At 51.1% G+C, this 247,889-nt stretch overlaps 7 protein-coding genes and 1 non-coding gene across 23 annotated transcripts; 3 read left to right on the forward strand and 5 right to left on the reverse strand.

Moving 5' to 3' along the window:
* Positions 1–964: 964 nt before the first annotated feature.
* On the forward strand, positions 965–4,997 carry TOB1 (transducer of ERBB2, 1). 2 transcript variants are annotated; one of them, XM_037493909.2, is made up of 2 exons: positions 965–1,252; positions 3,063–4,997. In XM_037493909.2, the coding sequence occupies exon 2, from the start codon at positions 3,205–3,207 to the stop codon at positions 4,240–4,242; it is 1,038 nt and encodes a 345-aa protein (XP_037349806.1). In that variant the 5' UTR covers positions 965–1,252; positions 3,063–3,204; the 3' UTR covers positions 4,243–4,997. The 2 variants fall into 2 exon arrangements, with proteins under 2 accessions (XP_037349806.1, XP_054544870.1); XM_054688895.1 differs by lacking the exon at positions 965–1,252 and adding an exon at positions 1,822–1,949.
* Positions 4,998–18,742: 13,745 nt separating this feature from the next.
* WFIKKN2 (WAP, follistatin/kazal, immunoglobulin, kunitz and netrin domain containing 2) lies at positions 18,743–25,392 on the reverse strand. 2 transcript variants are annotated; one of them, XM_054688894.1, is made up of 2 exons: positions 25,047–25,392; positions 18,743–21,463 (listed from the first exon to the last, which is right to left on the reverse strand). In XM_054688894.1, the coding sequence occupies exon 2, from the start codon at positions 21,392–21,394 to the stop codon at positions 19,943–19,945; it is 1,452 nt and encodes a 483-aa protein (XP_054544869.1). In that variant the 5' UTR covers positions 21,395–21,463; positions 25,047–25,392; the 3' UTR covers positions 18,743–19,942. The 2 variants fall into 2 exon arrangements, with proteins under 2 accessions (XP_054544869.1, XP_037349768.1); XM_037493871.1 differs by lacking the exon at positions 25,047–25,392 and adding an exon at positions 23,947–24,688.
* Positions 25,393–76,457: 51,065 nt separating this feature from the next.
* Positions 76,458–103,157, reverse strand: LUC7L3 (LUC7 like 3 pre-mRNA splicing factor). 6 transcript variants are annotated; one of them, XR_008549436.1, is made up of 11 exons: positions 102,914–103,156; positions 91,044–91,110; positions 88,019–88,058; positions 87,343–87,487; positions 86,899–86,973; positions 85,844–85,948; positions 85,045–85,206; positions 84,397–84,680; positions 83,619–83,779; positions 78,270–78,621; positions 76,458–76,912 (listed from the first exon to the last, which is right to left on the reverse strand). XR_008549436.1 is itself a non-coding variant. In XM_037491803.2 (11 exons), the coding sequence occupies exons 1-10, from the start codon at positions 103,010–103,012 to the stop codon at positions 78,461–78,463; spliced, it is 1,299 nt and encodes a 432-aa protein (XP_037347700.1). In that variant the 5' UTR covers positions 103,013–103,156; the 3' UTR covers positions 76,458–76,912; positions 78,428–78,460. The 6 variants fall into 6 exon arrangements, 4 of the variants coding, with proteins under 4 accessions (XP_037347700.1, XP_037347697.1, XP_054544683.1 ...); XR_008549435.1 differs by having other exon boundaries at positions 76,458–77,803; XM_037491803.2 differs by having other exon boundaries at positions 78,428–78,621.
* A 7,686-nt stretch (positions 103,158–110,843) lies between these two features.
* On the forward strand, positions 110,844–121,288 carry ANKRD40 (ankyrin repeat domain 40). The gene is made up of 5 exons (XM_037493557.2): positions 110,844–111,019; positions 114,703–114,851; positions 115,215–115,697; positions 117,748–117,929; positions 118,916–121,288. Exons 1-5 carry the CDS (start codon positions 110,886–110,888, stop codon positions 119,060–119,062), a joined length of 1,095 nt encoding a protein of 364 aa, XP_037349454.1. The 5' UTR covers positions 110,844–110,885; the 3' UTR covers positions 119,063–121,288.
* Positions 121,289–122,905: 1,617 nt separating this feature from the next.
* ABCC3 (ATP binding cassette subfamily C member 3) lies at positions 122,906–164,709 on the reverse strand. Its single transcript, XM_037494271.2, has 31 exons — positions 164,629–164,709; positions 156,204–156,380; positions 155,759–155,884; positions 155,396–155,533; positions 154,439–154,564; positions 154,152–154,213; positions 153,306–153,437; positions 151,963–152,154; positions 149,005–149,182; positions 148,735–148,896; positions 148,131–148,223; positions 146,454–146,657; positions 146,208–146,354; positions 145,792–145,879; positions 145,347–145,413; positions 145,038–145,164; positions 144,776–144,952; positions 140,414–140,581; positions 139,924–140,107; positions 138,848–138,965; positions 138,518–138,680; positions 138,204–138,408; positions 137,599–137,909; positions 135,727–135,926; positions 135,447–135,573; positions 134,274–134,375; positions 131,007–131,153; positions 130,666–130,824; positions 128,706–128,872; positions 126,117–126,311; positions 122,906–123,366 (listed from the first exon to the last, which is right to left on the reverse strand). The coding sequence occupies exons 1-31, from the start codon at positions 164,671–164,673 to the stop codon at positions 123,258–123,260; spliced, it is 4,596 nt and encodes a 1,531-aa protein (XP_037350168.1). The 5' UTR covers positions 164,674–164,709; the 3' UTR covers positions 122,906–123,257.
* Positions 164,710–169,452: 4,743 nt separating this feature from the next.
* Positions 169,453–231,827, reverse strand: CACNA1G (calcium voltage-gated channel subunit alpha1 G). 9 transcript variants are annotated; one of them, XM_037494815.2, is made up of 37 exons: positions 231,420–231,827; positions 224,469–224,580; positions 224,187–224,320; positions 223,743–223,840; positions 221,505–221,664; positions 220,704–221,004; positions 220,444–220,536; positions 217,456–218,239; positions 215,328–215,704; positions 203,538–203,689; positions 202,602–202,787; positions 202,390–202,504; positions 202,152–202,307; positions 197,853–197,937; positions 197,575–197,768; positions 196,369–196,800; positions 195,429–195,529; positions 195,087–195,210; positions 193,371–193,439; positions 193,065–193,249; positions 192,064–192,190; positions 190,441–190,566; positions 189,803–189,892; positions 189,055–189,247; positions 187,209–187,262; positions 182,153–182,304; positions 181,288–181,397; positions 180,456–180,589; positions 180,098–180,168; positions 179,886–179,964; positions 179,673–179,794; positions 179,032–179,382; positions 178,322–178,465; positions 176,353–176,487; positions 174,471–174,648; positions 174,016–174,185; positions 169,453–172,928 (listed from the first exon to the last, which is right to left on the reverse strand). In XM_037494815.2, the coding sequence occupies exons 1-37, from the start codon at positions 231,659–231,661 to the stop codon at positions 172,197–172,199; spliced, it is 7,068 nt and encodes a 2,355-aa protein (XP_037350712.1). In that variant the 5' UTR covers positions 231,662–231,827; the 3' UTR covers positions 169,453–172,196. The 9 variants fall into 9 exon arrangements, with proteins under 9 accessions (XP_037350712.1, XP_037350706.1, XP_037350705.1 ...); XM_037494809.2 differs by lacking the exons at positions 176,353–176,487; positions 178,322–178,465 and having other exon boundaries at positions 217,456–218,188; XM_037494808.2 differs by lacking the exons at positions 176,353–176,487; positions 178,322–178,465 and having other exon boundaries at positions 189,034–189,247; positions 217,456–218,188.
* On the forward strand, positions 210,542–210,645 carry LOC119233195 (small nucleolar RNA U13). The gene has a single exon (XR_005122342.1). It is a non-coding gene; the product is annotated as a small nucleolar RNA U13 (small nucleolar RNA).
* A 5,126-nt stretch (positions 231,828–236,953) lies between the features above and the next one.
* On the reverse strand, positions 236,954–244,332 carry SPATA20 (spermatogenesis associated 20). Its single transcript, XM_037494257.1, has 16 exons — positions 244,181–244,332; positions 243,886–244,065; positions 243,744–243,808; positions 243,432–243,586; positions 243,210–243,353; positions 242,915–243,116; positions 242,486–242,616; positions 242,292–242,396; positions 242,039–242,113; positions 241,729–241,938; positions 241,454–241,646; positions 240,958–241,126; positions 240,495–240,706; positions 238,509–238,708; positions 237,459–237,539; positions 236,954–237,313 (listed from the first exon to the last, which is right to left on the reverse strand). Exons 1-16 carry the CDS (start codon positions 244,255–244,257, stop codon positions 237,143–237,145), a joined length of 2,370 nt encoding a protein of 789 aa, XP_037350154.1. The 5' UTR covers positions 244,258–244,332; the 3' UTR covers positions 236,954–237,142.
* Positions 244,333–247,889: the final 3,557 nt, after the last annotated feature.

Below are 247,889 nucleotides of genomic sequence, written 5' to 3' on the forward strand. Positions count from 1 at the left end.
GCACCGCAGGACGGCGGCGTGTTTATGAGGCGTGTTTCTGTTCACCGGGGCCTTGAGCTCCACGCGCACATATCAGATACGCGCGCGATCTGGCACGGAGGCCCGGGCCGGAACATTTGGGACAAAATGTGACCGCCTCGCAGGCTCAAGCCACCCCGGCCGAGCGGTGCCAGGCCGCACGGAGGCCTGAGGCGGAGGCAGTTAAACTGTCGCCGCGGCGGGAGGTGTGCCGGGGTCGCCCGTCCCCACCCCCAGCCCGGCACGGCGGCCTGGGGTTCTGCAGTTGCCACCCTGTGGGCGGCAGTTGGCCTGGGCCCCGGAGGTGATTAATATTCGGTGAATCGGGTGCACGAGTCCCTGCCACAGTTCACCCTTTCCGTGGGCGCCCCTAGGTGCACGGGGGCCGCCTTGGTACCTCCACCCGAGTGGGATTTTCCGCGGCCATAGTTCCACTCGGGCAGGGCATTTTTGGTAAACTCTCCCCTCCCGCTGGAGCCTTGGGTCTCCGCCCTGTTCTCCCGTCACTTCGCCACCTGCTTCGCTCCCCTCCCCCCGGGCCCGGTGCGCTCCGCCGAGCTCCGGAGTCAGGCGCCCGCGCCCCACCCCCACTCTGTCGCCTTCACTAGCACGTCTCTCCGCCAATCCCGTTCCACATTTTCTCTTAATCCCGCCCGTGACCCTAGGTCGCCGGTTCATTGGCCACCCAGGAGCCCGAGGGGTGTGGCCTTGCCCCCTCGGTCCCCCGCCGCCGGTCAGGACATGGGCAGGCGGGACTTGGCCAATGGCATCGGGGGGCAGGGCAGGGGCGGGGCCAGCGGCGAGGTTCTCCGGGGCGGGTGGGCGGGCCGGGCACGGCGGCACCGCCCCGAGCTGTGTGACGCGCGGCGGGCGCGCGCGCAGCTGAAGGGCGGGGATGGGGGCGGGGAGGAGAATATAAAACGAGAGGCGGGGCGCGCGCCGCGGTAGAAGGAGCGAAGCTCTGGCCCGGCGCGGAGTGGGCGCTCTACGGGGACGCTGGGCCGGGCACCGGGCTGTGGAGACAAGTGAGCGCGCTCGCCTGACCCCGTCCTCGCCCCCCGAGCCAGAAGGCGGCGAGCTCCTCAGGCCCCGCCGCGGCCCCGGTCCCCCGCGCCCGCCGTCCGGCGACGTCGTCGTGCACTCACCGGCCGGTCGCCGCCGACCTGCTCGCCTCCGCCCGCCACCCCTGCCCCCGCGGCGCCGGGCCCGTGGTCGGAGCAGCCCGAAGCAGCTCGTAAGTACCGAGGGGCGACGGGCGGGGCCGGGGGAGGAGGGGCGCAGCCGCGGCGGGCCCGGCCCCGGGGCTCGGGACGGCGGCGCCTGGACCCGGGCGCGGAGAGCGGCGGCCCTGACGCCCGGCCGAGGCGGCTCCGAGGGGCCCCGGCGCGCCCGGGAGCCGGAGCCGGAGGCGGGGCCGGCCGGCGGGTCACTCGGCCGGGGCCCGGGCGGGTGACCCGGGAAGGGCGGTCCGGGGCGAGCTGACGGGAGTCGGGGGTTGGGGCGCCGGGAGGAGTGGCGAGCTCGGGGGCGCCGCGGGGCCGGGGCCGCCGGGGAACCGGCGCCTCCCGGGGCTCTGGCCGGGTCCCAGGAGCCTCGCGGCGGGGGGTGGAGAGCGGCGGGTCGGATTACGGCGGGGGGAGGGGAGCGGCTGGCCCGGTGCGGCCGGCGCGGCGACCTGCCGGGGCCGGGCCGGGCCGGGCCGGGCCGCGAGAGTGGCTCCTGCCCTCCCGGGTCCCCGCGGCTCCCGGCCTGTCTCTCCTTCCCCGCCGCCTGCCGCCGCCGCCGCCGAGCCAGGGCTCCGAGGGCTGTGAGCAGAAATCTAATGAGACTCCCTGGCTGTTTATGTAATTCCTCGCACTCCTGTCTCGAGGCGTTGCTTTAGAACTACCTTCCGCCGAGCCTCAGTTTCGCTCGACTGCACCTTCCAGCAGGTTGGCTGCTTCAGCTGCCTTTGCCGGCGCCCAGGCTGTCGGCTTGAAAAGTGTGTGTAGTTTGGGGGCAGCCGGGGCATTCTTTTCCCTTTGTCACCAGGAATATCGAAAATGGCACAGATGGTGAATGCCCACTTGATTTTTAAATGTCCCTTTAGAAAAAAAACCTCAGTGTACAAATAGATCCCCTTCGCAAATATCTTCTGTTTGCCCTTGATCTTTTCTTATCCCCACCCAGTGCTGATCCAGCAAACGTTTAAAGGTCGACCTTATCGTGCACGCCTCTCCGGCTGCTCTCTTATCGTGAGGGAGGGAGGTGGCTTTGAAAATCAGAATAAAACTCAGAAACCTTGCCCTTTAAACAGAATAATTCGTAGAGTTTTAAAATTAATTGTTGGCTTTGTTATCCTTGCTGCCGAAGAGGTATTTTCTGGTTTAGGAAACACATCAAAAAGAAAAAAAAACAGCGACGCTCAATTATTACATTGTACGCCTTTAGTGTATGTTTAAGACCTCAGCTGTAGAATTTGGTTCATAATTATCATTCACTAGGGTAACAATTCATCTAGTATTTACTTTATTTTGATTTTAGCCTCTTGCACTTTGAAAATTAATTTTCATAACTTCTCAGATTCCAGAACCTTTAAATGTAGAGCAGATTTAAACAGTGTATATCCAAAATGAACTGATATATAAGATCCACATCCAAATGGGTGACAACTTCCAAAGCTGGCATATATGTATGTGTGTGTGTGTGGAGGTGTGTGGTTGGGTATATAGATTCCAGTAAATGTTCGTGTGAGGATTAAGAGGAGGGGATATTCTACATCTTCTTGAGATATTTCTCTTAGAACTATGTTCAGAATCAGAAAGTAAATAGTTTTAAAAATATTGTTATAACTGTAAATCCTGAGTTTCCCCATGAGAATTTGAGCTTTAATAAACAATTTTTCTGTTGTATGTTCTTTTATTTTGTGCTGATTATTTTTTTCAGACTTTCTAGCCTATTAGACTTTTTCCAAAAGTGTAATTACTTGGGGTAATAAAAGATTGTGAGACATTTATCTTATTTGGACATGTTTGTTTTGTTTTTGTTTCTGTTTTTCCTTTAAGGAACAAGGACCACTCAAGGTGAAGAATAATCTACTAATACCAGCACTTTGAATGAAAATTTGTTTTTCTGCCACAAACTGAACATTTGTGTGTGTGTGTGTGGGGAGTTGAAACACAAACCTAACTTTGTGGCATAGCAGCTATGCAGCTTGAAATCCAAGTAGCACTAAATTTTATTATTTCATATTTGTACAATAAGCTTCCCAGGAGACGTGTCAACATTTTTGGTGAAGAGCTTGAAAGACTTCTTAAGAAGAAATATGAAGGGCACTGGTATCCTGAAAAGCCATACAAAGGATCAGGGTTTAGATGTATACACATAGGGGAGAAAGTGGACCCAGTGATTGAACAAGCATCCAAAGAGAGTGGTTTGGACATTGATGATGTTCGTAGCAATCTGCCGCAGGATCTTAGTGTTTGGATCGACCCATTTGAGGTTTCCTACCAAATTGGTGAAAAGGGACCAGTGAAAGTGCTTTATGTGGATGATAATAATGAAAATGGATGTGAGTTGGATAAGGAGATCAAAAACAGCTTTAACCCAGAGGCCCAGGTTTTCATGCCCATAAGTGACCCAGCCTCATCAGTGTCCAGCTCTCCATCACCTCCCTTTGGTCACTCTGCTGCTGTAAGCCCTACCTTCATGCCCCGGTCCACTCAGCCTTTAACCTTTACCACTGCCACCTTTGCTGCCACCAAGTTCGGCTCTACCAAAATGAAGAATAGTGGCCGCAGCAACAAAGTTGCACGTACTTCTCCCATCAACCTCGGCTTGAATGTGAATGACCTCTTGAAGCAGAAAGCCATCTCTTCCTCAATGCACTCTCTGTATGGGCTTGGCCTGGGTAGCCAGCAGCAGCCACAGCAACATCAGCAGCCATCTCAGCCACCACCGCCACCACCACCACCACAGCAACAACAACAGCAGAAAACCTCTGCTCTTTCTCCTAATGCCAAGGAATTTATTTTTCCTAATATGCAGGGTCAAGGTAGTAGTACCAATGGAATGTTCCCAGGTGACAGCCCCCTTAACCTCAGTCCTATCCAGTACAGTAATGCCTTTGATGTGTTTGCAGCCTATGGAGGCCTCAACGAGAAGTCTTTTGTAGATGGCTTGAATTTTAGCTTAAATAACATGCAGTATTCTAACCAGCAATTCCAGCCTGTTATGGCTAATTAAAAAAAGAAAAAAATGTATCGTACAAGTTAAAATGCTTGGGCCCAAGGGGGATTTTTTTTTTTAACCTCCTTGAGATTTTTTTTTTTAAAGCTTATAGTAAGGATACATTCAAGCTTGGTTACAAAAATAAAACATGCATCATTTTTCATTTGCCAACCAAGCACAAAGTTATTTTATACTGACTGTATATTTTAAAGTATACTCTCAGATATGGCCTCTTACAGTATTTAAGATATAGCAAGGACATGGCTGATTTTTTTTTTTTTATAAAAAAATTAGCACTAATAAGTGGGTTTATTGGTCTTTTCTAATTGTATAATTTAATTTAGTACAAAGTTTGTAAAATATCAGAGGATATATATATTGTTTCTACAACATGGTATTGCATTTATATCTTTTTACTACAGTGATCTGTGACAGCAGCTTCATGTGGTATTTTTTTTACTGAAATTGTAAAATATCCATCTTAAAGACATCAACTATTCTAAAAATTGTGTACAGGATATTCCTTTAGTGGTGGAATTAAAATGTACGAATATTTGCTTTTTCAAAAAATTGTATTTTCTGTTAAAGGTTTAAAGATTTTTGCTATATATTATGGAAGAAAATGTAATCGTAAATATTAATTTTGTACCTATATTGTGCAATACTTGAAAAAAACGGTATAAAAGTATTTTGAGTCAGTGTCTTACATGTTAAGAGGGACTGAAATAGTTTATATTAAGTTTGTATTAAAATTCTTTAAAATTAAAAAAGCTTATTGTGGTCTTTGTTTTTAAGCCTTTGCCAAAATCTACTTCTGGAGTTAGGATGTAAATGCTGGTCATGCAGAAAGGTCTGACTTACTGACTCACGAAGAATTAATGGAAAATAGTTGTTCTACTAGTGGGCCAGATAGTAATTTGCCACATAAAACGCCATAGCTAGGTCAAAGCTTGGGATGGCTTTAACTTTTTTAGGTTTCTCTTCAGTTCACATCTGTCTCTCCTGTGACAGGGATGGTCCACTATAGCTAGTCAACCCCACCTTATAAGTTTAAAATGTGCTGTCATGCTGACATCTAAGAATCAGACAATAAGATGAAAATCAATCATGTAATCTGAGAAGATTTATTTGAAATGTATATGGAGAGAGAACTTTGGATCAGTTTTCTATTTCTTCATGGGAAATAAATAGCCCATAAAACTTGCCTTGGACAAAAGCAGCTGTCCTAACTACTTAAAAAGATTTAGGTCTGTTTACTAATCCTTACACTTAAGTTTCAGTCATTGTCCATAGGTCGGGAATTTATGATCAAAATCTTTTCATGATTGGACAAGTTGGTAAACACTAGTATTTGTGAGCATTTTCTCAGCAAAATTTGCATAGGTTTTTCTCTTTTGTAACTGCTTAGCTAAACTGGGATGGGGAGAGTTGGGGATCATGATTAGCCATTGATAATGTCAAATTGTAGTGGCTTATTAAAGATGGAGTTTTTAAATGAGTTGAAGAGAACATATTTTATAAGTAAATGATGAGTCATTTCACTATTTAAATGTCCATTGATGCAGTGTTAACATAGTATTGGTGAGAAAATTGTCTTTTGGAAAAAAAAAAAAAAGCTTTCTCTGTACTTTTATAATAAGAAACCAGCACTGTCTGGGGTACTAGTGAAATAAATTTGGTCTAAATGAGAATTTTGGACACCAGTCTACAAAAGCCTTTTGTCTATTACCCATGCAGTTCACAGCAATAAAAAGTTTGAAGGAAACAAGCACTGGATATAACAGAGCTAAGCTGTTCCTTCAGCTCCATGGCGAGGCCTTTGTCCTTGAGTGGACAGAATGGGGCTATGAAGAAGTATAGGGATGGTGAACTGGCGGGGGTCCGGTCTGCCAACACTATCAATTATGTGCCTTTATGATCACAGAGTTTGAATAGCTGAGAACAAGAGTAAGTACTTGTTTCTCTGAAGATTGAAGTTATAGGTTCAACTTTGGAAGAAAACTGCCTTTTTTATAAATGACTCAACATTTTGTGTAGATTAGAATGAGACAAGTGGCCAGTAGATAGACAACAGAATTTGAAGCAATCTGGAACACTGAATACATATATATTCAGATTTTAAATAATTGAGCTTAATGTAAAGTATGAATATTTTTCAGGTCTTAGGGCTGTGTGTATTGACAAATACCAGAATTTTGTATGTGTACATATGTTGGTTTGGTGCTTAAAAGGATTAACTTGTTTTAATTGGTTTCAAGAAAACAGTTTGATTTGAAATTGGTGTCCTTGAGGGGTTATAATTTTTTTTTTTAAAGGAATGAACAAAGGATGTTTTTCATGTCCTCCTAGTTCATTAGGGATGGAAATTTTTAGAAGGTGCTTTTGTCTAGTACACCTTAGGAAAGCTTACATGTTGATCCCAAATCTTTTGTCCACCTCTGTGTCATCACACTTTTTTGACCCTCTACGAGGAGACTATTTTGGCTTACAGTTTGATGAGTTAAAATCATTATAACTTTTCTGTGAAGATACTGTAGCAGCTTGTGTATAACCCTATCCTTGTGTCCAAAATGCTCCCTTATATAGACGGCTTACCTCATCGATGAGAAAGGAAATTACCAAACAGTAGCTTTCTGGGTTGGGAATATTCCTTTTATCACTCATCTTTTGTAAAATCAGGTGTATATTAAATTTTTGAATAGCTTAGATGGCAAATACAGGCCTCCAGCCAAAATGTCTCCTTAAAGATAAGGACACTATTTTCTGTGATTAGTGAATTTCTTAGCTTTTGATGATGAAACTAAAGGTGTCCTTGAATTTAAAACATTTTCTAAAGTCTTATCGGTGTTAGGTGTTACTTCCATTCTCGTATACGTGTTTTTATGTACTGGTATTTTAATTGAGAGAGAATCTAACACATCTTTAGCACTTTAGATTTAAAAATAAGTTACTGTACCAGAAAATAAATTTTTCTTTTTGAAAATTAATAAAATGTTGAACACCTTCCTCCACACCCTTTCCCCACACAAACAGAAAATAGCATAGACTTGGCACATCAGATATATGTCCTTACTTGACTAGAATGCTTGCTTTTGTCAGAAGCAGGATAACAACTTTAGTGCAAGATCAAATTAATAAGAAAAACTGTTATTAAAAAAACTAGTTTGTAAAATTGCAATTGCTGAATAAAAGCCATTATATTGTTTGGTATACCAATTGGTGCTTAGTGACTTTAAATTGGGATCAGAATTCTTCAGTCTTTGTGTTGTATTAAATTTTTGCATATTTAAAAGACCTAGGATTAACACCTGTGTGCATATATTTGGAAAATGAGTGTAACATTTGTATTTGTTGAAGCTGTTTTATATTGTTTTAATCCAGTGAGAGATTCTTAAAGCACTGTGCCATGCACAGTTCTAGCCCAATTTACAAAAGGGGGACTGAGACACAGAGAGCTTAACTCACATACAACTGTATGCCCAATAAGCATAAAGCAAACACTGCTTTATTCCCTCAGATTATTTGCTATTCTGATATGAAGTCAGGGAATGTGATTTCCTTTTTTTTTTTTTTTTTTTTTTTTAATAGCTACGCAGGACTTGTAGAATCTCTGCCAAGGTGTTTATGAGAAGAATCTAGTGGAAGACTCCTAGCCATGCTTAGAAGTCGTGATGATGTTTTTGAGAGACTTTATTTTTCTGGTGGAGATAAACTCTGGTCACCAGCTAATCTACAAATGTTTTTAGCAATCATTAAGGTATATCAGTGGTTGATTTTCTTAAATCAGTTGATTAAATTATTTTTCTCACGTTCTCATGATTCTCCCAGGCTGTGTAAAGACCGTAGATTTAGTGGCCTCATTACTTCTAATTGTAAACAACCTCTTTAGCTAAATCCACATTCCTATCTGTGGTGATTGATAAGCACTGTAAGAAAAGGCCAAGCAAGTTACCAAAATAATCTATAACAACGTGTTTCTAGTACCTATCATTAGTTTTTTAGTTACTTTGAGAAGCTATCTTAAAGCATACCTTTTAGTACATGATTTCTGTATGTATAGATGTTGTGGTAGTCTTTTTGTTTAAAATTTGAAGCGTTAAAGAAAACCAGATCTCTCATACTTCAAACTGGTTCTGAAAACCTCTCTTTAAAAAAATCAAAACACACTGGTTTAAAATAAAAAGTCATATTTTAGAAGCATCTGCTAGTATAGATGAACTTACATTTCATTTAGTGCTGCTATCAGCTTTGAACATGTCTCAGCCTCACAGTAAACAGAATAACCCACTTAAAAAAAGTCTCAGATTTTCTGTAGTTTCTATGTGGGTTAAAGTTTGTTATACTAAACACCTACTATTTAGGTTTTGGGCTAGATAGAATTTAGACCAAATATTCCAGAACCCTTCCCTGGGCTTTTGGAGGTTTAGATTGAGCTAAAGTCTTGTCATTAATGAAATTTGACTTTAAGTAGTAAACCTCTACTAAACATATTTGAATTTTAAGATACATATTTCAGAAGACTTGCTTTATACATATAGTCGTTAAGTGTTACTTTGAGGTCATCTTACAATTTGACAAATTAATTTTAAAAAAAAACATAATCGGAAGGCAGCTCACGTCTGGAGGCTATCTGAAATTATGGATCTAATTCCTTCTGTAAGCACTGGACTCAGATGGCTCTTTCTTTATCTATAAAATGGGCACAGTGATAATAATATACTTAGGGAGTTAAGGGGAACTAATCACTTTGCTGTAAAGAATTCTCAGTGAGCTGATGGAACATGTATTCATAGGGGCTTACAGTATCTGGAAGCCATCAAGTCCAGAATTTTACCCATGTTCGTTGCCCTTTGAAATCAGAAAAGTAAATGAAGACCATAACTGTCTTTATTATAACATTTTGTCATCCATTCTGTTATTTGCATCAACAGACATAAAACTACCTCAGTAACATCCTAAAAGCTATTCATGTTTCAGTAATAAATACCACTGAGTTTGTACTTCTAGTTTTGAGGCACTGGCAGGGAAACTAGTGTTTCAGCATTATTTTTCATACCATCAGCAACTTAATTTAAACCCAGTACACAAGTTGACTTTCCTTTTGGGAGCAGCCAAAAATGTTTGCTAACATGTCCATACTATTGTGAAAAGTATTGAAACAGTTGTTCCTATTTAAACAATACTGACTCAGGAATAGGATCAGTTAAAAGGTAGTTCTTGGGGGAGATCGTCATATGGATTATGGTGCTAAGCTTTATTTTAGTGCAGGTAGAAGAAGAAGTTTGCTCTACGGAAGGGAAAAACATTGGGGACTTGGAAGGAAAAACACATTCCGTACTTTACTTCACTGATAAAATATGACCAGTGTGAAGAAGAGAGAACAGGTGTAAAATATTTTTAGACAAACCTTGGCATATACTGTAGGTCGCATCCTTTCCGTCTATACACTTCAAGTGTTTCAAAAATAATCATGGGAAAACCGCAATTTACAAAATGAGCTAGACATTGCTTTTATGTTATTATTTTTTGCACTGAATGTTAAAGTCAAACACAAACTTCCTTCCCAGCCATCAGGTTGCAGCTATTTTTAAATGCTGCTTCTCCCCATGCCCTTCTATAGCTCTTGAGTCTCCTTTCTTCTTTCTTCCTTAGTGCCGTTGAGAGAGCTGGGAGAATAGGGTACCATAGCCTCTTTCAGAACATGAAGGTTGGGTTGTGATGTTTTCCCAAACCATATTCTAGCTCAAAATAATTTCATGCTTCCTTGAAGCTAGGGAGAAATATGACAAAAACATGGGCATCAGTCTGGCTTTGGTTTCTAGCGAACAGATATAAATTGATGACTTCTGGACAGTAGTAGAAGGAAATACTGGACACTTCTATCAGTTGGTTTAAGAAGTGGAATTATTGGACCCTGCAAATGAAAGCACAGTCCAGGTGCCCTGCGACATAGGTTCCGTAGTTCTGGGCGTAGCTCCTTTTTCTGTTTTGAGCTAAACGTAGATACTCTTTCAGAGGGCTGGCCACCCCTCTACTACCCAACTGCTCTCTTCTGTTAAGGATGAAGGTTGTTTTGATTTGTAACCAGCATGCATGTTCTTTTTTTTTTTTTTTTCTCCCTTCACTCTGATTATCCAGATCTGGCCGCTGCCCTCAGAATTCCTTTTTCTTAAAAAAAAAAAAAAAAAAAAAAAAAAAAAAGCCACTTGTTATTTTATAAACTACCTGCCATTCAAAATTTCTGTAGAACCATAATGACTGACTTTCCATGAACTCCCTTCTATTTTCAGGAAAATCAGCGTATCAGTGCAATGCTTGATACTTGCACTCCCTCAGCAGCCTTTCTGGAAACTTAGGTGTCAACAGAGGCCCTTAAACTTAAGACTTTGAGGACCACCTAGTTTTCAGACAGCTATAAAGAATTTTAGGTGGGGAAATTTCATCTTTCTGAATCTTCCAGTAGATTGGGAGAAAAAAAAATATAACCTAGGAAGACATGCTTTTTGGAAGGATATGCTTTCTTTGTTCTCTGAACCGTAAAAATTCAAAGAACTTTTTGGGTTCTGTGTATATGGATAGAGAGGTGGAAAGGTAAGACCTTATCTTCCCAGGTGCGTCTGTCAGAGGAGAAGTGCTGGCACCAGGTGAAGGAGGTCCACGCTTTCTTGATGACTATGTTTTCTTGCACACTTTGAAAGGGTGTGGGTAGCTGCCTTGTGCCTTACATGCTGCCTATTTGAATGATGATGATTTTGATTTTACCACAAGGCTTAGGGAATCCAGAAGGAGTAACCACTCTCAGAAGCACAACAGTAATAACCAACAGTTTATAGTTTTTCCTCTGCTCTAGATATTGTTCTAAGCACTGGTACACTTTTTACTCACTAAAATTTCTCGTGAAGCTTCTGAATGTTGCGCTAGTCCCCTCGTTTTCAAGAAATGGAAGCAGAGTGCTTGTGATTAAGTTACAGCCAGTAGAACCAGGATTTGCACGGTGCAATTTTGTTTCCAAAGTTCACAGTCCTTAACCATTACATTACACTGCTCCTTTATTGACCTCAATAGGAAGGCTTGATGAAAGACCCATGCTTGATTGTATAGGGAAAGTTATCTGAAAGGAACTTCATGTCAAGTTTCCCTCCCCTGCATCCTCAGCATGGTCCTATAAGAGCTTGTTCGCTCAGCAGCCCCAAACTCATTTTAATATCAGCCTTTGCCAGGCACAGTGAGGAAATGGAAATATGCCACAAAGGCACAGTGGGATAGGATATAAGTTTCAGGGCCATCCGCTGGCTTTATTTACATCACTACCACTGTCTGGGTAATAAAATTCTTCAGGAAATAACTCCAGGCACTTGACATCCCTTAAATCTTTGGTCCTAGGCTTTACTATGATAGCAAAAGAGTGATGATGACTCAACCAGCAGCTCTGGGGACAGCTTCATTTAGGTCCCCAAATGGTCTCAAAGTCAGATATTTCAAGTAACCCCTATAGTCATTACTCAGCACGTTCACTTAGCTTCTAACCCTGTAGGACTTGTTACCATCACTCTCAGGTGAGATGGGCAAGACAGGGAGGAAGCCCAGCGGAAGAAGTGGTAGTGAGGGAGAAGGTTACACAAGAGGGATGGACCTCGTTCTTAACTTTCGCCACAGCAGCAGTAGAATGCTTATCCTAGAAACCTCCTCAGGCTCGAAGCTCCCTCTAGGGGTCATCTAATTTGTTTTCCTACCTTTACAGACAAAACTCTCTGTAATGATCAGGGTTCACAGCAGGTAGCATCCTTCCAGAAGCGGGTGTCTTTGGAATGTGTACGTTCATTGTGCAAACTCACACAGTCCCAAATCATTCCCACTTGCGCCCATGACCACACTCTTCTCCTGGCCCAGTAAGAAGTCTTCAAAATTCAACTGTTCCATTTTCCAGTTTGGATGCTTACAATATCCTCTAGTTAGAGCCTAAATCAAAGAATGAGGCTTTGGAGGGGAAACATTATATGAATCTAACCAGAAATTAACAGCCCCAAATAACTTTTCCCCTGGATCTCCTCCCCTGGGCAATGCCCTTCCCTAGGTTCCCCTAAGTCTCCTTTGTGGCTGAGCACTCCATCACCCACCGAAAACTGCCACAAACCGGGGCTGTGCAGAGAGCAGCACTACTCTGTCCAAGGCATGAATCTTGCTTTGGAACAGAAAACATGAGTATCTGATCCATGCTTCTCCCAATATCACCAGTAGGGACAGGTCTAGCCCTACAGTTTTCCCTCCAGACTCTTTGGTAACTACTGAGAACTAGTAGTGTGGGGTCTTCATTAAGCCTCCAAATAAAATTTACTCATGGTAACCACGAGCAAGAAAGAAAATGGGCTTTGAGGTCAGACTTCAAATTGAATCCCAACTCACCCTTGAATAGGTGCCCTGGTAAAGCTGGTCAGTCTCAGATTTCCTATCTGAAAATCCTATTTGTTATGGCTTGTGTGAGGATTATGAAAGGTATGTGAAGCATTGAACATCATCTTCCCCGCATGGAATAACTTGAACTCTCTCTACACTTCTGTAGGAGGGGGCTTGAGTCCTTAATTTCTATCTCTCCTCTCTCTCCCCCCCCCTTCTTCCCCTCCCCACCTCCCTCTGTGTGACTTAACCTCAATGGTGTATTCTCAGCCTACTTAGAGGAAGTCATTTGGCCTTAAACCTGCATTTTCATGAGAATGTTAGGCAGAGAAACTTCCTGGTGTATTAGCAGGGAGAAGGGAGGAAGAAAAAGTGATAGACAACTCGACTCCACTGTCCTTCCATCTGTGGAGGTCGATGGCATAGAGGTGGTTAATGAGCAGTCTTGGGAATCAACAGCTGGAGCTCGGCTTCGTTTTCTGCTTGGCCAGGGACCTTGGGCAAATTGTTTAGTCTCTCTGAGCCCCAGTTTCATCATCTCTAAAATAGATTATTAAATGGAAGTGAATAATGTACACCTCACAGGGTTGTAAATGTTTAATGAGGTAATGTATGTTGAGCACACATTAGGTGCTGTTAGCTGTTAGTAATGGAAATTGTGAGCCCTGCCAGCAGGACATGTAATTGGTAAAGGGCACCCACCTCCCATGAAGCCTGGCGTGGGGATGGGTCACCGTCTGTGTGAGTCTCCTGGAGCTGTACACTGCTCATCCATAACACGGCTTCTCCCTGTACTAGGGTCCCAGGGTCAAGTGGCTGCTTGTGAAGGTTGTGAGCTTTGCATCAGAGTTACTGGTCACACCTGGACCCTAAAACTATTTCACCTTTTATTCTGTTGCTTTTTGTGGTGCCTTGAGATGGACACTGGTGCTTCAAGAAAGGGATTGGTAAGCGCTCAACTCCATGCTCTGAGGTTTTGGAGCCAGGAATGAAAGCTGGAGAAATGTTCTTAGGGCCTCCAGGCGAGTCACAGAGACTTCCCACGTCTACTCATTGCTATGCTCTGTCTCTGCTTGCCGTGTTCTCGGTGCGCAACCCAGGGTGGCCCTCCTTCCTTTGTTTTTCCTCTCAAGCGCTCATGGACTCTTCCTTTGCCAGCAAAGGAGGTTGCATCTGTTCTCCTTGCTGTCCAAGAGACCTGTTCTTGTCTACTGGTTATTGTACCAGTCATGAGTACTAACATGCAGCTGCTTTTCTTCCCAACCAACTGGAGCCACCAGACTCACTACTTCTGAAGAGGCACAGTGGGTAGTTAATTCTATTTTACAGATAAAGCTACTGAAACAGAGAGGTCAACTTATGCAAAGTGACAGTCACTGTTTGAATCCAGGCGGTCTGACCCAAGAGCCCACGCTCTTCCATGACTCTGACCTTTCCTCACTGCCACCTACCCTGGACATCAGGGAGGTTTGGGGACCCTAAGACATAAAATACCTGGTACCTCTTTTTTTTTTTTAAGATTTATGCAATTCTAGTAGCAATAAGCATAACAAAATAATTCGCCAGCTTTACTTCCATCATTACTTCCATGCAAGAACCAAGATGACAGCTGCAACAAAGATGTCTCTGAAGAACTGTTGAGTCACTGGCCCACAGGAAGACCATGGTCCTACAACGAACACACAGCTGCTGTCATGGGCACTGTGCTGTGCATGAGAGGACTTAGCCTCCTGTCCTGCTGTCTCCTTCCATACCAACAGCCCCTCTCCATCACTTTAGCTAAAAGTGGGGTAAACCCATCTCATCTGTGTGCATGAGTTAGAGGGTTGCTGTGTGTGGACTAATTTACATGCAGCTTTAGGAAATCTGGGATGTTGAGGAAGGCTACCAAGAAGTTCACACTGCATGAAGGCCTGCAAATCTTCTGGGACAAAAGATGACGGGATTTCCAGGCTGAGATAGGAGTCCAGAGACAGTGGGACTGTTCCAAGAGTGCTTGTGACAATAAGACCAAGAAGACCCAAACTAATAGCTGCTGAGAAACGTTGGAACCCCTGCAGTCCTGGGCAGGGCAGAACTTGGAATTAAAGGCCATTACAGATAGTTCCCCGCCCTACACAAGCCCTATGACAGAGAAAACAAGAATTACAGGTTAATCCTTTATAACAGGGCTGCCCTATAGAATTTTCTGTGATGATGGAAATATTCTGGATTGTCCAATATAGTAGCCACTAGCCACATGAAACATGGAACTGAAATGTAGCCAGCGAGACAGAGCAACGGATTTTTAAATTTTTATTCTGCCTGAATTCAATTTACATGAATTCAATACTATATTGCAGAGTACGGCTTTATTAACCTCCCTGTAAAGCCCTGGTACTCCCAGAGATCAGGGACCAGTCAGATGTGCGGTTATGTGTATTCAGAACTGCCGTTTGGGGTCCTCAGCCTCTAACTACATGGTTAAAATACATACGCGCTTATATTCTGAAAAGGGTCTATAGGTTTCACTTCATTCATGCCACAGACCTTGACTGAACACGCTCTAGGCCAGGTCTGGTGCTGGACATATAGGTGAATAGAGCGCACATCGATTGTCCCTCCTGAATGTTGTGGCCTGGGGTGGCGTCTGTCAGGTGGTGAAGAGTAAAATATCTAGCTTAGAGAGGGTTTGAGGCTCACCCTGGACGATATTCGTAAGGCACCTGAGTCAGATCCTTTATACTCACATGCCGATCCCCTCCCTCTGGCTCCTTGCTTCTCTCCTGCCAAGAGTCCTTGGAATACCGGGACTCCCTCTTCACTTCCCAGCTGCCCTCACAGAGGTTGTCACCAACCTCTGGCCAAACTGGCTGTATCCTTCACCCCAAAGCAGAAAACAAATGATCGGGATGGGCACATGGTCATCTGCCAGGTTTCTATCTGTACCTTCAATACGCGAAAGGGGCAGCAAACACCCCTGACAAATACGCTTCCTCCTCATCTGAGGAGGGTAAGGGCAGTCAGGGTGTTGCTGGAGACCCAAAAGCCAGAGTTGCATCTCCCAGGATACTTTGGGACGTGGACACAGAGACGCCCTCCTGACCCTGAAATAGAAGTGCTGAGGGGCTCAGGAGTCAGCGAGGCGGGAAGAAGAGGGATGGCGGGCTTGTCTACCTGCCTGTCTACCCACTCCCTCAGGAGAGCCAGCTGGAGGGCGATCTTTCTTCCTCCTGACAGGTCTGAGAGAGGAGTGTCATTTGACCTCAGGGCACATTCCAGAATGAGGCCACAGCCAAGAATAGGACCCAGGAGCCCTGCCACCCATCCTGCCTATATTAATCACACATTCCCAGAGCAGGAGGGAGACTTCAAACTCCTTGGGAGGTGAGAGGAGGAGACAGAATCAGGAAGCAGGGCTGTGAACAAGGAGAGCGGACCCCAGAGCAGCTCTTTCATGGTCTCGTCAGAGTTGAGTGCAAAGCCCTTGCTCACCCAACAAACCCCACACGAGCTCTCAGAGCAGATCCCACAGACCCCAGAGTCCCTCAGCGTAGTTCTGGCCTGGGGTAGGTGCATGTGTGGAGGGAGCCAGGGGCTTGCAGTATTTTTGCAGATTGGGGGACAGTGGCAGCTTCCCCAAGGAGCTGAGTCTTGAAGGATGAGTAGGTATAGCGCTAACGTCTTGTTCAGGAATCTAGGGCATGACTGCTTACGTGTGTGTCAGAACCATGTCACGTGGAGAGGTCCGTAAGACAGCCCTGGGAGGTGTGTGTGAAGGGAGGCAGGCTCTTTGGAGGTATTTGGGATCCTGATGGGATTCCACACTGTCCAGGCCAGAGGTTGTGTGTGTGTGTGTGTGTGTGTGTGTGTGTATGTATGACTCTGGGAGAAATAGGAGCATTAAAAGCTCTGAAAATCAGACAGCCTGGGTTCAAATTTTGGCTCTGCTACTTGCCAACTGGGTGATCTTGGGCAAGTTTCTTATCTCCTCTAGCCTGTTTTGTCACCTACAAAATAGTACACTTGTCTCATACAGTGTGATGGACACAACAGGAGGTGAGGTCAGTACCTATCACATAGTAAGCGCTCCCTCTGCCAGTGCGGTCACAGCATAGCTGGACACGGGGCTTTCTCCCCAGCCTGAGAAAATGGCGTGTGGCTGTGTGTGCTCCTCCTTCTCTTGCCAAGTTCAGCCCTGGGTCCCTGCTTTCTGGCCCCACTGTCCAGGGGGTGACATCAGACTATGGAGCAGCTGGCCAGACAATGGAGCAGAGTGTCCTCGGTGGCTGGAGGTGCTGGGGGAGGCAGAGTGTGGAAAAAAACAAGCTGCCCTGCTCCACAGGCCTCGAGGCTGGTGCAGAGACAGCCAGCACCAGGCCAGCCCTCAGAAGAGGCAGACAGAGAAATGAACTAGAGGGGGAGGAAGGATGGGGGTGCTAGGGACTGCAGGAAGAGGAAGAGTGGGCACAGTGTAGAGAGACAGCAGTGATCCGGCAGGGATTGGAAGGAGTGTTCAGTCTTACTGTGTGCTGTGCCCCAGGCCGTACCAAATCTCCCAGACGGGGTGGGGTGACTCCCAGGCCTCCTGGTACCCAGACCCTGGGAACCCAGTCCAGTCTTTACTGAGCACCTACTTGGTGTCAGGCATTACATACGCCCCGGGTAACAGAGGTCAAAGACCCAGCCTTAAATAGCATGTAGGAGGTCTGAAATTATAATCAATTCCAGATCATCCATTCCCTAAATGCCCCTATTTTCTGAACCTCAAAGCAACCCATGTGGGGTGGTCAGTTTGGACATATTCTGACTGCACATTTAAAGTCACATGGTCATTGACCTTGTGAAAACAGCCCTGGTAGGATGAGGAGGAATTTAGGTCCTTGGGACTTAGCCAGGGAGCTGCTGTGGGCAGGGAGGGGCCGGGCTGCTTCCTAGACTTCCAAGGTTAGTAGGGTTGAGTCCCTCAGATCTCCGTAAAGTGCTCTCATTACCTGTTTTACAGAGGAGGAAACCAAGGCTCAAAGAGAAAAGTGGCAGAGCCCACGATGTGCAGACCTAGGCGGGTCTGCTTCCTGGGCTGGGCTTTCTCTGCAATGCTGGGCTGGAGTGTGACAAGGACCCTGGTCGGGGGCAGTGGTGAGCAGTGAGTCCTGCGATGGGGCTGCCCTGAACCTGGGCACGTGAGCTCCCCCAGGGAAGCAGAACAGTGACCTTGTGGGGTAGGAGGATGGCAGGTGCCCCCTGCTTGGTCCTCTCAGGCTACAAGACTCAGCCAAGGAAAAGATACAGTAGAATGACCCCAGGCCTCTCAAAGCAGGTGGGGACCATAGTCTTCAGACCCTGTTTCCGTGACTGAGTGGGGAGTCACACCTTCCTGATGGTTCAGTTTTGTGCTTGGTAGTCTCCCGGCGACTTGAGAAGCTTCCTCTCCTCTGGCTCTCTTCTCTGCTTGTCTTCCTGATCCGGGTTCCTCCTGATTACAGAGGATTATCTCTAAGGAGGGCTTGGCCAGGCTGGACCTGGCCTCCTTGGGCTGTGGCCCAGGCAGAGGCGTGCACAGGGGAGTACACAGGGGAGAGGTGTCTCTGAGATTAGCTGACTCCCAGCCTGGGGACAGGCCGTATGCCGCAGCTGCAGGACTTCTGGACACATCTCCAGGGGAGGGGCACAGCCAGAGCACTTGAGACCCGGGTGCTGCTGTCCCATCCAGAGCATATCCAGGGCTCTGGGGCCAGACCGCACCCAGTGGCTCCTCGGGAGTCACAGTTGGTCGGCATACCCCTGCCTTGCTCCTCTGCTCTCCCCTCTGCCTTTGTTCCTCTAAACTGGACATCCTCAGTGGTGGACTCTGCTCCTGGCCCCCATGCTGTCACGATGGGGTGGGGCACTGAGATACAGGGCTGAACACCTACGTTCTGCCTTCCCGCCTCTGTGCTCTTAGGTAAGTCACCTTGCTGGTCTGGCCTCGTCCTGGGCCTAGTTCACAGAGCTGTGGTGAAGACCAGTTAAAGGGCTTTGGAGCTGCAAAGTGGGTGGAATAGCAGCAGGCTTGGTTGGCCAGACTTCTCTGCAAGTTCACCAAATTACACTGCCCACCACCACCCCCATTAGCCCAAAGACATCACACAAGAAGGCCTGTTGATACTATGAGCTTTTAATTGGTATCTTCTTCCCTGCATTTAAGGAAGAAGAAACAAGGACACCCCTATGACCTTCACCTTTGGAGGGGCATGGACAGAATGAAGGACTGAGGGACCCAGGGGGACAAATGTAGAGCTGATGGTGGGTTCCCAAATCCTTTATCTAGCAGTAGGGTGGCTTGACCGGCACAAAAAGTCCAGGAACAAAAAGTCAACAACAACCTGCCATGTTCCCAAACCCGCCCTCCCAGGCCTCACCTGGACCTTCCCTCCAGGTCCCTGCGGCTCCCAAGGCCACCACCAGATGGGAGCATCGAGCAACATTCTTTTCCTTCCCAAGCAGCCTCCCCTTCTCCCGCCTTTCTTGTCCTTCACCAACCCCCTTCACTGCCTGTTTTTTGGCTCCCTTTATTTCCCTTCCTAAATCAGATCCTGGGGCTTCTATCTGCTTGATCTCCAAGGAAGCCAGTGGCAGATAAAATGGGACGACCTGACAGCTCTGGGAGGGCCAGCCGTGTTCTGCTTCTGGACATAGTGCCTTCCGTTACTGTAAGCTGGGCAGTGGCTAACATCTCTCTGTGCTATGGTAATGGAATCAGTAAACCAATCCATAAAGCCAAGGAGAAGAAACACGCTTTGTGCTGGTGCCAAACTGCTGGACCGACATGACCAAAGCACCAGCTGACCTCCACCCAAAGGTGCCTTCCCAGCAGCCTCCACTCAGGGCCAGTTGTGTACTGGGCTGGACCATGCATCCTGCTCCCACTTCCTACACCCCTAACATGAGATGATGTCAGCTCTTGGTGATCTAGGGGTCCTCCCTTCCTCTCCACCCACCCCGTCAGCAAACCAATTCACTCCATGTCTGATTCCTGTGACTACCAGGCAGTCACTGTGTTTACCACCCTGGCGGGGGTAGGGTGGACTGGAGAGCCAAGGGAGGGGTGTGGCCAGCAAAAAGGATAATGATGCCCACACAGACCTGACCACAGGGATAACTTGCGGGTGTCTTATTGTTTCTTATTGAACCCAAAGACTAGAAGCGGATCTGGGACCTTCTGTTGATGTTTTCTGATGCATCGGTTGACGTCACCCTGCTGGCCTAAGACTGTCTAACCTGACCTTGCCCAGTTTGCGGACTGAGGACATTAGGGGTGGGTAGGTGGAAGAGGGGTGGGGAGCGGAGCGGGACAGAGGTCTCAGTGTACGCCCAGAAACTCCTTGAGGACGTCACAGGTCTTCTTGTGCATGACTTCCCGCAGCTTCCTAACCCGCCGGGTGCTTGAGGCTCCCACGAAGCTGTCAGGCCGCAGCATGGCCATGCCGCCGTCCACCTCGCCCATGATGATGAGCGGCGTCTCACCCACCGTCACATTGGGGCAGGGGCATGTCCAGTCCACGTGGAGAAGAGTGACCTCCAGCGGCTCCCGGCCCAGGAACTTGAGGCCCATCTTCTCATCCTTTAGGACCTCGTCCACGGTCACCAGGGCACGTCCTGAGTCCGGCTCCTCGGTCACCTCAGAGACCCGGCCCAAGATGACAAAGTCACTCCTACAGAAGCTGGTCACAAGCTTCTGCCTTGGCTTGCAGGCCCGGCAGCGCTGGTTCCCGCGGGGGAAAGGGCAGGACTCCTCACAGGCCTCGCGGCTCTCAAAGTTGTTGCCATTGCCCTCGCAGCCCCCGTAGACAAAGGACTGGCACTGGCCTGTCTGGCTGTTGTAGGCCCAGCGAGGGGCATAGGCCTTGCAGGGGCCCTGCAGGGCCGGCAGGCTGCACACGGCCAGCGGCCCGCTCATGCAGGCCAGCATGCAGGCCTCGTAGGTCTCAAAGTGGTTGCGGTTGCGGTGGCAGTGGCCAAAGGTAAAGGTGAGGCAGTTGTTGGCCTGGGCATCGAAGTGCCAGCGGGTCTGCTCCTCGCCACAGTCCTCGCTGTCAGGGGGCTTCAGACACTCGGCCGGGGGGAAAGCCGTACCATTGGGGCTGCTCTCTGCCGTGGCAGCCACGTGGCCACCCCTGACCACTGACAGTGGGAAGTCAGCCCGCAGGACCCCGGCAGCATTCCAGGCCGTGCACGTATAGATTCCAGCATCCTGGGGCTGGGCATTATAGATGACCAGCTGGGCAATGTTGGTGACCACCACGTTGCCGCGCACGTGGTTGGGCCGCATGACCACGTTCTCCCGATCCTCCAGCTGCTTCTCCCAGGTGATCTCAGGCCGGGGCCGGCCCACCACGTCACAGAGGAAGCTCACTGTCTCGCCCATGGTGACCGACTGGTGCACAGGGTGGTTGAGCAGGGCTGGGGCCGCCAGGTCCAGTACAGGGGTTTCTGGGGAGGCCGTGGTAGGACGCACGGTGGTCTCAGGTGGTGGGGGACTAGTGTTGGGCCAGGTGAAGTGGTAGCGGCAAGTGACAACGGCCAGTGTGATGCCCTTGGAACAGGCCTCAGCGTCCATGTAGCAGCGGTTATAGTAGGTGAGGCCGTCCGAGGCGCAGGTGAAACTGGGCTCCTTCTCACAGCGATCTTTGCACTTACACACGGGCTGGCCATCCCAGATGTCACACTCGGATCCCTGCTGCAGACACATGAAGTGGTCGCACGTGGCCTCCTTGGGCATGCCCACCGGGCCTTTCTTCCCTCTCACGTCCATGTATCGGGCTGCCACACAGCTCCTGGTCCCGCACACATTGGGGCAGCACTTCTCATAGGTCTCACACTCCTGGGGAGAGCCAAACCAAGAGGCCTGAGCAGGCAGCAGGAAGATAGCAGGGGCTTCCCAGCCATCCCTCCTCAGGAAGGGAGCCTATATGTGCTCACCACCTACCATAAGTAAAACATTTTGAAAATAATAGCTAAGTATACATTACACCTACCATTTGCCAAGCCCTCTCCTGAGGACATTTACATCTGTCAGCTTTTTTAATGTCCATCACAGCCTGCGAGCTGGGGTACAACCCCTATCCTCACTTCACAGGTGATAACCACAGCGCAGAGATTAGGAAACTTGCCTGGAGGCAGCCACATACCCACCACCATTTTACAGATGAGACTGCAAAGACCCGGAGAGACGCCTGGCGCACAGAGGTGGGAGGGGCAGGGAAGGGCTGCAGGCTCCAGGCCGGTGGGATTCTGAGATGAGCTGTCCCTCCCTTGTCACGCGGTTACCATGAATGAGTTCTAGGTTGGGAGAAGCAAGCTTGCCCTTTTGCCTTTTTCCAATTGGTGGGAGGGTGCCCTGGCCAAATGAAAGAGGTCACCCCAAATGCTAAGAAGGGCTATTCTGGCACCAGCAGGACAGGCATTCAAGGGAGGGAGCAGCGTGCTGAGGAGAACCCACATTCATCCAAAGCCGAGGGGTGTGCAGGCAGGACAGGACAGGTGCTCAGTGTCCGCTCGCAGGACCTTCATGGGGAAAGCAAGAAGGAAAAAGTCCCCTGGTGCGGCAAGCGTCAGCTAGGCCAGCAGCATTGGCTTTCCAGGCCGTAATTCCCTCTGATTCTCTGTGGAGCCATGGAAGGCATTAGTTTAATTCCTCGAAATTAGCAACACGCTCTGGGCCGACATAAACAAGGGTTTCACGTGGTGTTTTCAACAATAACACATTGGGCAGGCGGGCAGCCCTCCTAATCCCCCACTCTGGTAGTAGCTGTGTGAACTGCTCCCCACTAGGGCTGGCCTCTTGTGGTTCTGACTTTTATTTCAGCCTCTCTGACATTCCACATCAGCTAAGAGGGGGAATATCCCCACCCGGGTGGTGTGGGGCCTGCCTGCCTGACTTGTTTACTGTTTTCCCCTCTCAGCTCAGAATGGGGACTTTGTTTTGCAGCCCTTGCTTGGCATAGGCTTCTAGGCCACACCAGAGGAGGCTCTGGAACAGAGATGGGCAGACCTTAGTGTGGGGGTCTGAGCAAGAGTGCCCCAGGGGGGCTGAGGGCAGGAGGACCTGCCCCCTACCTGAGAGTCATTTAATTCCTTAAGAGACTCTGGCCCAGTGAGCTTCTTCAGCACTTGGAGGACCATGAAGGGCTGAGTCCCCAGAGACCAGGGAGAAGATATTTCTGGGTACAGGAAACCTAAAGGGAAGTTCTGGTTAAAAACGCAGAATGTATCCCTAGGCTTTCTGAATCCTCAGTCCACGCAGATGCTTCTGACACAAAATCAGCCAGAGTGTCACTGTCCCAGCCCCCATGGGATCTATCAGGCCACCTGCGCCCGAGAAACAGGCTTGTCTGCAAGTGTACCCACCTAGCTGCATGGCCGTACCTGGATGGGATGCTCTGCCACCCCTCCCCACCCCACTCCAGATCTCCCTTTCCCGCAGCATCACCATCGCTCACTGGCAGCGTCTGGCCTGAGTGTGGCACTGAGCAGAGACCACCCTCTCTAGGGCCCTCCTGTCGGTGACATGCATTTATTTGGCAGAGGGAGCCCTAGGGTCAGTCATGTTCCCTGGAGACTCCCAGCCCAGCTGAGCCCCGAGCCCCAGGATCTGGCAGGAAGTGCCTCTGCCCGGGTAGATGCCAGGCACCAGAGAAGCCTTCACCCCTGGGGGAGTGGCGAGGATGGCCCTGGGACTCAGAACCTGGGAGAGAAGGATACAAGAGCCAGGCCTGTGATGCTTGCTGCAGGCTGTTCTCATGTGGGCAGAAGGGAGGATCCAGGAATTGGCAGGTTGAAACTTAGTCCACTTTCCTCTCAGGGACACCTACAGAGTTGGTGCAGAGCTGTTCCTACCCACTGTCCCTGTCAGCCTGGTTTGCTCCCAGGGTCGGGGTCCACACCCTTGGGGAGGTGGCCTGGAGGCCAGATGAGTCTCAGCTTTGATGTCAGATCTATGTGCGTTTCCACCCTCCCATCCTTGGCCATGGAGCTGTTCACTGCACATCCCTGAGTGTCGCCCTTACCTGTAAACAAGTTGTGAGAGGTCATGCCAGGCTACAGCTGTGCCTGGCCGGGTACAGGCACAGAGCATCCCTCAGTAAGCACAAGGACAGGAATCGTGGATACCTGGTCCCCCATGAACTTGAACATCACACCTGCCTCTTCTTCCAGGCCTCACACCCTTTTTATCTCCACATGGCCCAAGTTCCTCCATGTTCCTGGACCCCGCAGGGAGCACTCCCGAGTTGCCCCCACACCACCGCTCCCGTCTCCCTCACTAACACTCACGGGTGCGCCTGGGGCTTCCAGATTCCCACTCACCTGGTCCGTCTCACACTCCCGCTTGCAGGTGCTCTGGGCATCCACCCAGAGGTTGGGGTTCATGTCATTGGGGCAGATGCCAGCATGGGAATAGCGGATGGGTGGCAGTGCCAGGCCTCTCAGGGGCACCCGGAGCAGCAGCAGCAGTGCAACCACCCGTCCCCAGCGGGACCAGAACCGGTGACATCCCAGGCCCCACATGGTGCGGTCTGCGAAGGCAGTGGCCTCCCCTGCAACGAGGGGCTGGGGCCCCAGCTGGGCCTTCTCCTTCTTGGGGGCTGCGGACACCTGCCCTCTCCCCCTACCCCGGCAGGCTTCCTCGCTGCTGCTAAGACTGCTAAAGCTGCCTCGGCAGCCTCCACCAAGTCAGTGGAGCCCGCTGGGCCGTGCGGCTTCAGATAAAAGAAAGGTCTCTGCGAGGAACTCCCTCTCCTGTGCGCGGGGAGAGGGGCCGCAGCAGGGGCCCGGCCTGGATTTATATCCTGGGCACGCCACCCGAGTGGGAGCGGGCTAACCTGATGCCTGTCACAGGCAGGCTGCTGGCTCCTCTGTCCCGTGGCCGATCACAGACTTGTTGCAGAAGGGGGAAAAAAAAAGCTGGAAGCAGTTTAGGCGGCGTATCTGGCACGGTGGGACACCTGCTTGTTTTTGACTCCAGGAGGCCTTTAACCCCTTCCAGGGCCAGAAATGGCATGTGCTTTGGGGGGAGCTGGCTCCAGGACACGCAAGCTCACTGTAAAGGAGGGATTTGTTCCCCTTTCCCCTCCTCCCCGGCACGGGCCCCCTCCTCCCCTTTGGCCACCTCCGAAGAACACACAATCGCTTGTTACAGGGAGGGACCTGCAGCCGCAGGGTTAGCATCGTCGGCCCGATAGTACATTTGAGAGCAAATGATGTGGAAAAACAACAAGTTCACGGCCATTCCAGGGCGGGCCTGAGCAGCGCTGAGCTGTGCAAGCAACTCCCCCCACCAGCACCAGGCTCCAGCATCTTTGGGGGGGGTGCCACATGGACAGCTCCCTGTCGCTCTGTCCCTGGCCGTGTGCATCTCAAGTTCCAACTGTGGTGAATTTTCCCCAAATCATTCCAGAGACACATACCAGATATGCTCCAGCTCCCCCGCTGCCGGGACGAATCACATTCCTCGCTCCTCAATGGACACAGTCGGCTCCAAGAAAACCTACATGGTAACAGTGTCCAGGACGGCGCTGGACAGCTAATGGCCATGGTGGCTGCTCCTCAGAGAGCCCTGCACCGCCATGGTCTCCTTTCCGTCCACTCTACCACAGGAAGGTTCAGGCTCGGAGAGAAAAGGCAACTGGTCCAAGGCCATGAACAGTGACAGCAGCGACATGTGGCTTACTGGGCTCATCATCTGTGTCAGCGCCTGTGATGCCACATGCATCTTCACAGCAACCTGTACCTCTCCCCTAGCGCTGAGAAAAGAACGAACAGAGAGGCCAAGCCACCTGCCCATGTTGCTCAGCTCTGGGACCCAGCTATTAAGAAGAGGAAGGAGGGACGCCAGCTTATGGAGTGTGGCAGGGACCTTTGGAAACAACCCTTCCCCCACCCAGCTGTCAGCCCTCCCCTTTTGGTTTTTACAAGTCAGACAAGAAGTTTTTGAAACACCAGAGACAGATATATGGAGGCGCCAGGAGTAGAAGCTGCCAGAAGTTGGGCGGGGATGGGGGGGAGCTGCTCTCCCGTATGGCAGGAAATGGCTCAGATCACAAATGCCACTGAAAAGTGGAGATGTGAGGGTTTGTGGGTGGGTCGTTCCATCCCCAGGAGATGAGAGGTGGAGGGGGGCACAGATCCCCAGAAGAGACATGTGTACCTTTCCAAGGCCACACCACAGAGGATTTGGGGAGCAGTCACTGAGCTGTTGGGGACCAGGGAGAGAAGACGTGACGGGCACAGCACATACCAGTCAGAAGGGACCTCGGGGGTTCCCAGCAGTGCTCTCGTTTGACAGGTGGGGAAACTGAGTCCTGAGCCCAGGCCCCTCTTTCCTGGGTCCACTGGGACCTTCAGGGATCGAGCTCACCCTCTAATTGGACTGGAGCGAGGTGGCACCGGCTTGCCCACGCTGCAGACGCCTCTCTTCCTTGGGGTGGTGTGTTGCCTGCTCCCCGCCTGAGCCGATTCCTACCCGCCAGCGGGTCTTTTTGCGGGGACCTGTCTCTTCTGCTTATGTCAAAGAGCTAATGAAGGGTGTCAGATGCTAATCCCCTAAATTATTGGAATAAACCTCCCTCCGAGGCTGGTCCCAGTAATGAAGCCAGACAGTGTGCAACACCGGCTGCTTTGAATTCCCTGTAATTTCATAAACCCGCGTTGCAGCTGCTCCGAGCCAGGCCTCAGCCCGGTGCTGGCCCAGCCTGCTTGTGCAGCCTCCTTTGATATCACAAAGGGAAATGGAGGGTGACACGTTTCTAAGCAGGACTTAGAGAAACTGTCACAGTCCCATTACATGGGACAAGTATCTAGGGAGAGGAGGCAGATTCTGGGGAGCCACTTGAGACTATTAGAGGGAGGGGCCCCGCCCAGGGTGGGGGAGGGGCCGGCCGAGAAGGGGAGGGCGGTGGCAGGCCCCGCGGAGCTGATGGAGAAAGCCCGCTGCCCAGCTCAGCCTCTCCCTCCCGGGCCCCAGGCCTGGCCACTCTGTTCCAAGAACTCTCCAAACAGCGCGGGGAAGAAGGGGCCCTAGAACACCCGGCTCTCCCTCTCGTCTTTCCAAGTCTCCCACCAAAACACAGCTCAGAATAATAAATAACATCTGACAAGGGCTCGGAGCCACACAGTGTTTTCACCCACATCCTCACCACTGACCCTCTGGCCGGCCGGGGCCAGCTCGCAGGACGGGGCTGTGAGCTCCCTGGTGCCAGAGGGAAACGGAGTCACGGAGAGGTTAGGCTGGGGTGCCCTGGCCCTCAGCGCAACGGTCTCCCCTCCCAGACCCCTGTCCTGTGCTCTTTACACAGCCCTGAGCGAGCTTCCAGCCCCTCCACGAAGGCCCCCGCTGGCCGCCCTGCCAGACGGGCTTGTTTATAAGCCATTCTGGGAGTGCTTTGAAGTCTCCTGCTTCGGGCTCCTCCCTCCCAGAGTCCCTGGGACCTGGCTCCCGCTGACTGTCTCCCTCACATTCCCTCTGGTGGGTGGTGTGGACCCCACCCTCACGGATCCCCACCCCCACCCTATAAGGGCTCAGCCCCTCCCCCATCACTGGCCTCTGGGGAAGAGAGCCTGGGCTGGTTCCCCTGAGTGGTGCCTGAGCTTGGAGGTGTCCCCTGCCTTTCACCTCCCCAGAACATTGGGCTCCTCTCCGTCAGAAGGAGGACTGGGCCCTGACACGGTCTCAGAAGAGCAGAGGGCCCTGGCCCCCACCACTGTCGGGAGGCAGGGGGACCATGGCGTGGGGGGCCGGGGGGAGGGTTCAAGACCTACTGGGAAGCAGCTACAAGAAGTCACCCTGGACTCTGAACTCTGGGTGACCCTTGACCTCACCTTCGCCCTTAGCACCAGGACCTTGACAGGACAACATAGCTGATGCCGGTTCCCAAACTGGTCAGCCCTCTCCTCTCTGGAAACTTCAGCCGCACATGTGGTGGGGACACGCAGAGACCCACAGAGACCCGGCTTCTCACTTCGCAGAGCATCTCCCTCTTTCCCTCCTTGTTTTGGTAAAGCACCTACCATGTGCTAAGGTATAGGGGTAGATGGCAGTCCTTGTCCACAGTGAGGGCACGGTCTCCACCAGGAAACGAAAAAAGTATGATAAGAAGAGTTGACACTGTTTGGGGGTCCTTACAAGGACTGGGGAGCAGGGAGGAGGGAGAGACCCGGGTGCTGTGGGAGAGTGTTTGTGACTTAGGCTGGGTCTTGAAGCCTGAACAAAAGTTCACAAAACAAAGGTGGCTTTCTATACTTCTCCTTGGAAAGGCCTAGAAAGGCACCGTCTCCACTGGTTGGCCGGCAAGGGAAGACCTTCCTCGGGGCCCAGGCCTCTGGAAAGGGGAGGTGAGCGCGCAGTCTGCAGGTTTAGGAGATGGGGAGGGGTGAGAGCTGCAGGTGGTGTTCCCTCCTGAGACAGCCCAGCAGAGTCAGGGCTTCCACCCATTCTGGTCCACCCTTTGTGGGCCCCCTACCTGAGGTAGCTGTGCTCTCTCCAAATTCACGGGGAGACCAACCCCCTGGGAGCCTCCCTGCCCTGATCCTGGTCATTTAAACATGTGTGGGGAGGAGGAAGGACTAGAGGAGCAGGGATTGGGATAGTGGGAGATGGAAGTCCTCAGCGAGGGATCTCAGATGAGTTCTCAGAAGGCCTGGGCTGCCTCTGCTAAAGGCCGTGATTAGTCAGACACAAGCCAGGGAATTCAATAAAGCTGGCGGCTCATTACCCAGCTGGAGACCCCCTGCCAGAGCCGCCAAGGGCCTGGGTTACATTACAGGACTGTGTGAACTCTCCCCTCCGAGTAAGACTGCACCGGGCCTTGGAATAATTATGGGGCCTCAGCAGATGGTGGAAGGGGGAACGGGGAGGCCTTCAGCTGTGGGACACGTGACTCGTCAGCATCTGTGCAGCACAGGACATGGGAGGGTCCGTGCTGGACCTTGGCAGAGGCAGCGCTGAATCGAGATCCAGGAGGGACAGTGTTGGCCATGGTGGGGTCTGTCCAATGCCCCGGGCCCATGAGCCTCCTCTAGACCCCTGCCCTGGCCAGGGACCTGCTGGTGGGGCAGAGTCTTGGAGGCTTAAATGCCAGCATGTGTCCTGAAGCAAGAACAGGAGACAACCTGGGGTGTAGCACAATCCCAGCAACACTGAGCCCTCAGATACCCTCCTGGAGAAGGTGGGCATCGAGGTGCTCCATGGATTTGAGCCAAGTCAGACCCCTCACCCATTTGGGAGGTTCTGTGATGCCTCCTTGAGCACCATGCAAGGAGCCTGGCTTCTTGTCCTCGTCTGCTGCCTACTCCCCCTGCCGTCACCTCTACTTCCCCATCTGAGGCCCCTTCCTGCTCCCTCCTCTGTGATCCCATGTCTATTCTCCAGCTTTGTCTTGATGAAATGGGCTTCAAAAAGCCCCGAAGGCTCTCAGCCAAGACAAACACTGGGGTGAAGAAGCCAGAAGGCCATGGGGTGTGGAGCTAGCTGGTCCTGGTTCCCCTGCTCCACTCAGCTGGGGGAGAAAAGGGCCCCTGTCTGCACTTTTCCCAGGCCTGGGGGGTCAGTCAGAAGGCATGGCCTCCCTCCCACTCACGCCTTCCACATCTAAGGCTGCTCAACTTCCCACGGTCCTGAGCTCCTCCCCTCTCTGCTTAGCTCTTTTTTTCCTTCGTGTGAGAGGGAAATGAAGCTGACTATGGTCTCCCTGCTTGCCTGCATGCGACTTAGCCAAGGGGCGTGTGTTCCTTAAAACCAAAGGCATCCTTGATGCCCATTTCAACAGCTTTTAGATGACCACAGGGTGTTAGGGTGAGAAGCAGGCCTTTTCCTGACGGGCCATTATTTCAAGATTTCTTCCTTAAAGATGGCTTCTCTAGACCCCTGTGAGGAAGGTCAGAGTGTTTAAGCTGGACCACCACAAACTCCTGTCTCAATTTACTTCTCCGGTCTTATCCTTTGCTCCTCTCTCTCAAATTTGGGGAGCTGCCACACTGCTCCTTCGGATATTTAGAATCTCCACGCAGTCCCCCTACAATGTCTCAGCAGACATTGCCCTCCGCCTCAGATGCCCTCTCTCAACAGTGCCCCCGCCCCCTAATTCCAGCCTCTCCTGGCTTCCCAACCTATCTTAGAAACTTCATCTTTCGTGACCTCAGAGGCTGAGGTCGAGGAAGGCCCAAGACACTTTCCCATTCAGGGAGTTCCTGATATTATTTCTAAATTGAAAATGTAAAACAAAACAAAAGCTAAAACCTGGTTACAGGGCCTCCCTGGTGGCGCAGCAGTTGAGCGCTGGGTTGCGAAGCTGCCCGCAGCCTCTGCAGTGCTGGTTCGATCCCCGGCTGCCGGGCGAGGGTCCCACCTGGCGCGCAGACCTCTCCTGCCGCCCGCTGCTCCCCTCAGCAGTGTACTTCGGTCCTTCTGCCTGCTCTGCTCCCCGCTCTGGCTCTGGTGAATTCTCTCACCCTCCTGTGCTTCTGACTGTACCCAGTGCTTGTATAAATAGATTAATTAATTAAAAAAAAAAAAAGGAAAGAAATAGCCAGGGGACTTAAAAAAAATAATAATAAAAATAAAACCTGGATGCAAAAACTGCAGCAAAACTGAACACTCTCAGTTCATAACTCTGAGCCCGTGGGTGTAAACTGGTGACTATTCATATTTGAGGCCCTTTGTGAGTATGGCCTGGCCCGATGACCCTGCTGGGCGTGCCATGATAAAGCCAGGCTTAGTCAATGTGGGATTGAAATGACACCCCTCGTCTGCCGCTGGGCCGCCTGTGAACCCCTTACAGCCAAAGGCTGTGTTGGTCTGCAGCTCCAGCAGGGAGCGTGCACTTGACCGACCGATGCGTGGAAGGAATGGAAGGATGACCCCATAAAGCAGGCCGTGCCCCAGCAGTGTCAGCACGGATGGTCCTGTTGTCCATCATACCTGAGAGGCGCAGGACAGGAAACCAGCGTTCCAAAAGGCGGCTTTCAGCCAGCCAGGGAAGGTACGTGTCCTAGGGCCTGTCGGCCACCCTGGGCTGGAGGGAGAGTCTGGAGTCTGCAAGGGGCAGGCCTGGACTGCGGTGGCTGGGGAGGAGCGTGAGCGTGAGCGTCAGGCGGTCAGTCTTAGAGGTGGAAAGCAGGCTCCCCTATGGCATCCACCAGGCCCAGCATGTACTCTCCACATCTGTCCTTGACTCCCCCCCAGACATCCTCTTTGATGTCATATTAAACAGCTGAGGGTCCCCCTTTCAACCATGTTCTTTTCTGCTTCCAGAGTCACCTTTCCAAATCCCACACCTGAGCATGTCACTTCCTGGCTGTGGAATGGCGGTCCTTCAAAAAGGACTATGTCCTGCCCCCAACACCTGTGAAGTCGACCTTATTTAGAAAAAGGGGGGTTGAGACATGAAGAACAAAGGTCATGTGAGTGGGAAGCAGAGATTGGAGTCCAGCAGCCATGCAAACAGGAATGCCTGGAACCTTCAGAGGGAATGAAGTCCTGCCAACACCTTCACTTCAGGCTTCTGACCTCCAGAGGCTGGGAGAATAAATGTCTGCTGTGCTAAGCCACCAGATTTGTCGTACTTTGTTATGGCAGCCCTAGGAAACACATGCACACCCCCAAACTCTGGAGAGTGTGGAGGACTGAAGGGCCTGTGGAGCCCTGAGAACACAGACGCTTTCCAACTGTGCCATGGGGTGACCAGCATCTGGGTTTGCCTGGAAGTCCTGTGGCTCGGGATGCCCTTCCGTCCTGGGCAAACCAGATCAGCCAGTCCCGTACTGTGCACTGGCAGATGAGGAATGTCACTTCCATAAGAGAGAAAGACAGAGGTGAGTTTGGGGAATGGCTTGAACTCTGCAGCCCCAAGTCTGCATCAAGACGGAACACTGAGGCAAGTGGTAAGAAGGTGGTTTAGGCAGGAAGGTGAATTGTTATACACTTCACAAATACCAAATATTGAGATGATTTTAAGGGGTGCTGGGCCAGCCCTGGGGAAAGGGGGCTGTCATTCAATAATCATTTTCCTGCTAGACATTGTACAGGGCACTGGGGACTCCATGCCCTTGCCCTTGGGAGATGCGCCTTCTAGGTGGAGAGAAAGTGTGGAACAGCTAATTGTGTGCTCAAAGACACAGTTACAATGGAGGTGTGCTAGAAAGAAATCCAGAAGGCCAGGAGCCACTCCAGGAGGTGAATGGATCAAGCAGAGGAAACTCTCGAACCATGTCTGAGGCAAGGAAAGTCTTATGTGGGTCAGTGACAAGGCCAGTGTGGCCAGAGCTCAGAAAGAGACAGAAGTAGACAGAGCCCTGGCTGCCAAGGTAGGCGGGGACTAGACCCTACTGGGCTTAAAGACTGTGTGAGGAATCGGCACTTACTCATGAGGCTGAAGGAAGTCACTGAAACTCTGAAAAGTGTCAAGTGTCAGATATAGAAAAGGTGATGGGGGCCTCCCTGGTGGCGTAGGGGTTAAAGACAGCACTATCAAGCTGCTGCCAGTGGTAGGACAGTGTTTTAGGCAGCATGAGTTGATCTCCGGCCAGCCAGGCAGCAGCCCACAGGGCGCAGCAGACCTCTCCTGCCTCGCCCGCTGCTCCCCTCAGCAGTGTATTTCAGTCAGTTTGCCTGTTCTGCTCCCCATTCTCTGGTGAATCCTCTCACCCACCCCCACCTCTGGCTTACAATTCTTGTATGCATAAATAAACAAATTTTTAAAAAGAGAGAGAGAGAGGGGGAAAAAAGTGATGGGAAGGAGATTGGGAGCACTTGGGAAGGTCATTATCAGACGTGAGAGAGAAGGAGCTTCTGCCCATGGCTGAAGCTGCAGCGCTCCGTGGAGAAGCCAGCTTGCGGGGACACCCCAGATTCCTGGAAGTGACTTGGGGCTGCAGAGAGGTGGCTCAGCGGAAGCTTTGATTGACAGGCCAGGGCCTGCCCTCTGCTTGCTTTCAGTTAATGAAAGTTCTAGGGGAGGGAAGGAAGGAAAACAGAGAGGAAAGAAGAGGATGCCTTCAGGCTGCCCCAGAAAGTGGGGCACGCTGGGCAGTGCTTGCCAGGGAGAAGCAAAACTGGCTGTGGGCTTTCGTCACAACCTCCTCCAATCAGCGGGGGCTGGTAAAGGACCACAGGATTGGGGTAACTCAGACACCAGAGCTCTTTTTGCTGGACCTCACTGAAGACTCTCCTGACCAGTGAAAAACAGGACTTGTTTTAATCAGCTCTGCACAAGCATGTAGACTCATTCTACCTAATCCACGAGGTTAGAGGTCACTGCTTAATTAGCACGACCGCCATGACCCGCTCCTTTGAGTTCTTCCTAAATTTCTCAGTTAATTGCTTCCCTAGAGTGTGTTCTCCTTATTGTTCTTCTCTTTAGCCAAAACTGGTGGTCAAGATAGTCTCAAAGTCAAGTCCCCCGGCAGGACTTGGGTAGCCAGGTCAATGGAGGCCTGAAGCCAACAGCGGGAAGCCTGAGGCCTCTGCCCCACACAGCGGAGGGCTGACAGCTTCCGACGAACTTTCAGGAAACAGGTGCTGAAGCAATGGATGATCTGAACCAAACCTACTTTTTTTTTTTTTTTGACAGTCTGATGAAATTATTTTCTTTTTGTTGCTGATAACAATGAAAAATCACTGATGGATCCAAAGGCTGGTAAGTACTGGTGAGAGCTGCTTAATGTGAACCCTAAAAAGAATTAATCACATTAGTTTCTTTTAAAGTCTAGCATTGTGCTCTCAATTTCCTTGTGCTCCTGTCCCAAATCCTGTCCCACATCTCTGGCTGGCCTCTGTTTCCTGACTCTCCACCAAAGTGTCCTTCCATCCCCCATGTTTGGAAGTGAAGCCACCATTCTCCCTGCTCACCATTAAACCTTGTGTTCTTTGTGGTTCAGATTCAACTAACTGCAAGTGGAAATCAATCCAATTGAGTCCGTTCCAGTTCTAGTCAGGGTAGGAATGATTGAAAGTTCTTGGGTCATCTTTGGACTCTGCATTTTCTTTTTTGGAGCGGTGTTTATCCAGATCTTCTGCCACTTCTTGATTATTTTTTTCCTCTCCCGATTTCAAGACACTTCCCCCTTTCGCTGCTATGTCCTTTTGGCTCGCTCTCCTTCCCCCCTCCTCTGAGCCTTAGGAAATCCACTTTCCTTGTTTATTAGCTTCTGCTCATTTTCATGCATATTTTGCTTTGTCAAGTCATCCTCTATGGAAATGTCCAATTTTTGTCTATGTTGTTCTGACGTACTTTACTACACATAATCCCTCATACTCCTTCCATTTTGCTGTAAATGTTAATATTTCATCTTTCCTTATGGCTGCATAGTATTCTATTGTGTGGATATACCGCATTTCCTTGATGTTATGCATATTTTACCACCATGAGGACAACAGTAATAAAGGAATAGATGTGGTTGCTCAGACGTGAACTGAACACAGCCTGGTTCTGTGGGGACCTGCAGGACCGGGCCCCTGTGGTCAGCTCAGAGGCATGGGATTCTGCCCAGGCTTGGTCTGCTCCCCAAACCAAGGCAACCACCCAAGCCCTCACAACACTCGGACTCCAGGTGCTGGGAGAGCAGGGTTCCTGGACCAGCCGATCCCCCAACATCAGCTGGGCGCCCTGCAATTTGATTCGCTTCTGACACACAGTACCTGGACTGGGCTTCAGATCCCACAAGTTAAGGGCTCATCCCCATGAGACTGCCCCACTTCAGAGCACCAGGACTTCTGACTGAGCAGCTACAAATTCAGGGGTTCCCACAACCCCCGCCTTGGGTTTGAGAATTTACTGGGAAAGCTCACAGACCTCAGGAAAACAGTTCACTATTATAAAAACTACAACTCAATGCAGCCAGGGGAAGAGACACCCAGGGCATCTGGGGGGCTTCCTCGTCTTCTCCAGGTGTGCCACCTGCTGGCAACTTGAGGTACTCTCCACCCCCTGTAGTTTGTGGTGGGGTATGGAGATTCCACTCCCGTGCTGTGTTTGATTAAATCACCAGTCATGGGTGATTAGTTTAACCTCCAGCCTCCCTCCTGGGAGGTCAGGGATGGGGCTGAGAGTCCTAACCTCCTGGTCACATCTTGGCCTTTCTGGTGACCAGCCCCATCCTAGAACTACCTGGGGGCCCATAGCCACCACTTGTCTCATGAGAATCCAGAAGACACTATTTACTGGAGATTTCAAGGAACTGAGGGCTATGACCAAATAGTGTACCCATATGTACTTCCATGCCTCACCACTCAGAAAATAACAGGGTTTTAAGAACTCTGCCAGAAACGGGGAAAGAAGGCCAGATACCATATCACACTCATCCATTAATCGCTGATATCGAATACTCAGCATGTGCTGCTGAAAATGGGCCCCAAATAGAGTCACTTACGCTAACTCCTCCCTCAACAAACTGAGACTTAACCACAGCGGTGCGCCCCCAAAGAGGGATCGTACACCAGCCAATTAGGAATTGTCTGACCTGACCGGCACTATTCAGGCAGCCTCCCCTAAAGTAGCAGCCTTGCAACAACCAGCTCGCCTTTTGCCCAGAATGACCTCCTTGTTCCTGCTCCCTTTTGGCCATAAAGTTTTCTCATTTTGTACAACCCCTCAGAGCTCCTTTCTAACTGCCAGGACAGAGGCTGCTCAGCCTGTTGATCACTGAATAAAGCTGGTAAGATCTTTGACATTTGCTCTGTTGAATTGCGTTTTTTTAACAGTTCTGTTCCAGAGACAGGGAAGAACAGGGAGGGAAGGAGTTAAGATTCTATTTTGGCCAAAGCCAAATTCAAGATGGTCCATTTTTTTTTTTTTTTTCAAAGGGTGATAATTAGACCCCAGGACTGGCCGTGTCAGGTAAGCACTCTGGAACTCAGAGGAGGGCTTGGGACTGGAGTAACAGTAAATGGTATTTAAGCCATGGATCTGGGCACTCTGACTAGGGGGGTGGGGGGGCAGGGCGAAGAATGAGCCCAGTCCTCAGGCACCACTGGAGACACCACTGCATTTGGAAGCCATGGTGGGAACATGAGCATAGGAGATGAACGCAGGAGTCTGTGGTTAGGAGGTAGAATCCGTGATCAGGAGGACACGGAGCACTGTGGGATCCTGCAGACAAGGAGAGAAAGCTCCTGCAGGGCGGCAGGTGCTGTTACTTGTTGATCTCAGTTCATAGCCCCCAGAGCAGCAGGGGGATGAGGCAGTGCCTGGACAGGGCAGATTAAGGAGAGAGCCCTGGGAAACACTGAATCAGAACTGGGGGTACCGCAGGTGAAGCAGGTGGGAAAGTGCGTCAGTCCGGCAGGTGGGGGGTAAGGGAGGGTGTTCCAGGCAGAGGGACTGGCAGGCTGAGGGCAGGGGAGCCTCGGAGAAACCAAAAGATTCGCATAGTTAACTGAGTTTTAAAGACTAAGGAGGTTGAGCGGAAGGAAGTTTCTGGAGAGATGCGCCAGAACCAGGGCAGAACATGCTGTTAAAACACTGTCACTTTAAGAGAATGGTAATCTCAAAAACCACAAAATTGCTAAATGGGTCCCTACACTGCCAAGCAGATAAACACATGACTCTAATGGACGAGTTTGGGTTTTATAAAGAAAAATCAAATTCAACTAAGTTGGAAAATTTATTCAAACTTCAACAGTCCTTCCCTTGTGTCTATTTGATTTTTAAAGGGGCAAAACATAAAATAGGAAAACTTATACCCCATTTAGAATGTGGCATCACAATTTTTTAAAATTGTCCCAATTAATTTTTTTTTTAAAGATTTATTTATTTATTTATACAAGTACAGTCAAAGCACAGGAGGGTGAGAGGATTCACCAGAGCCAGAGCGGGGAACAGAACAGGCAGACAGACGGAGGACACTGCTGAGGGGAGCAGCGGGCGCTGCAGGGGAGGTCTGCACGCCATGGGGGACCCTCGCCAGTGGCCGGGGATCGAACCGGCGTTGCAGAGACAGCCTCAACCGCTGCGCCACCGGGGAGGCCCTGTCCCAATTAATTTAAAAAATACCTTTAAAGGAGACTTTCAAGTGCCCTAAGCGAGCCATATTTTAGATAAATAGGAAAAGACAATTAGAGCCGTCACTGTTTCGGGGAGACTTTGGAGGGACTAACCTTGATACAAAATGTAATATGGCAGCCTCGCATTTTAAGTTCACACCCTTGGGGATTCTCAAGTCTACCATAATGTGGGAACTGCAAATATAACTGCCATTCCCTGGTAGTGGGAGCTCAAGAATGTAGAGTGCCCGTGTAAAGACTAGAACACACTTTCTGATTAGTCCTTCAAAGACAAACTTTCAAAATGTTCGATACTAATCCCAAGCCGTGGGCGGGACTGATTACTCTGCACTTTGTGAATGTGGTTGGGTTTTGTGAAATTTGATACTGATAGACTGAGATTTTGTGGTTTCAGTTATGGGTGAAACCTGTCTCAATTCAACTTTTATGACCCTTGTCATGAGCTTGCAGGGTATGTAGACAAAAGCTTGAACCTGCTAACTGCATGAAAAGATAAACGCCGTAAGGCCCATGTCATGCCAAATGGGCCAAAGCCAAAGACCAACTGACCCTCAAGAAGGGAAATTTCAGACCTATGAGACGGATAACAATCCTAATTTGAAAAATTATATTTACATGGAAGCATCCAGAATGTTAAAAAGACACTTACCATGTTTTTCTTTTCCTATGAAGGAGTGATATTCAGTTAGCAGAGAAATCATTTCTTATACACTGCATCAGAGCCAACTGAAGGTGAAAATACCACCATCCCCATATAGAGCTAATTTGTGCAGGATCATCCAGAACCTACTTTAGGAGGATGGGGGTGGGGAGCAAGCTGCTCTAACCCCTCCCCCCCAAGTCACAACCCCCATACTGTACAGGTAGGGTCAGTGGCTTCCGCGGACACACCAGCACAAGGCTGTCTGAAGACACATTTTTGTGTTAACTGCACACAAAAAGACACTGTACAGTTTAAAAAGTAAATCTTACACAGCCTTAGACTTCATTTATTTTCCTTTAAAAGGAGTGAGTTAGGTCCGGGAGATAAGGAAAAAAAAATTGCCCTAGAATCAACTTATTCATCATCCCCCTCTTCATCTCCCTTCTTCCTTCTTTCTCCTGCCTTTTTCAGTCTTAAAGATTCCCTCTTTGCTCCACCAGGCTTCCCTTCAGCCTGTACGCAGCAATATCCTCCTGCATCTTTCCTCCTTGTAACGAGGCTGCCTGACCTGAGCGGTGCCCGGCCCATCCCTCCCAGGTGCTCTGCAACATCACCCTGGACAGGCCGGCCTGCGCCTTGGACGTTTGCACATACTCAGAGCAGAACAGGAACAGGCCGAGGGCGGTCGCCCGGGTGCCCTGGGGTCCCAGGACTTCTATCTTGTTTCCCCTTTAGGAGGGACGTAAGTTTTCATTTCTCTTTCATCACAGGCCTGTGAGCGGGCCTTGCCAGTGTCTTGATTTTCCTTTCTTTAGCAGAAATGGTCTTCCATCTCCCCGAGCGCTTAAGAAACTCTGAGCAGTTGACTGAAACATCTGGGTGCTGCCTCTTGTAGCAATTACTCTGTAGGGCAGAGAGGGGTGGGGGTGGCAGAGACCGACACAGCTGGGCCTGGTCTGGACTTCCCATTGTCACGGCACCTCCTGGTGAGAGCAGCTGGCACCCAGGCTTCTGTGATCTAAATGGGGTCCCACCCTGTAGGGTAAGGTAAAAAAAGATCAGGCTTTTCTGCCCTCCCATCCATTAGGGTTGATGATGGATCCCTGCGGTCCTGAATGCATGCCTGATGGCGGGCACCTGGAGTGGGGTGTGGGCATGCATAAGTGGGCTGAGAGACTGGGCTTATAAGGGCGGCGTCATGGGGACGCCAGCAGAACCACGAGAGAAGCAGAACCATGAGAGAAGCAGAGATCACCAGAGAACACCAGGGAGCCCAGAGTGAAGACTTGCTGGGGACTGGGAGGCCTGCCAGCCTCCCGGCCCCCCAGCACCCCTGCCTGCCCTGTACCTGGTAATCCCAATAAAAGCCTGCAAAAAGCACTGAGGGCTCCAGGACTCCTCCTTTACCCCGTCTGCTTGGATCATAGAAAACTTGCTCCGTCCCTTCCTGCTGTTACACAACCTAAGCTCATTAAGGGTCCTGCTTTAGTGTCACTCAAGAGTATGTCTTTTCATGTCGCACATATTTCTACGGCTGTTGTAACAAGTCACCACAAGCCTCATGGCCTTAAACAACACCCAGCTATTCTCCTACCAGCCTAGAGGCCAGGAGCCCAAAGAGACAAAATCAGGGTGTGGGCAGGACTGACTCCTTCTGGAGGTTTGAGATGAGTGTAGTGGGTTGAACAGTGGCTTCTTCCCAAAAAGTGCCATGGTCCCAGCCCCTGAAGCCTGACAGCAGCACCTTATATGGCAAAGCAGTGACTGTGACCTTAGCTGGGAAAGTGCGTGTAGGGTAAGGTAAAAGTATCAGGCTTTTCTGCCCTCCCACCATTAGGATAGATGAGGGAAGCCTGTGGTCCTGAATGCAGGCCTGATGGCGGGCACCTGAAGTGGGTGCGCCTGGGCTGAGAGACTGAGTTTAAAAGGGTGGCGTCACGGGGACGCCAGCAGAAGCCAAGAACGAACAGAAGCAGGAGAGCAGAGAAGCAGAGAGAACACAAGAGAAGGCCGGAGAGCCCAGCTAGAGTGAGGACCTGCTGGGGGCTGGGAGGCCTGCCAGCCTCCCGGCCCCCCAGTACCTCTGCCCGCCATGGGCCTCATAAATCTCAATAAAAAACCTGCAAAAGCCACTGAGGGCTCCAGGACTCTCTCCTCCTTTATCCAGTCTGCTGGATCAGAAAACCTGCTCAGTGCCCTGTTCCTGCCCCGACAGCGCTCGAGAGTGTGAAGGAGCTCCCGAGGAGGAGCTGTGCTGGGATTTGGCGGCTCGGTCCTAACTGCAGCCATGTCTGTCTTCACAGGAGAGGCCCAGGGCACAGAGAGGGGGACGTGACTCAGAGGCAGAGACAGGGATGGTGTGGCCATGAACTGAAGAATGTTGAGGTGCTCCAAAGCTGGGAGCAGCGGAGAATGGAGCCGCAGAGGGAGCTAGACTTCGGCACCTTGATTTTGGACTTCTGGCCCCCACCACTGTAAGGGAACACATTTCTGTTGTGTTAAGCCGCCAAGTTTGAGGTGATCTATCAGAGCAGGACACTCCTGTAGCAAGGTCGGGCCCTGCCTTCTCCAGGGCCACCCCATCCCTTGACCGAGGCTCCTCCCCGCCTTAGAGCGCAGCTCAGGGTCTTCCCTCCTCCCTGACACTGCCTCAGCCCTTCCTTACCAGGAAGGACCCTAGTGGTGACAGCGACCCAGGCCCACCCGGGGAATCTCCCCAGCAGGAGATTATATCTTAATCCTGTCTGCCAGACCCTTCTCACCACGTTGGGTAACGCATCCACAGGCTCTGGGGATTAGGACGTGGACATCTCCAGGGGTCGCAGGGCCATTATTTTGTGAACCACACTCAGGCAGCTGCTTCGAGGTGCTTCCAAGCACTCAACCAAGCACTTACTTCCAGAGGTGACCACTGGGATCTGGGAATCCCCCAAATCTGCAGAAAGATTCAGGGCCTCTGCTTCCCACAGGGCAACTTAGCACTGTACCTCCAGCTACTGCCCCAAGAAGGCACTTAGGGCCCCTTTGTGTTGGGTTTTAGGGATGCCCATGGTTCTTAGGCCCCACAGCTGCTCCCCTGAGTCCCTGGAACCCACAGCCCTTAGAGGTACAGTGCCCTGGGCCACCCCTCCTCCCAGCACCTGCACGGCCATGCTCTGATCTGCCAGACTCCAGCCATCTCTCAGGGTCCAAGCACCTTGGGCCTCCTGCCTCCCACAGGCCATGGCCTTGCTTCCACGGAGCTCTCAGACCCCTCCAGGGCTGGCACTTGGCCAGGGAACCTGCAGTGCGCTGTCCTTGGAACAGTTCAGACCAGGACTATAAACACAGCCCTTGTCACTTTCAGTCACAGGTGACTAAGGTCAAAGCAACATGAATGGACGGGGGTTCTAGTCAGCCTCGGAGTCCACCCTTCTGAGGAGCTCGGACATTGCTCCTTAACACTCCCTTTCTCTCACAGCAGACGCCGCTGCCTTGACCACCGCTGCCTTGACCACCGCCTCCGCCCCCACCCCTGCCTGACAGGCAGACCCCTATTTGCTTAACCCTGCTCTTCAGGAAGGAGCCATGATGTTCTGGGCCCCTTGACATGAATTTTAATTGGGCCAAAGCAATCTTGGTGGCTCTTTTCTATGGTCAGATGATTGGTTAGTCGCGGGCAGGTGAAGCAGCTTCAGCCAATGAAGCGTGAGGGGAGGAAGGCTTCAGGGGAGTTTCTTTCTATTTTAAAAGGAGACAGAAGACATGGAAGTTACATCACTTGGAGTCTGGTGTCTGAGGCCTGGACCTACGGAGCTGGTCTTGTGAGTCCGGAGCCTGGCCGAGGGGACAGGCAGCCACTGAGCAACCTCCAGGTACCGTGTGGGTTGACCCTTTGTGAGCCCCTTGGGAAGCGTCTGTGTGTGCGTGTGCGCGTGTGCCTGCACACGCTGTAACTAATGAACCATTCTGCTGTAACTTGCTCCCCATTGCTCTGCCTGCACCGCCCCCCAACCCCGGCCATGCAGCAGCACTGCCTCCCCCTTCCCGGGCTGGTTTTGGGGTACCACCACTGCCCCTGCCTTATTTGTTCCTTCCCCTTCAGGAGGAGGGAAGCCATGGTGAGGCCCTGCGTGCCTCCAGGTGTATACACTGGGGGAGAAATGGTTAAGCTTGGGTTACTGCGGGGATGTGGGCAGGGCTGTTAACTCCAGGTGAAGTCTCCCTGCATAATGGCCTGCCAGACCTTTTCAGTTGTCTGCTAGACTGGGAAGTTGCTCTCTTCCTGCCTCGTCAGGGTGGTCCTGTGGCTGGAGAGGTGCAGAGACAAAGAAAGGCCACATCAGGGCCTGGGGGAGAGCAAACAGCTCAGCGCTCCCCCAAATGGGTTAGGAAGAACAGCACCCCAGGGGTGTCAGAAGTGCCCGAGAGGTCTGTGTCCATGGGGTCGGGTGGTAAGAGGTCAACACCAGGAGGCTACAGAGCATCAGCACTGCCTGATGAGAGAGGCCAGGAGTAGAGGGGTCTGTGAATAACCCAAGACCAGGATAACCGAGTGCAAAGGCCTCTGCTGGGTTCCTTTGCTCAACGGGGGTCCTTCCTGGGGTGGGTTTGGAATTGTGTAACTGTCATGCTGGGCTTGTTGACTTGGCTGCTTTGTTTGGGGCACGATGCCAGTAGGTCATTCTGGACTCCCCGGCCACCCTCTTCCCCTGCAGCCAGTCTACCTAAGAAAACACACACAAATTGTGTATATACATACACACCTAAACACAAACAACCCTTGTGGCACAAGCACACACAGGTACATGCACATAAATAAACACGTGAACACACAAATACACATGCACACACACACACACACACTCCCTTAGGCATATGCGGGAGACCCTGGCGTGCAGGTTAGGGATAAGATCCCTCCATCTCCCCTGCTAGGCCTGCCAGGAGGATTGTGAAGCTGAGGGGGGCTGTCTGAACCTTCTTTTTAAAGGCATGCAGCTGCTGGAGTGCCCCCAGCCGGCAGTATACAGCCCAGGCCTTGTATGCCTGGCCCTTTGTGTCCATCCCACACCGCCCTTGCGGTGCCCCTGCCTCATTTCTGAATCCAACGTTGTCCTGCTGGAACCTGACGCTGCGCCTCCTGCCCTTGACGCTCCGATCATCCCAGCTCCCCACAATTAAAGCTCAGCTCTGGCTCCAAATGTATTTAGCTAGTGGCCAGGCCCAAGTCCAGGAGTGTACGGCTCCATGCTACCTACCCCAGCCCCCACGCGGAAACTGGATCCCTGAGGAAACTACCAAAGTCACTTAGCTGAGAAAAGGGGGTCCAGTGAAGTTGAGTCTCACCTCTGAGCCCAGACAGCAGTGGGTGCCCCCAGGCCAGGAGCCCTCTGGGCATCAGTATCTCTTGGAGTCCAAAAAGTTTAGGCCTCTCTCTACCAATGTCCAAGGCAGAGATTCTCACTCTTGAATGTGTAATGAGGGTCCCCAGTAGCTTTTTGGACCCCTGGTCCCACCCAGGCAACTGACAGCACCTCTGCAGTTGGAGAGTGGAGCACGGGCTGGCTGAGGGGAGCGTGGAGTGAGGCCAGACTGCGGGAGACATGAGCGGCCCACAAGAGCCCATGACCGGTCCTCCTGCTGATGGGGCAGCAGGAGCCTGGCAGGCCCTGTGGATGGCCCCTCCTGATGCACAGGACACCCCGCCAGGCCATTGGTGCCCCCGAGGCAAAGGGCCCTCCTGGCAGACACATGGCAGTGCCCTACCGGGCACACGTCCCTGCCTCCATGGCTGAATAGCGTGTATTATTTGTATAGCCTGTGTCGGCTACGCACGTTTTGGTCTGTGGCTCCTGGCCCCTCGGCTTGTGTAAGGTCACGCCATGGCATTTGCTCAACAAGAGAACCACCTAATAACACATTTCTCAGGCAGCGTCCTCACCGGTAAGGGGCACACGAGTGTAGACGGCATTTTGTTACCCACTTGTCAGGTGTCGGACATCTGGGTGGTTCTCCATTTTTGGATCTTCCCCATGGGAGCCCCAGAGCCCCATCACCAGACCCCACATCCGTAGCCCCGAATGAGGTGGTAGACCGCCTGTGGGTCCAGGAACTTACGTGCCAAGCCAAACAGGGCTTGACCTCCAACACACAGAGAAAGGCGGACTGAGCACAACAAGCCAGCTCCTCAGCGAGTGCACGTCTGCCTCAGGTGGCCCATGCCCCTCCTCTTGGGGGCTGCTTCTCCCCCTCTTCCAGCATGTGTCCTAGCCGACAGAGAGCTCCCCCGCTCCTGGCGGGTCCCACGAGAGGAGAAACTGAATCTGCAGGGGAAAGAGGGCAAGAGGGGAGCAGCACTGAGTCCTCACTGCTGCTGTGCCTGAGAGCCAGGCTTTCTTCTTCTTCTTTTTTTTTTTTTTTTTTTTTATAGAGGCATGTTTTATTTATTTATTTGTTTGTTTGTTTGTTTGGTTTATACATACACTGGGTACAGTCAGAAGCGCGGGAGGGTGAGAGAATTCCCCAGAGCCAGAGCGGGGAGCAGAGCAGACAGAAGGACCGAAGTACACTGCTGAGGGGAGCAGCGGGCGGCAGGAGAGGTCTGCGCGCCAAGTGGGACCCTCCTCCGGTGGCCGGGGAGCAGCCGGGGATCGAACCGGCGCTGCAGAGGCTGCGGGCAGCTTCACAACCCAGCGCTCAACTGATTGCACCACCGGGGAGGACCCAGGCTTTCCTCTGATTCGTTTGTTCGTTCCAATAAATTCCTCTTCTTGGCCAAGGTAAAGCTAATATAAAGTGTTGGATTCTGTCACTTTCAACCCAAAGGATCCTGACTGTGGTGGCATCATCCTCTCTCTGCCATCATAGGCCTAGTGCACCCGGACATGGAGGACACGATGAGCTCCACCCCCAGGTACTGACTCCCTGGAACCGCAGGTGCTTCGTTGAACTTTGAACTCTGGGACGAACTTCATGGAGCTCAGCTCTTCATAAAAGGGAACAAAGGGGCACACACAGTCTCATCGAGACCCTGGAGGTCAGCAATGCAAGGTTTTCCAGTCACTCCTTGGACAAATTGGCACATGGTAATCTCAGCTTGTGGATTGCCCCGATACCCCACCATGCCATATAATGGGTAATAAATGGAATCCTGCCAGGGCTCACCACCCCGCTAGAGAGCAACCTTGGGCATGCCCAGTGTGGCCTTGAAGGAGTCACTGGCCCAGGCAGCATCATCTCTGGCCAGCCCGTGTGCAGGCCCGTGCGTCCCCCAGGTAAACCTCAGACCCTGCTGTGTCCAGTCAGGGCTTCTGCCTGCACTGACCTGGGTATTGGCCCTTCCAGGTAGATTCCCCACAGGGCAACTGTCTTTGATCATCAACCCTCCCACCTCCTTCTCTCATGACAAATTGTGAAATCAGAAAGTGTTAGCCTTCCCTTTGGAGATGAGAAATGCAGAAAGACAATTATAGAAATCTCTTTTGTTTAATCTTCTCTAAAAAAGGATCAATAAACCAAGTCATTTCCCTAGCTCCCCAAAATGAAGTATTGTCATTATTAAAATGTGTGCTTGCTTTGTGCTAATGGGAAAAGCTGAAGAATATTAATGGATCCTCCAGGCCCTGTTTATCTGACTCATCAGGCTCGGGCCTCAAGTACAATTGGCCTTTATCATAAGATGCTCTCGCTCAGTGTTGTCAGTCGCTCCACATAAAAAAGATGAGAATTTTCTTGTCATTTCCCCCCACACATTCAGTTTTTCCCATATAAAATATGACCCTTACTATCTATACCGCAGTTCCTCATCTATAAAATGAGATAGCAATACTTACTCCATAGGAATATTCTGAGGATTTAAGAACTAGAAATCACTTCAAAACTGTACTTGGGGGCCTCCCCGGTGGTGCAGCGGTTGAGCGCTGGGTTGCGAAGCTGCCCGCAGCCGCTGCAGCGCCGGTTCAATCCCCGGCTGCTCCCTGGCCACCAGAGGAGGGTCCCACATGGCGCGCAGACCTCTCCTGCCGCCTGCTGCTCCCCTCAGCAGTGTGCTTCGGTCCTTCTGCCTGCTCTGCTCCCCGCTCTGGCTCTGGTGAATTCTCTCACCCTCCCGTGCTTCTGACTGTACCCAGTGCTTGTATAAACAAACAAATAAATAAATAAAAACTGTACTTGGACACAAGAGTAACCACATGACCCAGCAATTCCACTCTTAGAAGAAACATAGGGTAAACGAAACTACAAATGTTTCTGACAACATTATGGACCTAGACAAAATTGGAGCTAACCCAGTGTCTCTCAACTGATGGAGACACTTTCTTTTTTTAAGAAAGATGGCATTTCTATCAATGGAATGTTATCTTGTAATAAAGACATGGTAAACTAAAAATAGAATCAATAAAAAGTACTGATAGATGCTACAGCATGGATTAAACTTAAATATATTTCATTAAGTGAAAGAAGTCAGTCAACCAAAGGGCCACATATTTGATGGTTCTATTTCTATGAGATAAAATCGGGCAAGTATTTAGAGGCAGAGGTAAACTGGTAGCTACCAAGGGTTGGTGGGGATGAAGGAATTGGTGCTAAGTGTTATAAGGTTTCTTCTTGTGGTAATGAAAATATTGTAAATTTAGAAGTGATGGTGAATACACTATTCTGTGAATATAGTAAAAATCATTAGTTGCACACATCCAGTTGATGAGTTGTATGATGTATGAACTCTATAACACAACTATTTAAAAATTGTAAGCCCAGGGCCTCCCCGGTGGCGCAGCGGTTGAGCGCTGGGTTGCGAAGCTGCCCTCAGCCTCTGCAGTGCCGGTTCGATCCCCGGCTGCTCCCCGGCCACCGGAGGAGGGTCCCACATGGCGCGCAGACCTCTCCTGCCGCCCGCTGCTCCCCTCAGCAGTGTACTTCGGTTCTTCTGCCTGCTCTGCTCCCTGTTCTGGCTCTGGTGAATTCTCTCACCCTCCCGCGCTTCTGACTGTACCCAGTGCATGTGTAAACAGAACAAACAAACAAACAAATAAATAAATAAATAAACATGCCTCTATAAAAAAAAAAAAAAAAAAAAAAAAAAATTGTAAGCCCAGACTTAAAGAAATGAGGTGGTATAAGCAGAAAAATTTGATCCAAATAGACAGACAATGGGCCTTGGGCAAGTTGTGAGTTTCACCTGCACATCTGTAAAATGAGAATAAAACCTACCTTGCAGAATTCTTAAAAAAAAAAAAAAAAAGAAAGAAACAAAAAAAACCTGTACTTGGATCTTAGAAGTAATAAAACGTATTTGTCGTTATCTTCACCATCATCTTCGTTATAAATATCAAGTTTGCGAAACACAGAAGGTGTGGATAGTACAGGAGGCAGAGGTGGTTCATGAATTACACCTGTTGACTGAAATAATAATTGTCACTGTGATAAGAAAAAGTGAACAAAGGAGTTTTATTCTCAGAGTCAAAGAAGAGGGGCTCGCCCAGGTGCAGCGCCAGAGAGTGTCTGGTCAGCCACGCCGGCCCTCCTGCGGCAGGCTACAGCTTAGAGATGGTTGTGAAAGGCGGACTGAGTACAACAGAAAAATCACATTCACTATTCTGCGCAAAGGGTTTTAGAAGCAAGTGTTAGAAGCAGGTATCTTCTCACCTCCTTAGGTGAAGATAAGAGAGAGGGGAGTGTGTTGTGTACATTTAAGGGACTGTTATCTCTGAGGTCAGATGCAATGCACATGTGAGAAATACAAGAACTAAGATCATAAAATCTGTATCTTAAAGGACGTCTTTTTGCGCATGAGTGGGTCTGGATAAGCATTCCATTGTGTATCCTTCCTATGGGGGCACCATTGTGTGGGGTCTTGGATAGTGATGTGCTGAGTCTGGGGTGCGGTAGGTGGTAGCCCAATGGATGTCTTCACAGCCAAATGCTCTGCTCATGGTGGACTCAGCCCTTAGCAGCTCCTTCTGTGCCCACAGCTGTTGATTTTCTGTTATTTTCATCCATATACCTATTGCCAGTTGTAAACAGACTGATGCTGATGAAGCTCACTAGAATCTTTTTTTTCTTTGTTTTTTTCCATCTAAACTAGGTTCCTTTGTTTCAGATACCAAGAACAATCAAGCAGAAAGGTAATTTAGTCTGCTATTCTCTGCACAGACTGCTTTAGAATAAAGGTGCCTCTGGCTGTTTCTGAATTTTAATGAAAGCAAAGCTTTATTTCTTCCACCCAGATCCTGCTCCAGGCCATATTCTCCCAGATCACTAAGCAGACATCAGAACCTTTCTGGGGCTTCTCTGCCAGGTTGCCACCGTTCAGTTGATGGGGCCGGAAGACATGGCCTGGAGCAGAAGGCCCAGGAGCTTTAACATGCTGCTTCCCTGACCCATATGTGGCCATTCTCTGGGGCTTTCTTCCACCTCCTGCTTTAACTAGTTTAAGTAGACTTTTTGTCAAAGAGCTCTAACATTCCCAAGGTTCACCCAAAAGGAAAGCAACTCCATTCAAACTGGATCAAGTCTATATTCTGTGTAAATTCATCCAGTCTGTCCCATCACTTAGAGGCTGAAATCCAGACACAGGGCCCAAGACTCTTGCCATCTGGCCCTTGCTTATCTCCTTCACCTCAGCACTGGCTCTGTTCTTCCTCATTTCTGCTCTTCCTTATAGGAAGATTTGCATACTTGTAGGTGATTTTCATCCTCATAAGATACCTAGATTTCCCAGGATTCCATTCCCCTGATTTGCTGTCCATTCTGCCTAGAATACTTCTGCCCCAGGAGACCCACCCTCACCCCTCAATAGGCCTTCCAAGGACAGCTCTCAGTTTCTCCAAGACTAGCTGGGGCCCCTCCCTTGGGCCCCTCCCTTCTGTGAATGTTTCTAACCAGAGCATTTGTCCTTGTGCTCATTTTGCCTTTGTCCTATCTGCACTGATTCTAGTGAATATACACTCACTTGTCATATACTGAGTTAATTAATGACCAAGCCAAGCCCAACCCTGCAGTGGCCCTGACACACAGTGCCTACCTCAGATCCTCCCGCCAGGATCCCCCACCCCCAACCAGCTCCATGGCAGCCTCACTAGGCTTCCACAGGGGAAGGTGAGTGCGTGTCTTTCTGCTCTGTCTGGGCCCCTGGCTGGGGAGCATCTACACCCAGCCAGGGGCCCAGACAGAGCACAGAGACACGCACTCACCTTCCAATGTCAGAACACCACTTTCCTTACCATTCAAGCTGCTATGGCACAATACCATAGACTAGGGGTGGGGGGTTAGAAACAAGAAACATTTATTTCTCACAGTTATGCAGGCTGACAAGTCCAAGATCAAGAAGGAGCACCTTCCGTGTCTGGCAAGGACCCACTTCTGGTTCACGGACCACCATCTTTTCACTGTGTCCTGACATGTGCAAGAGTGGGGAGCTCCATGGGGTCTTTTTATAAGGGCACTAATCCCATTCATGAGGGCTCCACCCTCATCCCTAGTCACCTCCCAAAGGCCCACCCCTGAAGCATCATCCTGCGGGTTAGGATCTAGAGATAAGAATTTGGGGAACACAAGCATTCAGTCTATAACACCACAGATGTCTGCACCGAAACCCAAGGGAGGTGGGAGACACGGTCTAGCAGCACCCCTGACAGCAGTGGGGTGAGCTGGGGCGAGCAGCGGCTCTACACAGGCCACCCACCTGCTCACAAAGAGCCATTTCACTCTTTCCCTCACACACAGAGCACGCTGGGCTTCTCAGGGGGACAGCCGTGCCCCAGACCTTCGCTATGCCCGGAACCTCCACCACAGATTCTCTCTCCAGGTCCTTGCGGTTCCTTGTGATCTGAACCTGGAATGAAGAGAGCACGTTTATCTGTGATCTCTCCCACCCCCGCGCACACGCGCAATGCTCTGTGGTGGGCTCGGGCAGGACAGTCACAGTTCAACATCCCAACCGGGAGAAGCCAGGAGAGCAGAGCAGGCTCTGACTGGAGCTGTCGGGAATGCCTGCTGCGAGGCCGTGAAAGCCCCTCCGGGGATCCTGGCCGTTTTGCTCCAAGGCCACGTCTGAAGTGATGCTAGGGATGTGTCCTCCTGACTTGCTACTGGTCTTTTTTTTTTTTTTTTTTTTTTTGGTGGGGGAAGGGAGAGAGATGATACTCGAAAATCTCATTTTTTTTTAAAGATTTATTTTTATTTATTTATACAAGCACTGGGTACAGTCAGAAGCACGGGAGGGTGAGAGAATTCACCAAAGCCAGAGCGGGGAGCAGAGCAGGCAGAAGGACTGAAACACACTGCTGAAGGGAGCAGTGGGCAGCAGGAGAGGTCTGCGCGCCATGTGGGACCCTCCTCCGGTGGCCGGGGAGCAGCCGGGGATCGAACCGGCGCTGCAGAGGCCGCGGGCAGCTTCGCAACCCAGCGCTCAACTGCTGCGCCACTGGGGAGGCCCTGAAAAATCTCATTTTTAAGTGCCACTTATCTTTTGCAGCCTGCAGTTCCCACCGCTAAAAGTTCTGAGGCCTGAAGGTGGTTTTAAGGCCCAAAGGGTCAAAGATATTTTTGTTAAGTTCAGGTTTCCAGCTTACTTGACAATACAGAACCGCTGGAAAAGGCTCCTCATCTCTTTGCTTCTGGTCAGTTCCAGGTGCCAGTGACCACACCCAAAATTCATTTTATTTTTTTCTAAGATTTATTTATTTATTCAAGAACTGGGGTACAGTCAGAGGCATGGGAGGGTGAGAGGATTCACCAGAGAGAGAGCAGGAAGCAGAACAGGCAGACTGACCAAGGACACTGCTGAGGGGAGCAGCAGGCGAGGCAGGAGAGGTCTGCTGCACCATGTGGGTAGCTCCCAGGCTGGCTGGGAATGGAACCTGTGCTGCAGAGGCTGCGGACAGCTTCACAGTGCGGCACTCAACCCACTGTGCCACCTGGGAGACCCCCAAAATTCATTTTAAACATAGTTCTCTAAGCCGACTTTTTTGCCTCCTGCCCTCAGGCCCTTTGCTCTCCAAGCACCAATGTCCATGGTGAGGACCCCATGCCCAGAAAGAAGGCCACTCCCTTCCTCTAACCTTGCACAAAGCTGAGGCCTACAGGCCTTTGCTGCTTCAAGTCTTATTAAATGTGATTTCCTTGTCAGGCATCTAGAAGTTGTCAAATTTCCCAATCAAGGCCCCAAATTTCTGGAATCTTTCCATTTCATTTTAGTTTTGCTCGCAAATCAGCCAGTTCACTCCTGGGCTCATCTAATCCTTCTTAAATGCCACTTGTAACAATCAAAGCTTGCTATGATATTCTGACTGACAACCTCTTCTCCAAGAATGACAGCCTCAGAGGACAGCTGAGCTGCTTATCTCAAGCAACTATTGTACTAAACATTTGCCACTGCAGAACCTGGGTCTCATCTTCTCTACCCTAACCACCATTGTCTAGCCACCTGCTCCCAGCTACAAACCAATGCCATACATTATGTTTATTTGTTTTACTGACAAGGCATTGATTTGAATTGTCACCCACAACACCAGGCTTCAGGACCTTAGTCCACATGATACAGAAGCACTTGCATTGAACTGAATGCCCAAGGAGTGCTAAGAGGGAAATGTGCTTATATAGGCCAAAGGTGGGGAGGTGTGTGTGTGTGTGTGTGTGTGTGTGTGTGTGTGTGTGTGTGTGTGTGTGCTGTGTCTGGTTTATGCAAATATGGGTTTCAACCAGTGCAACGCTGTTTGGTGGAAAGTTTCTCAAGCCACGATTGGTCACATTTCAATCCTGGGCATGGCTTGTGGGCTTGGTTTTCCCTTCTCTTGGCTGTAGACACATCTGCACCTGCCCCGGCATGCCTGGGCACCTGCAGTGTCTGAGATCTGAACTTCAACAGTTTCCTGGCTCTGTGGGTATTTACTCAGACTCTGGATGACTCTGTGTTGACTTTTTTTTTAATGTATCAATAACATTATTTAGGTTTCAGATGTACAGCCCTTCAAGTCTGCATCTGTATATATTACGTTATGTTTCCCAGGATCCTAACTTCCACCCATCACCTTATAGTTGACCCCTTTTACCTGATTTACCCACCCCCCCCCCATTTGCCATACATTTTAGATTTTCTCCCAGTACCAAATTCTGTCTTAAAGAAACACTAATTTATAAGAGATAAATGCCCAATTTTCATCTTCTAAACACACTATAAGCTTAACTCTTATGAAAGGGGGGTGGGGTGATGTCCATGTGGTCAAGAATCGCAGTTCCCTACAGTCCTGGGGTGACCTAGGCAGGCCAAGAAGGTGTCAGTCTAGCTTGTGATTTCCAGAGGCAACTGGACATCAGCATCCAGGCAGCAAACAGTGGCAAGTAGAGCAGGGATTGGCCTGTGTTTATAGACAAAGTGCTACTGAAACATAGTCAGAGCTTTGCTCACATTTTGGTCATGGCTGTTAGTTGAAGAGTTGAGTGGAGCCCGCATGGCTCACGAAGCCTAAAATGCTTACTGTCTGGCCCTTCCAGAGAAGCCTGCAGCCTGCAGGAGCGGGGCGGAGGGCAGCTGGGCTGGCCTGGAAATGCCCGGAGTCTCCCCTCACAGCCATTGGCCAGAACGCGGTCACAGCCCGTCAGCAGGAAGGGAGGCTGGAAAACCTGTTCTCAGTACATCATCCCCACAAAGGGGAGGGAAACAGAGAGACCTATGTCTAGCCTCCGCCTCAAACCCTCCAGGCCTGCGGTGTCCCCTGGCTTCTGCCTCGGTGTTGGCGGCCCCCACTTCTTTCCTCAACCTCAGAATCAGATTTCTGCAAAAGTGTCAGATTTCTCACCCTTCACATCCTCAGACAGAACTTGACCCTTTTTCCTCCAAATCTGCTTTCCTTCCCGTGGCTCATGATTCAGAGACTGATTCATCCTTCACAGGGGTGCCCACATTGCCCAGGGCCTTCCTAATCCCTCAGCCAGTATCAAATGCTCTCCAAGTGCACTTGAACTTGAGTCTGCAGAGACTTTCCCCTCTCCTGTGTGACCCCCTCACTCTGTTTTAGCTTCCTCACGTCGCAGGGCCTACAGCCACCTCTGAAACGTGCATCTGCAAAATCTTGTCAGCCTAAATCGGTCCCCTGCAGGAACTCCTTGCTGTCTCCAAAGGACACATCGGCAGAGGTCACCCATCTATGCAGTGGCAGAACTGAAATGGGAACTGTGGTTTATGAACCTTCAAAGACCTGTTGCTCCGCTCCCCCATGCTTTGCAGGATAAAGCACAAAGAAAATTCTTTGCATAGCAGAAACTCTCAAACCAGTACCAAGGGAGCAGCCCCCCTTCCACACAGAGAATTCTGCAGTGGGCTGAGCAGCCTGGCTCTGTGGGAACAGGGTCAGGCACCGCTCACCTGTTCCCTGTCCCCTCGCTGCTCCATTTCTACCTGCTCTGTCAGAAACTCCTAGTCCCCAGAACTTGTCTCCAGGACAGCGTCAGAGAGGAGGCCCGGTCCTCAACACATTCCTTCCCTGGACAAAGCCCTTCCCCAAGACCCGGCGGGGCCCGGAGGCCACTCTTACTGCTCTTAATGGCATGACAGCCACTTTGAGGGACAAAAGAAACCAAGCCTGGTCCTTAGGGCTGCCTGGCGATCCTCTGCCTCCGCATGATCTCCTTCATTGCCAGTGTTTCCTTGTAACGCTCGCTCGTCCTCCTGTGAAATAATCTTCTTTTCCCTGTGTCTGCTATTCATCGTCTGTCTCACCCACTCGGAAGCAAGAGGTGACATTGTCTCTGTTCCCTGCTGTTTCCCCAGCAGGTGGGAAAGCATCTGGCTTATCTGTGGTGCTCAATAAATTCTCGCTGAATGAATGGATGAAGTGGCTGGAGACACGCTGTGGACTCCTGCTTCCCCCACGCCAGGCCAGGGGAGAGTGGGGCTCCCCAAGCCCCCACATCTCCCTCAATCCAGGTTCCAAAGACCCTGTCCTCCCAGAATACTTTTTATGTCTAAAACTGAGCACTGGGCCTCCCCCGTGGCGCAGCGGTTGAGCGCTGGGTTGCGAAGCTGCCCGCAGCCTCTGCAGCGCAGGTTCAATCCCCGGCTGCTCCCCGGCCACTGGAGGAGGGTCCCGCATGGCGCACAGACCTCTCCTGCCGCCCACTGCTCCCCTCAGGAGTGTACTTCGGTCCTTCTGCCTGCTCTGCTCCCCGCTCTGGCTCTGGTGAATCCTCTCACCCTCCCGTGCTTCTGACTGTACCCAGTGCTTGTATAAATAAATAAAAATAAATCTTTAAATAAATAAATAAATAAATAAATAAATAAAACTGAGCACCTGCCAGGCACACCCCATCTAAGAGAGCAGCTCCTCTTACCTACTGTTCAGATCCAAACATCAGCGTTTTGACTCCCCCCTGGCCTTCCTCCAGTGCTTCCACAGACCCTGCAGTGTCCCCCTTCCAGGTGGATCCTGACTCTGGCTCCTGAACCTCTTCACTCCTGCTCCTGCACTGCAACAACCTCCTAGTGGGCACCCCACTTGTGGAGTTGCCTTTTGAAAATTAATCCAAATTGTTTCACCACTCTGCTCGCCACCCCGCCCGCAGCTCCCTTATACCTGGGGTGGAACTCAAAGTCCTCACCAGACCCACAGACTCCACATGCCTGGGCCCAGCTATCTCATCCCTTCTACTCTGTGCTTTGCACACTCAGTTCCAGCCTCCAGGGCTTCTCCATTTCTGCCAGCACACCAAGCACATCCTGGCCTAGATCCTTCGAACCTACTGTTGTCCTGACCTGGAGCCTTTTCATCCACATACCCACGGGTCGCTCTCTTGCTTCATGAGGTCTCAGCCCAAATACCTCATTAGCTAGGCCTTCCCACCCACTCCATTTCCAACAGGGCCCTTCCTTGCTTCCTGCCTCTCCACAGCGCTTTCTGGGGAAGTCACCGCCTAGCAGATGTTAGCTCCACAAAGACAGACACTTGCCTCTCTGTGTGCTGCCTGCACCCCCTGTCTGGCATAGGGCCTGCCACATCGCAAATGTTCATGAAGTATCTGTCTAATGAGAACAGAATGGAGACGGAAGGAGAGACCCTCTAAGGAGGTAGGTGTTTGTGCAGGAGGAAGGGTGGGATTTGAGCTCAGGGCCAGAGGGGCTAGGTCAAGGGCAGGCCTTCGCCCTCCTGCCGTTCCTCACGCACTGTCACGGTCCTAGTCCCTCCCCTTGGACTCTGGCCCCAGCGTATGACTCGCTTTGGCCAGTAGGACATTAGCCAGATGTGACCCAAGCAGAGGGCTGTGCCTTTCTGCCTGCTCTTGTCCTCCGCTTCACTATGAGAACTTGCCCGGGCAAGCCTGCTGCATGAGGAACAAGGGGGGAGAACGTTCTGGGCTAGCTAGGGAACAGCCAGTGCAAAGGTTCAGAAGCAGGAGCTTGCCTGGTGAACTTGAGAGAAAACCCAAAAGGTCAACCTGGCCACAGCCCGGTGACAGAGAGGACGGTCGCAGGGCACTGACAGGGCCCAGCTGCAGGGGACAACTCTCTTGACCCTCAATGATCTGGGCTTTTATTTGGGCCTAATGAGAAGCTGAGGTGGGTGTGATCTGACTTACCAATGAGAAGGATGGCAGCTGTTAGAGGGGGCAGTAGCGGGGAGACCAGAGGGCTAGGGATGGCCACTAACTGACCAGTGTGCCATGTTAGAGAGGGGGCGAAGAGGGCAGATTCTGACTATGCAGAAGGTTTGAGCCCTGGGGATGTGCAGGGGACTGAAAGTAGGGCTGAGTCAACGTGGGAGGCAAGGAGTTCCAGGCTGACGACAGCAGAGACCCTCCTCAGTTGACCTGGAGGTCCCCAGAGAACGCCAGCTCGCTCCCTTTCCATTGCCCTACATTCCTAAACACATTCAATTCTTTTCCACGTCACCCCCTGGCACTTGCTGTTTCTTCTTTTCCCTAGCCTTCGCCTGCCTCAGTATTTGTCAACGGGGTCGTAGCTTAAAAGCATCTCACAGAGACGTCCCAGAACCCCTGTCTTTCCCATTCCAGTGCTCATTGTAATTAAGGACATAATCCTGTGTTTGCTGGATTTGATCTCTGTCTGCACTGGATTATCAGCAAGCAGGGTTCCTTCAGAGCCAAGTTTCAAGACCGTTGCTTGGATTTAAGTCCCCATTTTCCTCACTCAGACCCACATGAATTGGGGGAAGCTGCTAAGTCATCTGGCCTCAGTTTCCTCCTTGGAAAAATGGCAATAACTTCAAGGGGAAAACACAATGAGATCATCGACATACAACACTCAGCACAGTGCCTGGCATATTGTTAATAAATGTTAGCTATTGTGCTGGCCATGGAAGAAGAACAGGTTAGAATTATCTAGAAGCACTTGGTCTGTTTATGACTTAACTACACTTGGCAAACTCCCCGAGTGGCACAAACAAGCAGCACTCCAGGTATCAGACTGCCTAGGTGAAGCAGGTTGGAAACTGCCTCTTGGCAAACACAAATTCGGGGAAACAAGAGAGATGTATGGCATTTGTTGTTTTTGGTTGCTTAGCATCCAAACACCCATGGGGGGAGGGGCAAATCTCCAGAGGGCGGGTTGCGAGGCAGGGTTGCCCTACGGAAACCCAGTGGGGCCAAAGACTCCCTCTCCCACAGGCCTGCAGACAGCTGGGGCACCCAACCTGGGCTCATCCTGCCCGGGACTTTTACACTGACTGAGGCTCTCCGAGAAGGGGAACCCTTGAGCTGTCACTCCCCTGGGGTCAAGGGCCTGCAGCCGTGTCAAGGGGTGGTGACCATGATGTCAGCAGGCCCATCCTCTCTAGTCCCTCCCTGTGGTTCTGCCACCCAATTTTCTGGGTTCCTGCCCCATTGATGGACCTGGTTCTCCAGTCTACCCTGTGATCCTGTGGGCCACCCATCATGGTTCCAGAAAATTCCATCCAGGCTGTAGTTAGCTAGAGTTGTTTTCTGTTGTTTGCAACCAGGAACTCTGACTCATCCACCCTCCCCAAAGGGGCAGAGAGCACCAACCCTCGGAAAACCTCCCCGGGCACCCTTGGCTCCACCCTGCGCATTACCCGGAGCACAAGACTTCCCTGGGGTGCTGAGGGCTGTGAGTCAGTCTGTACTCAGAGTACCCAGAAAACAGGGTAAAAGGTGTGGCAAGCTGATACTTAGAAATATCAGCAGGCTTCTTTCCCAGTACGTCATTCTGCCCTGCCCCAATGCAGATGGCAGCAAGGGTGTCCCCAGGGCGGGGCCATTCCAGAAGAAATGGAGAGAAGCAAAAGGAGCTGGGTCTTGAATAACTAACTCAAAGTTTAGGTCCTTGCCTCAGTGAAAACATTAGCTACAGGAGAATGTTCCCTGTCCACCCCTCTGTGCCACTCTCTGTGCTGGAGTGGGGGACGCCGCAGGGCTGGGGGGAGAGGGGTCAGCTTCCTAGGTGAGGCATGAGCTGCCACCCTCTCAGAACACCCCACACGTATGTACACGTAACTCAGACGTGGTGGCCAGGCTTGTCTGGGCAGAGGGAGCCTGAGACAGCCCGCTCCCCCAATTTCCCACAGAATGACTGAGAGAAGGCTCTGGGGTGGGAAGAGGCTGCAGGTCAGGATGACAGGAGGACAAAGGAGGCGCTTTTGGTGCCTGCTGGCAGGGGTGGGCACCTCAAGGGGTGGCTATCAGCAAATGATAGCCAGCGAGGCCAGAGAAAGAGGCCAGCAGAGGAAATGGGAGAGGCTGAGATCAGAAGCCCTCTCCCTGCTGACAGTGCTAACCGGGGCCCAAGGAGGAAGGGGAGGCAAAAGCAGAATTGACTGAGGAAAGCCTGAATTATTTATTTATTTATTTATATTTATTTATTTTTATATTTTTTTAAACAATATTTGCTTTCCCCCACCCCCTCAGGTTGAGTCCCCATAGAATTTCCTTCCCCAAAGCACCGTGCACCATCACCACAGTCCCCTGTGCTCCTCCCTCCCTCCCGCTGATCCCTCTCCCGCCGCCTCCCCTGGAGGATGTCTCTGATTTGTAATTGTCTGTTTTTGCCTTGTTGTGTTTTGTACTGTTATTATTTTTTTACACTGATGTCTTATTTGGTTCTCCTATATTCCTGCTATAAGTGAAACCATCCGATATTTTTCTTTTTCCTTCTGGCTTATTTCACTGAACATAACTCCTTCTAGCTCCATTCACGTTGCTGCGAATGGCATGAGTTTATCTTTTTTGATTGCTGAATAATATGCCATGGTGTATATACACCACATCTTCTTGATCCAGTCATCTATTTTTGGGCATTTGGGTTGTTTCCAGGTTTTGCCTATTGTAAATAGTGCTGCAATAAACATAGGGTACAGGTGTTCTTTTCTATCAATGTTTTTGTGTCCTTTGGGTAGATTCCCTAGGAGTGGAATTGCCGGGTCGTATGGAAGCTCCATTTTTAGTAGACTGAGGAACCTCCACACAGCTCTCCATAGTGGTTGTGTTAGGGGGAAAAGGATGTCCCAAAGCTAATTCCATACAGGCTTTGTGGACTCCACCCCCACCCTAGGTCAAAGCCAAAGATACTGGGAACTCCAAATCCCATCACCACCAAAGGGAAGGTGGCTGGGACCTGAGGGTGGGGTTAAGCAGCCAGGCGGATAGAAAAGGCAGGCACGTGGGCTTTGGGGATCCCCCATTTTTGGCTCTCCTCCAGCTCTGAGAGTGACTTTGGGTTTCCAGGTCGTCGGATCGGGTAGGACGCATTAAAGACTTTATTTCCCTATTTTCTCCCTGAGTTGTACATTTTCCTTATTTCCTTTTCTCTTGTAAATAAACCTTTTGTTAACCTTTTGTGTGTGTCTGTAGTAGAGTATTCATAAGTCCCTTTAAAGCGCGCGGGTGAGGACCCACAGCCAGGAACCCGTTTAATATCGGGGCTGCTCTATAACAGCTTGGCGCCCAACGTGATTTGCAAGTTTCACCCGTGGTTGACCAGCCCAAAGTAATTTTTCTTGCGTTGGTCACCATAAAAGCGCATTAGGTCTGCAGGACTCGCAGTGAAACTCTTTGTTTCACGTCTTGAAAAGTCTTTTTTTCCGCGCATACGGCTGTTGTGGGTGTGGTTTTGACCCAAACGTGGCCTCAACCATGAACTTCAGCAGTTTAATCCCTAACTTGAGTTCTTTCAGTTTTTTCCCGGCCTTGAGTTTAAGTAGCCTTTTTCCGTTAAATATTACCACCAGTTTTGCACTCCCACCAGCAGTGCAGGAGAGTTCCTTTTTCACCACATCCTCACCAACATTTGTTGTTGCTTGTTTTTTTGATGTGTGCCGTTCTTACTGGTATAAGGCGGTATCTCAGTGTGGTTTTGATTTGCATGTCCCTGATGATAAGGGATGTTGAACATTTTTTCATATGCCTGTTGGCCATTTAAAGCCTGAATTTTTTAGATAAAATGTTTCCACACCATCCAACATGGAAAACAGAAATGTCCACCCATCTGACTTTGTGGACTCAGTTTGCACCTGCTAGAGAGGTATCCACCCCAGTCACCCCATCACCCCATCATGCCCAACAGAACAAGGCAGACGTGGCTTCATGTGGCCTGACAGCTTTAAGGGAGCGCTGTGCAGGGACATCAGTGGATGGTGAAGACTTGGTAAAGTGACTTGCTACCATGAGGCATCTGCTGTGAACCAGGCACCCGACTAAACACCATACATATTGTTTCTGGTCAAGGTGAGGAATTGCTTCCATTCTACGGATGAAGAAACTGCCCCCCACGAAATCTAAACGCGGTCATCAGGATGCACTGGGCTGATTCCCCGTAGGACGACTTAAGTCACAGAGGCTGCAAAGATGAGCTCCTCGGATAGCAGGAAATGCTGCTCTAGGGCTTTCACCCCGACGGTGGTGTTGGGAGAGACGCGAGGTCTGGGAGCGACGAGATTAATTAAGCGCAGGGCCGCGGAGGGAACTCAGGCAGGGCCGGGGCGGCCCCTGGTGGACGTGAGGGGGATCGCAGCTCCGGGGCGCTCAGCCGCCCCGCCGGGGCCTGAATGGGTGTGGGGGGAGGGAACGGACTTGCGAGGCTGAGAGGGCGCAGGTTTTGGGGGTCTGGACTCAGAACTCAGCCCTGTGACAGAAGCGGTTACTCCGGCGGGGGGGGGGGGCTCTGTTGGGCAGGGGACGGAGGCTCTATTCCTGGGGGCTCTGTGAAGACTGAGAGGAGAGGGTGAAGGTCACCTTGACCTTCACTGAGCGCGGACATGAGCTTAGAAGAAACACCGTGAAAACGCTGGTGCACACTTTCAACGCGGGCAGAGACTCACAGGCACCGGCAAACCGAAAGGACAACAAGGCCAAGACCAGATCAACGTTGAATTCAACTCAGAAGGAGTAACTTGAGAACAAGCAGAACTCTTTACAATGGAGGAGAATAAGACCTCCAAAGATAACACTGTGTACACCAAGTAAAATCACATGAAAGCATATGTGCATCAAGAAAGTGAAAAGATAATCGTGAACTAGAGCACATATTTGCACATTATATGTCTGATAAAGAGCTTATATCCAGGGCCTCCCTGGTGGCGCAAGGGGTTAAGCACTGCACTGTGAAGCAATCCGCAGCCTCTGCAGCAAGAGTTTGATCCCCGGCTGGCCAGGGAGCTACCCACATGGCTAGGCAGACCTCTCCTGTAGCAGCGGTGTATTTCAGCCAGTCTGCCTGTTCTGTCCCCCACTCTGTCTCTGGTGAGTCCTCTCACCCCCCCCCCCCTGCATCTCTAGCCTGTACCCCAGCTCTTGTATGCATAAATAAATAAATCTTTTTTAAAAAAAGAACTTATATCCAGAATAGGTGAGCTCTTGTAACTCAATGAGAAAAAGGTAATCCGATTTAAAAATAGACAAAGGATTTGAATAGACATTTCTCCAAGGAAGATATACAAATAGCCAAGAAAGTACATGAAAATATGCTCAGTATCATTACTCATTGGTCTCAAAACCATGATGGGATACGACTTCACACCACTGCGATGACTAAAATTGAAAAGCTAGGTTAAGGAAAAAGTATGATAATTCCTCAAAATGTTAACCAAGGAGTATCCAATGACCTACCCAGCAACTCCAAGAGAAATAAAAACACATGTCCACACAAAAACTGTGACAAGAATGTTCCTAACCACGTTAAAAAGCCCCCCAAAGTGGGAACAACCCAAATGTCTATCAAGAGATGAATTTAAAAAAAAATGTGGTGCGCCCAACAATGGAATATTACTCAGCAATAAAAAGAAATGAAGTGCTGATAGGAAAGGGTCAGGAGAACTCCATTTTCTTCTTTCCTGGCTTTTAAGGTTCTGATGTTTTAGTTTTTTGGTCTGTTTGTTTTTTTACCAGAAGCATTGCATTATCAATACTCTGTAAAGAAAAAACAAATACTGGCTCATAGATACAAATGGGAAGAAACAGTCAGGGCAGAGAGAGTCCACAAGTTCTAAGCCACAGGCAGACTGGACCGTGTGGGGCTTTACTGGAGCTCTCTCTGGCCACCTGGCTGTCTTACTCTCCTCTTCTGAGAAAGACACTCCCACCCTGGGGGGAACAAGGGCAGAAGCAGGGAGGAGTCCTGCAGTTGGCACCAAGCATTCCTGCCCTTTAAACTGGGTGGGGTGGTGCCACTGTCTGGACAGACAATCCTGACAACACAACACGTTAAGCTCTTGGATTTGCCTTTGTTCCCTTCACCCTGTGTTCAAATCCCTGCCTCAGGCAGCCATCCGGGACTCTGTTCCTCCACCCACCCTTGCAGATGAAGACACAGCCAGCATGTCCACCGAAGATAAAGTCAGCACCCTTCTCAAGGGAGCTGTGTCGGCGATTCCAAGACCAATAGGGTTCCACTCCCCAAGAAGAGAACAAAACTCAGGGTAGGTGGAGCTTGCAGGTGAAGGGTCTTTGGTAAACAGACCTGTCCCTGAAGAAAAGGAGGCCACCCTCCACCTTGCCTGCCCCCAGGGCCTTCTTCTGATTGGCTTCTCTAAGGCCACCAGGATTCCATGCAGCAGCGACAACAGTGGACACAGCTTGAATTCACAGAACGTGGCTTCCTGTATAGTCTGTCCTCACATCACCCCCACAAGTCGAATGGACAGTGTCATCATTATCGCCCATTGTAGAGATGAGGGGACTGAGGAGCAGAAGGAATTCAGCGAACTGCCAGTGTCCCACACATAACCAGGAGGGCTCCTCCTAACCTGCCTATGCCCTCCCGCCCCAAGCTGCCATTATTTTATGGAATCAAATTGGATTTCCATTAAGTCTCCAAATCCTAGAAGCCAATATGGGTTTTTCCTAATGTCCAAGTATGGTTTAGTGGTCCATGGCTCACAAGAGCAAGTTATCTTCTGCAACAAGCAGCCAAGTAATTTTACCTTGTGCCTGTGTTGTTACCACAGAATAAGCAAGTGTGTTGGTCTCACTCTTCATTGCAACCCCAGGTCTCTTCAGACCTGCTGGTGGCAGATACCCCTGGCCTTCTGGGGGATCAAGAGTTCTCTGCTGTCCCCACCCCACACAGGGGAGAGTGTAGCTCATGAGATTGCCTGTGGAACACTTGCCTCGACACCTCCCTCAGCCATTACACATAAAGCCCTCACTTTTTCAAAGAATTGTGTGCAATTTTTTTTAAAAGATTTTTTTCATTTACACAAGAACCGGGGTACAGGCCAGATGCGTGGGAGGGTGAGAGGATTAACCAGAGACAGAGCGAGGAACAGAACAGGCAGACTGACAAATACACTGCTGAGGGGAGCAGCGGCCGCAACAGGAGAGGTCTGCCGTGCCATGTGGGACCCTCACTGGCCAGCCGGGATGGAACCGGCGCTGCAGAGGCTGCAGACAGCTTCACAGCATGGCGCTCAACCGCCTGCGCCACCAGGGGTGGCCCGCAAATTTTTTTTTTTTTTTTTAAATAAGGATGAAACAGCTTACAGAGAAGGAACCCAAGCAGAGGGAACAGAATCTTTTATAACAGGCAGTGAGTCTGCCTGGCCTTGGCCCCTGAGAGACATTATCCTTACTATACTGGGCAGGAAAGAACCTACCCTTTGCTCTGGAGATGGACAATCTCTCTAACTTCAAGCTGTTTACCATACAGACATCCTTGAAAAGATAATCCTGGTGGTGCAGGTGGTTGAGCGCAGTGCTGTGAAGCTGTCTGCAGCCTCTGCAGCGCCAGTTCGATCCCTGTGGCCTCAGAGCAACCCACATGGCGAGCAGACCTTTCCCTTCTCGCCCGCTGCTCCCCTCAGCAGTGTATTTCAGTCAGTCTGCCTGTTCTGTTCCCCACTCTGTCTCTGGTGAATCCTCTCACCCTCCCGCACATCTAGCCTATTCCCTGGCTCTTGTATAAATGAAATAAATCTTTAAAAAAAAAAAAAAAAGATAATCCAAAGACAGCCAGAGTCTGTGCTCATTGCTGACATGTAAGAGACCCATAAAGGGTTACTTCCTAACAATTAAAAAGGCTCACTTAGTGATAAAACTAAAATAATGAATGAAATCAAACTTGGCAGGATATGAAGCTTTTGCTGGCAGGCTGGGCCACTGCCCACCTGCCTAATTGGCCCCAGGATCAGCTGCCAGACAACCGGGCAGTCCCCCACCCCATCACCATGAAATGATTCCAACTAGTCAGTGCTAAACCTGCTCATCCAGTTTGGTTGGCCTCAGCCCTTCTCCCCATGAAATAAGGCTCTTGTCTCCATCTGCCCTCACTGGCTCCGCCTCCTGACCCACCCTGGAGGTCTCCATGCAGCCAGGGAGGTGTGCTCTGTCAGCCTCCTCTTGGGAACTGTAGGAAATCACCTTTCCCGGGTCCATTGACTCCTGATCTCTGGACCTCACCAGACCTGAATAATAAAACCTACATTTTAACACGCCATTTCTTCTAGCTGATTTGCGGAAAGCACAACACTTGACAACACTCAGTTGGGGAGGCTGTGGGGAGACACAACACCCCCACACCTGGTCAGTGGGAAGGTGCAGAGTCAGGATGTTTATGGAGCAAAATTTGATTACAGGTGCATTTTTTTTTTTTGACCCACCAATCCTACTTCTAGGAGTTTACCCAGAAGATGCACCTTCAACAGTGCAAAACTACACGGGCAGGGATTACCACTGGCCAAGTGTCGTTTGTAATTGCAAAACATTGAGAAGGTACTGAATGCCTGTAGGGGAAGTGAAAAGGTATCAGGCTTTCCCGCCCTCACGCCATTAGCATTAATGATGGATCCCCGGGGTCCTACATGCATGCCTGATGGCGGACACCTGGAGTAGGGTGTGGGCATCATAGGTGGGCACAGCTGCGCTGAGACTGGGCTTATAAGGGCGGTGTCAAGGGGACACCAGCAAAAAGCCACCGAGGGCTCCAGGACTCTCCTTTACCCATCTGCTCGGATCATAGAGATTCTGCTCTGTGCCTTCCTGGCACACCATGCCTGAACATAGGCAACTTGTCAAACTTCAGGACACCTTTGCTACTGGAGGGAGTGGTGGGATTGGGGTTCTGGGGTACTCTGCACTAATACAGGATGATTTCCAGGATAGAGTGTTTGGCAAGGAAAAAAAAAAAAAAAAAAAGAACATAAGTGTTTTACTAAATCAAACCTGGTCAGAGGTGACCTGACCTCCCAGGTGGCGGCAGCGGGTTGAGCGCCGCGCTGTGAAGCTGTCCACAGCCTCTGCAGCGCGGGTTCGATTCCCGGCCAGCCAGGGAGAAACCCACAAGGCACAGCAGACCTCTCCTGCCTCGCTTGCTGCTCCCCTCAGCAGTGTCTTCAGTCAGTCTGCCTGCTCTGTTTCCCCGCTCTGTCTCTGGTGAATTCTCTCACCCTCCCGTGCCTCTGACTGTACCCCAGTTCTTATACAAGTAAACAAATCTTTAAAAGAAAAAATCAAACCTGGCAAGTGTTAACCATTGTCAAGTGTATGTTCCAGCAACCCTTATGTAAGAAACTATATCAAATAAAAAGCAATCGCCCCCCTCCATAGCCCCACAAAAACTAATATGGAAATAAAAGCGCCCACTAATTGCCATGGGAGAACACATGTGGCTGCCTCCCCACAGGCATATTGGCTTTTTCCTTGCTAACAGGCCCTGATTTTTAGCATTATTAGATTTTTAAAAGTAGAGTATGTAAGACGTTGATCTCAAAACCTAAAAAATGTATTAAAAGAAAAAATAGGTCCCCAAAAAACCACAAGGAAAAGGGAGTATTGTTGAGGGAATGCAGGAACAAGTCAGTGACTGGGCCAGAGTGAGTGATCTGACAGGGCTCCCCTCAAAAGCCCTGCACCTGGACCCCAGTCAGCTCAGGGGCGCGGTGCAGAACGGCCCATTTCAGGCCTCCCTGGTGGCGCGGGGGGTTAAGACGCAACCTATGAAGCTGTCCGCAGCCACTGCAGCACAAGTTCGATCCCCAGGCAGGGAACTACCCACCTGGCGTAGCAGACCACTCCTGCCTCGCCCACTGCTCCTCTCAGCAGTGTATTTCAGTAAATCTGCCTGTTCTGATCCCCACTCTGTCTCTGGTGAATCCTCTCACCCCCCACATCTCTGACCTGTACCCCAGCTCTTATATGCATAAATGAATAAATCTTTAAAAAAAAAAAAAAGAACAGCCCATTTCACGGCTGACCACACCCTGGTGGCCTGCTGGCCAAAGTGCATTTTCTCTCCCATCCTCAGGAGGTGAGGCCAGGCCTCTTTGGGTAGAATGGCCTGGGCATGCCGGGAGGATGGCTCCGGCCTGGCTGCAGGGTACAAATCTCCCCAGGCCTCTGTCGGGCGCCCCGTCTGTGAGCACCCCCACCAGAACAGTTCCCTTCCTTGGGCCTCTGTGGCTTTCTTTTTTTTTTTTTTTTAAAGATTTATTTATTTTATGCTTACAAGAGCTGGGGTACAGGCCAGGGGTGTGGGGGGGGTGAGAGGATTCACCAGAGACAGAGTGGGGAGCAGAACAGGCAGACTGACTGAAATACACTACTGAGGGGAGCAGCGGGGGAAACAGGGGAGGTCTGCTGCACCATGTGGGTAGCTCCCTGCCTGGGGATCGATCTCATATTGCAGTGGCTTCGGATAGCTTCACAGTGCTGTGTCTTAACCCCTTGTGCCACCAGGGAGGCCCCATGTTTCTACCTTAAACCATTTGGACAAACCAGTGGTCCTTGATTTTGGCCACACATTAAAATCAGCTGGGGGGCCTTTTAAGCTTCCAAGGCCCAGGTGGCACTCCTCACCAGCTAAGCCCAGCCCCTCAGAGGGCAGGACGCAGGAAGCCGCCATTTCCAGGCCTTCCCAGGTGATTCCTGTGGGCTCCAAGTTCTGTGGGTCCCTGGACCTTACCGATGCCTAGGCCCGTCTCCCCTCACTGGAAGGTTAAATGAAATGGGAGAGCCACCCCTTCACCCCCTATTGCTGTCTGTAGCTGCCTTTGGGGCAGCAGCACCACTGGGGCCCGGTGAGCCCATCTTCACCGAACCGCCTGCCCAGCCCCTGCCTCCTCCATTTGATGTTTGGAATCAAGGGGCCCGGGATCAGCGCCCAGAGACTCCTCAGGTATGGGCGGGGGTCGTCCTGCTTTGTTGGCTCATGGACTGCTCCGGAAGGGGCTAGGGAAAAGGGCAGAGACTTGGGGGGCAAGGCAGGGTGTCTGTTTAGTCAGAACAGCCAAGTGTTTGGCTTTCTCATCCGTAAGCCACGTGTTTGGCTTTCTCATCCGTAAGCTGCTGCTGAACTTATCCAAGAAGGGCCAATTCCCCGTGGGGGTCCCGCGTGCCCTCCACCAAGGGACGCCATTTGCTGGGGTGAGCTCTGGCAGCATGCACTGTCTCCCAAGGGATACAGCCTGGGGAGGGAGCTGTGAGTCTGTCCCTTCCCTTACTTGCACCACACCCCAGAGCCTTCATTTACCTGCCTCTTAAGATAGGCAGCCCCCGCCTGACCCCACCAGGCCGGTGGTAAGAACAAAGTGCTGTCTCATTGCAGGCAGGCTCTGCAGCTGTGGAACGTGCCTTTTATTGGGTCGGGAGTTCGTGCAGAAATTCAAGAGGTCTCAGTCTATAGAGCTGGTCCTGGCCAAACCCTAGCAGGACATGAGGGAGAAGCTGTAGGAGAGGCCAGAAATCCTGTTTCTAACATGGTCCTTGAGGAGGACCTGGGAGTCCAGGCCTGATCTGAACAGGTAAGACCCAGGCCCACCTGCCAGTGGGGTAGTGGAGAGCAGAGCAGGCCCACTCTGGGGAGGGAGGTCAATACCTGCAATTAATAGTCATCAGCCGCAATTGCTGATGCTCACACGTGCCAGGAGTGGCTGTGCTTCTAGGTGCGCGTAGTCTGGTTGCTTCTTACCACCTTATGAGGCGGAGACTACTAATCCCATTTTCCAGATCAGAAACGGAGGCTCAGAGAGGTTAAGTAACTTGTCCAAGGTGTCACTGCTGCTAAGTGGCAAGGAAAATTTCAGCTCTAGATTTGCCTGACTGCTAAGAGCTTGCTTTCTATCCTCTAGAGACCTTGTCCACTGGCAGGGTATCTTAATCTAACAGATTCATTGGAGAATAAAATGCTTTTAAATGCGGCGGGTCAGGCTGAGGGGAGTTCTCGTGCATTGCGCTGGGGGAGCAGTGGAGGGCTGGGGAGGACAATGGCTCACGTCAGTGTCTGGGGGCTGAAGCCCAGCTGCTTCAAGGGCTGCCTGGGAGAGGGCGCTCACCCCACCCCGCAACGCCGAAGGGAAGGGCAGTGGAGACTGCAGGTCCTGCTGTCCTGGGAGGGTGCTGGGCTGGCCAAGAACATCTCATTTCTGGGGGAAAAACATGGCTTAAGCTCTATAAGGGACCGGCTTCATGGGCCTGTGATCAGAGCAGTTCCCTGGGTCCTGCATCCTGAGATCCTCGCGTCTGGGATCGCCTGCTTTGTGGGTGCTGTCTTGAAAGTTGTATAACTTTGAGTCGGTTTTGTAAGTGAAGTCAGGACAGTGGAGCATGTGCTGGAGGTTGGGAGCCTGGAGACTCGGCTCATGTGGGGCCACCTCCCCAGGTCAGCTGTCAGCTCTGAGTCCCCCATTTGCTGTCACCTTCTGCCCCTCCTGGGGACCCAAGAGAGTATAAAGTTGAGGTGAACGAGACATGTTCTGAGGCCAACTGGGCAGCAGAGAGGCAGGGACCTGCCACCGCCCCACCCAGGTCTCCTCGAATTCAGGTGGAGGGGTTACCCATCTGCGGTGGGTTAGGGGGGTTGGGTGGCTTGTCGCACGGGGAGATCAACTTCGTGGATGCCACGAATTCTGCAGCCGGCCTTGGTCCGTCCTGTCCAAGTCCTGCCACTCACAGAGGAAGCTGCTGTCCCTTTCAGCGTCAATGTTCTTGTCTGGGAAATGGGAATGACAATGTCTAAGTCCCATTGAATTTTTTTTTTTTTAAAGCAGGGTTTTTTTTTTTGTTGTTGTTGTTTTTGCTTTTGTTTTATATTCATACAAGCACTGGGTACAGTCAGAAGCGTGGGAGGGTGAGAGAATTCACCAGAGCCAGAGCAGGGAGCAGAGCAGGCAGAAGGACCGAGGTACACTGCTGAGGGGAGCAGCGGGCGGCAGGAGAGGTCTGCGCGCCATGAGGGACCCTCCTCTGGTGGCCGGGGAGCAGCCGGGGATCGAACCGGCGCTGCAGAGGCTGCGGGTAACTTCATAACCCAGCGCTCAACCGCTGCGCCACCGGGGAGGCCCCCCATTGATTCTTTTGAGGACAGAGGGGTTTCTGTTTTTCTTTCACTTTCCAAAATGCAAGTCTTATTATAACAACCCCTGCTAAAAATTGTCTAGTGGCGTGACATTGTTTTAGAATAAAGACCAGATCTTTCCCCTGGCTAGTGCTGGCCAATAAAAATATAATGTAAGCCACATATGATTTAAAATTTTCTAGTAACCAGTTTTTAAAAAGTAAAAATGGGAGGAAATATACTTATTTCATCCAACTTATCAAAAAGATTATTTCAACATGTAACCCATATTAAAGTTCATGTTATGTTTTCTAAGGTTTTGAAACACAGTGTGCACTTTTCATTCAAGCATATGGCATGAGACTGGCAGCTGCCCAACCAGCCCCCTCGTGTGCTCTGCCCTAAAGCTGCAGCTGGTGGCTGTATCCTCACAAGCGCCCCACTTGCCCTCGCAGGGCCCTGGCAGGCTCTTCTTGCCCCTCTCTGGGGCGAGCTGAGCCAGATCCTCTTCCAGACGTCAGCCCAAATGCCTGGCCTTTGGGGGGGACCTTCCCGGACCCCCACGTGCTTTCATCCTGCTGTGCCTTTTACCCTCGGCACACCCACCAGTGTAGCTCGACTTGTGCTTGCCGTAGCTCGACCTCTCCTGCTGCCAGTCTGCTGGACAGAGACCCCTCCACTCCTGTCCCCACTTTGGCTGTCACTTCCCCGGGACCGGCACTGCGTGGGGGAGGAGCAGGCATCCAGTGTGTGGGAAGCGGGTGGGAAAAGCTGAGTATGCAACAGGTCCGACATCTGGAAAGTTCTCTGTAATGTGCACTCTTTTCCCTTCCCTCTGGTTGAGAAAACTTCTTATAAAGGGTGCTAAACTGCAACTCTGCTAGACAACTGGAGACGCAAAGCTTCCAGCACAGAAAATATGGAAGTAGAAACTTGAGTCAAGCGTAGATTATAAATATTTCTTGCCCAGATTACACACCATTTAAAAATACTGTCTCAGCGCCTTTCCATGATTTGGGTGGTGATTAAGGAAAATTACTCTTCGAGTCTGTACGTAATTACTGCCCTTTCGTGACTGTTTTTTCTCCCTTGAGGAGGAGGAGCAGGAGCAGGAAGTGGAGCTGGGGCATCATTGTCCCTTGTGTGACTAGCAGAGACCATACGCCATGTTTCTCAACTCTTAATTCTTTCTCAGGTGGATAAACAAGAAGGCTCAACTAATCTACAGACGCCAGTTGAGTCAGATGCTGCTGCTGCTGCCAAGCCTGAAGACACCTGTCCAGGTGAGGACTCGGGCCCTAGACCACATCACAAAGCCATGCTATTTGGTTTCTTCCACCTTCAGTCAATACCACTCCTTCTTAGGACAGTAAGTCTGAAGATGCACTTAATGCCATTCTGCCAAAAGGTGGTAAAATTACCGATTCTCAGGGCCTATTTGTCACCTTGAATTCCCAGGCGGTGTGGTAGGAATTTCTGAGAGTGATTTGTACCTCTGCCCCATGACATCCTCAAGGATACAGGGCCACACATTTCTTTGAAGCTTTCCCAGTAGCAGCTCCCTTGTGGAGCCCTGGGCAATTCGTGTGTGTATCACCAAACACTTGTCTGGCTTCACACTGCACCCTTTTTGGGGGTGGGGGGTTGGGGGGGGGTAATAAGGAAGCATCTATCCCAGAACCTACCCAGCTTTTCAAGCCTCAGATAATGAAGCCTATATATGCTAATGAAAATTTCACATCTACTTACTCATTTCTTGGGATTATCTACGCTATAGTAACTGGTAATACTGACAGTATTTTAAATGGGTAGTTTCTTTCACAAATGAATTTGTGGTTCATCTAGAAATGGTGCTTAAAACTCAGACTCAGGGCCTCCAAGAAAATGACTTCATTGATGTTGAACTTAACAGACAAGAGCTGATTATCAACATCTACTAAAAGTAAATTGCTATGAATCGGGGATTAATCCAAAGCAAGTGCAGCACATCGGAAAGCTACCAAACACACTGCTCAGAAAGGTAGGGCTTGTTTCTCAAAGTAGATAAGGCTCTGAGTAAAACTGTGTTCTGTGTAGCCAGTCATTTAGTATGACTCAAGATTTGGAAATTCTGGCTGCACATAGTTAAGCATGGTAACTAGATAATTTTCAGCCTGGTGCTTTTATTGATATGCACTTAAACCTTTCATAAACCTTTTAAAATTCTGAGTTCCAACTAATGCTCAAATTTAAGATTTTTGTTCAATACATATGGTTCTTTTAATCTCTGCAAAACTAGTTAATAATATATGGCACAGCCCCCAGGACAGAAAATATAAATCCACCCTGATTTGCTTAGCAATAGGTGGTCTCTGAAATGAGAAGTCTCTGTGTATTTATACACATATATGCTTATATATGTACATGTGTGCACATCATGTACCCTGCTCTCAGCACACTAATTTCATCAATAAACCCAATACCCATTCCAAACATGTGCATGCACGCACACACCCGCGCACGCACACATACTGAATTTCCTCAAAGTTCAGTAAACAAGAGATTAAAGAGGTTACTCAGAGTTAAACAGAGAACCCAGGTCCAGACCAGTATCAGAGTTGAGTGACTGGTGCCTGCCCTTGCAGTTTTGGGCCTCAGTTTACATTTTCCAGATTAAAACTAGAGATTTCAATTTTTAACTTCAGAAGAAAAACCTCTTTGGGTATTACTTGGAATATGAGTGTTCAGAATGCTTTTTAGCAACTCTTATTGGTATACTGGCTAATATGTATTCTGGTAAAACTGTCATGATGACCTACTTTATTTTTTTTAAGCAGTTTATCAAATTGGGACTGTATTTCCCTTGAAACCTGCAACAGGAACCAAAAATAAATAAAAACCCTAATCAACTGCTTAGTTTATCATGGATATAGACAAGAAAAAAAATAAAACTTCAGGCAAGGACCCAAGGTGCAGGCCAATATTGTCTTAGTAACCTCACATGATATTTATAAACCATTATATAATTTCCTCCCCATGTTAAGGACAAAGACATTCTAAGACTGAAACAAAATGGAAACCCTGAACTGACAGAATACACGCTCTGAGAGAAGCCCTGTTACAAGTAATACAAAAATGACATTAAAAAGCCCCAGAAAGATTGGAATCAACACTTTGCACATAATGAAATTTGGATAACGGTACATTTAACTTTGTACCTGTACTTTGGGAAACTGTCTCATGTGCAGTTTGCCTGGGCTAGAAGTCTCCCAGTATCCAAAGCAGGTCTATTTTGTAGAGTTGTTCCTGTCTCCCATCAGGCACGGACTAAGATTCAGCCAGGACAAATGGCCAGGGTCTGTTCACCTGAATCTGCAATTGGTCAGGATCTGTGGACTTGCAGGAGAGTAGCAGCTCAGCTATAAGCTTAGCATCTAAGATTATTTTTAAAAGGGCCTGGCCACTAAGTCAGGCCAATTCTACTTAATGTTCCTTGTTTCATGACCAGACCACTGCGATAGGTGACAGGGGGGTCAATCCCCAAGTGCCACCTCCCTGAGGTATCTTCAGTTTTGAGTAAGGGAAATTTAGGCAGGGGCTCTAGATTGGTTATTATTGACCCTCAATCACCATTTGTGTGAGATTATGAGTTGTGTTAGTAAGTGAACATGGCAGAATTTACTGGAAGGAAAAAGTCAGGAAGCAAACATACAATAGCCGAGCCTGTGCAGGTGTTAGCAAGTGGCTAATTGTAGATCACAACAAGGGTAACCAGTCATCACAAGACTGATGAGCAAATTCAATACCTACTTCAAGCTAACCGCAGACTACACTGAAAAATTTAAAAATTCATTTTCTATGAAAAAATGAAGTCTTAAAGGCTGCAGATGGTTAAGAAAACAAAATTTTACAAGCTTCAAGTGACTTTTCACTTCATGCAGATTGTAAAAACTAATTTGAATGAACTACAATTTCACTAAAGATTTTGTCATTTTGTCCTTTCATGATTTTTCAAGTCATTGAAATCAGGTACTAGAATGCTACCTGGAAAAATTCCTAAACATTTAGGTTAATACATGGAGTGACCTAGAATTCGTAGTTGACAAGCTTTCCACCCCTCAGATCAGAACTCTTTCCCATACAACTCACAGCCCTGAGGGAGCTACCCAAGGGCTCCCTTAGGAAAAGGGGCGACCCTCCTGTTCACTGTCGCCAAGGGATCAGAACAACACGTCACCTAGCAGCACTCAAGACATGCTGAATGAACTCCACCTGCTAAACCCTGAGCTCACCCTGACGAGACCCAAATCTCATGTGGGGAGTGGGGGTGGGGAGGGGTGAGGGTAACTGCTGATAGAAGGCAGTACCTATGAGAATCTTACGTACTCGCAGGTGCATTCAAATTTCAATCACCTCTTTTAAAGAACATAGATTTTAGTACTCCAAGGCACCCATAAAGCTGCTGCCCCTGAGATGACAACTAATGTGCTGACCATGGGCCAGGAGCCTGGCTCTTTTCCCCACTGCAGTTTCCCCTTCTGGAAAGGCATAAATCTCAGAAAAGCTTCCTTGGAAGCAGCTCAGAACAAAAGCATGAGCTCCCTGGCTAGCACCCAAATGAAAATCACATCACACTAAAAAATAAGGTACCACAAAGAAGATACGTTTAGGTCCTGCTTCTAGCTTTTAAAGAACTACAATTAAGACCCTAAATTTGGCACTGAAGAAACAGGACCTTAACTCTGCTCTTCAGTGATTAACTTCATGGAACACTGCTTGCATTATCTATTTAGTCACTACCTACACCAAGACCTTTCCCATTCTTTTTTAAATTTAAATTTTATTAAGAAATGGTACATACATAAAGCAGATATACATACAGTTTTAAAAAGAAACCACCCACCCAGCTTTAGCAGCAGCGCATCACCAGTTCCTCTGGAGGCCGTCCCCTTGTCCTCCAGGCTCTCATTCCCTCCATCTTCTAACGCCAGGGGTAACACTGAATTCTGTTAATGCTTCCTTGCTTTTCTCCCATTTACATACATTTTAACAGCCTGTTTCTGACCTTCAGAGAAATGGAACCACAGAGAATGTGTTCTTCTGTGACTTGCTTTTTTTCATTATGTTGAGGTTCATCCATTTTCACATGTGCAGTTGCAGCTCAGGGTGACTCCTGTGGGATTCCACTGTAGGAACGCTTATCCAGTGCATGGACAGTGGGGACGTGCCGTTTACTTTCCTTTTCTTCCTATTACAAACAAAGCTGCTGTGACACTCTGGCTGGCTCATGTGTGTAATGTCTAGGGTCGTATTTAGGGTGGAATAGCCACAAGACAATTTATGGCCCACCCAGTTAGGTACACCAAATTGTTTTCTGAAGCTACTGTTCCTAAACATTCTTAAATCTGTTGATAACTGATCTACTTGGATGGCTGAGGGAAAGAAAAAATCCACCTATGAAACGCTCAACTGCATTTTTTAAATGGAAATTAAAAAATTGGATACAACAATGAAAAATACATTTACTTCTGTTTTGGTTTACTTGAAATATACTTTTCAAATTACAAGTTAAAACGTAGAAGTGCTATCCCTATGTCTCAACTTAAATGTTTCTAAATATACCGAATGAAAACAGCAAGGTTCAGAACATATGGTGTACCATAATATATAAAAAAAATCTATACATATATGCTTACTTGGCCCACCACCCACCCTCCCCACAAAAATAACTACTTGGAAGAAGAATTGCTAACAATAGTAGCTCCTAGAGAGGAAGAACAGAGGGACTGGGCTAGAAGGGAGACACAGATTGCTGAACACTTCTATTATTGTATTTTTTGAACTGTGTACAAGCACAATTGTAATACAAAAAAAAATTAAGTGGTCCCTTGTGGTTCTTTCATAAGCAACTAAAAAGCAGAACTCAAACTTGAAAACCAACCCAGAACGTAGAAGTCCCATTTCACAGAAAATACACACATATTCTCAAGGTTTGTTTGTTTCATGCACTTTAGGATAATGTATTAAAACATTCACAAAGCTCATCAACAATGCATTTTTTAAAAGCATAGAATGAACACAAGTTCAAAAAAACTTCCACTGTAAATTGCTTAACATGTCTAGAAACTTAAATAAGGTATCTGAATTCAACCCACATGATGTCAAAGTGTTCTCAGGCCTTATTCTGATACTATGAAACCACACAGACTACCTGAAGGTGAGTAATGCTGTAAGGAGAGGAGCCAAACATCTAAACTGGGTAAGATGATTATTTTAAGCTTACGAAAGTGAGGGGTATTTTGAATCAAATTGGAAATAATGAATTCTGATATGTTTGGAGAAGAAAAGTATGTCCTAAAAGGAGGGATGATGCAGTCTTTACACTGCAGAGGGGAGGATGTCTGAACAGCAGATTCAATCAACTGGTCCCTGTGAGAAGCACATGGAAAATAAGTAGAATCAAACCAGTAGAATAGTAGTGATCATAACTGGTCAGGTGGAAGTTCATCCAACTTATATTAATGAGTATTTGAGTCTTTATCTTGTAGAGATACAAGATGAAATATTTAGATTAAATGATGCTTCTGAGACTTGAAAATAGTGGGCCAGGCAAGTGCGTGCGCACGCACGCGCGCATGCACATGCACACACACACACACACACGCACGCACACACAACTGGCTATGGAGAATATACTGTTCTACTTTAGTGCATGTCTCTTTATTTTTCTAAAACGTGAAAAGTTAAAACTTCTGATTCCAATCATATCAAGTAATCTGATTAATAAAAATGACTGCCCTTAAAAGATTTTTCAGAGAAAATACTAACCAACTGAATTTTTTGGTCTTCATGGCAAAAATGTGTAGTTCTTGTAAAGTCTCTATATTTGAATCTTATGAGTTTGGTTAGCAAGAATCACTTCTTGAGCAAGATAAAATTAAAGTGCTGTGGGGGAGGGGGAGGGGTGTGAAAACAACCCAGCTTCTAGATTTTTCACAACTAAGACCAAACCTTAGTCATGAACACCCCACTCCTCCCAATCCTATACTAATTTTAACAGTAATCAATAGACCTAAGTGTCCAGAGAGATGCAAAAGGCTTATGAAATCATTCTATTACTGGTTCTAGAGGACGCATAACAAATAATCTGGCTAAATTTTAATACCTTAATACTTGAGTAAATTTATTGTTTTCTGCTTTTCTTAATACTTGCTAATATATTTATTTCCCTTATTCCTACAACCACAGTCCTATCGAAGCATTGCTCAGGACATGGCTGACTTATATTATGTTTCCCATCTTAATCCTCATGTAAATCACTTCTGACAAATCCAGAGAGGTCATTCACCCACTGCTGCATCTCCAGGATCCAAGGTAAGCCTGTAGCACTCTGTGCCCACAGCATTACTAAAATCAGGTGTAGCTTAACGATAGTACACATATAAAATGGTGGTCCCAAGGGCTTTAACGTACAGCCCAGGTTGTCGTAAGCTATCCATTGAGGTTTGTGTAATTATACTCTATGACGTTTGCAGAATGCCAAAATCACCTAACAAGGCATTTCTCAGGACGCATCTCCATCGTTAAGTGACACATGACTATTATAGCCAATGAAGTGGCACCATCAATGACTTTCCAAAGCTTGGTGGAGGGCATTTTAGTAAAACCTACAACAGTTCATTATGCCTTTAAGTATGAATAGGCTGGCATGATAGAGAAGCACTAGAACATGAGGCAGAGACCTAGATATTCCATGTGCTGGCTCTCAATACAGAGCCATAGGACCTTAGCAAGCTGTTTACTCAATTAAGTCTCTCTACCAACAGACTGATGGCAGTATCTGAAATTTATAAATCACAAAGAATTGCTAATGATATATGCAGCTAGCAATACCTCTTACATATTTAACAAAGCTGGATATAGAGACAAACATGCTGCAAATTCTGCTGTCTGTGACAAAAATAATTGCCTGCATAAGCATTAGTTTTTCAAAAATCCTCGTATGTACTATACACCTCATACATGGAAATAAATACATTTGTAATCTGACAAGACCAAATTTAAAAAAATCTTGATACAGATTTTAAAACAAAGACCAAAAGCTGGTTAAAAGTTCTTGAATGCTCTTCTACATCACTATTTCACAACTAATGGCTGATAGTTGTTTATCAGAGAATATTCTAAATTTTCTACTGCTAAAGGAATCTCTCGGTGGTGTAAAAATATATTCTAGTTCACTGTACAACTTCGCTATTAAAAGCAAAATTCAAATTTATTCATAATCACTCAAAATTGGAGCACCATTATTAAAACATTTTAACTGTGCAAACTCTTATAAAAAGTAGTCTTAAACAGAACAAGTCAGGTAAAACTGTACACCAACACTTCTAGTTAACAGTGTACCTCATATTTAAAACAAGGGACTAGTTCAGAGTCAATAACTTTATTAGAAAAAGATTAATACTAAAACTTATCAATGACAGAGACAATCAAATTTGTAACAGAAAGTCAGAGATACTTTATTTTCACTAAATCCAAAGTCTAGGTATAGCAGAGGTGTAAAAATGGAATCCCACTTGTTCTGATTCACACAAATACTAACTTTTAATCCTGTTTTCAAAGTCCAAGAATGAAAACTTGCATTTCAACACTGGGCAAGTCACATGTTTAGGTAATATTTCTTAAAAAGTCTCAAAGAAAAAAAATATGATACAGGACCTAAATTTTCAGTGGCATATATGCTATTAACACATGTTCTGAAATCTGGTAGGTCACATCAGTCCTGAATTAATTTTTAATTAAAAAAACAAACAAACAAACAAACAAAAACAAAAACTAACTGAGCTTTTATACTGTTTCTATGCCACTATTATCTTTCTTTCACCTCATTTTAATGTCGATCTTCACTTTACAGTCGTTTTCCATATTCATCCAAGAATCTTCGAACAGTGTCCTACAATGCAAAATTTGGGGAAAAATGATAATTAGAAAACATGTAAAAGGCAAATATTTATGACTAAAGTGTTGGCCCAGTCACTAACTTCTAATTAACATATGTATATGAATGTCTGTTTTCCTTTTAATTATCAAGGCATCAGTGTGGTCTTAAAGCCATGTGCCTGTGTATGCTTGCCTATGTGCAAATGGTTCACACAGACATAACACTAGATTGCTGTCCTAGAAAAGGAATGCTACCGACAAATCATCTAATTGGTACTTCCTTTCATTAGGAATATTTCATCCCACGCCACTAGCCCAAAGAATGAACAGTTTACAGGTTTTAAGAACTCATAAAATCTGACCTTAAATAGTTCTTTAAAAACCCAAATTCATTCTATATTGTCCATTTAGTTCTTTGTACTTCACAGACTGAAGGTGTCTGTCCCTGCTATTCACTGCTGCTGTATCAGCCAGTGACTATTCCTATATACTATAGTTGACTGCAAATTCTCCTACGTAGTAGGAAATATTAAACACATACCTCTTAAAGACTTGAGAATTGCATTGAATGTAACAAGGCGAATAATATGAAGTGTTTATTGTATTTAAAATTCTTTAAAGATATCTAATTCTGGGCACCACTGCATCCCTACATACAGTCGAAAAAAAATTCCATTCTGTTAACATTTGATTTATAAGTATTCACGCAATACACAAAAAACCCCTCTGTGCTTCTTGTAAAGAACAAAAAAGATACACAACAGTTAAGCGTAAAGATCACAGGCAATAGCATTCAAACATGGATGTGGGTAGAGAAAGGAGTACCTGGCATGAGTACCTGCTTAGTTTGACTGAATCCTTGATTTTTAATTTGGCTTTTCATGGGCCGCTCACAACACCAACGCTGTGTGAGGTATGGTAGTCAGCTGCAATAATTCATAAACCCTACACTTCCATCAATCCAATGCTACTGGCTCTCGAGTTACAGAACAAACTGCATTAGAATGCAAGGCAATAAAGCAAAAAACTAGAAACATCCTTGACAAAGAAATACTAGCAGTTTAATTAAAACAAAGTAGTCCAACATGTGCCTCAGAAATATTAAGTTTTTAAAGCATATGTCTCTGCCAATGTACCAACACAAGATGGACTTAATACCAAAAAGAAAAAAAAAAAAAAGAAAAAAAAAAACAGTTCAACCTTTTTTATTTAAAAAAAAAAAAAAAAAAGAAATGACAGCAAAATCCCTAAAAAAAGGATAATTAACTTTTCAATGGTGACTACATTACAAACGTGGGCAATAATTTCCAAAGAGGCACACTAATGGGGGCACGAGTCTGCTACAAAATAGCTGAGACAAAACAATGTACCTCAAAATGTTTTGCAGGACTACACTGTCTTTTCCTTCAGAAGATGCTTTTGTATGTCTTCTTACACGGCTTAGTTCCATCTTCATCTGTGCATACTTACGCTGCACTGTCAAACAGTAACAAAAAGCCCTAATCAAAGTGAGAAACAATACACTTACCTCTGTCTGATCTGAGGTCTTATCAGATCAGTTTTAATTGGACTGAGTGTCACCTTCAGATTTAATGTCTTCACTGGTCCCATTGACCTCATTCTTAGTATCACTTTCCTTTGATTCAGTGTTTGTGTCTTCACTCTGTTTTTCTCGACTACTGGACTTCACACTACTTTTTTTATCATCAGATCCCCTCTTTTCTGCCATAAAAGAAGACATTGATCATGGATTTTAAAGTAAAATAACATAGGTAACACTTTGAAAAGCGAAACAGAGATGAAAAGACAATCATTTCCCACACACTACAGGTAGTTTAGAGAATCTATCTAGAAGATAAATTTGTGATATAGAGGGCAAGGCAGGACAGGAATTTTAAAATGCAAAAGGTAAAACAGTAGGCAAATTCTCTCAAACTTGTGAGAAACTATGAAGAAATCACTGCAAAATCTAAATTTCAATAAAATTCATTTGGGATAAAGGACATCAGGAAGCAGTGGGAAAGGTATGAAAGGTAGTACACAAAATTATATGGAGTAAATTTTTGTTAAACTAGTAAAAACAGTAACTCCAAAGGTGAAATACTTGAATGCCTAATAGGTATACTTATCCAACTATATTTACTTAAAAGAAAAACATTACACATGTATAGTAATTGATTACCTAAGCGGGACAAACCCAATGAAAGAAAATAGACCTTAAATTCCAATCCAAGTAACTGACTTTTCTGTTTTGTTGAAAGTAGTATTTTGCGCCATCTTAGAGTTGGTTTTCCTAAGGAAAAATATTTAGCTCAGCTGCTAATAAATGAAAAAAGTAAATCTCAACTTTTTCTTCTGTATTCTTTGCAATGGTGAAACCTCAGACTACAGGCAAAAAGTGTCACGCACAGCAAATATATTCTAGCCTATTCAGTTCCAAGTATTGCTTAACAAAAGATTCCTACAGAAACTGTTAACACAAACTAGAAACTTTCTACACAAATTATTTCTTCCCTTAAAATTATATTAGGAATAGCTGATCCAGCAGAGTAATTTGTAAGACAGAAAGATGTTTTAAGAGAAGCAGAAGCCTCTAAAGATTCTGGACAAAGTAATTCAAACACAGCACCAAATAACTGGGAGAGGGATGGACATGAAAACAAAATATGGTATGGGAGGGGCACTCAAAGAATGTAAGAACTGAAGCTCTCACATTAAGAATATCAGTCCATAACACTTGCAAAATACATAAAGAAATGACCAAATAGTTCACTGCAGGACTGGCTTCATGTCTGTCTGTCCATCCACTTATGAGAACTGTGCCAACAATGTGCTCTAACTGACCTTGTGGGAAAGTCCTCCCTTTGTGCCTTATGGGCTTCTCCGGTGCACAGGTAGCTTCAATGAGGAAGAGTCGTCTTGTTGCCCCGTAGAGGACTAGTAGTCAGTCCAATAATCTTATCTTCTGCCCTATATAAATATGGTAGATCTTAATAGTCCTAAGGTCATCCACAAAGTATGGTGGATTTTAGGGCTATAGATTAAAAAGGGAAACTCTTGACAAAGAGAGCACCCTAAATTGGTCGGTGGTAAGATAAGGTTTGTGCAAGAAACCTCTTTTCATTTATGAAGTTATATGGATATAAACTGCTTCCATCACAACACCTATCCTAGTGAGCTTGCTCAGCTGCCATTGCCAAAGGCCTGCTTGCTATTACTCCTATCTGGTCTCAAAGTTCAGGTCTCTAGTCATTTATATACCTAGGAGTGCCTGAATGACTACATGGCAAATGAATCCTATTGCTTCCAAAAGAGACCGCCAAATTCAAGATAAATCTATAATGGCATGCCAAATTTTAAAGAAGGACCCAGTACAGTTTTCTCTGACTCGTCTTCACTTCTTCCTTCACACCTCACTAGGAAAATTCTTGTCTATCCATAATCTAAACACAACTCAGCTTTTCTAGTTAAAAGTTTCACTGCATTCCATATCATCATTATGATTAGGACTATAAGCAACTCAAGACATCTTTTTTTGCTCTATCCAGAAATCAACACACAACACATTCTGTTTTTTGCTAGGCCAGAGCCATGCATTGGTTTTTCCAAGTGACGAGAATGACAGAGAAAAGAGCTTTAAATCTCAAACAGAAATGTTGGTCTAACCTCTGACATCCATCCATTTTGGACTCCTGAGAGTTGACCACTCACCTCAAAAACACTAAATACAAATAAGTTTTGCAAAAAGATTGCGTGAAACTTTCTTTAAAGTAAAAACCAGTTAACATTTTGTAGCAATCACCCTTTATTCACAGAATTTAAGTGACAAATATAAAAGCTAGTAACGGTAACTTGAAAATCGATGTCTCTTCCTACTTTTAAACATTTCCTACATCTTACAGAAAAAGCCAATATATGCAAAGCCAGTGTTTAAAAAAGAGAAGGTGCGGGCCTCCCCGGTGGTGCAGCAGTTGAGCTCTGGGTTGCGAAGCTGCCCGCAGCCTCTGCAGCGGCGGTTCAATCCCCGGCTGCTCCCCGGCCACCGGAGGAGGGTCCCACATGGCGTGCAGACCTCTCCTGCCGCCCGCTGCTCCCCTCAGCAGTGTACTTCGGTCCTTCTGCCTGCTCTGCTCCCCACTCTGGCTCTGGTGAATTCTCTCACCCTCCCGCACTTCTGACTGTACCCAGTGCTTGTATAAATAAATAATAAATCTTAAAAAAAAAAAAAAAAGAAGGTGCACTTATACAAGGAAAAATAAAAGCAGAAGACCAAAAAAATATATCCATTGTGCTGTTAGTTTAACTCGGTCTAGCAAAAATCCGAGCCCAGCCAAAAACACACACTCTAAATTCCATCTGGGATAATTCTATTAAAAAGGTAGTAAGGGCCTCCCTGGTGACACATGGGTTAAAGACAGTGCCATCAAGCTGTCGCCAACCACTGCAGCATGAGTTCGATCCCCAGCCGGCCAAGGAGCAACCCACATGGCTCAGCAGACCTCTCCCGCCTCACCAGCTGCTCCCTTCAGCACTGTATTTCAGCAGATCTGCCTGTTCTGCTCCCCACTCTTTCTGGTGAATCCCCTCACCCCCCTGGCTTACACCCCAGTTCTTGTATGCATAAATAAATCTTAAAAAAAAAAATAAAAAGGTAATAAATGGGTATTACTTAAAAGATCAGTGTAGGTCCTCCCTGGTGGCGCAAGGGGTTAGGCACTGCACTATGAAGAAATCCACAGCCTCTGCAGCAAGAGTTCGATGCCCGGCCAGCCCGGGAGCAACCCACATGGCACAGCAGACCTCTCCTGACTCCCCGCCGCTCTACTCAGCAGTGTACTTTGGTCAATCTGCCTGTTCTGTTCCCCACTCTGTCTCTGGTGAATCCTCTCACCCCCTGCATCTCTGGCCTGTACCCCAGCCCTTGTATGCATAAATGAATAAATCTTAAAAAAAAAAAAATTAGTGCAATAAACTCAAACAGCAGTACTATATTATGTTGGTGATCAAACACAAACACTGATAAACACAACAGGAAGGAACAAGCAGAGCCAAGAAAATCAGAAATACTGGGTTGTCAGAAATGCCATGACCAATGTTTTCTGTTTCTCAAGCAAAAATGTGGCGACTTTTCTGACAACCCAATAGACACTTTTATTTCTAAAAACCATGCGGACTATATCCCAGTCAATACAAAATAAAAAGAATTTGAAGAGACCCTGATTAAAAAGATTATTTTTCAATAAAAGCGAAGCTAAAACAGGAGAAGAGAGCCTCCCTGGTGATGCAGCGGGTTGAGCGCAGCACTGTGAAGCTGTCTGCAGCCTCTGCAGTGCGGGTTCGATTCTCGGGCAGCCAGGGAAATACCCACATGGCACGGCAGACCTCTCCTGTCTCGCCCACTGCTCCCCTCAGCAGTGCCTTCGGTCTGTCTGCCTGTTCTGCTCCCCGCTCTGTCTCTGGTGAATCCTCTCACCCCCCGCACCTCTGGCCTGTACCCCAGCTCTTGTATAAATAAATCTTAAAAAAAAAAAAAGACCAGAAGATTCTTATGAAAACATGCCAAAGGCTGGGCCTCACTGGTGGCATAGGGGTTAACTCTCAGCACTATCACACTAGCTATCACTGCTGCAGTGTGAATTCGAACCCCAGCCAGGGAGCTAACCCACACATGCTGCAGCAGACCTCTTCCGCCCGCTGCTCCCGTCAGCAGTGCATTTCAGTAGATCTGCCTGTTCTACTCCCCACTCTATCTCCTGTGAATCCTCTCACCCCACACACATACCTCTGGCCTACACCCCAGTTCTTGCATGCGTAAATGAAAATAAAACCTTTCTTTAAAAAACCTATTAAAAAAATGCCAAAGACAAAAGGTAAAGTCTATTTGCATAGTGAACTATCTACTGGAATGCCACAGAAAACCAAAGGAAAAAGTAAAGGGAAAAGGGGCATCCAGGGTGGTGCAGTGGTTGAGCGCTGGATTGCGAAGCTGCCTACAGCCTCTGCAGCACCAGTTTGATCCCCGGCTGCTCCCCGGCCACCGCAGAAGGGTCCCACATGGTATGCAGACCTCTCCTGCCGCCCGCTGCTCCCCTCAGCAGTGTACTTCGGTCCTTCTGCCTGCTCTGCTCCCCGCTCTGGCTCTGGTGAATTCTCTCACCCTCCCACGCTTCTGACTGTACCCAGTGCTTGAATGTATGTATGTATGTATAAATAAGTATTAAAGCTCTGTCCTTCAAGTAATTTCAAAAAAAAAAAAAAGTAAAGGGAAAAGATCATGTGTTTCATGTAGGTGTTCAACTTCTGCAAACTTAGAAATTACTGCATTAAATGAATGTTGTATATGAGGACCAATGCAACAACAACGTACATTTACTCTTAAGATCTATGAACACAGCAGCACATAAAAAAATGTAGCCAATAACCAATGTAATAAATTCTGTAACCTAATATTCTTGACAGGTAATGCAGGACTTGGAAGAATCTAGATGGTAAACCTTCAGGTTACCAATTAAAGGATGAGATTTTAACAAGTTCTAAGAAAACAGGTCAAATGTCATTCTTGCAAATCAGAGCAGAAAAAGGGAATATGCTTGTCTCCAAGGAACGGCGCTCACTGTGAGGCACACAGCTGAACTGGAGCGTTACCTGTGTCCAAAGAAGAGTGGGAGACAGTGTATGAAAACAGTCTCTTAATGATTTAAATTCTGACACAAACTAACCTTTCTCCTTAGATTTTCTATCTTGTTCTCTCTCCCGACTTTTGCTCCTGTGCTTATATGATTTTCGATCCCGACTTTTTGATCTTCTTCGATCCCGACTACGAGATCTATGCTTTCTTTCAGATCTATCATGGCTTCTGCTTCTTCGTCGATCTCTACTTCTTAGTAATTTAAAACAAAAGAAAACCAATGTCAGCTGACATTACAATGAGAAAAACCTTGAAGAATTATATACTGTTGAATAAATAAGATCAAGCAAAACTTATTAAGGCAAATAAATAAAATGTACTAAAACATACATTAGCAATTTTAAAAACTGAAAATAAAGGTCTTTTTAAATTCAATTTCTCAAACAGTGCTAAAATAGTTATCATGTTCTGTATGATTCTTCTTCAATTATAACTCTAAAATAGTAAAACTGGTCTTATATTGTCATGTTTTTAAATTGGTTATGACATGCTAGTTCTTGACCCGTAATGCTGTTCAAAGCAGAGTAAGTGGGTCAACTTACTGAAAATAATTTGTAATCAAAACACCTTCTTAGAATCAATGAAAGAGAGCACTTAGGTCACCATATGGTACAATGACTTTCTAATAAAACCTCCACATCTAGGAAACAGCAAATCATTGACCTGAAGATGGGACTCACTCACTGACTCAACTCCTATAATCTATTCTAGTGCTCAGAACTTCCCTTAGCACCAAGGAATGACACTAATAATGACCATGGTTTATGGCACATTTATGAAACAGGCAGTGTTTCATGTATTTAATATACCTGCTTCGCCGCCTTTCTCTGCTTCGTGATCTTTTGTGGTCCCGAGACCTGCTGCATCTTCGGTCAGAGGTTCGGCTTGAATGTCGACTTCTTGAACGACTTCTCTTTCTTCTTTCTCTATCTCGAGCCCTTTCTTTTTCTCTTTCTTCCTCTTCTCTTCGTCTTTTCCTTTCTCTTTCTTCTCTTTCTCTCTCCCGCTCTTTTTCTCTTTCTTCTCGTTCTTGCTTCTCTTTTTTTAAACGCTCATCACGATCAGGTTCCTCGGTTCTTTTTCTTAACTTTTCCTAAAAAAATCATGTTGGACTTTTACAGAATTATAATCTTAATGACACTGTCAGGTGATGGGTTACCTAGTATGAAGTGATATGTAAGCCACCTCATGGAGTTTGATGCCCTAAGAGGGAAACGTAGAAATTCCAACACCATGTATATACAACACAAAATTGTACCACTTGACTAAATGAACAATCCTCGTGAACAGCCGCTCTCTCAAATTCTTGGCACTAAGCAATGCAGGAAATAAAGTGCTTCTATAGGAATCATCACTGCTCTGAATAACAAACATCAACAAACTAATCAACAAGGTTTATATTTCTATGTGATCAATTTTCAACTATATTAAAATACAGTTTATCAGCAGCAACTTACTTTTAATTCTTCTACAGTAGCTTTAATTTTGGCATAGCCCATGTGCTGTTTTCCCATCAAATGGTCATCTACCCGGGACTGGGCATCTCCTACTATCAAAAACGCTCCACACACTTCACAAACTTCCATTTGTTTTTCTTGGGCAGCAAAACTTTCAATTGTCTGAAATGATAAATCAACCTATTAAAAGACTACCTAAGGAGAAAAGAATAAATCCCCCCCCAATACTTACTATTTAGAATATATTTCAAATTTTGTGAATTGCTACTTGCCACTTTCCAACCCCAACCATGATTTTGAGTGTGGTAACAGCAGCCATAAATCACCCAGGCAGTTGAGATGCCACGGCTCAACTGCTGACTTACCTATACCACCTTTGAAACACTTAAACTACCTTTCTGGAAGCTTCCAATTTTAGTCTGAACTCATTTCTTGCTTAGGTTGAATAGGCTAAAGGTGTGCCCTCCCGATTAGAAAATATGCTTAAAAATCATCTCAAGGAACTGAGCTTATTGCACATATGCGGTTCAGTATTTGGGAACCAACAACCAGTTACATTCAACCACCAGCATCCAAAACATGAATTTTTGTTTAAACCTCCTTTCATAATATAAACACGGAGTTCAACAGCTGCTATGGACCTAGGCAAACCTACAGTATTTACTATGGGGCCCTCTAAAGAGTAAATTTGCTGATTCTTGAATTAGAACATTAAAAAAAATTTTTTTTAAGGTTCTCAAGTAGGTCCCCAATAATTCAGTGAACAGCCTGGATAAAATAAAATAAAGTGGTGACTCACCGAGGTTGTAGATCTAAGCAATTCTCTCTCTTCTTTTAACTGTTCAACTAATTTCATCATTCCTTGGGCTTCCTCTACCTTTCCTTCAGATCCTAATTCTTCAATCTAAGGGGGTTAAAAAAAAAAAGTCAAGACTCCCTTAATAAAGCAGCCAAGTATTCCTTCCCCAAGCTCCATTAGCATTCTATGTTGTTTGGGTCTTGTTTTTTTTTCTACTGAAGAGGCCTCTTTAAGCATAATTTACCCTTTTGGTATTCTTATAGCCTTAATGAGGTAAACTGGACATATAACAAACTGCCTATTTTTAAGGTGCAGAGTATGAAAAGTTTGGACATCCATGAAATGTTACCGTCATCTAGATAATGACCATATCCACCATCCCGAAAGAGTTTCCTCAGACCTCTTTGTGGTACTCCCTCCCCAAGTTATCACTGATCTACTTTTTGTCACTCTAGTTTGCATTTTCTAGAATTTTATATAAATGGAACCATGAGCTCTGCAGTCGCCTTTTTAGGAGGTTTTCCCTCCAGTCTCATTTCATGATTCATCACACTGTAACAGGCAGCTAACTCCTTACTAAGTATTCCACTATACGGAGACATCACAATTTGTTTATCCAATCTCTCGGTGATCAACATCTGAGTTTTTTCCAGTTTGGGGGGATTGTATCTGTTATAAATGAACATGTTATGAATACTGGGGTACAACTCTTTTCATTCTCTTGCGTAAATATCTAGAGGTAGAATGGCTTGCAATGCATCTTTTAACTTTTAAAGAAACATTTTTTTCAGAATGGTTACGCCATTTTATATCCCATTAGTGGTGTATAATTGCTGTTTGCCCACATTCTCACCAATACTTAGTATGAGCAATCTTTTTAACGTTAGCTATTCTAATAGGTATACAATCAGTATCTCATTTTGGTTTTAATACATATTTCCCTAATGACTAATAACACTGAAAATCTCTCCATATGTTTAATTGCCACTCCAATACTTTCCTTGGTCAAGTGTCTATTCCAAGTATTTTCTGACCTTAATGCACACAATTCTTACCTGCTGTAGGAGTACATCAATTTTGTCTGTTAGAACCTGAATTTTTTCTTCATTTTTGCCTGTTGGACCAGCTGCCTATTGAGAATAATGCACAAAGAGTAAACAAAGATGAATCTTCAAAGCCCCACACACCATATTTGTACTTAATAATTAAAATGTTGGCTAATAATAGCCAATAATATTTGTACTTAATAATTAAAATGTTGGATAACTCTTATCTTTGTCAATATTTATATTTTCAGTTACTGATATTTGAGAAAAATCTTATGATTAGCACAATCAATATTACATTTACCAATACTAATTTACAGATGAAAACTTTAAGCTTTTTATCATTCTAAAAGAACGCAAAGTAGTAAACTAACATGTTTATTAGGTAGATTTCTGGTCTTCAGAGAAAAGGGGCACATTATACACACTACATTTCAGCAATTTTAGACTCACCCCAGAAGACTGCTGGTTTTGCGATAATGCCAATCGAGCATGGCCTCGTCTAATTCTACGTTCTACTTCTGCCAGTAAACTCTGTAAGTATCTCAAGAAATCTCTCTCATAGCCAACTTTCATGAAACGGGAACTCTTCTCATACCTAACATACATGAAAATAAACAAGCATTATTTTCTTTGCAAACCTTTTAAACCATTACAGCTCACATTTTCTACCTTAACTAGTTTCATGGACTACTGCATTTAAGTCAAAGAGTAAAAACCAGATGTATATTAAGTGCATTTCTAGGTGTCCCTCATCTTGGGAAAGGGAAGGCAGTATGTAGCATGTTGGCCGAAGGCATGGGTTTTATAATGAGGCAAATCTAAGGGCTTGAACACCAACTCTACCACTATGTTGGATCTGTGGCTCTGGACCCAGGACAAGTCTCATTTATAAAATCAGGACTATTAAAAAGCAAATGTGATACAGAAGAAAAGCTTAGGCTTTAAGCTTGGCATGTAGTATGATGGCTAATAAGTATCATTAATGAAGCAATATAATCTTCCACCACCCCAGCCAGTGAATAGGACCTCTAACCGACATTTTCATACTAATTCCAAGTTGACCCTTTCCTTTTTTAAGGTTAATAATGACTAGTAGGGGAAAATGACTCCAAAAGGGGTAACTTACTGTTTTCGTAGATTTTCATCATGAATTTTTTCACATGGACCTGGAAAATAAAAAGGGAAAATATGAATATAAATTGTTAGTGACAATAATAACCTTTTCTCTTGCCAAAACCAAAGTCCTTTTTTTAAATAAAAAAAAGGGAAAAAGATCCAATTTTATTAGTCTGTAGACACCTAAGTTGATGCTACTGAATCATGAAGCCACATGACCAAGTAAGCATATGAAAAAACTGTTCTTAGTCTTCAAGATCAATATGATGGAGAGCAACGAGTTGATAAGAGGAGGGGAAAAAAGAAAAAAAAAAAAACCAGGGCGAGGGAGGAAAGAGAAAAACATTCCTTATTGCCGCCCAAGGAAAAAAATGTAATGAAGGCAGACCAAAATCTAAACTACCAGTAACATGTTAATTTCAAGTACCTGTATATGAAGCCAAATGGTATAAGACTGCACCCTAGTCCTACACTTTTCTACCTCTAAAAGGCAGTCAATTTTAACTCTTTTAACTGTTTCTTCTGAAATACTTCAATATTTCTAAATTCTTTGTGTATTTTGCTTTTTCTTGGTTTATCTTAGACATCAAATTTTTAGGTTAAATATTCATAGTATTATTAACTACTGGGCCAAACAAAAGATGCACTGTGACACTTTTGACACATTTCATACTTTTATTGGAACTTTTTATTTAATACACTAGTATCTATTTCCAAAGTCTTCTCAAATATGTTTATAACTGTAGAAACTATCTCAATACTAATTACCACCAATCACCCGAAACCAGGTTCATTTTTGTGCTTAAGCTTCCTGTCATGCTTCAATCTGGGCTACCTATTTTTTAAGCTCAATAATAGAGCTGTCATTCTTAGAAATTCCTTTTTGGTCTGACGGGATGCAGTTTACTGTATCATTTGTTTTCCTCCTTCTTGGTTAATGCACATGTGTTGGAGTTTCCAGAGAAAAGGTTCATGAGAGAATATTCTGTTGCGACCTTTGCATGTCTGAAGATGTCTTTTTTCACCCTCGTATTTTAATGTCTGGTTATACAGTTAATGTAAATAAAAAAATTTTCCGCTCAGAATCCTGCAGGTGTTGAGGGTGTTTCTCCCATATCTTCAAACTTCCAGTGTTGCTCCTGACAAGGCTGAGACCATTCTGATTCATAATCCTTTGTGCCCCACCCCTACCCCTACTGTTCAGAAATTTCGCATTGGTGTGCCTTGGTATGGGTCTTTCCCCCCTCACAGTGTTGAGCATTTGAAGGGACACATTCAACCTACACACTCATGTTCAGCATTGTAAATTTTTTTTCCATGCTATTTCCCCATAATTTCCTCCCTTCTGTTTTCTCTGTAACTCGTAATCAGTGATTTATTAGAGTTCTGGTCTGAAAATAACTTTTTCATATCTTGATCTTTTCTAATTACCCAACATTCCAGCAAATTTTCTTGATTTTCAAACATTTCTGCTGATTTTATTTCAAACTTCTCCAGTTCTAATTTCCAAGGGCTTTAGTTTTTCAAGAGTTCCCTTCTTTTTTATAATACTCTATTCTTACTATTTTCTCTTATTTTTCTGAGGATACGGAGTTTAATTAAGGTTAAAAAAACTTTCTGCTTCCCCCGTTATTTCTAATTCCATTAAAACTTTTTTTTTTCTGTTGGTTTTGGTTAATCTTTCATGTTGATGGTTTTCTTCAAATATCTGGCTGGTATTCCTTGGCTGGCAAAACACTTCTAAAATACGACCAGAGATTGGTATGCATAGGAAGGGATTGTTAACTAATGGGGTTTACCAGAGGAAAATCAGGCAGTAATATTTTCTTTTAGGAGATTCCCCAAGGGTCAGTACCTGTAGATCACTTCTCTGGAACTTCTCTAAAGAATCTTCTTCTCTTCTGCCTGGGGAAAAACATCTGGCTGTATCCTTCTAGGAACAGGGCAGAGGAAGGGAATGGGAAAACCCCACTATTAAGAATATAGACTCGTTTAATCTCTCTTACAGTCTCATTTTAGTCATTGCTACCCTGTGCTGTATATGGAACCCCAACATCTAGAGTCGTCAAGCCCTCAAGTGCTCCTAATCGCTCTAGGGTGAGTTGTGCTTAATCAACATATCTCTTAATGTTTCCAGAATAGTACTAGTTATGTACCATTCTTGGAAGAACACTCAACTACTTTTTTTTTTTTTTTTTGCATTCTGTGGTTCAGATGAACAAATCTCTTTAGTCTAATTCCTCCAGACAATAAGACCCTAGTCTCCTAGGGTATAGGGGATGTGTGAGGTAGAATGACCAGGTGTACAGGACTCAGAGTCTCACTACCTAGATTAGTGCTTCTAACAGGGAGCAATTTTGCCCTTACCCCCCCAATGCCTCAGGACATTTGGCAGAGCCTGGAGATATTTCTGGTTACCACAATTGATGGTTGTTTTTGCCATCTAGTGGGTAGAGGCAAAGAATGCTGCTAAACACTATACAATGCACTGGACCCCTAAAACACAAAATTATCCAAGTTCAAAATGTCAATGTCAAGGTTGAGACAACCTTGAACTAAATCTTGTTTTCAGCCCCACGACTCAACTTTGCTTTCTATGGTACCTGGTACCTCCAATTCCTGAGCCTGTTCAGGATTCTGCTGATCAAACACTTGCTGTTTACTATCACCTTCTGCAGGCTTTTAGGGTACAAGTTTCTCTCTTGTTGAGTTTGCTGCTGCTCTTCCATCCACTTGTCATCTTCCAAAAACTTGTTGACATCTCTAATGTTATCTCCTCTTTCATTTACACCTTTTTTGTTTTTAAATTTTCACTTTAGTATGGGGGGGATTTGGAAGGGAGTGGAAATAGACATGTATGTTTAATTAAGCCACCATGTTTAACTACACTGGCATTTATTAATATAATCAAAAGTCCAGGCCAGGAAAAAAATTATGTATCAGTAAACCTTTAAGAACAAAACCTCTTCAAAGTAATAAAAACAAGTTTTCCTTTAAATTGTAAATATGATAAAAATTACAGAAAATTTACTTACCAAGATCAGACCGGGTATTTGTGAACAATTCCGCAGGACAAAAACCACAAAGATAATATTTACAGACCTAGCGAGGAATAAAAAACAAAGGTATTTTTAAAAATTGCTTAGTTTTGAAACTATATGGAAAACATACCAAAAATACCTATTTTCTCATTTCTCGAACTTTAGCTTTCAACCAAGTGAAAATAAGAACAATTTCATTTGGACCTCCCTGGTGGAGCAAGGGGTTAATTAAGTCTCAGCACTATGAAGCAATTCGCCACTGCAGCACGAGTTTGATCCTGGCCAGGGAACTAGCCCACATGGTGCAGCAGACCTTTCCTGTCTCACCTGCTGCTCCCCTCAGCAGTGTATTTCAGTGGATTCATCTGTTCTGCTCCCCACTCTGTCTCTGGTGAATCCCCTCACCCCCCCCCACCTCTGGCCTACACTCCATCTCTTGTATGCATAAAGCTTTTTAAAAAAAATTTAAAAAGAACAATTTCATTTGTTGAATGAGCCATTTATTAGGAAAATGACTTTCAGACTCCTGATTTCAGGAAAGATATGTAAGACTAGAGTTATCATCATTCTCTGCTATCTACTTTTAATCATCACCACACCCTATTCTACTCCACCCCACAGCAACAACATATGGGGGGAAGACATGCAGAATAAAGAAAATGATATTTAAAAAACAAATACAAAACATCACCACACAACACTGTTCTGGTCTTTGTTAAAAACCAGATCAATTTACAGATCAGAATTTGGGCATCACTGTCTAAATTACAAAAACTAAACTAAACTCATTTAAAGCAATCTGGGTTGGCATTTTTCCTCAAGAGATCCTATTAACAGGCTTAAAATGTTCTGGATTTTTTTTAAAACATGCTAGCACTTTAATAAGTGACTCGTACTGGGCTATTATATGGGGGGGGGGGCAAACTATCAACACAAAACTGATAATTCTCTCCCACCGGTACATTTGTAACTACCACAGATCTATTTCAAGCGTGCTCTCGCCCATATTTAATTCTGTGATACTGCAAACCAAAATCTATTCAGCAAAATTCCAAAGTAGCTCCATTCGTTCATATAATACTTCATTGGTGGATTATCAACGTACAACTAGGACATTTAAAAGAAAATGTTAAAGTTAGGACTGAGTTAGAGTTCTTCTTAGATATTTAGGACTGAATTTGGAATCTGAAATAGATTGTTTTCTGCCTCAAAGGTCAGTGTTTCACAGTTCCCTGAAGCAATGTGTTTCCATATGCTGTGTCCAGAAGACAAATTAAGGTCATAAAGAACAATTAAATATTCAAAAGCCCTGTCTAAACAAGATTCAGTTTTTTCTTTTTTTGAAACACTAAGCTTGGTATTGCTTCATTCATTCATTCATTCATTCATTCATTCATTCATTCATTCAAGCACTGGGTACAGTCAGAAGCGCAGGAAGGTGAGAGAATTCGCCAGAGCCAGAGCGGGGAGCAGAGCAGGCAAAAGGACCGAAGCACACTGCTGAGGGGAGTAGCGGGCGGCAGGATGTGGGACCCTCCTGCAGAGGCCGGGGAGCAGCCAGGGATTGAACCGGAGCTGCAGAGGCTGCAGGCAGCTTCGCAACCCAGCGCTCAACTGCTGCGCCACCGGGGAGGCCCCAAGATTCAGTTTTATATCAACATTACCCTGTTATAATAGCCATGCCTATCTTTGCACTGTTTTCCTAAAAATTCTTGATACCTGATTTTTAAGATTATTCTCTGTAATTTAAACACTTCTTGCAAATAAAATTTCTTAACAAAGCCACTATATGCTCTAATGGTTTTTTTTTTTTTTTTTTTTCAAGTTATCCCCAAACCTTCATACAATGTTTTTAAAACCCATATGTGTGGCGCCTCCCTTGTGGCACAGGGGTTAAAACAGCACTATCTGGCTAACACTAGCCACTGCCCACATGGTGCAGCAGACCTCTTCCGCCTCACCCACTGCGCCCCTCAGCAGTGTATTTCAGTAGATTTGCCTGTTCTGCTCCCCACTCTCTCTGGTGAATCCTCTCACGCCCCACCCCCACCATCTCTGGCTTACACCCCAGTTCTTCCATGCATAAATAATCTTTAAAAAAATAAAACCCACAGTCATTCCTAAAGTCTTATTTATCAATATTAAGCTTTGCACATACTTTTAATTCTATCACAATAAAACACCAACGCCAATACTCAACTGAAAAGTATTTTTTTTGTGGGAGAGAGAGGACAGAGACTGTGTGTCACTTATCTTCAAGCTATTAACCCCAATTTCATGGGGCTGAAAATTAACAAACATCTCACAACTGTATTAGCTGTATGTAACAGCTTAGTAACAATTATTGCCAGCATTTGCTTCAATACTTATAAATTATGTGGCTATGTAATAGTTCAAAAACTAAATTTAGTGTTCAGCCCACAAGTTATTAAACTTTACTGACACTGTACATTTTACTTGCCCTAACTTATGAAAACTTATTTTAATTCTTACTTTCCACCTTTACAGAAGTATGTTTTAGGGTTCTGGAGTGGATTCCATCTGAAGACTGGTATTATTGTTTTTAACAGGAATTGATAAACTTAAGACTACTGTTGCTTATGTTTAAACTCAATCTCTATAGAAAAAAATAAAAATAGGGCCTCCCTGGTGGCGCAAGGGTTAGTTAAGCACTGCACTATGAAGCAATTCACAGCCTCAACAGCATGAGTTTGATCCCTGGCCCACCAGGGAGCAACCTACATGGCGCAGCAGACCTCTCCTGTCTCGCCCGCTGCTCCTCTCAGGAGTGTATTTTGGTCGGTCTGCCTGTTCTGTTCCCCAATCTGTCTCTGGTGAATCCTCTCATCCCCCTGCATCTCTGGCCTGTAGCCCAGAGCTCTTGTATGCTAAATAAATTAATCTTTAAAAAATTAATAATCTCTATAATTCTTTTTTTTAAAAGCTCAACAACAAAAGAAACAAACATCATCTCATGATGCCTCTTGACACTATATATTTTAAATATAACCATACACAAACTTCCAAATTATTTCTAGGAAGGAAATCACTTAATCCTTTTGGTAACATCACTATAGCACCGACTGAACGATCTTTACCACAGACACAAACAACACACATCTGAACTTGGATTTAGCATACATCATGTTACCCAACTTTTCTGTGAAACTAGTGATTACAACTTCAATGTGTCATAAAATGTCTAATAAATGCTAATTTTTAAATTAAAATATGTAGTTTTCCAAACCTATTTAAAGTTTTATTCTAAAACCAAAGCCTTATTTATAGGAATAAGGCTTTCCAAAATAAGAAAAGTGTAACTTAAATGTCAGCTTTTCACTGAAACACATAAGTGAAAGAACTCTAAGATGAATTTTGATTAAATGGCATTTTCACTTTAAAAAGTGGAAAATGGCACTCCAACAATCTTGTAACATGCTAAAAATGATGCTGGAAATACAGTAATGATTTAAAATCCACTCAAGAGACCCACAAGTTCAGAAAAGACAGACATGAAAAGATAGAGTATACTAGAATGTATGTGCAGCACTAGAAAGAAAGTAGGGAATTTAGTTAGGAATGTCAGGTCATCCACAGGTGGCAAAGCTTGAACTGGCCCTTATGTTCAGAAATGGAAAAGCTTGAAGACAGTCCAGGCATAGGAAACATGTGAAAAGAGAAAGGACTGCATGAAACACTGGCAAGTACAAACGGGTACCTTGGAACTACAGGCTGTAATTCTACCTTGGTTTCTTCACATAAAAAAAGGAGACAAATTTCATAGCAGGATTATGAATATGAAAATTAAGTAACACATTATAAAGCTGGAAAGAAATGCATCAAATTAATCTGATTTTTTAAAACACTGCCCATTGACTTTTTTTTTTTTTTTTAAGATTTCTTTATTTATTTTATACAAGCACTGGATACAGTCAGAAGCGCGGGAGGGTAAGAGAATTCACCAGAGCCAGAGCGGGAAGCAGAACAGGCAGAAGGACCGAGGTACACTGCTGAGGGGAGCAGCGGGCGGCAGGAGAGGTCTGCGCGCCATGTAGGACCCTCCTCTGGTGGCCGGGGAGCAGACGGGGATCGAACTGGTGCTGCACAGGCTGCCGAGCAGCTTTGCAACTCAGCGCTCAACCGCTGCGCCACCTGGGAGGCCCCCCATTAACTTTTTTTTTTTTTTTTAGATTTAAAATTCTAAGTCTATATTTCTCTGAGTAAAGCTAATGATGTACAAAGATTACATCAATCAATAAAATATATTTTTCTAGAAATAAATTATTTTTTTTAAATTAATAAATTTTATTTTTATATTCCCCATACAATTGCAATCCCCCCATTCTGACCCCAATCCCTCCCCTCCCGCCCCCCACCCCCCAAAAAGTGTCTCTGGTTCATAGTTTTTGTTGATTTTGATTTTCACTTTCTTATAGTTATTCATTTTCCTGGTCCCTTATTTAAGTTTTCTAGATCCCTGCTATGAGTGAGACCATCCGGTATTTTTCTTTTTCTTTTTGGCTTATTTCACTGAGCATGATCCCTTCCAGCGTCATCCATGTTGCTGCAAATTGCATGTGTTTATCTTTTTTGAATGCTGAGTAATATTCCATGGTATATATGGACCACATCTTCTTGATCCAGTCATCTATTTTTGGGCATTTGGGCTGCTTCCAAAGCTTAGCTATTGTAAACAGTGCTGCTATAAACATAGGGGTGCAGGTGCTCTTTGGAATTGATGTTTCTGTGTTCTTTGGGTAAATACCTAGGAGTGGAATTGCTGGATCCTGTGGAAGCTCTATGTTTAGTAGGTCCAGAAATCTCCACACAGCTCTCCATAGTGGTTGGACCAGTTTGCACTCCCACCAACAGTGCAGAAGAGCTCCTTTTTCTCCACAACCTCGCCAACATTTGTTGTTGCTAGTTTTTTTAATATGTGCCATTCTCACTGGTGTAAGATGGTATCTCATGGTAGTTTTGATTTGCATTTCCCTGATTGCAAGTGATGTTGAACATTTTTTCATATGCCTGTTGGCCATTCGCATTTCCTCTTCAGAGAAGTTTCTTTTTAGTTCCTCTGTCCATTTTTTGACTGGATTATTTTCTTTGTTGTTGTTGAGTCTCATCAGCTCTTTGCAGATTTTTGTGATCAGTCCTTTATCATTAGTGTTGGGTGCAAAAATTTTCTCCCAGTTGGTGGGGTTTCTCTTTGTTTTTGTTATTGTCTCTTTTGCTGTGCAGAAGCTCTTTAATTTGATGTAGTCCCAGCTGTTGATCTTTGCCTTCACTATCACTGCTTTGGGTGATGTGTCTGTAAAGATGTCTTTGATATGCAAATCACGTAGTGTTTCGCCTATATTTCCTTCTATGTATTTTATGGTTTCAGGTCTTATGTCTAGTTCTTTAATCCATTTTGAGTTGATTTTTGTATATGGTGTGAGGTAGTGGTCAAGCTTCATTCTTTTGCATGTAGCGACCCAGTTTTCCCAGCACCATTTATTGAACAAACTTTCTTTGCTCCAACGCTCCATTAACTTTTAAAATACAGTTTGTTAGTAAGTTTCTAGGTACTATGTAGACCAAATAAGACATGCCTGCCTCTCCAATCACCCCATCTTAAATAAGAAAACTGAGTCAACCACATGGCCTGCACTGAAGATATCTTAGTTACTTATAGAATCCAAGTTAGAACCCACTTTGCTAATCCAGTTCAGTGTGCTCTTTCCCCTCTTTAAGATAATGCTGAAATATAATTGTACATCAAAATGTTTGTTGCTCTACCCAACAAACAGCAGCAAACTGGATTGCTTCTTTTAACACTTCCCAGGGATTGAGGGTATTTAATGAAAAATACCAATACCTGGCCTTTATACAGCAAGCTTTTACTAAAACTTGTTAAATCTAACACTATCGGGCCTCCCCGGTGCTGCAAGGGGTTAAGTAAGTCTCAGCACTATGAAGCTATCAGCAGCCACTGTAGCCTGAGTTCCATCCCAGGGAGCTGACCCACATTGGGGCAGCAGACCTCTCCTGCCTTGTCCACTGCTACCCTCAGCAGTGTATTTCAGTAGATCTGCCTGTTCTGCTCCCCACTCTGTCTCTGGTGAATCCTCTCATCCCCCTGCACCTCTGGCCTACACCCCAGCTCTTGTATGCATAAATAAAAATAAATCTTAAAAAAAAAAAAAAAAAAAAAAAAAAAAAAACCCTTGCCTTGGTGGTGCAAGGGGTTAAGCACCCCACTATGAAGCAATCCGCAGCCTCTGCAGCCTGAGTTCCATCCCTGGCCTGCCAGGGAGCAACCCACATGGCGCAGCAGACCTCTCCTGCTCACCCGCTGCTCCCCTCAGCAGTGTACTTCGGTCAGTCTGCCTGTTCTGTTCCCTGCTGTCTCTGGTGAATCCTCTCGCTCCCCCCAATCTCTGGCCTGTACCCCATATTTTAAATTAAAATATGTAGTTTTCCAAACCTATTTAAAGTTTTATTCTAAAACCAAAGCCTTATTTATAGGAATAAGGCTTTCCAAAATAAGAAAAGTGTAACTTAAATGACAGCTTTTTTATTTTTTTTTTAATTTAATTTTATTTTTTTATTTAAAAAATAAAAAAACCCAATATTATCAATTCCAATCCTCAATTTAGACCAACCCTGACTTTAAGAACACTAAGAACATCTTATTTTTGTCTTTCTCTACTTACCTAAATCTAACAGTAAGCAATGTAATTCTCCCTTGAGCTAACCAAATACCCGCAATACTAATTTTATTATTTTTGTTAGACTTTTCCCCCCAAATCAGTTGACTGCCAAGTTGTTCCTTGCCCTAATTATTTACAACTAGTCTTCAAATCATTAAATCACACATAAATCCCTTTACAGACACCTAATTCAAGATGACTATTCACAACTAGTCTTCAAATCATTAAATCACACATAAATCCCTTTACAGACACCTAATTCAAGGTGACTAGAAAATTTTCCTGTAGAGCTTCTTTTGGTGCTCTAAATTACTATCAACCTTGGATTGGTATTTGGTTCTTCCAGATACCAAGCTCCATTTTATATATGTTGTAAGATAACATATTCATTAAATTCCCACTAAATTCCCAATTCTGATCATCTCAATAGTGACATTTTTTAGAAAAGATTTATTTTATTTATTTATACACACAAGAGCTGGTGTGTAGGCCAGAGGTGCAGGGGTGGGGGTGGGGGGTGGGGGAGTGTGAGAGGATTCACCAGACAGAGCAGGGGACAGAACAGGTGAACCGACTGAAATATACTGCTGAGGGGAGCAGCAGGAGAGACAGGAGAGGTTTGCTGGCTGGAGATTGAACTCAGGGCAGTGGCTGGCGATAGCTTGATAGCGTTGACTTTAACCCTGAGTCACCAGGGAGGCCCCATCATATATGCTTTTAAATTTGAACTATGGTATACCTAGAAATTTTACTGCTGGGAAAAAAGATCACTTTCTTTTGTCTTTAGTCACCTCCACAATTATTAGTTTAACTGACAATAGGCTAGAAGCAAATGTTTCTTTTTAAAGAGGTTAAGTTCATTGTTTTTTAAAGATAAACCCCAAGAGAAAAAATTTAATGTAAGAATTTGTAACAAAGGATTCAGTCCCTGACAACCTATACTCTTTTATGCTTTGAATGTATTATGATTACACATTCTAGTCATTAATTTCCATGCCTTTTTATTGCAATACCTCTGCACTCAGTTAATTCTCCTTCTTAGTGCCTACACAAACTTTTGTAAAATTTTAGTTTTCCACAGCAGCTAGAGAGTAAACATGTCTCCTGTCTAGAAGATGGCAGTTGTTTCCCTATCTAACTTAGTTTCAACTTTTTTTTAAAAAAGATTTATTGGGCCTCCCCGGTGGCGCAGCGGTTGAGTGCTGGGTTGCGAAGCTGCCCGCAGCCTCTGTAGCACCAGTTCCATCCCCAGCTGCTCCCCGGCCACTGGAGGAGGGTCCCACATGGCGCACAGACCTCTCCTGCCGCCTGCTGCTCCCCTCAGCAGTGTGCTTCGGTCCTTCTGCCTGCTCTGCTCCCTGCTCTGGCTCTGGTGAATTCTCTCACCCTCTCACACTTCTGACTGTACCCAGTGCTTGTATAAATAAATAAATCTTAAATTAAAAAAAAAAAAAGATGCAACCTATGAAGGAAGCTGTCCACAGCCACTGCTCGAGTTCGAGACCCTGCCAAGGAGCTATCCACATGGCACAGCAGACCTCTCCTGACTCGCCTGCTGCTCCCCTCAGCAGTGTATTTCAGTCAATCTGCCTGTTCTGCTCCCCACTCTGTCTCTGGTGAATCCTCTCACCCCCTGCACCTCTGGCCTGTGCCCCAGTTCTTGTATGCATAAAGATTTGTTTAAATCTATCTTTAAAAAAAAAAAAAATAGGTCCCAAATTTTCTCCCAGTCCCTAGTAACATCAGTCTTCTTTCTATTGCCTCAGGTTAATCCTTTAGATATTTAAGATCCACTCTGAGAAGTCTTTCCTGAGTATCTGAGTATGTCAGTCTGAAGTAGGTGTCCCACATATGGCTGCTTTTTTAGACCCAATACTTTTCCCCACGGTGGCACTTACTGTTACCAAAAGCACATTTATTACAAATCGGCTACTAGACTGCAATGGTTCCACAGGGCAACTGCTGCATACTAGCCTATCACAAGAGTGATACATTTTGGTTGCATGAGTATAGTAATTCCCCCAACTTACATGTAATAAATGATGAGAAAAATTAACATTTTATAAAACAATGAAGCACTGTATTACTAACTTAGACTACTTTCTCCTCCTGTGAAGAAATCAAGTCTAATGATATACATGCCCTACACATTTTTCCTAAAATAATCAGAGATTAAGGAAATAATAGTTTCAGTGTGATAACAATATCAGCATTCTGAAGGGTCTAGAAAAAAACGTTTCATTTCCTTCATAAATTATTAAACCTTCACTGAACAGAGAGCATACCTGAATTTGATAAATAATGAAAGAAATCTTAATTTTAGATCTTATCAGAGTTAACAATGCTCACTTTTGGGTAAAGAGCCACAATGTAACAACTTCATATGGAAATACAAAATCAGAATGACAACATTCCTCTTATTGTATATAAATAACAAGTGAGCTAGATCAGCCTTTACAATGCCCTACAATCTGAACTCTTCAGGTAATTAGTATATGGTACTAATGCCTTCTCTAGCAAATACTGAAATCTCCTTAGCCACTAACTGAAAGATGCTCATACTCACATTAGGCAGTTTAACCCATATTTTCCTCTTTACTGTGATTGTTTAGGATAAACAAAGCAAAACCAATTAATTGCTAAATGTAAAAATATCAAGAATTTCAAGGAAAAGAGGTAGATATCTACAAGGTTGGAAAGGCTTGTAAAGTACTAAGCCCAGTAAAGCGCTTTCGAAGACACAACCTTGATAGTGGCTACAGGTACATCATTACCAACAAATCAAGGGTCAATAATTTGCATCACAGATGCATCCTTCCCTTACAACAGAACTTCTCCCAAGTGTTACTAGTGCTCAATTTAAAACTCAGGACTCAATCAGGTGGGTCAGGAAGTGGTAGAATAACAAGTTTTACAGTGTTTAAGAGGTCTTTTTTAAAAATGCAATTTCTGGAGCCTTTCCACAGACACAAGAAATCAGAATGGGGAGTAGGTGTTGGTGGTGGAGTGGACAGAAATCTGCATTTAAAACAAATTCTACAGGCCTATCACAAAAAGACCGGAACTACTCTGAACTCTTTTGATAGTTTTCCTTTCACTGTTAAACAAAAGGCCCCACCCAGCTGAAATGGCATTTCCAAGCTAGTGCAAGAGTGTCAAAGAAAATTTTCCAGATAAGATTTTTGAAATGCCTGGTTAGTGATGGTGAAAGCCTTATACAGTATCAGCTGAATCTGCCCATTTCTCTGGGATTTTAGCATGAACAGGCAACAGCACAAGAATTTGCAAACCCGGAAGTGATGTCACAAGCTTTCTCAGCTCTACTACGCCCTATAGAAATTCAACTTCAGAAGAGGCCATGTGCTTTGTTCCTGGTGAACTTCACCAACTTATTTCCAGAAGTGAATCTGAAATACCAGCAAATGAATTTTCCAAAACCTGAATGTAGATTAAAGTGCAATCTGTCCTTAAAAGCATAAAATATTTTGGTGACACGGAAAAAAGTATGAATCAGTAAGAAGCACTAAAACTGAAAGGAAAACAGATTTCTTATAGCTGAGATGACACAAACTCTAAGTTGATATTGTGACCCTCACTGCTTATGTTATAAACCCACTACAAATATAATGCAGTGTGGTAATAAAATACCACCAGGAAATGTTTCTTCACTAAACATGTTTAAAACCAAAAAGGTAGACACAGGTTGCCCCAATGATGATAGGCAATCAAAAGCAGTTTTCCAATTCAAAATAAGTGTCCGATTTGTACATCAACTGAATGGTAATTTTATTTTTCAAAGTTCAGACAGTGGTAAAATGTTACTTCACTATAACAAAAGACTAGCTAGGAAAGACCGACAAAACTAGCAACAAAGTTTTTATTTCCCATTTTGACTGGTAGGGAAAAAAGTTAAAAAAAAAAAAAAAGAAAGAAAGTTTCACCTCTCTTCAAGTTAATGACAAAAGTATGAATTTGACAAACCACAAACGATTAATTTAATTTTACCATACTACTTCATACTACTTCGGAATCAGCATCCCAATACAACACCAGTCACTAAAAGGGGGCCTCCCTGGTGGTGCAAGGGGTTAAGATGCAACCTATGAGGCTATCTGCAGCCACTGCAGCAGGAGATCGATCCCCGGCCAGGGAGCTACCCACATGGTGAAGCAGACCTCTCCTGACTCTCCCGCTGCTCCCCTCAGCAGTGTGTTTCAGTCAATCCACCTGTTCTCTTCCCCACTGTCTCCGGTGAATCCTCTCACACCACCCCCCACACCTCTGTCCTGTACCCCACTTCTTGTATGCATAAATATTTAAAAACAAAAAACAAACCAAAAAAAAACCCACTAAAAGGACCTGTAATAAACATTACATTGCAGTTTGAAACACCTTACGGTATTTGCAAAGTAAATGTCACAGAACTGTGGTAAGTGAACAGGAAGAGAGATCAGGGTTAGTTTCTCTAAGAAACTAAGCTCATCGTTTCACAGATGAGTGAGAGCTTCATCTGTGAAACTAGGGTTAAAATATTTACCCTTATTCACAGGGTTAGGAGGACAAAATGCGTTCTACGTTAAAGAATGTCTTGACGACCAACCTACAGGAAGATGGTTTACCAACCATCATGGTAAGCCATACCAAATTAAATTAAGCCCTCTTCTAAATTTTCATTTTCCCATAGGGGTCGGAACCGAACCGTTAGTGAAACAATACACTGCCACTATTTTAACCACTGATTCTGGCCAGAAATCTCAGCCTGAAAACACACTCAACCCAAATAACGGAAGCATTTTGCCCTTTCCCCCCTATATCACGAGGAGGCGAAAACTCGGGAGCCTCTAAACCTAATAAAATGCTCCTATCCGTCCTTTCCCGCGTTCCCCTGTCTCATTAAAGTGCTCTTCGAGTCCGCTGGGGAGCTCTCTGGCTTGCACCATACCAGACAACAAAAACAAGTCATCCCCCCTCCGAGCAGCCGGGCGGACTCCTCCCTCCCCGGCCATTCTCCCGGCACCCTCAGCCACCGGGTCACACACCCAATCCCGGCGCAGCCCGGGCCCCAAATCGCGCCGCGGGCGCAGGTGGGGGCCCGGCCCGCGCAGCTCCCCTCCCGGCCTCCCCTCCCCCACGGCGCCCGGGCACAGGCCCCAGGCCCGCGGGACTTACGCTCTCGTGGTCCCACCGCACGTTGCTGCGCTTCTCGTCCGGGGCGAGGTTACGGTCCCGGCCCATTAATTCATCCAGTAATTGCGCGGCCGAAATCATGGTGCTTTCTTCGGGCGGCTGCTCCCACCAGCCCTGGCACCCACCAAAGAAAACGCCAGCGACACTGTCGCCAACCTAATCGGCCTGCTCGCAGGCCGAGAACCCTCTCTAAAGAGGAGCCGATAAGACAAAATGGCCGCCGCGCGGGCGCCTTCCCAGCATGCCGTGCGCGCGCGTGCGCCCGCGGGGACCCGCCCCGGCCTGGAAGGCGAGAACTAGCCTGCTTCCGCCGGTGCGGGGGCGTGGCCTACAGAGGCCTGGGCCCGGACTCCGCCCCCGCCGGCGGCCACGCCCCGCCCCGCCCCTCTGCTGTCCCCGGGCTGCGCCGCCTCGTGCGGTGTCGCGACCTGCCTGCTCCTCGCGTGTCTTTCACGGTCAGAAATAGGAGCCGATGTCTTGAGGCTTCAGCACCACTCCGAAGTGGAGAAAAACGCAGGGTCTCCCTTTGTCCCGCTCGGTGCCATCTTCCAGTGGAGGAAACCAAAGAACAGCGCTCTGGTTTCCGTGTCCCGCCTCCATTTTCCTAGTCTTGCGCCTTCTTCAACCTTCGACCCGGCTTGGGTCTCCTCCCTGGTTTCCCTGATTGATTGGGTGGGAAGTCAAGGCAGGACGAAAACGGCCTCTATAAGGTCTCGTGGAGTATGGGGAGTATGAGGAGCTCCCGATTCCTCCCAGTCTAGAATTTGCTTATAAAGTACTGATTCATTTATTCAACAAATACCAGAGCACTTTTCCTGTGCCAGGTATGCTCTTGGAGCTAACCTCTAGCCTTTTAGAAAGAGTCCTAGCTCCCACAGACTTTGAGGATTAGAGAGGGAGGCAGTCACTAAAGAGAAGTCATAAATAGAGCAGTATAAGTTGTGATGAATCCTCCAGCACCGTTAAGGTGATGGACTTTAAAGCCCTTTTGCCTGGGCTGGAAATCCCGGCTCTGCCACTCCATGCCTTTGTTTACCCACTTACAACATGGAGCTTATCATAATTGTTCTCTACAGGCAGGATGTTACTGTGAAGATTAAATTAATTGAGACAATGTAGATACAATTTAGAACAGGTTCAACACATTTTAAAATCATTTACTCTTTATTATTGTTAGGGGGAAAAGGATGTCCTAAAGCTAATTCCATACAGACTTTGTGGACTCCACCCCCACCCCAGGCCAGGAACCGGTTCAATATCGGGGCTGTCCTATAACATTATGATGATGGGGGTGGGGGGAAAGCAGCTTCCTGTCAAAGAGAAACGGGCCTGTCTGTGGAGTCGACCTAAAAGATTACAAGGATCCAGTCAAGCAAAGAGGACAAAAAAGAATTGCAGGCAGAAAGAGTAGCATGTACCAAGAGCATCTCTTGATACAAAACAGTGTTCATCTTTATTTTAAACACATCTAAAACTGGTGGTCCTGGGTACAAAGGATACTCGCAAAGTGGCATGAGGATGCCAGACATTTGAGAGATGCTGTTTCAGACGTAGGTTGGAGGAGAAACCAGCAAAGGGTGCTGTGATGACCTCCCTAGTGGCACAGGGTTTAAAAGTCTTAGTGTTACCAAGCTATCGACAGCCCGGGAGCAACTGTCTCCCCCCTGTTCCCCTCAGCAGTGTATTTCAGCAAGTGCTCCTGCTCTGCTCCCCACTCTCTGTGGTGAATCCTCTCACCACTGCACCTTTGGCCTACATCCCAGTTCTTCTACACAAAAATAAATAAATAAATATTTTTAAAAAGGGAGGTTTTTCTCTACCATGGAAAATTAGAATATGTTTAAGGAGGAGGAGAAGGGAGCTAAAAGAAGAGAATAGCTGAAGTTCTGTTACTAAAAAGGTGATAGGGTAGGCTCCTGAGCATATTTGTACATGTTGGCCTTTACTAGAAAAGGCACATTTCTCCACTGAAACAATAAAGAAGAAGAAGGTATAAATCAGATTGTAGATGTATCAGTCAGATGAGGAAGTTCTCAGCTGATAGCTGCTATTTTCTCAAGTTTCATTGCCTCAGACACTGAGAAGGGACGGGGGGGGGGGGGGGGGGGGGGGCGGAATGCATACATACTGAACTACAAAGAGGGCTTTTGGAGCTTCCCTGGTGGGGCAAAGGGGTTAAGCAACACACAGCCTCCCCAGCCCGCCAGGGAGCAACCCATGGCGAAGCAGACCTCTCCTGTCTCCTCAGCAGTGCATTTCAGTCAATCTGCTTGTTCTGTTCCTCACTCTATCTCTGGTGGATCCTCTCACACCCCTACCCCTGCATCTCTGGCCTGTACCCAGCTCTTGTATGCATAAATAAATAAATCTTTAAAAAAAAAAAAAAAGAGGGCTTATGAACCTAAATGCAAGGTTACAGCTTCTTCCCATAAAACTTTTTTCCATTCCACAAACCGCCAAGGTATATATCCTCTGTGCCAAGAACTGGGTTAATGCTGGAATCCTGCACACTTAAAGATGTAGAAGATCTGTTCTCAGGGAGCTCCTGATCCCTAGGAAACAAAAATCTAACAATAACTTGAAATGAAAATACTAAATGCTTTCTGACCCTGTCACACAGCAGGCAAATCTTGCTCTACAACTCTTCTTTTCTGAGAGGCTAAGGGCAGCCACAGTTCAATGAGCATTACCACTGCAGATAACACATTCATTCATTTATCCTTCATTATGTCAAGCAGTGCTAGTATCCTCTGCTTCAGGCCTGCTGGGTATCAAGGACTTAGATAAAAGTAGTCTTTATTAACAAATCACAACGCCTAGTTTACAGACAACTTTTACAGATGATGAGTTGGTTCTTTCCTGATGATAAGATGGGAAAGAAATTAAAATCTTCTGTCTGTGGTCTCCAGATCCCATTCCTCACTCATCACTAATGCAAAGTTATATGGACTGAATTCTGATTAAATTAAAATGAGGGTGGGCCCCAATCCAGTCTAACTGGTATCTTTATGAGAAGAAACCTGGACACACAGGAGATGCCAGGCAGTCACACAGAGGGAGGAGAGGTCATGTGAGGACACAGTAAAAAGGTGGTCATCTGTAAACCCAGGAGAGAGGCTGCAGGAGAAACCAACCTGTCTCGATCTTGTGCTTTTTGTACTTTTAATTTTTTTTTTTTTAAATGGAATTGTGCTGTGCATTCTTTTTTTTTTTTTTTAAAGATTTGTTTTATTTATTTATACAAGCACTGGGTACAGTCAGAAGCGCGGGAGGGTGAGAGAATTCACCAGAGCCAGAGCGGGGAGCAGAGCAGGCAGAAGGACAGAAGTACACTGCTGAGGGGAGCAGCGGGCGGCAGGAGAGGTCTGCGCGCCATGTGGGACCCTCCTCCGGTGGCCGGGGAGCAGCCGGGGATCGAACTGGCGCTGCAGAGGCAGCGGACAGCTTCACAACCCAGTGTTCAACCGCTGCGCCACCGGGGAGGCCCGCTTTTTGTACTTTTAGCCTTTGGACATAGAAAAAATAAATTTCTCTTGTTTTAGCCACCCAACCTGTGATATTTTGTTATGACAGCCTCAGCAAACTATTAAGAAAGGAAGCCATGGTTTTTGTCCTCTAACTGCTTCCCAGCTTCCAGACTAGTCCCCGCAACTCCACCTTCCATCTGCTTTTCTGCTTCCATCATCTTTCTAAATGTAAATGTGGTTTCTTTTCCTTGCTCAAAGCCCTTTAGTGGCTCGTCATCAGATCTACTCTGAAATTCAAACACCAGAAAAACACCCATGATCTGACATGCTTCTCCAATTTCATCTACTGCTCCCTAAAACGCTGAACATCCTGGCTTCCTACCACATTACACTATGTTATGCTGCTCCAGAAATGAAATGCTCTTCCCTCACCCCAGTAACTCCTTCCTGTCTTTTAAGTTTTATTATTTTTTAAAGATTTATTTACTTATGCACACAAGAGCCAGGGTACAGGCCAGAGCTGTGGGGGTGAGAGGATTCACCAGAGACAGAACGGGAAACAGAACAGGCAGATAGACTGAAGTACACTGCTGAGGGGAGCAGCAGGCGAGATGGGAGAGGTCTGCTGTGCCAATATGGGTCAGCTCTCAGCTGGGGATCCAACTTGTGCTGCAGAGGCTGACAGCTCATCCAGGTTGAGTCTTAACCCCTTGCGCCACCAGGGAGGCCCCTCCTTCCTGTCTTTTAGTTCTCCATCCAAGCATCATCAGCTCTATAAAGCCAACCTGGATCTTCATTCTCCACCTGCCACTCACAAATGATCACCTACTTCTTTGTGCCACTATTTTACCTTAGACATTCGCATATACCCATGAGTTTGTCATGTGATATCGCAAATATCAGTCTTTTTCTTTAACCTTTAACATGAAATCTCCTTTAGGTCAGATGTCATTTCTTACTCATCCATGCATTCCCAGATTTTTGCCCAGTATAGAATTGACGGTAACTCCTGTGCATGCCTAAACCCATGGTCATCTCGTTGCCTGTTCACAGTGCCACTGCAACTACCCACTCCAAGCCACCAACAATCCTCTTGTGGTTAATTTCATTCTACACTTTTCAGTCCTTTCTTTCTTGCACTTTCTGTAGCATTCAATCCTGTGGAGAACTCTCTTTTCTCCCAAACCCTCCCATTCGCTTGCTTTTCCTGCAATTATCCCAGCTGCTCCTCTTCAGTCACCTCTATGGATTTCTTCTCTTCTGTTCATCATTAATATGTTGCGTGTTCTTCAGTGCTCTGACTTTGGTTGTCTTCTCTCAGCACTCAACACCCTCTTCAGCCCATCTCCATTCCCATGACTTCAGCCAGCACCTTTTGCTGATGATTGCTAAACCTGAATCACCAGCCCAAAACATCTTAAATGCCACACTCATGTACACAGCTGCTTACTGGACATCACTTAAAAGAAATCACAGCCTCTGGAGCCAAACTGCTTGAGTTTAAAGACTTGCTCCATCACTCACTAAGATGTATGGTTTGGAGCAAGTACTTTGCTCCAGTCTCTGTACTTTAGAAAATAATGGTCCCAGCTTTCAGGGTTGTTATGAGGATTAAATGAAATAATTAACATCCATCACTCAACGTACTGCCTGGCAATGAGTAAATGTTGATAGTAGTAGTAATTAAAGGTCCTCAGGAAATTAATTTCAGCCGATTCAAAAGTAAATTCATTACCATACCTGAAATCTCTTCATTCTTTGAGATTGTCCCAAATGTCAGTAAATGGCAGCAGCACTATCTATCCAGTCCAAAACCTGGTGTTATGCTTGTTTTCTGACCACCAGTGCCCTCCCCTTCTATTAGGGGATCTTCCTTGACATAACCTGGTAACAATAACTAAGGTCCATTGAGTGTTTATGACGTCCAGGCTTTACATGTATTCATTTCATTCCACTCACACAGAACAATCCCGTTCAGTAAGTGTGCTATTATTATTAACCCCATTTTGTAGATGCAAAATTTGAGGTATTGAAGGGTTAAGTAGCTCTTCCAAAATTTTACGAGTGGCAAAGCTGGGATACAAACCATCTATGCAGTCTGGGTTCAATCTCCATGATCACAACCACTAAGTCATATGCCATATTATTTCCCTTGTAATATTTAATCACATTCTGTTGTTTGCCTTATCTCCCCTGCTGAACTGTTCTTTGAAGTTAGGGATTCTGATTCCTTTGCAGCAGCAGCATCTTTAGTGACTACAACAGTGCCAGGCAAATAATGTATGCTTAATACACCCAGTGAGTAAGCTAGTTCCCTAGAAACAAGCAAAGTTTAGATCTATGAAAGTAATAGAATTACTTTACGTTGCATTCAGGTAAGGCCAGAGTTAGAGGTTTTGTTTTGTTTTGTTTTAATATAGAGATCAGGACCAGCATCTCTCTATCTCTCTTTTAAAAAAGATTTATTTATTTATGCATATAAGAGCTGGGGTACAGGCCAGAGGTGTGGGGGGTGAGAGGAATCACCAGAGACAGAGTAGTGAACAGAACAGGCAAATGGACCAAAGTACACTGCTGCTGAGGGGAGCAGCAGGCCAGTCAGGAGAGGTCTGCTGCTCCATGTGGGTTGCTCTCTGGCCAGCCGGAGATCAGACTCCTGCTACAGAGGTGGTGGACAGCTTCATAGGGTGTGTCTTAACCCCTTATGCCACCAGGGATGCCCCAGAGTTGGAGGTTTTATTTATGGAGAAAGTTTTGGTTTTTATGTGAATTACAGCAAGCAGAAGATTGGAGCCGGAGATAGAGGTTGAGTTTAAGAAGATATTAATATTTAATGACTCAAGAATTATCATAAGGTACATGCTGTAATCCATTTAAGGAAGTGAGATATGATGAATAAACTCTTATAATGAGAACTCAAATATGTTGGGATGCAGTAACCACCAATTTAAAAAACTGCTTTTTACAAAAAGAGTCCCCTACTTACTCCCATCACTCAAATTGTGTTAAAGAGTCCAATTCCAGTGCCAGGCACATCAGCTTCAGATGGTGTATCATGTTGGATCTGAGAATTAAAATTTAAATTAGCAGACAAATCAAAATGTAATCTCAAGCAGAGTTCCAATTTACCTTGGGGGTTAATTTAAGTGTGTAGTCAGTTTATATTCAGCACCACCTGGTGTGCACTCTGTGCTGTGTGAATTACAGTATCATAATAAACAGACCTGGATTTCTCTTAAACAGTACCAAGAAAAATGCTTGCCTGGCAGATTCTGGGCAGCCCCAAGAGAGGGAAATGAAAACTCCAAGCCTAGATGTGTCCCTTCCTATTTCATGTCCTCTTTGTGCAGACCTTCCTCCTTTCCATCCAGGGGTTATTTCCTCAGTTCTCCTGACCCCAGGTGTGAGGTTCCATCTCTCCCAGGTACCTGGGCTCTGCAAAAACAATATGTCCTTTTTCTCCCACTGGGCAGCAAAACAGTGCCAACCCAGGCTCTGACCCTCATTAGATTGATTAAGAGAGGAGTCGGGCAAAATGCTGTTTATATACACACAACAACTTTCCCTGGAGTTCCTGGCCCCAGATCCAGGATAACTCCTCAGCGTCTTTGTGCTCTTTTCTTTCTTTTTTGCTTTACATGGCCTTTATGAAGAGTAATTATGTCTGATTTATAACTAGTAATAAATTACAGTTTATAGACTTTAGGAACAATGTAAATATTTTTCTTGAAAGCCAAGTTAGAAATCCCTGTCGAAAGTGAGATGTAAAACAATTGAAATAAATTTTCTAACCAAATGGTCCCAAGCACTGTCAAAAGAAGAAAGAACAGTGTAATCTATCTCTGCAATAATGCTCGTATAATAGTAGGATCGTTTTCAGCTCATTTCCCATCCTGCTGGGCAAGTGCTGTCTCAGATAAGGAAAAAGAGCCAAACAAACTGGGGCGCGCGCGGGGCGGTGGTGGTGGTGGGGTGTAGAACACCAATTATTTTTGATGCCTGGTAAACAGCCTGCGCCAGAGGCTAAGGCTTTTCTGGCTCACAAATACGTTTTTTTCTCTTTCCATGTGTCTGTCCTCCTCCCTAGAAGCTGCTGGGCGGGGAGGTCTAAAAATAGTCCATGAATCACGGCCTACAATGTTGTTCTGCGGTTACATAAACAGCCAGCCCGGCGCCGGGGCCGAGGGTAGGAACGGAAAGTATCTGGGTCAGCGTTGTCACTCTGAATAGGGTCCCCCGGAGCCGGCCTCCGGGAGGCGCGGCGGGGGAGGAGGCCGGGCCTGCTGGCCGGGAGCGCGCGGCGGGCGGCCGGCGGGAGGGAGCAGCGGCCCGGGGCGGGCGCGGGCGGCGGCGCGGGCAGCGCGAGCGGGGCGGGCGGGCTCCGCGCTCTCCCGATGGCCGGGAGCGGGCCGAGGCGGCGACGGCGGCGCTGACAGGCCCCGGGCGGGACTGGTGGGCCTGGGCGGGGGCCTGGGGCCGGGGGAAAGATGAGCGTCCTTCTAGAGCAGAAGGAGCAGCAGGAGAGGCTGCGGGAGGCCGCGGCCTTGGGGGACATTCGGGAGGTGCAGAAACTGGTGGAGAGCGGGGTGGATGTGAACTCCCAAAATGAGGTCAACGGCTGGTAAGTGGGGAGTGGGGGAGGCCTAGGGTCAGAGCAGCCCCCCCGGGGCGTGGGGCGGTCACCAGCGGCCTCGGCCTAGCACTGCCCTCCCGACGCCCGCTAAGGTGCGGCCTGGTGACTGGGGCTTCCGAGGTGGTGCGCTCCAGAGGCCAGCCCCAGCCCCTGACTTGTGAGGTCAGGAGCCCTTCCTGCTCAAATCTCGACCCACTTGGTCCTCCCAAGGCAGCAGCCACCTGAACCCTGACGTGCCCTTGGACCCTGCATCCTCTGGCTAACTTGGCCAGGAACGGGGCTGCCTGTGGTTCTCAGAGGCTAATATGGAGCTGACCCTGGTTCAAGTGTTGGGTTATTTTGCTATAGGTGCTTTTGAAGAATACATATGTGCAGAGCAAAAAGCATAAGCAACTGAGCAAATATAAATCTTATGAACTAGTATGACTTCTTTTCCCAAGACCAGGAAAAAAAAAAATCACTTGCATCACTATTCTGCTTCAGTGCTTTGTGGCTGCCTGTTGAGGGTGGACTCATTCCTTTATCCTACATTGTTTAGTTTTTTTTTTTTTTTTTTTTTTTTTTACAAATTCAGGTAAAGAATTTGATCCAAGGCTTTAGATGCCATTCTGCAATAGAATCCTTCCCAGCTGAATAAGGGGTCTCATTTTACTGTGCACTGGTAGTCAAATGTTTAGTGTTGTTACTAAATGTGGTGTTCTGCCCTGGTTGCATTTAGACTAAACATTTTCATTTGGTCCCAGGTAACACTTAACTAGTCTGTTTGCTGGCTTAGAGTTAAAACGAGTTTGCAAATGTTTTTTAAAATGGAATCATACATTTTGGAGCTGAAAAGGACGTTGGCAATGGGTTCACCCCTAGAGAACAATGTGCCCCAAATCACACAACTACTACTGTGCTAGCCAGGGCTGAAACAAGGTTTCTGACAAATCTATTTACCTGCTTACCTTAAAGAAAATAGCCCACTATTTAGAAACCAGGAAACAGTTGATACTGCTTTTTAGTTTTGTTGAAAAGTTTGCAAATAAGCTTGCTGTTCTGTGTACCTTTTCTGAGCACTGTTCAATGGTTCTCAATTTACAGCTCACTGCTTGGGCACTGGGAGGCAGTGTTGTGTAGAAGAGTGAGAGCTTTTGCCTGCAGATTCTACTGCCTAGCTATCCCGCTAGCTAAATCACTTCATTTCCCACTCATCTCAGAAGGTTGTTGTGAGCAAGATGAAATGTTATGTATATTTCTATAGTTAATATTTTTAAAGCTCTATTGAGCTTTTTGTGTAGCTTCCAGCAGGTTCTGTAAGCTTTGCATGTATTAATATTACTGCGATCACAACTACTCAGGCACATATCTGGTGTTAGTCTGTTTTACAGAGGAGAAAACTGAGACCCCGAAAGAGTAAGTAGTTTCCCCAAGGTCATAGACTTAACACTAACTAGTGGAGCTGGGATACGAACCCAGCATCTAACTCTAGACTCTACTTACTTAACCACAGTTTTAGCCATGTAGTAGGTGCTCAGTAATTTTCTTAAAGATTTATTTTTATATATTTTTGCATATATAGGTGTAGGCCAGAGGTGCGGGAGGTGAGAGGATTCACCAGAGAGAGTGGGGAGAGAACAGGCAGATGTACTGAAGTACACTGCTGAAGAGAGCAGCGAGCGAGACAGGAGAGGTCTGCTGAGCCATGTGGGTAGCTCCCTGGCTAACTGGGCTCGAACTCTAGCTGCAGTGGCTGGCTGTAACTTCACAATGCTGTCATTAACCCCTGTGCCACCAGGGAGGCCCAGTTATTGTGCTGCAGTGGCTGGCAGTAGCTTGACAGTGCTGTCTTTAACCTCTAGGCCACCAGGGAGGCCCAGTTATTATATTCTCATGAAGCTTCTTACAGATACAACTGGGGAAGATATCTAATAGGCACCTCAAATTCACCACATTTAAGATAGAATTTCTGGTCTCCCCTCAGCCCCCTACCAACCCAAGCTCTTCCTCTGAGTCGCTTTAAATGGTGATGCTTTAACTAGTTGGTTTGTCCCAGAGTCTCAGACTCACTTCCTTCACTCTCAAGCTTGTCATGAACCGGTGATTTACTACTAGCAAGTGAGCAATTTATTTCCAAAAGGGAACATATTTTTCACATCATGCTCCATTCATTTTTGAGTGCTTGCTTATCATTTTAATTATTCACTTTTCAAGCCTATATGCCATCGACATCCACACACAAACACCCTCTTGGCTGCAGTTTACCCAGAACCAAGATTGCATTGAATCTTCTATGCTGAGCAATGTCTACCTGGTCCTTGGTTCATTTGTCCAGCAAGTATTCATTAAGCACCCCTTTGTCCCAGCAGATACTTCCTTGTCTTCATGAAGCTTGTATTTTAGAAGTCAAGCTTCTAAAGAGTCAAGACTCTTCCCTTGTTTTTTGCAAAGTGGCACCTGGATAATCTAATTCTAATTAATTACCGTGTGGACTGTCCCACTGAAACATCAGTGAAGTGGTTCCCAGTCAATAGTTAAGGTTGCTCGTGCAAGTCAAAAATGGGAGAGTGTCCAGGGCAAATCACCTTTTTCCTGGAACCAAATGAACTTTCTAGATAGTTATACCTCCAAGTTAGTTGCCTAACCCTCACTATTGAACATATGTTCTGTTCTTTATCATGTTTGTATTTGACTTTAAGTCCTAAAGATATTTATATCAACTAGAGTTGGTGATTGAGGACATTTCAAAACGGGAAAAATATATTTTCCCTCTATAATATCATTCAGCTTTGGCAACTGGGGATATATTTAGTAGCTCTGAATCCTCTTATTTCTGTTTAAATGGAATTTTTGCCAGCATGCTAATTATATTTCTATGCAGTGTTAAAATAATAGCCCTTCAGAGTATACATAATATCTTCCTATGTGTACAATATTAAATAATTAGTTTTATTTAAATGAGTCTAATATGTTAGAAGATTTTGTTCTTGAAAATTTTGGTTCTTGATATACATTTTTAAAGTGCCTTAGGAATTAAAGTATGTATGTGGTGCCTTATATTTAAAAAAATGAGATATGTTTGTAGCCTTCTGGAGAGAACTAGAGAAGCCAGCTTTTTTAAAAAATGGAAATTTGGAAATCCTTTTATTTTGTGAAGGGAAGAAAAGTAAAGAGGAAAAGAGCAAGCAACTGATATTCAGACAGGAATATCTATGCGGGTAATAATAATTTTAGTGGCAGTGGCTCAGAAATGGTTTTAGCCTGATAATATATAATCTTCAAGTGACATTTGATGCATATGAAGTGAGTTTCCAAAGTCCCTAAAAAGGGAATGTGGTGATATGAAAATACATTTTACAGATCCTGGTACAATCTAATGAGTAAGACAGAGAGTGACAGCAATATCATTAGAGTTATCTAGCCAGTCACAGCCTCTGGAAGCCATTGAAATGAAAGCTCCTGGGATAAATTAGCTCTTCCCAAGGGCCAGAAGTGAAATTTAAAAATAAAATTTAAGCACATTACATATTTTTATCTTTCTGAAATGTGAAGGTGAGATTACCTGCTTGGTTTCCTGGTTCTAGCTGAACTCTAACAGGCGTACATATTTATCTTCTAATAATATGTCGAATTTGCAATTCCAAACCACCTCTCCTCTTTTTATATCACTCATTTTCTTTTTTCTGGGACAGGACCTGTTTACACTGGGCATGCAAACGCAACCACGGTCAAGTGGTCTCTTACTTGTTAAAATCAGGAGCAGACAAAGAGATACTTACCACGAAAGGAGAAATGCCAGTCCAACTAACATCACGGAGAGAAATCAGGAAGATTATGGGGGGTAAGTCTGTGTTGGCCACTTTTGATTTTATCAAACTCATTTGAGACTTTATTGGCTGCACTTGATGCCAAGCAACCAGTCTGTTTCTAAAAACAAAGGTAGTATGACTGTGCCAAGATGGTAATTCTTTGCTGTTTCTGGCCAGGTAGGCATTATAAGGTTTTATTCATTTAATCTGTAAAATTTAAGACAATAAAGATGATAATTGTAAATCTGATGAAATACTCTTTTCAGACTTGAAGACGCAGTAAACACCAACCAAAATATTTGTCATATACCAAAGAACACTGACTTTCACAGGACGCTCTTTACTGGAAGCTTTTAAAGGGCTATGTAAATGTTTTGTGTTTTCTTCTTTTTAAGTGGAAGATGATGACGATGATGACAGCCTCCCCCAGCTGAAGAAGGAGTCAGAACTGCCCTTTGTTCCCAACTATTTGGCCAACCCAGCCTTTCCTTTCATCTACACCCCCTCAGCAGAGGATTCAGCCCAGCTGCAGAATGGGGGCCCCTCCACCCCCCCTGCCTCACCCCCTGTAGATGGCTCACCTCCATTGCTCCCCCCTGGGGAACCTCCCCTGTTAGGGGCTTTTCCACGGGACCACACCTCTTTGGCCCTGGTTCAGAATGGGGATGTGTCTGCCCCCCCTGCCATACTCAGAACACCAGAAAGCACAAAACCAGGCCCTGTTTGTCAGCCACCAGTGAGTCAGAATCGCTCACTGTTCTCTTCCGTCCCGTCCAAGCCACCAGTGTCTCTGGAGCCTCAACATGGGACGTATGCAGGACCAGCGCCAGCATTCCAGCCATTTTTCTTCACTGGAGCATTTCCATTTAATATGCAAGGTAACCTCCTGTCAGCAGACAGCCTCTGCAGCGGGACACGTGTCCAGAGTCTAGTGCTTCACTTTTGGGGGATTGGGGTGGGATGGATGGACTGATTGATTTTGAGTATAATTGCAAACTTAAAGAAAAGTTGTAACACTAATATAAGAAACTTTTCTTTTTACTCAGATTCACAAATTGCTTATCTTTTGCCCGTTTTCCCTGAAATAAACTTGTGTGTATTTCATAAAAACAAGGATAGTCCCTCATGTAACTACAATGCAATTATTAAATTTAGGAGATGTCGCTTCAATATAATACTGTTCTCTAATCCATAGTCCATAGTTAGCATCTGGTGAATTGTCTCAGCACTGCCCTCCTTTCTCCCATGCCCTCTGCCCAGGACCACCTATTCCATTTAGTTATTATGTTTTCATCTCCTCAGTCTTTATCTTTTTGGACCTCATTATTTTTAGAGTCCGGACCAGCTATTAGAATATCATCTATCATTCTTCCTCTATTAGTTGGTGTTCTGCTATAAAGAAGGTCTTCGCTTCTCTATTTATTTTGGTAGGGACTCATAGATTCTTATTTTATTCATTGGATTATTCTCCATTATAGTCATTATTTTGATGTTTACATTATTCCAGATTAGTCCTGAGGGAGCCCCTGTCAGCAGTCCTTGTGTGGCTTGGATGCCTCCTTGTTCTTCCATTTGTGTGCAGCTGATGTTCCAGGCTCCTGGTGTAACTCTCCCCCACCAGCCTTGACATCACCCATTTCTCTAAGGAACCTTGGTTCTTTTTTTGTGAAGAATGGTGTTCAGAAACCAGAATAGACATGCTAGGTGCGCTCATTGCTACAGGGTGTCATTTCTTCTAGACCCACTCAGAAGAAAGAGTCAGGAAGGAGAGAAAGAAAAAAGCATGTGAATAAGCACAAGTATATGTTCATGTATATTTATTTTCTCTATATCTTTATCTATTAAATAATTAAAAAACACCCAAGGTCTCAGGGAACAATCTAGACTTACTTTTCCTTTTTCCATATAAGTAACTCCTTTACATTCTGAGGACCTGCTGCTTACTGCAGGTGCTGATAATAGTGGCCCAGGGATGCTAACAGGCCTTCATATATAAGGAGTAAAAAAGAATCACCAAACTCGTGTTTGGGCCATCTTCTTGGCAGCCAGGCTCAGAATTTAGGGACTAACTATTTAGGTTCCAGACCCACAATAAATAAATAAATAAGTAATTAGTGTTTCTTTACTCCCCCAAACCAAGGCTCTCTCTCTAAGGTGTGCTACATTCAAATTATAGTTACACTTCAATTTTTATGAGTGGCTTTGCTCTTTCGTAGTGTTTATTGCAAGGGGTTTCATGTTTCATAAATATCTTTAGACTTTAAGTTGTGATGCTATAGTAACTGGTACCGTATCTCCTCGCTTGTGTCTTCTTTTCACCTCCTTTGCCCTTCCCCTACTTATGTGTAGTTTGATACTCAAACTCATTCTTAGCTCCAGCAGGAGAAGTAAATTATCCTCCTCCTTTGACTTTGTGAACCACAGTCTCAGATGCAGTGAAGCAGTGCAGGAAACTGCACCTGCATAACCACAATTGGGCCTGCACGAACCCCACCTGTAGTGCCAGCTTACTCTTCGGGTAATGCGGGCCTTTGGCACAGTGCATGATTAAGTGTAATCATCATCTTCTGGAAGAGATTTCAGATTACATAGGCTGACTATGTCAGAATTGTTCATTAACTTTTTTTTTTTAAGATTTATTTATTTATGCATACAAGAACTGGGATACAGGCCAGAGGTGTGGGGGTGAGAGGATTCACCAGAGACAGAGTGGGGAACAGAACAGGCAGATTGATGGAAATACACTGCTGAGGGGAGCAGCCGGCGAGTCAGGAGAGGTCTGCTGCGCCACGTGGGTTGCTCCCTGGCTGGGGATTGAACTCATTGAACTCGTGCTGCAGTGGCTGCGGACAGCCCCATAGGTTGCATCTTAACCCCTTGCGCCACCAGGGAGGCCCATCATTAACATTTTCCCCCCTTGTTTTCTAGAACTGGTACTCAAGGTAAGGATTCAGAACCCATCTCTTCGAGAAAATGATTTTATTGAAATTGAACTGGACCGACAGGAACTTACCTACCAAGAATTGCTCAGAGTGAGTTGCTGTGAGCTGGGTGTTAATCCAGATCAAGTGGAGAAGATCAGAAAGTTACCCAATACTCTAGTAAGAAAGGTAAGAAAAGTCTGTAAAATGTGAGTTCTTGGGTTGCTTTTTGCATTCGGAAACTTACCCAACTTCTTTTTTGGTTATATGAGTCATAGTTGAAGAAATGAAATAGAATAGAAAGGAACAAAAAAAAGTATGGTCTTCCACTGACCTTTCTTTCCCTTTGCTGAGCCCATAGAGACTTTGGCATTTTTTTTGTTTGTTTGTTTTTGTTTTTGTTTTTTTTTAATTTTTATTTATTTTTTATTTTTATTTATTTATACAAGCACTGGGAACAGTCAGAAGCGCGGGAGGGTGAGAGAATTTACCAGAGCCAGAGCGGGGAGCAGAACAGGCAGAAGGACCGAAGCACACTGCTGAGGGGAGCAGTGGGCGGCAGGAGAGGTCTGCGCGCCATGCGGGACCCTCCTCCAGTGGCCGGGGAGCAGCCAGAGATTGAACCGGTGCTGCAGAGGCTGTGGGCAGCTTCGCAACCCAGCGCTCAACCGCTGTGCCATGGGGGAGGCCCCGAGACTTTGGCATTTTTGAAAGTTATAAAATACCAGAGAGAATTTTCTGAATTGCCACTCACTTGCACCTATTTTCAGTTGTTCCTGTAGTGATCTATAAGTATTATCTCCATGCTGGTGTTATTATAACATAAGAACCAGGTTACATCACGGGGCAGACCCACAGCGATACATGTGTTATCCTCCCAACACCTCTGAGATCCTTGAACATCAGGTTTCTGGCTTCTCAGGGCACCTGAGGAAAGCTGATCTCTGCATTGCCTCTCCTTCAAAGTGTGCCAGCCTGCAGCTCTACTAAGTGCCTCTACCATTCCCACTCAGGGCATGTGCCTGGGGACTTCCCCACACCGTCACTGACAGCCTGCCACAGGAATTTTTGCTTCTAGGCTTTAAAATGAACCAAGATACTGTTGTCAGCCCAGCACAGTAAACAGAGAGAGACAAGTGACTTCTCTTAATCTGTTTAACCTATTTTTGTTTTAGGACAAAGATGTTGCTCGACTTCAAGATTTCCAAGAGCTGGAATTGGTTTTGATGATCAGTGAAAACAATTTTCTGTTCAGAAATGCTGCATCCACACTGACTGAAAGGCCTTGCTACAACAGGAGAGCTTCAAAACTGACTTACTAATGCAGCGGGACTTTCATCTCTGAGCATGGTGACAGTGTGTGTCACCCCTGGGCCAAGGACAAGCCATTGATCTAAATGCCTTGGATGCCGGGAGGGCCTCGGTGCCACTGCACAGACACACTAACATCGTTCTGCCCAGGCGGGAAGCCCTGACCCCCGGGCAGCGGTGCCACTCTTCCAAGCCTCTTGGTGCACAATAAACCTATTGCTTGAAGCTGTGAACAGCTGAGAAGTGGTCTGGAGAGGTAGAGCTGGCGGCTCTCTATCCAGTGTGTTTTATGTGCAGAATGTAAGAGCGTTGTCTAAGCAGAAGCTGAGAGAGAGCGGAGCCTATTTCTGGCCACTCCTGTTGACAGTGCACCTGAAGGGCCGGGGTGCGCTTTTCTCAGTGTTGCATGCTCACATCTCTCCTGAAATGTGAACTGACTAGAGAGGAAAACTGGGGGAAGCACAGGTACTAGACAAATGGATTTTAGTGTGACTTGTGGCTGTGCAGTTTCATATAACATATTTATAAATGTTAACTCAGGTTAAAAGTATTTAAGAATACAGTTACCTAATTGTATATATGCTGTTAACCAAAAGAGCTTCCCCTCCCCGCCTCTCCTCTGTGAACACTCATGACTGCTTCTCTGTCTCTAGTCTGCCCTGCCCAGACTGTCATCTCTGCCTTGGCTCCCCTTCATGGTCACTAGAGGGCTCTCTGATGCTTTGTAAACGAGCTAGCACTTTTTTAGCTGAAGTGATTCCTGTCAGCCACATGTTCATTGTGTCAAATGAGAAGAGCACAAACGTTGCCGGTCTCTGTTTTCCACTTGCATTTTCCACTAGAAATGAAAGTAATTTTTGAGAATCTGTTCCTATTTTAAAGGTTATTGTGGGAAACAGCTAAAGGAGTTAGCATCTTTATTTTTGTATCAAAGATAAAGGTTATTTTGAAATTATTAGGGTTTTTACACAACTCTTATAAGCAAATTGTTTGATCCTAAGGACCTCCCCGCCCCACCACTAGCCTACCTAAGAAAGTCAGTTGTGAGTCTTGTCAGGCTTTGTTCTGGAACAAAGACCTGATCAAACTCGAGCATGGCATAAGAGTTTGGTTTTTTGTTTTTTTTTTTTAAATACATTCAAGGATTCTTTTCCTTCAGTGTCATTGCTGTTAAAAGAAAAAGCACTGTCTTGTTGAAACAAACAGTTTCACTTCAGTAATAAGAACGAGCACACTTAGACAAACAGGAGAGCAGGGGCTCGAAGCCAGCTGTTGAAGAGCATCCCTGCTGTCTTAAGAAGCTTTTTCCCCATAGTGCCTATAGTTTCCAAAGAAACTTAACTTCCTAACTGTGTTAATTTTATTGGAACATGTAGAAGATGTCAGTGGAGAGAGTGTTGTGCTAAGATAATGGCCTCCTGCTGTTGCCTAAATGTTGAGCTGAGGTTGAGGTGTTTTCAAGGCCAATTTCATGGAGTGACTCTGATCAGTGACTTAATTGTATTGCACCAGTTACTGATGGTGACTTATCCTTGTACAGTGTTTGCAGAGCAGAGGAGAGGTTACTGATTACCCCCTTTCTCTGAGTGCTTTAAGAAGAAACCTTGTATTTCAATCAATCAGAAGTTAGTTTATCTAGACATACTAACTTTTTTTTTTTTTGCTTTGCTTTGAAAGTTAAAGTTTACTGATACAATTAGGGGTGGTTCTATCCCGGGATAGGTAAATTCAGTATTAATTCCTGCCTGAATCACTAGGGTTAAATTCTTTCAGCCTTCCAGATCAATTAGAAATTTCCTGGAACAACAGATATCCCTGGATGGGTGTGGCCTACAGAGAGATAGCACCAGGGTATTTCTCTGTCTTAGAAACAGGCCAGCAGGGGCTTGGCCTCTCAGGAGAGAGGTGGACCCCATATTGGTCCCTCCCCTGTGAAGTCCGCTGTGCTCAAGTGACTCCTGTGCATGGCAGTGAGGTAAGACTGCACAGTTGCTGGTAGGTGAGTTTAAAGTCTTAATCTATGCATTCAGAGAAATATTTTTATATGCTTTGTGTAATTTATAACAAGGTTTTTTTTTAGCTTTGTTAACTGTGAACTCACCCCTCCTCTACTGCATATTTAAAGCATGTGTTCATACTGTGTGTAAACATTCCCTGAAGTTTTTTTTTCTTTTGTGCATTGCTGACTGTTCAGACATAACAGGTATTATTAAAATTAAATAATAACTGACTGAGCCCATATTCTTTAATTATGACCTCTTAAGTAGCACTAGACTTCTAATCACAGGGATTCAAGTTGTTGGACCATCCCAGGACTAAGACACACTGGAGGAAGAAAAGAAGGGATCATTGTCCACCTGAGCCTCCTCCATCCTGCTGTTTCTACAGTGTTCATGCCTGACATGAGCCTGGGGACAGATGTTTTGTGTGGTGTGTTTCCTCTCAGTTCACAATAGCCAGCTTCATTTCCCCGGTGTCGCTGAGCCAGCTCGATGGAGGTCATCCGTTATTAACCACACTTTCTGATTATCCTATTCGCTTGAAACAACTGAGCCTCTCCTTGGGGCTGTCAGCACCTGTCAGGGCCTGAATGAGTTCAGAAGCAAACTCATGACAGGAGAGGAAATACAAACTTACACCTTCACATCTTTAGCTTTGAACAATGCCAAATGAATCTATCAGCATTCTGCTGCTTTAGGGCAGGGAGAGCCTCACAAAGCAGACGTCATGCCAAATTGGCTTAATAAATCAAGGATCACAGCAGAGACCTTTTCTTAGCACCAAGGAGAGGCAGAATAATTTGGGCATTTGTGCTTTCATTCTTGCTTTATCACTAGGATGGAGGTCTTCTTCCACATGCTCATAAATGTCCTGAGCAGAAGCAGCCTGCCGAAAAAATGTGATTAACCTTTAACAAATGGTCCTGCGACACAGGCACAGAAAAACAAGATCCAAGTAGCCACCTAGGGTGCAAACTACTTAGGGTGGGAAAAAAATATCACCCACAACAGCTCACATCATACCAAGGATAAAGATGTAAATGAGAGTCAGAGGAGACCAGAAAAAGTAGTAAGGCAACACAGAGAAGGGATCCATTTCAAATACAAGCCCTTGTGCCAGGGAACTCTGACCCGCAGAAAAGAAACTTACAATAGTCTTGCTCAAGAGAGCAAATTTAATTCACCCCCTCATTTTGCTTACCAGCCTGAACTGTCATCGCAGGGGGCAGCCTCGGGGCTGCTGTGTGCCCTCAGATTCTGCTTGGGCTCGCCTGAGGGAGATGAATGACTCCGAGGCCTCACTGGTTATGGGGACCAGTCTGGAGCAGACGTCCAGAAGAGCAAGGAAATAAAGCACTGCGCACTTACTTCCTCAGCCCTGAGAGAAACCGGTTTAGAGGTCTGCGGGATGACAAAAACAAGGAGGTGTTCACAGCAGCTCTCCCAAGAGGCACTGGGTCAGATTTCAGGGGCTTGATTTCTCACCTTTTTACAGTATCTGCACAGCAGCATAGGAGCTATTGGCAATTACCCAGTGAATTTTGGCTGTAGAGACAATATTTTCAGCCAAAAGCTCTTGGGTCTGAAGTTTTCAGATAATTCCAGTCATGTAGAGGTATAAAAGCCCTGTCTGCCTCTCCCCCTTCCTCCCTGCCTCTCCTTCCTCCTTCCCGCTCCCAAAGGTCCTACTCTCCACACCTGATGAACAGGCAGAGGAAGGCTACTTCGGGGTATATATATTGTTGACCAAATAGCTTTATTTCATCAGTGCTCCATTTTTACAGGGTTCAGCACCCCAGACCACAGGACTCAGTTCTTAGGGACAGTCTGACCCAGCAATCTTGTTTTAGGAGGAAAAAGCTTTATTTTTTTTTTAAAAAAGGCACTTCGGAGTAGAAAATATGAGCAATCATGGGGGGTAGGGAGGTCATTCCATGAAATGATTGAAACAAAACAGTGTGGAAATAACACTAGATTAGGGAGCAGGAATCTGAGGCTAGTTGAGGCTCTGCTTCCAGCTGGCTGTGACCTTGACCGTGTAGTTCACCTGTTTGGCCTCATATCCTCATCCAAAGCACTGTTATCCTGTGAAAAGCTTTATAGGGGTGACATCTAACCAATGCCTCCAGCACATTTGATAAATTTGGTGTCCTGTCCCTTTCTGATGAGAGCCAGGACTGATCAGGAGGAATCTCACAAACACATCTTAGGCAAGTCCAGCATCTCTGGCCATCCCGTAGAAGATGCCTCTGGCAGCAATGAGGTTGGTTGGAGAATCAAATTCAGCTACTGTCCCTTTGTCCAGGACCAGGATCCTAGTCAGAAGAAAGGAGCAGTCAAGTCTGCATCAGCCCAGATTTGGCCTCATGGCAAACCCTTTCTGGGTACTGCTCAGGCCCTGCAGTGACATGCCAACCCTCCCACTTCAGTCAAACCACCCAACACAGCTGCGACGCCAATGTGCACACTTGCAAGGCTGGCTATTTTAGCTGCTCCCTTTGCTGTCCTGGCAAAAGAGGCGCTTTCTGGGATCAAACACAAGGACCTATTCATCTCTCCTAGTCGGGGCTCCGAAAACCTTCCCTAATGAGCCCTTCCCCTCGCCAGGGTCACAGGACTGTGTGTAGGGAGCCACGGGCCGGTGTGCTGGGCCCTGCGAGCTTCCATCTGCTTTATGCCAATTCACAAAGGCACCCGGCAGGAAAGCAGGCTGCAGTGAGGCCTGATACTGGAATCTGGGACTTTGGCTGCAAGTCTGGCTGCTGCTGCTAGGTGGATCTCCCCAATACACACACACACACACACACACACACACACACACACCACACACACACACACAATCAGGCCTGCCCAGGATTAAAATCCACCAACCAAACACAGGGTACACCAGGCCCAGGGCCAACAGGATGACTCCTAGGGTAAGGCAGCAGCAAAAGGGCATCTCCCAGGAAGATGCCCCTCGACAGGATGTGGACCACACTCCGGGCTCCCAGAAATGAATGCTGGGAAGGTGTGTGTATGTGTGTGTGGATATCCCTGCCTGGCCACTGCCCAAAGTAGCACCCAGGAGACTGCCCCCCCCTCCAGTGGCTTCTCTTTGCTTTTGGAGTAAGAACTGAATCTTACCATGGTCCTCAGTATGTAGCAGAGAGGGGCCTGTGCTGCTGCCCCCCTCATCTTGGTTCTACTTTGCACTGCAGCCTGCTGTGTCCCCTACCTCAGGCACTCTGTGTGTGTTACATCCTTTGCCTGAAAATTTCAGTTTCCTCCCTATTCTAGCTCCTCTTTCCTAACCTCCACTCTTATTCATCTTTTAGGGTCTGGCTGGCACTGCCTCTCCTTAACAGAGAACGGAGAGACCTCATCTAAAGAAGAGGCCTCAGCCGTGGCCTCATCTAAAAGCAGGATGTGGCTCTTACAGAGCAGGGCTTGGATCAGGCACACCAGCTGCCGCTGACCCATGCTGAGAAGAAGGAAGGCAGGCATATGCACCTGGGCACCCCTCTTGCTCCCCCAATCTGCTTCTAGACCTTACTCCCTGCCATGTTCCTGTCTCTACTTCCTCTGGCCTACCCCAGGGCCCCTGTCTCCTTCCTGCAGGCTCTAATTATATGTTCAGTAGCATGAACGTTTGATTAATTTCTACCTGCCCCACTAGAATGAACAAATTCCCCAAGCCCAGGTAGGTTACTGGACTCCCACCCTGAGGACTGCTGGGAAAACCATTTTCAGTTAGCCCTGAGGACAGAGTCTCTCAGCCCAGCCCTGTTCTTGCCTTGGCCCAGGGAACAGCACTTTTTGCGCACCCTTCCATTTCCCAGTGGGGCCTGGGTGGCAGCGGGATGGGCAGATGGCCTAGGGGTGGAGCAGACAACAGCACTGTGCATTCTCCGCCTGTCCCCAAGCCCCTGGCAGCTAGGTGGGCACACTGAGAGAGAGACAAGGCCTGCCAGCCCCACTGCCCTATCTACGGCACCTTCCCCACTCCCCTGCCCCCTATTGCATTTATGTGGAGATCAGAGGCTGCTGCCCACCTACCACTCCTCGACACAGACCCGTTGTAGCTTTCTGCCTTCCTCTTAGCTCCCTTGTCTTCAAGGGGGCCTGCTAGCCAGGCCAGTACCAGCTCCTCCCCAGTCCTCAGGCACCACCCTCCACATCAGACTGCGAGGGACCAGGTCACAGCTCTTTCTCTCGGCACCTTTGCTCTCCTGGTAAGGAGCTGCTTCTCCAGGAAAGCATCAAGATTCACAGGACAAGGCCCCGTCCCCCATCCCTGGAAGAGCAGGTGCTAGGGAGTTACTGTGAGTGGCGCCGGAGGAGAGGACCATTTCCTAGGATTGCCTCCACTTTAAATGCTTCTGTACTGCCTCCTTCCAATAACCATTCTTGGTGAAAGAGGCTGACAGAGGTTTTATGAACTGCCAAGGTCACACAGCTTCAGCAGCAGACCTGGGCCAGGAAGTCGGCCTCTGTTCTCCCACCATTAGCCAGCTGCCCCTCGTGGTGCTGCAGGGTCCAACACCCCAAGACTGGGGCCCAAGCCTCCTGCACTGCCCCCAGCCGCTTGTCAGTCTGCACACTCAGTGGTGCACATGAAGGCTGGAGGGAGGCGGCCCATGTGCAATTCACACTGCCAGGGCACCCGGGTGTGTCCCTTCCCCACACAATTGACGACCACAAAATGTCCTGTGTCTTAAAAAATGTCACTGGGCTCTCCATGCCCAGGTACCCCCACTGTTTTGCCCCTGATTCATAACTTGGGGAACCCTGCTCTGCACCCCCAGGCTCCAGAAATCCTATAAGCTCTCATGTCCAGAAAACCTTAATTGGCCTGTCCATTCCCAATGACCCAGACAGCTCCACCAGTTCCCACTTAGGCCTCCACCCTCCACATCAGACAGTGAGGGAACAGGTCTCAGTTTTTCCTTTTGACTCCTTAGTCTCCTGGCCAAGGACTGCTTCTCCAGGAAAGCATCAGGATTTGGAGTACAAGGCCCCATCCCCCGTCCCTTGAGGAGCAGTGCTAGGAGGTGCTAGGGAGGACTTGGCTGGCAGCACCCACCTGGTGTAGTCTATGATGGTGTGGAGACGGTGTGCGATGGTCAGCACTGTGCAGTCCGCAAACTGGGTGCGGATGGTGGCCTGGATGAGGTTGTCAGTCTCCAGGTCAATGGCAGCCGTGGCCTCATCTAAAACCAGGATGCGGCTCTTGCGGAGCAGGGCTCGGGCTAGGCACACCAGCTGCCGCTGACCCATGCTGAGAAGAAGGAAGGCAGGCATCTGTACCTGGGCACCCCCACCTGCTCCACCAATCTGCTTCTAGACCTCACTCCCTGCCATGTTCCTGTCTCCACCCCTCAATGGCCCAGGACTGGCTTTTTGTCTAACTTCTCATTTCTGCCTTAACCCGGTCCTCCTGGAACACAGAGTTGAGGTCTGGACGCCGAAGGATCAATGACTGGCCTTGTGGGTAGAGCCTGTGCTCAAAACTAGAAAAGCCCCAGTCTGTCTCGAGCACCACCAGCCTCTTTCCGTGCTTTCTTTCCCATCCTTATCCTCAACTTGGGCCATAATGTTTCTACGCTTCACTCTATCAGTCATTTATACTTTAGTAAGAAAACATTTAAATAACTCCCTGGATATTTGTACACACCATGCCATTGCTGAACCTAATGTCACACAGGAGACAGTCACTTCCTGCCCCCATGGGGGTATAGGACAGTGCTCTGTTGTGGGAGTAAGGAAGGGACAGGGTAGGGGAGGAGGTAGGACCTCCTCATAGCTGGTCACTGGGAGGTGGAAAGGGGGCAGAATGCATATCTTCAACCTCTCCCCTTGGAAGCCAGAGCCAGGGAACAAAGCGGGCTGTGTTCCCAGCCACAGAGGCTGCAGCATCCCCACACCCAAGGACAAATACCTCAGCCCTTCCCAAAGGGGTGAGTCACCACAGTCCAAGTGAAAGCCAGGATTTCTCCTTGGCCCATTCCCGAAACTAATGAAGGTTTTGGCAATGGAATGAACGGTCAGATAGGACTCAGGTCTGATTTATGGTGGGACTGGCACAGATACAGGTTATACTAAAAGCACCTACAGCTCAGGGAGGCAGGCGCAGAGCCAGTTTCCGTGTCAGGTGCTGGCGTATGGAAGAAGGATGGATGCGCGGGGGAAGGTATGGCGGCCAGCAGGGCTAGAGGAGACCCAAACCAGGTATGGGCGCCGGGCTGGGAGCCCAGGCTGGTCCACCAGCCACCCTAATATGGTTGTGCAGATGGAATCCAGTTGAAACACATATTTAGTCTTTAGTCTGCAGGGGGAGGCTGGGCAGCCCCACCAATGGCTGCAATGCAACGAGGAAAGGTTTGGGGCAAAAAAACCCCCAGAAACCCAACTATTATGCTGAGTCCCTGCCCAGCCCTGCGCCTTGCTAGCTGAGAGGCTTTAGGCAAATAATTTCATACCAGGGAACTTCATTTTTGGCCCACAGCACTGTAGTAAAATTAAATGAGATAGTGGAGGCCAAAGTGCTTTGAACACGATTAAGTGCTGAGAAAATGTAGTGTTTCATCTTCGTTTTTGAGGTCTGGAGAGAATCCATGAATATGGACTAAGTATAATAAAAATATTTTTTAAATAATTATTAATAATTATAATAAATAAGACCAAGAGTAAGCAAATTGCCTGGGAGTATACCCAGGCTAGGCGTTTTCCATTTCATCACAAGCGCCCTAAGACTGCTCTATCTGCTGGCAGCCCCCGCCACACGTGGCTGCGGAGCGCTGGAACCACTGCCAGGCTGACCCTATAGCCAGTCTGTTGTAAGTGCAAAAATATGTTTGGGATTTTAAACAGTGTAAAAAAATGCAAAATGTCCCCCCACTAAAAACGTATATCAATTATGTGTTGAAGTGATAATGTTTTGGATAGACTAGGTTAAATAAAATCCACGACTAACATTTATTTCACCAGTTTCTTTTTCCTTTTTTAGAATGTGGCTGCCAGAAACAAATTACACGTGTGTGGCACCCCGCATGTCTTTGTAGGGCATGTCTATGAGATGTGGGGCCGTTACTATCCCCATTTATGTGTGAGGGAAAAGGAAGCACGGGCAGGACAGCTACTTGCTCATGTCACACACATGCCGCCTGAACAGGCCTTTACACTCAGTGAGGGGTCAACTGCCCTCCCCCACACAGTGGCTGAGGATATAAAATCTAGGTTATGAGAAGGCAAAGCAGGGCCTGAGAGCTCGCCCTGCCCACTCCTCATCTGCAGATGAGACTGTATCCATCCTGGAAAATACCTGACTTTACCAAAGCACTGTAGGCCTCCTCTCATCCTCCTCCTAGAGTCAGTCCACACTGCCCTCCCCAGGCCACACACAGGGCTTTGGAATCTCCCAGACTGGGTTCAAATCCCAGGCCTGTCTTCTCCTAGCTATGTGACCTTGGCCTGCCTCATCTGCAAGGTGGGACTGTGGACCGGCTCTACAGCTTGTCCAAGGAGTAGGACAGCACCCACAGGGATACAGTTGATGCAAAACAAGTGCCCCCAGGCTGAGATGGGGGCACAGAGGGCAGGGGGCACTGGCTGGACTCTGCGTCCTCTACCCCCACGGGACACCGTTTCTGACATGCGCACTCCCAGCTGTTACCTGAGATTCTCGCCACCCTCGGAGCACTGGAAGCCCAGGCCTGCCGGTTGGGAGCTCACAAAAGCATGCAGGTGGGACAGCTCCAAGGCCCACCATATGTCCTCCTCAGAATATTTGCCGAAGGGGTCCAGATTCATGCGCAGGGTCCCCGAGAACAGGATGGGGTCCTGGGAACACAATGAGGACTCAGAGGGAGGGAGCCACAGGCCGCAGGCTTGGGGGTAAAGGAGAGGGACTGAGGTGGCGGGTTTCCCACTGTGTCCCGGCCCTCCGGAGCGAGGCAGCGGCCAAGGAAATAGGAAAGTGTCTGTAGGGAAGTGATAAACCTCAGCCCTGCCAATCATGAAGTCCTCTGCCAAAGCGGAAACTGGAGCCTCTAATCTGACTCCAGAGTGTTGAGTCGGCAGAAAAAAATACCCCAGCGAAGCCAGAAAAAGTGAAATCACAACCAAGGCTGTGAAAAAAGGAGACTACATGGAAGGCCAGGGATGGGGACACTTGGAGGGGTCCTGTGGTCCTGGCCCTGTTTCTTGGCCCAAGGAGAGGAGGGAAGTATCTGACTGGGCCTGGTATATCTGACCCTTCCAGACTCATGCCTGGGTAGCCCCTCTGTAGTTGGGCTCCTGCTGTCCTAGTCTCCAGCCTGCCCAGACAGAGGCCCCACACAGTCCTGGACTTCAAGCGGCAGAACAGGAGCAGGACGTCTGCCTCCTCAGGGCGGCCGGCATCATGTCAGTCTCCTCATCTGAAGGTCCAGAACAGGAGCAGGGCCTGCCTCCCCACACCGGAGGGTGACTGGCCAATACTGAGGTGAAATGCAATGGTTAAGTTGGTCTCAGACCCTAAAGTTCAAGGAAGAAAGAAACTTCTTTCTGAGACTCACTTCGGACAGAGCCGAGGCTAGAGGCTTATCAACAACCCTGGCCTTAGTTCCAAGGCTGTCAGGTGACTGAGATCGCAGAGGAGGAGGGGACAACCTCAAGTGCGGACACACCAATAGAAATTCAAACCCCAGGGGCCTCCCCGGTGGCGCAGCGGTTGAGCACTGGGTTGCGAAGCTGCCCGCAGCCTCTGTGGCGCCGGTTCGATCCCCGGCTGCTCCCCGGCCACTGGAGGAGGGTCCCACATGGCGCGCAGACCTCTCCTGCCGCCCGCTGCTCCCCTCAGCAGTGTACTTCGGCCCTTCTGCCTGCTCTGCTCCCCGCTCTGGCTCTGGTGAATTCTCTCACCCTCCCGCGCTTCTGACTGTACCCAGTGCATGTATAAACAAAACAAACAAACAAATAAATAAATAAATAAAGCATGCCTCTATTAAAAAAAAAAAAAAAAAAAAAAAATTCAAACCCCAGCCACCCGAAGAAAAGCCTCCTCGACGTCATGCATGAACTGCCCTGTGACAAGCCAATGAACTGCAACCAAGTCCACATGCTCTGCTCCAAAATGCTTTTCAGCCAATAAAATCTAACTCCGTTCTTTTCTACCCTGGTTCCCAAAATCTATATGACCTCATTTCCTTTCTTCAAGCAAGGAGATAAATTTGAGTTTATCTCCTGCATCCTTGCCAATCAGTTCACAAATAAAGCTGATTTCTCAGGGTCTCCCTGGTGGTGCAAGGGGTTAAGCACAGCACTGTGAAGCAATCTGCAGCCACTGCAGCATGAGTTAGATCCCCAGCCGGCCAGGGAGCAACCCATATGGCACAGCAGACCTCTCCTGCTCGCCCACTGCTCCCCTCGGCAATGTACTTCGGTCAATCTGCCTGTTCTGTTCCCCACTCTGTCTCTAGTGAATCCCCTCACCCCCTGCACCTCTGGCCTGCACCCCAGCTCTTGTATGCATAAATAAACAAATCTTAAAAACTGATTCTTCAAATACCTGAGGTCATTATCTGATCTAGGTATGTGTGTATTGGGGGGGACCCACTGTTGGACCAGTGTGGCAAATCTGGTCAGGCTCTCACCTGGGGGATGATGGTGAGCTGAGAACGCAGGTCATGGAGTCCGATGTTGGCCACATTGAGGCCATCAATGAGGATTTCACCTTCTGCGGCCTCCAGGATGCGGAACAGGCAGAGGGTCATAGATGATTTGCCAGCCCCAGTGCGCCCCACGATCCCCACCTGAATGGGGTGGGCAAGGGGCTGTCAGGGTGAGGCTGAGGCGTCAGTGACAAGATTCCCAGGCTCTCCCCTGGAGAGGCTGAGCAGGAGGCAGCTGGGCGGGAGCACTGGTTCTCCCAAAGGTTAGGGCTTCCCACAAGGGCTGTGACCACGTTCCAGGCACAAACTCACTCCACACACACCTTTTCGCCACTGTGCAGTTGCAGATTCAGGTCCTTCAGCACCAGCTCCAGGCCTGGGCGGTAGCGCACGGAGTAATTCCGGAACTCCACATTGCCCTGCAGGGGCCAGCCCTTGGAAGGGCAGCTGCCTGCTACCACCCAGGGGGCCTGGCCCAGAGGGAAAGACAGGTTCTGCATCAGGGGGCACCACTTCCCCAGTGGCCTGGTCCTCTCCCACTTTTCAATCTCCTTCTCTCTCTCAAGGCCCTCTCCAGCCTCATCCACCATAGTCCCCAGGGACAGCCCCTGGGGCCTAACCTGTGGTTCAATGAGTCCTTTATCCCTCTGACTTTGTTCTCTAAAGAGCCTTCTCCTACTCTCAACTTGTGCCCTGCCTTGACTGCCCTAGTTCCCCCTTTCTCCATTTGCTATTATCAATCATTACCATGATGAGCAAGGCAACATTCTTGCTCATGTGAGGCTTACATCCTAGAATAGGGGTTATACAGTCAACACATAAGTAAATCTATATAATGTAAGGTGGTGATGAGTCCTGAGAAGTGCTTGGTGTTGCCACAGAGTGGTCAGGGAAGGCTTCCTGGAGGAGGTGATATTTAAATAAAGACCTGAAGGAGGTGAGGTGACAAGTCAAGGCAATAATCTTGGGGGGAGGACATGCCAGGTAGAGGGGAGCAGGTAGATTCCTCCAGGTGTATTCTGGAGCAGTGACAAAGGTGAGCGGTAGGAGACAGGTGGTGGGTGGTCCCATCATATAGGGCTTTGCGTGCTATGGTTTTTTATTTTGAGTAAGAAGCAGTCATTAGAAGACTGCGCACAGAGGAATGACATGATTTCACATGTTTTTAAAGGATTCCTCCGGCTGCTAGGCGGCAAAGGGAGAAAGGAGGCTGGAAACAGGAAGACTAGTTAGGATGTCATTAACACAAATTGGGCATAAGATGATGGTGGCTTCCAGACAGGACTGACTGCATAATCTGTGGGCCCCAGTGCAAAATGAAAATGTGGGGCCTCTTTTAAAAAAATTACTAAGAATATCCAGGTGGCAATAGTCAAGCATTAAACCGAGTGGGAGAACCTTCTAAGAATGGGGAGCTGTGTGGCTGCACAGGTCACACACCCATGAAGCCAGCTCTGCTTCGAGGCAGGGAAGCCAGATGTCAAAAAGCAAAACAAACAAACAAACAAAGCAGAACAGCCTGTACAGACGCTCCTGGTGGGGTGTCAAAAGAATGGGCAACCTTGGGGGAAGAATTTTTTAGCATATGCAGAGGAGACCAGGGATACAGATAAGAGAAAGGAGGAATGTTAGACTTGAAGAGAGAGACTCTGAAGATCCCAGAGATGGGGTGGGGGCGAGGGGATGATAGTGGTGCCTGGGGCAGGCAGGGCTGGGTGGAGGCCAGGGAGACACAAGAGGACAGGCTGAGAGGAACAGGGGGTACGGGGGCTCAGTTGTGACGCACCAACTCAGTGACAAACTCGGTGACACAGCCACAAGGGGGTGCCTTCCAAGGAGAAGGGAGGGCTCATTTTGGCTGAAGGTCACAGAGAGGTTGAATTTAGATGAGAACAGAAGGTTGTCCCCTAGGTTTGGAACCACAGAGGCCATGGTGAGCAATCTCAGCGGCTCGAGAAGGCCAGAAAGTGGACTGCAGAAAGCAGATGAGTTCAGGAGTTAAGGGAGTGGAGACCTTATTTTAAAACAGGCCTCACGACAAAGGGGAACAGAGAAGCGCGGCAGCAGGATGTAGGGAAGGGGGTCTACTAGTGTGTCTAGAATGGAAGAGATGTTTGCGCGTGGCTGAGGATCATCCAACGGAAGCAAGACTGACATGCAGGAGACAGAGGGTGTAACGGAGGAAGTGAAGTCCTGAGTGGCCCTGTGAGCGGGGAGGTGGCCTTTGAAATAGGGAGGGATGTTTCTTGTTGAAAGTGAAAGGAAGAGGGCCTTCCTGGTGGTACAAGGGGTTGAGCACAATACTGCCAAGCTATCCGCAGCCTCTGCAGCCCGAGTTTGATACCACAGGGCATAGCAGATCTTTCCTGTCTCGCCCGCTGCTCCCCTCAGCGGTGTATTTCAGTCAGTCTGCCTCTTCTGTTCCCCACTCTGTCTCTGGTGAATCCTCTCATCTCCCACACCTCTACCTGTACCCCAGTTCTTATATGCATAAATAGATAAATCTTTAAAAAAATAAAAGAGAAAGGAAGAGAATGGTGAAGGGCCATGGACAGGTTGGAAGTCTGGAGACTTCACAGGCAGAGAACGTTCACATCTGATAGATAACCTAGATAACCTCTTTTCTCATGAAGTGTAAGGGAAGGTCAAAGGCTGAGAATAAGAGAGAGGGAGATGAGGGGATTTGAGGGAAGAAATCTTCAAAACAGATCTTTTTGCAAGTGGGAACATGTGTTTCTTGGGGAAGGAAAGCAGTGGTCTGTGGTTAGAAACTACAAGTAGAATCACAGTAAGTGATTTTTCTCCAGTTAGATTCTAGCTGTTGAGTGTCAGCACAGAGATGGTAGATGTGCTCACCGGGCTGGGATTTTGTAAGTGCCTAACAGGGTACAGGGAGGGAGAGAGGTACAAGGGAGGGAGTTGAGGGCATTGGCATCGGAGGTGCAGAGTCCCAGCTAGATGAGCTCAGGGACAGAGGGGCAAAGGTGGGTCTCAGCATTAGAGGGCCCAGAAAGAGGACTGTGAAGGTGAAGGGCCTAGAACTCATGAGCTGGTGGAAGGGATGGAAAGGGTGGTTGACAAGTGATGCTTGACATGGACATCTCAGAGATGGTGCAGCTTCTGGGCACGAAGAGGTCTGGGATGTGACCACAGGAGGGAGGGAGAGGAGAAAAGTATGAGCCCCTCAGTAGGGGACAACTCTTTTTCCCCAACATATGACATGCTGCCCCGCCTGCTCCTTTGACATGACTGATCTCTTTGGCTGGAAAGCTCAGCTTCCATGATTACTCCAACTGTGTGATCCCCCTCTCTACGCTCTTCGAGTGCATCACCTCAGAATTCTTGTCATCCACTACAGTCTGTCTCACTGTCAGAATCTGCTCGAAGGCAGACCCTGTCTTGCTCAACTTGGAGACCCCTCACCTGCCAACATAGAGCTTACTGATGCTCAATAAGGGTTGCATGGAGGGATGAATGAATGAATCAAGAGCCACCAAAATAGGTGGCCTTGGAGTAAGGAGATGGGCCACCAAACAACCATCTTCAGCTGTTCCAGACTCCCCCTGCCCCAGGTGCATCCCAGTACCCACCTCAGTCTCCGTCTTAGAGTACTCCTTAACTCTCTCCACGGCCACGATATTAGACTCCAAGTCTGACAGCATTCGTATTATCCAGTTCAGCACCAAAGTTATCTGGCCAAAGAAACTGGGTTATGGAGGAGGGGAGTGGTCTCCTTCACCTCCCACTTCCTCTCCCCTGGCTTTGGCAGGAGTTCACACTCCTTAGTTATGCTCCTATCCCATCTCTGCTCCACGTGGCCCTGGGCAAACCCATAGGCATGCCACCTGGGGTTCCAACCACTGTTTCTTGGGCAGTGATAATGCAGATTTAACTAAGGGCCACCTACTCTAATGTTTCTCAAACTCTAATATGTAAAAGGGGTCCCCACAGAATCTCATTAAGATGTGGCCTATGATTCAGTTGATCTGGGTGGAGCCTGAGATTCTGCATTTCTAGCAAGACCCCAGATGATGTCAATGCAATGGGTCTTTGGACCACACTTTGAATACCAAAGAGTGTTGATAGACATGGAGGGTCTGGAGCCCCAACCTAAGCCACTGAATTAGAATCCACGTGTTACCTGCATCTCCAGGTGATTCATATGCACATTAAAGCTTGAGAAGACTGATCTGCCTACATGATCCTTGCTTACCAAAGCCTTTAAGGCTTCTACCCCCCCCCCCCCCGGAAACCTTGGAAATGTGGTCTACCTCACAGAAGCTCCATTTGTAGTTACTCAACCTTTTGACAATACAGGCTTATTTCAGGGTGACATGCCTGGTCTTCTCTCCAGGCTCCAGTCACCTTCTCTGTCTACTTTCTCTGCAGTCACTGGGAAGGAGTTGTATCTCAGGCCTACTTCCTGTGCCAATGCCTCTGTTAGGGTTGATCTTCTACATGTGCCCATATAGGGCTGTTCAATTTGTCTTTGGGTCAAGCTCCAAGACCATTCTCCAACACCCTGGGTAGAGAAACTCTGTTGGGTTCTCACAACTTTTTGCTCCTTCCTCCACAAAGACCTGCTTACCCTGCAGTGCAGTCACCTGCGGTGGACCTGTCTCTCCTTGCTTGAGCTCACAGTGCTGGCGAGCAGAGCCTGTGGCTCCCATGTTGGGCAGAGCAAGATGCTCAGGAGAGGCTTGCAATGCCTGGTGGTCTCTGCCCCAGGGGCAGCCTGTCCTGGGACCCAAACCCCTCCATACCTTTAGGGCATAGGACACAGAAAGGCCCACCAGCCCTGGGCTCAGGCTGTTTCTCCCAATCACAGTGAAGAGTGCAGCAAAGAGCACAACAAAATTTCCTACAGACTCCACTCGGATGCCCAGCCACCTGTGGAGATCAGACAAGGGGGAAACAGGGCAGGTGTCAGAAAGGGCAGTTTTCTATTTAGGGGGCAGGAAGGCTAGGCCATCAGGGTCTCTCCTGCAGAGACCCTCATGGAAACTCCTAGGGTAGTAGGGGGTGAGAGAGGAGGCTTCTGACCGGTTGGAGACAATGTAGGGGTACCAGGTCTTCTGGTTGGTGTCCACCTTAGCATCACTGATGGCCTCGAAGTCCTGGCTACGGCCATAGGCTCGGATGACACTAGTGCCTGTCACGGTCTCCGAAAAGTGGGAGTAGATGGGTGAGCGACTGACAGATTCCAGCCTCTTCAGTTGCCTTGATGTGGCCACATAAAAGCACTAATGGAGAATGTGTTTGGGGTCAAGACCATAGAACTCCTAAGAGTCATGCATCCCCTCTGAACCCCGCCCTCCTCCTGGCATCCTCCCAGCCAGCCCCATACTCCCCGTGAGACTTGCTCCTTTGTCCTACCACGAGGACCCAAGACGAAGGGTCCTGATATGGCCCCTTCCTTTTCCTCCAGTCAGTTCTACTCAGTCTTCCAAGTCATTTCCTCCAGGAAACCTCTCCTCATTCTCTCTCAGCTCCTGGCCCCTCTTCCTCTGGAGGGAGCCTGGATTACAGGCCTGAGCTGCCTTGACCTCCTAAATCAGCGAACATGTCTCTTTCCATTTAGGTGGCCCTTGAAATGTGCTCACACAGTCAAATACTTTTGCAAGGGCCTCCCCGGTGACGCAGCAGTTGAGCACTGGGTTGCGAAGCTCCCCGCGACCTCCACGGCGCTGGTTCAATCCCCGGCTGCTCCCCGGCCACCGGAGGAGGGTCCACATGGCACGCAGACCTCTCCTGCCGCCTGCTGCTCCCCTCAGCAGTGTACTTCGGTCCTTCTGCCTGCTCTGCTCCCCGCTCTGGCTCTGGTGACTTCTCTCACCCTCCTGCACTTCTGACTGTACCTAGTGCTTGTATAAACAAACAAACAAATAAATAAATAAATAAAATACGTGCCTCTTAAAAAAAAATACTTTTGCGAAATATGATCACTTTGTAATCTTTTTCTTAAAGATCTTTTTTTAAAATTTTTTAATTTTTCATTTTTTTTTTAAATAGAGGCATGTTTATTTATTTATTTGTTTGTTTGTTTGTTTGTTTGTTTTGTTTATACAAGCACTGGGTACAGTCAGAAGCGCGGGATTCACCAGAGCCAGAGCGGGCAGCAGAGCAGGCAGAAGAACCGAAGTACACTGCTGAGGGGAGCAGCGGGCGGCAGGAGAGGTCTGCATGCCATGTGGGACCCTCCTCCGGTGGCCGGGGAGCAGCCGGGGATCGAACCGGCGCCGCAGAGGCCGCGGGCAGCTTCGCAACCCAGCGCTCAACCGCTGTGCCACCGGGGAGGCCCTCTTAAAGATCTTCTCCCCACCCTGCCTGCTGTGGTTTAAGTTTCAGCCCTATTTAGCTGGATGCCTCTGCTTCCATCCCCTGCCCTGTGAGTCCCAAGACAGCCCTAAGTATGTGCATCCGAGAGTTCCCTGTCCTGGCACAAAGCACAGGAGATGGTCTCTGTACAAAGTGGCTGAGCATCTGTCCACCTTGTGTGTTACTTTCATCAGCTGATTAATTCACGTCAGGACTGGGACTCAGTAACACATGCCCTTTACTGTTAGCTGTATCTGAATGTTATCAACTCATCTATGTTCAAAACTTACATCCACACATATGTTTAGATATGCAAAAAGAGGAATAAAGAATAATGTTTCTCAAACAGTTAATGAGATCTTATCTAAACAGCCAGCAGGAGGGAGTTCCAGGGCCAGTCACAGTTGACAAAGATTTCATTTTATCCTAGCAAACCCCCTACGGATGTGTATTCTACTTTACAGGTGAGGAAAACGAGTTTCAAATAGGTGAAGTCTCTGGGGTGGGGAGCCACAGGGATGAGAGCCCACCCCCATGGAAGCCACGCCCCACGGAAGCCACGCCCCAAGAAACCTAGTCAGCTTGCTAGCTGCCCACCTGCACAAAGATGTAGACAGCAGCCAGGGGCACGATGACCACCGCGAAGAGCGGTGTGGTGACCACAATGACCACGATGGTGGATAAGGCATTGTAGAAGGAAGCCAGCAGCATGAGGATGGTGGGCACTAGAACATCATCGATGACGTTGATGTCCTTGGAGAAGCGATTGAGGATGCGGCCTAAAGGCGTGGTGTCGAAGAAGGACTGCGGCGTGTGCATCTTGTTGTGCAGCAGCTCACGGTGGAGCAAGCCAGCAGCCCGGACGCCCCCCACCGTTATGGTGAAGGCTGCTAGCATCACTAGGACTCCTGTTGGAGGACCAGAGCAACTCTCACTCACCTGGGCCAGGTGGAGGGCCACGTAGGGGCAGGTTCCCAAACACAGGGTAGCCTGGGGTGGGCTAAGCAGGCTAGAGGCAGGGGGACTACTAGAGAAGGTTAGGGAGGCATGGGGGTGGGGCAATAGCTGCGATGGCAGAAGACTCAGCCGCCAGGGCAGAATGTGTGGGACCCAGCAACCGAGAGATGAGGCTGGGCCTGGGGTCCTGGGGCCCTGGGGCCCTGGGGCCCTGGGGCTCTTTCTAGGTATCCCTGCAGGCTCACCTTGCAGAATTCCCAAGGCAGCAAAGACTCCCAGCCTCAAGGAGGTGTTGTTCTGTCGGCCCATCTCAGCCTCACTGGTCCAGGCACTGAGCCACATGTCAGCCCCAATAGCAGCTGCACTGTGACCCGCATACAACAGACAGACCACCAGTGTGGTGCAGAGCCCCACGGCCTTGACATAATCCCTGAACACGCTCAGCTTCACCTGCACAGCCATGGAGGTCAAGGACAGAGGACTCCCATGTCCTGGGATGGCTGGGGGCATGCCCGGGGCCACCCCACCCTCTCCAGCCCTCCCTGTCCACCACACTCACAGTGCCCACTTCTGCCTTCTCTTCCTGGATCAGCATGCCTTCGCCTTCTCCTTGCTTCATCTTTGTCTCTGCTGTCTCCTCTACCTTTTCTGCTGAACCCAGGTGTCTCCGGGGCACAGGCCAGTCCAGGCCCTCCTCTTCTGAGGACATGACACTCAGCTGTCTGTGGAGGTAGCAGGTCAAGCCCTGAAAGGAGGCCTCTGACACACCCATGGGAGAGAGCTCAAGGAGGAGGGTTCAGGCTGCAGCTGGGAGCTCAGGGTATGCTTGTCTCACCTGCTCCCCACCTGGCAGGGCCTGGGGACCCTGATACAGCTTTTAGGGGCTCACCTCATGAACTGTTTCTTGTCTTCATACATGACTGGCGCATTATCCATCAGGCCTGTGTGATCACTGAGCGTGTCTTCAATCAGCAGCACCATCTCATCCTTTGCATCCTCCAGGGCTGCTGTGGGGTGGGAGGAAGGACACAGAGGTCAGCTAGCTCATCCCATAAGCCCCCAGTATCCCCCATCCCAACCCCAATGAATGGTCAAACATGAGGGAAAGTGAGAGGGACTAAAAGGGCAGTGAGATCAGTAACAAAAACAAGTGCCCAGTTTTGTGTTGGAAGGGATCAAGGGCAGCATAAAAGACTTAGTCTAGACCAGAAGAAACACTTTCCATGAGGGACTATGCAGAAGGAGACCCAAAAATATAAGAGTTAGGAACTTGGGCTCTGGAGTCAGAGTGACTGAGCTTCAGTCCCACCTTCTCACTGCATGACTTTAGACACACATATGAAATGAGGATAATAATAGTGCCTGTTTTATTGTGTCACTGTAAGGATTAAAGAAAATAATACGTGTCAAGGACTTAGTAAGGGGCAACCAGACATGTTAACTGGATACATGGCAGTAGGCAAGAAAACCCAGGAAAAGATTTGTGAGCCAGCCCAGAGTTTGGGGTTGGGGAGCCAGGACTGAACAAGGAGGGGTGGGGATCTCATGCGCCCAGAAACTTCAGTATACTTCATGGAGACAGGGCCTGTTTGCTGATATCTCTGTGTCTGAAATAGTACCCACATTAATTGCTCAGTAAATATTTATTGATATATAAGTCACTTTCCAACCACTTGCAGATTTACCTATCAATGTATTATGAAACAGCCGACTGTACTAGCTGGACCTAGGCCCTACCCTTTTGAGTCTTGAGACCTCCCTGCTAATCCAGGATTGAGTTAGGGAAGTGGAGGAGGGGCGGACTACTGCCAGTTCACTCCCCCTCTTGCTGATGTCTGACAGCCACACAGGTGGTCCAAGTTTCCCCAAATCTCCCAGGACGACACTGGGGTTGTCTAGAGGTGCTCAGAGACGGGGAGTGTGATGGGAGGGCAGGGGATCCGGAGGGTCAGGGATGGCAAGTACCGGTCTTGCTGTCCTCCAGGTGCTCTCCGTTGGGTGCGTAGTTGCGCAGGAAGCTGGCAAAGGAGCCACTGCGCTGCAGCAGGGCTTCGTAGGAGCCCACTTCAGACACCTGCCCATCAGCGAGCACTACGATGAAGTCCACCTGGGGCAGGAAGCTGATGCCGTGCGTCACCAGCACCCGTGTCTAGGGAGAGGGCAGCAGGTCATCCATCCCTGGCACCGCCCTTGACACACACCCCACACAGGCACGAGGCCATGGGGTATGAGGCACCATGTGCCAGGGAGCATGAATAGGCACAAATGTGATTCACCCCACATTCCCTCTGCTGGCTTGGTGACCCTGCGGTGTGCCCACCATGGGTGTCCCCTACAGCCTAACCTGCTCCAGCTCCTCAGATTCCTTGCCCCACCCCAAGTCCCTCCTAGACTCCTGGACCTCCCACCAGTTCTCTCTTCTCTAGATCTCTCTTTTGCCTCCTTCAGTCCTCACCTTGCCTGCCAGCACCCCTTCTGGCCCGATGACTTGGTCAAAGATATGCTTGGCCACGTGGGAATCCACTGCTGAAAGTGGGTCATCCAGCAAAAATACGTCTGCGTCACTGTAAACAGCTCGGGCTAGACTGACCCGTTGCCGCTGGCCCCCAGATAGGTTAATGCCCTGAATGGAAGAGGTAGGTGGGAGGTGGGTACTGGGGAAAAGGAAGTCAGACAGGCAGAGGGGGCTTAGGGCCCTGTCCAGGTCAGTCCGTGTGGCAGGCCTCTAAAGGCATATTTCATACACTTGATCCTGTCCTTGTGATCTCTAAGGTGACAGAGGAAGGGGCCTTAGAATCCTCCTGGGCATGCAGGGACATCCTTCTCCTCTTAATCACCACCCTGCCTAGCTGGTTTCCTCACCTGCTTCCTTTATACTCTGGGAGGCTGGAAATCCCAGGAAGCCCTTAATAGCCCACTTATCTCCTTTCACCCATACAGTTTGTAGATGACTTTCACAACAATTTGGTTCTCAGGGCTAGTTCTTCTAGTCATTCTTGGGAAGTTTTGTTAGCTCTACAAATTAGAGTCCAAGACGTCAATGACGTTGTCCAAGGTCCTGAACAATTAAAGGGAGAAGCAAGGATGGAAACTCAGAAACAACCCCAGGTTTCATCAACCCTGAGACAGTTCAGTTGCCAAAAATGAGGTAAGATCTCTCCATTAATCATGGTGGGGAAACTGAGGCACAGAGAGGCAGGAATGGGCCCAAATGGCAGAAGCTAGAGGAACAGGCTGCTTTCTTCTCACCACTCTCTTCAGTCCCTCTGGAACAGGGCCCAGCTGTTTGGGATACTCTGAGAAATTGATCCCTGGGGAGAGCAAATGTGGGGGGTGGGAGCTGTTGGGGAGACGTAGGCTGCAAAAGTGTGGCTGCACTGACTGAGGCATGTGAGCATGACTGCATTTAAACAACCAGTCTACAGGGCCTCCTATGTGCTAGTCACTAAGTTAGGTTTTTGTGGGTGCAGCAGGGATGGAAAGAAGAAGCTGTGTCATGGATGGGAAGATCTTCTCTGGGGACATAGAACATTGAACTCCCACCTAACATGTTCTCACCCCCCTTGCCAGGCTCAGACTCTGATCATTTCTCCCAGATGACGACAAGAGTCTCCTCACTGGCCCCTATGCTTCCACACTAACCAGGGCAGCTTTCCAAAATACAATTCCCGCTCCTGCTTAAAACGGACAAGTTGGGCATCAAGATAAATAATGATGGTAATGGATACCCAATGAGTTAAATGAAAATCCATGAGCCCATATTGATAGAAAATTAATGATTAAAAAAAGGGAAGGAGGAGAAAGTTCTTTTTCGGAGTAGAATGCCATCTAATAACTACAGAAGGACTGAAGTTAGGAAATCACTATTTAGTAAGCATCATAATAAACACGAACTCAGACATGAATCATACATGAAAGTTATGTAATGAAATCACCACCTCAGTCAAGTGATCAAAGTTAACATTGGCAAGAAGACATGACTGACTTCATGTTTCCTCATTTATTGCACCAAGGATGCAACAGTATTCCTTGATGTTTCCCTAAAAAACATATAATCTGAATATAATTGTGCTTAAGTTGAGAGACATTTTACAAAATAACTGGTTTGTGCTCTTTAAAAAATGTCAAGACCCTGAAAGACAGAGACTGAGGAATTTTCCAGATTGATAGAGAACAAAGAGATATGACAACTAAATGCAATTCGGGATCCTGGGTTAGATCCCAAATCAGGAGAGAAAATAGCTAAAAAAGACATTATTGGGACAAATGATGACATTTAAATACAGACTATCAATGAGGTTGTAATATTTATGTTAAATTTCTTGATTTTGATCATTCAACTGTAGTTGTATAGTAGAATGTCTTTGTTTTGAGGGAACACACACTGAAATCTTTGGTATAAAAACAAAAAATGAAAGACCTAAAGCTATAAAACTCTTATGTGTCATCATATTTGGCAATGAGTTTTGGATATGACACAAAAAACACAGACAACAGAAGTAAAAACACATTACTAGAATCATATTAAAATTAAAAACTGCATAAATGATAACTAACAAAGTGAAAAAACAACCTATCGAAGAGAAGAATATATTTGCAACTTATAAATCTGATAAGGAATTAATATTCAGTACATGGAAATAACTTCTACAACTCTACAATAAAAAAATCAACAAGCTTCATTTAAAAATGGGCAAATTTAAAAATGGTCAAAAGACTTCAATAGACACATCTCACAAATGACCAATAAGCACATAAAAAGAGGCTCAACATCACTAATTGTGTAAATCAAAACCTCCATGAAATAACATGTCAAACCTATGAAATGGCTACTATTAAAAAAAAAAAAAAAGGGCCTCCCTGGTGGCACAAGGGGTTAAGATGCAGCACTGTGAAGCTATTTGCAGCCACTGCAACATGAGTTCAATTCCTGACCAGGGAGGTGACCCACATGGCACAGCAGACCTCTCCTGTCTCTCCCGCTACTCCCCTCAGCAGTGTATTTCAGTAGATCTGCCTGTTCTGCTCCCCACTCTGTCTCTGGTGAATTCTCTCACCCTCCGCATCTCTGGCTTGCACGCCAGCCCTTGTATGCATAAATAAATAAATCTTAAAAAAAAAAAAAAGACACACACAAAACCCAGAAAACAAAGAGTGTTGGCCAAGATGTGGAGAAATTAGATGTTTGTACACTTTTGGTGCAACCACTATGGAAAACAGTGTGGTAATTCTTTGAAAATAAAAAAAAAAATAAAATTACCATTTGATCTAGGAACTCCACTTCCAGGTATATACTCAGAAAAGTTAAAAGTAGGTCTCAGAGAGATATTTGAACACCCACATTCCTAGCAGCATTATTCACAATAGCTAAAAAGTGGAAGCAAACCAAGTGTTCATTGATGGGTGAATGGTTACACAAAATGAGGTCTATTCATACAGTGGAATATTATTCAGCCTTCAAAAGGATGGAAATTTTGATATATGCTAAATGTTGATCACCTTTGAACACAGTATGCTAAGTGAAGTAATTTAGTCACAAAAAGAGATACTACGTAATTACCTATATTGGAAGTACCTGGAGTTAAATTCCTAGAGAAAGGAAGTAGAATGCAGGTTTCCAGGAGCTGGGGGGAGAGGGAACTTGGGAGTAGTTGTTTACTGGGCACAGAGTTTCAATTCTGAAAGATGGAAAGAGCTCTGGAGATTCCTTGCACAATGGGATCACACTTAACACTGACCTGCACACTTCACCATAGTTAAGATGGTAAATGTTGTGTTATATATATTTTATACGAATTCTAAAAAGTTTCACTGATAGTCCATGGTTTTTATGGTAAAGGCCAAAATCCAAGGCTCTGCCTCACCCTATACCCTCCCCACCCAATCCTAATCTCCAGTTACACCAAATTGCATCCAGACGCCAGTTCACCCACTCTTCCTCGGCTCATATCTCCAGAGACTTTCAGTCCTTACAAGGCCCTACGTGACCTGGCCATCCGGTCACCTCTCTGGCCTCAGTTCTTCCTCCTTACCCCTGCTGGCTCCACTCCAGCCTCACTGGCCTCCTGGCTGGTCCTTGGCTGCCCGATGACACTCCTGCCTCAGGGGCTTCATACTTCCTGTTCTCTCTGGCTCGAATGTTCTCCCCCACACCAGGCTCCATGTCCCCAGATTTGGTCCACCCTCTACTTTGTTCAGGTTTCTGATTTCCCAAGCTACCTACACATATAGCCATGTACACATTTCCAAAGCCCGCCCCCATTTTATTCTCTCCCATTAATGTTTATCTAACAGATTTTACTTTTTGTTGCTTATCCTCTCCTCCCCCCACTGGACTGCAGGCTATATGAAGGCAGAGATTTTTCATCACTACTGTCTAATATTGCCTGGCAACTGGTAGGTGTGTAATAGAATCTGATGGATGAATGGCTACATGAGTGATGTGTTCCCTCTTCCTTAGCTGTTAAGATTCAGCTCAAAAGTGATGCTTTTCCTCCTGCAGCCCCCCCCCCCGCCCCAGCCTGGTGTCCTCTTTTTGCCCTGCAAGGGCCTGAGGCCTGGCCCGTGGAACATTCTACAGCCCCTGCCTATTCACAGATTGGCCTCTCCTGCTAGTAGATCTGTTTCCCAATGCCTAGCAGAGCTGGGCTGATGGTACCTGAACATGTGAAGGCAGGGAGGGAGGGAGGGGGGATAGAGAGAGGAAGGGAGAGGAGGAAAAAGAGCAGGTGGGTGGAAGGAATATGTAAACCTGGTCTGGGTTGAGGTGAGCAACTGTGTGTGCCGACTCCCCAGGTCATGGGAGGGGATCCGGTACCTTTTCTCCAATTTCTGTCTGGTCCCCGCCAGGCAACACCTCCAGGTCGGGCAGCAGGGCACAGGCCTCCAGAGCCCGTTGGTAGCGCTTGGGGTCCAGGGATTGGCCAAACAGCACATTGTCCTGAAGAGTGCAGTTCTGGATCCATGCCTGCTGGGGCACGTAGGCCACAGAGCCCTGAGAAGAAGACCACAGGAGGTTACCTTGGGCTCATCCAAGGCCTGGCCAAGCTTCCCTTCCCAGGAGTCCTTGCTTCTCTCACCTTCACATGCACCTTGCCTTCCAGCTTCTCCATATCTCCCAGCAAGGCAGATACCAGTGAGGACTTCCCGCAGCCCACAGGCCCCACCACAGCCACTAGGGCTCCTTTTGGCACCTGGATGTCTAGGCTGAGGGCCAAGAGACCGATCAGAGTCAGATATCAGAGTTTTGGTCCCCAACCTTCTGCCTGGTGACCGAAGCCATTCTGCCGCCCAGACGAGGGAGTAGGCAAGCCAAGGTCACTCCTGCTTTCCAGGACAGATACTAGGAGGTATTTTCAGCCCACTTTAAGCAGCTGAGAAGCCAATACCTGTGCAGGGTGGGGGGCAGGTCCTGGGCCCAGGTGAAGGTACCATTGTGTATGGTGATGGCATAGCCTGGGGGGAATGAAGGTGGACAAGATCAGGGGACCCAAGGGAAAGGGGAGAGGATCCTGGGGGAGGAGAGGCAGAGAGGGATGGGGAGCGCTAGGGACGGGGCCACAGCAAGAAGGTGGCGGAGCTTGGGGACAGGGTGAAGAAGTCCTGGGGCAGGGACAGGGAGCGCCCTTGGGAGCAGGAGAATGGAGGAGGCAGGAGAATGGAGGAGTTGAGGGCAGAGAAGAGAGCCCGGAAGCGAGGTAGGCAGAGAGTTCAAGAAGTCAAACAGGAGTGAAAAGAAGAAGAGGAATAGGGGGTCATAGAGAAAAGTTAGAGGACTTGGGACAGAAGCTTTTTTGGAGCGGGGCAAAGGCAGCCCAGTAGAGGCGGCTGGACCTGGGGAGATGGTCTTTCTTTCCACACACTGGGGGTCAAGTTCATCTTGGCTCAGGAAATGCTGGATCCGTTTCAGAGACACGTTGGTCTGTAGGAGAGTGTGAGTCAGCCGGGCAGAGGTGCCTTGCCCCCCCATTTTCTGCCCTTACCCCCAACTTCCTGGATGAGGCTGGGTCCTGCCCCTGTATCTTCATTGCCTCCCACTGTCCAGCCCCAAAGATAAGAGTCCAGGTTGGGAATTGGAAGTTGTCTCTAGAACTCGGGTTTCTGGAGATTCCGTCTGACTTCCTCTGACCCAGGGTGACCTCATTCAACACTGAACAATTCCTCATAAGGTCCAATGGCCCTCCTCTGGCTCCGGCAACTCCCTGGTTCTCCCCAACTGCCTACCCTAACTCCAGCCCTACCCGGGTTACCTGGGTCACACCGCTGATGAACTGGGGCAGCATGTTGAGGGGAATCTTTAAGATATTGAATAGGGACAAGGACACAAAGGCCCTCTCAGCATCCAGCACGTTGTTCTGGTCCACCAGCACGTACACTCCGAGGGTGATCAGGGTCACCTGGGCACCGAGGAGGGTGGGTGTCAGGCTGGAGGCTGCTGTACCCCAGGCATACCCCAGAGCCCAGAGGTCCGGGCTTGCCAGCGGGGACAGCCTCACCAGGAAAGGGGAGCAGATCCAGATGAAGGTTGTTACGGTGTGGAGGTAGGCAGTCTTTCGCAGGAGCCGGAGCTCCTGGAGACGGATGTCTTCCACCTGCTTCAGGAAGGAGGGCTCCCAGGCATACAGCTTCAGCACCTTGATGCCCCCCAGGATCTCGCTTATCAGCTTGATACGAGAGTCTTTGAACTTCATTTTCTTTGTCTGCGGAAAGAATGGAGGTGGCTGCCCTGCCCACACATCGCACCCCACCCCTTGTATCCTCCTTATGCTGAATCCGCTAGTTACTCCCACTACTCCCCATTCCTTCCCCCTGTGCCACGCCTCTCAGCCAGGAGTGCCCGCCCCGCCTTCTCTGCTCCCCTGCTTGACAAAACCCAACTCCACCCTCAGGGCCCCGTCACTGACACCTCAGGCAGCATCATCTATCCTCCCCTGGCTTGCTAAGGATGTGCTTTCCTCTTGTTTCCGTAGGAACTCCTGTGCATGCATGTCCCCCCAAGGGTACACCTGCCTAATTTCTCATTGTTCTCCCAGACCCTAACCCAGCATGGCACACCAAATCAATTTATTCATTCAGCCCCTATTTATTGAGGCCCTCTGATGAGCTGGGTTGGGTGCTGGGCATGGGGCAGATAATGATGAAGAACTCGAACCAAGTCCACTGCCACCATGAAGCTGACAGTATGGTGGGGGAGGCAGGCAGGAAGCAGGCAATTTCCCAGATAAATGTGGAATAAATTCATATGCTTATTCTGAAGGGAAACAACAGGATTCTGTGAGAGAAAAACAGGGTGGGGATGGGACATTGGTGTTTTTGCCAGGAGGTGATGAAGATGGACAAGCAAGGAAGGCTGAGGTGCATTCCAGGGAATAGAGTGTGTGGTGGCTCAGAAGAAAGCAGAGCTTGTGCTTTGGAGAAAGGAAAGACGGCCAGGGCCTCCCCTGGTGGTGCAGCGGTTGAGCGCTGCGCTGCGAAGCTGCCCGCAGCCTCTGCAGTGCCAGTTCGATCCCCGGCCACCATCGAGGGTCCCACATGGCTTGACAGACCTCTCCTGCCACGCCCACTGCTCCCCTCAGCAGTGTGTTTCATCAGTCTGCCTGTTCTGTTCCCTGCTCTGGCTCTGGCGATTTCTCTCACCTTCCTGCGCTTCTGACTGTATCCAGTGCTTGTATAAATAATAAGTAAATCTTTAAAAAAGAAAGAAAGAAGGCCGGATTGGCTGACACTTGGTCATACTCCAAGGGACGAGGGTTTGCAAGGTTTGTAGGAGCCTGGCAGGTGGCCCTAGTGAGTCTGACATGGCTTCCGTGTGCAGAAGGAAACTGTTGAAGGCTTTAGTAAATGTCGGCAAATAAAGGACTTAGCAACTGGCCAAATATTTATGGTCAACACAGTGTGATGGGAGAAATTCTCACTAGACCAGACGATGCAGGTTGGAACCCCATATCTGCCTCAGCTGGAACTTCCACAACCTGGGTTTTGGTCCCTCAGCTGTAAAGTAAGGCGGTTTCCAAAGTCCTCTCAGGGTTACTGTGAGGGTAGAGGTGGACTGTGAAAGCGCTGTAGCCACCCACACTCAGTGGGCAGTAGGATAGCAGAGAGTCCCCAGGTTAGGGAGTGCCCTCCCCCTACCTGGCCAGGTGCTCCTGCAGCTCACCTGCGAGAGCACCCACCTGCCAAGTCCGCATCTTCATGGCTATGGCTCCATTGAGTGGGATCAGCAAGACCATGAAGGCGACTCCAGCCAGGATGGAAGGACCCAGGTTCTGAGGTGGGTAGATGAGACAGACAGCAGATCACTGGAGTGGACAGACAGATCACTGAAGTGGACAGATAAAACCCAACATAGAGGCCTAGCGGCCTGAAATGTGGACATGGGTAGGAAGCAAAAGCTGGTGGTCAACCAAACAGGGTCAGCCAAAGGAGACACAGAGGAAACCACATGATGAGAACCTTGTGTGCAGCAGACAATGGCAGACAGGGACAAGCTGGCAGACCTCAAAGGGCATCCAGACACAGGCAAATGCAGACACTTGGGCAAGGCCAGCCAGCCAAGGGTACACAGCCGGCAAGGCTGTTCCACCTCCTGGTCTCTGCCAGAAGGCTGAAAGACTTGATGGCAAACCCCAGCACCCTTGCAATCCTGTCTTCACCCCAATATTCTGGAAGCTCTTGTACCCATCATTCACCCCTCTGCTGACCCAGGAACAACCCTTTCTTGTCCCTTCTTCAGGTTCAGATCAGAGGAAGAGGGAAAAGGTCAGGTTCAAGAGTCACCTGCCAGAGGAAGTAGATGGCCAGGATGATCTGCAGGGGTGCTGACCACACCAGATTGAGGTAGGGGGCAATGTCCATGAAGCTCTGGGCATCCACTGACATGAGGTTGACAATTTCTCCCACAGTGGACTCACGTTTGACTGAATTGGTGATGACTAGGGCCTGCAAGTGGGAAGCAGGGTGGTAGGCTGGGCCCGGGAGCTCCCCAGGACTGGTCTGGCTTCCACATCTGCCCCACACCTGCCCACCCCTTGCCTGGCTCCAGCTGACCTTCCTGTAGATGAGACCTATGATGCCCGTCCGAAGCCTCAACCCGAGCACAAAGATACGGTGGTAATACTGGTGCAGGATCAGGGTCTGTGTCATGGAGCACACGAACATCAGCCCGGCCAGCAGGAAGCCCCACCAGTTGGGGGCATTAGGGTTTGAAATAAATCTGATCAGGATGCTGCAAGGGGAGAGAGGTGTGATGGGGTTTCTCCCAGATAGTCCCTCTACTGCTTTGCTCCGTTCACGTAGCCTCAGCTCCACCCAGCACTGCCCCAAGCCTCTCCTGTGGCCCTCCACACACCCCCAACCCAGGATGGGATGGGGTCAGCCTGGCACTGCCTCAAGACAAGGACCCTCCCTCCTCGCTCCCTTCCACCTTCACCTCCTTTCCTATCCACTGTTGACCCGCATCGCCCACCCCTCCAACACCCTTTCTGGCTTCCCTCAACTGCAGAGCAGGAAAAAATGCCATTGACTAGATTCCCTGTACCTTCTCCTGGGCTGCTGAGGGCTCTGGATTCCTCCATATGACCACACACGTTCTTGTCTCTCAAATCCATCCTGTCTACCATCTGCGGCCTCTGGTGCTGCCCAGTGACCTCTAGCCCCTAGTCCCTGCCTCCATGGCTCCCCCGGCTCCCTTACCTTCTGCCCCATCCCAGCCCCTCTCAGCAGCTATCCACTAAGTCTCCCCGCTTCATCACCCATGGAGGACTCCCTGCCAACCACAAACTGCCCTGCAAGCACTTGCCCCCTTTTTTCTCCTGCCTCGGGAGAGAAGGGATCCTGAGTATTTTCTGAGCCTAACCTTGACCCCCTGAGTCCTGGATCCCATCCACCTTATCAGGAACATGCACCATTGTCACCTTCCTCTCTCCTGACCTCCAGTATCTTCCTCTCCGCTGGCAGCGCTGTTCCTTCACCTCCTGACATTTGCCCCATGAACCACCTCTACAGTGATAGCTGGGCCTCTCCTACTGAGAGTTGTTCAAGTCCTACCCCTGGTGCTTGTGAATGTGACCTTCTTTGGAAATGGGGCCTTTGCAGATGTAATCAGGTTAAGATGAGGTTATATTAGAGTCGGGTGGGCCTTCATGCATCTAGCACTGGTGTCTTTAGAAGAAAAGGGAGAGGGAGATTTGCAGAGACATGCACACGTGCACACACACATGCAGACACACGCACACACAGAACACCATTCTGATAGAGCAGAGTGGAGTGATGTGTTTACAAGCCTAGAAATGTCAACGACTGCCAGCAACCACCAGAAGCCACGTGAGAGGCATGGAACAGATTCTATTCAGAGTCTCTAAGAGGAACCAAGACTGCTGACGCTTTGATTTCAGACCTCTGGCTTCCAGAACTGAGAGAGAACACATTTCTGTTATAAGCCACCTAGTTTGGGCTCATCTCTTACAGGGGCCACAGGAAACATACACCTTCCTTCACCGCAGACCCCGGCTCAGGGCTGTGCCCCACCCACCCCTCGTGCCTCCCTCTGTTCTTGGCAAAGTCACTAACAAACCCCACCTTGCCTTCCTCTGTTTTACTGGCCATCCTGCTTCTCTGGAGGCCATGTCTTCAGGAAGTGTTCTCTGCGATCCCTCCAGAACCCAAATTCTGTCCCCAGCCCTGACCCCTCCCAGCCCTTCTTCTGTCAGAATGCCCTAGGGTTTTGCCTGGGGCCTCCACAAGACTCCGTGGGAGAACTCAGCCACAAATATGGGACCTGGGCTCCCACCTGATGGCTCTGAAAACATGATCTCTGGCTAACTTAGGGGGCCCAGCAACACTGGGCCCAACGTGGCCAAGACTCAACTCACCACCTTGTCCTGTGCCCAGCCGCCTCCTCCCTGTGAGTCAGCATTTCAGCAAAAGGTCCAACATCTTCCACCTCCCCAGGTGGCCCTTGAACCCTGCCTCTCCTGACACACAGCCAACTGAATCGCATCTCAACCCTGGCCTGGGCTCCAGCTGTACCTGGCTGGCACACTTCCACCTGCCACCCTGCCCTCCATCCCCTCTCTACTGGCCTTGGGATCTTTCAGAAATGCAAACCAGAGGCCCTTGCAAGGATTTCTTGGCTCTTCCCTCTCCCTTTGTGACACTGCCTCAGCTGTACTTTTCCCCCCTTCTCAGCTAGTTAATAAATGCCTGCTTGGTCTTCCAAATTCCATATCCTCCCTAACTGGCAGGTATACCCTGATCCTGCCCCGGCTGTCTTCCTTGCCCCTTCTGGATTTTTCCAGACACTCACTCTGATCTACATGGTGGTTTTTGCTGTGAGACTTTAGAGCTATGTCTTATTTTTCTCCCTATAGTTAAGTACGTAGCATCACGCTGGGACCCTGGGAGCTCAGTAAGTGTTGGTCGAATGAATGGCTGCATGACCGGAGGGATGAGGCAGCTGTCCTCTCCACCCCTTCCTTTGAGACCTCCTACTCAAGCCACTGATGTGAGAGATGACTAAGCACTGGCAGATGACAGCGCTATCAATGGGGAGGAAAGAGCACTGTAGCTGGAATTCAGAAGGGTGCTGCTATCGAATCCATTTTTGCCTCCTCTGTGCCCTTGGGCAACTTACTTTGCCCCTCTGAATTTCTGTTTCCTCACTTTCTTTTTTGCTTTTAGTTTTTTTTACTTCCTCATTTATAAAATGAGAATAGGGTTATTCTGTAGGATTACTGGGGAACTTAAAGAGAGAACATTAGTTAACGCATCCACCACAGTGCCTAGCAAATATTACGTGTGTACTCGGTAAATATGAGTTGGCTGTGAGTGGGGAAACTGAGGTACAGAGCCATTACCACACAGAAAGGGGTGGACTCTCTGGCTCCTGGTCTGGGATTCTTTTTATGGTGTTCCTGGCTCTGGCTCAGGCCTCAGGGCCAGTGAGCCAATCAGATCTCTGCTGGAGTGGGGGTGGGAGGGCCCTGCAGAAGGAGGGGATGTTCAGACCTGAGCAGCTGCGGATTGATGAAGGAGATCAGGTCCTGGATCAGTTTGAAGCTTGCACAGATGAGGAAGCTGGAGCCAAAGGTGGCCAGCAGGGCCTTCAGGAAGGAGGGCTGCCTGGACCTGGCCCGGCCCCCCAGCAGCACCTCAACCTCATTGGAGACTGTCTTCCCAGATGCCACTGCAGCCTTGTTTCTGGTCAGGGGAGAAAGCAGGAGAGAATAAAAATGGCACAGGGGCGCCACGAGGCCATGGGTATCTAGGGCTGATGAGGTTGGGGAGGCGAGGTTGGGGGTGAGAGCAGCGAGGAGGGAAAGAACAGGTTCCTCGGGGACAGATAACATGACCTTCCAGCTAATTCCCCGAAGGACTGTGTCTTCAGGTATTTATGGGTATATGGAGGGGTATCCAAATCCCAAAGACTGTAAACCCAGGAATCCCGACTTCTGACCCTCTCCTTGTCTCCCCAAGATTTGCCCCCAGGAGGATGCTGAGAGGGAGGGCTGGCTAGTGGCCTAGTCAGTGGAGAGCTAAGCAGGGAGGGGATGGAGATGGCAGATGGGGTGGGGGGGGGGCAGGCAGACTGGGGGCTGTAGGTCTTCCCTTGGTTCCCAGTCATGGAAGCCAAGACACTGCTGATCACACCCAAGTCCCCAACTCCTCCAACAGCCAATCGGCAATCAGGGGCTCTGCGCTGAGCAAACACTGGACCTGGCCCCAGCTGTGGGTGAAAGGGAAGGGGGTTCGGCCTGGAGGGCAGGGGAAAGTGGGTAGGGAAGGAGGAGTGTGAGCCCCTCTCTTGGCTAGGCTGGTTCCTGAGTCCTTGAGCACATGCTACCAATGGATGCCCTTCCATGATTAAATCATATCCTCCCTAGCTCCAGGCTGGAAGAGGTGGGCTTGAGAGAAGGCGCTGGCCTCCTCCCCTCCTGAGGGACGTTCCTCAGATCTACCCTTCAGGTCAGGAAGGGTGTGCCGTGTAAGTGCATTGGGCCAGACAGCAGGTGTGGATTCTGACTGCCACTGCCAACTAGGAGACCTTGGGTGTGTCATTAGACCTCTGTGCCTCGGTGCCCCAATTTGTAACACTGGGACAAGAGAACCTACACCGGAGGTTGTTGGAGATGAATTAAATTGATCTATGCGCCTGGAGAAGTGTAGGTGCTACAAAAGCCATTCTCCAGCCTCAGCACAGCTGGGGAGCGCTGGCCCACCCAGGCCTCCTGCCTCAGGACCACCAGACATTGCTCGTATCCACATACCCCACCATGTGCTCATCCCAGGTCTACCACACCCTCCTGCAGGAGATCTGGGGTAGGTGAAGGTGCTAGGGTGGAGGGGCTTACAGAGCCGCCTGCTTTTGCTGCTTCTTCCAAGCCTCCAGCAGCTTCTGCATCACCTTCTGGGAGCGGTCCTCCTCATTCAGGGACCACAGGTCCTTCTCCTCCAGGGGGCGCCGATAGCCGAGGATGATCATCCTGGGGTAGAGGCAGCCCCCATAAGGTCAGAGTATGGCTGCCTGGAGTTGGCACCAGGGCCTCCAGAAAGAAGGGTCTCCCTAGGGTGCTGAGGCCAAGGGTGGTGTCTCACTTATTCCTCTAGTGAAAGGGCTGGAGGTCACTGCATCCCACCCCATGTTCCTTCCTCTCGCCCCTCTCCTCCTCCTCCCCAGGTGCTCCATTGACCACTGGGCCTGGTGGTGAAATCTAGGCCGGGGCTCTGGACAAGGCCAGCCAGGCGGATGGGGCCCCCACCCAGGTGCCTCCACAGTGCATCGCGGTTAATGAGCTGTCAGCCAGGTCACAGACACAATTATCCTGCTCTAGTGGCTCCGAGGGGCGGCCAAGGAAATGACAGGCTGCAAGCTTATCCCAGACCAAGGAACTCAGCACTAATTATGGTTTCCCTCCAGGCCCAGACCTGTCCCTGTGGCCTGCCAGATGCCGACTGGCCTGCAGCCTGGGATCTGAGCTAGGCCAGGCTCAGCCTCCGCACTCAGCCCCCAGCCCAAACAGACAAGTTTTCCCACTCTCACTTGCCCTAAACCTGCTGGGGCTGGAGCGGGGTGGAGGTCAGCCAGGCCTCATTCCCCAGGCCCCTGTCCTTCGTGTCTGGCCTGCTCCCCTTCATTCTTCTCACCCCGTGTCCCCCCTCCCTTTGGCCCAGGCTGGGTGGAGGAAGAGCCAACTCACTTTGTGAACCACCAGAAAGAAAGGCAGGAGAGGAAACCAGCGCTGGCTTCTGGGCAGGGGTTCTAGAAGGTGAGAGAGCCAGAGAGGAGAATCAGGAGTGCCCACCGCTCACTCAAGGCAGAGTAGAGGAAGGAGAGCTCTGTTCCTCCTGCTCCAAGCCCCAGTTTGCACATTGTGGAGACGACATGGACATGGGAGGAACTGGAAGGGATGGGGGTGTTGGTAAGGGCTGGGCTGAGGCGTGAACTGGTGAACCCCCACTACTTGCCCATTCATGGGAAACTCACAGAGCTGAAATTCTTTGGGGAGAAAAATGGCAGCTTCTCCCTGAAGCAGGACAGGATGAGGGCCAAGAGGACCAGGGTAAAGTAGATGTAGAAGGTAGCGAAGCGGAAGGGCTCTGAGATCCTGCCCTGTGGGAAAGAAGGGGCCATAATCAGAGACTCCCCAGTCTCTGCCCTGAGGAGTCCTTTGGGGTCATCAGACTCCTCAGGAGTAGGAGGCAGCCTCTGGGGGCTCCTGATCCCCATGAAGTGGATTCTGTGAGATGGGGAGGGTCACAGAGGAGGCACAGTTTCCCCTACACCAGACACTGTGCCAAGTACCTTATCTACGTCACCATGTCCAACCCTCCCTCCAAGGTAGGAAACCCTATGACACCCGGTTTGCAGCAAAGGAGATGGGGCTCCACGGGCTAAGCAATTCATCTAAGATCACACAGAATAAACAATTGATCAGTCTGTGCTCTGACAACCAAAGCCGACTGCCTCTCCTTGGGAAGGACAAATAGGGGCAAGCTACAAAGACTCCCTCACCAGTGTCCCATTACCCCATCACCCCCACCACTAGCACCACCAAAGATCAAGAGGATGGCCAGGAGCTGGGGAAGGTGTGAAGAACAGGGGAGAACAAGATCATGGATCTCCAGGTAGGCCAAAGCTCTTTATACACATTTGCATGCCTGTGTTCATTACACAGAACCTGGAGCCACACTGGCCAGGTGGTGGTGGGGCTACAGGACAGCCCCCGCCCTGACACTACCACAAATATCCAACAATGGCCACATCTTTCCCCATTCCCCACCCCCGTGGCTACTCTGGTTCTCACACCCACTCTCCAGCCTGCTTCTGGACAGAAATGCAAGAAATAAGGAAAAAAACAAAAAGGACTCAACAGTGGGACACAGGGGTGACCTTGAGTCCCAAGGTCACCGCTAGAAGGGCTGTTCCCTTCTTTTCCCTTACCTCTGCCAGTGCTGACAGGATCTTGGAGCGGAAGGGGACGATGGCGCAGGTCACACACAGAAACCAGAAGGTGATAAGGACCCCCGAGGACTGCACCCCCTTCAGCCGCTCGTATTGGATCAACACGGTGGCCAGCAACTGTGCAGGGAGGGCAGGGGACACCCCAGACAGAGCACATACATGTCAACCTGCCTCCCTTCCTCCCTACCCCATTACACCATGTGGCCAGATGATTCTGGAGTCACTCCCATCCTCTTCCCACTGCCAAGGTATCCTGCCTTCTCCTCAGCCTAGAGTTCCCCCATCACGTCCCACAACCCACTGGAGGCCGTCCCCCATTCAGCTTCCCAGGCCCCCACTGACCATGGTGACCCCCACCACTAAGGGGGTGATAAAGAAGACAGGGACAGGGGCCCAGCCATGGGCCAGGACGTAGAAGGAGTAGAAGAGTTCAGTCCAGGAGACACACCACAGCAGGACGCCCAAGACCTACGGACAGGACACATGTTGGGGCCTCCAGTTTTTGAAGGCCCGACAGTCCCCTGTGTTCCCAAAGCCCCCAGAACTGCTCTCTCCTGGCCTGAGGACTGGGCTGGGAGCTGGCCAGAAGCTTCTCCAGGGAAGGCAGTGTTGCTGGGGAGCTTGTTTGAACATCCCCACTATCTCATTGGCGGCAGACCAGATGGTAGGCTGCTCTGGCCCTGAGCTGCAGGTTGGGTAAGACTAGGAAACTCAGCCCAGATGTTGAGGGTGGCAGAAGAACACCCCAGCCCCCAGTCCCACCTCAGGGGCTCCCTGAGCTCCTGACCGTCTTGAGCCTGGAGAGGCAGGAGAGGATGATGTAACCTCGATGGTGGCGCTGCAGGTAGAACAGGTACCAGGGCAGGGCTGCCCACAGGTAGACGCAGGGGATCCAGGCCAACAGGGAGTTTTGGAAGCAGGAAGTGAGGTCCGGGTTGTCTGTGTGCAGGGACAGATTGGAGTCCTGGGGACAGAGAGAAAAAGTCAGTGTGGTGGCAGCTGCTCCCTTGAGGGCCGAGCTGGGCCAGAGCGATGCCCACGCTATGCACCCTGGGGGCCAGGTGTGTGCAGATGAGAGAGGCCAAGTGCATGAACAAGTAGGCTTGTCCCTGTCAGAGCTCTCTGGGAAAGCCATGGTTGCCCCCGTTTGCTCATTTCTTCATAGTTTCACTCTCTCAAAGACAACCAATGAGCTGACAATTCTCACTCCTCCAGGCAACCACTGATCTTCTCTCTCTACTATTTTGGATTTCCACCCTTTTTTCAATTAATTTTTTTAATTTGATCAAAGCAATATATGCACGCGGTTGAAATGTCTGTTTCCTCTTTAAGCCTCTCCCAGGGAAGGGGTAAGGAATATCTCTGAACTTTCCTTACTTTCTCCTTTAAAGTGGGGTGACCATTCCACTACACCCCACCTTACTGGGTGGGTGTGAGCTCATAGGAGCAAGGAGATGTGCAGAGATCTTTGTAAATTTGAGTATGGGGTGACAACACCTCAGTTTGCATAAAACTGTCTTGATTTAGCTCTGAAAGTAGAGATGCGGCAAACCACTGAATGCAGAAAGCTCCCCTCTTGATTTTGAGTATGATTCCATCTAAGAACTTCCTTGGGAAGAGACTAGGAACACATTAAAATACTACTTCACTGAGATAGCTGCTTTCAAGGCCACCAAAGAACTAGCCTTCCCCTACCCCAAGCTTCAGTAAGTTTAGAAAACAAACCCACGGTGGGCCTCCCTGCTGGGGCAAGGGGTTAGGCACAGCACTATGAAGCTATCTGCAGCCTCTGCAGCACGAGTTTGATCCCTGGCCGGTCAGGGAGCAACCCACATGGCACAGCAGACCTCTCCTGTCTTGCCTGCTGCTCCCCTCAGCAGTGTTTTTCAGTCAGTCTGCCTGTTCTGTTCCTCACTCTGTTTCTGGTGAGTCCTCTCACCCCGCCCACACCTTTGGCCTGTACCCCAGTTCTTGTATGCATAAATAAATAAAGTCCTTTTTTTTTTTTAAAGATTTATTTATTTTTATACAAGAGCTGGGGTACAGGCCAGAGGCATGGGAGGATGAGAGGATTCACCAGAGACAGAGCAGGGAGCAGAACAGGCAGAAGGACCGAAATGCAATGCTGAGGGGAGCAGCGGGCACAACAGGAGAGGTCTGCTGTGCCATGTGGAATTCTCGCCTGCCGGCGGCGGGATTCAAACTCACACTGCAGAGGCTGTGGACAGCTTCACAGGGCTGTGCTCAACCCGCTGTGCCACCGGGGAGGCCCCAGTAAATAAAATCTTAAAAAAAAAAAAGAGAAAGAAAACAAACCCACAGTACCCTCTACTTGTTCACACAGGAGGATATAACTCCCTACCTTCTACCAATTTAAGTAATTATCTTTTTATCTTTTTTCTAAGTTACACGTGCACATAAATGAAAAAGTCAGACTGAAAAAGAAAATGGTGGCCGCCTCATCATTCCCAGCGCTGGCTCCATTTCCAAGGACATATGTTCGAATATGCTAATTCACTCTGGTATCTTTCAAATTTTCAAGCAATTTGCTTTGACTATTATTTGATCTACCATTATTTGATAATTGCTATCCTCTTATGTTTTGAAAGGCAAGCCTGTATCTCTCTTATCCCCCTTGCACTTGAACACCCTCGTCTTCCGAGTGTGGAAATATTCAGTTTAGGATCTTTTAAAACTATGTACATACTTTCAAGTTCACTGCACCGTTTTTTGTTCTTTGTCCTGAGGTTAATAGCCTAAAAAAACAATTTTTTTTTGGTTTAGTTTTCCATTAGTTTCCCAACTGTCCCACAGAAATGTTAATGTTCTCCTCTGAGCCATGGTCAGAGACATCAGGTAATTCATCAGCTCCACCTCTCCCCGCCCCCCCTTCTCTGCCACCGCTCCGCCCCCCCCCCCCCCCCCCCCCCCGCCCCCAACCTCCTGTTCTCTGCTTCCAATATGAATTTCTTTACAAGCCTACTAAATAGCTGTGTTCCCAGAACTTTCCTTCACTGTCATCCCTTGGCTTCCTTCCCCTGTGGATCCCATTTTCTAAATCTCTCATCTTCTGTGTCTTGACTCCCTGGCGCTGTTAGCAAGCACACATCTATAATTTCCTAATAAAGAACAGACAGGAAGTGTTGTTCTCTTTCTTTTTTCAAAATAATTTGCAAGTCTCAACTTGTCTTTGTTCTACTACCTCAGTTGGCTGAGTGTACTTCCCATTTTTCTGAGCCCAGCCCAAGCCTCACCTCCTCTGGGAAAGTTTTTCTGGGGCATCCCAACCTCTGATAGGGTTTTATTTTGCATGAACTTGGCAGCCAGTTAAGTGACAACTACCTGAGGGTGATAAAGTTGCCTAATGTTGAGAGACATTTTTATAACCGCTCAGGTGGTCATTATCTGGTCTTTTCAGAACAACTTCCAGAAGCAGAAAGGAACAGCACGGTTAGGCCTGGTTTAAGAAGAAGCAGTAGTCACTCCTGGACTACTAATCAGGAAAGCCTTCCTGTTTCACTCAGAATATAAGCTGAGACCTCACCTGGCACTCAAGACCCTCACTCTCTGCCCCCACCACCTCTCTGGCCTCATCACTCTCCTTCCCTCACTCACTGCAATACCCCCCTAGCCTCTTTAGGACCCCCAAACTTCAAAAGTCAGGTTGAGCTTCCTCAGGTCTGGCCCCCTCACCACCTGCAAGTGCTTGCTCAGGTCGCTGTTTCTCATGGATGTCCACCCTGATGTCCCTCATTAAAATAGCATCTCACTCCCATCCTCACAGCGCTCCTGTACCCCCATGTCTTTTATGCTGTCCAACTGTTCCCATACTTCCCATCTCCTTGTATGCATATGTATTACACTACGTAATTGGGTTATTTATTCCTTTTGTTGATCTTCTGCTTCTTTCCACTAGAGTACATGCCCCGTGAGGGCAGGTTTGCTAGTTCTGTCGACTAGCATACTCCTCGCTGCCTAGTACAGTGCCTGGTATAGAGAAGGTCCTCTACACATTTGTTGAACAAAAGAATGAACCAATGAATGAAGGATGCCCTCTGAAGCCCAGTGTCCACAACCGTGTGCCCAGGAGCAGAGGATTCTTCCAAGGCCAGAGACCCCTGGGTACCCCAGGGTACCCCAGGGGTCTCTGACCCAAAGAAAGTTAAAAGTAAAGGACAGAGTCAGTGGAGGTGACTTCCTGAATCTCTGATGCTGCCTGCAATCTGGAAGGGCAAGATGGATGATGCTTTCTCAAAACCCCCTCCAGACATTCCCACACTGAAGGGCACAGGCTGGGCTGAGAGCTGGGCCCACAGCCCCCTCCCCTGCTGTCACCCACACAGTTTCCACAGCAACAACTACTTACTTAATAATGTGATTATACAGCTGGATGGGGAGAAGGGATAATCTGACAAAAATTCATTTACCTCAGAAGAAAGGGAGATTCGGAAGGGCAAAGGGCCCGCTCTGGTCCTGCTCACGCTCACTGCCCTGTGTGACTGAAACAGCAGTCTTTGGAACAGCCTACGGGTAGGGTGGGGGCAAAACCTGGTTGTAGGGTATCCGTCGACAGCTCACTCGTGCAGCTGGATCCACTTCTGGAAGGGACCGTGCCACCAAGAGCTGGGTGGTAGGATAATCATTTCATGTTCACAACAGCTGTCATCCGTGGCTGGAGAGTGAGCCCCTGCCCTTAACCATGGGGTGCTTCCTCTACGCCTTGTAGGGCTCCAACTCCAGCCCCACCTTGGCACTAGAACACGAGCATCCAGCTCAGCTGAAACATTTAAGTGTCCTTTCAGTCCTGCAGCTGGCCTGCTGGCCCTGCCTGGCTGTGGAAGGGAAGAGCCTGTTACCACGGGTATCACATTAGCTGGAGTTCTGGGAGTCATTGGACTAGAAACCTGAATATCCAGTTGAAAAAAGAAATCCAAGCCACCAGAAACAGTCTGGCGGGGGAGGGGAGAGGCCCAGCCACCGGGCAGTGGCACACCTAACCACACTAGAGTCTCACGCCCTCTCAGGGATCCTGCTCCACCTGTTGCCCCGGGACAGCCCCAGCAGGAAGGGGTGGGCACAGCGCAGGGGCTCTGGTCTGGCCTCCTGTGTGGGTCAAATGGCAATCCCCACGGGGGCCTCCCTTCCTGGGAGCAGGCCCAGGACTCCAAGACCATTTCCCAATCTGGGGACGAGCAGGCGAGCTGGGCAAATTTCTCTCCCAAATGCCACTTTCCTGACTCACTTTCTTCCTTAAGTCTCCAGACCCAGGTCTACTGGGTAGGGGGAGCAACAGGGCTGGGGAGAAGCAAACCTTGGTCCAAAGGAACCAAATGTTCCTGCCAGAAGTCAGGAGGTCAGAGGTCAAAGCTGTCTAGTACCAGCTTCACTGCCCCCTCCCCATGAAGGATGGAGGGACGGCCCTGGCCTGGCAGGGGGAGACTTGGTGCACACCTCCCACCATTGGTCTAGTTCAGGGACATGCTCCACCAGTTCCCCAAAGCTCTGCATATGACTGTCTTCCTCTGGAGTCTAAGCACACTGGAACCAGGGCCTCATCTATTACTCAGACACTCTAGTGGCTGACCACCTACTCAGGCTGGGCAACCACCCAGGAGGAAGCCCAGGAGGTCCTTGACACCAGGGAGCCCTCAAGTTTGGAGGACGTTAATCAGGGCCTTGGATTGAGAGAGAGGCTCAGCCTCCCAGAATCAGCATGAGGTAACTCAGTCTGAGGGGGATTCCAGAACCATCTAAGCCAGCTGGAATCCAGAGGGATTCACCCAGGGTTACACAGCCAGTGAGTGACAGAATGGGATTAGCTGGGACGGAGCATGTGACACGGGAGCTGAACCTCCAAGGGAGTTTACCTCTCCCTGGGGTGGGGATCACGTCCAGGATTAGTGAAGTTTATTAGTGGGAGACCCATCACGATGCCACTGCTGAGAATTGCTTTGAGGTCCACTTCATGTCTCATGTGGGGCAGAATCAGGGAAAAAGAGCTCTGGAAGCCTGGAGAGGGGCCCCCATGTCTTCCATTGACCCCATCTTCCCTATTCCCAGCAGGCCACAGAATTTCAAGGGAGGGCCCCACCCCCGTCCGTCCTTGACTTGATTCTTCTCTCCAGCATCCCTGCCAAGTGGTCATTAAGCAAGGTTAATTGCCAGCACCCTAGTGATGGGATGCTCACTACCTCTAAGACAATCAGTGTATCTTGGTACTGTTCTCACGGTCAGCACTCAGATTTCTGAGCTGATATCAGCTTCCTGGGGCTGCCAGATGAACACTACTTCTGCAAACATGTTGTGAGGGTACATGACCCCAGGCCTGTCCTCTGTGTACTCTCTTCACCACTAAAGCTACTTCTCAGAAGCGAAAGTGATCTGACAGGAGGAGGGAGGGCTGCCCAGGGACACCACCCCTTTGCTCTAGAGACATCTCTGGCTCACGAACCTGGGGCAGGTCGGCCACAGTTCATTCTTTTGAAATTTACTTTCACAAAAACTCCTAAGGAATACCCAGAAATATTGGTAACATGTCCCTGAAGCGAGCAGAGGTGAAACAAATTCAGAGAAAGGGTAGCAACATTCACCTAGTGCACGATGCGGTGTGTGTGAGAGCCTGGTGTCTGGTGTGTGAGTGTGCTGTGTATGAGAGCACAGGTGTGTGTGCACATGTCCAAGGGATCATAGGCCCCCTCAGATTTCACTGGGGCCGAGATTGATGGATCAAGCCACAAAGTTCCCAATAAATAGCAGAGACGAGGACCCCTGGTCCAACAGTCTTACCTGCCCCTTTCTTGCAGGTCTTCCTAGACCTAACTTCCCCTTCAACTTCATTTTTCTTTCTCTTCCTTCCTTTTTCCAGGAATATCAAGATCTATGACCCACTGGGAGTTGCTAGTTCACAAAATCACTTACATCCCCTATCTCATTTGATCCCCATAACATTTTGAGAGGGGGTAGAGGCTCTGCACATAAGCTAGTAGAAAGGCTTGGCGATAAGCTAGTAGACAGGGTGGCCTGCGCCCACCTGTCCCTTTTTGCTCCTGGTGCAGGTACTTCCTGACTGCCCTGAACTACTTCCTACATTGGGGTTATCTACAAGGTCCTCGGATAAAAGATCCGGGGGCAGGTACACCTGAACAATATACAATGCAAAGGAGAGGCAAAACAGTGCACCAGGAAGTGTAGCCCTGCCCTCCACGCCTTTTGGGTAACTGAGCTAGAGCAAAGTCCACAGCTCCAGCCTCCCAGCCTCAGACCCTCCCTTGTGCACCTGGAACAGCTTTCAGGAGCCAAGAAAATAATGTGGATAATAGTGGGTATTTAGAGATCTGAGTGAGGAAAAGGATGAGTGATGAATGCATTCCCTGTCATTGGAGGAATCCAGGCAGAGAGCCCACATGGGATTCATCACTCAAGTCTAATATAGATGAGCTGACTGTCACAGACCCGGAGGTCCTCAGAGAAGGTACATACAGATGGCAAGAAGTTCAAGGCTAGGGGCCCCAGCAGCCAAAGGTGCACAGTCAAGCAATGGTGAGGTTGGGACCATGCTTCCCAGACCAGCATTCTACAGCTGGATGCCGTGTGACCTTGACAAGGTTGTTCCCTCTCTAAGCCTCAGTTTCCCCAGCTCTACGATGAGTGGTTGGACTAGCTGCTTCTGGCACTCTTGGATTCCACAGTATCGTGGAAGGGCTGATCCGGAGGATCTCTCAGCATGTACAAGAAGGGAGTCCTGAGTTGCCCAGCTCTGGGTTCCATGAAGTCCATCTCTGAACAGTCCTAAGCTCTCAGGGTTAACTGCCCACCCAGGAACAGGGGATTGAAGACTTGGGCATAACTAGCCCCTTGATTTGAAAGTCATCTGCCTGGCCACCCCACACACCATGACCATGTCGTGGCCGCACAGCCCAGGCTCAAGTGGCAGGGAAAGGAGTTACGTTTACTGATGTGCCAAAGGGACAACTTCTGGACTCTGGTGACAGGTGACCCGTCTAGACTGTATGTCCTGTGGGACTGGACAAAAAGGGTGACTACAGAGCAGTATTATCATCTCTGATTAACGCCTTACTGGCCCAGACAAAAATAAGAGAGCCGCAAAAGATCCTATTTTTACCCCATGAACCCAAGTTCTCCAAATCTATGGAATCCCCTCATTCCATCTCAAATTCAGCCCAAATGCAGGGTTCCTGACTACATATACATACCTATGCACACACAATCCACACGTATGCTCACACACCCACACAAACACACAACCACGGGTAACACCACTGGGCACACATGTGCACATATGTACAGATACCGGAAATGGGGAAAAGATGGGATTTGGAGGCTCTGGATTTGAGACCAGCCTTTGCTGATCAACCCCTGAATGGCCACAAACAAGCCTTTTCAACCTGATCCCAAATGGGAACCCACACCACTACCTGCCTCCCAGAGCTGTAACGAAGATCTTGGGAGCCTCTGTGAACTGGTTTTGAAAGCCGTAAGAAGGTTGTCTACACTCAAAGCACCTGAACTCTGCTGGAGGACAGGGCTTATCCTAGAAAGGGATTTGGCATGAGTCAGGAGACCTGCTTTTCTATTCCAGCTTTGCCTTCTTCCAACTGGGTGATCTGAGCAAGTCCCTTTCTCTCTCCCATCTGTAAACAGAGAGGGTGGTGGAGGAGCCCCGATACCCTGTACCTGTAGGAACCTGTCTCAAGTGGAGGTCTGCCTCCCTGCAGCATCCCCTGCTCTGCTGGATCTTTCTCAGAGAAAAGAAAGTGACAGCAATCTTTTTCAAGAAGGTTGAACAAGAGTTTTGGATGCCCTGGGAACACCTGGCAAATGTGGGGATGAAGGGCAGAGCCCTGGTCCATGGGGCAGGTGCTGAAGTGTCCATCAGACATCGGCTGATGTGGAGACGTACCCTGAGTTAGCCCCGAGGTCAGCCCAGACAAAGTACTGGGGTCAGGCAGCCCTCTGGACACGTTCTCTTTCCCGGATGCCACTCACTGTGCCTGCAAGGAAGCTAGTGCCAGCTTTCCCAGCCTCCTCCTTGCGGCTGGGGGAGCACAGGGCAAGTCCCAAAGACCAGGAGGAACTCTGAGCAGTACAGCCAGGCTCCCTCCTGAGGAGCATTCAGGGGCTTGCAGGTGCGTACCCTCGGTTGGGACACCTCTGGTCCCTCCTCACAGCGGTCCCTGAGTCTCGCGCCTTACCCAGAACTTGGAGCCGCGCTCCCCGTCGCCGCACAAGGTGTCCATGGGGCCAAGGCACAGCGGAGACAGGAATGTGAGGAAGGCGAGCACTGTGGCCTCCCTGGCTGGGACTAAGCCAGCCCCTGGAGTCGCCTCTGCCCGCCCCACTTCCCCCCTACCCTCGCGCTCCGCCCCGGCACGCCCCGTGGAGCCCTACCCCCTCCACGTGCTTGCCCCAGAGAATTATAACCAGCTCTGGGAGGGACTCCGTGACACAATGACAGCCCCATCCGGTGGCCACTGGGCTGCGCCGGAGAGTAGCCCAGAGACTGACTGGCATAGGACTGGAGCAAGGTCTGTTTCCAGGGAGCCTGCCGGGGCGCAGGCACCACGCACCGCGGAGGGCAGATAAGTCAGCAGGCACGGAAGAGCCTCGGCTGGATAGCCTTGGTGAAAAACCCTTGATGAAGTCATGGTCCTCTCTGGATCCCGGTCTCCTCCTCTGAAATGGGAAGTATTTTATGCCCAGGCAATCCGGAAGGCTGCCTCTCCCGCCCAAGCTGTGCAGACAACACATAGGGTGTGTTACCCAAGGAGAGGGGGGCAGGGGGTTCCCAGCATCCTCTGGGTGATACTTTGCTCTGGTTCTCTTAAGGTGCTGCTTCCCCGAGGTCTGTGCTGTGGTCCAGGCGTCCCTGTGCCTCCACTTTCACTTTTGTAAAACAGGTGTCATCTCAGGCCCCGCCTCACAGATTACTCTGAGGATGCCAGGCACACTTGGCAGACACCCATATGTGTTCATTCCTCCTTTTCAACCTGGCCAGGGTGGGGGTGGGCAGTGAGGCCGCAGGAAGAGCCTCACATGAGCACCCTTTTCAAGTTGAGTCTCCACACTGCCCATCTGTAAAACAGGTTTGCCTTCAGTGGCCTCCTGCTTGCCCCAGCTTAGCCATTGCTCAGATCCCTCCCTCCCTTCCTCCATCTCTCCCTCCCCAGTCACCTTCTGGAACAGGATCCCAGAAACCAATTCATCACCCTTGCAGGAGCTGGGAATTTTCCTCTGGCAGCTCTTCCCCTGGCCTCTCTTCCTGGCCCTCACCGCCCCAACTTTGTCGCTGTCAGCAGGGTCTGCTCAGGCTCACGGTGGTGATCCCTTCCCTGGCACTTGTTCTCAAGAGAAGGTGTTTTCTTCCTTGGCTGCTCTGCAGCAGGTGTGGGCGGGCACCGGTGAGACAGCACAGTTGCAACTAGCCACCACCTGTCTCTCTGGGAAGGCAGGAGGGCACCAGAAGGAAGTCTCTTTGGTCATGGGTTACCAGAACAGAGATCTGAGCAGGCACATGGGTGAGGGGCACTGGAGCAGGTGGACAAGGCTCCCCTTTAGGTCCCCCTCCACTGGGCAAGTCCTCTCAGACCTTTGTCTGCCTCCCACTCACACCCTCACCCCCACCTCTGAGTCAAAGACTTTATAGAGCGTTCACACTCTTGTCACAGTGTACCTTGAGTTATATTTAGCTGTGAAGAGCCTGTCTTCCCTGGCTGTCTGAGATGTCCCCGAGGGCAGTGATTGACTGAGTCACCCCCATCCCCCTCCTTGCCTGGGGCAGAGCCTTTGTATATCCTGTGACCTCCCCAAGCCCCTTGATGTCTCTGGGACTCAGTTTCTTGAGCAACTTGGACAAGATGCTGCCTGAGGTCTCCTCCTGCCCAGGTGACCGAAGCTTCTAAGGACTGAGTCTCTGGGACTCCTCCAGTCCCTCCTCTAGTTTGGGGTTAGGACTCTTGAGTGCTGACTTCAACAATGGGGCTGAAGCACCATCCCCTTTGGCCCGAGCCTTGTTGTCTTGCTATTGGAAAGTTGGCATTGGTGAAGGCCTCTGAGGCCACGGTGGGAGACCTGGGCAATCCTCCATTTCTCCCATCTTGCTTGAGCCTCTGGGGGTTCACCCTTCCTGGCCCCACATGGATTGTTGCCCCTTTCACACAGCCCTTGAATAACTACCAAAATGTCCAGGACATTATGGTTTTTGTTGTTCTCACCAGGGCAAAAAACTGAGGCCCTTAACATTTTACCCCACAGAGGCAGCCTGAGCTCACACTCTCAGCAGTGGGCCAGCCCCACGCAGTCTGTTCTTGCAGGACACACAGCCTGAGTTCTAAGTTGTGGTGCTCATGCCCCTGCCTACCTTCAAGGCTGCTTGGCATACTCCCTCCGCCTCACCTGCCATGCCTCACTGCCCCTTCTGGCCCTGTCCTGCCCTGGCAAATTCTATTCAACCCTGAAGCTTTTGCTCATGTCCACTATCCCTCCCCCTTCGAGGCTTCCTTGAACCTCCCCCATGTCCATTTTGGGCTGGGACCCTACCTCTGCCCATCCGTCCCTGTATTATACTCATGGATTGCCTTGCTTACATGTTCAAGAGAACAGTGGACAACTGAAGGATAGAGGTAGGGATGGGGACTGCATCCAGCCTATCTCTGCATCCTCAGCATCCAGGACAATGCCTGGCACAGTCGGTCTTCTAGAAATGTTTGTTGATTGACTAAACAAGTATCTTATGTGCTAAGAATGGAGGTAATAAGGCCACTGTGGCATTAGATAGTCCCAGCAGTGAGTACTGTCTACACTGCTTTTGAGTTTTCAGAAGGAAGATGTTTCCAGTTGGGGACTCCTGAGAGCAAAAAGATCTGTGGGTTGGGCTGAGGCAGAGAAAAGAAAAGACCTCCTCTGGCTTAGAGGGAGGTTTAGACCTCCCCTGGTTTAGAGGCGCCCTAGCCCATCCTTTGCTCCCCCACCCCCCTGCAACTGACTGCAGCTCAGGCAGGATGGACTGAGTGTGTGCTGTGCCTCCCCTGCCAGTGAGCATCCCTGGGGAAGCCAGCATCAGGGATTTCCTGGCAGGGAGATGGAAAGATAAGATAATCACCAGGTATGGGCTCAGAGCAGGAATGACAGCAGAGAGAAGAAAGCAGAGCAGGGGTGGGGGGAGTAAATGGGGGAAACCCAGGGACAGGAAACACTGCAAAGGGAAGAGTCAGGTAGGAACTGACAGTCAGGGGAAGGGTATGGAAGAGCAGGGGCAGCGGTGCTGCCACGGCACTGCCACTCACTGCCCAATTCCTTTTAGTCCCTTTTGGTTCCTAGAAGGCCTGGAGCACCCACAAACCAGCCTCCAGATTCCAAACTGCAGCCTCCCCCTTCTTTCTTCCCATCAATGGGGCAGACCTGTTTTCTCCAGAGCCCAACCTGGTAAACCCACACCAGGCCCCTCAGGGGGCTCTGGCAAGGCTGCCCCTCCACCCACCCCAGCCTGCGCTAGATCTGATTTGGCATGCATGTTAGCACTGGCTGCTGTGTCCCTTTCGAGTCTTCAAAGCAAGAAGAATTAATTAGCTCCATAGGTCACAGCCAGCATTTCTCACACCTGGACCAGTGCTAAGCCACACAGTACTGAAGTTACTAGAATTCTCTCCTGGGCATTTTGGATGGAGCTGACACCTCCTGGGCCTACTTCACTCTGCCCTCAGAGTGGGGAGCCAGCCCACAACTATACTCACCTTTCAGAGTGAATTCCTCCCACCTCCCCACCCCCCGCAACGGTTCTCCTGGATTCGTTATGTGTTCACTGGTTTAGGCAGGGGTCACTGGGTACTCTGGGCTTAGCACCCCAATGGTGGATTCATCCCCGGCCCCTAACACATACACAGGCAAGTCCTTCATTGGTTCTTAAAACATGCTTCCTCTGGGGGGCTACACAGAGCACCTGTTCTTCCAAGGTGCCCATCGGAGTTGCTGTCCTCTCTCTGGACAGGTCCCTCTGCAGAAGGCGGGCACCAGGTGAAGGGGACTGGTGCTGCCACCTGGTGTCTGATGCCTTCACAATGAGGCCACAGTCAAACCCAGGTTGGGCAGCTGAGCCGGCCAGGGATAGGGGAGCAGAGGTCATGAGGTGCCCAGCTGTGATGGGTGGGGACTAGGAGTGACAACAGAGGCTCAGGCTGTTTGGAAAGTGGGAGAGGTCTGGGTGGGCCAGGGAGAGACGAGGGGGTGGGAGGAGGAGAGCAGGGGCCCAGAGCCAGCCTGGACCAGCCCTCTGACAAGTAACTGGAGCTGAGGACACTGTCTCATGTCCAAGGCTCTGCTCTGTGGGCTTATTTAAGCTTCTGAGTACACCAAACTGGGAGCACGTGTGTACATTTCAATGACATAACTATGATTGCTTTGGAAAAGGCTCCATGGCAAGTCATTTTGTAAGCAGGATTCCTCACACCACGTCTCATTCCCTCACAATGACAGGAAGCTGGGGCGGTGTGAAGCCAATTGTTTGGAGAGTAGCCAGACCTACGATCAAATCCCAGCTCCACTATTTTGCGACTGTGTGACCGTGGGCAACTCACTTAACCTCTCTGAATCAACCGGCTGATGGAAAAATGACAGCAACGGTACTTCTCTAGCTAGGGTGTTGAGGAATAAGTGAGAGACTGCAGATGAGCCTCAGATTTGTTTTTAGCACCAGCTCAGCTCACTCTTCTTCCCGGTCCTCCACCCCCAGAGAGACCTTTTCCTGGAGTCTTGGGGTGGAGGAAGCAGAAGCAGCCAAGCCCGAGGTGCAGGCCTATAGCAGTTGACACAATTTCCTCTAATGCCCCAAGGAGAAGGCTGAAGGCAGAAGTGTCAGGGAAGATTTACTTCCCAAGTCCTTAAAGCTCATGGCCAGATTCCACTCTGCTCCTAATCCACGGGTCCCTCCTTACCCCAGTCTCCTGCAGTGGCCCCCACTCCCTGGCCCCATGTATCCTGGAGCAGAATCAAATAACCATCCGGACAAGCATTAGGAGGTTAGCAGCATCGTTATTATTACTACTGTTAATAAGATTCAGCAGAGTCATTATTTCCACTTCAAAACCCTTTTAATGAGACACAACAGTTTCCATCATAGATAAAGAGTTTACATTTGTTGAGGGGGGGATTGTTGAGGGAGAGGTCACAATTCTCTCCTCCAAAATATCCACTTTGTCTCTGCTATTAAAGTTTCCACATTACTACCCTGGTGCTCCCCTCCAGTCCACTGATGGGGGATGGGAAAGAAAGAGGGGCTTTCCTTTTTCCCCAGGCTGATCACTGAAGACCTCTATAGAGCACCCCCCAAAGCATAGCTAGTGCATCCCAAACAAGCTGCCTTGCTCCTACCAAGAAGAGGGGATCAGGGTCAGGCACCCCCAGGAAGAACCAAGCCTGCTAGTAACTCCATATTGCTGCAGCGCTGCTGAGCTGTCCACAGAGGCAAGGGTGGGTAAGAAGGGTCCTGGGGGCTGGAGGGTAGGAGACAGGGGAAGCCTGGGATGGAGGGGATGGATGGCAGCCCAGCTCTCTGGCTTCACCTTGACCCAGAATTCTTCAACCACTAGAAGGAAAAAGACGCTAAGAGCCCCCTCCCCAAATCCCCCATCCTTACTCGGGAATAGACAACTACAGAATTCTACAAAAATATAAAAGCTTAATCTGCAGATCTAGGTGACAAAACTCTAGGAATTTCATATAGCTTTGCTTTAAAAAAAAAACAAAACTCCTATAAGCACCCCCACTCCACATCCGAGGCTAGAGGAAAAAGAGTTGGACACTGCTGCACCCTGAGAGGGCGAGACCAGGCATTTGCTTCAAGGAGTGGTGTCATTTCTGTCCAAAAGAGCAATTAGAAAAGCCTTCACCAGCTTAGAAAACACAGGATTGGATGAAGCATCCAGGTCCATCTGCCCAGCGGGCTGGCACCCCAGCTCCCAGACTCAAGATGGGGGCTGTGAGTGAGGTTTCAAGAACCCTGGGCTTTGGAGGTGCTGGGAGGAAGGGTAAGAGGTGCTCAAGGGAGTGTGGTTGGAGCAGATGTTTGGGGTGGCTGGCAGGGGCCAAGCCAGCTAAGCCTGCGGTGGGAGCCTGTGCTGACCTCTCGGCACCAGGGTTTCAGACAAGAGAATATTGCCCGTGGTAGCACCAGGATGGAGGTTGTGTGCCAGGTTGCTTGCCCCTCCTCCTCTCCTGACCCATGACTGCCTTCACCCTCTCCCTCCTCCACTGGCTCCCACTGGGCAGCCAGCAGCAGACCATGTAAACACCTTGATGGTGCTCATTCATCACCCCCTAGGGGGCCAGCTCCCCTCTGCAGCCAGACTGCTGGACCCTGCCAATGGCAACTCGACTGGAGGTGGCCCCTGGGCCCTAGGGTGGGAGCACACACTCTGTTTACACAACCTAATCCCACTGCCAGTCCTGATGGGGCGGTGCCCCACAGTGCTGCCCCACCCCTTGTCCCCCAGGCCGGAGGCTGCGGCCTGGAAGGGAACACCCAGAGAGCACTTACTTGCCCCCTCCCCCACCAGCCACAGATCCTGAGCCCAGCAGAGAGACAGCAGCTGAGGCCACCTCCCCCAGCCTCAGTCGGCCCCATTAACCAAAACAGCTTCATTATGCCAATTTCCAGCTTTCAATGTGCGGCTGGTAGCTGTCAGCAGAAATAAGAGTTAATCTGGAATTACTCGCATTCACAGAGTTGCCTGGCTCACAGGAAGCGATAAAGCTTTGATAGAAGGAGTCCACTCTGCTTGCCCGTCCTCCTCCAAGCAGAGGGGCTTCTCTCTGCCTTGGCCCTGGGAGGTGAGACCCTGAGGTGGCCTCCTTCAGGGATAGGTGTCTTGGGTTCTCACGCTCAGACACACACACACACACACACACACACACACACACTCTCACACAGAGGCAGCTCTGACCCCTTCTCTCCCACATCCTACCACCCACTCCCCATCTCCAGGAATCTCTCTCCAGCGCCATCTGGAAATGCCTAACTCTGTCCCTTTTGCTTTTACTCTGGACCGTGATTAATTTTTTATTTTGGAAAATTACTTTATTATATATAGATATAGATATAGATATGTATGTATGTAGATATAAAAAGGTTCCATTTCATTTGTAAAATCTTATTTTTTTTCTTTTTCTCTTTTTTTTTTTCCTACAGAAAACGATGACGAGGTGAAAGGAGAAAATAAGTTACATTACAGTTTCCAGAATGGTTCTCGCTCTCCGCTGAAGATGGGCCACCGTCAGGCTGAAATGCACTTGCGGTCCCAGCTTGTGCTTTGCAAGAAGAGGGAATATAACTAGACTGGGTATTTTAGGTTAAAATAGCCAAGAGACAGACGCCTTCGCCTCAAAAATATTCTGAGACACATAGAAGTAGAAGGAAACAAGTCTCTTCAGTCACAAAATGCCGTACATCCCGCATATACTAGATTCAATTAATTTAATAAAATAGAATATACATAGAGATTCTGCACAAACGTATTGCTTTCTCCCAACAGCTCCTGGTGTCGGGAACCTCAGCTACACTGGGCCTCTCTCTCTCTGCCTGGAGCCACAGTGGCCAGGGCTGCTGCTTGGAACTCTCTGGAAATTCTGCTTGCCCGTGCCCAGTGCCACTGAGCAGGGAGGAGTGCCTCCTTGGTGTCCAGATGGACCGTCTTTTCAGGAATAAAGCCCAGGAGGAGGGGCTAGGATTTGGCACCCAGTGGAGAAAGGTGAGTGGAGAGCAGGGCAGGACTCAAGGGTCCAGGTCTGTTGAGTGGGAGGATAAACCGGAGAGACTCGGCATGTCTTTCTTTGGGGGGGGTGAGGCAGCCATGCTGTCAGGGGGGCCGGAGGAGGAGGGATCCTTGGAGTCGCTGGACGGAGCCCTCCGCCGAAGGCAGACACCTGGGCTAGGAGGGGGCCGAGGGCCCTGGCTCTCTGGGGGGTCCATGGAGATGCTGGGTGGGCTGAGTTTTTTCTTAGGCCGACTCCCAGGCCCCCCAAGAGGCTTGCCCCCGAGGCTAGAGGAGCCAGGGCCCAGGGGCTGGGAGCCGCTGTCCAGGCAGCTGACCGCGATGGAGTGCCTCCTTTGTTCGTCCAGCCAGGATGCAGGCCTGCGCCGGCCGCTCTGGGCCTCCACGCTGTAGCACTTCTTCAGATCCCTTGGGGATGGGGGTTCGTCCTGGCTGCCCGTAGGCAGGAGGTCTCCTGAAATCCAGCTCAACTCTGTGTCCAGCTCTAAACTGCTTCTGGTCTCTGCTAGGCCTTTGCCCCAGGTGGGTGCTAGGCCCAGGCAGGGGGCCGGCGGGGGCATGTGCTTCGAGGTCTTGCTCTCTCCTCGGGAGTGCTGTTGCATCTGGGTGCCCGGGTGGCCCCAGAAGGAGGAGGCCCGGGCCCGAGGTGAGGAGGGCCCACTCACCTCTGACAGCAGGTCTTCCCGGCTGCCCAAGCCCTGAACATCCAAAGAATCAGTCCTTATTGCTGCCTGTGTGGGTGGGGGGAAGGACTCAGTCCAGGGGCTTCCTTTTCCCCTAAGGACAGTCCCACCTGTCCCCCATCTCCCCCCACCCTGCCGAACCACCCTCAGTAGGGGTACCAGTATTTGCTCTTGTTGGGAGATGGGGGCCAGACCTCTATTGTCCACCAAGCCTCCTCCCTCCCCACTCCCTGTGGCCCTGGCCTCCCCCAAGCCTGCAGGGGTCACTGCAGCTCCAGACCCTGGGACACTAGATAGCCTAGTGCTGTGCCCCCTCTGCTCCCCAATGAGCTCCTGCGCCGGCCAGCCTTTGCATAGGCTATTTCTTTGAACTTCAATGCTCCTCCCAAGTGGCAAGCACCCCTCAACTTCATGGATGTAGTGCCCGTAGGTAAAAAACATCCTCCCTCTGCTTTGCTCCTTGCTGCACCAGGCATAAAAGCATCACAGCAGCAGTGACCTGTCGCTGCAATGATCCCATGGTGTGTGTCTCTGCTATTAGACCCTGAGCTCCAGAGGGCGGGAGCCATGTCTGCTGTCTGTGTCTGCACGCCCTGTGCCTGGCATGCAGACCCCCTCGGTAAATATATGAAGAGTAGATAAGGACTGTGCCCACTCCCCCAAGTTCGTGGGATTCAATAGATTCTCATGTGGTCATATTCACATGGAAGGACACATGGCGCAGGCCACGGCCTTGTCACAGGTGACACAGACAAGCCTCGGTTGGCTACACAAGTCCTTGCTCCTTGCCACCTGGAGTGTTGACTCTGAAAGGGGCTGTTTGGTCAAGGGTGGAAGCACAAAGGGTCCAGAACAGGGGTTCTGCCTCCAAATTGATGTATGTCCCTGAACAGCCATGCCCACCCCCCATCTGTTTTATAGGGTTACTCAATGAAGCAAGGGAGTGGGGTGCAAACTCCAAGAGGGCACAGATGATTTTTCTTTTGCTGGGGATCATGTCCTTGACCTAGAGCAGGGTCTGGCACATCACTGGCACACAAAATATTAACCATAAGAATGGCAGTAGCAACCCAAGTCATCACCCACTGTTTGGGGTTCCCAGCACTCTGAGTTCCACCTCCCCACAACTACTCACCTGGCGCCTGAGTGGCCTCTGGGCCAAAGGGGAGCGGCCAGGTGGAGGCAGTTTGGGGATGGTGCCCCAGGTAGGAGTGCTGTGGGGCTGGAGCAGATGGGGTGCATCTTTGGGAAGTTGCAGGAAGTAGCTGGTTTCTGCTGGCTGGGAGTGCACAGACAGGACGGAGCCTTTGGGAGGAGGGAGAGAGGCGCTAGAGGATCAGCCTCAGTCCCTAGTTCTTACCTAAGCCCATCTCCCTTCCTCTCCCCCTCCCCCAGCAGAACCCCACCCTCACCACAGAACACTCCCCTCAGGCTGGGAGCCACCTCAGGCAGGGGCTGGATGCGCCCCTTTGGGCTGGAGTGACTCTTCAGGTACTCTTCTTGTCTCAGTGGCCCTCCTACACCCCAGTTTGGCACTGAACTAAAGCACTGTGTGCCAGTGGCACTGAACTTAAGCCCCAATACCGGTACCTGACTGAGCTTTGGGGAGTCCCCAGCCCCTGGGCCCCAGGGACCCGTCAGCGGTGCCCCCATCCCGGCACATGTAGCTGTCATTGGGCAGAGAGTGTGTTCGGCTGACCCCAGACTTCCTCACAGTCAGCAGGTCTGGTGCCAGCTTGATGGGCACCTCATCTGAGTGGGCTTCCATCTGCAAAAGGAACAGGGGAGGGAGGTGGCGGGGAGGGGGGTGTCAGGATTGGGTAACTGAGACAGAGCTGAGCAACAGAAACCAGTCGCTGCCCACTCCCACCCAGGCCCTGGCCCCCATCCCCTTCCCAAACAAGATGCGATGGGATGGGTGTGGTGGGGAGAGGGGCAGACACACAGATGAGCCCTCTACACATAGGAAGCAAGAGGGGTGAGAGGCCCTGCCCCCCAAAACTATCCATACTGCATTACCTCAGGCCTCCAGTGGGGATGGTGGAGGCTGAGGAGGTGCCCGAAGGAGGGAGAACATTCCCCCCTCAAACACTGCAGGAGGTTGGAAAGCTCATGTTCATCGCCCCATTTAGAAGTTCTAAGCAGCGGGCATAATGGAGGATTACAAGCTAACAAGTAGGCCTCCCCCAATTCCTGTGCTGGGGCTGTCAGGGGATTGGGGAAGAGGAGCAGGACCCAGACCCCCTGCAAGGCAGATGCTATTTCACTACCCATTTCTTTAAAATAGCCCCAGGACCAAGCACTGGGCATAAGGTGGGTTAATGTGGGTTGAATGACCACTAGCAGATGTCACAGCTGGTTCACCCCACGTCACCCCATTCTTTTAATTACACAGTGATTCCGCGAGGTAGGGGGCAGGGGCAATGCCAGGGTACTGTGGGGCACAGGTCCTCCCTTACTGGATAGATGGTGGTTGGGAATGGATTTTTGGATCAATCTATTGATGAAAGGTGGTAGTCAGTCTTTGGCCACAGCTACAGGGAGCCAAGGCTTGCTCCTGAGAGATTTTTCATCACCTTGTTCATTTCTAGTTCTTAGAGAGGCTCTGGGTTCCTGTCCCCAAAAGGGTCCCGCCAGGTAAGCAGCCCCCTCAGGCCCGACAATGGCTGTGTCAGATGACAATCTGGTTCCTTTGCTTCCCCTCTCAGCTCCAGATTCCATTTCTGCCAGCCACCTCAGGACCCCTAGGAGCCCCCATTCTGTGGTCAAGACCCTGCTCCAGGTGAGCCCTGCTGGAGGAAGGGGCCTCTGCCCCTTCTTGAGTCCCAAGAGGAAGGCAGGGGGGAGGGGCTGCTTACAGTCAGAAGAGGATCAGGAGCCAGAGAAGGGTGGAGAAGCTGTCAAAACACAAAGAAGCTCCCTCCCCACAGCACCCCCAGGACGCAGGGACACACAGGGACAGTGACAGAGGAGACAGGGACGGCCTCCCAGTGGAGAAGGGCATGGTGGTGGCAGCAGAGATGTGACTCTCACCCACTACTTGGTTGCAAATGGCTCATGTGGGGGAGGTGGGAGGGAGGGGTGCAGGGGTGCGAGGCGAGGGCTGGCTTGCACAGGGCTCCAGCTATGGGGACTGACTTTGCATCCTGGCAGCCCCTTTGGTCAGCTGCCTGATGCCGCCTCTGTTCTGGGGCTGTGTGTCACTCCTGGATGGTTGGGTTAATGCTTTCACAACCGCTGCCTTTGGACCCTTCCGGGCAAGGCCCCAATTTAATCTTACCTAATTTGTTTGTCCACAGTGGGGGGACTGAAAGATGTGTGCTAGCAAAGCCTGGGGTGTTAAGTGCCTTCTGGTTGATGGCTCTGGGTGGGGCCTGGTGGCAGAGCAAGAGGAACAGAAGGATCTGGAGCCCTGCAGCCAGCCCGGGCCCCAGGGAGGCTGGGGAAGCAGTGAGGGGCTGTGTGTATGTACATTGCTCTCCGGGGCACTAAGTAAGAGTGTGTGAGTGTCATCAGGCAAAGAGTCATCCGTCAGAGCTAGAGAGCAGGACGGTTCAGACACAATCTCTGACGTCAGAGACAGAGCCTCCATCTCAGCTAGAGGGATCTAGACAGGGAGAGAGATGATCAGGCATAAGAAACCAGGACAGCGCACACCCTCACGTGTGCACACACACGCACACACAAGCACACACCGAGTCCCCCGTCCCCCCTTTTCACAAAGCACAGGGGAAAAGGCCTCCCTTCTGTCTCCCCAGCCCTTTCCCAAGTAACTAACTGACAGTGCCTCCCCTCCCCCAGACTTCAAACCCCCACGCTGATCAGAGAGGCTGCAGCAGGCACCAAAGAGCCAGAGCAAACACTGACAAAGCAGGAGACACAGAAACATATTCTAAAGATACCCCAGGAATCTTAACAGCCCCCTCCCACACTACCACCCCCCAGGGAGGGAGCGGGATGGGGAGGACTTTCGACTCTCATAAAGATGATACCAGAAAAAAAAAAAAAATGAAGAAAGGCCAGCAAAGCGCCTCTCTCCGCTCTCAGCACAGACAGAGCAGCGTGGGGGGCGCTGGGGACAAAGCCGCCAATCTGACGACTGTTTTCTGCCTATTCTCTCTGCTTCCAAAAGCCTGGCAGGACTTGGCCTGCCCCCAGATTCTGGCTTCTCCCCTCCTGGGCCCTCCTCCGCCTGCCTCCGGCAGCAGCCCGCCCTCTCTGGCTTGGTTCTGGGAGATGCTCTCCTCCCGCCAGCCTGGAAGGGCCGCCACACCATCTGGTTGTCTCACCTGGGACCTGCAGGGGGGCTTCAGTGCCACCAGGGCCTGGGGGAGAGAGGGACCATCCCTCCCTGGGCAGCCAAGTCACCTTCTCACCACAGTACTTTCTCTCCCAGCGCCTTCCCCCAGTGGCCTCCTTCAGGATGGCGAGTTCTTAGGGATGGAATCACTCGGCCACTGATTATTCTAGGTCATTGCCATGTGCAGGTCCCTGCCCCCAGTCTGAGACCGAACCCCAACAAGAGATTAGGAATCCCCGCGGCAAGGTCCCCTCAGCTGAGGACCATCTCACTGATTCGGGCCACAGATGTCCCGCTCAACACTAGGCTTTCCTGCCTCCGCTGAGTCCAGCCTCCTTGCCTCCTTTCTAGGTTAACCAGGGCTTCCTTGCAGCCCCTGACCTGGGAGGATAAATGGGGGGTGCTTTAGCAAGTAGAAGGCGTCTAGAGGAGAAGAGGAGGCAGAAGGACCCCCGAAAGGAGGAGACCCACATTTAGATGGGACTGGGGGAGAACATGTGCTTCTGTGGGTGGGGGCTGGTCCTGGAGTAGAAACCAAGTCCTATTTCACACGAAGGTCCCCAGAATCCACTCCCAGGTGCAGCCTTCCACCCCCTCGGGACCAGGCCAGAGACTACTGGAAATGGCACAGCACTCATCATGCCCAGTGGGCTCCATGGTTCAAAATGTACCCCCAAAAGACTGGGGGTGGGTGGGGGCTGGACACTGAGAGCAAAGCATGTTCTAAGACCAAGTCCCTCAGTGGGTTCCTTGGCCATCAGCCCTGTCCCCGGAGGCCCTTGGCCCTTAGACCTGACACTTTGCTTCCTCCACTCACTGAGTTCCCACAGCCAACGTATCCTCTGCCTCCCCCTCTCCTCTGCCAGGTTCTTTCTTACAAATGCTCCCTCCACATCCCTCCTCCATCTAGCCTTCTTCAGAAGTGCAATCTCAGCACCCCTGCCTTCCAAATTTATGTATTTCAGAGGTTTATCTCAACCTGGAAGAACCCCTGGTTGCTTCCTGCCAAGTCCAAAGCTCAACCGAGGCCTTGGGGCTGCTCATTTTCCAGATACCCAGTGGGCAGGAAACACCCCCGCCTCCCCAGAAGCACGGCACAGCATGGCACAGCCCGGCACAGCAGGGGAGGGGGCACAGTAACCTGTGGGTCGGAGCCACCCAGGCTGCAGGCAGAAGGGAAGGCAGAGGGCTGGCCCCCTGGGCCTGCCAGCTCGTCCATCAGCTTCAGCTCCCCCTCCAGGGAGCCCTGGATCAGCAGGGATATGGTGTCAAACAGCTGTCTGTCCTGGGGAGGACCAGCCCATAAGGGGAGCTGGAGAGTCAGGGGAGCAGGGGGTCAGAAAGGGCCAGTGATGGGAAGCGTGGTGGCAGGGGATTGACAAGAGACAGGGAGGAGGCATGCGCACATGCACACACAGTGACAGGAGGAGAAGGGAGAGATGGGAAGCCAAAGATGAGAAGAACCCACAGGGAGTGGAGAAGCAGAGAGAGGGAAGCAGATTGGCAGATGGAACCGATAGGTTAAAGGGTGGGAAGGAAAGGGTAAGAAACAGTAAACTTAGCCTTGAAACAGTAAACTTAGCCTTGAACCTAAGAGCCAGGAAGGGGAGGCCAGGCTGGACTGGAGGTACAGGGGCAGGATGAGCCAGCACAGGTGCGGTGGCTCGCTGGGGTGACCCTATGTGGCGAATGTGGGCAGCCACCTCTGGGGATGGACAGGGACCCTTGCCCCTCCAGATCCAGGAAGGAGGGGCAGAAGGATCCAGAAGGAGCCCTGGGGTCCGCTGCACTGCTCTCCCTGCACCCCCCCCCCCACCGTCTCTGCTGTGCGGGTGGGTGGGGTTTGCTCACCGTGGGGTGCTCAGGAAATCGGGAGGAGGCTCTGGCGTGGGCCTCTGTGTGTGGGGCTCCAGGCTTGGGGCTGTCGGGACTGTCAGGGCCCTCGAGCCCAGGCCAGAGGAAGGGGCTGCCGAGCGGCGAGTGGGGCTGAGGGCTGAGAGTCTTCATCTCCAGCTCCAGCTCAGCCTCCAGCTCAGCCTCCTCCTTGGCCTCCTTGTTGCTCTCCTCCAGATGCTTCATCAGCACAGCGATCACCACGTTGACCAGCACAAACTGGGCCGTCAGCACGAAGGACACGAAGTAGATGGGGGAGATGACTGTGTTGTAGCAGGTGGACTCCTGGTCGCAGTCCCGGAGGGTGTCCTGGGGAGGCGCGTGACAGGGTGAGGCTGGGGGGGCAGACTGGGGAGTGGGTTTCACCGGCACTGAAGGGAAAGGATGGGCAGGAGGAGGGAGTTACGGTGTCCTGGGGCAGAAGAACATTAGACACTATTCTGGGAAGGAGTTCCAGAGCGTTCCAGCACAGCGGGTAGCAGGTCACATGCTTTTATTCGTGACCAATCCACTTTGCTAAGGGATCTTGGCTCAAGAAAAAGGGCTGTCTCCTTGGGGCTGGCACCAGCCCCGGACACCCCCGCCGCCATGGCTCTCACCTTCATAATGCCGTTCCAGTTGTCACCTGTGGAGACTCGGAAGAGGGTCAGGAAGGCCATGCCAAAGTTCCGAAAGGTGGCATGCCGGCCCAGGCCCTCGCACGGGTGTGTCTCATCACACTCTGGAGGAACAGGGCAGGAGAGAAGGCCCAGGTTAGTCCCGGAGCCCCTGGGTCTCCCGTCCTGGTCCTCCGCCCTCCCCACCCAACTCACCCAGGTCTCCAAAGAGCTCCACGCCCAGAGCTGCAAAGATGAAAAACAACAACATGAAGAGCAGTCCCAGGTTCCCCACCTGGAAGAGAGGAAAAGAAATGGAAACGGTGCCGCTGGGCCTCCCAGCTGGCTTCCAGGAGCCCCCTGCCCCTTCGGAGAGCACCTCCTCCTCCCCAGAAGACCCTTCCCTCCCGTCCCCACCTTCCAGCTACCTGGGGCAGGGCCTGCATCACTGTGTCCAGCAGCGCCCGCATGCCCACAGCCATCTTCAGCAGCTTTAGCACTGCAGAACAGGACAAAGTCGTGAGCTGGCCCCTCTGGGTCCCAGGTCCCACAGCTGGTGGAGGCAGGGCCAGGCCAGGGCTGGGGCAGGTGGGATGGCCAGCCAGGCCATCACGGCTCTACCTCCACCCTCAGGCCCCTGCCTTCCCCTTTGGCAAAGGCTGGGAGGAAGACCCACAGAAACCCACACCCACCCAGTCCCTGGCCAGCCACAGAGCTGACCCCTGCTATCTCCCCCTGGGCTGGTCACCCTGGAAGGGTGGGCTTGGTGGCGGTATTGGGACCCACCTCGGGCGATGCGCAGCACCCTCATGATGCGGATGATGGTGGGGTTGATGGGCAGCGAGGCGTTGACCTCGATCTCCTCCAGCGTGATGCCCATGATGGACAGCAGCACAATGGCCAGGTCCAGCTGGTTCCACCTGGAAAGTCCAGGATAGCTCCCTGAGTGGGGGTGGGGGTTACTGTGGAGAAGGGGGCAGTTGTGGCCACACAAGTGCACATTCCCAGCCACAGAAAGGAGGGTGGAGGTCAGGTGGTCCAGCCTCTGAATCCTGCACGGAACAAGTGACTTATCTACAGCCACACAGCCAGCAGGCGGCAAGGGCAAGGCTAGACCTTTAGCCTGCTTTTTTCTTTGGCACTTACAGGGTGGTTACACTGTGCACCGAGCTTGTCTTAAGGGTTTTACAAACAGGAACTCACAATCTTCACAACTCTGTGATGTGGATACTGTTATCATCTCCCATTTTACAGATGAGGAAACTGAGGCACAGAGAAGTTAACTTACCCTAGGTCACCAGCCACTAAATGGTGGAGCCGGGATTCAAAATCTGTTCCAGGCAGTCTGGTTCCGGTCTCTGTGCTCTCAAGCCTCAGTTGAGGCCACATTGATTTCCACCTGCCAATGTCTCCCAGCCCTGTCTTGTTGAGTTCCCACCACCCCCTCTCATGTACCAGGCCCCGGATGCCCTCACCCCACCCTGCTATCAGCCCTGGGTAGGTCCTGGAGTGGAGGCTGAGCCTCAGGACCCAAGAAAGGTCCTCAGGCACTTGACCTGCTATTTCCCCAGGAGATGCACCCTCGTCCCGCTATCCCCCACCCCCTCCTCTCAGCTACCTGTCCTGGAAAAACCGACGGAAGCCAAAGGCCACGAGTTTGAAAACTGACTCCAAGACAAAGATGACCGTGAAGATGTAGTTGCAGATCTTCAGAGCCTCGTCCAGGATCTGGCAGGGGTGAAGGCAAGACGCAGGGTCTCATAAGGCTCAGGGGTGAAGCCTGCCCCCCCTTTCACCACACCTCCCAGGTCTGGGAGACAAGGTCTCAGGACACCTTTCTTCTCTGCTGCAGTCACGATGGCTGACCACTGGTCGCGACCCCAGGACAGAGCAGGGTCCTCATTTACATGCATGATTCAAGCTTTGTGCTAAAGGATCTTGCTCCTTGAGGGATGGTGAGGAGGCCACGTGAGACCACGTGAGAATGTGCTGGAAGGCATGGAATGCTAGAACTGGAAAGGGGCCTGTGCATTACCAATTCAATGCCCCCATTTTACAGATGGGAAAACTGAGGCTTGGAGGGACGTTCATGGAGGCTGATTCAAGAAGCAGCAAGGCTACAGGTGAGTTTTGGAGCTTGATGTTCACTAGAATCTAAACTCATAAAGGGCAGGCATTGGTCTGCCTTCTTTATCCTCAAAGGTCCAGAGCCCAGAATATAATCCGCTCTCAATAAGTATTTGCTGGGTGAAAAAATCAGGTCCCCTACTTCCTGTGTGACCTTGGTTAGTCAACCAACCTCTCTGAACCTCAGTGTCCTCATCTGTAAAACCAAGATGATACCCACCTCCAAGAATCACTGCAAAGGGTACAAGAGGGCCCCCTAAGGAATGCCCAGTACTTGCTAGAGGCTCTGGCTCAGTCTCACCCCGGTGGCCCCATGGCTGGCGGCAGGGCCCAGAGGACCAGTCACTTGCTCCTACCTGGGGCTGCTGGTAGTGCTCCATGGCCATGGTGACCACGTTCAGCCCAATGACACCCGTGATGAAGAGGTCCAGGTAGTGGCTGGTACATAAGTGGTGAACGAGGAGTCGGAAGCGGGAGTAGTCCGAGTAGTAGGGTTTGCACTGGGCTTCTAATGGGGCAGGGAGGACAGCAGAGCAGCCATCGGACCCCTGTCCCCTGTGCCCCCGCCACCCACTGTCCCTCACAGCCACCAGCCTCTAATGCCAGAGCTGAGACATTCCAGTGTCGCGGCATCCTCGCCCTCCACACTGCCCTTCTCAGGGGCCCGGGGAGCTCTCTTGGCGTCTCCCCTCCAAGCATTTGTTCTACTGGCTACAGTTGGGCACAGAAGGGCTCAGGACATGCAGAGCTCCCCACCCACATTAGACACCAGGTGAGCCCCCTCCCGAGGCAGCCTCCCTAATCCTCCAGCCCTTCATAAACCCCTCAGCTTGTATTCTGCAGCGAGGTCAGATCAATAAAATGAAAAACCACCAGTCCGATGGGGCTCAGAGGAAACCATCAATGGGGAGGCGAAGCTCCTCCAAGCTCGCCCCTCGAGGGGAGCAGAGATTACACAGAGCAGGGATTTGGAGATAAAACCGGAGATTGGAAATCGGACATCTTCTTGGCTGGCTGCACTGACCCACCCAGAGGGCCTGTGGAGGTGGGCAGGGCCTGGGCCGCCTGTACCCTTCTGTGGGGGGCGGGGAGGCCACAGGCTCTGCTCTGTCCACACTCCTCTGGGTGGGCCCCACCTGAAGGACTCACCCAGTTTCTAATGAGGCGATGCCCAGCCTGCTCTGGGTGTCAGGGCAGCATTAGATCGCAGGCTGGGCTGGAAGCACTGTCTGAGATCTGTCAGAGGCATAATATTTCTCTTGTAATTAGGGAACCACTTAGTTATTAAAATCATGGTGCCAGAAGGTTGGCCTGTGAAGCAGGCAGAATGAATCTGGGGGAAAGGAGATTGCAGGGGGCCCCTCCTCCAGGTGCTGAGGAAAGGCCAGGCCAAGTTGGAGATACATGGCACCTGGAGGTAGTTGACAGATTGGTCACCCGGGCAGCCATAGAGGAAAAAGGAGGCTCCCTAGGGGGAAGGTTGGGGCAGCCTCAGGTCCCAGACAGCCCTTCCTCCTCGGGAAGTCTAGGGCAGAAGCCAGCCAGCGAGGGCTGCAGCCTCTGAGGCCCGCGCCAGAGGGTGGCTGGCTCAGGGGCGGCAGGAAGCTTTGGGCCCAGGCCAGCTCAGATATAACTGTCCTTTTTCCATGCAGAGGACTATTTAACAGAGAAGTAAACTGAGGCAGGGAGTGGCCTGGGGTGGGCCCCCACCTAAGGCCGAAGGAAGAAGAGTGCCCAAGAGCTGCGTGTTCAGCCTCGCCAGATGCCACTCTCCAGCATCGGCCTGGAGGTGTGGATAACCAAGGGGCAGAGGTCCCGTGAGTGCTGGTGCCCCATAGGAGGGCATCAGGCCTTCTTTTCGTTTGGGGGGTGGACCAGCCAGCCGTAGCTTTGTCTGCTCTGGCGGCCCTCCTGACCCCCAGGGGGGTGAGGGTGGAGAGGTCGGGGACAGGGGACAAGCGACCACAGGTCATCCACACGGCATGGTGGAGGGTGCACCAGGCGAGTGGCCTCTTCCTTCCTTCCTCCAGTACCCACAAGAACCAGAGGGCGCTAGTCGCCCGGCGTTGCCTTAGCAGCCGGAACTCTTTCTCTGCATTAATCTCCATAAGTGCCGAGAGCACCCGATCCCATTATGCTAAAATATGAATGGAGAATTAACTAAAATGTTTGAATACAATTAGGTTAGAGAAAGCGGCTCCTTATTAGGCCCGTTATTAGCTGAGACAATGCAGAGGAGAGGTTGGGAGAGTGCCCCCCCCCATACCCCAGTCTGACTGTGTAGGCAGCCCCAGGCCAAATGGAGCCTCCTCACCACCTCTGCCTTCCGGCCTTGCTCTAGAAGTCTGAGAGGTGGGTGGGCTGGGATTCAGCCAGGGACCCTCCTCCAAGACACCAAGGGAGAAGGTGGAGGCAGGACTGAGGCAGGGTGTCTGCTGTAGAGGCCATTTCCAGACCTCTTGGTCTGTACTCTGAGGTCTGAAGCCCCTCCTCCTCCAAACCTCTACCCCAGACCCTCAGGTGCCAAGGCTGCCAGAATCCCCCCAAAACACAAATCCAAAGAGCCCAAGGGCCAACCTGATGGGCATCTCCTCGGCTACTCCCTTTGTTTTCCAGAGGGAGAGAAGGAAGCCCAGCAAAAGTGAGTCATCCACATACTGTGAGGCAGCAGCTGGGTCAGGACCCTAACTCCCGGCCGGGACCCTTGTGGCTGCCAGGCAGGCTTAGACAGAAGGTCTTGGGGCTCTGACCCAGCAGGCGTCCTTGGGTAATTTGCCCAGAGAAGCTCAATTTTACTGGTAAGGAGCCCTGGAAGGAGTCTTAGGTGGGTCTGCTGCTCTGAGAGCCCCAGTCACAGCCCGCAAAAGCCCTGCCCTGCAGTCCCTGGCAGGTTGGCAGCCCTGGCTGCACCCGCCTGCCTCCCACCAGTATCAGTTGCCGTAGGTGGAGAAAATACCAGAGTCAGACCGTGGGGAGAAGGGCATTCCCCGGACTCCGGGTCCCCAGTCAAGGGTGGGAGCAGAGGAGAGGGCAGGGTGGGGGCAAGGCCGTGAGTGAGAACGACAGGCACTGAGAGTTAGTAGGGGTCACTGGTGGCCCAGGGCACAGCCGGGGAAGGGATTGCAAAGAAGGCAGGGGCCACTCCCAGGGACACAGGTCCCCACGGCATAGGCCACACCTTCAGCTGCCACGGCCAGGCCTGATTTCTAGGTCCTGGCGGGCAGAGAGAGGACCGGTAGACGCTTCGGGTGACAGAGGGAAGCAGAGCTGGTGCTGAAGGCTGAGAGGTTACTGGGGCTGATCTAACAAACTAGGTTTCTCCTTCCACCACCAGGTGTCATGTTGGACCCATTCCCCTGATAATTAAAGCCTCTCTCCTTTGCCTTTCCCTGGGGTCTGGCTGCCTTCTCCTGCTGGGAGCAGCACAGGGTGGGGTGGTGCTAGCAGGGCGGTGTGGTACCTGCCTTTGATTTCAGCAGCCCCGACCAGGGGGTGTGACTTCATCTCCATACTGTCTGCCCCTTCCCTCTCCCCTCCCAGAGTTGCTGACTGGAAATGCAGGTGCTCAGGTCCTACCCCAGATCAATCTCAGAAATCCTAGGTAGCACCCAGGAACCTGTTTTAATATGTCCTCTTGGTGATTATTACATCCACTGAAGTTTGAAAAGCGCTAGTGTAGAGCATGCAGAACACCAAATCCTGGACAGAAGGGTCAGGGTGAGCCAACCCCCTGCTCGGGGTCTCTGAGTTCTCATTACCAGCCCAGAGAAGAAAGGTCCACTAGTGCAATAAGTGCACAGGCCAGGTGCCAATAGCAGTCTGGCACGAAGCCCCCAGAAAGGGGGTGCGGGGTGATCACAAGTGTTCAGCATTGAGGTTATATCAGGAGGAATTCTCGGGGTCATATGAGTTGGCTTGTGTTGGCTCTTGGTGGAGAAACTTCTGTGGGTCAGCTCTCCGATGAAGGGGTGTTTGGAGTGAGAGTGTATGTGGCTACTTTGGTCTACAGCTCAGGTGAACCCGGAAGGGAGAAGCTGAAGATCATGTCCTCCCAAACTTGTCTTGTCCCCTGACACCTCAAGAATTTGCAAAACAGCCGACACAGAGATGAGGGTCCCCGACAATCCAACACAAAGCCACTGGGAACTCCTGAGCTCCCAGAGATGGTATCTCACAAAACCAAACACCGTAGTCAGCATCACAGGCACGAGAGACATCCACCCACCCAGGGCCTCAGGGATGACCTCCCAAGTGGTGGCTCAGGGGACCCTCTTGGATGGGTCCCCTGAGCCCCCACAGATCAGATCCAACAGCCCATCAGCCACAGGACAGTGTCTGCCGGACTCTCGCTTCTGGGGGGTAGGGGTGCAGAATGGCAGAGAAAGTGGTTCCCAGCCTGCAGTCCCAAGTGCTCAGCAGCCTGAGAAGAGAGCCACATGGGGGTCCTTATGTTCTTTGCAATATTTCTAAAAGCTTAAAATAAATCATACATATGCCGTGTTAAGACCCCACAGACTAATTTAATGGCAAAACAGTCTCTCTTTGCCACCATTCCATATGAAACTTCTGCAGCTCAGAAGCTGATTAGCAATTAGATGTGCCTTTGATTAGTAAAAAAGTGAAAAAAATCACTATTGAAGTGCTCTTACTTGCAAAGACAGTCTTTTAAAATAAGGGGTCTGTTAGAGGATATGCTAAGGGTGGCCCTTGGGATGAACAGGTTGGGAGCCACAGGTGGAGACATCAGAGGGGGTGACAAGGTGCCATGCCCTGTCAGGATCTCCGAATCTCTGTACCTCCACCTGGGAGGCAGGTTTGGGGTTTATGAGCCCGAGGACCAGGGCAGGCAGGGTCAGGAGGGCCTTCCCAGGGACACAGCTCTCAAAGAGAAGGACCCAACTCACTCCAAAGGATTTTTGGGGGAGAATCTGTGGCTAATTCAGACTTTGATCCCCAATTCCTGCTGTTTGTGGTGATGACGTGACATGGTTGCTTGACTATTAATGAACCTGATCAATTATTCATTGTTACATTTTTAAAACAAAGCCTTTCCCTCTCTGCTCCCTTCACCCTGCTCTCTTGGATCAAAGTCTCCCTTTCAGACAAAAGGAGACCGGGGAGATTTGCAGCTCTAATAATCCAACAGTGTGACAGAGGAGGAGCAGGAGAGGGGAGAAGCAGTGGGGGCTGGGGAGGCCCTTGGAAGCCTTGGTGGAGGAAGAGGGTCCTCAAAGAAGCATCAAGGTGGGGATGTGTGCCGTGGTCCTCACCTCCGGTCTAGAGGAGCCCAGGCCTACAGGATGATGCAGAGCCCAGATCCCTAGAGACCCTCACCCCTTCACCCCTAGAATCAATGAGCCACGGAGAGGGAGCAAAGAGGACGCCCCGCACGCACAACCCCAGACGCAGTACCTGGCGCCGCGCTGGCTGAGCTGCCGGAAGCAATTACATCGTCCAGCATTAGATCTAAAAGAACGAAACACGACATTGGTCACTGGCTGGACCAGGTGCGCGGGGCAGGGGCCCCTCAGCAGCTCACGCCCCCTTGGCTCCAACCCTCACTTGGCCTGTGAATGCGGCACACTGAACATGGGTGACTCGGGACACAGGACACTTGAGAAAGATGAGCAATTCAGCCGGCCCGTCGGGGTCACAGGGACAGGGAGCCAGAGGCACCGGGAGGCGAGGGCTGTCTGTCATCGTAACAGATGTCCTCTCCTACCCAAGCCTTGGCCTCAGCAGCACCTGAGCCGGCTACAGACCCCAGAAGGGGAGCCAGCTGGTCAGGCAGGGCCACAAGTGCCTCCTGCCAAAAGAATTCCATGTGCAGATGCCCTGCCTGGAAGGCAGACTGCAAGGAGGAGCGGGCGGAGGGAGCATGGCTGCTGGGGGTGCCGCCCTCAGCCTCAGACATCCACGGGGACAGCCCAGACAGGACCGCTGCCCTGGAGCTGGGGGCGGGGTGTTAGGGGCCGGGGGTGGGTGTGGAGGACCAGGGGCTCGGAGAAACGCACCACCCACTGCTGTCAGGCCAGAGTCTGAATGTCCTGGAGCTGCCCGGCCTCTCACAGGCTCTGCCCCACCTCGCCGCCTGCTCCCACTCTCCCGCCTCCCGCCTCCACCTGCCCCTCCCAGGCCTCAGGGCACAGAGCCAGGCAGACAGGAGGTAGGGCTCCACAGCCCCTACCCAATTTGGTGGTACTCACATTTCAACAAACCCAAGGGGAAACCTCAAAGCGCCACACGCATCTCATCGGAGTAAGGAAGACAGTTTGTGAAAGGGCGGAGAGAGGAAGGGAAACCCGCAGCCCAAACAGAGACAGACACACAAAGGCTTCGAGAAACCCACACATAAAGACACGGAGAGAGACGTGGGCAGTGACAGAGAGTCAGAGAGTACCGCATACCAGGCAGGCAGGAGCCCCGCCGACGGGGAACTGGTGCAGACACCTGGAGGCACCGAGAACACGGGACTCCTGCACCGCCACCTCTCCTGTCGCCTCCTGGAGTCTGTGTGTCTCTTCGCTTAATTCTGCGCACCCCTCCCCCAATGTGTTAAGAGTGTGAGGAGAGATGGGATGGGGTCCTCACCCAGCCAAGGTCAAGAGATGTTGGAAAGCTGAGGGGGCTGAAGGCTATCAGGCCGGAGTCATGAACTTAGAATTCCTGTGACCGCCAACCTTCCCTGAGTCAGGGGGAGATTTTTTTTTTTACAGGGATGGCAAAAAAAAAAAAAAGACATAGGTGGTTCTGCTGGAGATAGGTCGGGGTCTGGGTTTTCTCACGCTGCTGTCCATTTGCAGTTCTGCTGAGGCCTTGCTCAGCAGCTGTGGACACTGAGCAGGCACGGGTTCCAGAGGCTTGCTTGCCAACCCTGGGGCAAGCAAGGGTGGCACCTGGGCCAACCCCTGGGTCACTGGATTGTAGCAGGAATCTCATCCCATGAGCTCCTCTGAGAGTCGAGCTGGGAGAGGCCGTGCATCGACTCCCACCTGGCATTATCCAGGGGTATGATGCTGAGACCTGGGGAGCCCCGCAGTGGGGGTAGTTCCCCCTCCACTACGTGGCTCAACTGGTCTGCTTCATGCGGGCTCTAAAGGCTGACATGCTTTTGAGGGAGGAGGAGGTGAGGGGGGGGTGGGAGTCTTCTCCCTACCCCCACCCCCAGCCCCTGCCCCCCTACAGTTGCAAGGCCAAGGTCAAGCACGACTCAGAGAGATGTGGAAAGACTACCGACCAGCCATCTGCTTCTCCTTACTCCTTCTCTTTTTCTCCAGTCTTCGTAGACGCTTCTCCTCCCGTCGCCTGGCCTCTTCTTCCTCCTGGTGCTGCCGACACTTATGAAAGTTCTCCACCACCACGCCCACAAACATGTTCAGGACAAAGAAGGCCACAATGAGCAGGAACGAGATGAAGTATAGCAGCATCCAGGGATTGTGGTTCATGATGGGCTGGCAGGGAGCAGGAAGGACAGGTGGAGGCATCAGCCCAAGGGTGACAGGCTCAGGTGCTTCCCCACTGTCTGGGTTCCTTAAGACAGGACCTGCATACTCATTAGCTAGTAGGCAATGTAAAGAAATGATGTCTTTTGGTGATAGGCAGGAGGGAGGAGTGGAGACTATGGCAAAGTGGAGAGTTCTCTCCAAAAGGGGCAGCTGCTTCTTTGTTCCAGCTGATTCTTGCCCCGAGGGGATGCAAGTCCAATGTCCTCAAATCTTTGGACTTCTCCTGAGAAGACCCAAATCTCGATTTTCATGTGAAATTCACCAATTTTTAAATGTTTCTCACTAATTCAAAAAACATTTAAACATGTTGCAAGCCAATAAAGCTGGCCCAGATTTGACCCTCAGGCTACCAGCTATAGCCTCTGCTGTACGAGGTGATGCCTCTGATTTTGCCAAAGTGTCTTGCTCTCTTTCTGTCCAGTGCTTGTGTGGTCATGCATGGTGTCAACACATGCTGAGGACCTGGGCCCAAAGATGGCTCCTGCCCACCCTTGGCCCTACCTGTTGGTCCACACCCACAGCATCCAGCCCGTCGTACATGATGTCCACCCAGCCGTCCTTGGAGGCCAGCACGAAAAGGGACATCAGGGCCTGAGGCAGAGAGGGGAGGAGGCGACCATCTGAAACTAGGATGTATGACCAAAACACCTACCACCTCCCCCAAAGCACCTCTTGGCAGCAGCTCAAGGAACCCCAGCCCTGCAGAGGTCAGGCTAGAGTCACACTTGAGGCCCCAGGAGAACAAACTTTTTCAGGCCTCTGTGGTGGTTTAAAGTCTGAGGAGTCAAGGGAAATAATCAGATCCTCTGATCTCAACCAGGTAGAGCAAGGGACCCCAGAAGTCAAATCCAGGGTAGGTTTGGGAAACAGACCAACAAAACTGAGCAAGCTACTTAATTTTCTACATTTCTCTGCTTCTGTGGTTGTGGAATAAGAAAAAGAATGGTCTTGACAACATGCTGGCTCCCCATACCGGGCTAAGCCACTGTTAGCTCATTGCATCCTTAGGACAGGCCCCACGAAGATACCACTGATGAAGCTGAGGCCCTGGCAGGCCAGTTGCCCTGCATGCATCAGTGAGGACAGACCTGTGTCTTCCCTAGATCCTGCCACCACTTCCACCCCGGAGCCTGGCTCACCTGGCCAAGGTTGTCAAAGTTGTACTTGTGCCGGACCCACCGGTAGCTGGCCTCTGCACAGTCGGACTTGTTGGTGATATTCCTGGTGTCCTCGCCCTGGCACACGAAGAACTTCCCTTTGAAGAGCTGGACACACACACACAGCCGGAGACAGAAACACGTGAGCAGAGGCCACAGGCAGCCCACTATGCCACAATCCCCTCAGCCCCCAAGGGCCCTGGAGCCCAAGAGCTCCTGACACAGCCTTGGTGAGGGTGAGTGCTGAGTCAAGTGAGGGAGCTGCCAGGAGCCTCCCCTGCAGGCACCTCCCCTGCAGGCACCCCTTCTGGGCTCCTTGAAGCAGGCCTAGAGAGGGGAGGAGAGGTACTGGGGCTGACACTGGGGAAGGGAGAGAGAGGCCTTTCTACAAAGGGAAAGGTGAGTGGTTCTAGCAGTCTTGGCGTCATCTGTGAGTGTGCTAGAAAGGCAAACTCTCAGCACCCCAGACCCACTGAATCACTCTGGGCTAGGGGCTGCCGATCTGGTTGAAGGGTAGATGTGGTCTAGGTATTACCAAACCCACTTTATAGTTGGGAAAACTGAGGCTCGGGAAGTTGGTTGACTTGCTCATGCCACAGAACCAGCAAGTGGCAGAAAGGGGGCTCAAACTGAAAGCTCATGCCAGACAGTTGGGGCTATGACTGTGGGTGGGGAAGGGATCTGAGGGCCAGGAGGCCCAGGGCGCCTCAGCAAACCCTCGGGATAGACTTAAATCCACAGGGAAGCCCAGGAATGGGCTCAGGACTGACTCCCTCCACTCAATCAGGCTGGGAACCCAGGGACATGAAGAGGCACTGGGCATGCAGAGAGGCAGCACACAGCCTTGGCAAATGTACCCAAGTCAGGTCCCTGGGGCAAGAGAGTTCTAGGAAACCAGGAACAGCCCCCTCCTCAGGGCAGAAAGACATCCCAGGAAGCCAAAGGAAGGGGGGGTAGCCACCCAGAAGCTCCCCGCTGCTCCAACTGCCAGCTGTCTACCCTGCGGTGGAAACAGTGGTACTTGGGTGGGGGAGCCTCTGGAAGACAGCAGTGGAGGGGCTCCCAGCTCCCAGAGGCGTCTGCTGAATCCTGCAGGCAGCTCCTGCTCTTTTTCCTCCAAAGCCAAGTTCCCTCCCTGGGCTGGAGGCCAAGTTTCCCCAGCAGCCCCCACTTCCTGCCTTGTCTGGGGTCTGCACCCGCCTGCCTGCCAGCACGCCACTAACCTGGCCCAGCTGTCTGGGCCCTGGATCCCCAGGCCTGGCCTGCAGCCCACTCTGCTCAGGCAGAGAAGGAAGGGAGGGGATCCCTGAGCAGACTGTGGGCCAGCGCCAACGTCTGTGCCTCTGCAGGGAGAGGAGAGCAAGAGGCAGGCAGGACAGGCAGGCTGAGGCCAGAAGCCTCTCAGAGGTCCTGGCTCCCCTTGGAGCCCTCTTCAGGGCCTCAGTTTTCTGTGAAATGCCCAGGAGGCAAAGGGGCCCGAGAGAAGTGTCCCAGTTTATTCTTTCTGGAATAAAGGCGGCAACAGCAGTGGTAGTTTAGCCTCAGCATCCAAGGGCCCAAAGGAAGGCTGCTCCTCAGCTTCTGTGGACAGCCAGCCCCACACACCTGCACTCCCAGAATGCCAAAAATGATGAAGAAGGCACAACAGATGACCACGATGTTGCCGATGGGTTTCAGGGAGGACATCAGCGTTTCCACCACCAGCTTCAGCCCCTGTGCCCGGCTGATTACCCTGGGGAGGTGGTAAGGGGTTTAGAGGGGGTCACCAGGCTGGGACACCCTGCCCCTTCCCCGGCGGAGCCCTCGCCCACATGTATGTTGCCACCACTGCTGTCTCAACTCTGGCCCCCATCGTGGATTCTGGAGGGGTATCCTCTTGTCTTCTTGTCTCCAGAGCCCCCCTCATAATCTCTCAAACCAGGGTGCAGATGCCCCAAGCCCACGCTTCCATCTCCTCTTCGGGATGTTAAGGCTCTGCCTGATAGCACCGTGGGCAGGAGGGGAAGACTGGACTCCAGGGAGGTGTTACCCAGGGGTCATGTGTTGTGGGGACAGGGAGATACACTCACGGGGAGCATGTGGGGCAGGTGGTGAGGGTGGAGGTAGGGAGGTGATTATTAGGGCCAGGGGAGCACTGCTCATAGTTTCCAGAAAGTTCTGACTCTGGTCTTGGGGGTAGGGGGGCACCTTACTGGGGAGGTTTATCCTGAGAGGATGGTTCTCCTAGAAGTGTTGCCTGGTGGGTGATTCCCTGAGAGGGGCCTGGAGGTGGGGAAAGGAGGCTGTTATCACAGGCAGGCCTAGTGTCACCCCAGGGTACTCTCCATGGGGAGCTTCCGCGGAAGGACACCTGCCTGTGGTCCCTGCTACTGAGCTCTGGACAAGGTCAGGGTGCAGTAGCCCTGAGGGGCACGCCACGTGGGCAGTGTCACTGAGGGGGCACCCTAGAGAGACACTGTTGGGGCCATGGTTTAAGCAGAGTGAGGGCTGGGGTAGGGGGCAAGGGAGGTCACAGGCAGCAAGCAAGGTCGCGAGGGGCTCTCGTTCCATGCGGGAGCACTGGTTGTTGCAGGCGTCCCTGAGGAGGACGCGGGGCAGGAGCTCACCTGAGCGGGCGCAGGGTCCGCAGCAGCCGCAGCACCCTCAGCATGCCCAGGATCTTGGTGCCACTGTCGGACACCATGGACACCAGGATGTCGATGATGGAGATGAGCACCAGCAGCCCGTCCAGCACATTCCAGCTGCTGCGTAGGTACGCCTGCTCCCCGAAGCACCAGCCTAGCGCCACCACCTGGAAAGCCACATGGACACCCCACTGTCAACTGCCACCCCCACGAGGTCCCCAGCCCTGCCCTCCACCCTCACCTGACACCAGGCGGCCCCCTGAGGAATGAGAACCCCCCTCCCATCACCTTCACTGTCATCTCCGCCAGAAACACTGCGGTGAAGATGTAATTGGAGAGGGTCAGGAAGATGCGTTCCTGCAAGAGAGAGCAGGCAGGTGTTGCCCACCAGGAACCCCTACTCTGCAAACAAGCTATAGAAATAATCCCTCAAAATGTAGTCTCATCTGCCTCCGGGAGCCGGGAAAGGCTTCCAACATTTGACTCAGAAAAACCTCCCTGACTCTATAGTCTCCTATGCTGTTCACCCCCTCCCCAGCATGCACACAGTCAGTGCCAAGCTCCCTGACTCCCTTGCTGTACTGTGGGCAGTCTCATGCCTGGCCCTGAATAGACCTGCCCCCACCCCAAGCAGCCTAGAGGAAAGTGACCCCCACCACAATGCTGTCATCTGAGCCCCATATCTCAAGCCCTATTCCCTGATTCCTTTCTTAAAACTGGGACAGGATTTCACTTCATCTCTGACCTCCCCCACCCCCATCCTACATTTCTGTCTTCTCCACGCACTTGCTTTCCTGCTGTGGCCCAGAAGCGGAGCCGCAGGGCAGGCTGCGGCCTGACTACAGGCTCTGCATCCCGGCACCGTATTCATGCTATGCAGAGGCTGGGGCAGGACACCCGGGAAAGGAGGTGACCCAGTCCCCTGATATCTGAGGGCTAATTCCATCACTGGGTGGCTAAGAGAGGGGTGTAGGGAGCTGCAGAAGCTGCAGGCTGAGTGTGCGCATCAGAGAGGAACAGAGACAGGCAGGAGAGAAGCATGCACAATGACGGAGCTCAAGATGGAGGAGCTGAGCAGAAGATGGAGAGAGAAGGTCACAGTGAGCAGAGAGTTCTGGGGCAGGGCCGTGGGAAGGAGGAGATAAGGGGGTGAGTGCCCCCAGCTGCCTTTGCTCTTCCCTACACAGGCCCTGGGGGGGTCCCCAGTCCTATGGTCCCTGGCACCTCTTCCTGGGTGAGCCCCTCAGCTCCTCAGGCTCTCTCCTCCTGCCTTGGCCTGGCTGGAGCCCACCCTAATGGAAAACAGAAGTCTCAGCACAATGGTGTGAAAGGCTGCGTGGGAGGGGGGGAGGGGCACCTCCAACCAAGTGGCGCAAAATGCCATTAGGGGAACAGAGCCACCGCTACCCCGCCCTTCTCGGACCCAAACTGTTGTCAGCGGGTTGGAGCTACGATGCCAGGCTGGGAAGAGACAGCTCCCAACCAGTGGGGCCTGTCCTGAAAAGGCTGGGTCTCTGGAAGCAGATCCAGATGCTCAGACCTCTGGCTCTCCTCCCGCCCTGAGAAGGGCTGACAGGTTCAGTCAAGCAGGTGTGACCAACGTCTCCCCTAAGTTCCTGAAAACCTTATTTGTGACCTGGCAGACCCAAGAGGAGCAAAGGGCGCCTTCCCTCTTCAGCTCTGCATCGTGCATGTAGCAGGGCCTCTGCATCATGTCTGGGTGAGGGTCTCCCCCATGGGTGCATAGGCCTGGGTGGGCCTTTGTGGTGTGGGACAGAGCCACTTTCACCCAGGTAGGGAGCATGGTCCACTCCCCCAGCTGGGCTGGTGCATCACACAGGGAAATGGAGGCAGGAGAGTGCGCCAGTCACAAGGGTGGGAGTCAGGGAGTGGCTCTCCCCCCTATCCGAACCCTCCCACTTTGCACTTCTCTGAGTGCTAACCCTGAGGGGCCTGGCACTGAGCAGGCACTCAACAGCCACCTGTTTGGTCCCGGTGACTCACAGCGCTGTGGGGGTCGATCTTGGGGCGCTCCATGGCGATGGTGATACAGTTGAGGAAGATGATGACGAGGACCACATGGTCAAACATCTTGTGGGTGATGATCCGGTGACACAGGAGGCGGAACCTGCTCGGAGACAGGCAGAGGCTGAGTGGGAGACAGGAGAGAGCGGGAGTATCGCCTGGCAGGAGGACCTATCCTGAGTCCTCCTAACCTGAGGCCCTGCCCTCACACTTCCATATCTGGGGGCCCTGCTAGCACCTCTGAGATGGTGTCATGGGGTGGTAATTTCCCAGGAGAAAGAGAGGCCAGGATGCAGGCCAGGGCCACCCACCCCCGCTTACCTTGACTGAGGAGGGAAGATGTAGGCAGACCAAGAGTCTCGCTCACGGCAGCAGGCTGGGAGCCGGGCTCGAATCCATGCTCTTATCCGTTCCCCCTTGCTCTATGGAAGGATCACAAGGCTGTAAGCAGGGCCAGGCCTCCAGTTTCTCCACCCCTTTGCTCCTTCTAAGCAATTCCATGAGCCTCACTCCATGAGCCCAACACTCTGCCCAGCTCCCCAGCTCCATCTAAGGCCCCTGTCATCCCCAGAGCATCTTTTCCTCCACCCCTCCTCTCCTCCCCAAGGCTCTTCACTCTATTACCATCTCTTCCTCCAGCCCAGCACCCCCTGCCCCCCTCCTTCCCTTCCCACTGGGCTTGGAAGTCCCATCAATTATCAAACATTGTACCCATCACAACTGTCTGTTCAAAGACACACCTGGGACAGAGGACACTGACTCCTCCTCACAGGCTAGCCCCGAGCTTCCAGGCCCCTGGGCCCTGCCCACAGGGTTAAAGGGGGTGGCAGGGGGTTGGGGGCTGGGGGCGAGGTGAATGGGTAAGGATGGGGGTGAAGTCAGGGCTTGTGATGAGGTGGAGATGAGAGAAGGGGACAGGAAGGGCATCAATTTGGAGAATGAGTGATGGGTCTTTCTGAGTCACAGGGGGAGGGCCATGAAAGATTCATACACATCTGCCCAAAGCCATTCATATCCACGAGGGCTGCAGAGCCGAAGCCCCAGGCATGATAGGATCTGGGGCTCTCAGGGCGGGCCGAGGGAGAAAGGGGCTCTTTGGAGCTCAGCTGCAAGGATCACCTGGAGATCTCTTGGGCATGATGGTAACTCCTTGAATGCCATAAAGCTGGGAGAGGGGTTGTCCAGCCCTGGGCCAGGCTGGATATGGCTTCCCTCCCTCATGGTCAAGGGTGAAGGGTTGCTGGACCCGCAGGGGCCTCACCAGGTTGCCCTCGTCGTCACCATCGTCCCCATCCAGTGGGGGGTCATCAGGCCGCATGGTCCGGGTCAGCCGCCCCGGGGCTGACTTGCCATTGCAGCCCTGGTGCTCAGAGGCCGAGCTTCGGCCACTGGCTGTGCGGTGCAGCCCGGGCACCTGCAGAGTGTCCGGCAGGTCAAAGGAGCTCTTGGCCTCCCTCTCCAGGGAGCCCCCGTGGCGACGGTCGCTGCCCGCTGGACTGGCCCGCTCCTCTTCTGAGCTCTCCTCCTCGTCCTGGCTCTCCTGGCCCTCCCCTGACAACAGGGAACGCCGCTCCCCACTTGGGCTCCTCCGCTTCAGGCTGGGGGCACGGCCCAAGCTGTTCCGGCTGGAGCGCCTGCTGGCCCAGCTGCTTGCCGCGCTCCAGGGGCTGTGCGGGGAGCTGCGGGTGCTCGGCTGGGTGTGAGGAGAGGAGAGGGTGGTCTCAGCCAGGACCTGTCAGCCCTGAGACCCCCTCATAGGTCCCCTGCCTGCTGTGAGCCTCCCTGGCATCAAACCAGATGTGGAGGGCTCAGGTCCTGGCTCACTATAGCTTGCTGTGTGACCATGGACAAATCACTAAACCTTTCTGTGCCTGTCTTCTAGCGTGAAGTAGAATGACACGAGCACCTACTCCTCACTTAGCTGGGAGGCAGTATACAATAACGGTGAGAATGTGGGCCCAACACCACCCCCTGGGTTAAAAGTCTTGTTCTGTCACCTATTTACTGGAGGGTTTTCCACATAGCACTCTGGAAATCTGAGACCTAGCTCCCCATCTGTAAAATGGAGATAATAATGGTACCTACCGCGTAGGGCTGCTATGGATTAAATGCATTTAGGAAACTTATGAGTCGTGTCTAGAACAGTGTCTGGCACAGACTCAGTAACTGGATGGGGTTTGTCATAACTATGGTGAGGTATTAAGAAGGTAGCGTCCTCCATTTTACAGAGGGGGCTCAGAGGTTGAGTCTCACTTGGTTAGGAACTGAAGAAACAGGACTAGAACCCTGTTCTTTTGCCTCCAAGCCTATAGCACTTCCACCTGCCGGCATTACTGTCCTCATAGATACCCCCCACCCCCTGCTGAGGCTTGTCCAGCCCATGGCACAAAGGCATCCTTGGGCCTGCCCCACCTCTGTCCTCACACCCCTCCAGACTCAGTAAGTCTCCCTCCGTCAGACCCCTTACCGGTGACTTCATCTCGTGGGCTGCCCCAGGCTCGGCTGACCCGCTGCTGCTGGTGCGGCGGGAACCAGGGCCCAGAGGCTCAGCCAGGCCAGTGCTGGAACTTTTGGGCAGGGACATGGGTGTGGCAGCTGTGTGGATGATAAGAGGTGGCAACAGGCTCCTCTGCAGCTCTGGGTGCTCTCCCAGGGACACCACTGCAAGGGGAGCAAGGGAGAGATCCTGAGTCCACATAGGGCAGGCCCATGACCAGGGGCTGCATCCCTGAGACAGATACTTACAGGCCAAGCGCTTCTTCCTGTCCCCATCGCCATCCAGGCTGGGTGAGAAGAAATCTGGATCAGACTCAGACTTGGTGGCATCTCCCTAGGGTGGGGAGCAGTGGGTCGTCAGAGATCTGGCCAGGCAGGGCTGGGTGGGATGAACTATCTCCCTGTCTACACACACACACACACACACACACACACACACACACACACACACGCATACTACATAGAGGCCACAGGAACCAGCAACCACGGCACGAGGCATGCACCGGCGCAGGCCAGACCACCCAGGCTTGGGGCCCAGGGCTCCTGACACCTCTGCCCCCCCACCAGCCACACCTAAGAGAAGACCAAACCCAGAGCCGACAGCACAACCAGCCTGGCTAGAGTTGGCTCCAAGAATGGCTAAGGGGAAGGGTCAGCAGGTAGGTGGGCCGGTGGCATGGGCTGCAGGGAGCTGGGGACCTAACTAGAGCCTTAATTCCCAAGGTCATTATGCCCTATGCTTTCCCTCTGTGGCTACCCCACTCAGTCTCAGACATGAGGACCCTGGAAGGAAATTGAAAGACCCCAGACTAGCAACTCAGCCCAAGGATGCCACTTTAGTCCCTCTGCTGTTTCTCTGCAGCTTCCCAACCCCCCTGTCCTGGCCCCATTTTTACCTCTCTCCCTGTCTCTGGGACAGTTTTTCCTTTCTTCTTAGCAGGTCAGTAGGTTCCCCAGTAATTACATACTTCTCCTTAAGAAGTTATTAAAAAATACTTGATTGCTACTTTTGATAAGGACATAAATATTGCGTAATTGGCATCTCAGGGGATCATTTTCATTAACTCAGTTTACATCCCTAACGAGGCCTTTAATTATCAAGTGGGATCTCCAGGGGGCTGCTCAGGATGCGCAGTACTATGGGGTCCCGCAGGAATCCTGGCTTCGCCCTGAATTCCAGTGCCAGTGCAGGAAACAGCAGGGCACAGGCTGTGGGGACCAGAGGAGGAGCTCACCCTGAAATATCTGTTGGACCTCCTGAGTGGTTAAGGGGCCAGAGACTGGGAAGCGGATTTAAAAATCTGATAATGAGGCACCACCTCCGCATCCTTCTCCAAAGACTTGTCCTGAGCTGAGACAGCTTGTGGGGACCCCAACGGGGGCTCAGGGCAAGGGGGAGGGGAGAGAGGGGGGATGGGGGCCACGGATTGATATTCTGCCGAGGCGGGACACTTCAGACTCCTGGGGACCTCAGCATAGGCACGCACACGAGACGTGCACACAGAGGATTCTAAGTCCCTTCCTGCTCCCCCCAGTCACTGGTCTGACAGCGATGGGGACGGTGCCCCTTGCGGGTTGATGGGGGCAGAGGCAAGAGGGACCTCGAGGTCCTCGAGGGGGAAGGGACTTAAAATCGAAGCAAACCTCACGACATCAATGACCACCATGGCTACCACAGTTGCACAGTAGCTGAGCGTCAACACGAGCACAGAGACACGGAGGCGGAGTGGAGGTGCACGGGGCTCGGGGCACGGGGGCATGCCGGCTCATGACCGAGTACCTACCCCCTGGGAGTCGACAGGCAGCTGAATACAGCTTAACTGTCCACTCGCATCTTCCTGTTTGCTGATTTCCTACAGGGAGAGGGGGAGGCAGGGGACGGGAGCTGGTCACAGGCGCTCGGGCTTTCAAACATCAGCAGTGTCCAAAGAGGATGAAGAAAAAGAGGGGAGCGAACTGGACAGCAGGGGGGGTGGGGGAGAAAGAGGACAGAATGGCCTTCCAGAATTCAACCACAGGCCCTCAGGCCAGAAGGAATCTGAAGGGTGAGGGCAGAGGCCACAAAGATGGGGACAAGGGCAGTAAAGGAGATGGAGCCCCCAGTAACCCCAATAGCATTCACTGAGGGTATGCCAGGCGCCACGGAACTGCTTCATTCACACTAGCTGGATTCTCGGCAAGGTGGCAAGTAGCTACCGCTAGCACCTTCTCAGAGGAGGCCCCTGAGGTAGGAGAAGTTAAGAAACCACCCCAAGTCATACAGAGTGTAAGAGGCGCATGGTGTCTTGACCTGAAGCTCCAGCTCACCTCTCCCTGCCTGCAAGGTGGCGGGCATGGGAATGGGCACACGTGGGGAGGAGAACTGAATGGAAGTCAGAGGCCAAGGAAAGAGACAAAAGACCAGCAGCAAGAACAGGTCTCCTGACCCCCATGTGTGCGGCCGAGTCCCTCCAAGTCTGAACTGTCCGACTGGGATGGGATGTGACAAGTAACGCTGGGATGACTGCGATGATGTTGTTTCATATCAATTAATGGCCTCATGCCGGGCCTGCTGCCTGTTCATTTAATTAAGCGTATGGATGATAAATACACAGGGATTCGGGGCGCTGCCCCCTGCAAGTCAGGAAATCAACAGCTGAGCAGGCCCATCCCCTGGGCCCCCCTCCTAACTCTTGACAGGGTTACATGGCCAGTGGGGGGCCACCCTCAAGGCCTCCTGCTGATGAAACTCAGCAAAAGGTGGTGGTGGTGGGGGGGTCCCTACTTCCCTTTGCAAAAAAGCAGGTCATCACGACAGAAAAACCAATCTCCCCCGCAGTATCGTGGGACTCCCTCAGAGGTATATGTGCAGCCCCCTGAAACTCCATACAGGAGAGCTCAGGTGCCTCTGGAGGTGTCCAGGTCACTGGCACTGAGAGACCTTGCAGGACAGGGCACAGCTGGGCCAGTGCCTCACGAGGGGACTTCAGGGCCATGACACCTCCTGGGAGGGGGGTTGATCCTGAGATCCTTTCTCCAGCCCACCCCAGACCTGGTGCATCACATCCTAAGGGAGACCCTTTCCCTGCAGGCACTTGGGCTCTGAAGGTTTAGGAGGATGTGGCCACCAGGGGCAGCCTCAGCTGGGGCAGCCACAGACCCAGAGTGGGCCAGAGTGACCAAGCTGGGCTGCAGGGCCAGGCTGCTCTCTGTTCCCACACGCAGACTTGCGGCTGCCTAGCAACCAGGCCAGCTCAGCGACACTCAATTTAACAAGGTGTTTGCTGAAAGGGCCTGGAGGTGGGGAGGGGGCTGTCTGCAGGCACCTCCAAGGCTGCCGGCTGCTGGGCAGCTGAACAGCCATTTCCCTCCAGTTTCATGGGAATTTTCTGAGGAAATCTTAGCCACCAGGAGCTGTGGTTTGGAAGGGGCTGGGGACATTACCCACTCAGCTTCTCCTCCCACAGAGCAGAGGCTAAGGGTGGTAGGCCTGTGTGGGATCACGGGGGCACCCCTTAAGCTTGCAAGCCTCCGGGAACCTCCAAATAAGTGTCCTGTCCCAGTGAGAGTGCCAGTGTCCCTCCCTCCTCTAGGAGGTCCACTCACCACCAAAGGCAGGGCCCGCCTCTCCCCTCCTCCCCATCAAGCTGCCCTCTGTGCCACCCAGGAGGGGAGGGAATACGATATCAGATAATGGCAGAATTACAACAGGAGTAGAAAAGGCATGTGCAGTGTGGGACAGAGGCACCCACACCCCACTAGCCCGGCCCGACCCGTGGGGAACAGCCCTCCTTCGCAAGGCTGGAAAAGAGTCAGAAAATAGATTTTTGTTTTTCCACCATGTGCCGGGTATTTATAGACCAGGCCGCAGCGGGAGTTTCCATCCGGGTCACCCGGAGAGAACTGGACCAAGAGCTTCTCCTCCGCCAATCTGGAGCATTTCTAGGTTGGGTCAAGCTGCTCTGTGCCAGGTGCAAGATGCTGGGGTGGGCCGGGGGCTTGGTGGGAAGAGGGGCAGAGCTGAGAGCAAGGAGGGGGTGCAGTTCTTTGGGCACAAAAGGGGCCCTGGCATGGAGCAGGCAGGATCAATGTAAATCAATATTAATTGATGACGCTGCCTATGACGAAAGTGATGAAGCTGGGGCTGGAAATAGGACGCTCATTTCTGCCATGCCTGCTGCTAATTGGGCTCATTTCTCACCCTGGGCAGCTCAGCCCTGCCTGGGCCCTGGTGGCATCTTCATCAGCTCAGTCAGAGTTCAGATGACTTGCACACAAAATTCCCCCACTCTGGGCTCAGAGGGGCCCACTCCGAAGGCCCCGGGGAGCACCTGTGCTCAGGGATCCTGCGACACCCAGGCTGACACTTGTCTTGCCTGCCCTCCGGGGAAGGGTCTAGCTGCCTTTGAGGGGAACCCGGTGACCCCACTCCACCACCTGGCTCCAGCCCCCAAGTCTCCTACCCCTAGACCCCCCAGCCTAGTCTGAAGGGCACTTCCTGTGGACCTCCTGGGCCAAGCTGGGCAGCCGAGTCCTCCTGGAAATGGATTGTTGCAGGCAGGGGGTTACCTCTGCCTGGAAGCCCTCCACCAGAATGGCGACGAGCAGATTAAAGAGCACGTAGTTGCCAAAGGTCATGAGGGCGATGAAATAAAGGGCAGCCCAGGACGATGTGGAGGCCATGCCATTGTAGAGCACCTTGTTCCAGTCCTCCTGGGTCAGGATCTGCAGGGAGACGAGGGGAGTCAGGGCCCTTACCAGGGGCACCCTGCCTGGCCCCTCTACCCCAGGCCTGCTACCCTCAAACCTGAAAGACGGTGACAATGGCCCAGAGCAAGGAGTCAAAGTTCTTCCGGTCCGGGAGTGTGTCCCCATCCCGCTCAGAAGCAAACTTGCAGCCGAAGAGATGCATGCCCAGGATGCTGAAGACAAAGAAGCCCCGCGGTGAGCTCAGCACCCGAGCACCCTCTGGCCCTCAGGGCCTTCTCCCAGCTGGCAGGGATGCCGTCCTGCCCTCACCTGAAGATGAAGATGAAGAGCATGAGCAGCATGCAGAAGGTGGCCACGTTGTCCATGGTCTTCATGAGCACCACGAGCTGCCGCTGCAGCGCCGGCAGGAAGCGCACCAGCTTCAGCACCCGCATCAGGCGGAAGGTCCGCAGCACCGACAGGCCGCCCCCCTGCTGGCCCACGATCTCCCACACGCTGCAAGGGGGGCAGTCGCCTGAGCCCGATGCATGCTCTCCTTTCTCTTGTCCCTCCCCTTGAGAAGGCCCGCAGCACCTGCAGGCCTGGACTGTCCAACATGACAGGAGAAAGTGGGGCACCGACAGGCCCTCGGGTGACCTGACAGGAGCCTCTGAGATGGTGAGGATCTGGGTGACAGCTCCAGCCCCTCCACCCGCTCCTCTGGGCCAGAGATCACATCCTGGCGGCAGACAGCCCTCTGCCAAAATCTGGCCAATGCAACAGCATCCAGTTATGGAATATTTGCTTTGTTCTTGTCTAATGAAATCGAAAGCCAATTCCAAAAAGCAATAAAGCCATTCTCCTGGCCCTGGGCCTAGGAGGACACAGCACTTTCCCAAGGTCTTGGAAACCCTAAAGCAAGTTGTGGTGTCCTAGACGGTTTCCAAGCACTTTGCAAGCAGGGACAGCTGGCTAGACCTCACACCTCTTCCCGGTCCTCTCCAAAGCCAACTCTCCGGCCCTTACCTACCCCATAGCCGCATAAGGCGGAGGACAAGAAGTGGGGAAAGGAGATCGCAGAGCTGCCCTGGTGGATGGAGATGTGAGGCTAAGTTCGGAGTGAGCAAGCTGGGGCTGAGGGAGAGGGTGGGGTAGAGCGTGGGGGGCAGAGAGTCCCCAACAATGGAGTGACATTACTCCAGAACCTGCCTCCCCAGAGGGATGGGCTGAGTGACTCAGGAGAGGAGCTGTAGAGGATCGCCACACCTGATGACAACGATGACACCATCGAAGATGTTGTAGGGGTTCTTGATGTAGCCGAAGGGACCGTACACCAGCAGCTTCAGCAGCATCTCCAGGGCAAAGAGGCTGGTGAAGACGATGTTGCTGATTTCCAGGGCGTTGGTAAGCTCCTCGGGCTGGAGGGCAGGGTGGGGCGTGAAGCAGTGGTGACTTGTCCCTGAGCCCGTCCTCCTACTCCTCCCCAGCATGGGGCCCCGGGGACTGGAGCAGAACAGCAAGCTTAAGGGGGCTGGGAGTGGGGAGTGGCATGTTGGATGCTCAGGCTCATGAAGGGTCCACAAGGAAAGGCACTCAGGGCAGCCAAAACCCTCCCCTTCCCAGCTCCAGGTCTTGGCTTCCCTGGAGGCCTGCGAAGTGCTCTGCGCACCTCTGGCTTGGAGCTCCTGGACTCATCGGCCCTGGGCTGCTGTGCAAGCTCAGTCAGCAAGGCCAGCAGCGCAGGATGCTGGTGATGTCAGAGGGCATAACACAGGCCTCACATGCACACCCAGTCACACAGCCACAGGAAAAGTCCTAGGTGCAACACCGCAATGCTGTGGACTTGGCCACCTTCTCATGGCACCTGTTGGCTACACTACATCCTTCCAGACACACATGTACACAAACAAGCATGCATGTGCACACACACAAATGCATTCATGCAGACACAAACGTGCTGATGGACAGAAGGGGCACCCCAAGGAGGGTCATTACAGACGAGGAGGCACCTGGAGCCTTGACCTGACACTAGGATACCTGAGTAATTCTCAGCCTATCTAATTAACATGCTGTCTGCCTTTCAGCAAGATTCTCAACCTGTGTGACCAAACATAAAGCACAGGGAAAGCACAGGGAAATAATTATTTTTATGCTCTTACCCAGGGTTTGGGATTGGGACCAAGGATACATCCTAGGAAGGTCATCAGAACTTATGTCAAACCATCTCATCTGCGATTCCAGTTCACTCTCTCCCCCGCCTTTCAATATTAAGTGCCTGCTGTATGCCTAGACATCCACCAGGTATTAAACGAGCTGCAAAAATATGCCAGCCCTGCTCCTTGCCTCCCAGGAGCTCAGCTTCTAGCTGGAAACAAGTTGTACACACACAAAACAGCTGAATAATCACAAGAGGCCTGAGATGCTTCTGTGCCAAAATAAATTATCCAGACAGTAAATCCAGGAGTTCAGGGGCAAGAAGGTGAGGGAGGAACACACTAGGAGAGCCTTAGTGTGGAGGCAGCACTTAAAATGAACTCTGAAAGGCGGTGGGGTCTTTACAGGTCAGGAGGGGGTGAGGGTGGTGGCATCACCGTTGAGCACAAGGAATGAGCCCCACGGGGAGAAAGGGAGGGGAATGGCTGGGCTGAAGGCTGAGGATGCAGGGTAAGATGTGACTGGCTCGATGGAGCCCACTGCTCACCCAATGAGTCTTGCTCATCCAAAAGTCTGAGGTCCATGATAGACATGCAGTAAGTTTAACTTAAATACATCACCAATGAAGACCTTTGTCCATCAGTCCCCTGTTCACCGGGGTACCTCATGTGGCTGGTTGTTTGGGTTGGTCACCCAAGCCTGGAGACAGTCCCTAGGCACCACCTAATGGCCCCTACCTGTGTGGCCAACCTGGGTGTGAGAGGGAGAGGGCTAGAAGGAGGGCTTCTGACCAGCAGGTGAGGGGCATGTGAAGGTCAACGGCTACTCTCAATCCCAGCTTGGATCTTTTCAAAGGCAGAGGTGGGGACAGAGCCGGGGTCAGCGGTCAGAGCTGAGAGCCAGCTGCCAGAGTAGCTGGTGTGGCACATAGCTCATTTGTCCGGCAGATCTCAATTGAGTCTTTGCCCCCCAGATTGCTAATGGGGGATGAAGGGTGTTGCCCCCATACCTAGCAAATGGGGCCACAGAGAGACAGGACCTTGAGTCCCATCAGGTGCAGGCAGTGGGGAAAGGGCCACTGTCAGGACAGAGCCCAGAGCCCAGGGCTCTGGCCCCTCCTCACAAAGAGGACCCCCCCAGCCTGTCTCCCCAAGCTCAGCTCCCGACTCGCTGTGCACCCTGCCAGCCACACAACACCCTTACAGCCTCACTGAACAGGGGGGCAAAGAGGGACAGAGGTGGTGAGGGAGGGAGAGCCAGGGAGTGGGACCCAGTGCCAACCTCACTCTGACTCCGAAAATACTAGACAGTGGGGATGTAAACCCACCCAGGTGACTGCGAGGGAAGCCAGACACGTGGAAGGATTGAATACATAATGTGTCTTTGAACATATATAACATCATATTTCACTTGAACACAGAGGATGAATACAGAACAAGCCGGCTCGAAGCACTGCTGAGGTGAACGGGTGAATTTTATGGCCTATACAGTCTACCTCGAAAGAAGCTACCAAAAAGGAAAATTAATATTTTAATATTAACCTTTTTTAAGATTTTTAAAAAGGAACGGAGCAGAGTGGCTGTGGAGATCAGGTATTTACTGCATCAGTGAATCTAAAAAGTACAGCTGCTGCCAGGCATGTCCAGGGAGGGTGTTCCCACCGCTTCCTGATGTTGCTGACAGGGCCTGGAACAATCTGCACTCAGGGAAACACCAACCAGGAGCGTCATCAGACGGATGGGGCAGGGCTCCCCACAGCCAGCATCAGTGGTGCTCGTGGAGGGGGGCAGCAAAGTCTGGAGCCCCTGCCCAGCCTGACCAGTGGCTCCAAGGCTGGAGAAGTTGAGGGGAGGAGGGTGAGCACTCTCCTAGGCCTCCCCCTTTCCTGGCTGCACACATTTCGGGCAATGCCTCATCCCATCTGGGACTCCAGGAACCCCGTGGTCCATAGGGAAAAAACCCTCTTTCTCAGACAGCCAGGTCTGTCCAAGTTACTAAATTGGAGCTGGGAATGTTCTGCAAATACAGACAAGGACGCAGAAACACAATCTTAGCAACACAGTGGCCCCAGGGACCAGAGCCATGATCACAGCCACTGCAGCGACACAGGGGCGGGAGGGAGCCCACTGCTGCTAGTAGCCTCCCCCGGTCGCTCTGGCTAAGTACCTCCCTCCCAGGATTCAGTTCACTTCTGCCCTGCTCACAACCAAGCAGGACTCCTAGACAGTCAGCACACTGAGGCCGTCAACCATGTGGGGACCGGGCGGAGTCACACTGCTCACTTAGAGAGCTTCAGTGCCCGGTCCATCTATGCCTCCTCAGCCTCTTCCTGCGCTGCTGAGGCCACCACACACCCAGATGAACAAGCACACACACACACACACACACACACACACACACACACACAGGCCCAGCAGGTAGGTACCAGCCTCCCTCACCTGCCGGGAAGTTCTTTCTCAGATCTACACAGCCACCTCCCTCCTGTACCCAGATGGCGAGGCCTAGTGGGTGATTCTGTGAGTTGAGATCAAGCAGCCTGAGCTTGTCTCACCCAGTTAGCACAAATCTCCCAACAACTCCCCTCCCTCAGCCTTTCACCTTGGAGCAACTGTGGCCCAAGTCAGCTGCTCAGTATTCCCAGCACCAGAACCTCCCTGAAGCCCATTAGCACCCCATGAACTAACTTCTCAAGTGGTCACTGTGTACAGAACACTGCTGATAAAAAGGGGGTGTTGAACCTGGACCAGAAGGCCTGCCAAATCTGAGAATTTCTACCTGTTTGACCTTGGGCAAGTCTCTTAACCTCTCTGATCCCCAGTGGCCTCTCCTGTTAAACAGAGTACCAGCACCTCCCGGCAAAACTGCTCTGCAGAGCTGAGGGCGCTGAAGTCAGTCAAAATGCCAGGCCCAGAGCCACAAGCATGAGTCCTGTGGGCACTGACAGCAGAAGCAGGTCTTACACGTGGTAGGACAGAATCTTGAAAGGCTACAACCAAGCACCATGCTGGGGCAAACACCAGGAGCTCCCAGAAGCTCAAACCCAGCTGAGGTCAGTGGGCCATGGCGGGAGGAGATGGCAGGCCTCCTACGGAGGGCATCCCCAGCCAGGGGCAGCATGAGCAAAGGTACAGAGAGGGAATGAGCAGGGCACACTTCAGGGCTGAGAGAATCAAAGGGTCTGCTGGGTCAGAGGGTTGGTGGTCAGTGGGGAGACAAGCCTGCAAGGTCGGGAGGGTTCAGGCAGAACAGCCTTGACCCCATTCTACCACTCAGCCTGGACTTGCCTCTGACCAGGATGCTGGAGGCTTGGGGGTGGAGGGAGGGTGGAGATGTGCAAAACGTTGTATTAAGAAGATTAATCTGGCTGCAGTGGTGGCAGCGTGCGGACGCCTTGGAGAGATGGAGAGACGGAGACCAATTAGGGGATACTGCAGCGGTCCAGGCAGGAGGCCTGAGCACCGGCTCCGTAGACAGTGACATGTCTTGCACAGGGAAGAGCAAGAGGGGGTGGGCGAGTAGGGCCAGAGCTGAGCAGGGCAGCCCTGCCCCAGCACCTATTCACCCCTGCATCTCATCTCCCACCTGTCCCACTGGCCCTGACATCTCTGCTCCCCAATTCTGACTCCTCCACCCACTTCACCTCTGCTTTCGAATGTCCTTCCTGCTGCCCCACATACCCAGGAGAGGAGGTCCAGGAGGGCCACTGGGTCAGTGGGAGGTGAATCTTTAAAGAGGTGTGGGAAGTCAGGGGACAGCTGGGTGGCAGGAGGTTTCCAGGAAATCCAGGGTCCTCATCATCTAGATCATGGCCTTGCTCTTCACCGTGGCAGCTCTCCAGCTTGGAACTGAGCCTCTCTGAGCATATCTCCTTCCAGCCCCCTCACACCACTGGGCATTGTGCCTCAGCGCCTCCTAACCAGAGGCATTGCCAAGGGGTAGCTCAAGCCCTTCCCCACAATCTCCCCCCAGGTCCCCAAAGCCACCCATGTAATCATGCAATCTAAAGTAGGTGCCAGGCACCCACAGTGTCCACTCTGCTTGGAGATGGCAATACCAAACTCTTGCCACTTAAAATTTGGGAACTCCAGTCCCTACCTCCCACTCACTAGGACACCCTCTCAGCCCAGAGCCTGTAATGGACAATTTAAAGGCTCAGGCCACAGACCCAGCTCAGGTAAGGGCCCAGTCGTCTGCCGCTCTGCTGAGGCTGTCAAACTGCTGGGCATTGCTCATCGCGAGTCTGTGTGACTGGGCTGGCTGGTGGGCCTGGCTGCCCTGGGCTCTCCCCAGGTCCTCCTGCTGGCTCTCCACCTCTCGCCCCCAGGAGCTGCCCCCAAACCTCCACCCTTTCTTCAGTCCCCATTCTCATTCCCAACCTGCTTCCTCAGGGCACCACTTCCCTCCATTAAGCACCCCTGAAGTCTACTCATCTCTCTTCCCCTCCTGGAGGGGGCCCCACAAGTACCTCTACCTCATGCTCACTTCCAGGCTCTCTAGGGCCTGTACCAGGTTTCCCTCCCTTCTCCAAACTTCTCCGAACCTCCCTCTGCCTAAAACCAGGAACCTTCTGGTGAATCAGGCCCATTTACCCCTGAACCCCGGGCCCAACTGCCCCAGCTCCCTCCAAGGACCTTCTTTGCAGCCCTCCTCTCCCTGGATGCCTGGGCAGCATCTGAGCCCTCTGCCTGCCCGTGCTCCAGCGCCAAGCCCCCCTAACTTTCTGTGCCCAGATTCCCATGCCAGCTACCTCCTACCCTCCTAGGGCTCCTCTCCTGCTGCTTCTCTCCCCTCAGGCCAACATTCCTCAGCGTTCTGTCTGCTCGCCTGCCTGCTTCCTCTCCTGGCTCTCCCCCTCTGCCGAGGCCTCCCCCACTCCCACCTTTCCAGCTGTCATTGGGGTGTAGAGGACACTAAACAATCTCCCTCCAGGCCCCTGGCTCCTCCCCAGGAAAGCCAACTCCTGCCTGCCTGTTAGCCTTCCCCAATGGCCTCTGGCCAGCTCCAACTCAGCACATCCAAAGCAACCCTCTCACCTCCCCTCCAAACCTGCTCCTTCCCGACTTCTCGGCTCCATCACTCTCCAGGGTTCTGTCCTGGAACCATGGGGTTATCGAAGATTCCTGCCTGTCCTTCAGCCCTCAGCAGCAGGTGCCAGGCCCACAGGCCCTGCCAAGGGAACTGCTGCCCTACCACCCTTCGTTCTCCCACCAGCACCATACTCGGGGCCCTCCTTGCCTCTGATTTGAAGGCCAGAAATAGCCTCCAGGCCCTCCCCCCACCCAGCTTGCACCTACTAGAAGCACCAGCTTCCTTCCACATGGCTGGACTCACGTCACTCCTGTTCAGACACTTGGGGGAGGGGAGGCAACATGACTGTCCTTCAGAGGGTCCCATGACACCCTGTGTGTTTTCAGGCCAAGCTGCTGGAATCTTCCCAATCCTTCCTCCTGGACCTCTCTGCTCTGAGCCCCTGCTGCCAACCTTCTTCACAAACCCTTCTAATCCCCCACCTGGGTGTGAGTGTCCCTCTTCTGTCCCTGCAGGCCTCCCTGACGGCATTGAGCATAATCATCCGTGAAGGGGAAGGACTCTTCCGTTAGAACCCAAGTGTCTCGGGTGCTTCCGGCACAGCCCCCAGCCCCCGCCCCTGCCCTTTATTCTGCTATTTTAAGTGCTGGACACAGAACGTGTGCCCTGTGTTTGTCGAAATGGAGCCTGGGACCAGAGGACGCCTGAAGGACTGTGAGCACCCCTTGGCCAAACGCCTCCAAAACAGCTCCTTTCTCCCACCCACATCTTGGGACCTTTTGAAAGTCTGGGGCCAGGACAGCTGGAAAAGAATTGTTTCCTGGAGTCTTGCTTGACCCCCCCAGTCTCAGCTTCTCTGCCTGGAAGTGACCCCCAGTCCCAGCTCCATAACCAGGCTTCTCTGCCTGGAAATCAGGGACTCTTGGGAGGCCCAAGGGACAGGCTTAGGGTAGGAGGTGTCCATAGAAACCTTGTCCTCAAAGGCCACATTTGGTGTGTTTATGCTTGTGTTTATTTTCTGGGGAGAGGGTTCCCAGCTTTTACAAATTACGAAAGGAGATTGAATTCCCTCAAAAGTTAAGACCTGGATCCTTTTCCGGTTCATAAGCATGATGATTGGGTGTTCACGCGACTGTGAGAGATGTGCCTCCCTTAAACCTTGTTACGACGTTGGCACATTACCCTTCTGACGTAAAAATTAAAAGAAAAAAAGTTAAGAGCTGGCACTTCTCCCTGCCCCACTCCTACCCACCCCCAGTTTCCCTCGCCTTCAACAGTCAACCTCACTCATTTATAAATAGAAACCCTCTCCGGACATGTATCTAGAGTGACAGGATGGGCCCAGAGTCTGAGACATGAGCAGAGTCGTCACCTGCCCTGTCCTCCCCTGGCCCTAAAGGTCATCTACTCTGGACCCCCCCCCCCACCATAGCCAGGAGACTACCGGGCCTCAAGCTCCCGTGCCATTCCCCCACAGGCAGCTACCCCTCTTCTCCAATATGAGTTTGGCACCTGTCCTCAGTAACCCAGATGCTTCTGGGTGCCACCCCATCTGCTCTTTCTCTCCTCCTCCTGGAGGGGCTTGCCCCCTGGTGCAGACACGGGTGGAGAGAGGTTCCTGGAGACAGCCTCTCTTCTGAGCTCCAGCAACTGGCTGGAAATACATCAGGACCTCCCACAGGCACCTCATGTACAGTGGCCTCCACCAGCCAAATCTGCTCCAGCTCTAGCACTCCCAACACAGGAAAAAAATGGGAATTGATGCCTTTCCCCTGCCCCAAAATCCAACCGGTGTTGAGTCCCACAGATGCAGCTACCTCCAGCTCTATCTCACCCTCTCCTCTCTACAGCCAGGGGCAGAGGTAGAAGACGGACTGGTGGATCGCTGCAGCAGCCTGTCATTGGCCTCCCTGCTTCCCCTCCCTCCCTTCTACTCCCACCTGCTCCCACTTGCAGAGGACTTGTGATACAGCACAAGCCCACTCAGATCACTGACCCGCTTCAGCTCTTAGCCAGGAGCCTATCCCCTTCCTGATAAAATCCAGACTCCTCCCTATGCCTCACCGGTGCCTGGTCCTGGGCTTTTCCAAACTCGTCACATCTCTTGTCATTTGCCCATCCCACGCTTACTCGGTGCCCCACTTATAAATCTCTCCACTTGGGGGGTTGGTGTCTCTGGCCCTCCCCATGACTTGCCCTCCCGTCCACTGTCCACCGGCTCTGCCTTGCCTGGCTCTTCCATCAAATATGGAGGCCTTCCTGAGTCCATTCCCCAGTCTGGGGAGGAGCAGGTCACGGCTGCCTCCTCTGTGCATCCCTCTTCAAGCAGGTACCCCATCTAGTAGATGTGACTGGTCACGTTGCTGACCACTGCGAGACGATGGACACAGGGGCTCAGGTGATCAGCACGCTGGCGCCCACTTGCCTGTACTCGGGGAAGCCAGTTGTGCATATCCCTCCCCGACTCCACACTCCGTGACGTCAAGTTGATGGCTTGAAAACAGCCCTGGAAGGAGCGTTTATTTACACCATGGGACTTGGCAAATGCTACAAATGCCACCAATCAGGGTTGTTTTTTTTCTTAATCTTTTTTTAAAAAGACTAGTTGTGAAATACTTATCAACATGCCACTGTGTAGGCATGAAATGTGAGGAATGAAATGGAAAGATGGAGGGGTAATTCTCAAAGTTCTGGGCTCCAAGTTCCACCCCCTAGTGGCTGAGGCACATGCGTGCTGGCCCTCCATCTGATCCCCCACTCTACAAGTCATATTCTTGCTCCCTCCTCAGTGCCTTTTGTCCCTGTCCTCCTCACCAGTCCCTCCGGGCAAGCCAATCCTGCCACTGCTCCAACAGTTGGCAGGTTAAGGGGTGGGGGGAGCTGGAGAGCGTGGGAGGCGTGGGGCCGACTTTGGGTGGGGTGGAGTATGGCCCAATGGGAGTTTCCTCTGCCAAGAGGTGGGTGCAGGGGGTGAGAGGGCGCCATCATCTCTGGCAGAAGAAGGAATGCTGGGTAAGGCAGGTGGCCATGGGACAGGACCGGGCCTGGAGATGGAGGTCAGCAGCGTCAGGCAGAGAGAAGCTGCAGCTCCTCCCTCCCCCAAGGGAACACCAGCAAGTGCTCCCCGGTCTGATCAATACTGGAATCAATGGACACGATCGCCTGATTCCAGGCACTGCGGGGAAACAGTGAGCCCCTGGCTCCTCGCCTCCGTGGGCATCTGCTGATACGCTTCCTCTCTTGGCCTCAGGCTCTGCTCCGCCAGGCTCTGCTCTGCTCCTCCGTCTCCCGCTCGCCTGCTTGCCTCCTGCCCTGCCTCTGTCCTCATTTGCATCTGGGTCCCTATCTGCCTTCGGGTCCTTCTCAGGATCCTTCTGTCTCCATCACCCCTATGTCTCTGTGCCTCCATCTGTCTGTCTCCTCCCCTCTCTGTCTATCCCCGTCGGTGTCTCTCTCTGGTCTTTACATCCGCCTCCCCGCCCGGGCCCCCATCTTCTCTCTTCTGTCTCCTCTGCTGTGTTTCCATCTATATCTCTGTCTTCCTCCATGTCTCCATCTCCCCTCTGTGTCTCTGTCTCTCAGCCCCCGCATCTCCTCGCTGCCCCCCCACCCGCCCCCCCAGCCTGCTCAGGCTCTGGGGCCCAGATGGCGGGACGTTCACGCTGCAGTGCCTGCAAGCACAGGGCATGGCTGCTTCTGGGGCTCCTTACACCCCCGGCCCTGAGCCCGCCCGGCAGCAGTCAGTCATCTGCCGGCCTGCTGGGGACTCCTACTCATTCCTGAGCGACCTCAGCAACCAGGTATTGGGACAATCGCCCCCTTGGAGCAGACACTGAATGGGGGAGACTTTGCTGCTGGGGGCCTAGGAGGGCCTTTTCAGGAACTCAGGTAAGGAGATCTGCAGGCACCCCCGACTGATGGCTTTTTCTTTTTCCCCAAGGGGGTGTCCTTCTTGCTGTCTAACAGAAAGCCCTCTTGCTGCAGCTTCATCTGCCCTTGGTGTCTGACTCAGCTTCTTTCCACCTCAGTCAATGCCTCTACCAGTAGCATCCCGCGAGGCAGGGACTGCTGGGCACGCCCCCCTGCCCCCACCCAGGAAGCCCCCTGAGCAACACACATCTGACCATGAGCAGAACTGGGGTGAGGGAATGGAGGTTGAGGTTCAGGCTCTAGGATTTGGGTGAAGGGAGATTAGGGGCTGCTCCCTGGCTCCCTGCAGCACAAAATGCAGCCCCCACCAGCCTGGTAGAACACCTCTCCCCAGGAGGCTGGCGGAGTAGGCGTGTACACACACACACCCACACACCCACACCCCGTGCGCCTAGACACAACACGCCCACCACAGTGCCATACACCCCACCTGCTGCACAGCAGCCAGAGGCCTGCCCCCAGCACCTCACGTCCACAGGGAGTAGAATATAACTGGCAGAGGTGGGGAGCAGCATCCAGGCAAGGGGATGGGGTACCAACCGACGTGGTATGATTGTGTTGGGAGTGGGGCTGGGGTGCACCAGGCTGAGGGGGGCAAGTGGAATAAGAACTGAGTGTTCACAGACAAGAGTGGGGTGGGGTCTGCTCCAGTCCAGACTTGGGCCTGTGGTCCCCAGACTCACCCCAGAGCTCCTCCTTTGCATGCCCTCGTGGGTCCCTGGGCCCTGCCCAGTCAAGCGAGGGCCCTGCCCCCTCACCCTCTACCTCCCCCGCCCCCACTCCTGCCCTCTCCATGCCTCTGGGCCCACACGCCTCTACTGAGATTGGGGGTGGGGGGTTGGGAGGTACATAGGCTCAGTTCTATGCCAGGAAAGCTCAGCTCCAGTGGGCAGGGCTGCGGGGTGAACTACAGCGGTGCCTGCCGGCTGCTGTCCTCTCCCAAGAATCAGCCAAGGGGGTGACCTGGAAGGCCAGCTAAAGGGAAGAGCTGACATCTGGAAGGAACCCACAAGAACCCAAACACAGTTTGGAGGCCCCATGGTGCCTGCTTTGACCCCTAGTTAGTGGGGGCGAGGAAGGGGTCCCCGCTATGGCCCTTACTTCCCTTGCACAGGTCCTAGAGAGAGAATGGCCTCCTCCCGTTTGGCCCAGATCCCACTGCTTGCAGCCAACGGCCCCACAAAACAAGCCTGCATCCTCTTCCACATGACAGCCCTTCAAATATTTGAAGACAGCTCTCCTGTCCCTGCTGAGCCTCCTCTTCTCCTGACTAAACATCCCAGTTCTTAGAACGATTCCTCAAACGCGATGATTTCAAGTCCCCTCACCATGCTGGGCGCTCTCATCTACTCCGCCCGCTCACAGCAAGGCTCCCAGAACCAAGACCAGGACCAGAGCTCCTCCCTCCCAAGCCCACAGGCCTGCCCTTCCATGCAGAAGCAGCCACCACTCCACCCCTACGTCCACGGCCCCATCCTGCCTGCAGTCATTCAAACTCCTAGCACAAAATCAGCTGGATGACGGGGCGGGGGTGGGGGAGCAAGCACTGGGCAGCGGGCCCCCAACCCCTCCACTTCCCCATCTCTTTTCCAAACACCCAAGTCTCATCCACTCACTTGTCTCTCTAAAGTGACCTTGCCTACGTCCGAAGCTCATCATTAATTCACATCCTTCAAACCCTGCCTCCTCTGAGAAGCCTTCCCTGATAGAACAGGCTCTGCCACTACCCCGGCAACCTCCACACTCAGAGTGACATTCACTGGTTTTCACCCTCCCAGAAGTCCCCACGCATTGTTGCATCTCCTGCCTGTCCCCCTCCCTGCCATGCAGACTAGCAGCATGCGGAGGAACCTAAATGCAGGGGGTGGGAGGGAAGGAAGGCGGAGGGTCTCCAGCCCCAGGGTCGAAGTCGCTGGCAGAAACTGCCCTTGGCCAAGCCCCTACCTGCTCGTGGTATTCGATGCCCATGCTGAGTGTGTTGACCAGGATAGCGATCATGATTCCCCGGCCAAAGTACTTGCTGTCCACAATCTTCCGGAAGGTATCACAGATCAGCCTCCAAAAGGCCAGCACAGAATTGGGTTCCATGTGCAGCCCTAGGCTCCGTCGATGCCGGCTGTGGGGATCCCGGAGGTCGCCGTGCTGGGCGTCCTGTGTGAACTCGTAAACTGCCTCGCTGTCTGAGTCAGGCATCTCGGGGCCAGAGAGCTCCACCTCCCCTGCTCCTGCCCGGGCACAGTAGGGGCAGCTGTCGGGGCCAGAAGCGCCACTGTCTGCTCTCAAGCATGGGCTGGAGATCTTGCAAGAGCTTTGGCAGGTGCCTGGGACAGAAGGGGAGAGGTCAGAGCTCCAGGATTTCTTATTTGAGGCAACCCTTCCCCGGAGTGAAGTCTGGGGTTGTTACAATCATGGGGGTGCTAGGGACTCAGTGGGCTAGGGGGCTGAATGCCCTGCAATATGGCCGGTCCTGGGTAACAATATATCTCCAAGAGATGCCAAGAGCAACCCACTGACAGTCACTGCTGGGTGTCCTAAGGTTCAGCATGTGGTCTTGACATCCTCTAAGCACCCATGTTGAAAGAGCTTTCAACATGACAGAGCTTTCAACATGGACCCGAGACTATCTCTCCTGCCCAGAGCAGCCAGCAGCAGCAACACTGCTCTTAGTGACACTTTCCAAGGGATCCTTAAGGCCCACATGTGTGTCTATGTACATACACCAGACACATGCCCAGGTGCACTAACACCCTTGTACACACACAATGCTATGTGCACATAGTACCATCTTCGTATCACACATACATGCACACCAAACACAGGTGCCTATCACACAAAGCACATGCGCCCATGGGCCTGCACACATGCCCCCATGAGTGCACACAAGCACCTACACATCAGACTTATGTGCACACACATGTACATGAACACCAGAATGTGCGCCACGGGCACATGCACCAGCCACCATCATGCACACACACACAGCAGGTGCTCGTGTGTGTACACAGTGACCAACCCAAGACACCGACATCCATTTAAGCCCAGCTGTGATCACAGAGCATGAGAGCTCAAAGGGACCTCAGAGACTCCCCAGGGACAGCAGGGGCATGAAAGCACCAGCCTAGGACCCAGCCCCTCGTAGGCGTACACAAAGGTTTCCCTGGGGTGCTGCTACACACAGGCATTCGTCAGTAAGGAACTGACAACAGCGGTCCCCCAAGCCCGGAAGTCCCCACAGGCGGGAACATGCATGCATGCTCGAGTTCCATGGCAGGGTAGTAGGAAAGCTGGTACAAGAAGCCTGTGCATTGAGTTCTGCGATGGCACCTTCCTGCTCCAGCCCACATGCCCACTGAACAGCCCACACATATCCCGCTTCTCCCACGTGCCGCATCCTTCCTGAAGTACAGGCCTGGGCTGCGGCGCAGTGAGTCTGTCCGCGCGGGAGGAGTCTATCCACAGGATGTGAGCATCTCACTCCCCCGTTACCCCAGGTGTCCCCCCAGAGAGCTTGCTTCTCCAGGCCCCGGTCCCCCAGGGGTGAGGGAACAGAACTTGCATTTACAAGAGCCTCTTGGGTGTGGGGCATGGAGCTGTCCACGGTCACCCACTTGCCTGCCCGAGTCACCCCTGCATCCAGCCCTCACCAACAGCACAACCTTGGACAAGTCACACAACCTCTCCAAGCCCCCTCTTTCTCATCAGCAACCTGAGGACAATAAGAAAGCTTATCACCTTAAGCTGTGTGAAGATCCAATGGGATTTTGCTGCAAAGCGTGTGACAGGCACACAACAACCTTTCAGCAATCGTTAGACACTACTGCGGACGCACAGAGCAGAGCACATAACAGATGCTGCATGACAGTCACTGCTATTATTACAATAGCAGGAAGTGCGCGTCCTTTTTAAATGATGAAAACATTAGGGTTCAAAGAAGTGACTTGTTGAGGGTCTCAAGGCTGCAAATGGCAGGGTGGGACTCCAAGCCCATTCCTTCTGACTCCAGACCCCGTCCTCTCTGGGACACCACCCGGGTCCCAGGCCAGGGGTGCCACCACACTTCCAGAGTTCTCACCTGTACTCTGTGTCTCCAGCAGCTTGTGCATGGAGCTGTAGGGCGCTGGTGGGATGTTGAGGCTGGTGAGGGCGGGGGGTCCAGAGGTGGGGGCCACCTCTACGAGTGCCTTCTCCTTCAGCATCTCTGGTGGAGGGCTGGGGTGCACAGTAGGGTACACCTTCCCGCTGCCCACAGTCCTGCCCGACGCCTCAGACGGCGACCTGGGAGGGGGCGCCTGGCAGCGGACGGGCTCCAAGTGGCAGTCAGCATGGTAGAAGCTGTGCACAGACTCTGCACCCCCTGGAGGGCCCCCAGAGAGGGTGGGTGTCGAGGGTGGTGGCAGCATGAGCCGGCGCGACCCGTTGGCATCCCTGTCCTGGATCTCTGGGCTGGCTCGGGGTCCCCGCAGCGTCCCATTGCCCAGGTGGTAGTGGTGGTGATGGTGGTGGTGGTGGTGCACCAGGTGGTGGACAGAGGGGCGGCGGTGGGAGCGAGAGCAGCTGCCGCTGGGCTGGGGCTCCTGATCTCCGCAGGGTGCTGGGCTACTCAGCAGTCCAGCCCGCACACCCACTGCCCGGGAGACCTGGGCCAGCCTGCGGGCTGCTTTGCGGAGGATGTACACCAGGTACTTGAGCAGCTCCTCGTAGCAGCTGCCTGGCTCCGAGAAGCTGGCCAGCGTGCTGGCATTGGACAGGAACCGCACACGCTGCTCCCGCATCAGCTGGCTTTCACGCTGCTTGGTTTCTGAGAACTGCGTGGCGATCACCACCAGGCACAGGTTGATCATGAAGAAGGAGCCCACCTGTTGGGGGTGGGGACAGGAAGAGGAGATGTCCTGAAGAAAAGGGAATCCCAAAGCCAGCCACTGCATACTGAGGGCAGGCACTGGGCCCAAGCACTGCCCAAGCACTATCTCGTCTTACTCTTATGACACTCTCAGGAGGGGACAGTTTTATAATCTAATCTGATAGGTGAGGAAACTGAGACTCAGAGAGGTCAAGGAACTTGCCCAAGATCATTCAGCTAAGCTAAGGCACAGCAAAGCTGAGACCTGAACCACGCTCTTTGGGATTCCTGGATTAGTAGTGATCGTGATGCTAGCCTGCAGTGAAATCTCCCAGACTCCCTGCCCCCAAACGTGCCAACCACAGACATGCTGAGCACCTCTCCCCAGTTTCCATAATGAGTCAAGAAGGCTGTGGAAATGAATGCGATCTTGGGGAGATGGAGCTTTCACACTGAGACTTGGAGATTTGGGCAAAAACACTGTTCACAAGACTCCTGCTTCTAGTCTCAATTCTGGCTGAGTGACCTTGAGTGACACCCTTAACCATGGGACCTCAGTATCTCCTGACCATTGTCTGTATATATCCCTTCTCTCCCTGCCTCGCTTCCCCCCCATGTGGGTGATGGGCTGAACCTTGAACCCTGCAGACTACCAAGCTGCCACTCTGACTTACCCCCACATACACCCCTAGCCCTGTTTCTACACCTCAGTTTCTCTAGGACCCTGAAGTGGCCACTGCTTGGACAACAATCCAGAATGAAGGAAATGAATATTTATGGTGACAAAGCAGATTTTTTTTTTCTAGATTGTGTCCTAGTAATTATGATAATTAGCTTCACTAGTGTGATTCCAGAGAGCTGTTTGGAAAGATTTTTCAGGGGGTGTGTGGGAGGGTGGAAACTAGGCCCCTTACCTCCCTGTCTGCTTCCTTCCCCTCCCCCAAGCTTAAGGCGAGCAGCATAATGAAGAGATCAGCTTCCCTGAGGCGCTGGTTCTGTCCCCACCCCAGGGATGAGTGGATGGGAAGAAGCCCAGAGCCTGGCCACTCTTCCGCACCAGTGAAGGTGGCAGGGCCCAGGGGGTTGGCTTGGAGGATTTGCTCTCTCTCAGGGCCTACCTGCTGTCTATCACTCACAAAGGACTGTCTCTACCTCCCTCTGGAGCTTGTCTTTGGTCCCAAGTAGACCTGAAATTTCTTTCTCTCAATATCTGTTCCTCTGTCTGGCTCTGCCGTTGGTCCCTTGGTAACATGGAAAAAGGGCTGGACTTGAACTGTCAGCTCCAGCTACTCACTTAGCCCAGTGACCAATCCCTCTGAGGCTCAGGGTTCTCCTTTGGGTTCTGAAATCACAACCCCTGCACCTCTACCTCACAGGAGTGCGTGAGGATTAGCAGAGAGCAGATGTTACAGGACACATCACTATAACCCTGCCCAGATGAATCCACCGTGCATGCAAGCACACGACGAGGTCACACCAATGAGGAAACACATCAGTGTCCCCATCTGTAAAATGGAGACAATACCAGGATCCTGGTGAGAATTAAATGCACCAGCACATAAAAAGTGCTTAGAATAGGGACTTGCTCATAGTAAGTACTCAATAAATATTAGCCTAAGAAGTAGCATGATAAATAAGTGGAGACAGCTAAATTATTACTTATGAATGGTAACGATTAGAACTATCAGATATTGCTATTTCCCTCTCTGTCTTCTGCCCTCATAAAGTCTGGGAACTTCTGAGAAGGGAGGAATGGATCATGCGGTGTTTCTCAACACCAAATGAAAGGAATTTGGGGTGGAATACTCTTTGTTTGCAGGGCTGCCATTTCAGGTTATTTAACACCTTCCCCCTGACCCCCAGCAAAATGCCAGCAGTAACAAAAACACCCTTTGCCATTTCCAAATGGTCCCCTGGGAGAGGCAGTATCACCCAAGGCTGAGGGACACTCATTTTGTTGATAGTCAGAGGTCGGGCCTGGGCCTGGGGACCTGGAGGGGGTAACTTGCCCAAGGTTATTAGCGGCAGTCAACAGTACAGTCAGACCTTGACCTTGGATTTCCTCCTGACTCCTCATGACATGTCCCTTGCTGCTGTGTCTCTACAGGACTTGTCCTGAGACTGAAGAATTTTAGATCAGGCAACCCTTTCCCTCTCTGGTTCCCCCCGCCAGTTTCCCAAGGACCCCCTATTCCCCCAGGGGCCTGAGGAGTCACTCACGATGATGAGGAGGATGAAGTAGATGAAGTTGTAGAAGGAGTGAGCATCCATCACAAAGTACATGATGTCGACCCAGCCCTCCAGCGTGATGACCTGGGGAAGGTGCAGGGGGGGCAGGCTGACTCTGGGCGCCCCAAAGCCTCCTGCAGTCTCCTCCATAGACCCTGACCCCATCCCAACCCTAAGATCACCCACTGCACGCCTGGACCGTGTCCCAGCGCTTGTGTTCTGGGGACACTCTGGTGGCCAGGCTGCCCCACCTGGAAGATGGCTATCCAGGCGTAACCAATATTGTCGAAGTTGATGGCGCCCTTGAAGGGGTTGTGCTCCCCGGCGGAGCAGTTGGTGTAGTACTGGTTCCAGTTGACGCAGGTGGTGTTGCTGGAACTGTTGTAAGCCTCGTAGTCCAGGCCGCAGGGTGGGCCGCCGCCGCCCTCCCCGCGCAGCGTAGGCACGCTCCTGCAGGACCGCATGCCGTTCTCACGGGGCTGGGAGCAGATGAAGGGGCTCTCGTCCTCATTCTCTGTCTGGTAGTAGCGCTCCAGGTCCACACTCAGGGGGCTGAGGAGGGGAAAGGGTGAAGCTAGAAGCAGGGTTCTCCAGGGAGAGGGCCAGGAAGGGAGAGCTGGGGTAAACTGAGGCATGCAGTTAGGTAAGCAGGGCAAGGCAGCAGAGTCCAGGAAAGCACTGGGCCAGGGCAGAGAACTATGTGCATCAGTGGGGGACACCAGGAGCATGAAGACTGAATGTGAAACTCCAGTCAGGATGTTGGAAGGTTAGAGCAGAGGTTTTCCAATGTGGTTGCACATTAGGATCATGAAGGAGATTATAAACATCCTCATGCCCAGGCTGAACCCCAAGTCAATGAGATCAGAATCTGCGGGGGTGCAACCCAAGCCCCAGTAATTTTTCAACCCCCCCAGGAGACTCCAATATGTAGTCACATTTGAGAACCAGTCCTGTCTCCCATAGGAGAACAGATAAATCAATAGCAATGGGGGGAGTGGTGGCCCCAGCCCACAAGCACCCCCAGGTCAGCCCCCAGGCTGTGCCCCACTCACAGGCTAAAATTCTCCGGCAGGAAGCATCGGTTGCGAAGCAGCCCTGCCCACAGCTGGACTCCAACGATGCCAAAGATGAAGAAGACGAAGAAGCAGAGCAGCAGGACATTGCCCAGCATGGGCAGAGTGTCCAGCAGCAGCGTGACGAGGATACGCATGCCTGTGGGGGCAGAAGCCACGCTGGGGGCGCCAGGCTGGCCGGGCAAGGCTGGCTGCCACGGGCCTGGCAGCACTCCCAAAGGGGGCCACCAGGGTCCCTGAGGCTGAGACGGCCTGGCTCAAGCTGGAGGGGAGACCAATAGACACCTCTGACTCTGCAGCAGCCCTTGCATGCCTGAGCCCTACCCACTCTCCCCACCGGCCCACTGCACTCATGAGCGCACAGTGCCGCCAGCAACAAGCCCGTGGTTTCCAAAGCTTTCCTGCACTGTTGTCCCACTGAGTGTCCCAACATTGTCAGAGCACAGATGATATCACCCCCAATTTACAGGCGAGGATGGAGGCTCAGGGAACTGGCAAGACTTGTCCAGTGTCACAGAGCTGCTAAAAGGTGGGTGCCTGGAGTTAAAACCAGGCCTCCTTTGTGTACATGCACACATGCTCGCACGCGCACACATACGCACACGCACACCAGACACAGCCACATGACCTTTCTAAGTTATCATCACTGGGTAAACTGAGGCAGAGAACCCTAGGGGGGCACTGGCAGGCAGGAATCTCACTTTGACAGCTTGCTTCTCAGTAGGGACCAAGACGCCCTGCGCTTCACCGTGGTTCTGAACACCTTGCCCTGAGTCTACTCTCCTCTTGGTCAGCATCCCCAAATCAGGCCCTATGGAAACACAAGGCTATTTTCTCAGGTCACATTCACCCACCCCTTCTGGGGAAAGCCACTGTGATCTGCCCCAAACAGTCCCATCAGGGACTCGGCGCCCCCTCCCTGTTCCAGGTCTAGGACCCAATCAGCCACCTGGTCTAAACCAGCCCCCAGACCACCACCCTGTCAAGCACATGACCTCTAATGACTGGTTTTGACCCCCAGATTGTCACTCCTGGGTCCCTGACCCCTCTAGGGAAAAAGCTTCTAAGCAGCAGCTAATTAACCTTCTCGGTGATTGCAGCCACCCTGCCCCCACCTTTCAGCCCCATCTTCTCACATTCCCGCTCCCCCATACCCACCCCCTCCCCCTCTGTGCCTCAGAGCTCCAACTGAGATCAATTCCTCTGGGTTTGCATTAAGGGAATTACACTGGTGGTTAGACAGAGGCCTATAAATCTGCCAGCCATCACCTGGGGTGGGAGAGGAGAAGAAGGTATGCCCCTCCCCTGGAGCTCCTGTAAACACAAAGCACCCCAGTGCCTGGAGGACACAGAGCAACTCTGCCCACCCAGAGGCTGCCACATTTCTCTCTCTCTCTCTCTCTCCCTCTCTCTCTCTCTCTCACACACACACACACACACACACACACACACACATTTACAGACACTCTACTGCTACATCAGGCACAGAACCCCCAGCAACATGCCCTTACCCACTCCCGCACCCCTGGGACCCAAGCAGAGACCATCTGCAGTTTGTGTAGGTTGGGGAGTCGAAAAGGGGGCCTGGGGTGGGGGCAGGATGTAGGGGGAGCTAGAGTTGCCAAAGCTCCGCTGGCTCGGGAAACCAATGCGGTTTAATTTAGATAATGGTCCCGGCAGTCAGTTGCTGCAATGGGTTGGAAGGAGTAGCAAGGAGGCAGGGGACACAGGCACGAGGGTGAGGCCTGAGCCGGCCTTATCTTGAGAGAAGTCACATTTGACAAGGCCAGTGTGGTCTCCCCCTGAGAACCAGAACACAGGAGAGGCTGCTCTGGCCAGAAAAGGCCATCCCACTTTGCATCCACACCTCCTAGACAGCCAGCCTCTCGCCCCTGGGCCCATCAGCCTTTATTCCACTGGAGACAGTGGCCATCCCGTTGAAGGGAAGGGATCATCTGAGACGTTTCTGAGACTGACCCAAAACCAGGCTACAATGAGGCAGGGGGTGTTTCCAGGTGACTCCCATAATTCTGTGGGGAGCCATTTGCTTCCGGAGACCCCAGCCCTTCCCTGGTGGAATCTGTCTCAGAGTGCCCAGCCCTGAGTGCTGGGCCCTGATGAGACCTGTGAGCACCAGGAGGCAGGGATGAGGTGTGAGATGTGCATATTTCCTCTTGGGGCTCTCTGTCCAGGGGCTGAGGTGGGGGGGTCACTCACTGGGCACCCGGTTAATGGCCCTGAGGGGTCGCAGCACGCGGACTGTCCTGACAGCTGAGAAGCTGACGTTCTGCAGATCCAGCGAATACTCCAGCATCCTGCAGGGAGGGGCCCAAAGGGAGGCCCTTTGAGTCTGAGGCCACCATGGGGGTCAAAAGAGGTCAATGAGGAATTCTGCCATAGAAGGCAGCACAACCTCCAGCTCCTCCCCCTCCTCCATGCAGGGACCCCAAGTGCAGGCTCTCTGTCTGGGGACAAGGTCACCCCCAAGTCAGGAGGAGAGAACAGTCAAGGGAGGTGCAACTGGAGGGGCAAGGGATTTCAGAGCAGAACAGGCTCGACCCTTAGCGGAGAGTGGGGAGAAAGCAGCGCAGTAAGTGGGGTGGGATGGGGGAGGGCACCATCTGATCCATCGCTCTCCCACCTCCAGTCCGGGACCCTCACCCTGCGATGACGATGAAAAAGTCAAGCCGGTTCCAGGTGTCTCCCAGGTAACACTTTTTCCCAAAGATGCCCAAGGCCACCATCTTCACCACCATCTCCACCGCGAAGAAGGCAAAGATGAAGTCATCAAAGGCCTGATGTGGGGACAAGAGCTGCTGAAACTGAGAAGGGGTGAGGGGACACCACCATCCCCACCCCACCCCACCAGAGCGGGCCGGTTGGAGCAGAGGAAAGAGTGTTAAGTGGAGCTGCCGGCCCTCCACCCACCTTACCCTCACTCACCTGCAGGATCCGGCAGCGCTGGGAGTCACAGGCAATGTCCTCGCACGGCCGGAACATGCCCAGCGTCACGCAGTTGAGAAGGATGACCAACATGCTGATGCGCTCAAACCAGGTAGCCGGGCGGTCAAGGAAACAGCTGGCCAGTGCTGGAGCGGTGCCTGGGCCCCCACCCCTGCCCTTGACCTCCCAAAGCTAGCTGAGATGACCCCAGGGCCACGCGAGGGCCCAGCCTACACATCAGCCAGCCCCAGGCCCAGTCCCCCTTGGCCACCTCACCGCTCTGGACCCAGCCTCCTCCTCTGTGAAGGAGGAAAAGCCACAAACACTGTGTTTGCACAAGACATTTGGGGGAGGAATCGATCGTGCTTGCAGAAATGCCAAACACCAAGAGTTTGCTGCTGAATCTGAATTCTGTTCTCCCTATCTCCCAGGGAAGATGTGAGAAGCAAATGAGATCATGTATGTGAATGTGTGACACAAACCTAAAGCCGGATTGTGCCTGCCTCGCAGCTTACCAAACACTGTCACACCGAGCCCCACTCGAGGCTCACCACAGCCCCGTGAGGGATCCAGAACCCAAGGAAACTGAGGCCCAGAGAGCCAGAGTCATACGCTGAAGGTCACCGGGGCCGCTGGGAGGAGGCTGAGATCCCCAGGCTCCTGATCTGGGACAGCTGCTTCCATGGTCGCTCAGGCACGCAGGAAGGGCCCCTCGTGACCATCCGGAAGGATGGTGTGCACGCGCCACAGCGCTGGATCCCCAGGCTGCCTCCCCACCAGCTGCCCCTCTGACCTCTCAGAGCACTCAGATGGCCTCTAGGTACATTCACCCACTGAAATATGAGCACCCAGGACGCACCAGGCCCTGTGCTGGACACAAGCCCCCAACTCACACAGCGTGGACAGGGCCCTGCACACACAGACCACACAGCCATCACGACGGCCAGCAAAGCCCCAGCGGGGGCCAACTAAAACAGATTCTGTGGCAAGGGGTCGGGGAGTCTTTCTAAGCCCCGAATCTTTCCACATAGTGGATTTTATTAAACAGCTCACTTCCGGCCCATCAGCAGGAGAATGTACAAAATGGCCTTTGGACTTTAGGTTCTAGGCACCAGACACAAGCATCCTTTCCTCGAGGAAACTATGAGACGGGGAAGGAGAAGGTCTTGGGGAGAAGGATGAGGGGTGTCACGGCAGCATGACCACCCAGCCAGGCCTAGTGGGGTGAGAGGGAGGGCCAAGAGCAGACGGAGTCTTCCTGTTGTAATCTCTCTTTTGGAGCGAGAAGACTTTGGCCAGAGACCTAAGGACTTTCTTCCCAGCTGTTCCCAGCCATACCCCATCTCTGTCCTGAACCTCAGACCCCAAATCCTCCCCAGGAGCCCATGACCCTCTCAATCGCCACACAGGCCTCTTACCCCTCCGCTGTCACCCAGCCCTTCCCCTCAGACTCGCACCCCTTCCCACAGAGAGGTACCCTAGATGTCCCCAGGCACTGCATTTCCCCAACCACTTGCTCCGCACAATAAGAGTAGAAAAAAAAAAGAAAACAGAAATAGTTCTAGGTTTTGGGGGTAAGTAAACGGAAGGGGGAAATAAAGTGCTCTGTTTCCATGGAGCTGTTTTCCTGAGTGGAGCCAGAGCCCAATGGATCTCTCCCCAGAATGAGGGTCAGCCAGGGGTTACTCTGGAAAAAAGGGGACAAGGAGGGAGTTCCCTTGAGGCCATCATCTGGAAGGGGAAGGACACAATTACCCTCAAGCACTGGCCTGCTTTCCTCAACTAACCCCCTCCTCGCCTCTGCAGGGAGAAGGGGTCTGGAGGGACCTGTGTGAGCAGATGATGCTACACAGGTAGTTCTCCTGGGGGGAGGGGTGCCCCACACCTGCTTGGAGGCCTCTAATGGCAGCGATTGCACCATGTTACAGTCATCCGTGCGTTGTCGGCTTCCGTGCTAGGGCAGGGGATCTCCGAGACACCCTAGAGGAGCACCTGGCAGGTAGCAGATGATCAATACCGGCGAAGAAAGAACCAATGGATGATGAGTCAACCAACCAAGCTACCTATTTCTCTATCTGCCCAGAAGCCAGAAGTACTCCTCATTCATGGTTTCCTACCTTGTTTGCCTCGATAGTAACAGACTGATTGTAACTTTGGGGGGAAGGAGGCAGAAGTGACACTATAGAGGAGCTATCCCTCCTCTGTGTCCCCCCACCTTACACATGCTCAGACTGGAGCCTCTTACAGAGTCCTAATAACCTCACCCCCAGCTCTTAACCACAGAAGCCTCTTCTCAAGTGCTCCGTTAGCAATTCAGCTTACTCCCAGTACATCCTGCCTGCTCTACCTCTCCACTTCCTAGCAGGTAAACAGAAATGGACAGGGAAGACAAGGCACAGGAAAATTTGGGACAATCTGAACCAAGAAATAACGGGGAGGGGGTGTTTCACCCTTCTCAGGGTTGGACTCGTTTCCTTGGGAACATGACCGTATGTCACTGTGTGATGTTCCTCTGTTGCCATAACAACAGGAGATGTGTCACCAGGTGGTGTGGATTTGTTGCCATGGTAATTAAAGGAACCCCTCATACATGAACTCCCCTTACCCAGGCTGCTGTCTCATCCTCATACAGGGAAGGGGAAATGAGGAGACCCACAGGTTATCAGGTTGGGGGGAACCATGTGACAAATCCCCATGGCAACCAATGAATCGGGGGACACTGGTTGCCATAGTGACTATGCGAGACCTGTGCAGTCACATGTCTACTGTTGCTATGGTGACTGTCCGGGCTGGAGTGGATCCCAAAGGGGAGGGGGATAGCAGAGGGGAGGATCTTTCTTCTCCCCACAACCCACCATCAAAAGCAGAGAAAAAGGACATGGCATAGCGAGGAGCCCCACTTCCATCCCTCCTCCCTCCTCTTCTGCTCCAGGAGAGAGAACTAGAGCACGTTATCTGCACAACCGAGTCCTCCTCTCCACGGGGCTTTATCTAGAGCTCTTGTCTAGCCAGGCAGCTGTAAGGAAGGGGGGGAGAGGAGGAAGGAGCGTTGGGGCACTGCCAGGGGCATGGGGCTCCTAGCATGACCACCAAGAAGGGGAGCAAGCCCTCAGGTTGCCCTGTTCTCCACTAGGAACCTGGAAATCAGACTGCGGCATGCCCAGGAGGAAACAGGCCTGGTCCTGGAATCCTGGCCTCTTAGCCTGACCCAGGAAGGTGGAGACCTTGTGTCACCTACCCTGCAGAGAGGCCGTGTCCATGGGACTCAGCCTTTCCCGGGTGGGGTGGGCTACAGGGGCTCAGCAGCGGGGCTGCCAGGAGGGAGCCTAGAAGGGGGATTCCCCGCGTGGACAAGCCAGGTTCCAGTGGTCTCCCCACCTCCGCTCCAGTGTGTGGGCGTGTGGGGAGAGAGGTTTCCAGCTGAACTAAAAACTGAAGCCTGAAGAAAGGCAGCCGGCCCCACCCAGAGACAGAGACGTGAGACACAGAGACACAAGCGAGCTGGCCGCTGGAATCTCTGGGAGGGGAAATAGGCCAGAAATCTGATTCAAACGTCTGTGTGTGTGTGTGTGTGTGTGTGTGTGTGCGTGCGCGCGCGCCTGTGTGTATATGCATGTGCATGCGCGCATGTCTGCGTGTGTGAGCAGTTGTGTCTGTCGCCATCCTAGCCGAAGCAGGCAGGGCGGGGTGAGAGCTGGGGCGGGAGCAGGCAAAGGGTGAGGGGGGGCTGTGTGGTAGGGGTAATCCCAGGAATGGTTCCAACTGGCACTATGGGTGATGGGGAGTTCCCCAACAGTTTTCTGGAGCAGAGTGGGTGTGCGACCCAGAAGGAAGATGGACCCAGAATAGAAGAGTGCTAAGGGGGTTCTCTGGCCCCCGGTTCTGATTAATTCACCGGTTCTTCCCAGAACCCAGAAAATGAGAGGAGAGAATTGTTGAGGAGTCAGAAAGAACCCCCCCACATCCTCTGAGCATCAAAATGGAGATTTCTCTGTAGGTAAGAGATACAGACAACTTGGAGTACTGGGACAGCGGCAAGGAAAGCTCCAGAAATTCCTAGTGCCCCCTCCCCTCCAGACACACACACTCAGACACACACAGTGACGCAGTCACATACTCACACTCACTTCTGGAAGCCATTAGGGTTCCGGCTGCTCAGGCCTCCCCCTCCTCCTCCCCCCACTCCTGGCAAGCTCCCCTCTCCCCCTCTGGCCCCCCTCCCACTCCCCCTCTCGGCATCCCAAATGCCAGCCTGTGATTTCCAAATGAGAAAAAGCTGTGCTGGGCTCTGAGCTTGGAGAAACTCCTACACAAACTTCCAGATGTGACACAACAGCCAGAGAGGGAATGCTCAGGATCTCCTTCCCGGGAGGGGAAGCGCATTCCCTCACACTTGAAGAAACACATACTGGAAAGTCCAACACACTCCCCTGTAAAGCGAGGAGGGGGGCCTTTCTGGCTCAGAATTGGCTGTCAGTGAGTGCCCCAGTCTCCCCAAGACCAAAACATGCACTCCTGAAAGCCCTCTTCCTTCTCTGCCCTCTCTCTCCAGAATACACCACGCACACCCTCATACCCTCACACACCACTTCCTACCAGGGTCTCAATCTCCTCTCTAGGAAACTGGGTGTCTTAAAGGGAGGAGGGCCAGAGAAGAATGCCTAGAGTCCCAATCACCTCGGGCACTAGCAGGGGTGGGGGAGGGGGTGTCCTTATGCCCCTCAGAGAAACCCTGTGGAAACAAGGGTGGCTTTCAGGTAAAGAAAAGACGGAAGGGAAAGACTGAGGCCCAAGAGTCAGGTCAGAACCTCTCTGACAGTGAAAATACAGATTTCCTTTGTGGTGGGGGCACAGCTTAAGTGGCCCCCTTGCTTCAAATCACCTTCAGTCAACCCAGGCTCCAGGGCGCAAAAAGACCTGGAGATGCTGAAACCCCCACCCGGAGGTCCGTCTGCTACTTCACCCCAAGATGAACACTGGGCTCCCACCTTCCTTCTCTCACCGCAACCCTCTCTTCTTGCCCCCTCCCAGAACCTTCAAGGAAGGAATCTACCCCCAGACCATGTGCTACTTGTTTGGAGATAGGGCAGGTGGGGAGATGCTAGCCAAGAGGTCAGGGTTTCGTGGAGGGGGAGGGGAAAGGGAGAGAAGATCTCTTCACCGTTCCTGGACACCTGAAGGGTGGGGGGAGATGCCAGGCTCCAGGAGAGGGTGCTTTTGCACCAGTCATGGAGAGGGTGAGTGGTTAGGGATGCATAGGGGGAATACCCAGAACCCCTGCTTCGCAGAGACATTTGTTCCCCATCTCCACCTCTGGAGAAAGGGGCTGGGGGTGGGGGAAGGAACCCCAGATGTGTCTATTCAGCAGGTCCACAGGCCTCTGAGCCCCACCTTTCTCTTTCCGCGACTCAGAGAGGAAAGCAGAGGGACAGGGGAGAGGGAATGGTGAGCTGGTGTGACGAGGGGGACTTCCCAAAGACCCATGGGGTAGAGAGGATGGGGGTTGGGGGTGACCCAAGCTCACATCCCGGCTTTGCGCACTAGAGGCAGCAGAGCTGCAGAGTGAGGGCGGCACCAAGCTTCCCACACCTCCCTCGCCAAAGCAGAGTCCGGGCTGGGCTCTCAGGGGTTACGAGGGAGACCTGAGGTCTCCCACCCTGGCTCCAAAAGAGCTTCTGAGCTAGGAGGGAGGAGCTGGGAGAAGTCGCAAAGGTCTGGGATGGCAGCGTGCCCCCCCCCTTTTCCTTCTGGCAGTGGCGGGACCCACCCGCGAACCTGGAGCCTGGCATTAGTCAAGCCACGCTTTGTGCTAGGGACTGAGGTGGAGAGGCCCTGGGGATAAGGGGGGGTCTCCCATACTTCTCCAATCTGGGCAAAAGGGTGGGAGCAGTGCTAAATCTAGCTCCCTAGAATGTGGGGCTCGCATTCCCACAAACCCATCTTAGTAGGCACTGGACTTCAGTGCACCCGCTCAGCCTCACTGTCCCCCCAATACTTTCTTGAAGGGCTGCAGTCTCCCATACCTGCTCAGCCATCAGGCAGGAGCACTCCTTGTGAAAGGGGAGGGGCTAGTCGGATGGGCTTAATCCCATCCCCCTCTTGCCAAAGCCCTCGCCACAGTCTTTCCCTCCACGAGAAAAAATCCAGCACAAAACTCCCAACCCAATCTGAAGCACCCTGCATTGAATAAAGAACGGGAGAGAAGGGAGACACTCAGGGTACTAGGCTACCAACCAAAAGGGTTTACTACAGTTCTGGGGGCAGACAGCTTCCCTTCCACCACATCTTGTTCTCATTCTGCGCCCCTGACATCAGCCGCCGCCGGAATCTCCTTGTTGTGCCTCCAACCCGCGGGGTGGGGGTGGGGGTTTTAGGACCTGGTCCCCGCCCCCCCCCCAACATCTCCCTCTGGGTCAGTAAAAACCTCAGCCTCAAGGACCAGGTGGGGGCGGGGATCAGACCCTAGAATCTACCGCAAACTTTGAATAGGGGCAGATGGGGTACCTAAGAGATTGCGGCCCCCCTCCCCCGTCCCCGCAGCTTCCTCCCCACCCCACCCCCCAAACTCGGAAACCAAACCCTGCTCGCTAACGCGCGGCGGGCGGAGTGGAGCTCCCAGACTCCCGAAGCTTCCCACATCTGGAGGATGACGACCCTCCCCAGCCCACATCTGGAGAGCATCCAGTTGCAAACCAGCAGGGCACGTCTCCCCAGTCCTGGCCTGGAGCCCGATCCCCCAAGGAGGGCTGAGGTGTGTGCACCAAGGTGGGGCTGGCCTGGGGTCTGGGCCAAACCTGCTCGCACCTCTGCCGCCACGCTGACGCCCCCTCCCCTCCTCGCACCCGCCGCCTTCCAGGCTCACTTTCACTCACCTGGCTTTGGGTCCCCTCTGGCGGCGCGGCCCGCCCCCCTGCGGACCCCCCAGCCCGGCCGTCGCGCCCCGGAGGATATGGGTTACAGACCGTGCGGAGACACCAGCTCCGCGGGCGGCTGTCCTGGCTCAAGTAGAAGAAAACCACGGGGGCCAGCGCCGGGTACGGGAGCCCCTCCGCCTCGGAGTCCGCGCTGCCTGGGTCCTTCTCCGCCGACCCCGGCCCCGGCTGGACCCCGGCCCCGGACAGGTCGTTGAGCCGCAGGCAGCTCTGGGGCTGTCCTGACTCCTCAGCGCCCGCTCCATCCTCCTCCTCGTCCATCCTCTGGCCAGCCGGGGTCCGGGGCGGTCTCGACAGGGGCGAGAGGCGCCCCTCGGAGGAGGTGTCCTCACGCAACCGGGGGTCCCCGGCGGGGTCGCATCTGGGGGGCTCTAGGGCGCAGGCTGAGCCCCCAGCAGGGCCAGTGCAGCCCAGCTCCCCCTGCCTGCAGGGGCATGCTGCCCGCGGGCGCCGGGCGCCGGGGCGCGGGGAAGCCCCGCCCGGAGCGAGCCCCGCGTCCCCGGGGCCCCTGGGGACCCCCCGGGTCAGCCGGCCGGCTCCCCCTCACTTTGTTCCGGCTTCTTCGCTTCGCGCCCAGGCTCCGGGCGCCGGACTCGGCGCTACCTTCGGCGAAGCGGCCCCGCGAGAAGACCGAAGGGGGGCGCCGGGCAGGGGGTTCCCGGGAGGAGCGCCCCTCTTCCCGCGGCGCAGCTGGAGCTGGATCTAAGGGGTCAGCATCGCCCCGGCCCCGCGCCGGCGGCCGCGGGGGGAGGGGAGGAGCGCTCTCTCGGGGGTGGGCGCGGAGGGGGCGGGGGGCGGCTCCTTCCTCCGCCCCGCGGCGGGCTCGCGCTCCGGGAGGGGCGGGCAGGGGGTGGGGGGCCGTCCCGGGAGGGGGCGGAGGCGGAGATGCCGCCCCGCGGCCGCCGCGGCTGCCGCCGCTGCCGTAGCTGTCGCCGGCGCCACTGCCGCCTCCTCCGGCCGCGGAGCGGAGCGAGCGAGCGCGAGCGGCGGCGGGAGCCCGGCGCACGCCACAGCTGGATCCTCACTCCAACTTCAAGCCTCGGCCCCGCCCCCGGCCGGCCCCCGGCCAATCGCCGCGCGCCGCCGGCGCCGAGCCGCCGGCTCATTGGCCGGACGCCGCGGCAGTGCGGGCGGGGCGGAGCGCGCAGCTGGAATCCGGTTCCCACCCCGAAGCCCAGGCCCGCCCCCCGCCCGCCCCGCCGCCCCGGGTCCGCTCCCGAAAGCCAGGCCAATTAGACGGCTCCCCAGACCGAACCCACTTTCCTATTGGCCGCTGGGGTCTCTGGGACTCCCCTGGAGGGAGCCCCGGGGAGCCAGGATTTGGCGCGGGGTCCTGGGATGACGCCGCCGGCCCTCGGGCATTCTTTGTCCGCGACCCCCGAATTTGCCCGCAGCTGTAGGGCGAGGCTCAGTTCGGCGCGGGGTTGGAGAAGAGAGGCACCGGCCTGCGGTGGGGGGTGTGATGAGGGTTCCAGACGAAATCCCGAGTCCTCACCCCCCTGGAGCTGAACCTCGGAAGGGGGCTGAAGGGGCGGGGGACGGAGCGGGGTGTCCCGGGGACAGGGCTTCTGGCTGGAGGGGCCGCCCTTGCGGGTACGGGCGGAGCCTAGGCGGGTTTCTGGGTCCTGTTTCAGGCTCACTTCTGCGACTTTGACCCCGCCCCCGAACCCTAACCCTAACCCGCTGACCCTGACCTCACGCCGACAGTCCTGAGCTTCGTCCCGTCGGTCTATAGGGGTCTTTTGGAGAGTGTGGACCCCACGCGGGAGATTCTTGTTTAAACACGTGGCCATGGCAGGTCGCGCCAGACTCAGCACCTGGAGCTGCAAAGGCAGCTCGAAGCGGAAAGAGGCGCCGGTGAAGGGCGCTGCGGGGTCTGGCGAGTGTGGCTGGGGGTGTGAGCGCAGAGCTGGGCTTTGCCCACTCAACCTGCAAAGTCTCCCCACACCCGCGCTCCTTGCCTCAGTCCCTCCCTCTCGGAGTTCCATCATGGCTTACGGGGAGGCTCCGCAGGGCAGGAGCTCGCGGGGTTCCTGCACTCACACCCCACCCCCCTGGTGGGGTCAGTCCTGGGGGGTCTGCGGCGTCTCGCACCCGCGCGCCGCACGCGCAGACCCCGCTCCGGCCTCGCCCCGCCTCGCCTTCCCGAGTCCCCGGGCTCAGCGCCAGCTCCCCCTCGCAGCCCGGGCCACCCCCAGAGGCGGTGGGTCCCCGGACCTCAGCGCGGCTGGAGTGCTGGGCGCTGGGGGCAGCGAGGATGAGCACTTCCCGGACCTCTGCGGAAGGTGGACCCAGCGGAATCGGGCAGGTCAGTCAATTCCCACTCCTAAGACTTCGGGGCTCTTACGCCACTGCGGAGAGGCGAGGAGATGAACCAGAAGACCTCCCGCACCCGCTCCCCCCAGCCCGGCTGCCGGGCATTCTTCGATCTCCCTAGACTGCGCCACCCACGCATCCCCCGCGCCTCCCGCCGCGCGGGGTGGGTGTCTCAGCTCCCTCCTGGGCGGGTTGCGGGAGTGCAGCAGCGAGGGAAGAGTGGCTGCTGCGCCGTCGCCTCCCTAGTTGCCCTTTCGCCGAAATCCGGGCACCGAGTTGTGCAAATGAGGCCGGGTTTATTTGCATTTCATGCTAATGAGCAGCTCCCTCAAGTGCCTTTCTCTCCTGGCGGGAGTCTCTGCTCTCATTCCGCGCTAGAGTCTTGAACTCACAGCCGTCTTCTGGGAGAGGGGCCTATTTATGGTGCTCTCCAGGTGTCTGGCACCTTCCCTGCGCCTGCCCCCAGCCTGCCGTTTGGCCTACCCTTCCCGGACAGGGTCAAGAAGCCTGGGGGTTGGCACCCGGAGCTAGCGAGTTTCACTATCCTTTCCTTTGCAGAGGAGAAAAATGAGGCCAGAGAGGCTTCCCAGCCCAAAGACCAGGTTCCCAGGCAGTCAGCAGTCTGCATGCCTTCATCCATCATCCAGAGCACCTGTCCCTGTACTGAACTCTGCTGTAGAACACACCCACACAGGGGTGGGGTGGGGAGGGGGCACACACATGCATCTGGACAAATACAGACCCATATCCACTTCCTTGGGCTCTGGACCTGGGAAGACCTGCCACCTCAGGCGTTCTGACGAGGGAAGGGCACCAGGATGCACATCAGTCAGTGATGCAAACTGTTAGCCTGAGGGGGAGTCAGGACCCACAGAGAAGGCAAAGGAAGCCGAAGCCATCTTAAACTCCTATCTTCCAAGCCTTAGCTCTCATTTCACCTCCTCAGTGTGACCTTTCAGCACGTGTTGTTGGTACCTACTAAGTACCAGGCCGAGTCTGGATACCCCTAGCCCTTGGCCCAGCTGGGGTGATATGTTTGTGGTAATGAACTGATTGTCTTCCCTTCTAGGCTCAGTGTGGCCTGCCAGCCTCCTCTCCAGGGCCTGGCCTAATGTGTGGCATAGAGTGGGTACTTAGTGCATCTTTTTTGCCTCAGGCAGGAAAGAGAAATGAAAGGGATAAGAAACTTCTTTCTGCTGGCCTCAGTTTCCCAATAAAGTTAGGTCTAAATGTTGTCTAAGATCTCTTTTCGTTTGAGGGAGAAGTCCCATAAGGCCCTGCTCTGCCAGCCACCCACCCCCCATCCTCTCCCCTTAGCCATCCCTCTCTCCTTACTCCCCTCCCCCAGCCTGGCTGGCCCTCAGGAACTGCGATAATATTCCTCTCTGTGAATATATTCCCCTCTGCTCACTTGCCCCATTTTGCGCCCCTCGACAGCCTTGGGAGCTGGGGGGAGGATGTCCCAGGACAGTCGTGCTCAGACCCGAGAGAGACCAGAACTCGGGATAGGAAGGCTGCAGATTTAAAATCCCATCTGAGCAAGACTTATGTTCAACCTTGCCATCTTTAGAAAATGCTGGCACTCCCATGAGAACCTTTAAGGCCCTAACTCCTTCCTCTGAACCCATTTACAGAATCGCCACGCGGGCATGTGCCTGGTACCAGGGAAAGAGGAGACGCAGAGCAGAAGGGAGCTGGAGGACGGGGTAGAGGATACCAAATGCTCCCTCCTCCACAGCTGTGCCTGCACCTCCCTGAGGGAAGAGGGTGCCTTAGTGATTTAAATTGTACCCTGAAAACCCTGTAAAGGACTGTATGTGCTGAGTAGTCTCAGACCCATCTCTTACCCCCTCTGGGTCTTGAATATCTAGCCATCTGAGGCCAAAGGATTTGCCTTGGCACCTCATTTCCGAGGGTCAGTGGGGCAGCAGAGACAATAGGGCCATGCATATTGCCCAGAGTATTCCAAAGCCAGGCCTGGGGCTGCCAAGAAGGCCACCTGTGCTTCACCACTCTCTCCCCGCCCTCCTTACTGCCCCAGACTACGCTCCCACTTGCCTCGTCTGTGGACTTCCTGGCAAGGCTAAGCACGTTCTAGCCAGAAAGGGCCATCTGACCTTGTTGGCCAAAGCCCTAATCCCCTCCAGATGGGCTGGTAGCTTGTACTAAGGGCCCAGCTGCCCAGACAAAGCTGACCCTGGTACCAGTGACCACTTGCAGGGGGTAGCCATCGACCACCCCCTTGGAGTGAGACCTTGGAGTGAGTCTGGCTGGCTCCCAGATCCTTCAGCCCCGCTCCTCCCCACTGCTGGCACCCCCCACAAGCAGTGCTGCATTCAGGTCTCCTCTCCAACAGCCTCTTCTGGCCACCTGCACTGATTGGCTCTGGGGCTCTGAGGGGGCCCAGGCTCAGCACATCCAGGAAGAGCCCAGGGAGGCAGCTCTTTCCCCTCCTCCTAGCCTGTCAGCCCCATCACCCTACCTGTGCCCTTCCCCAGAGGCTGCTTTCCAGTCCCCTTCCCCTTGTGGAAGCTAGATGGGGTTTCCGGAGAAATGTTGGGCCAAGAATGGTACTCACGAGCATCCCCAACATTGAAAGGGTTGGAGATGGTCACAGGAAAAGCACAATTTCTCTGCAGCAGGAAGGACTCAGATTTGGAGAAACACTTTCAACTAATGCCCCAAATGAAAGCGAGCTCTTTCTCTGGCCTGGCTATGTGGCAACAGGGGGCTGGACAATATGACTTCCTGCAGGAAGGCTTTGGCTGCATCCTGGGAAGATTGGGGGCTGGATGGATAACTCAGAAGAAATGTCTTTGGTTCCTGATAACAGCAGCTGCTACCATATACCAGAGCATATGCAAATGTCACCATTCTGAGAAAAATTAAAGCATCCCCCTGCCTCTATCCCAGCTTAAAATAGGAGATAACGGAAGGGGAAGGCAGGTTCCTTTCTAACCCATCTGATTGGCCTTTCCCCTGCCTGGGAAAGTTACACCCCCTAGCCCTAGCCCCTGGTGGTCACTACTGGCCATGCCCTCTGTTTCATTCAGGCTGCAATGACCACGAACAAAGGCAGGGACAGGCTGGTGACATCTGAAGCTGAAGAACACCGCAGGCAAGGCTGACCTCTGCCTCCTGGCAGGCCTCCTCCACCTTCAGGTGTCACCAGGAACATCTCAGCAGAGGGCCTTGGCTGCTGGTTCCCTTCCCTCACAAGCAAGGCAGAGGCCTGAGTTACCGCGGGACACTTAGGTTTATTCCAGGGTGAGTGGGTGCCTGTGGGGGGCAGCAAGGATGACTGAGGTGACATGGTGACAGAATGCCCATGGATGGCCCCAGGCTCTGCTGGGCCCCGCAGGGCCTGAGTCTCTGGACAGTTGGGAAGCTCTGCCCTCTGCCCCACCCCAAAAGGGCATGTGGCAGTCACTGATGCAGCAGTTTTCGTAATTCACAGGGCTCAGTGATGGGCATTGAGCAGCTTTGGTTCTCCCACACGTAAGCGGTGGCCCGGTCTTCCAGCCGGTGCAGGGAACTCAGGAAGGGCAGCTGTCGGGACAGGAAGCTGGAAGGGTCCCCATCAGCCAGAATCAGTACCTGAGGGGGTGCAGAGTAGAGAGGGTCACCTGGGGAACACTGGCAGGCTCCATAGGAGGGGTTTCTTCTCCCCAGGAGGTTGTTTTGGGGAACCAAGGAGAGGAGCCAGGGACAGGGAAGGCGAGGGCCATGCTTGCACACAAACCTTGTTGGGGATATAGATGGTGTGGACACAGTGCAGCAAAGCCTTGGTGTCCTTGGCTTGGGGGTCCCCACAGATCACAATCTGGCCAGAACAGAAAGGGAACCCCAGTGACACGTGTGAGCCAGACCTACCAGGGCTTCCCCATCCCCCTTCCACCCCATCTAGTAGCCCCCTAAGATGGAAAGGGGCTCAGCTCAGCCTCTCTCAGAGCAGCTGCCTCAGATTCACCGCTTGGCAAGTGGGAACACGCATGCGCACGTGCACCCACACAAGGATACACACAGTGGCAATACTGTACCCGGCAGTGGAGGTACCAACACAGGGAGATGCACACGAGCACACACACATGCACACACACGCACACATAGAAGACATGATACCTTGGAAGACACACAAATTCACAGAGACAATACACAGGAAAACAGCTGTCACACACATACACATCAAATGCCCAGACAGAGGCACCGGACACCCCCCACCTCTGCTCAGACACACACAGGCAGACACCTGTGGAGATATGCAGACAAATGTGCAGAAACAAGCGGGCAACCCTGAGCATGGACATGCACCTGTGGACAAACGCACTAGAAAACACTCAAACCAGCACGGACAGACAGGCAGGTAGGAGCCACACATACACGCCTTCCAGATGTACTCACAATGACACACATCGGGGTCTGCACACAGCAGGCATATACCTGTACACACGCCCCAGCAGACCCAGTGCATAGAGCCATACAGAGAAATACTTTGCCGGTCACACGGGCCCATATTTGACACCCCCTCCTGGCCCCCACTCTGAGAGTCCCAGTCCCAGGCAGGCATACAGACATGGGTGCCAGAGGCCTGTCTCAGACACACTCCCCCACCTGCACGCAGCAACCTTGCAGACAGTCCCCAGGGACGCCTGCACACACTCAGATGCCACACGCTTAGGGACCGGAGCTCCCAGGGCAGCCCTAGGATCCCCACCCCACCACCCTCCTCCCACTGAGGTCTCAGCTCTCCTCCCACCCAGGTCCCAGTCCAGCACCCTCACCACACCCCTACCTGCTTGAGGGTCTGCTGGTGGGCTGAGAGTGCACGGACCATCTCGGGCAACGCCACGGGGACGCGGCGCATGCGCTCAGAGAAGGCGGTCAGTAGGCACACACTCTTGTCCATCCAGTCCTTGTGGCCTGTGAAGCCGTGCAGCCGAAGCAGGTTGTGGGCTGACACAGAGTTGGCACTGGGCTCTGCGCCATCCTGGTCTGCAGGGTGCAGAAGGGTGGGGTGGGGAGGGAGGGTCATGAGGTGGCTTGCTCCAGGACTGGCTGGGAGGCTGGGGGGGTAGGCTGGAGGGACCCCACCCCCACTCCTGTCCAGGTCTGAGGGTGTACTGCCAGCACAGCAGTTACAGATACTCGGCTTGTGCTCTCCTGCATCCTCCGCCCCTCTTGCTCGGGGTGAACATGGTCCACGGGCTCCCCCATCTCACTGCTGACACCTGATCCTGCCACCCAGCTGCAGCCAGAGCCGCTGCATCCTTGCCCCTCCCTCTCTCTCCCTCACCTCCCGCTTCCAATCCACCCACGAGTCTGCCGGGTCTGTGGCCAGAATAGATCCAATCCTACCACACCTCGCCACACACACTTCTACCTTGCCTGGGCCTTTGCCAACCCTGGAAGGGACCAAGTGCCACTAACGGCCTCTGAACTGGTGGCCCATCTCCTCTGCCCAGATCCCTTTCCCTTCAGCAGCCACAGTGACGTTCTTAGACCTAATCAGAGCAGGTCACAATCCACTTGAAACCTCTCAAGCCTTCCACTCCTATAAGACACTGTAGGGAGCCAGCTCCACCCACCTGGGCACCCCCCCAAGTCTGCCCCCATCCTCTGGAGTAGTCTATCCCTCCCACCTCTACCCCTCCCTGGGCCTCTCACAGGCTTTGCCTTTGCCTGAACTCCCCTGCCCCCAGCTCCTCTCCACAACCACACAGCCCCATCTCTTCCTCCAGCCCTTGGTTAAGTGACACCTGTCACAGATTTTATCTGACCTCCTCCCAGCTCAGCTGGGCTCTCTCAAGGCCCTGTCACTCATTTGGCTAACATTTATTGTGTACCTACTATGTGCCTGGCCTGTGCTAGACCCTGGGGTTATGGCAGTGACAGAAAGTTCTTGTTCCCAAGGAGCTTGCATTGGAGTGTGGGGAGTGTGGGGAAATGGTTAGCAGACCAGATGGGGTGCATGATGGTGAGTGCGACTGAAAGTCAGGGGGTGGAGTAACCTGCTTCTTCAGGGCACTCAATTCAGCTACACATGTGTGCATTTGTGTGTTTTTTGCATTAAGTATTAGTTTTTATTAGTTGTTTCCCCTACTACTTGTAAACTTCATGAGATTAAGGACCATGCCAGCCTTGTTCAACATAAGAATCTGAGCATACCAGTTACTGCTGCTAACCAGTAGCTCATTTAATAGCTAATTTTGTCAATTAATAGCTAAATAAACCTTTGCATCAATCCTGTAAGGGAGTGCCAAGGTGAGCTGTTTTACATATAAAGAAATGGAGGGCCTCCCTCGTGGCGCAAGGGGTTGAGACGCAACCTATGAAGCTATTCACAACCACTACAGCGCAAGTTCGATCCCCGGCCAGGGAGCCACCCACATGGCGCAGCAGACCTCTTCTGACTCACCCGCTGCTCCCCTCAGCAGTGTGTTTCAGTAGATCTGCCTGTTCTGTTCCCCACTCTGTCTCTGGTGAGTCCTCTCACCCCTCCACACCCACATCTCTGGCCTGTACCCCAGTCCTCATATGCATAAATAAATAAATCTTTAAAAAAAAATAAAGAAATGGAGGCTCTGAAATAGAACGATGCTGGCCCAAAGTGTCTCAGTTATACATGGTGGAGATACGACCCAGGAGGGCCCGGCCCTGCCCAGCCCTTCCTTTCCCCTCCATGCTGTGCTATGCTCCTCCCACCCCCACCCCCGCCCCATGGTAAACCAAGTCCTGCTGGGTCCAGGACCCCAGGCCAGTTCCACACTCCCTCACTGACCATCCTTCAGCCGCAGGGGCAGGCCAGCTCCCAGGTCAGCCTCACTGCAGAAGTAGCCGCCTCCCCGGGAGTCCCAGAAGAGCCTGTCCTGCGTGTCTTGTAGCCGCAGGGCCCACTCGAGCCACGCACTCTCCTGTGAGGCCTCATACAGGTCCAGCAGACCCCGAACTACAAAGGCATAGTCCTCCAGGAAGCCCCAGCAGGGCGGGTTGCTGTGGGGACAGGCATTAGGGGAGAGGCTAGGGACAGGCCCAGAGAGAGGGACCTTCCCAGAGAAGACCCTTCATACACATTCTTTCATTTAACCCTCGAAAGCTATTTTAGGTGGGTACCATTAGTCCATTTCCAGGGAGATATGGAGCTCATGGTGGGCAGATGGCAGAGCCAGCATCAGAGCTGACCCACAGGGGAGGAGAGGAGCTGCCCAGGGAGACCAGTCTTCCCCATTTGCATGCCCCCCAACCTGTGCTCCACGGTCCCCCCCGAGCCTGCATAGCAGGTCCGCATCAGGCGGCCACTGGCCACGTCAAACATGTGCCGCTTCAGGAACTTGGCCCCGTTGATGGCATAGTTGATCAGCCTCTCCATGCCCAGGACAGCCCCGGTCACCGCGAAGCCAGACACCATCAGGCCTGAAGGGAGGGGGCACCGGTGGTCAAGAGCTGATGGGACCCCTCCAGATATGTCCACCCCAACACCCCCCCCCCAAGCCCTGACACCTCTCTGGAGCAAGGCAGTGAATAAGCAAGAGCTCCAGCTCCAGTGCCAGGCAGCGTGTAGCCGGGTGGGAGGGTGGGGGCATCCCTTAAACTCTCTAAGTTTCAGTTTGGCCATTTGTAAATTGAGGATAATAAATCTGATCAAGGGAGAATTATTACTTAGCAGGTGACTGACATAGAGAAGGGGCCTGGTGGAGGGCAATTCTGTAAATGGATCAGGCCTCAGCCATGGTTCCCCACCATTCCAGGCAGCCAGCATCTTGCTATCCAGATGTGGCTTCGGCCGATGTTTCCGGGCCTGGAAGAGCTTTTCCAGCCCGGCATTGAGCAAGGTCCGCACAGCCTCCACATCCAGGCCAAAACGGGCAGCGGTCAGCTCCAGTGAATAGCGGACAGTCAGCACGTTCTGGCCTTGCAGCTCCCCCTTGGGGTCCTGAGGAAAACAGCCCTGGTCAGAGGGAGTCCTCATGCCTGCCAAGCGTCAGGACCCCTCCCGTATCCCCAGGAGTCCTCACCTGATTGGAGCTGATGTTGCCATTGTCCATGAGCCCATAGTGCTTTATGAGCAGCTGGCCTGAGGTCAGAGGCTCGGTGGCACCTGGCACAGGCTCAGGGAGGAGCTGCTGGACCTCTTTGACTGTCCACACGTAGAAGGCGCCTTCTTTGGGCCTCATGCCCCGTTCTGGGGGGGAGTCCGCATCCTCTGCGCTATAAAAGCCTCCAGACTGTGGGGAGGAGAGAGCTGGCTGACCCCACCAGCCTTGAGGGCTGGGGAGGCCCCGAGCCCTCCCACTGCCAGGTCCCCCTGCTTCAGTGGACACACACCCGGTGACTCAGGTTCCGAGTCACGTACTGGAGGATGCCTTTGGCAACGTCAGAGTAAAACTCATCGCCGGAGATCTAGGCGGGAAGAAGGAGGCTGTAAACAGAGGTCCCCAGGGAGGCCCAGGTACAAGCATCCTCCCTATGGGGAGGGAACCTGCCTGGGCGGGTGAATGGGAGGAAATTAGCCTGAGATAAGGAAGAGGGACAGGTGGAGAGGTGGAGGACTCTGCTCTGGGCTGGGACCAGGGGTCACCTGGAAGGCCTGTGAATAGGCCACCGCGAGCTGCGCCTGGTCATAGAGCATCTTCTCGAAGTGCGGGACGTGCCACTGGCGGTCCGTGGAGTAGCGGTGGAAGCCCTGTACCAGGTGGGACTCAAGGCTAGAGGCCAGTCCTGCCTCTGCTCCAAGACTACCACCCCCTCCAGGGAATGCCTCGCCTCCCTCACCTGCCCCACGTGGTCTCGGATGCCCCCGTTGGCCATCATTTTCAGGGTATGCAAGGCCATTTGCTGGGCCCGAGAGCCATCCTGGGTTAGTCGATGGCTGAGCCAGTAGGAGAACAGGAAGCTGAGGATTACTGTGGGCATCAAGAGCGCTTGGTAAGAGGTGGGAGGACCGGGCAGAACTGGGCAGTCAGGTGCCTTTGACCAGGCTGGGGTTAGCACCCAACAAGCAGTCTCCCAGGAGAGACTGGGGGGTCCAGGTCAGCGCTAGAGGGTCACTACTGAGACCAAAATCAGGTCTTCACTAGAGAGCTACTGACACACTGAGGGGCAGGGGTCACCTCCAGACAGGAGAGCAGGAGGTAAATGACCAAACCCGTGGTCAGAAGGCCAGTGACCAAGACAAGCACCAGGAGGCCAAGGAGCACTGACCTGGTGTGGGGAACTTGGGGGACTCAGCAAAGCCGCCATATTCCTCATCATAACCTTCATCCAGCTGCTGGAAGCAGCGGCTATTCATGGTGGCTGCAGAGGGTGGCAGCTGGCGGTCACCCATGCTGATCTCCGACCGGGCCAGCAGAGCTGTGGCGACGCGCTGGCTGTTATCTAGCAGGGTGCTCTTATTCTGTTTCCACTGTGGGAGAGAGGGACAGCCCTGGAGGTCGGCAACCGTGTTCCTTTGCCCTTGACCCCTGGAGTCCCCCCGACACACCTGATGTACACCCACCTGGTCCCGTATTCTCAGCAACACTGTGCGGAAGCCAACTTGGGTCAAGCCGTCCTCAGGGGGGAAATAGGTGCCCCCCACAAAGGGCTGGAGGCTGGGCGTCAACCACACACTCATGGGCCAGCCCCCACCACTGCTGGTGGCCTGGTGGAGGGAGGGCAAGGGTGAGGGAAGCAGCGCCCTGTGAGAGGGCAGTGCCCCCTCCAGGGCAAGACTGCGCACCTGCACAAAGGTCATGAACACCTTGTCCACATCTGGCCGCTCCTCCCGGTCCACCTTCACATTGACAAAGTCCTCGTTGAGCAGGCGGCCGATCTCCTCGTTCTGGAAGGACTCCTCCTCCATCATGTGGCACCAGTGGCAGGTGGAGTACCCCACTGGGGTGAGGAGAGTGGGGGACTAGTAAGTGATCGGAGGAGGCCAGGCAAGGGCCCCTGAACTGAAGAGGCCCCGTCCTCTAGTTTCCTGGGAAGCCCGGGGGACCCTTCCTTTCCACCACTGCCGTCCACCCACCCAGAGAAGGAGGTACACTACCTGAGAGGAAAATTGGTTTGTTTTCTTTCCTGGCCTTGTCAAAGGCTTCTTGTCCCCAGGGGTACCTAGTCCAGGCAGGGTGGGTATCACTTGCTGACGAAGGGGCATAGCCGCCATGGGAAGGTGCGGGGCAGGCACTCACCAGTCCACAGGGTTGTAGGCATGTTGCAGAAGGTACGGCGACTTCTCATTGATCAGGCGGTTCGGGACCTTCTGCCCTGTGGACTGCGAGCAGTTGGTCCGGCTCCCCTTCCCTCCAGCAGGCATGGACACCGAACTACTGACCGACACACTACGGTCCTTGTCCCGGGAGGAGCTACCCCTGGCGTGGCAGGAGGGTCAGGCAAGGGCTCTCTACCACTTCCCCCGCTGCTTGCCCCGAGGCCCACCCCGCCCTCTGGCACCCCTCCTGGAACCCTGTTCCCAGACCAACACACCTTTCTGAACCACGGGGGAGACCGTGGCTTTTGTGCTCCCCCTTGTGTTTTGGGGGGGGTGTGGAAAGGTGGCTCATTGGGGGCTCCTTGCTAGGTTAGTCTCCCCCAACCTCTCGGACCTGGCAGTGGGAAGGATGTGACTGTGAGGTCAGGATGCGTCACAATGGTCAGAATGGTCCCTGGGGCTCCATTCTCTCCCCCTGACTGGGCCCCTCCCCTAGGCCTCCCCAGGCTGGGTACTTGGAGGGGTTTCTCTGGCATGCCTGAGTGCGGGACCTGACAGGCTGCTGGACAGGGCAAAGTGAGGGGCGGTGAGAGGAAATTGACCCAGGGGACACCCTCACTCAACATCCACCCAGTGGGTACAGGGCCAGGTCCTGTGTTGCACCCCTGGATTCCCAGGGTGTCAGAAACGGCCTGATCTCAGGGGCTCAGCCCAGGGGGATGGCAAGGTCCTGCAGCAAAAGGGAACATAGCAGGGTCAGCCTAAGATGCTGCTGAATAAGGACGCTTGTTGGCCCAGCATTTAGATTCAAGGAAGGCTTCCAGGAGGCAGTGTCAGAACAGAGTGCCTGGGGAACTGGCCCTGCTGCTAGAAGGGAGGAGGTTGTACAAAGGCCTGGTCATGGGCGCAGACTCGGGGTGGTGGGCAGCCATGAGGGGGTGGCTGATCTGGCACTAGGCATCGACCCTGGCACCCCCGTAGAATCACAGTATTGCCATAGTGGTCCTCGGCCATTAGTACCTGTGGTTGGTTATGAGGCCCAAGGCTGGGCGGGGTGTCAGGAGCCCCCCCGTACAGCTAGGCACCCAGCATGGCTGCTCCAGGCCATGGCCCCAAACGCCCCCATCAGAAAGGAAGGGTGGTGTGAGAGGCTGCCTGGTGGGAGGAGGGCCAGGCACCCACCGGGCTGAGCCCTGAGCCTTGCTTCACCTAGACTCCCGGCCCCGTGACTGGTCTCCGAGCGCCTCCCGGTGGTTGAGCTCGGGATTGCAGACAGACCAACCCAGGCTTGGGAGGACCTGGGTCTGTGCTGAAAATAGGGCAGATTGACCTGATCCTATGCTAGCTGCCTGCGAGAGAATAACGCTCATGAGAACACAAAGGGTGGTGAGGGTGCCAGGAACGTGGAGTACCAGAGCCTCAGCCCATTTTGTCCAACCCTTGCCCATTTTACAAGTGAGAAATGAGGCAGGAGAGGAAGGCTGGGCTTGTCCAAGCCCAGCAGCCCGTGAGCTTTGTCTTTGCTCCGTCTTCCCATCTCTCAGCCCTGCTCAAACTCCACCCAGTCCGGGAAGCCCTCACTGAGTAATAATGATGATCCAACTTTATGTCCTAGCATTATTTAACACATTGGTCTCATTTGCACATTCACCCAGTTTTTATTGAGTGCCCTTGCCTGTCCGATACTGCCATATACATAGTGGGCAGAGAAACCAGGTTTCTGCCCTGGGCTGCTGACAGTCTGACGAAGAAGGCAAAAGTCAATCTTACAGCCACACAAATAAATTCCCAGTCACTCCTGGTGAGGAGTGCATGACGAGATATAACAAGGAAACTGGCCTGGAAGGGGAGGTGGAGGAAGGCTTCCCTGAGAAAATCACATTTGTGTAGTAGCCATAGAAGAATGAGAGGATGGAATCTGGAGAGGGTGTGCAGGAAGTGCTGGGAAAGCAGGAGCAGATGTGCAAAGGCCCTGTGGCAGAGCAGTGAGTCAGGGTGGAGGGGCTGTGGAAGCTAATGTGGTTGCAGGATGGAGTGCAAAGGAGACAGAGGTAGTAGATGAGGTTATGAGGCTGGGGAGGCGGCCAGGGGTCAGGTCTTGGAGGGAACTGTGAATGGGAGGACTGGTGAGTGCCGAGAGCAGAAGCAAGCTGTTGGAGGGCTTTAGTCAGGGGAGTGACTGCAGTTTGCAAAGTTCCCTCTAGTTTCCCAGGGTCAGGGCACTAGAAAGGGGCAGGCATGGAAGCAGGAGTATTAGAGGCCGTGACAGGACCTGGGGGAGCTGGTGGAGATCTGTGACAGGTGGAGATGTGGAGACAGAAGGGGATAGACATGAGGTGTATATTGAAGAGATCATCAGGGGTGGTGGTGTGGGAGAGAATTGTCCAGAGCCATTTGCAGAATGGGCTTCCTGGATGGTGGTGCCATTTGCTGAGAAGGGACACAGAGGCACGCACAAGGGGCTCATGAGGTCATTTTTTTTTCCTCATTTTTTAAATTATTTATTATTGTGTGGAAGAACTGGGGTGTAGACCAGCGGTGCAGGAGGTGAAAGGATTCACCCTAGATAGAGTGGGGAGCAGAACAGGCGAATCTACTGAAACACACTGCTGAGAGGAGCAGTGGGCCAGACAGGAGAGGTCTGCTGTGCTATGTGGGTCAGCTCTCTGGCCGGGGATCGAACTCGGGTCATAGCTGTGGTCCTGAGACTTAACTGCTAGGCCACCAGGGAGGCCCCCATGAGGTCATTTTTGAACGTGTTGGTTCAAGGTGTCTTTGACAACAGCTCTGGAATGCAGAGGAGAGTTTGGTAGGAATTGGAGTGTTCAGTGTGAGGACAGTGTGGGTATGGACCGTGCAGGGAGACAGCAGACCCGGATCTGGGGCACAGAGGGGTGCACCCATGAAAACATGGAGCGGGAACAGCCGGTTCAAGGGGAAAGCTGGAGAGGGTGTTGTCCCTAGAGGCAAAGGGACTGGATTACAAGGAGAGTCCACATGATTAGACTTCAGAGAAGCCAACTAGGATAAGACAGAAAAGGGCCCACTGCCTTCAGCAACATGGAGGCCATTGGTGGGGCTTGGCAGACAGAATTCAGAGAGGTAAGGTTGGCAGCAGAAGCTGACCTGAGCGGGTTGTGGGAGGGGAGAGAAAGGGGATGCAGAGAGATGGGCTGGGCATTTGATGTGAGTGGAGAGAAGGACTTTTAAGATAGATGAAGCTAATTATGACAGGTACCCAGGGGAAGGATTTGGTTGAAGAGAGCAACTGATGAAATGGAGGTGAGAAGAACGATCTGAGAAGGGTGGGGTTGGTGATGGAACATTGACAGGTCAGAGGGTCTGGTGGGTGCTCCCTGCAAGGAATGAGGTTAAAATCAGAGATCAGGAAGCCATTCTTGAATGTGGAAGAATTTGGGGTGACTACAAACCCAAAGTGTGACCATGGGCAAGGGCAGTTGAGAGGTTACAGGGGCAGCAAGGTCATCCTCTGGGTTGATGGAGTCACATGGGGTTGAGCAATATCTGGGGGAAAAGAAGGCTGTGAGCCCAGACTGGAGCATGTCAAGAATGAGGTGGAGTAGCAGCCCCAGGCTGGGAAGAGGTAGGACAGCCCAGTGGCTTCAACCTCCCAGGAGGTGGGGTCTTAAGGGAGGAAGTAGTTATGGGGAGCAAGGTTATTAACCTCGTCCTGTGGAAATCAAAACAGCACCCTGGGAGTCCTCGGGGAAGCAGTATCTGCAAGGGACAGAAGAGGAGGAGAGCTTAGATAGAAGAGGGGTGCAGCATGGCCGGGGACCAAGGATGGAGACCTGCCCGGTCTGTGCGGCCAAAGACAGATGGAGGCTGGGCTCTGGGGACAGCCTGGGAAAACCAGGAATAAAGGATGTGATGGGCTCCTTCCTTATTGTCTCTGAAAAGGCTCAACCCTGGGCTACATGGACACTGGCCTGAGAGGAGCCCCATAGCAATCTCATAAGGAAG

Source organism: Talpa occidentalis, unplaced genomic scaffold, assembly GCF_014898055.3.
Source record: "Talpa occidentalis isolate TD23 unplaced genomic scaffold, MPIMG_talOcc4v2.1 talOcc4.7, whole genome shotgun sequence".
Classification (NCBI taxonomy): domain Eukaryota; kingdom Metazoa; phylum Chordata; class Mammalia; order Eulipotyphla; family Talpidae; genus Talpa; species Talpa occidentalis.

Bases quoted from the DNA above. Each gene is read 5' to 3' on its own strand.
- TOB1 (XM_037493909.2), top strand. From the start codon at position 3,205: ATGCAGCTTGAAATCCAAGTAGCACTAAATTTTATTATTTCATATTTG.
- WFIKKN2 (XM_037493871.1), bottom strand. From the start codon at position 24,147: ATGTGGGGCCTGGGATGTCACCGGTTCTGGTCCCGCTGGGGACGGGTG. The intron at 21,464-23,946 runs GTGAGTGGGAAT...GGCTCTCCCCAG, and splicing joins GGGAGTGTGAGACGGACCAG to GAGTGTGAGACCTATGAGAA.
- LUC7L3 (XM_037491803.2), bottom strand. From the start codon at position 103,012: ATGATTTCGGCCGCGCAATTACTGGATGAATTAATGGGCCGGGACCGT. The intron at 85,949-86,898 runs GTAAGAATTGTG...TAACCCCCTTAG, and splicing joins TTGATGTACTCCTACAGCAG to ATTGAAGAATTAGGATCTGA. The intron at 83,780-84,396 runs GTATATTAAATA...TAAATTACTAAG, and splicing joins AGAGAAAGGCGGCGAAGCAG to AAGTAGAGATCGACGAAGAA.
- ANKRD40 (XM_037493557.2), top strand. From the start codon at position 110,886: ATGAGCGTCCTTCTAGAGCAGAAGGAGCAGCAGGAGAGGCTGCGGGAG. The intron at 111,020-114,702 runs GTAAGTGGGGAG...TTTCTGGGACAG, and splicing joins CAAAATGAGGTCAACGGCTG to GACCTGTTTACACTGGGCAT. The intron at 117,930-118,915 runs GTAAGAAAAGTC...TTTTTGTTTTAG, and splicing joins CCAATACTCTAGTAAGAAAG to GACAAAGATGTTGCTCGACT.
- ABCC3 (XM_037494271.2), bottom strand. From the start codon at position 164,673: ATGGACACCTTGTGCGGCGACGGGGAGCGCGGCTCCAAGTTCTGG. The intron at 154,565-155,395 runs GTAAGGGAAAAG...TCTTTCCCACAG, and splicing joins TCCTGTCAGCACTGGCAGAG to GGCAGGATCTCAGAGCCCTT. The intron at 126,312-128,705 runs GTAACAGCTGGG...CCTTCTTCTCAG, and splicing joins GAGGGTGGCGAGAATCTCAG to CATGGGTCAGCGGCAGCTGG.
- CACNA1G (XM_037494815.2), bottom strand. From the start codon at position 231,661: ATGGACGAGGAGGAGGATGGAGCGGGCGCTGAGGAGTCAGGACAGCCC. The intron at 202,788-203,537 runs GTGTGGCGATCC...CCCCCCTTGCAG, and splicing joins GGTGTCATCGTTGTCATCAG to CGTGTGGGAGATCGTGGGCC. The intron at 179,965-180,097 runs GTAGCTGGAAGG...CCTCTCTTCCAG, and splicing joins TGATGCAGGCCCTGCCCCAG to GTGGGGAACCTGGGACTGCT.
- SPATA20 (XM_037494257.1), bottom strand. From the start codon at position 244,257: ATGAGCCACCTTTCCACACCCCCCCCAAAACACAAGGGGGAGCACAAA. The intron at 243,809-243,885 runs GTGAGTGCCTGC...TGCCTGGACTAG, and splicing joins GCCTACAACCCTGTGGACTG to GTACCCCTGGGGACAAGAAG. The intron at 241,127-241,453 runs GTGGGGAACCAT...CCCTCCCTTCAG, and splicing joins GATGCTGGCTGCCTGGAATG to GCCTGATGGTGTCTGGCTTC.